The 288,358-nt window shown below is 37.7% G+C and overlaps 1 protein-coding gene and 1 non-coding gene across 5 annotated transcripts; one reads left to right on the forward strand and one right to left on the reverse strand.

Moving 5' to 3' along the window:
- Positions 1-41,177: 41,177 nt before the first annotated feature.
- On the reverse strand, positions 41,178-226,360 carry MCTP2 (multiple C2 and transmembrane domain containing 2). Of its 4 annotated transcripts, XM_063089281.1 has the most exons (22): positions 225,896-226,360; positions 212,533-212,595; positions 211,138-211,246; positions 187,256-187,398; positions 186,387-186,463; positions 185,717-185,828; positions 181,649-181,684; positions 171,304-171,468; positions 168,984-169,114; positions 159,773-159,959; positions 157,470-157,563; positions 144,391-144,493; positions 142,920-143,022; positions 128,689-128,790; positions 127,317-127,391; positions 125,249-125,368; positions 79,101-79,223; positions 76,402-76,443; positions 61,027-61,136; positions 49,299-49,408; positions 43,400-43,497; positions 41,178-41,246 (listed from the first exon to the last, which is right to left on the reverse strand). In XM_063089281.1, the coding sequence occupies exons 1-22, from the start codon at positions 226,358-226,360 to the stop codon at positions 41,178-41,180; spliced, it is 2,637 nt and encodes an 878-aa protein (XP_062945351.1). The 4 variants fall into 4 exon arrangements, with proteins under 4 accessions (XP_062945351.1, XP_062945353.1, XP_062945352.1 ...); XM_063089283.1 differs by lacking the exon at positions 79,101-79,223; XM_063089282.1 differs by lacking the exon at positions 76,402-76,443.
- On the forward strand, positions 102,146-102,274 carry LOC134374428 (small nucleolar RNA SNORA33). The gene has a single exon (XR_010023275.1). It is a non-coding gene; the product is annotated as a small nucleolar RNA SNORA33 (small nucleolar RNA).
- Positions 226,361-288,358: the final 61,998 nt, after the last annotated feature.

The following is a 288,358-nucleotide window of genomic DNA, read 5'->3' on the forward strand; positions in this document are numbered from 1 at the left end:
GTCTTAGGACCAAAATTTATATTCTTAAAAATTATTGAGAACCCTAAAGAGCTTTTGTTGATGTGAAACATATCTATCAATATTTACTGTATTGGAATTTAAAACTTAGAATTTTAAAAAGTTGTTGTTATTGATAACCCCATACCAGCCAGCCACCAAAAAAAAAAAAAAAAAAAGGAGTTATTAATGTATTTAAAATAATAAATCTACTACATGTTAAAATAAGTAGCATATTTGGTGACAATAACTGTAGTCTCAAATAATTAGTGGGAAAAGTGCTATTTCTTTCCAATTTTTGCAAATCTCATTGAAGTCTGGCTAATAGAAGATAGCTAGGGTCTCTTATCTGTTTCTGTATTTAGTATGTTACAATATGTTGCCTTGTTTCAAGCATATGAAGAAAGTCTGGCCTTACCCAGATATGTAGTTAAGAAAGGGAAGAATATTTTAATAGCCTGTTTGGTGCATATGTAGGTACAAATACTTGACAAATGATAGTTTTTTTAAAGGTGACTTGCAATGTGGAGTTTGAAACTATATGAACATTGAAATCTATTACTTTATCTTTTAGTCTAAATTCATCTTTTACCCTTCCACAATTTTGTAACTTATTGCTTTGGTCTTTTAAAAAATGTTGTTTCTCGGAGTTAGACAAATTTTCCAAAACTTGACATGTTCTATATATAATAACAAACAATCATGTTCAGTTAATATTACCACAAATCTCATCAGAGAGTTGCTAAGCTTACAATGGGAGATGTAAGTTATCTAAAATTCCAATTTTCTCTTGAAAGCTTACATTTTTTCATCCATAACAAATACCATCATTTGTTTACATTTAAGGAACAGGTTCACTTTGTTCTCTTTCAAGCAAATGTTGGTCAGATACTCAAGTCTGAACACACTTTGTCAGATGTTCTTTCAAGTAAAAATAGTGTTCCGTGAAAAAAGTGACTAGTTCAGCCAGCAACTCAAATAACCACACACATGATTTTCCCTAATATCACCATAACACTTTGATGTGGAACAAAAGTGTTTCACATGAATTTCTCATTTGCCACAAATAAGATCAGGTCAGACTTAGTAAAATTAATAATTTTTATTGCTCATGAAAGGACATGAAAATGAAATTGGTTTTTATTTCTCTGCAAGTGCATGGTAGTAAAGAAAAATGCTTCATGGTATTATGTTGATTCACACTAAGGAGCATTAGTTTTACCCATGATCACTTTTGTGCCATCAGCATAAATGTCAACACAATGATATGGACAACGAATATCTGAGTATCATTATGACAATAATTTTGACTTTGTGGACCCCCTGAAAAGGTCTTGGAGATGCCCAAGGTGTTCAAAAACTGCACTTTCCGAATCTCTGTTATAAGCTATGCCTAGTCATAACCCCCCATTCTAATTTAAATTTCATGGAAAATCCAGACATTCAGAAACTATGGCAAACAGGAAAATGTCAGGCTCACTCCGTTTCTCTAATCTACAGAAACATGAATGTCTATAGGCTGCTTCCCCATTATTGAGCATAATTACATAATATGTGTTCTTCTACAGAATACCTTCTATATATTTCATATACGTGGCTGTACTGGACTACACAGTGTATTAGCAGGATTTTCCAGAGAGACAAAACTAATAGGATGTGTGTATTTATATAGAGAGAGTTGTTTTAAGGAATTGGCTCACACAATTATGAAAGTGGCTAGTCCAAAATCTGCAGGGTGGGCTAACAGGCTGGAGACCCAGGAACAGCTGACATCAGTTTGAGTTTGGAGGCCATCTGCTGGTGGAATTCCCTCCTCCTCAGGGAGGTCAGTCTTTGTTCTGATTAAAGTCTTCAACTGATGGAACAAGTCCCACCCACATTTTGCAGTGCAATCTGCTTTACTCAAAGTCCACCAATTTAAATTTGAATTCCATCCAAAAACACCCTCACTGAAATATCCAGAATAATATTTGACCTCATATCTGGACACAGAGGCCCATCCAACTTGACACAAAAAATTAACCATCACGCACAGTGCCTCCCAAAATATATCTCTTTGTCAGAGCCTCAGAATGTGGTCATAGTTAGAAATGGTCTTTGTAGATGTAATTAGTTAAGATGAGGTCATACTGAAGTACGGTGGGCCTTTAATACAAGACTAGTGTCCTGTTAAGAAGAAAAGAAGAGACACACAGACACACACAAGAGGAAAGCCACGTGGTGACAGAGGCAGGGACTGGAGTGCTGTGTCTACAAGCCAAGGAACGCCAAGGATTGCCAGCAACATCAGCAGCTGTGTTGTGTAGAACAGACTGTCCCCTAGCACCTTCAGGGAGAGCGTGGCCCTGCCAACACCTTGATTTCAGACGACTAGCCTCCAGGTCTGTGAGGGAATACATTTCTGTTGTTTTAAACCCCCCAGTTTGTAGTAATTTGTTATGGCAGCCCTAGAAAAATAATACAACTGCTGTATTACTATATGACTTAAAGTGTGTAAAAGTGGAAGCAAAAATCTCTTCTTGGGTAGAAATAAATAAACAATCGGGATTTCTCTCAAAAAGGTTGGGAAGCAGAGACACAACCCCTGACTTGGATGTGTTCAGTGACCCCGAGCGTGGAAAGAGAGACAAAGCTGGGGACTGAGCACAGACCCTGGCAGAAGAGAGAAGACAGCAGTGACATTGAACAGAACCAGCTGGGGACATCTGCAAAATGCAGGAAGCCAATTGAGGGCACAGGGTAGAAGGGTCAGGCATGTGTTAGCCATTTTCCTCTTTGATACAGGAGAGCTTCTCAGAATGATATCTAAGAGTCACTCAGAGAGTCCCAACTTGGCCTCCTGCAAAGTTAGGAGTAAGAAAGAGAAGAGAGGAGAATTGGCAGAGAGGTTGAGGGAAGAGTGAGACCTGCTGTCCCTCTAGAAGGGGAAAGAAAGTGTCAGATCGCAACTGGTAAATAAGATGTTACAGCGAAGCTTGAAAAGCTGGGTCCTTTCTCCTTTGTAAAGGCTCTACCTGCGTAACATGAAGGGGCTTGGTGACAGACACATTAAAACACCATTAAACTGTGAAATAGAACACAGTGTGAAAATAGATTTAACCTTCACAGTGTATCGATCTCCAGCCCGCACTGTGCCCAAGTTTTTGGACAACTGTTTTATAATAGGTTTTACTTATTTTCCTGTTGCTATTCTGACTTCCTCAGAGGAGGGTGTTATTTCTAAAAGCTCCTGACAGCTGAGAGAAGCAGGCTTGCTTCTCAGGGAGCTCCTGGCCTTGGAATGCTCCTGCCAGCTGCTCCATAAACAGAAATCAGTTTTGTGAAAGTGAGGAATGGTTCTGTGGTGGATGCTGGGATGACAGGCACCCAAGGAGGAGCAGGAGGAGAATAATGCCAGGTTCTCAGGGAGTGGGAAAGAGGGAGGGTTGGGCCCATGCAACTCGAGGCAACAGCAGGAGCTAAGTGTCCACGCCTCTCATGACTTCATTTGGGACCTACGGACACGGGGATATTGCTGCTGTGTAGGATTGCTCTTTTGTCTCATGTTGTTCTTCAAAGTGTGCATACACATACAAACACATGCACAAGCCATCAAAACTCTTTTCACAAGAAGAAACCAAAGAACTTCACTTCCCTACAACAAAAATGATCAAGAGCCTGTAATTCTCCAAATAATTTTCTGAATAAGTTTTTAACCCACATGAACAGACTAAGAAAAAGTAACATAAAGACAACAAAATTACTTACTTTTTATGGGAACATTCACAGGTAAATATGAATCTGCAATGGCTTAGAGAATGAAGCAAATTGGAAGAGACATTTGTATCTCAAAGTAAATAATAATGAACCAAGAATCCCTTATATGTGGGATTTGCAACACTATTTTCTTTTTGACCATCATATTTACTGAAGGAACACCTAAGGAATAGCCCCTTCCTACATTGTACCAGAATAAGAGAAAAATTGTAACGAAGAGACCGGTGTGCCAAAGCATTCAATAAACCAGGGAGCTTTCCATATGGGCCATGAAAAGCCAAAGCCAAGACTTCATGGTGTTTCAGCCACAAAGCAAAGCCACAGTCCATCACCAAAAGCAGACCAAGTGCCCCTGAGGGTGCTCAGATTTGAGGTCTCACAACTTTGTCCCCCAACCAAACTTCTTACAATTCATCGTATTAGAGATTCAAACATATTTGCTAAAACTGAATATAGTTTTCTATATAAAAACTCTTTGTAAAAGAGGACACAAGTTTCTTTTTAACATGACAACAAATCTGTCCCAGACTAGTAACTGTATCATGCTTGATAGTGGAAACCTAAATTCCCTTTATGTTTAGAAATATGATGAAGCTACCCCACTTAACTATTATTTAAAATTATTATGTAAATAATAACTGGTTAAGTTAAATTAAAATGAAATAATGAAAGGGATAAAGAAAAATTGTCTTTTTTGATCATATGATTGTTTACCTAGAAAATTCAGTTAAGATCTACTACTAAGTGATTAAAACAAATAATTTATTTAAGTATACTCACTGATTAAGTAGCAGTAATTTCCTGTATTATTAATATGGATACTTTTATTAAGAAAAAAAGAGATCCCTTTCCTCCAAAAAGATTGCACCCAGTTGCAACTAAAAATATAAAATAAGTGGATATAATTTTTACAGGAAATATGGAGAACCCGTACTAATAAAACTATAAAATATTATTATGTAATGTCAGATGTTGAGAGACTTAGTATTATAAAGAAAGCAAATGTTCACAAATAATTCATGAATATAATGAAGTTCCAGTATGATATTTTAGAGCATGAGAAAATTTTCGCCAAAGTTTATGTAGAAGAATAAAATGATGTAGATAGTTGGGGCTTTTGAAAATGAAGAGCAGTTGGGGGCAACGTGACCAGTCAGTTATTCATCATTCATTAGGAAATGTTTGAGGACTCAGTATGGACACTTTTCTTATGGCAGGGGTGGGGCTGGACAGACAAGGTTGCTGCCTTGAAGGAGCTTACTATCTGCTAGAAGAAAGAGAGAGTAAAGAATTAACAATACAAATACTATAAACATCTAATTATAAAAGGTAATAAGTGTTTTAAAAGAAAGCTACAGCTTATAGAAAAGCAGCATCTGGTGGTGTCAGTTGTTCTCTGGCTAACTTAGATGATGCCATTCACATGGATGGCCACCCAAATGCTGTCACTGGACTGGTGTGCAGCACACCAGCTGCCAGGTGCATAGGTCTGTAAGGGGAGTGATGTTTACCTGGGGTCAAGGATGGGAAGGGTAAGAGAGTTCCCAGTAGAAGAAAAACAGGTTTGAAGATACTACAACAGGAAGATCTTGACACAATCAAGAAACAAAAGAAGTCCAGTTTGGACAAACGATGGAACTCCAGAAAGAGACACAAACCAAGAGTGGATAGAAGCATGAGGGGGATCACAGGGAAATCATGCATAATGTAACAGATTTTATCTAAGTGCAGCAAAAATCTCCCTACAGGTTCGGCGCAGGGAAGTATTGTGATAAAAATAGCGGTTCCATCTTACTTTTTCTATTGTGTGGACAATGGTTTGGAATGGATTAAGAATGAACCCAGGGAAAGTGAACAGGGAGCATGCAGTATTCCAGGAGGAACATGGTAGTGTGATTAACCAGGCTGAGGGCACTGGAAGTGGAAAGTGGAAGGATTTGGGCAATATTTTGAAGATAGAATGAATGAGAATTGGTGATTGCATGGAAAGTCAAAATACCTATATAAAGCCTATATAATTTAAAGAGTTTTTCACTGGTGTAAGAAAAGACAGACCAATTATTGGGACAGAACAGAAAACCAGAAGCAGATCCATATATATTATTACAAAATAAACTTGGCATTTTAAAATAGTGAGAAAGAATTGTTTCTCCATGAAAAGTATTACGTAATTAGCTAAATTTTTTGAGGAGGAGGCAGAGAGAATTGAATAAAGTCTCTACTTTTCTCACAACCTGCACCAAATAAAAATAAAGCTTTAAAAGTAGTAGAAGATGAGATAGGTGTGTGTGTGTGTGTGTGTGTGTGTGTGTGTGTGTGTGTGTGTGTGTGTGTGTGTGTGTATTTAATTTTTTACTTTGTTCTTTCTTTGCTTTTGGACCTTAGGAAGAGACAATATAAAATATTCCCAGTCCATGGTTCCCTATTGTGCACTGGCCGATACAACATACTCTCTTTTCTTTATGTTTGATTTTCTCCCCAGTCCTCACTCCAACTCTACCTCTCTGAATTTGTGCCCTCCAAACTCACCAGGCTCCCACTCCAATGTTTTTGATAATATTACTACTTAGGGTTAATGAGAGAGAGGCATAAATGTTAATACATGGGAAGCCCTTTGGAAAGACCTAGCATTTTTAACCCCTCAATGAATATTAACCAATTTTAAGTTCATCATTAAGTTGTTCCATCAAAGAATATAGTATATCTCTTCATTTAATCAAATTTTCATTTATATCCTTTAATTGCTTCAAGATTTTCTCTGTAAATGCTCATGTACTCGTTGTTAGATTAAACACTAGTCGTTTTATAGTTTTTGTTGCTATTTTAAAAGAAATCTTATTTTCTGTTTCCTTTTTTGAGTGGTTATTTCCAGAACAAAAGAATGCTATTGATTTTTAAATTTTATTTTGAATTCTGAATTTAAAAAAAGACACTAATCTTGGATTAGGAAGTGCTTTTTAAAGCATAATACCAAAGGTAGAATGCATAAGTGAAACATTTGTTTGCCAAAAAACCTGTCAAAGTCAATAGATGAATGACAATCTGGGGGAAAAAATTTACTATGTATATGACAGAAAAGAAGCTAATACTCTAAATGAATAAAAAGGTATTACAAAACTAAAAGAAAATAGTCATATATGGGCAAAGACCATGAAGAAACAATTAAAAAGAGAAGAAACAGTAATATCCAGCAAACATGAATAAACTTTCAGTCATATGTATTCAAAGACATGTAAATTAGTAGAAGAAAGCACTTTTGCATTATCAAATGAATTAGTTGGGATTCCTGTTGAACTGACAGAAACCCAACACAATGTAAATTATTCAAAAAGTGAAATTACTGGATCAGTCAACTGGGATATCTAGGGATGGTTCTCGCTCCAGTCCCAGGTGGAGCCAAAAGCTCGAATCTCATGGTTCTTGTCTCTGTTGATGTTATTCTTCCTGCTGTTTTTGTCCCCTTGGCAAAGAAGATACATGTCTATAGCTCCTTCCAGCCTAGCAAGTTGACATAAAATCTACCAACTCTCTTCAATGTCTATATATGAAACCCAGGAAAGATTTTGGTCCTGGTTGGGTCACTTGTTTATGCTGATCAGATCACTGTAGCTAAGAGTTTGATACATGAGGATGGCGTAGCCTAGATCACATCACCGATGCTGTGACAGCTTTGGCACTGTGATTGACAATCTCACTGGAACAGGTGGAGCAGGGGGAGGAGGGCTATTTTTTCTCCAGAGTAACTCGCACACAAATAGTTTTATATTCCCAGTCATTTGGTAGAAACAACCAGTTCAAGTATTAATAGGAATAGAGGATAATACTACACAAGCGGAAGAAAGAACTTGGAAGGCCATTTTTCAATTCATCAAAATTTTAAAAACTTTAAAATGTTAAATCATTATAAACAAACAAAAATCAATACATTGATTGACTGTAGAGAGCATCTGATATGAAGCTCGGAAGTTTTCAAGGACATACTTGGTCTCCTTGTAATTTTCTTCGGGGCCCTAGTGACAGCAAGACCTCATTACATGGAAAGTCACCTCCCAAACCACTACTGGAGGTTTGTGGCCTAGAGTGGCTTGCTTTAGACATTTTATCACAATCCTTGGAGAGAAAAAGGAGCTTTCAATTCCATCTTGAGAGACAAAAGCCAGCGTAGGAGAGGTCTAAGATGGGAAGGGAAAAAGGACGGTTGATCTAAACTCTGCATGAATAGGTCTCTCTTAATGAACACTGTGGTCTGTGCTGAAGGTTAGTTACAAATACAATCTCGAGTGTGTGAGAAGCACACTAACTTTTATTTTTTCTCTCCACTAAATTGATAGGTTGGCAGGTTTGAGGCCTGTGTCCTTTAGAAATCCCACTGTAAAGCTCGGAGGTTAATATAGCCAGAGAGGCAATAAACAGCATGAAGGTCACTTGTAGTTTCTACGATGAAGAGAAAATGTTTTGTTTTATGAAAAACACAAAATGCCTAGAAAATTGAGCTTACAAAGGGATGATGTGAAGACTTCAGAGAGCAAATAATGAAATTCTGTATTCCCATAGAACTTTTCAAAAAACCCGAATTCCCTTTGACCACAAATCTGCCATTTTGCAGACTTAAATGCCTTCGAATGGTAAATGCCACTTGCTGTACTACATGGGGAGATGAAGCCAGTACAGGGCTTGGGGACTTTTCTCAGGCCATATATACCTCCTTCTCTGGATTTGGGGAGATCTGAGCACATCTGTGAGAGGTGAGGAGCTGGTCAAAGCACACACAGTCATGAAGGGAGAGAATCCCTGGATCATCACCTCTCCACTGGTTTGCCCTGAACTTGGGGTTCCATGGAGGGTGTCCGTATTACATTCATACAAAGGAATTTCATACTAAATGTCAGCACCAGATAAGACTGTGATGTATTGAATATTATTTTTTTCATTTTTCTATTAAAAGGCAGAACTACATTGTACTTGCTTTTAGTGACAAGACCTGGCACACAGCAGACTCTTGTAAGCATTGACTGACTAATCGAATGAATGAATGAATGAATGAGTATAAATGAATAAAATGAATCTAGGCAATATTCATCTTTTGGGGTGCTTCTTTTGGGGTGCTTCTTTTGTGTAACTTAACACTCTTACTGCATGTCCACCTGTAAAGCCTCAGAGTTAGATGTTAGGAGACGTTTAGGGATGAAGATGCTATGATTCAAGAAGGGATGGAATGGGCATACACATTTTTTTAACATAATGTGGAGGGGTACTACCACTATCATAAAGGCACTAAGGGATATATAGACTTAATAGCAAGAAAGGTTATGCATAATTGTGGGGATCAAAAAATGTTTCTTAAAGAGGTGTGATATGGGAAAATCATTGATAAATGGATATTTTTAATTTTTCTGTTTAAGAGGCAGAACTACATTGTACTTACTTCTTGTTTCCATCTTACCTAGCAGTAAGACCTGGCACAGGGCAGACTCTCCTAATGTTGACTGACTAACTCAATGAATGAATGAAGATCAGATCAAGGCAGATATTTGTATTCAGGTGTAACAAGTAACACCTGTTGATTGAAATCAACCATATTTCTCGGATAGTGGTGTTACATAGGACTGGAAAACTAGATTGGAGCCAGCTACGTCCCACATAGTCCAACAAGCTCCACTTACTGGAAAAGAAAGTTGGTCATGTGCATTATCATTGCTTGTATATTGCTCTGTTTGCAATATTGGACTGTATGCTCGTTGAAGGCATGGGCTATATCTGGTCCAGCCTGGCAGAAATCTATATCTGTGTCTCCTCTTAAGAAGGGTCCTTTGCTTTAGGCCACTACTCAAGAGGCTGCCATGCAGGGAGCTATGCTAGAGCAACCCTGCTGACCTCCCTCCAGTGCCCAGGGAGGGGGACCCGGGCAAGCACACCCAGTCCCATTCTCTCTTCCTCTTTGCATTCAGCCTGAGAGTGGGCCCTGGACTCTGCTCCTCTCTGCTCTGAGTCTCACAGGAGCAAGACGTGTGCCTTTTGGGAGGCTTGTGGTAGCCAAGACACCCCGTGCCTGGCTGGGCAAGTCTATTCAATTCTGAGGTTCAGTGATAGGAAGCCCACGTGTCCTCATTTTCCAATAGCAGCAATAAAATGGACTTTCGTTTCCATTTGTCTGATTCAGGCGTCTACCTCTTGGTTGTTCCTCAACTGATGTGGAGAGAGCCCCATCAAATTCCATGCAACCCCAAGAACAGGCACTCAGCAAGTGTGTATTGAATGAAAGAATGAATGCATGATTTAATTACTGAAGACTGATAGAAACAAGAAGCACCAGCGATGCCATCCTATCACCCATTGCTTTGTCAAGGCACAGCTGTGACCATGAGGTCATTTGAGGTCACTATTAATAGACCACTTTCTCTTTCCAGTTTTTGAGATATTCAATTATTCTTTTTTCCTCTTGTGTAAAATCTGTTTCTCAATAACTGGAAACATTTCTATCACTTTTAACTCTTTGAACATCATCACTTTCCTTTCCAAATCACCATCACCTCCTGCAGCTGCTGTCTCATTAACTTCTTATCTCCATTTTTGCAACCAGGAATTTAAATATTCCTGGAAGGTGGGAGTATAGGTGCTCTTACTGTCATGTGTCCCCATTGCACAGGGACATGCCTTTACTTAGAATACAGTGTTTACAGTCCAGAAATTGCGACCACGCCTTCCCCCTTCATGCACGTATCACTCACCACAGGAATGTATACAGTTGGTGGAAGAAAAAGAAGCTGCTTCTGTGTTTTTTTTAACTCATTTTTGATTTGGATTTTGTTTTATTTTACAATACGCATATACCTCTAGAAACTGGACATCACATTTTTATCAAAAGCATGCCAACTGAAACAAGAAATCTATCTGCAGTTCTAAGGCTGTTTAATGTTCAAATACTGTAGCTGTCTGAAATTAGATGGCCACCTCTAACTGCAACATTTCTTTGAAAATTATGAAAACCTGAGATCACTAGGACTGAACCAAATTGAAGTTTGAGGATATGACTGAAAAAGTGGAAGAGATTGAGAGTTCAGCTTCTATAGATCTCTGGACAGAAATGTCTGTGGATCAGTGTAGAATTAAAAAAAAAAAAAAAAAGAGGGGAGGTAAAGCCCATTGAAAATGGAAAAACAATTAAAAAATATATTGAAAGTAGAAAGAAAAAGAGAAATCATTCCTAATTAATTCTGGTGCCCTACTCAACCCCAGCCTCTTTGTAATCCTACTGGGAACATCTTTATTGATCTGGGGTTTTTGCAGCAGGCTTCTGATGCTTATCTCAGCATAAAAACAGACTCTTGTGATGAGCAGTGATTTAATTACATGACAATCATCGTTAACAATGCATGGCGAATACCAAAAAAATATGCAGAGCAAGACTGGCAGTGATAAATGCAGAGAGGTGGCATTGACTTTCAGTGAAGTTTCTGGCTAAAACTCCACTGATACTTCTCTCATAGGAAAAAATAATATTCAGTGACTTCAAATGTTGAAGAGCTGATCTGTCGGTTCATATCTAGGGAATGATAAGGAAGTTTAAATTTTAAAATATTAGCTTTTTTGTAGATTATTAGTCTTTGTATAAAACCTGAAAACTACCTATCATTAAGCTTTTCTATAAAATTGTTACATCTTTAAATGGCATAGAATTTCTCTTGTCTTAGGTGCTCAGGACTAGCTCAATGCTTTCACCACGATCAGTATTGAAAAATTATGGAAGAAACTAGTGGAAATCGGATGCATTCTCACAATAAAACCCTTTCAAAATAAAATTTCAAGTATCTTCAGACTTGTTATTATACCTAGGCTTCTATATATGCCAAAGTATGTATTTAAGTCTAGGCTTATTAAAAACCATAAAATAAGTTTCTGTCTTTATCACTAGACAAAGTTGGATTAATTAAAGTTAATTACAAGTTTAGAAAGATTATCTCATGATGTTAAATAACATCACAAGTTGTCAAAACATGTGATCAGACAAATATGTGATTAAGGGCCACAGATTGTGCTTAATTTGGGTTTCTTAAAATCTAGTTAACTGAACATGGTAGTATAACTCTTCTGCCATGAGGCCAATCCAATGAGAACATAATAAAAAAGAGAATAAATCCACGAGAATTAAGAGAGTAAAAGAGTCATCACAGACAGGAGCTATAGAGAAGTGTGTGGATGAACAGAACACGGTAGTGTGCAGGGAGGCAATGTGCTGAATGGGAGAAGACACCAGTGGAGTGAGAAAGGGAGCTGCTTTGTCCCTGGCAGGGACTAAAAAGGGCATAGATGGGAAGAGAGAGAGTCACAGGAATTTCACACAGAGGTCCTTATCCAGTGTGGTCTCAGTCCATAAACTTGAGGTCTCTTCTTCAGACAATGTCAGTAAACTTTCTGAAGAGAGTTAAGGCAGAATATGTAATGGTCAAGGGCACAGGTCAAGGGCACAAGGCCAGACTGTCTGGATTCAAAGCTCAGCTCTGTTACTTACTAGCTGTGTGACCTTGAACAATTTCCTTAACTGTGCCTCAGTTTCCTCATCTGAAAAATGGGGGATAATAATAGTACCATCTCACATAATTGTACTGAGAATTAAAAAAATTTTTTTTTCAGTTTTATTGAAGTATAACTGACAAATAAAAATTATGTATATTCAAAATGTACAATGTAATGTTTTGATATATAAGTACATTTTGAAATAATTACTACAATCATGCTAATTAACATACCCATAACCTCACATAGTTACCTTTTGTGTGTGTGTGGTGAGAACATGTAAGATCTATGTTCTTAGCAAATTTCAAGTATGCAATGTATTATCAATAACTGTAATCACCGTGCTATACATTAGGTCTCCAGAACTTATTCATCTTATAATTGGAAGTTTATATCCTTTGACCAACATCCTCCCCCCCTAAACAAACACCTCTTCTACTGTGTCTATGACTTTGACTTTTTTAGATTCCACATATAAGAGAAATCATGCAGTATTTTTCATTCTATGTCTGGCTTATTTCACTTAGCATAATGTCCTTCAATTTCAACTATGTTGTTGTAATGGCAGGATTTTTCTTCTTTTTTGAGGCTGAATAATACTTCTCTCTCTCTCTCTCTCTCTCTCTCTGTCTCTCTGTCTCTCTGTCTCTCTCTCATGCACATACACACACGCACACAATATTTTCTTTATCCTTTCATCTCTCAACAGACACTTAGGTTATTTCCCTATCTTGGCTCTTGTGAATAATGCTGCAATGAACATGGGAGTGCAGACATCTCTTCGACACACTGATTTCATTTCCTTTGGATATATATATATACACATACACACACATACACACACACACACACACACACACACACACACACTCAGAAGTGGGACTGCTGGATAATACAGTTCTGGATAATAGTAGTTCTGTTTTTAATTTTTTGAGAAACCTTCATACTGTTTTCCGTAATGGGTGTACCAATTTACAATTCCACCAGCAATATTTAATATTTCCTTTTCTCCACATCCTTATCAACACTTGATTTCTTTTGACTTTTTGATAATAGCCATTCTAACAGGTATCAGGTGATATATCACGTTGGTTTTGATTTACATTTCCCTGATGATTAGTAATGTTGAGCACCTTTTAACATACCCATTGGCCATTTGTATGTCTTCCTTGGAAAAATGTTTATTCGGGTGCTTTTCCCATTTTTTAGTCATGTTACTTGCTTATTTTGCTGTTGAGTTCTAGAGTTCCTTATATATTTTGGATATGAACTTCTCATTTGATATATGATTTTCAAATATTTTCTCCCATTCTGTGGGTTCCCTTTTCATTTTGTTGTTCTCTTCACTGTACAGAAACTTTTTAGTTTTATATAGTTTATTGGCTTAACTTTTTAAATTTAATTTTGTTTAATTAAATTTAAATTTACTTTAATTTTATTTAACTTGTTTGATTTTGCTTTCGTTGTCTGTGTTTTTGTCATCACAGCCAAAAATCATTGCCAAGATCAATGTCATGGCACTTTTCCCGTATGTTTTCCTCTAGGAATTTTAGTTTCTGGTCTTATATCTAAATATTTAATGTATTTTGAGTTGATTTTTGTGTATGGTGTAAGATAAGGATCCAATGTCATTTTTTTGCATGTGGATAACCAATTTTATGAAAAGTCTTTTATTGAAAAGACTATCCTTTTTCCATTGTGTATTCTTGGAGACTTTCTCAAGGACTAGTGGGTCATGAATCTGTGGTTTTATTTCTAGGCTTTCTACTCTGTTCCATTGGTCCATGCATCTCTCTTTATGCTCATACCATAGTCTTTGGACTACTATAGCTTTATAATATATAAAAAGATTAAAAGAGATGGCAACTTCTTGATTTTTTTTTTTTTTTGAAATTAAGAAGTCTCCATCTTTGTCCTTCTTCCTCAAATTATTTAGCTATTCAGGAACTTTTGTCATGCCATATAAATTTAGGATTATTTTTTCTATTCCTGTGAAAAATGTCTTTGGAAATTTGATAGGGATTGCATTAAATCTGTAGATCACTTTAGGTTGTATAGATATTTTGACCATGTTGATTCTCAGAATCTGTGAACACGGGATGTCTTTTCATTTATTTGTGTCTTCTTCAATTTCTTTCATCAGTATTTGGTAGTTTTCAGTGTACAGATATTTTATCTTCTTAGTTAAATTTACTCTTAAGTATTTTATTCTTTTTGATGCTATCATACATGAGATTGTTTTCTTAATTTCTTTTTAGGAGAGTTGATTATTAATGTATAGAATTGCAACTAATTTTCCTACGTTTATTTTGTATCTTGCAACTTTACTAAATTTATCAGTTCTAACAGGTTTTGGTGAAGTCAGAGTTTTCTATATACAGGATTATATTACCTGCAAACAGAGACAGTTTAACTTCTTCCTTACTAATTTGAATGCCTTTTTTTTCCCCCTTGCCTAATTGCTCTGGCAAGAACTTCCAATGATATGTTGAATAGAAGTGACAAGAGGGAGCTTTCTTGTCTTCTCCTGATGTTTATGAAAAATCTTTCAGCTTTTTACCATTGAGTATAATGTTAGCTGTGGGCTTGTCATACATGGCCTTTATTGTGTTGAAGTGCATTCCTTTGATATCTAGTTTGATGAGAGTTTATCATGACAGGATGCTGAATATTGTCAAGTGCCTTTTTTGAATATACTGAGATGATTATAAGATTTTTATTTTTCATTCTATTAATAGGCGGTACCACATTTATTGATTCGCATACATTGAACCATCCTTGCATCCCAGGGATAAATCTCACTTGATCATGGTGTATGAACCTTTTAACATGCTGTTGAATCCAGTTTGCTAGTATTTTGTTGAGGATTTTTGTATCTATGTTCATCGGGGATATTGACCTTTAATTTTCTTTTCTTACAGTGTTTTTGTCCAGTTTTCATATCAGAGTACTGATGGCCTCATAAAATGAATTTGAAATCTTCCCTTCTCTTCAATTTTTTGGAAGAGTTTGATAAGCATTGGTATTAAATCTCCTTGAAATGATCGATTGGTAGAATTCAGCAGTGAAGCCATGAGGTATTGAGCTTTTCTTTAATGGTAGATATTTCTATTGCTAATTCAATCTCCTTATTCATTATAGGTCTTTTCACATTTTCTATTTCTTCATGACGTAGTCTTGATAGGTTGTATGTTTCTAGGAATTTATCTTTTTCTTCTAGGTTATCCAATTTGTTGGCATATAATTATTTATAATAGTCTCTTATGATCTTTTTACTTCTGTGGTATAAGTTGTAAGGTCTCCTCTTTCATTTCTGATTTTATTTATTTGAGACTTCACTCTTTCTATATTAGTCTAGCTGACGGTTTGTAAATTTTGTATATATATATTTTTAAAACCACTCTTCATTTTGATGATCTTTTCTTTTGTTTTTCTAGTTTCTTTTATTTATTTCTGTGCTGATCTTTCTTAATTCTTTTCTTCTACTAACTTTGGGCTTAGTTTGTTCTTATTTTCTAATTCCTTCAGATGTAACATTAGGTTGTTTATTAGAGATCTTTCTTCTTTTTTAATGTCAGTATTTCTTACTATAAACTTCTTTCTTAGAACTGCTTTTGCTGCATCCCATAACTTTGATGTTGGGTTTCCATCTTAGTTGCCTCAAGATATTTAATTTCCTTTTTGATTTCTTCTTTGACATGCAGTTGTTCAGGAGCCTATTATTTAATTTATAAATATTTGTGAATTTTCTGTTTTTCCTCCTGTTAATCATTTTCTAGTTTCATATCATTGGTCATAAAAGATCCTTGATATGATTTCAGTCTTGACAAATTTGTTAAGACTTGTTTTGTGGCCTAACATATGATAAATCCTGAAGAATATTCTATGTGTACTTGAAAAGAGTATATATTCTGCTTCCGTCAGATGTAGTGTTTAGTATACATTTGTTAGATCCATTTAGTCCAAATGTTTCCTGATTATTTTCTGTCTGGATAATCTCTCCATTTTTTAAAGTAGGATCTAAGTCTCCTACTATTATCATATTGTTGTCTATCTTTCCCTTCAGATCGATTACTGTTTGCTTTATATATTTAAAGGCTCTGATGTTGGGTGTGTATATTTACATCTGTTACATCCTCTTGATGAGTTGACCTCTTTATCATTATATAATGGCCTTGTCTCTTTTTACAGTTATTGTCTTAACATCTTTTTTTTTTTTTATTCTTTTTGTGACCGGTAAAGGGATTGCAACCCTTGGCTTGGTGCGCCCGCACCGTGCTCAGCCAGTGAGCGCACCGGCCATCCCTATATAGGATCCGAACCCACAGCAGGAGCACCACTGCGTCCCCAGCACTGCACTCTCCCGAGTGCACCATGGGGTCGGCTCTTAACATCTATTTCATCTGACATATGTACAGCTCCCCCTTCTCTCTTTTGGTTTTCATTTGCGTGGAACATGCTTCTCCATCCCTTCACTTTTAGTCTATATGTGTTAGTAGAGCTGAAGTGAGTTTCTTTTAGACAGCTTATAGTTGGGTCTTTTTGTTTTTAATTCATTCATTCACTCAATGTATTTGATTGAACAATTTAATCCACTTACATTCAAAGTAATTGTTTACTGGTAAGGATTTACATTATCTTTTATGCCATTTTGTTAATTGTTTTGTAGCTCTTTTGTAAATCCTTTGTTCTTTTCTTCCTCTCTTAATAACTTCTTTTGTGATTTGATAATTTTCTGTATGCTTTGATTTTTTTTTCTCTTTATCTTTTGTATATGTACCATAGGTTATTGTTTTGTGATTATCATGAGATTTATTGAAAACATTTTATAGTTATAACACTCTAGTTTAAGCTGATAACAATTTAACATCACCTGCATTCAAAAACTCTACACTTTTACTCCCTCCCATTTTATGTTTTTGACATCACAATTTGCATCTTTTTATACTGTGTATCTTGACAAATTATTGTAGCTATAGTTATTTTTGATAGTTTTGTCTTTTAACCTTTGTGTTATAGATATAAGTGATTTATCATCACCATTACAATATTAAAGTGTTCTGAATTTGACTATATACTTTTACAACTGAGTTTTATACTTTTATATGTTTCCATGTTACTAATTAGTATCCTTTTGTTTCAGCTTGAAGAACTCCTTTTAGCATTTCTTGTGAGACAGATCTGGTGGTGATGAATTCCCACTCTTTCCTGACCTGCAAAGTTATGTTGAGAAATTCACTGATAGCCTTATAGGGGTTTCTTTGTATGTGAAAAAACTCTTTTCACTTGTTGCTTTCAAGATTCTCTCATTGTCCTTGATTTTTTATTGTGATTTTTGTCCTTGATTTTATAATAGGTCGTGGTAAAACCTTCTTTGGGCTGAATCTGATTGGAGATCTTTAAGCTTCATGTACCTGGACATTCATATTTGTTCCAGATATAAAAATTTATCAGCCATTATTTCTATAAATAATCTTTCCATTCTTTTCTCTCTCTATTCTCTTTTTAAAACTTCTATAATGAGAATGTTAGCTCTTTTGATGGTGTTCTATAAATCCCATAGACTTTCTTTGTTTCATTTTTATTCTTCTCTCTCCCCTCTGACTAGATATTTTCAAATGACCTGTCCTTGAGATCAGCAATGTTTTTCCTTTTACTTGTTCAATTTTACTGTTGACACTTTTGATTGCATTTTTTAAGTTATTCATTCTTCAGCTCCAAAATTTCGGTTTGGTTCTTTTTTACTACTTTTATTTCTCTGTTGAACTTATTGTTTTATGAATTGTTTTCCTAATTTCATTGGGTTGTCTTTGTTCTTTTGTAGTTTTCTGACTTTTTTAAAACAACTATTTTGAATTCTCTGCCAGTCAATTTGTAGATTGTCATTTCTTTAAGTTTGGCTATTGGAAAATTATTGTATTCATTTGGTGTTTCTTGGTTACTTGTTTTTTCATGTTTCTTGTTGCTTTGCATTGGTATCTGTGCATTTGGTGGAGAAGTCACCTCTTCCAGACTTTATGGATTGCTTTGGTGTGGAAAGATCTTCACACTCTGGTGGATGTGATGGCTCTGGCTGGGTAAGGTACAGCAATCCAAGATCCAATGAGCACACAGCAACAGAGTCTCCATGCAACTCTATCAGTTGAAGTCAGCATTGGTAAAGATTGAAGGAATCCTAAGCTGCCATGGCTGTGAGTGTCTGCAGCAGTGGCAAGGGTTGTTGGGCTCTTCAGTGATGAAGGCTTCTGAGGTTCTCCTGTTATTTTTTTCTCCCATGTAGGAAGTTGGTACCAGGTTCACCTGGTGGGCACTCTAGTGTTGGCAATAGCATTGGTGTCTGATGCATAGTGCTTGTGGAGTAGCCATAAAGCCAGGGTCTGAAGTGCAGGCCTCCATGAAGAAACCATGGTTCTGGAGTCCTGGGTGGTGGCACCAGTGCCTGGGGCACAGGCACCTCTACTGCCACAACAATGTATGAAGTGGGCAGCTCCAATTGCAAAGGTGGCTCTGTGTCCTAGGTGAGAGTGCTAGTGTAGCTGCTACAGAATTGAAGTCCAAAGTGTGGTAGTATGTAGACAAACAGAGGCAGGGACATGCCTGCTGCAGTGGTGGCTTCAGTGTCTGAGAAGCAGGTACTCATGGAACAGCCATAGAATCAGGGTCTGCAACACAGGCATGCTTGGAATGATAGCAATTCTACAGTTCAGTGCATTGGCTAACTTGTTGTGGCAGTGGTTTTTATGTTTAAGGGGTGGACACCCACAGAGCAGTGGTGGAGCTGGGGTCCAGAGTACAGGTGTAAGCATAGTGGTGGCAGATCTAAAACCTGTGGCAGGGCTGGCTGCAGTAGCAGTGTCAGAAGCACAAATGCACATGGTGCAGCCACAGGGCCAGGGTCTGGAGCACAGGCACACATGTACTGGCTGCAGCTCTGGTGTCTGGGGTATGGGCAGGGCTGGGGGGGGGTGGTCCCAGTCCTATGGTGGCACAACAGTGGCTACTTCTTGTGTGGATGCAGTAGCATCTTCCTCTCCAAGGGTTCATAGTGGCAATGGCTGTTGGTTACCTCAGTGGTGAAAGCTGTCAGTGTCCCCTGCAGAGCAGGCCCCTGGGAACCATGGCAGCATCCACTATGTGGATGACACTAATAGTCCCCACCCTCTTTCTCTGTTCCTGGCATGTCCAGACATCCCAGGTATGCTGATCTCTTCAGTAATCTTTTCTGTGCAGTTTTTTGCTCTGCTGTGTTGCTGCAGGATTATAATTGGATCCTTAAGGCCTCCCAAGTCTATTCTCATTTGTGGTTAGCTTTCTAATTGGTTTTTGTTCTGAGATAAAGGCTGTTACCTCCTACCCTATTATCTTGCTGACATCACTTCAGCATAAAATAATAACTTTATTTGAAGTACTTAGAACTGTGCCTGGGAAGTTAGGTGTTAGCTATTAATAATAGTAACATTTATGAGGGTACTTCAAAAAGTTTATGGAAAGATTTGCATTATATTTTGATTCTATTTTTTCAAAAACTTTCTGAAGGATCCTAGTATAGTATGGTATTGGCAACTCTAGAACACAGTCTTCTTTATCCTGGCCTTTGGAAAAACTCACAGCCTGAAACTGACTTTCAGCCTACTCTGTCTAAAGCATGTATTGCCAGTGAGCACACACTTCCAAGCTTGACAGAGATCGTCCAAAGACAGGCTTATCAGGAAAGAGACCTACTTATACATTAGCAGAAAAAACCTACAGCTCTTGCCTAGAACAGTCAATTCAATTCCTCATTCCAAAATAAGAAGGTCCACAATGGATCCACAGATCTTTGAGGAAAACAAGCCACGTGAAAGAAGAATTGACATGGAGGAAACAGATGATTCAGGAAGACAGATGAAAACTTTTATAAATAAAAACCTTATTATGGAATGAATTGAAAATGATGACATAGGTCTAGATAAACCCTTGTAAAATTTGAAAGCAAAGATAAAGAAAAAATGCTAAAAAAACTAATGAGAAAGAAATCATTTCACACACAGAATAGAGCAGAATTAGATTGGTAGTCAATCTCTCGTCAGCCACTGGACATACTGACTTTAGCGTGCAAAGGAAAAATTACGTGAAACTAGCCCAGAACTAAAAATTTTTGAGCACTAGATAAGTAAGAATGCTAAGTAAATACAGTTTCAGACATCAAAGGGCTCAAAAGCTTTTCTTCCTATGTATTCTTTTTTAAAAAGATATTTATAGATGTACTTCAGCATAATCAGAGAGAAAATCAAGAAAGAGGAAGAATGTGGTCCAGAAACCCATAGATATGACTCAAGAGGGCAAGAGAGGGTTGCCCAGGTGTGAGAGAGCAGAGGGCGGGGAGCAGGCGGCGGGGAGCAGGCATGTGAGCTGTGGTGGGACAGGGATATCTGGATTTCAGCTACAGACGAGATAAACACTGACTCAACTTAGCGGAAGAAGAAATAAAGGCATATCGCTTAAAAGCCTAAGTACATATGCATTTTCTTATGTAACTTGGCATTACTTCAATATGCAGAAATCTATGTATTGAGCAGCATAAACTGTCCTAAATTGGCACCAATACCACCAATACACACACACACACACACACACACACATTTTTTAGCAAGCAGCGCTAATAGATAGATGAAGATAAAGATATGTGTCATATGTTCTGCAGGTTAGAAAAGAACAAAAAATGCGCCATTTCCAGTAATGACCAAAGTACCTTATACTTTTTCAAAGTAATTAAGCAGCTGATTTCTCTCTTTCTCTCTTTCTTGCTCTCTCTCTCTCTCATCTCTTTGTATCTGCATGAAAATATTATACTTTATCCACAAAAATATCCCCAGTAGGCAGATCAAAAAAATCAAGGCTCAGTGAGATTGATTTAAGTTTATACAGCTAGAAAGTTAAATTTTCATCTAGCATTAAAAATTCTCTATAAAACTGGGCCCAGCTAAATTTATGTCCTAAAAGATAGTAGATGGCAGAACTAGATGTCAACAGTGGAACTTTTATTTATTAAGTATTAGAAAACAAAACTGATGTCCATTGCAGGGGCTTGCCTTTGTAGCAAATAGTGACTAACAAAGCAGCGCTCCATGTCAATATGACAAAGCTATTAAAACTCGATGAATTCCTCAGGCAAACACTTCTCATTAGCCTGACCTGTTGTATATTTGCTGAAAAGCATATGTGCATTCCCGAGTGTACACACCTAATATCTCCTTAGCAGACTGAGTTCTGATACCAGTAGAAACCAGAAATGCTGCTGGTTGTTTAAGGCTTGAACAAAGATTCAAATCTGCATCTCACAGCTTAACTGGTATTTCTATTATTATGCAATTTCTAGCTTTGTGGTTTCTAGTTCTGAGATAAATATTTCCTAGTGTGTGTTAAAAGTAATGCAACTTTATGGTTAAAATGTAAGTATACTATAAAGATGAACAATAACTTCAACCCAATCATGGTCCAAGAGCAGAAAGAAAATTCTTCAAAATCAGTTTAAAGAGCTTGAATATTTAGTTTTAAGCATCTATTTCTCACAGCTTATTCACAAAGAATTATATAATTATGATTGCCAAATTGTGATTTTCTGAAATAATGGGAGACAAGTATAACATGCATAATTAAAACCCAGAAACTATAAACCCAAACTGTACCTAATGATCATTTTCAACATCTACATTCATTGAATGTTGAGAGAATATTGTTACAGAACAGAAAGGGCTAATCCAATGCCAACGTCTCCGTAGATGCCAGCATGTTATGTACTATGCCAGTGTTTAGGGTTCTATTCCAAAATACCTTCTCGTATTACTCAGTGAAAAAACTGAAGTAAAGTGTAGTGAAAGTTTGTATTCAATGTCTCCACAATTCGCGGTGACATCAGAGGTTAGAGCATTGGAGCCTGACTTTTTTTCAGCAGATATGAGCCTCCTCCCCAGAACCAACTCTATAAAAGCACTCTTTTCTCTATTAAATTTACACTAGGATTTTCCTCCTTCCAACCTTCACCCCTGGAGCTGACCATTAGTTGGTCTTGAGACTCCTTAATGGACTTTTAATGGTGGTGAATACCTTTGAGATAAATAAATGCCCACGACTTTCTACACAGCTCTTTCAAGTACTACAACTAATAATGTTTTACATTAAAGTTTAGAAAAGGGCAGATCTAGGTCGAGAACATAAATTTTCTGATTCCTACTTGGATGTTCTTTATATCATCACACACATATCGGCCTTTAATAAGAATTTTTCCCATTATAAATAGGATGTTTCTTTGCATATTATTGTTGTCCGGTGGTGCTCTGAATACGTTAGGAGTGTGTTTCTGTGTATATGCGCATGTGCATGCACATGTGAATGTGTAGGTATAACCCATAAGAGTATAAGAAGTTGTGTTTCGAAAATATCCCAAATTGAAATATATCCTTCCTAAATTAAGGGGAAAAGAAAAAAGTACATATGACAGACTCTCCAAAGGAAAACAGATAAAAATGTGTTCCTGACAAAACTGGTCAACTTTTCGATTAGTAAACGGTAGTGGGTATTGTAGGCAGAATACTGACCCAACAAGGACGCCTACATCCTAATCCCCAGAACCTGTGGAAATGTTAGGCTACATGGCAAAGGGGAATTAAGATTGTAGGTGGAGTTAAGTTTGCTAATCAGCTGATGTTAAAATAGGCAGAGTATCTTGGACTATCCAGGTGGGGTCAATATAATCACAAACATCCTTAAAAGTAGAAAAAGGAACTGGAAAAGGCAACCAGAGAGACAGATAGGTGAGAAGGATTCTGGCCAACATTGCTGGCTTTGAAGTTGGAGGCAGGAGGCCATGAGCCAAGGTATGGGGTAGCTCCTAGAAGCTACAAAAGGCGAGGAGACATTTCTCCCCTAGAGCCTCCGTAAGGAACGCAGCCCTGCCAACACCTTGATTATAGCCAAGTGAGATCATTTTGGACTTCCAACCTGCAGAACTGCAAGTTACATTTGTGTTTTTCAAGCCACTAATTTTATGGAATTTTTTACAGCAGCCATAGAAACTAATGAGACTTTTGTTAATATAGCCTATCATTTTAGACCTCAAAAAAGACACCACATCAAAATTAAACCTCACTGAATATTTCTGCTTATCAATTTAATTTTTAGTTTTTAATGATTCTGGAAGCCTGTATAGTTCTGATATCCTTACTGTAGTTCTCTTTATTATACTTTTAACCAATGGTGAAGGAAGAAAGAAAAATAGTCTGGTGTGTAGTGTTTAGCCAATTTCCATCAAATGTTTCTCTCTCTAAATACTTGTTTTTTTCCAATTCAGCTAATGTAAGATGGAACTTCAGTAATTTGTATTTTCTGTAGCATATGAAGTTTGTACAACTACAGCATCAGAATCTGCAATACAAAAGCAGTTGTTTATAATTTCTCATGTATTCTGATTGTCTTCACTCATATTGTAACAACTGGCTATTATAAAAAAGATGAAGATGATTCTTTGTTTTCCAAGATTCTTATTTTCTTTTATTGTAACTAGTACTCAAACATTTTACTTTTCCATAATTTAATGCACAGTGATTAAGTTACTATAGATGTTTTTTAAAATTGTGCATGCTGAGCAAAATGTTTTGAACAGCCCCCAATAATTGTAGTTTTATTTATTTACAAATTATATACTTACACAAGTCTATTAATATATTATGTACATTACAAAACATCTCAGGGGGGAATTTTTAGAAAATGAGATAAAAACAAATATAAATAGGCTGTAGAATAGCAAAGTAAAACAGTTGCTATGGACTGAATGCGTCCCCCCAGAATTCATATGCAGAAACCTAACCCCCAATATGGTGATATGAGGAGGTGGGACCTTTGGTAGGTGATTAGGTAATGAGGACAGAGTCTTCATGATGGAGTTAGTGCTCTTATAAAGAGACTCCAGAGACTTCTCTTTTGAATCTTCCAGCACCTTCATTTTGGATTTTCCAGCCTGCAGTACTATGAGAAATAAATTTCTGTTGTTTATGGCCACACAGTCTATGGTACATTGCTATAGTAGCCCAAATGGACCAATTCAACAGTAATGAACTTGTTAAAGTCTGTAGAGATAGGTTTGGATGCTATGCCACCCATTACCATTATCTGGCTTTGACCAAGACTCTCTAAACGATTGTTTCCCCCTCTGCAAGATGAGAATAATAATAATTACAGTGAAATAAATTCAGGAAAGATGGAAAAGTCATCTATATATATCTTCCAAAATTATCTCATAAAGACAGGCAGAGCATAAGCAAAAATTCATATGACATGTTATGCAAACTAAGTGACATGACATTCTCATGAACCCCAAAATACAAATGATTGATGACAAACTGCTGATAGTTTCGAAACCAACACGGTATCAGCAGATGAAGCATGGAGCATATGATGAACCTGCAAACAAAAGAATTTTCAAATCTCCAACAGGTACTGTCTGGCTGGGTCACAGACCCTTGAAACTTGTTGTAGAGACTGGGTCACAGACCCCTTGTCAGGCTGGATCACAGACCTTTCAAACCCATTTTACAGACTGAATCACAGACCCCTCATATGCAGACTGGGTCACAGACCTCTCACACGCAGGTCGTGAGCTAGGTAATTGGAAAGATGCTGGGAGCCGTGGGTAAAGTTGATAGGCTTTATTTGGATGTGAGCTCAGACCCCAACCTCCTCAGCAGCAGCAGCTTACAGCAGATCCAGCAGCAGGTGTGGCCTGGGCCCGCCCCCTACCTCCGGGGGCATCCCAGGGGTACTGTGGATCAGAGCCATTTGTCCTTTATACTTAAGTCAGATAACCCAGGTACACCTGGGTGCAAGTCAGATAACCAAAGAACACCTGGGCACACATGCGCAATTACATCAGACAATAGCCAAGGAACACCTGGGCACATGTGCACAGTTAACATTTACATCAAACAGGCTAGGTCATGCTTGGCAAGATTCCAAACAGCTGAGGGAGCCTGACCATTTGTTTCATTTTCCTTACAGGTACTCAGAGAAGTCAGACAGACAGTGCAAGAACCACAGCTGAAACTAGCAAAGGCTTTTGCACAATCCAGTTCTTAGATGAGTGCCTGATAAGCTCTAGGGGGCTGCAGCTGTTCAGGCACTATGAACTCTCAAATCTCAAAACCCATGAACCATAGCTTTCTTCCAGGATAAAATCCAATGGGGGGGAAACTGCTGAAAAGAGAAATGAAATTGAATGGGACAGGGACAATAGAGCAAAGAAAAGAAAAGGTATACAAGTGGTAGAGAGGAGAAGCATAGAAAGAACTTAGAGTACAAGTGTCTTTAATCACTTTGCAAAGAAAATAGCTGCAGAACTATCCTGTCTCACATCTCCACCCTAAAATTTCAGGGAAAATAATTTTTCGTAAAAATAAATAATAAGGTTTCAATTGGATATCCACTTGGAAAAAAAGTTATGGTGAGCCTTATTTCACACAGCACACCAGACTGAATTCCAGATTGATTATAGACCTAAATGTGAAGGTAGCACAAAAAAAAGCTTTCAGAGGAAAACACAGAACATCTTCATGACCTTGGACTAAGACAAAAATTTCTTAAGCAAGATACAAGAAAAAGCACAGACTATTAAAAAGTGACAAATTGTACTGTTAAAATTTAAAACTTCTTTTCATTAAAAGATACCATTGGCAATTCATAAAATAGTGAAAAGGCAGTTCATAAGATGGGAATAAAAACCTTGTAAAACATATTTCTGACAAATAATTCATATGCAGATGCCATGTAAAAGAAGTTCTACAAATCAATGAAAGAAAGCCAGAACAATTCACTTTGAAAAAAATGGCACCCAACTACATCAAACTTCACAAGATCTGGGCAGCCCAGAACATCTCCAAGATGATTGCCACATCACAGAATCGTATCTATCTCACTGCTGACAACCTTGTGCTGAACCTACAAGGTGAAAGTTTCACCTTGGGGAACTGACAGCCTCATCAAGGGTCAGAAATGAGCCTGGTAACCAAGAACTCCTCCCCCAGAGAGGATGTGGCTCTGTTTCTCCTCCACTTTTTGAGGAGCCAGCTAGGGGTCCAGCACACGCCCACCCCACCTTCACTATCAGGTGATGGTCCCCTCTCCACAGGTCCTCCCAAGCCTTCTTGGATTAAGGAAGACTAAAGACCAACCCTTTTTGGGGGAAATGACTTTCCTCCTCCCTGTATTGGCCAGGCGTGTTGGAGCCCTGTGTAATTTCTCAGTGATTTCCTATAGTGTGGTTCCCACCCGCAAGGTTGGGTGGGGATAACCACCATCCTAGGAATTCCCAACAAATTTTTATTATTCAAGCTAAACAAAAAGAAAAGAAAAGAAAAAAATACCAAGAGTTGAATAGACACTTCACAAAAGAAAATATCTAAAAGGCCAGGAAACATGAAAAAGTGTTCAACTTCTCTATCAGGGAAATGCAAATTAAAACCACAATGAAATACTACTGCACACATATCCAAATTGTTAAGATAAAATGGATGGAGATATCTCTGTTGGAAGATGTGGAGCCCTCACTACTCTCATAAATTGTTGGTTGAAATGCAAATAGCTGGAACACTTTGGAATGCTGTGCGGGTGTATCTAATAATGCTTGCACTTATGCCTAACATCTGACTCAGCAGTCCTCCTGCTAGGACATGCCCAGCAGAACATGTATATTGACTAGAAAGAATATTTTGAAAGGACACACCATGTACCTTGGATAATTGAATTAGAAAAATCAACACTGAGATATTTTGCTAGTAAAACTAATGGGCTTCCAAGGAAAAACAGAAAGTCACTTATGTGTAATACAAATTCAGACTGACCTGAGATTTTTGAAAATAACCTCCATGCCAGAAGAAAACAAAGCAGACATTCAAATGTGTAAATGAAAATCAATCAAGTATTAAAAAAAAAGAACAAAAAGAAAATAATTGAACAAATCAAAAATATGGGTGGGTTTCTCTATTACCTGTGAATAAGGAAAAATTCCTTAAGGATGAATCAAAATCCAGGAGAATTATGAAACCGTATTGATAAAATGTATGAGACAGAAAATTGAAACAAAAATTGTTTTTGCAAAATGCACCATAATTACAGTTTAAGAAATGACAAACTTGGAAAAACATTTACAGCTTACATCACAAACAACGGGTTAATATTCCTATATAAGTATTTTCTAAAAATATAGGAAAATACCTAAGTCCCTATATAAAAATGGGCTAGGGAAATAATCAAAGAATTCATAGAAAAAGGAGCATTCACTTCTTCATAACAGGAGAAATGCAAATTAAACCGATGCTAAAGTATAATTTCTTACCTACTATGTTGGAAAAATCTAAAAGTTTGTGAACCTGTTAGGTTGGTAAGGCTGGAGAAAATAGACATTCTCAAACATTGCTAAAACGGCAATAATTTGAAATATAAAAATGTTTAAATCCCCCCGTATACTATTGGTGGCAATGTAGATTGGTGCAGCCACCGTGGAAAACAATACAGAGGTTCCTAAAGAAATTAAAAATAGAACTACTTCATGATCCAGCAATCCCTCTCTGGGTACACAAGCAAAGGAAATGGAATCACTACCTCATAAAAATGTCTGCACTCCCATTTCCACGGCAGCATTATGCTCAATGGCCAAGATACAGAAACAATCCAAGTGTCTGCCAATAAATGAAAGGATAAAGAAATTGTGCACTATGCACACACACATACACACACAAAATACGCTCACATACACATACACACACACACACAAAATACCCTCACACACACACACACACACACACACACACACACAAAGAAATATTGTTCAACCTTAAAAAAGAGGAGGAAATCCTGACATTTGCAACCGCATGTCTAAAACTAGAGGACATGATGCTAAATGAAATAAGCCAGACACAGAAAGAAAAATACAGCATGATCTCACTTACATGTGGAATCTAAAACAAAAACAAAAACAAGTGCACAGAAGTACAGAGTAGAATGGTGGTTTCCAGGCATTGAGGGGTGGTAGTAGAGAGAGGAGAATACAGGAAGATGTTGGTCACAGTTACGTAGGGTGAATAAGGCTAGAGATCTAATGCACAGCATGAGGACTATAGTTAATAATATTGTATTGCATACCCATAATTGGCCAAGCAAATAGATTTTAGGTACTCTTACAACAAAGAAACAAAAAGTAATTATATGAGAGGGTGGGTATGTTAATTTGCTTGACTATAATAATCCCTTCGCTATGTATATTTTATTAAGATAAGTATATAAAAACATCACATTGTTCACCTTAAATATACACAATTAAAATGTGTAAAACCATTCGTTCATAATGAGACAAAAATCTAAATGATCATCATTAGATGCTGGTGAACAAATTATTATTTTGAAAATTGATAAAGGGAAAGAAATCCTGAATTTTCTATGAAAATTTTACCCTTGGGCAACCAAATAATTGTTTCCTTTTTGAAGTTTAAGCTGATAAATTTAGGAGAAATACTAGATTTAAAATATTTCTATATTGTAACACCAATTAATTAATAGAGGTAGGCCTCAATAATTGCTGACATTATTGATCTTATGGATCTTATGGCTGAGTACACTAACACCTGTGAAACAGAATTTCCAAAAGAATTAAACCTGTATCTGAGGATACCTCTTTCCAACTACCACTCTATAGAAGATAGAGAGGACAAAGGAACATATCTAATGACACCATGGGGGATGCAATCAGCAAAATTCGGATGGTCAGAAGTTATACAAGACAAAAAACAATGTCTTCAACTAGTAAACTGAAAGAAAAAAAATACAGAGTATGAACATAATAACTTAAAAGAGACTTCAGAGATATAATCATGAACTCACATTTCTTATTGTAAAGATCAAGGAAATAATGGATCTTATTTTCAGCTGTAATACTCCACTGAAATATACAGGATTATTAATATATTAACATGGGTTGTAAGCTACTTTAAATCTCTTTCCAGAAGAGGCTAGATAGAAAGGATTAAATAAATACTCAAAATGAACTAAAGGAGTCTCAGGGTATGCATATGTTCAGTTTAATAAATATTCAATGAATACTGCCAATATTTTTCCAAAGTGGTTGAACCAATTTGCACTTGCAGTAGGGGAATAATAGAAGCTAGGGAGAAATGGAAAAAGAAGCAAAATATTTGGGGCCCCAGACATAGGGATGATCTGGATTTTTGAACTACTGAACGTATCAAATAGGCAATGATCCTACTTGATTGCAGTTTATACTCAGAAGTTTCTCTGTATTTGGAATCAAGATGGCAGAATAGACAGTCTACAGCATCACTCTCTCCCACAATCTACCAATTTACAACTGTTAAAAAGCAACAACTGCCAATCTGGGGCTGCTAGAGCTCAGGGGATGAGGAGGAGAGACCTACAGAGTTCATGAAGGCAGGAGAAACCACAACGAGAGAAAGAAAAGACCATTCTGACCATTTTGAGACAGACCAATTAAAGACTGGCCCTAGTGAGTACATGGAGCAAGAGCTGGTAAAAGCTGTATCTGCACCCTTCCTATGAAGTTGCTTGGAGGCTGCAGAGGAGAAGAGGGTCTTGGTAACCCACTAACCCACTAACGGGGTTCCCATAGACCCCCATAGAAGTGAGGGGCCACAGACAACTGAAAAAAAGATCCACTCAGAGGCTAGTAAGTCATTGCAAGGGACCAGTGCACAGTCCACCCCATGGGACACTTTGGTTTATGGATAATCGGGGAGACAGGCCCACCAGGAGAACATTGGGACACAACAAGGACAGCTGATCCGCCCTCCAGTCAGCACAGGCCCACACAGTGTAGACTGGTTAAGAATAGAACTGCAAGGGTGCAATTTGCTGAAAAATCTCAGGCCCAGACCAGAGTTTCCACACAACCCAGGTATACGGGACCTCACAAGACCAGGAAGTACTTACGAGGTCAACAATTAAAACCTGAGCTGCACAAAAAGCCTTCCCCAGGGAATCAGCAACAAAGCAGCAATTTAGCTCAATGACAGGGCTCAAATGCTGGTACCCACAGGAAGTTCCCCCATTTTAGAAGTAGGCAAAGGACAACAAATTAGTTCCAGCGCAGAATTTTAGTGCTAGGGGTAGCTAATAATCCAACACAGAACTGAAAGAAAACACAAAATACCCACAGATCAGAGAAAAGTTCTGATATTAACCAGTAAAGGTCTAACACCCCCAAAGAACACCTATAAAACCTAGAAGGACCAGAATTCCCCCAGGCTCCCAAGCTGGGGTTGGGGGAGGGCTGAGGGCCCCAGCTGTAGCCCCTTAATGACCACATCTAGCCTAGCAATGACTACTGAGCCACCACTGGAAGCACCCAGGGCTCCCCTGCTGGAATGAGGGGGTGCCACAGGCCTCGACCATGCCCTGCTCCTTCTTCCTCCTCCCACTGTATTCCCCTCTCCTTTTCCTTTCTCCCCCTCCCTCCCAACTGTTCTACAAAATCTTAGAATATAAAATAATAACAATAAATTAATTACAAAAAAAAAATGTTTCTCTGGACTGCAGCTATTGTGAGTGAGTCACCACAGGGAAGAAGGGATAGAGAAGAATAAGTGACAGCTCACATAGGAGGTGCCCCTCAGGACTCAGGTCCTGGAAATGTATTGAATAGTATATACCAGTAGTTCTCAACTGGGCATGATTTTACCTACCACCCCCCACTCCCCAACCCCAGGGCACATTTGGCAATATCTGCAGACATTTTTGATTGTCATGACTTGGTAGAGGGGATATTACTGTCATCTTGTTGGTAGAAGCCAGGGATGTTGCTAAACATCCACACAATGTTGTATGTCTCATTGCTTCACAACAAAGAATTATCTGGCCCCAAAAATCAACAGTGCCAAGTTTGAGAAACGCTGGTATGTACCTTTGATGGACAGTGTCTTAGTCTGTTTGAGCAGCTATTATAAAAGACCAAGACTGGTGGCTTATAAACAACAGAAATGTATTTCTTATAGTTCTAGAGGCTGTGAAGTCCAAGATCGAGGTGCTGGCAGATTCAGTATCTGGTGAGGGTCTGCTTCCTCACAGACAGCCTTCTCACTCTACCCTCACATGGTGGAAAGGGTAAAGGGTCTTTCTTGGGCCTCATGAGGGCTCTGCCCCTATCACCTAATAACCTACAAAGACCCTACTTCCTAATACCATAATTTTGGGAGTTAGAATTTCAACATATGAATTTTGGGGGAACACAAATATTCAGATCAGAACAGGTAGTAACTGGAAAGGGACATATGAGAGGCTTCTGGGATGCTGATAATGTTAAATGTCTTGGTCTGGGTGCTGGTTTCATGAGAATATTTAATTGGTAGAAATTTATCATGCTGCACAACTATATGTGCAATTTTCTGTAAAAATATTACAATTCAGTAAATGGGAATGGAATGTTGAGTACGTACATTCTTTTTTCAAAACTCTCATAATTTGGGTGCTATTATTTGCATTCTAGAAATGAAGAAACTGAGCCTCCAGGAAGATAAGTGGGTTTCCCATAGAAATACAGTAAGTTAGTATCATAGTATAGCAGCTTGAACTTGAACCTCTATCTTTTTACCTCCAGGTCATTGTACTCACCCAACTCCAAGCCAGTAACAACAAAATGCTAACAAAAGGCAGCTGGAGAAAGGAAAACTGGTTTTCATTCCCACGTATTCCGAATCTGGAGTCAAAGAGAACTCTGAGTTTTCTCCTGTTTTAAATCACCTATTTTAGGACATGTAAAAGTTTTGTTGCCTCTGAGTTAGAGAATGGACAGCTGTAAAAGAGAAAAACCAGGTGAAACACAGATCAAACACAGTTGCAGTTTAATGGATGATCAGGACACTGGGATAGGAGTATAAAATTACTAAAGTTTAAAACTTATGGGAAGTTGTAAGACCACATGTGAATTGCATTCGTGCCTACTCCCACAGGGCTAGTAATAATCTAAATCTAAGATAGAAACTAAGGGTTAGGAGAAAAGTGGCATTTATTATTGAATGAGACACTGTTTTGGAAATCTTTCACAGGAATAAAAATACTAGATAGAAACTGACAGCTTGACAAAGTAACCATTTGTAAGAAGCAAGAGAAAAGACTATCAGGAAGGCACTTTGTTATAAGTCAATTGTCATAAAATTGCCCAAGCCTGAGAATATTTTGCCACTCTGACCCCAGCCTCTCTCCCATGCCCCACCAAACCATGACTCTTCTGAAGTGGTTCATGTAAAATCAAGAATTACAGCACAGATCAAATCCTTAAGCCCAGACAGACCAAGCCATGTTAATTATGCAAACTATTTTTGTAATTGACTAAAACTACAATATCAAAGTGCATTGAATATTAATGACCATCACTAAATGGTAGTGACCAGCACGATTGTAACTAGTCCTAGAGTCTTATAAGCAAATATAAATTATGAAGCTTAAACATGAGAATAGTAAGGTGGGAGAGAGGGCTGGAGGGAAATAACCATAAGATCTGTTTGTCATTTAAAATAAATAGAAGATTCAGTGGGGTCTCACAAAACTTCAATTTTAAATTTAATTTGCTGGAAAAAAATACAGACTGTTAGGTTGAAAACCACTTATATTAGTTAAGATGGTGGTAGTGATAAATGCTACTGGATCCAGTTAAAGAGAGGTCATCTGGTCAGTGGGCCAAAGGAATCAGTTATATGGTGACCTGTTTTAGCATCTTTATTAGTTTTTTGGAAGAGAGAAGAATATACAGCACAATCATTTCAGGTAACTTAAACATGGACATGTAGATATTATGAAAGAGAAATGTAGACAATATGAAAGACAATATTCTTAGAAGTACTTGATACAGGTTTTTTTTTCCTCTACCAGAATTATAGGCTAGGTAGCACTTCTAAATTCCTGGAACAAAAGTTGTTTTACCTGAAGATAACAATAAGCACAGCAAAGGACAAAAGTTTCAGAGTCTTAGACAAAACAGGCCTGTGTGTCTCTCCCCTTGTGAGCTCAGCTCTGCCCAGATTATGGCTCTTTGCGTGACCAGAGAACCTGTCCTTTGGTTCTTTGCTGTCCAACTATGTCTCAAAGTCACACAGAGACTTTCTCCAACTTGTCATACCAGCTCCTAGTCCAGCAACCTGCAGTTTCTACCTAAGCTTAGCCCAATATGCAGTACACATAAAATTCAGGCGATCTATGCCTTGATTAGAGAAAAAGAAACTGCTATCTCCTTTAGCTGTGCAAAGAATGTTCCACTTGTCCCTGTTAACTTTTCTTTGGTGGACCACACCTTCTGTGTACGGGCCTTTTGGGAGCTAAAAAAACAAACAACCAAACAAATACATGGCGAGCACTTACTACTATGTAGATCATAATTTATCTACTGGATGCATACTAAGTCAATTATGCCACCTATTTGTTATGCAGTTAAACAAATGATTCATGTGTTTTTACTTTTCCGACCAGTGTTTTGATCTAATAATGAGGATACATGGGGAAGAGAAGCTTGTATGTATTATTGTAATGAATTAAAGGAAGGAAAAATGGAATCTCAGATTTCTCAGCTGTAAATAATATCATAATATAATCTTCCGAGAGAAAAAAATGGATTAAATAATGAATGAATTGAATTCTGGCATTGAGAAGGCTACTGACATTGGGCTTCTAGCAAAACATTCTCCACACAGAGGTTTCAAATGCAGCAGGAGGAAGACTTTATTTCTCTTGAAAACACATGTTCCTGCATTCTTAATTGGAGTCTATGGATCAATTATTGGAAATTATACAAAAAGTGTGAATTATACAAAAATGTATGAATATATGCGTATGTGTAGATACAAATATAGGGATATATGAGGGGTCTTCAAAAAGTTCATAGACAGATTCATATTATCTTTTAATTCTGTTTTCCCATAAACTTTTGGAAGTATGCTCGTTTGTGTTCATATATATGCATACATATTTGTGTATTTATTTCTTCCCATGGGAGAAAAACTACATAGCCTTCCTTGGCTATGTATTTTTTATGTAAGTTTTATGACCTTGCTCAACAAGCTTTAATGTGTGAAAAATACATTAAAAAAAAAAGAATTATTCATGTGAGAGATGGAGTCCCAGGATGCCATGCTAAATGAACATAAGTATTACCTGTAAAAAAATTAAACTTTCTCAAACACTTCAGATCTTGAGATTGTGTGGGCCAGTTGGCTTGTTTAAAGTGACTTTCTAATGCTACAGTAGGTGATCAGTTAGGGCAAGTCATTTTATAATGGAAATAATAATGGAAATTGTTTAAAAATGATAGATTTGTGTTGAGAATTAAATATTCAAATACAATAACTATTTAAGAACAGTCTTCTTTCAGTTTGTTGCTTAAAATTATTCCCAATCCTTACACAAAATTTAAACATTTATTCAAATTGATTTTTGGAAATACATTTTATTTTTTGGGGGGGGTGGCTGGTGGTATGGGGCTCTGAACCCTTGACCTTGGTGTTGTAACACTGTGCTCTAACCAACTGAGCTAATTGTCCAGTCCTGGAAATACATTTTAAATCTAAAAAACTGTGATTGGCTCTCTTTTCCTGTTTAAAATACTTAACAGTGATTGGCCTCAGTTTCTTTAACGGTACAGTAGGGATAAAATGGTCATACTTCATATCTTTTCTTTTTAGTAAACATGCAAAAGATTACACAAGTTGTAAGTTTACCGCTTGACAAATTTTCACAAAGTGAACAAGTTCATGTTATTAGAATCCAGACGAAAACAAAAGAACATTACTATCATCCCAGGAGCCCACTCAGAACCCCTTTCAGTGACTACTCTTCTCCTCCTGACTTCCAGCACTGTAGATTTTGTCTTGTCTATCTTTGAACTTGGCATGAATGAGATCATATACTGCATTTGTTTGTGCTTGAGTCTCATTTCTTTTGGTCAACATTGTGAAATTAATCCATCTTGTTGCATGAAACATTATTTTTTTTTTAAATTTCATGTCTGTATGGTATTCCATTTTATAGTTGATCAACTCAGATATTGATGGAAATATTCCTGTTTTGGAGTCATATAAGTACTGCTGCCATGAATAACCTTGGACATGTCTTTTATTGACAATATGCACACACTTTTGGTTATATACCTAAGAGTAAAATTGGGGAAAGGTCATAGCATAGCATGTGGTCAGTTTTAACAGATACTGCCAGTTTTCCAAAGTGGTTGTACCAAGTTACATTTACATGCACCAGCAGTGTATGAGAATTTTGTTTTCCGTACCCTTGACAATACTTGATATTGACTTTTTTTATTTTAGCCATTCTGGCTATGTGTAGTTGTTTCATTGTTCAGTTTCAGTTTTATTTGCCTGTTGACTAATGATGCTAAGCAACTTTTTATACGTTCATTGGTGATTTGGATACGCTGTTTTGTGAAGTGCCTGTTAAGTCTTTTGCCAATTTTTCTACTAGGTTATCTGACTTTTCATTGTAGAAGTTCTTTATGTATTCTGGGTAAGAGTCCTTTTCGGATTTGATACATAATAAAATTATATCTCCTCCCACTTTGTGCCTTATCCTTTCACTCCTTGTCATTTTTTTTTTTGAGGAAAGGATTAATTTTAATGTTCTCCAATTTATTACGCTATTTCCTTTATGATTAACATTCTGTTCCTAGTTTAAGAAAGTTTTACTTATTACACAGACATATTTTCCTGTCTGTTTCTGAAATCTTTGTCTTCTGTTTTTGGATCTGCTGTTTGTATGGAATTGATATTTGTGTATGGTATAAGGAAGGGGTTGAAATTCATTTCATCCATGTGGATACTAAAATGACCCAGCATCATTATTAAAAAAGGTCTTTTCCCTATGTACTACAAATATGTTACCTTTGACATAAGTTAGGTTACAGGTTACCAAATATGTGTGGGTCTGCTTCTGGTCTTTTCTGCCTCTTAGATCTGTCTATCCTTGTGCAAATACCACATTGTTAGAATAGCTGTATAATACATTGTTAATCTTCTGCAAGATTGCTTTGGTTATCTTGGACTCTTGCATTTCTATCTAATTTTAAAATCAGCTGATCAATTTCTGCAAAAAAATTCCCCAATTTTTATTGTTGTCAATCTACTGACATTTTAATATATTGAATTTTCTAATCCACAAATCCCTTCACTTATTTATCTTCTTTCTTTCATTGTTTATAGAGGCTTGCATATTTTTAATAATCATACATCTATGATCATAAGGGATTTTGGTAAGTAATTTTCTATTTCTGTATAACTTTTTTGGGTTTTGGAATGAGGATTATACTGGTCTCATAAAATGTGCAGGAAATGTTTGCTATTTTCTAGGAAAATTTGTCTAATGTTTTTTTTTTTTTTTCTTAAGTATTTGGAGGAATTTCATTGGTTTTTTATAATAACAATTATTATTAAATGAGCTATTACATTTAAAACACGTAGAAAGTAGGTAGCATTGGACAAGTGCTATTAAATATTCACATTCTCATGTGTTTGAATATCCATTGTCCCCACGTAAATCATCACGTTAAGAGGCCAGGACAGAACAGCAGGCTTTATACAGAGAGCTGCATGTTTTAAGCCACTCTGTTTGAAGTCAGTCTCTAGGATTTCAGCTTTCATTTAATTATCAATTGACTATTGAATGTATTTTCAGAAGATATTTTAAGTTTTCAACTGTTCTGTTGCTGTAAGACTGCTACTACATAAAAAAGCTGGGTTTTGACAGATCATAGTTTTAAGTAGCAAATATGGTAACTCCATCTCATACCCATGAAAAATTTTTCATAGCTAATAGGTATACCCTGAGTTTATGATACACCTAATTTGTTTCCTTGCCAAAATCATTCCATATGCCTTCGTTCATCCCTAGTCACTGCCCTCTCTCTCCTTTCTCCTTCACAGTGGAACTTTTCAAGGTACCTCCATGCAGAGGCTCCACTTTCCTACATTCACTCACTTCTCAACTTCTCAATTCTGGTTTCCATTCCTTTCACTCCACTGAAATGACTCTTTGCCAATGTTCCCCCACTGCCATGTCATTAAGGTCATTGTTATTCTGTTCTCAGCTTCCCTGAGCATCTGGCACTACTGACCACACCTGCTTTCTTGAAACATGCTCTATCACTGAATTCTAGGTCAACACGTGCTACTGCTTTCCTCTTTTCTACATAACCCTTCCCATTTACTCCCATTTCCATTTACACTCTTAACTGACTCATCTTTATCTATATGGCTTTGAGTGTTGAGTTCTTCAAGATTCAATTGCTTGCAGCACATAACTTCAGTGGCCTTCACATGTGCACCTCTTCTCTGAACGCCATATCCATATATTAGTTACCTCTTTGTCATACCCATTTGGAGGCTTCTCAGGAACCTCAAATTCAACACTGTCAAAAATTGGGCTCATGCAGTTCCTTACATGGCAGTTCCTATAGTTCTCTCCCTTAGCAAAAGATACCACCATCTTCCTAGACCTGAAGACAGGAAGACAGAGCCATGCTGGACTCTACTCTCTCCCTCACCCTGTGGTCAAGCAATTGTTAAGTTCCACTCACTTTATCTCCTAATCATCTTTTAATTTTACTTATATTTTTCTTCTTCCAGTGCTACTATTTGGAAGTCCAGGATACCATTAATTTATGAGGTGTACTACAGTCAGCTTATAGCTCTTCTCTGCCAGTCTACCCACTGCATCCAGAATGATCTTTTTCAAACTTGAATCAGAGGGTATCATGCCATTGCTTGGAAGTATCTTGAATGTCTGGCTTTACCAAGGGAATACAGTCTGTTCTGTTCAGGTATATCATCAGTGCTCAATATATGTTTGTTGAATGATAAATTACAAGAAAAAAGAATCAAAAGATTGTTTCAGCACCCACAAATAAACATTTTCCTTTGATATGTACGTAAGAACTTTCCCAAATGTAAGATATTATTTAAAAGTTTATGATTAGCACAGCCAGGGATTATAAATAATATTACACAAAATAATCTTCTTGCTTAGTGCAAGAAATCATCCCCCAGAACAAACCACAGTAATCTACCCAGCACAGCCCTCTGTTCTGACAGCAGCACATAGAAGGGCAGAGAAAAAAATCATCTATGACCCAGTTGGTTAAACATGTATTTCCCAAGTGTCTACTGGATTAGGTGCCAGCTAGAATGGGATATCCAGTGGAGGACAGTGGGAGTCTAGGCCTCTGGTAACTATGACCTATGGCAAATGCCAGAAAAATATATATGATGTGAGAATGCAAAAGAGGTCGTGACCTAATCCAGCCAAAGGACTAAGAAAGTCTCCTGCCTTGAATGTTTTGAAGGTGAGTAGAATCTGCACAGACAGAAATTGGGGAGAGGTCGTTCCAAGTAAAAAGAATAGTCTGAATGAGAATTAACCTGGGGTAATATACTTGGCACCCCTACCATGACTTGTAAGAGGTTATGGAGGCTTCAACTTGAGTGGCGGCAATCACGACAGAAGTGGATGGGATAACATGTCAACACTGGGTCTACTGGATTTCATGGGTTAGGAGATGGGGGGAAAATATGAGGAACAGAAAAGAGGATGCCTGAGAGGCTTCCTGCCCAGAAGACACTAGTTCTAATAAGGGAAATAAAGAAGTTAGAAGGAGACTATGGGGCCTTGAAGACACAGAGGGATGCTCAGTTTCTGACTTGCTGAGGTGTGGATGCCGGTAAGACATCCAGGCAGGCCTAGAAATGGGTGTACGAGGTTTGAGAAGAGAATCAGGAAGGCTTGGCAAGACTTCAACATTCCTATTTAATTATCTTTAATGATCATACTGTGAATCCATAATCCATACATTTTATCTAAAGCATTCTGGAATCTTTCCTAAAAGTTTCTAATTACTTGTATAAATCTTAACATTTCACTTATAACCAACATTCATTTTTAACATCCAATGGCTACGTAATAAATTAACAATTGTTTTCCATATACAATTTATTAAAGGTTGATTGGGTCCTGCTTTTGTATCCCAGCTGGTGCTTGGGTCCTAAACTTAAGGCTGAGAATTCCAGTTGGGCTACAGAGAAAATACGTCTAACTAAGGATGCTTTCTCATCCGGTGAATTATTTCATTTTGAAATTCTATAGCAAAAGAACAACAATAAAGTATTAGTTCCACTTTTACATAAATAAGGGGTTATTTTGCTGCTGAAAGTTTTCATTGGAATGAGTGATCAGATCTCACATGTCTGTTTAAAAATGTCTGACTTGGGTCATTACAAAATGACAGACTATGATAAACTAGATGGTAGGAACAAGACAATGAGGCATTGTTTACACAGAAGATTGAGTAACTGGTTTAACAAAAGAGGTTCTTGGGTATCTATTGTATGTACAACTAAGAGATTTACTGGAGCTTTTATAATTTCTGCAAGGCTCTTTTCCAGCCAGCTTCATTAACTTGAAGTAAATCAAATCATGCAGAAATCTGGCTCAGCCAGAAAGCAACCCAGGAAGATACAACATGAAGAAAAACAGACATGGGACGATAACATTTAGAATCTTTGGCATTTTTCATAAACATTTTGTTTGAAGATTATTAAATTACAACCCAGAGACCAAAAAAAAAAAAATCTCATAGTAAACACTATTAAATTAGGTATTTTACCTCAATTTTTCTTTATAATACATATACATATATAAAACTGCACATACAAAGTAACTTAAATATCATCTGAACAGAAAGATATTTGCATACATTTTATATATGCACAAAATTAGCATTTTTACTTGGTGGGGGTGGGGGGGAGAGTACCATGGGAAGGTGGGATCTGCAGGAGTCAGATGGTATCAAAGGAGGATTTTGAGTAGTACTTTTCTAGGAATGGGTTCTGAAATAAATTTTTATTGTATGTGACTTATTTTGTCCCTAAGAAGAACAAGAGATAAATTTGGACAAAGTATTTTTACCTTCTACTCAAAACATTCAGGCAAATGAAATGATTACGATAATAAGATCAGTAGCTTCATTTATTAGTCCCTTGCTCTCCAGCCCTTCGACTTTCTAAATACTCTCAGAATTCACTCATTCATCCTCTCCCACCCTTCTGAAGCAGATTATTGACATTTTATTTTGGAAATAAGCAAAAAGTAAAGTGAGAAGAAATGACGTTTTAAGGAAACCAAATACTTTCATGAAACCCTCACTCTTCCAGTGAGTCCCTTGGGCCCTACCTGGGTCACCCATTGCCAGCAATAGGCGCCGAGGCAGCTGACATCCAGCACCGAGGGGGTCTACCAAAAATTTACATAAAGGCCCTTAGCAATCACAGGAGAAGGATTCCTAAAGATTTGGGCTAATTCTGGTCATTATTAAAAAATCTTTTTCTAATGTACATTATTTGGACAGAAGATGGCTATCAATGACTTGTTAGCTCACAGCAGAAACTTACTCACCCGAACAATAATCTGAAAGGAGTGTGGGGGTGGGGTGGAACTAACTGAATCTTAAGGAGAATCTGTTGGAGGTGTAAAAACAAGTTCAACATCACTCTGCAATCAAGTGGTCTCCTAGCTGTTCAGACCCATGGCAGCCCTGCTTTATCTCCCATTAGAGAACAGATGTTAGTCTTCTGCGGTCTGGCGATTGCTTCCTTCTGCTGGGCTGGGCCTCTATGCACCTAGGCCACCCTTGCATGGGGCTGTGCACTCACACGTGGGTGACTCTGTGCATAGGAAGAAGGGAGGAGACTGCAGAGGGCTGCACACAGCACACAGTTCAAAAGGACACTGTGGGTACCAATGAAACAGCCGTAACATTGGTCTGCTCAACCAAGCACAATCTCGGGTGCTGGTGCCCAGTGCCCTTGTGTGTCCTAGAGAGCGCTGCGCTTTTTCCGCAGGGGGCTATGGCTGCTGCAGAGTTTCAATTCCGTGTACTGCACCTGTGAAAACAAACAGACGTGATGCTGGTGGTTAGGTAACCCTAGCTCACCACAGTGTGTGTTAATGGCTCCCCAAGGACAAACCAAGGCAAAGGAAGGAAGGTTCAAAGGTAATGAATCATTTTCTAAACACAGGAACATGGAGGGATTAATTGCAGGAAGGATTTGAAAAGTCATGCATCATTTCTTGAAACCAAAATATTAAAAGCAGATTTTTCTAATGAGATGCATGGGTTTCTACCTGCTCTTGGCACTGCTAGATGATCTCAGTTTTGCGTGTGCCCCTTTTCAACCGTAAGTAGGCTTAATGACTGCCTCTTGGGATGTTTATCTTAGTACATGATACAGCAACTTACTGAGCATTATTCATATAAAAATATCTAAAATCTTGGGGAAAAAAATCTCAGCAAATTATATATTTATTTTGCCCGAGAGGGAAAAAATGCTGAAACTGATACTGGGCCCCAGACTTATATAGATTTCTCTTAAAAATTAATTTCACTTACAATGCAGTGGCTAAAACATCTGTGATAAATATGAGTACTCGGGGAGTCCCCAGTGGCAAACTGTCATTGTGTTTTTAGAAAGTGCCCCAGGTGATACAGGGAGGATCTTACTAGCCCAGCGTTTATCTTTCTGGAATGCTCTTTTGTATCCCTTTGTAATCATGCCGACTCTAACTGGATGACCACTGTAAGGGTTGGTGCTTGGACTGTGCACTGACAATCCTTGAGGGGGACTTGATGGAAATTTCTACTCTTCAGGCATACAGCGTGAGCTCACACTGCGACTCAAGTGATGGTACATTGCAAACTTAATGCTTTGGTGTGTGGCCTTTGATAGGCTGGTGGTAGAATGGCTTTATTTAAAATATTGCATTACAGACCACATGAGCTTACTATTTTTAGCATTTGTGCCAAACTCCCCAAGGACATCATGCCCAGTCACATAAGTCAGGCTATACTTTGTCAAAAGCAGATAAATGAAAAAAGCACCCTTTCTGTAGAGTGTTTTGTGAAGGTCCCCTAGGGGACCAGAGGAGGACATACCTGTCAATCTTCAGTGCACAACAAACAGGGGCCAGGTTATTCTTTTTTCATTACGTAATGCAAATATTAAAGAGGAAATTCATCTTTATGGAATGTCTTTTAACAGCTAATTACATCATAAGATGAAGGTTAAAGAAAAAGAGTGTCAATTATAACCTCTAAAACTTGGAATAAAGGGGAAAAAAACTCAGTTCCATGTCTCTGTAGTCAACCCGGAGCTACCCGGGAACCAATTACGTTAGTGGCCCAGGGATGAAAATCGATACTTGATTTGGGATTGGCTCAGATCATAAAGGATTGTGCCTTTGATCATATTGGTAGATCATGCCACGGTCTCTCCATCTACCTATCCAGTGATCTGTATTCTCCATTAGAGAAATCGCAGCCTGTCCTCCTTCCTCAGGATTTGTGGCAGGCTGATCAGCAGGGCCCCGGGTCGGGCTACTCTACAGGACTTTCTGGTATTGTTGCCTTCGTTAATCTCCATGTATCCACAGAAATGGGACGCTGCTGGACTAAGTGACCATTACCTGTGAATAATACTTCTGATTGATCTCAAATTATTTCATGCCGTCTCTGCCTCTTTGTGTATTAGAGTAAGTGGGGGCTTTTCCCCCAGTGTCCCTAAGTCTTCAGAGGGAAGGGGACAGAAGGGAGGCCTAGGAGATAATCGGGGCAGACAAGAGTAAAAAGAATAATCCTTTGGTCTCCTACTTCCCCTAAAATGCCTGTCATCTGGAAGAGGAAGAAAAAAAGCAAACCTCTCCAGTGTTGGAGCTCATGCAGTTCCACTCACGGAGCCCATCTTATCCTCTTTATGGAGGCAAGCAATCAAAAAGGGGACAAACACCAGCATGCTGTGGCCACGCAGTATGAGTTCCAGATCTTTCTTAAGTAGCTCTCTCTCAGGTTAATTTTCCCCAATCATCTCATGCTTTGGACAAATGTTTTCTTGCCACCTCCCTGCAAGCCAGGCCTCTTTAAGGATTTTCTGATTCCTTATCTCAATTACCCACACAAGCACAGCCCTGTGCCCCTCCAGCTCTGGGGCTGGCCAGACTTCGGTGTTGGGGTCCCTGTTGGTGGTGACCATTCATTACGTACCTTTTGAACATCAGACGGTACCCTGGAGAGGAAGTCTAGAAGCTCATTATTGTCGATGGCATAGGGATTTCGAAGTTTCTTAGTAAATTTATTTATGCCTGAAAAATAGAAACACCAGAGATCTCTTTATCTGTCCATCTATCCATCCATCCTTAAAAACTTCCCTGACTAGCAGAGGAGGGTGTGTTCACAAGTAAAAATTAGTGTGAAAACAATTACCAGACCTCAAGTCATGCACATGTTGCTGTCATGTGGAATCATTCACAAATGCCTTTTCCTGAAGGAAGGAAGGAGGGCTGTGGAAGCGGGGCTCTGTCTTCTTCAGCTGTGAAAATCCCATTATAATCCCAGCAGCAGGGCAGCAGAAATACACGCCAAAACTGGGGAGCTCATTGGCTTTTTTGGAAGACGCTGATTAACAGCCTCCTCTGCTATGAAAACAAATGTCCCAGATGGGAAAAGGCCTTCATTAGCCCAAACAAGTCCCTACTTGGAGGCTCTGGACCAAATGTAGCAGTGGGAGGCTGAGGGCGGGAGTTGTTTTTTTGTCGCTACAAATAAATACAGCCATCTATCTCCCCCCACCTCCAGCTCATTTTCACAGGTTTGTCGTCTCTCACGGCAGAACAGAACTTGACATGTTGATCGTACTTTGATGCAGCAGGAAACTGTGAAAAGTTATTATTGGAAAATTATCTTACTATGGTTGTTAACTTAATTTCTGAACCACAACACTGGTGCGTGGGTTTGTCTGGGCAATGGAGAGCATGCTATTTTAGGATGGGGGTGATGATAATTAAGAAGGGGTGCAGTCTTTAAGATGTCAGAGTACCATAGGACATCCCTCCTTGGTGGCTGCACCTGGGCATGTCCAGAACATGCTCTGCCACTGGTCTGCTCTTTAGTGGGGAGTTCCCTTATCTTCTGCTCTGCTCCTTGGAGCGGCTTTGCCTGTATCCATCCAAAGCTCATAAGCTGTAGTCTTTTCACCAAATGTCAACCTTTTTTATTCCTGTTGAGTTTTAGAAGCAGAAAGACTGGGTGGCCTTCTGAAGTTTTGCCACAGGGTGCTTGTTTAACAAGGATCATATCTGAAGGCCTGTCAGTCCCAATGGTGCTGAATGAATTCTTAGCTGCGTTGTCCTCTGAACGGCTCCTACTCAGAAGCCAAGGTAACATTTAACTGTTCAACAGTCCCCAACACAAAAAACGTTTGATGTTTTTCTTCGTTCATTAAACATTACATTGCTTTTACCTAAGAATTGGACTTCCTGCATGGCATTATACCCGACACAATGCCAACCTCCAGTCCATTTCTTCAGAGGGTCAGATTTACATCTGCTTTGCAAATGGGAGCAAGTCATTGTTCATGGATAAGTGGTGGCTTGGTGGCTGGGCTGAGGAGGGTTTCTAGCAAATGATCCCCTTTCCCTCAAGTCAAAGCTGCACTCTGCCTTTCTTCTTGCTACCCCCACAGCAAGCTTCACATTTCTAGCTAAAATTTCCCCCGGCGTTCCTTTAAACTAAAATACTCTCACTGTGTTATTCTAAAGACATTTAATTGTAGCATGGGCTTTTTGGCAAAAGAAAACAGACAAGGCAAAACGATGAAGGGAGACAAAGACGTATTGAGAAAAGATATATCTTCTATTGTTAATTATATATAGTGTGCGCATCTGGAGTCTTTACAATGAACAGCAAGGCAGGGATAATATCACAGCTGATCAAAACACTGCATTCTTAGTCACTGAGAAGATTATAAACCTGCACAGTAGCTCAAATGTACCAATAAAGGCAGAAGTAGCCCACAATGCACTGAGACTATGTTTGAAAAACTTAGAATAAAAATTATAAGGCACTCAGATTGAATGCTTCTGAAGCACACCTTATTTTTTAAGGTGTCTCAGGTCCAAACGTTTTAGTGATTCTGCCATATTATCTCTGTGTGAGACCAAGTGTCAACAGGAGATCACAGACCCCTTGGTCATCTTGAAGGAGCAAAGGGGCAAGATGACATCAGTTATGGTGCAGAAATACCTAGGCTCCAGTTCTGGCTGCACTGTGTATTAACTGTGTGATTTCAGACAAATCACATAACCTTCCTGAAACTCAGATTTTATATATTAAAATTTGAATAATAAAGAGCTGCCCTGTATAGTTTCCTGGGTCGATGGAAGAATGACCTCAGATGATATAGGCAAAAGGATTCTGTAATCTGAAATTCCTCAACAATGTAAGGGGCTCCCATCATTACTGTAGATGTCAATAAGCCAAGAAGACAAAGGAGGCGGTGATGGAAAAGAGTATTGATAAATCAGGCATGGGTCACACACCCACACTGAAAGTTGCAGCTTTATCCAGTAGCATGCTAGACATCTCTGTAGATTTTTTTCTAACCTAAATGATACAGATAGAGAATATATCTGCTGTAAAAAATTTTTTTAGCCAAAGAAAGGAAAAAAGCAAATGGTATCTAAATATCAAGGCATAACATTTGGGAATGTTGGGACTACCATTTAGTGGTCCCAGATCACAGACTGAACAATCAGTGGGGTGAAATGAGCCCTCTAGCTTAAAAAAAAAAAATCACTTGGAGAATGTCAGAAGAAATAAAAACTTGCATGCCTGCTTTGCACTTTGCACATTTGGCCACTTGAGAATAACCACCACTTGAAACAGAATTATAACACTATGTTTTAGATACTTATATGAGTGACTGGCATGTAGCCCCAACTGCAATACATTGGTAGGAGTGGAGCAGAGGGTCCTCCCTTGTTCATTTATCAAAGCCCGAGTGCCTTCCACAGAAGAGATATTGTGCACCAAATGGAGGCACCATGTTAAGTAAGTCATGGTTCCTTCTTGCAAACAGCTCAAAATTTCTACCTTGAAAAAACAAAAGTGGCTGAGACCAGAACTGGAAAACTATAATTTAATCATCTATGATGAAGAACAGAATAGAAGGACTATGAGAAAACTCTTAAAAAGAACAGAAAACCCACATGGGCTCTAATTCTAAGAAATGTCTCTCTACCTTCTGGAAATACATACATTGAATAAGTGACTAAAATCCGTTAGATAATGTTTCCTGAAGAAAATTTCAGATACCCCTCTTAAAACCTACTTGTCACTTAATTTTCAAAAATCACACTCCCACACAAGAGAGGTGGTAGGCCCAACAAAATGTCATCGATGTAGAGCACAGGTATTAAGCTTGCAGACTCATTCACTCATAAAATATTTTTCTAGTACTCATTAAACAGCTATTATCTATATGTAGCTGCATTAGGAATTACAGTACTAAAGAGGAAAGAAAGTATCTCACCCATCAAAACCTTCCAATGAATTTGCTGAGTCCAGGAACATTCCCCATGGCCATTATGAAATTAGGCTGTTTTCATGAGTGTATGTAAAATAATTCTGATACTTAAACACTTAAACAAAAAATATTATTTGGGTATATAGAATATGGAAATCTAGTACATAGAGTTAAATAAAATTTTCCAAATGATTGAAAACATTGAACAAAAATTTTTTGATCTTTTTCATCATTTTTAGGACTCAATGAAAATAAATAAGGAACTAAGATAAGAAGGTCCTCTGATCCTTAGCAAAGTTAAAAAGAACTCTAGAGAGTTAAGACATATAAATTTATCATCTTCTACATGAGAAGGTCTCTGCAGGGAATACAATTACATAAGAGATGTGCAAAAGAATGTCCTGTGCCTATGCTTGCTAATAACTAACTTGTCCTGGAAAAAAATAAGTCCTAATGGAATTACGGAATACATTCCCAGATGGCATAGCAGGTTTTACATGATAAGAAAAGGCAATAGATCACATGTTGATCATCGAGGCTTTTGACTACATTATCTATTGCAAACTCATCAATAAACTACAAACTCCTGTCTAGAATACAAAACCAAAGAACCAGACACAGAGTATAAGGCTCAAAGGGTTACTGTCAGCCCAGGAGAACACAATAAACTCCATACTGTTTAATAATTTTATCTATAAACTGAACAATAAATAGAGCAATGTTTTACTAAGTAGATGCAAAAAGTTGTGGCTGGAAAGCTGCCAACATCTTGGAGGATAAGATCAGAAGTCCAACTAATTTGGTAAAGAGAAAGAGGGGTTAGAATCTCAAACATTGATGATCAAAGAAAGAAGTACAGTATTAGCCTTCTCTGTGGAGGGAAAGATGCATATAAACAAATCAAGTATACACCAGAACGATGAAAAATCAAGGAGCAACAGTGTTTAATCACTGGCCATGGCATTCCACTTACATTGACTTAAAAACAAACAAAACACTAGCCAAATGATTGTAATTTTGAACCACATTCTGTTAAGGTCAGCCAACAATTTTAAGATCTATTTCTAAATGTGATCAGGAAGTGGATTTGGAAACTAATACTTAAGAAAAAATAATTGAAAAGGAATGAGATTATTGGGACTATACAAATAACATTCAGTATATAAAATATTCAGGGAAATACTTTTGCAAAACATGACTTCTTAATCAATGGGCCTTGGAGATTCCCATGATCTGTCCTAAGGACCAATGTGCTAGAATTGTTGCAATTAAACAAAACAAAGAAACAAACACTATGCGTGGATATAAGAAGACTTTCCCCAAGAATGAAGACCATCAAGTATTAAAACAGACCCTTAAGGAGAGGATTAGTCTTTTTTTCTTTTCCCGAACTTGTTGCGAAGGAGAGAAGCCTCTTTATACAAGATTTTCATCTTCTAGGCAAAACAGAATTATACTCTCAAAATAGAGGATTATACTCTCTCAAAATCGTTCTCCCTCAGTAATTTTATGAGTCATTCTATTTTTCCCATGACTTCCATTTCTGAATGCCCAGGTTTGGCTTTCCTTGTCAGCAGGTTCTACCTTTGTGGATTCTCTTTGAAAAGGTCTACACTTGATGGTTTTAGAAAGACTGTAGCTTTTATCCCGTACTTGAAAGCTCTCAGCTTTTGGTTAAGGATGAATACATCTCCGCACCGTCTTTCCTCTTTGTGATTTCCTTCAACATCTTAACAGTGGAAGATCCCTACAAGGGGCAATGGTTGAGAACTCGGTCACAGTCATAGGAGCTAACTAATGGAAAACCAGGACTGAGACTCTTCTGGACAAATGCCGACTGCTTCACTAACAATTAAGTCACTGCAATGCACTCTCCTTTTGTCAACCCAGAGCCCACTCAGCAACAGACACAAACATCTACAAAGTTGCTTGTATCTTGTCCAATTGCTAGCTTGAATATTAAATCAAGTTACAGAATTTATTTCAATTTTGCCATTTTGGTTACTTTCTTAAAGCAGCTAAACTTTATGGAGGCACACCACTTCCCCTGGTAAAACACAGCCTCCTCTCCTTTCAGGCACTGGTTAGGTAGTCACAGAACGCCCCGCCTCCTCCTTGCTTCTGGATTTAAGCATGGGGTTAGGTTATTTCTTCCTCCGGGAAAGACGAAGTGTCAGGAGCAATCTGGCAGCAGCCAGATCTACTTTTCCATAATATAAAGGGCAAGATGCAGGTGTTTGCTCACTGTTTGAACAACAGTGTTTCCGGCAAGTTACTGGGCCACAGTGATAAATTATTCAAGGGGATTTATGACTAGAAAAGCCCAAAAGGAAATGGCATGCACAATCACATTTTTATTTGATCACAATTATTCAAGAGGCCTATAAATATCTATGCTGATCGTTCATGCAACTGGCCTTTTCAGGGAGGTCCTGGAAGTTTTTGTTCCCAAAATGCTTTCCTTAATCTCATGTTTAATTGCCAACAAGAGCACATTTAAAGTTTATAGTCGCACTTTAAAATTGAGTAATTGGCTTTTACCTGGAATTGATTGCTAGCAAAAAGTCCATGCAAACTTACCCCAGATTAAAATGATGTACCGTAGTGGAATGAAATACAAAATGACTGTGGTGGCTGCCAGAATCAAACAGGCCAGCAGCGAAAGGAATGGGACCGTCCAGTTAAATGTGCTGTAGACAAACCACACAAGTATTATTTCCTCTGATGCTCAGCAAACTGCCATCTTGTCATGTTTATTTCATGTTCACAGTTATATAAATAAAAAAGGTCTTTTGGAAAAGTTTTTTTTAAAAACCTGGAGATAAAAGTCTGCCAAACTGACTGGGTACGGGAAAAACATTCTAGAGGAGACAGTCATGGGCTAATTGCCATTCATTCAGCTTGTCAGGATACCAGTGACTTTGCCTTCCTGGAACCAGGAGTTTCTAAGAGAAGACTTTTAACTCTCAAAAGTTATTATAAACTGCAGTATTGCTACAATGGCTCTGTGCATGGAGAGCTTCAAAACTAAAGGTTAGTTAGGTCACTTCCAAGTCAATATTTCTCTCTCAGTGAACACATGGTTGCCAATAAATATTTAGAAAAGGCAGGATCTTATTACAGTGCTTTTGGGCTTTTGTGTTTTCTAATAACTTATGTTTAGAATTTCCAGATTCATTTACTCCAGAAAACTAATGGGGCCCTGAAATGGGTGGGGGATCATTTGACCATAAACCATCAAACCACCAATCACAGGCAACATAGGTGATTTCACCACATGTTATTTTCATGGAGACCCTGGCTCCTTTTCATTGTTATCTACTGCCTCCTATGACTTGGGTGGACATAGAAAGGTAGAACGGGATGTGGAATTGAATGTACTGTGGAAATCCTCATGCAGTCCTAGAAGTCTCTGCAAATCCAACACCCTGCTGAGGGCACATGAGTGCCTATGTTATTTCTTCTTACTGGTCTTCATCATTACTTTACAGGCTTATCTCTCAATTTTTTTGCCTTGTACTAGCCAAGTATTATCTTCATTTTACAGATGAGCAAACTGAGGCTGAGAGAGAATGTCTAATTTGTGTAGATAACCACAATTCCATCAACAGAATGAGAGAACTCCAGTTATTTTACCCTCTTGTTAAGACTGTTATCAATGCTTTCAATCTTTACCTATCGAGTGGTAAGGTATATATATATACGCATGTGTTTTTCTCACTTCTTTAAATTAAAAGCAAATATGAACACCTTTTAATATGCTTGGTGGTCATTTTAATTTATTTCTCAGTGATTTCCAGCTTTTTTCCTTGCCTGGGGCCACTCTTTAGGAAGTGCTTGAGAAAATCGATTTATAAGCAAACTGACTTGTGTCTGAGTTTGGGCTACATCTCTAAAAAGTTGAATGACTTTTGGAAACTGACTTAAACAGTCTGAGCTGTAACTTTTCTCTCTGCAAAATGGGAATAACAACAATCCCTGTATCATAGATGTTTGCTAGAATTAAACAAAAACCTGCATTTCAGTAGTTAGCTCAGTGTCTGGCATATTTTAAAAACTCAAAATAAGAAAAGTAGTTACTACTTGTCAATTTTCCCTTGAGCTGTTTGGCTTGACTTTTTCTTTAGTATCTGTTCCTAAAATATGTGTTTGGATAGTAAAGAAGTACTTTGTTAATTTGTTATAAACATTTTTCCAGTTTGTTGGTTTGTCTTTATTTTATTTTGTTTATCATTTTCAATATAAAAAATTATATTTTTTATTGTATTAAAACATATATAATGTAACCATTTTTAAATATACAATTGTGTAGAGTTAATGACATTCACAATGCTGTGTAACCATCATGTCTATTTCCAAAGCACTTTCCATTCATCCTAAACATAAAGTCTGTACCCATTAAGCAATAACTTCCCATTATTCTTTCTTCCCCATTTCTGGTAACCTCTAATCTACTTCTGTCTCTGAATTTTTTTTTAATTTATTTTTTCTTTATTGACCCATGATCTTAGGGTAATTAGCATATCCATCACCTCAGTCATTTGTTTGGGAACATTCCAAATTTATCAGTTTTTCCTTGTTGATTTCTAGATTTGGCCAAACTCACAAAAGACCTCCCCCAGTCCAGTGACATGACACTACCAAATGAATAATCACTATTTCTTCCACTCTTTTAACATGACATCTTCATGTTATTCTTAATTTCTATTTATATTTAGGTCCATTCCTGACTTCTCTCTTCCACCATAGAACTTGCAGCAAAAGTTTTTAAAGGGCAATTTCACAATATGTGTTGAAATGTTATATGGACCCACAATTGCCTCAGTTCTGCATGGCAAGAAATTTAACTTGCAGCAATCCTTGCCCAGGGACCCAGAAGCAGTACAGGAATGTCTGCTCCAGAATGATTTGTAATGCTTGAAAAAACAAGAAACATCAGTATCACTAATAGGGAAATATCTAAATAAAATAAGTATCTAAATATAGGGAAAAAACTAATTAGACTTATACTCTGCAATACTATGCAGCTTTAAAGAAACCATGAGAATATAAAAAGAACACCCATGCAACCCACCACCCCCACCACCAACCTGGCAGCTCAAAGTTAGACGTAGTACAGAAATAGTTAAACTGCAGAAGTTAGTAAAGGTGTGTATATACAAGGGTACTTCAATGAGCTGGTGGAAAAGTAGAATTAAAAAATAATACCAATTTTTCCATTAACTTTTTGAAGATCCCTCTATATATATATTTTTATACACATGCATATATATATGAATTATTACTAAATTTACACAGGTTCAAATACCACACATATGGGTTTTTATCCTGAAAAAGCCATCTGGAATAAACACTCCAAATTGTTAATGGTGGCTAAATATACTAAATATGATGGGGCAAAGGGGGAGGAAAGAGGGAGGCACAGAGTATAATGGGAGGCTTCGTGTTTAATTGGCTATTTCATTATTTTTATTCTAAGTGTTTATCACATTTAGAACAAAAACAAATAAAAACTATCAGATATGATAAATTAAAGTTAAAATAAGTAAGTAAAAATAAATATTTAAATTTTTTTTAATGTGGAATCATAGTGAGTGGTAGATCCCACATACAAATCCACGGCTAGGTAGCTACAAAACTCATCCTTTTTTGACCCTGGCAAATTACTTAGTAATATAGTAGTTTACCATTTAAAAATTATTCCTGTTCAACTTTCACTAGCGATGTGACCATATGCAATTTATTCAACTTCTCTGTGCTATAGTTCTCCCATTTATAAAATGGGAACAAATAACCACATCTACTTTATAGAGATGCTGAAGGGATTCAACAAGTTAATATATAAAGCATTTAAAACAATGTCTGGCACATGGTAATTATTCAATAAGGGTTACCTACCTTCATTTTTCTTTTTGTTATTGCACAAAGTGACATAAATATGAAAAGAAATCTAATTATGTCAGGTAGCATTTTGAAGATAATAAAAGCTACAAAAATGCATGGAAACTTTTTAAAAAGAAATAAACACTATGATTCCCTTTCTAACAATACCACCCCACCTTTAACAGAAAGTAAAACATCAAATAAATAATTTTTAAAACCATTTTTTAAAAACAAAAAAGAAAGCCATCTCTAGGTTGACATGAAAATAAGAAAACTAAATAGAGTGTAAAAATAAAATGAATTGCAAGAGCTTTGGGAGGTAAATTAGCTCCAAAGTCAATTTTCACTCAATAACTTCTGCTAATTATTGGGATTTTGAGCTTATCTGCTTGGTGCATGAGAGATGGAAGATGAAGTGTAGGGTCTCCCTAAGTGGAGATTCTAATAGGAGACCATTGCATGAAGCTTACACATTCACAGTAAGGATGAATTAGAGAGGAAAGGAGGGAGAGGGGCCACCATACATAACTGGACATAAAGAATCATGTTATGACTCTGATTCCAGGTAGAGAAAGTTATCATCTGAGTTTATGCTACCAGTGTAGTTTGAAAAGCTTTAAACAAAAAACTTGAATTTAAAAATGGATCCCATGTTGGTAGTACCTCAAGGTGACTCAAGCAATAATCCTCTCTAGGAAAATGCACTGTCAAGTAAAATCTCTGACTACCCCCACATAAAAATCTAAGAAATGTTAGTTTACAGTTAAAAATGTAAAACACAAAAAGACACATGGCACCATGAGCAAGAGTCAGCAGAAATAATGTTCAGCAAAATCTGAAACAAAAGACTTCAGACACTAAAATCTAACCCAATATATTAAACAATAATATTTAATATGTTAAAAGTCATAAAATAGAGGCTTGAAAATATGACCAAGAAAGAGACAATGAAAAATGGCCAAGAAGATCTGAAAACAAATAAGAACTTTGAAAAATGAAAACTACAATGATTAAAGTTAAAAAACCCAATGGGTAAATTAAACAAGATTTTTAAAAAGCAGAGAACTAAAGTTGTGCAAGATCATCCAAAGAAGGCATTACAAAGAGCAAAATGACGGATGAAATCAAAGAGAGGCTAACAGACATGGAATATAGATTAAGGTCCCTGCACTGACTGGGAAGACAATAAAAACAACAATTAATATTAGACTGTGGTAAATCATGCTGTTAACTCTAGGGTGACAACTAAAAGAATGGCAAAAGAGTATTTCAATTCTTAGCAAACAGGAAGAATATAGAAGAAAGAAAATAAAACAGAGCAAGTAAGAGGACAGTTACCAACTACAGATTTAAATCTAAATGTTAACAACCACATTAAATTTGAATGGACGATATGCTACAACTGAAGATAGTTATTGTCAGATACAAGAGAGACATCTGAAACAAAAACAAAGAGGTTGAGAGAAAAAGATGCATCATGAAGACACTAACAAAAGAAAGGTGGTATAGTTGTATTAATATTAGTCAGCGAGACATTTAGTCAAAATTTTATTAGCAATAAATAGGTTACTTCATATTAATTAATGTTCCAATTCACCAAGAATATATAACAATTTCAACATGTACAAACCAAATAACATAGCTTTAAAATATAGAAACCAAAACCTGACAAAATTACAGGGAGAAATAGACAAATCCACAATCATAGTAGAAGGTTTTAATTCATATCTCTAAGCAATCGGTTAAACAAGCCAGCACAAATTGGTACAAACATAAAAGATTTAAACACAATCAGCAAATTTAATCTAATAAATATATATAGAACAATACACCCCATAATCTACTTTTCACACTCTCGTGGAAGATGTACAAAAGTAGGTCATTGCTGGGTCAATATTTCCTGACCATAAAGCAATTAAGCTAGTAATCAGGAACAAAAAGGTAACTGGAAAATCTCCGTATACTTGGAAATTAAGCAATACACCTCTTGGCCAAGCAAGAAGTCAATATAAACATTAGAAAATAGCTTAACTAAATTTGAATGATAGCAAAAATATTACATAGGGAAATGTTTGTAATGGAGTTAAAATTGTGCTTTCAGGAAATTACAGGACTTTAAATGTTTATCTCAGGAAAGAAGAAAGATTGAGAATAAGTGATCTTAATTGTTCATCTCAAAGAGTTAGAAAAAGAATAGTAAATTAATCCCAAAGAAAGTAAAGGGAATAAAGTAATAAAGATAAAGAGCGTAATTAATGAAAAAGAAAACAGGAAACAGAGAAACAAAGGCAAATGTTGTTTCACTCTAAAGACTAATATAATTGACAAATCCCTGTAGAGAAGAAAGAGAAAAAACAAATAGCAGCAAGCATGAAAGAGTGGACAGTGTTACAGATCTTACTGATATTAAATAAGGAGATGTTATAAAATGCCTTATACCAAAAAGTATAAAATTTAAATGAAATGGACAAACGCCTTGAAAACTAAAACTTACAGAAACAGAAATGAGAAATAATAGAATGGCTAAACAGATCTCTCTCTCTCTCTCTCTCTCTCTCTCTCTATATATATATATATATATATATGTTACATAAACCAAATATGTAATTAAAAACCTTCCTAAAAAGAAAACTTCAGGCCCAGATGCTACACCAGCAAATTCTATCAAATCTTAAAGGAAGTAATGTCACCAGGCTTATGCAAACTCTTACAGAGAACAGATAGAGAGAACACACCTGACCTTGTTTTCTGAGTTCAGAATAATGTCATATCTATAAGAAATTTTCAAGAACAGAAAAGTGTAAGTCAATCTCACTTATGCTCATAGCTGCAAAAATCCTAAGCCAAAAAAAAAAAAAAAAAGTAAATAAAATACAGCAATATATAAAGGGATTATATAATGTAGCAAAGTTAGATTTATTCCAGGAATGTAAATTTGGTTTAACATTTGGAAATCAATCACAATAATTCACTGCATTAACAAAAATTAAGAAGAAAAATAACATGATCATCTCAGTGAATGCAAGGAAAAAAGTGTTGGCCAAAACTCAACTCACATTCATGATAAAAACTTTTAGCAAACTGGGAATTAAAGGGAACTTCCTTAATCTGATAAAGCATTTTTTAAAAAACCTACAGCAAACATCATTCTTAATGGTGAAACGCTGAAAGCTTTCTCTCTGAGATCTCACCAACACCAATTTTGTTCAACACTGTACTAAAACTACTAGCCAGTAAGCTATGGCAAGAAAACAAATAAAATGTATAAAAGTACTGGAAAATATGAAAGAAAAAAAAATTACTCCTACATGATATGTTTATCTAATTGAAAATCCAGAATAATAATCTTCATCTAGAAATAAAGATAACTAAGTTTACCAAGAATATTAGATACAAAGTCAATGTAAGAAAATTAATTCTCCATCTGCATATGAGTAACAAACAGGTGGAAAATAAAATCTAAAAAAGAAAAAAAGATACTACTTAATACCAAAAAAAAAAAAAAAAAATCAAGTACTTAGGACTATATCTCATAAAAAAAGTCAGACTTTTATACAGAAAACTACAATAATATTGAGATAAATTAAAGATGACCTACACAGATGAAGATACCAAGTTCATATATTAGAAATATAAAACGTATCAAGATATCAATACTGTCCCAATTAACACAATCCTAACCAAGATGGCAGCAGCTGCGTGTGCATGTGCAAGTGTGTGGTGTGTCGTGCTGGGTGCTAGATGTGGGGCTGTACCCCAGCCTCGTTCTCACAAATCGCCTGTTGGGTCTGCCCCTCCCAACAGCCAAGTCAGTGGGCTCATGCACTTTCCCGTAGGCACCCTACAATTTTACTGTTGATGTTTTCAAAAAGGGCGGAGGAGGGAAGGGATTCACTGGGTTTATTTATCTAAAACACAAAGGAAGAAAGTCAAGACAATTTACCAAAAATAATACTCGTAGCAGTTAATATTTTAAAGTGAGTACTACATGTCATCCACTGGTATAAACTCTTTGATGCACTAAGTCATTTAATTCTTTCAAAAATGTTATGAAGTCAGAATTATTATTGCTATTCCTCTCCTACTGATGAGGACTTGGAGTCATAAAAGTGAGATAAGTTGCTCAAGATCCCTCACACTGAGATCTGAACTCGGATAATTGGCTTAAGAGCCCACATTCACTGCTTCTGTCGTGGGCACGTTAGAAAACGTAAGGAGGCACATTTTATTCATTTAATCCAGTTGAATATTCCTGTTTATAAGACTGAGTATTTAATTCAAAGACACTATATAGTAATACTCTTAACCCTCAAAATCTCACTAGACCATTTCCCCATTTATTACAGAGCCTCTTGAAGTGCTGGTCTTCCACAGAAAACCCAAGCTGAAGAACCATGGTAAATCAAAGCTTTCCCATCTTGAAAGCAAACAATTCACAGAACATTTTAATAGACTTCTCCAGTTTTCCTGACTTGGGTGCTCCCTGAGTCCTAAGAAGGGAATCCCTGACTTGGGCAGTTATGAAACAAATGAGCAAAACTTCTCAAATCACACAAAAAAATTTAAGAAATCTCCTTTATTCATTCAACCATGTGGGCTCACCAGCATGTAAGACCATCATTTTCTAAATTTCAAAACACTTAAATGACTGTGACCGCATCTGGCAAGGTGGGTGCAGGCCCCACCCTTCACTTCCTCCCCCAACTGGCTGCCCCACTGCATTGACCTCTGTGTCAATGGGATTACTGTTTTCCTGGACAGTGAGGGACAAATGAAGTCCTCTGACTTCTTCCCATGGAAACCAAAACAACTGGTTATAAACTCCTGCAGGTTATTCTTTTGCAAGGCCTCCTACACGGTGCTTTCCTTCACATGTGCACAGCTCTCACACTAGCTTGTGAATGCTCTCCTCATACCTGATCCCAGCCCCCTCCTTGGTCTTTGGGCCTTCGCTCTTTGTCCCTTTTGACATGTCACTCTCAGATTAAAAACAAGACATGTCAATCTCTTTCCCAAAGGCCTTCTTATGATTCCAGCTACACTTAAACTCCTTCCACATCTTCAGTGGTTAGTATTTCTCAGTATCACTTCCTAGCCAGGACAGTTCTACTTCTCCTGAATGTGCCTTCTAACCTTTACTCTGGAACATTTGCAGAAATGACTTCCCTGCCCTTCTAGGTCTGCCTTAATTTCATTACCTACTCCATGGAGATTTCCCTAGCCATTCATGGACACAGGGTTGCAACCGTCACTCAATTAGTGATAAAACTTGCAATATACATCACTCTTCTGACCCATCCTGCCTGTTGTCCAGGATAAAATAAGTGCTACATGTTAAGTAAATGGTTTAGCCTGATATACAAATACATTTGAAATGTGTGTAATGTTAGAGAAGGCAATTAGAGAGAAGGCAGAGAAAAGTAGGAAAACAGAAATACAGTTCATTCCATGTAAATGCAATACCATTGGAGTTCTCCCATCAGTATCAGGGAAGCCTTGCTCTGAGAGTTTTATGTAAGTCTATTAGTTTTCTAGTTGCCAAAACTTGGTTAAAAGTTTTCCTGGTTCTTAAGCACTAAATTACAATGGAATTCCAACAGAGTTACACACGACATCCCACTTGAATGCCCAACAGGGACTTTAAGGTCACTGCACTAATGAATGGCCCAAGAATTAATAAGAGTTGAGCCGTATGTGCCTTCCTGTGCTGCAGCTGGGCAGAACAGTGCTCTGTTCATGGGCTGAAAACACATCTCAGACATGGTCACCACAGCTGTGCCGGGCACAGCTGCCCTTCAGAAGCACTGAAGAGTCGTGGGCCTGTTCAAAATACTGTGTCCTCTTCTCTCATCAGACACATTTCCTTTAACATTATCAACTGCACAACAGCCACGCTTGTCTTTTAGAGACATTCAAGAACGAAGACAGTTTTATCAAACAGCATGATCTTCCTTCCCCTTATCCTCCTTGCTGTCAGCATATCCCTCGCTCAATTTTTTTAATGGACGGTTTCTTTTTCTTTTTTCTTTTTTTTGTCTTTTTCGTGACCGGCACTCAGCCAGTGAGTGCACTGGCCATTCCTATATAGGATCCGAACCCGCAGCGGGAGTGTCGCCGCGCTCCCAGCGCCGCACTCTCCCGAGTGCGTCACAGGCTCGGCCCTTAATGGACGTTTTCAATTCACTCAAGGCCCTGCGTGACATGCCTCATCTCCAGGCACTGCCACCCCCATACCCTACAGCATGGACATACTCAATCTGCTACTTCTCCCATATCTACCGTTCAGTCTTGGGCTTTCTTTCAACCTTTGCACAAGGGCTCCCACCTACTGAAGCCCCCATCCATCTATTCTTTGCCCAGCTGTCTCTTCCTGTTCTTAGAGAGGCTGATAAGTTGTTGCTTCTTCAGAACTGCCCTCTGTCTGTCTGTTTCTCTTCTACATCCCTTCCTGGGCTGGTCAGGCCTCCCCCAACATCCTGTCTTATGTCTCTCTAGCAACAATGCTACTGAATTCTATTTGGCTATTACTGTTTTTGTCCCTCATTGGAAAATAGATTCCTAGAGTATAATGACATTATAGTGTAGTCGTGAGGAGGACAGGTTCAAATCCAAGCTCCATGGCTTACTAGTTGTGTGATCTTGGGCTACATATTTCATCCCTCTGTGCTTCAGTTTCCTCATCTGTAGAATGGGGATACTAAAATTCCTTCCTCAGTAGGGTTGCTGCAATGACTTAATCCAACTCCTCTAAGTAACTCCTCAAAGGGTAAAGGGCTTAAGTCAATGCCTGGCTGGGTCATGATATTAGTGGATACTGCTGTCATCATTGCTATTATGGAGGCATTTCTCATTCTTAGACCAAGTCACTGCCTGAACCTCAACAAGTGATCACTGAATGAGTGAATGAATAAAGAATTATGATGCCCTCCTGTCATTTCACTATTTTCTCTTGTCACATATGTTTTGGTTCAATATTTTTGAGGGTAAGTTCAGGAATAATTTGTCAATTCATATAAAACCTAGAACAAAGCAGACAGGCATCAATATACGTGAGCAAAAATCCTGCTGCTCTTTAATTCTTTTTCTCTTAAGATATTAATAATGGGAATAACAATGTGTAAATTCAATAAAAAATCACCAAAGTTGTTCAAAAGTGGTTTTTAACCTATTTTTAAACAAAATAAACATGTTTATTATGTTGATAATAAATGGACATTCAAGGGTTATTTCATTGCATATGCAACTGAAAAGGATCAGTATACATGGAAAGTTGCATATTAACTATTTATATTTCCTGATGTGAATCATTTATGGATTTCCTTGCATTTTGATGTATACAACTTTTACTTGGCTTTAGCACTAATTTTAATCTCTTCTTTACATGTGCAATTCCAAAACAATATCTTCTTCACTGAAAGAAACTAGAATGATTCACATATCCATGACCAATAAGATATGTATTAATTAATCTTTAGCAAGAACAAGGCTGACAAAATGCTGGATTTAAGGGGGAAAGAAATAAGTTTATAATTCCAAGGAAAAAAATAAAAACTTCCCTGTCACTGATACCAAATGAAGACCAAGTTATGCAGAGTTCATAACACATAAGCAAAACAAACAAACAAAAAGCATGAGTCAGGAGTCTTTCTTAACTAGGACTCCATTAGAGAATTTAGCCCTTATACTCTAAGGAAGGGAGTGGCAAGCTGTGGGCTGCATCTGAGTCAAATCCAGCCTGCCACACATTTTTGTAAATAAAGTTTTATTGGAATGCATATCACACCCATTCATTTACATATCAATCATGACTGCTTTTATGCTCCCTGGAACAACAGAGTTAAGTAGTTGTGACAGAGACCATATGGCCCACAAAGCTGAACATATTTTACTCTTTGTCCCATTACAGAGAAAGTTTGTCCATCCCTAACCTGAGACATCCATGTGCATGATGAATTAACTTCATGTCTATCCATCAGTGATGCTACTAGTTATGAACCATGCCTTTGAAAAACTGAGAAAAAAAATGTCACTCGAGGCATTTACTGTAATCTGTGGTTTAGATGAAAAGGGCTCCCTTAGAGTATATTTGATTTCCTTTTTATTTCTGAATAGGGTAACCTATTTTTTTTTAAATCTATAGTTTATCACCCAAACTGAGATTTTTTTGAGAATGAAAGGGGACACCACTAATAATTATGCAGGGGAGGACAGATGGAAATTGGGCCTTATGCTCACCCCCATTGTCAGGCATTATCCAACTGTGAAGTTGACAAGCTCAAGAAACAACCCAACCAAAGTCAAACCAGGCTTGCCCAACACCATTGCTTTTGGTTTTTGTTTTGCATTTTCTGATCCCACCTACGACCCCCTCCCCCACAACCCTTGTGGATGGCAGGTCTTCTCCGAACACAAGTTTAGAACTTACTTTTTAATTCTTTCTCCAAAAGAAGCTATTTCCTCCAAGATGTTTTGAACAGTTGAAACAATATCCTGTACCATATAGATTCTCTCAATGAACCCCTTTTTCTCAGATTCCTAGGAAACACAAAAGCAATAGTTAACTCAATTATCTCATTTTTTATCGTCTTGCTAAAGAAATTACTATATCATGTTATAACAACACGATGTTTACCCACAGAGTGACTCCAAGAGATAAATCTCATTTTTCACCACTTAAATATGTATTGACTCCAAAAGAGAATTTCTGTGCACTCATTCACATGCTACCACTCATAGTGTGCATGCCTAAGTCGCTACCTCAACATCAGGAGGCGATCAACAGAAGCCCCACAGGACCAGGAGCTTCATTTACCTGTAGAGGCTGCTACTACCCCCAGAGAACTCTGCAGTCCATTCGGTTTGGCTGCTCTGATTTTCTGTCTGTCTTACCAGGTTATCTGCAAGCTCACCTAGCCCTGTCTTATCACAGTCCTTCAGAAATGTTCCCAGCAGGTAATGACATGGCATGTTGGAGATATAGATAATGTGTTTCCTAGTGCTGTAGCTTCTTAGTCAAGCTCTGCTGCATTTTTAATCATGTTTTAAACACATTGCAGGCCTGATGAACATTTCAGTCATCCTTTGGCAACCACCTCAGAAACAGAGCAAGTATCTGGAGACGTGCTACAAGGTAACCGGGTAGTACACTGCTAGGGGCTGCACCCTACTCGGGTTATTCCCTGTGAGGATGCTCAACAATCCATTTACGGTGATTTTCTTCATTAAGAGCAAATAGAAATTCATCTTCAGTCTCCAGTTCTTTATGTGAAATGGAATTCAGCTTCTTAAGACCATTATACTTACTTTGCATATAGAAAACCTTAAACGTGTTTTACCATGCTAGGTAGCTAATGCTTATCCAAATAATTTAGAAATTACTCAAATGTCAGAGAAAAGAAGATTCCCTAAAGAACTGTATTTTTACACTATTTTTTTATATTCTGATGCTATGTTCTAGTGCCCCCATGAACTTTGCTGTGACTGGGTTTTAGCCAGTGTCCTCTTTAGGATTCCTGCCTTTCTAGGTCATTGTAGCCACTACGACTAATATATGAAGCCTAAAACCTCAATGAAACTTTTTTTTTTTTCCTATTTAGAATTTTACTTGGGTTAGACTTGTACTAAATTACTGAGCAAACACTTCTAAATTTAAGAGAACATTCCTATAATACCCTTTGTGCTGCAAAAGAGAAAATCATTTTCATCTTGCATTCTCTGCTCCATCAAACTGGAGCCACAGAGGGAGGGAAGGAGCACAGCCCCCCTGTAGGGATTGCTGGTAAAAACACCAATATGGCAGAAATATCAAAAATCACAAATTGGTTTTTTGCATCTGCCCTTGTTTATGAAGCTACTTGGCTGCAACAAACCAAAAAGTGGGGCAAGGGCTAGAATGCACCACTGTTACCTCCTCTCCAGTAAAGATACTGGGTTGGTTTGAATAATTTCTTACCATCTGGTCTGTCCTCTTTTATGCAACCACTGTGTACAGAAGAAATAAGGCTCATTCTTTCCTCTTGCAATATCAGACTTGCAAGACACTGTTGCTTTTTACCCTAATTTTAAATTCCTTATTTCCTTTACTCACTTACTAACTCTAATTCTTCAAGCAGTTTGTGTTAAAAATTAGATATGCTGCCAGAGTGACCTAACTCATGCTCAGCAATCTGCTGACATCTATGAATGGGCACAATAGTGAAAACCCATCTCTGTCTGCCACATAAGTATTCATGCTTATAAGGGAACATTTGAAAGCACCGGGAAATTTGACCCAAAGGGCAAAAGTGGCTTCCTCTTTTCAGCAGCATCAAGTTGAGGTCAAAACAATTTCTTGGAAAATGACTCAAATTTCCATGTGGCTCAATTTCATAAAAACTTCCTATTTCAGTTGTTTGATTTTTTTCCCCTATGAAATATCCAAATACTGAGGTTCTGGTTGTGAACAAAGCATGAGTTAGTTCACCAAAATAAATGATTCTCACAAAGTCTTTTTACTTTTTAATGAATTTGATGTTTTAGCTTGAGTATCCAAAGACAAGCTTAAAAAGTCCTACTATATCTAGAGATAAGGATAATTTGCCATTCTGATCTGTACACTTTTAAGAGTGAAAGTAAACAGAATTATATAATTATTGAAATATTTATCAACTGACAACCAGGTTTTATTATCTTGGTGGATCGATAAAATTATTTTACCTTATTTTTATTTACTTTCATAAATACATTATTTCAAAACAAAAGCAAAAGAAATATGTTTATGTTGATTGTCTGAATATTTTTAAATGACACATGAATAATTATTTGTGGCACATATTCATATATTTTAGTTGGTTTCCTAGCTGTACCTATCTATAATCCCATATCAGACTTACTTTTCAAAAGAATGTACTTTTTAATGTCACCTTTTCATACCTAATATTTCATAAAATTGTTCTTAATCATCTTCATAGTTACATTAGTGGTCATCAGATTGACACCTTTAATTGACTCCACTGTAGACCATAATTTTAATTAAGAAATATTCTCTCTACAAGTATTTAGGTACCTTGAAAATTTACAATAAAAATATGATACATGGAGAATAGTGTCAATTATAGCTTTAAAATATTGAAATCTGTAAATATTTCAGCCCAAATACTTTTAAAGGAACTATATTTTTATATCCATTCATATGAACTATCTGTCAAACATTTTTTTTAAAACAATACTGCAATGTCTCTATGGTTCTTCTGAACTTTTAAAAAAAAAATGCTGAAAAATCCACAGCTTCTCAATTTTTTTTTCACTTCTGGGCAGAATATATATTTATCCTATGAAACATCAAAAAACTTTTCCTAAAAATTGAAATAATTTGAAATAATCTAAAGTATAACTTCAGAATTTAAAAATTGAGTCATGCATAGTATTTGACCTTACATTTGCTTTGTGCCACACGTCTTACTCTTATAGAGAAAAATTTTAAAAAAATGATGTCTTTTCTGCCAGGTTTTTTATTCACTTCCATTCACAAAAACTTCCAAAAATGAAGTTATTTAGCACTTCAGTCATTGAAGCTTTTGATTAAAAACTTCCAACTGATAATGACCAAAATGTGACAAAAATGTAAAAGATTTCTTTTTGCACATCCAATAGCTTTGGGGAATGGTTAGGTTTACTGAGAGTTCTTCAAAGATTCAAACATTCCTAAAATCAGATTGATAACAGCCAACGAGAAAGACAATGCATAGAGCCTGCTGAAATTTATTTTTATACTCGACATTTCTTTGTCACGAAAACTTGTTGTTATCCCAACTCTGCATAAATAACATATTTGTAAATGTGGACACTACAACTTCTAATTTGATGAGTGGAACATTATCACTTATCCGGATGCAATTGTGGGTAGTTAGGGACCATGTCCACTCCCAGGTACATTTCTGCCTCATAGACACCTTCATTTTGGAAGAACATCTTATTAGCCACGATGGTATCCTCCATCAAAATTTGCATTCATATTATCACTACAAAATTAATTAATCCTTAATGCTAAATGTTTAAACTAAATTTACCATGACATTCTTAATGTCAGAGATTTTATCATTTGTAAAATTAATTTGCAAAAGCCTTATTTTGATTTCACAAATTTATTTTGATTGAATGCAAAAATCAAAACAATTTCAGAATTAACTTATTTGATATTCTGTTTGAATCATTTGATGGCAGGCAGATAAAACTGGCATTATCTTACTCTTCACAAGGTTCTTCCTCTGTTACTGGGGTCAACATATTAACAGTTACCATGTCATTTTTCATACTCACACTATGAAAACTTGAAATGGAAAAAGAGATAAATTAATATGCGAGAACAGTAATTTGATCTAAATGAAAGGTCATGCTCCACAGAGATGCATAAACACTGTATGTAGGAAAATCATGTTTTCAGAAACAGTTCTTAAAGTAACTACTTCCTGTTGAAGTGGCTGTTGAGGCTTCTTCAAGATTTCTTGTGGATATCTAAACAAACATTTATTAGTTAGTTCATCAACAACCTGGGGAAATGAAATATCAGCACTTGATTATTCATTAAACATATACTCTTTATACTTTTTTATTATTTACTAATTGAGAAAGCATTACCAAACTAAAAAAACAACAACAGGAGGTACAGAGTTATCCAACACAATGAGTGAAATAAACCATTCTAATAAGAATGGGAGAGTGGTCAGGATACTATTTATTCTCTTATCAGCAGGACAGTTTAACTTCTGCATATATTAACATACACCTATCCTATGATATCTCATCTTTCCCATTGACCATTCTGAATTGGCAATTTGGAGGTGTTATGCATGTTACAGGCCCTGGCCATGGCCCCAGCACAACAGGCTGGCATACCATGTGGCTGATGGGACACACACTCATGTGTTTCTCCACCACTTCCTGAGACAAGAAGGGCTCATCTGGCAGCACTTTGGTTTATTAGTGACCATCCAAAAGCTTTCCTTTAAAGCTAGGTTTTAATTAGCTCCTGGAAGAGTCAGGAAAATAGAGATGGGTTCTCTCTCCTTGTTTTTTAGATTTAACCTGGTGTTAGTCTTTGAGAACTCTGGTCACTGCAGTGCATTTCATGGGCTCCTAGTAATGGCCATAGAAGATGAAAGCATAAACTGAAAACCTAAGCAACTTATGCCAGGCTTATTTTAATGGAAATATTATATATAGTACTTAATAAAAAACGGAGAAAAAACAGTAAATGAAAACTTTCTAGAAAAACAGGGACATGTGATGAACCCAAGTCCGTTTTCTCTAAAATTAACAAGCACAGAAAGAAACCAATTCTTTCCAGAGTATTCTTCTGGACAAGAATGAAAAACATTTTTGCACTTATTTCCACCTCTTCCTTAGAATTCCTGCATGAGGCATTTGCTATCCATCTATAGGAGAGATAATGTCCATCTGAGGGCAGGTATCTGCACGATTAGTGGTAAATGTAATTTCTGTTCTCTGAATGTCTTTAAAGGTCTTTGGACAATGTCTCTGTGGCTTTATCAAGGCACGGTAGCTTCTACACTACAAGAAGATATTTATGCTTTCACAGCTTGGATATTTTGTGAATATCTTCCATAACCATCCTGTTTTGCTATGCATTGCTTGAACTGGTGGACCAACGGGACCAGACTGCTTTATCTTTCCCCATTCTCAGCACTAACAATTGCGGTGGGTACATCCTTGGTGCTAATACAGTGATTGTTTGATGAAAAAATAAATGGATTCAGGAAAAGGGTAGGGTCTCACATATATAATAGTGTTGAGGGATTATTTCTATCAACCTAGAAAATAAGTGCTTAGAATTTGAGACATGATTCATAAATCACGTAGAATGACTGAAAAGCCTAACTCAAACTCCATGGCTTTTGTGAAGCCTCCTCCTAAGAACACTGGTCCACACTGACCACTGTCTTTGTTCTCTCAATTTGCATTACACCTTTATCTTTTTAATCATCCTAGTAGCAAATGTTCTTTTCACTCTCTGTACTGTAAAATTGATCTCTTTTAAAATAAAATAGTATCGATTTTATGGATCTTTTCTCTTTAATTATATCCAATGATATACCAACGGACATATTACATAGCCTTCAGTCTTAATATGTCCATTTATAAGAAACTGAGGTCCGGAGAGGTTAAGTGATGTGTCTATGTACAGAAGGCTATGGAGTCAGAGAACTGTGTTCAACTCTGGTCTTATCATCTATTAGCTTTGTGATCATGGTAAGTTCCTTAACCTTTCTGAGTTCCAATTTTGTTATCTAGAAACAGAGATTACAATCCTTATTCCGATTAGAGTTTGAGAGAACTAAATGTTAACAAATGTGTAAAGCACCTGGTTTGATGTAATTTCATTTATTTATTTTTCCTTTTATTGCCTGTCCTTAGGATTATAAAAAGCTGCTACACAGCAAAAGAAACAATTAACAGAATGAAAAGACAACCTACAGAGTGGGAGAAAATATTTGCAAACTACATATCCAGCAAGGGATTAATATCCAGAATATACGAGGAACTCAAACAGCTTAAGAATAAAAAAACCAAAAAACAAATAACCTGATTTAAAAACGGGAAAAGGAGCTGAATAGACATTTCTCAAAGGAAGATATACAAATGGCCAGCAGACACATGAAAAAATGCTCAATATCACTCAGCATCCAGGAAATGCAAATCAAAACCAAACTGAGATATCTCACCTCAGTTAGACTAGCTATTATCAAAAAGACAGAGAATAACAAATGTTGGGAAGGATGCAGAGAAGGGGAACCCTCCTACACTGTTGGTGGGACTGTAAATTTGTGCAGCCATTATGGAAAACAATGTGGAGATTCCTCAAACAACTACAGATAGATCTGCCATATGATCCAGCAATTCTACTGCTGAGTATATACCCAAAGGAATGGAAATCATCATGTCAAAGGGATACCTGTACTCCCATGTTTATTGCAGCTCTATTTACAGTAGCCAAAAGTTGGAACCAACTTAAATGTCCATTGTTAGATGACTGGATAAGGAATATATGACATATTTACACAATTGAATACTAGTCTGCCATAAAAAAGAATGAAATTCTGCCATTCACAGCAACATGGATGAACTTAGAGAAAATTATGTTAAGTGAAGTAAGCCAGGCACAGAAAGAGAAATACCATATGTCCTTACTTATGAGTGAGAGCTAAAAAAAATAAACTAATTAAAAAAGGAGAGAAAGATACAACAATCACAATAATACCTTGAACTTTCAAAAGAAGTGAACAGAACTGAGGATACCAGAGATGGGAAAGGGGGAGGGGGAGGGGAGATAAGGGAGGAATTGATAAAATTACATTGTATAATGTTGAATATACTAACTGTCCTGATTTCAGCATCACATCTCACACACAGGGATTGATATTCAACTATGTACCCCACAGATACGTATGGTTAACTATGTTTCAATAAGTAAGTAAGTAAGTAAATAAATAAATAAATAAAGCACCTGGTACACTGCTTCATAAACCTAAGTTCCTTCACTTCAAGAAGCCAAGGGGACAAAAGAAAAAGAAAAAGAAAAAAATTAAAAATTAAAAAAAAAACACCTTTTCTCTAGTTTGAAGAACACTAGGGTTAATTTAAGTTTCAAAAGAAATGATCTTCCAGGACAAGTCTACTCATGTTGCCCCGAGTTGTTTGAAAGATCATCTGGCAGTTGTAGATGCACCATGCTGGTTTTATTTACACGTTTCAGATTGAACCAGGGAATGCGGTGATAACACAGTTTAGCAAACACAACATTACATCTGCTGCTGCTACCACATTGCCTAGGAAGAGTGACAGTGATTCATTCAGAAAGACAGAACTGCCGTCACATGTTCTTATATTTTCCCTTAACAATGAGGTTTCCGATTTATAGAGTGAAATGTGTAGTAAAAAGAGTGATGGGCATTAGTATGATTAAATAAATTAGCAAGACAGTTGTGGCCTAAACACATAGTTTCATATTCCTATATTTGGGAAAAAATGGGATTTTACTGCTCATTACAAACCCGATGAAATGTGGAGGCATAAGTAAAATTCACATGATTTAGGGTCCACTTTCAGGAGCAAGTAGGTAAAAGAAGAAATGATAGCATGAAATTTGAATTCAAATTTCATAAGGTTTCTTTGTGGCACCCATTGTAAGAAAAATAACATCAAACTCCAACTCTGTAACTTAAAAATGCATATATCATGAAGATGAATGCAAGATCACCATTTTTTATGGTTCATTTGTTCATAAAATGTCTAAAGAATTGAGTCTTTTGGCTAAGTTTTATAAGCAGTTGAATTAAGAACAAATAATGTGTCTATTTTGTAACATAGCTGTTCTTTCTCTAAAAAGAAAATCAAAAAAATAAATCAGTAGATGAGTCTTTCCTTCCTCAAGGCCTTGTTGCTTTCCTCCTGTCTTCAATGAGCACAGCACTGTAAGTGCATTAAACTAGCTATGAGCCTCTGGGAGAGAATTAACACCATCAAAATGAATTTACAACTGAGAATTAATTATACAATCAGTATGTTACTTTAAATCTTTCCTGCATATTCCGATTTAGAAAAACTCTCATTTCCCTATTAATTACCTAACCAAACCAGAGAGATATTTCTGAAAACTGATCGTGTCAGGAAAAATCCTTTGGAAATGCCTAAAAATTGAGTAGTATTTGTCAGGATGCACAAGATTTCCAAAAGAAATCAATGCACCATTTTTTATCTCAAGATCCTCTCAGTAACTTCAGTCATCTAGACTAAAGATGCAAAAATATAACTTTAGATGTTGAACAGGAATAGGTTTGGTCTGTTTCATCCCACTGAATATTAAATGTCTATAACTTGAAAACTTGAAGCATTATAAACGTTAGAAATAGACTGAGCAGCATTTAGTATGAAAAAACCTTTCAGCATCTGTCATAACAAAGAACAAGAAGCAATATTTCTGATATATGAGATTAAAAATTATTCTTCGGCAATCCCAGCTTAATGCACTGGGAACCGTCATTAGAATTTTTTCCCGTGAGACGTTTTGCGGGTGTGCGGATGCGTGCACACATGCTCGTGCACACACTCACACAGAAATAACTCCACAGTGCATGCTATTAAAATGAGGGCAGGGATGTGTACTCTTTATGGAGAGTACTTCATTCTCAAGTAGTTTTTTTGCTTTGGAAAATAAGTATAAAACAGTGTTTGGATTTTGAATTAACATTTCTAAGTGGTTTTAAATTGCTCTACCTGTTTATTGCATAAGGCATAGGTATTTACACACTGCACTGATATTAACCAGCATTTTTTTTTTTTTTTTTGGCTTGCAACAGGAATCTCATCTGGTATCCAATGGTAGGGTTGAAAAAGTAAAAGGAATGGATAACAACATCAATACGAAGACACTCATGAAACACAACTGAAAAACTGGCAAGTTTAGAAAAAAAGTTATTTGGCTCTTAGACCCTGAGTAGACTGATTTCATTAAACATTCCTCTGAGCCAGCTGAGAGACTGCCATGCCACCACGAGGTAAAGAGGGCTAATGGTTTTCTAGAACTACATGCTGCTGCAGATACACACACAACAAGCCACACTTGCTGAGTTAGCTGTGGGCATCCTTCAGTTTTCTCCCAGGTGAGAGAGTAGGGAGGATATAAAATAAAATATTTACGTGATCAAGCAATACAACAAGTAATTCTAATTACTGTAAGATTTGGTTCAAACAACACCTCCTTTTAGCAGCCTTGAGTCCTCTGGCATTTCTCCTCCACTGCCCAACATAGCATACAAACCTTAATGAAAGGAGCAATCACAGGGCAGTGTCATTTACCACCGTATGAGCACCTTGTTTAGGCCTGCAATCTCTGGACACATAGAGGCTCTGATACAGAGAAAATCAATAACTGTTGTCAATAATAATGGACAAAATGGACCAATAAGTTAATGACATCTTTCCTTCATAACAATGTGACATGGTCAAAAATAAACAATATTTAGGTCAGAAGATCTGGGTTTGAGCCTTGCTACTATCCGGGCTGAGAAATCTCAGACATGTTAATTTCTCTTAACCTTGGTTTATTCATTTGTAGATGGCAAAAAAAAAAAATCAAATTTAATGTTTTGAGTGTTGAATGAGCTAAAGCATAAAAAAGCAGCCTGAAAGTTGCGAGAACCATCTAAAAATATTCATATTTTTATAAGCTAATTGTTTAAACAATTCTTATTCAGAATGGTCTTGTTTTAGATTATAGGTTGAGCTTCCTTAATCTGAATATCTAAAATCTGGAATGCTCCAAAATCCGAAACATTTTGTGTGCCAACGTGATGCTCAAAAGGAAATGCTCATTGGAGCATTTTGGATTTCAGATTTCAGATTTGGGATGCCCAAGTATACATGGGGATATAATGTGCAATGTATTCTACCTCGGTTAGCATGATGTAATAATTTTAGGCAACAAGAAATTAAGTACCTAGATGCAGTCTACAGACTACCAAAAAATCAGAGCCTCTGACTGTATTTCATCAGGCATTGCACTTTAGCTAATAAAAAGATAAATAGGTCATCTAATTTATAGTCTGGTACATTATATTTCACAGTATTTGAGAATAACTGATACCAAGTTCAATCCTTACAGTAGGAATCACAAAGTTCTACAAGTATTTGGAAGACTAGTGAGTCTGATAGTAAGTAGGAGGCTCTAAATAATGCTTCTAAATGCCAGGATAGATAACATTTCTGGATCTTTTCTAAGGGCAACGAAGCTAAAACATGTTTAAAAATGGAGGTCTGATTTTTATAAAGAACATTTGAGCAAGTTGAATGTCAGAGAAAGGACTACAGGATAGGGAAGGCAACCCCTTCTCCTTCAAAACATGCAAAAACTGATCATTAAGAATTGGCTGGAATCCACTTTACTATTGAAGTTTTGAAAGTAAGATGGTATGGTAGAAATGTGAGCAATTAAACCACTTCATCACTAAAAACCATATTAAATCAAATTAAGAAGAACTGAATAAGAATGACCGTTTACTTTATCCCCCTGATAATTATCCATAAGCAGTTCACCCACAATATGCGCTATATATAGGTTGTAGGAAGGTACTTTAAAAAGTTTGTAGAAAAGTGAAATTAAAAGATAATACAAATCCTTTCATGAACATTTTAAAGACCCCTCACACATGAGCTGAAAGGGTGTATGTGACTGCGTGCATGCAACTACTGTCAACCCTTCAAAGATATTCTCTGGCTTTTTATTTTCTTGAAAATACCCCACTTTATTATCTTTAAGTATCACTGCTTATGCTACAGCTTTAAAAAATTACCAATGAAACCGATTTACTGTGTTCCGGACATTCTTTAGAAGGCACAAAAGAATCATTAGCAAAACTACTCTCACTAACATTGGATTGGGAGACTTCCCCCATGAACAAGTCTTCCCTGGTTAGGATCCTACAGATCATTTTCTCTCTCTCTGGAACAAGGAAACACAGGGAAGGAGGCAGGATGGACCTAACCACCTCATCCAAAGGACTTTGCAGGTTAATTCACAGTGAGAACGCCTTCTCAATACGTACACCATGTGCTTCTCCCTGAGTAATGATGAGGGGACTAATCACTTCGGAGTACTGAAAATCATATTATGCACTGAAAATTGATGGCTTAAAATGTACTTAAATTTTAATGATGCCATCCTAATTTGTGAAAATAGGATATAGATATAACACTCATTTGCATCCTTTCATTATAAAATGTTCTTCAATCAATCAATAAAAATGTATTAGATGGTTCTTATTTTCTTAAAGGAAAACATTGATATCTGTTTTTCATCCATAACTGATATAAAAGTATGATTTACTTTTTTTCATATACACTGTCAGGCAACTGACCTCGCTGATGATCCTAAAAGAACAGATCATTCAGATCCTATTTCTGACAGCCTAGTCAGCCTAGTTATAAACATTCCAACTCACGATGCAAGCATCAGAGTACAGCAACAAGCAGGGTTTTTTTTTTTTTTTCTTTTATTACATGCCCTTATGATTCCTTCTTCCTGATGTTAATAGCAAATGCTGAAATATTCTATGTAAGTGATTGTTGGGCTGGAAAAAGAAAGAAACTTTAATGCAAGCATTTATACCTTCAGCAATGAAAACAAGATATTATTGTCTTGCGTGACCTTTCCTAAGCATGGGATACAGCATTTTACACAATAGTTTCTTGGTTCATGCTTCAATTACTGACCTTTACTGTGTAGGAAATTAATGCAATTTTCATTGTAATCCATCCGTACAAATAAGGTCCACACGGAAGGATTCCACATATGGAATCTAATACAAATAGGAAATGTCAACTGATTGCTGTTGGCTGAACTTAGCCATTATCTGTTTGTTCTGGGGTCCCTAGCAAACTATACTTGTAACAAGCAATTTCTTACATGAGCCATCTGGTATGAGAAAGAAGGATTTCCTCTCTTTAAAGTTTAGCCTGTACATTTTGCTTCCTACAAGCCAAAAAAGACTAGTTACCTGAAAGTTCAAAAGTCCACAAAAGAAAAGAAGGCACATTGTGGAGTCTAATCCAGTTTCTAATACAGGTTACTACCACGTACTTTTCACAATGGGAAGGAGCAAGAGACTACATTGATGTCATTTTACAGCATTCCCTGTTCCAGACAATAAAAGTATGATAGAGCCCAGATCGTGTCCTGGTCTGTGCATCGGAGACAGGCAGAATACAGGGACGCATCGATCTCCTGAGGGAGCTGTGCCAATGCGCCCGGCACACTTTCATCTCCCGCAGTCGTCTGTGATGGTATTTGCTGGGAAGAGGAGCTGGCAATTAAGGAGTGTCACTTTCAAGATGGATAGCTTGGGTAGAAAGGAGTTTCTCTCCTCTTCTGGTTTGGAGCATGATGGCCATGTGTTTATAATTTGTAAACAGTTTGTCTCTCTCTGGGTGTGTTACAATTCCCAGAAGCGTGTTCTGTTGTGTCTAACACGCACCAGAAGCCAGAAGGGCTTTCCATACAACACACTATGGCGGGAAGTGCCCCAGGGATTTTTTGTCCAGGTCTATGATGAGCACATCTCAGTGGTGGAGGCTGCTGCACATGGAAAAAAAACTGATGTATTGTAATACACACGTGAATGTGCACTCAAGACCTCTTCAAGTTGAAAATCCCTCTCATTTATAAATCTCTTACAAATGGGAGAGTGAAAAGATATGGACAAAGGCTGAAAAGTCTGCTGGTCTCCACTAACAATAGAAGGGTTGTGTTAAGCAGAAGAGATATAAGTAGAAGCCAAAATTTCATTTTAGATTTAGTTCTCCAGAAGATTTCATAGAAATAAAAAATTGAGGAAGCAAAACTACTATGGTTTTGCTGTGGCTATCAAAAGGCCCTATTGAAATACTATAATAAAAACATCTCAAGAATAAACTTGCATTGGGGGAAATTAGGAGAACCCTAGTATCACCCCTCTCAACATGAGACAGGTGTGTAGGGCTGACACAGCAGTGGTGTGTAGGGCCATAGCTGTATAAATGCAAGAGCCCCCAGGCTCAACCCTGTATATGCTGCTATTCCAACTCTCCTCACTCATCCTTGCCCAGCAAGGATTGGAGCACAGCCCAGATGGTTCTATCTACAGACCCACAGGCAGCTCTTAAGGTGCCTCGGTGGTAGACAAAACCTTGAACACCACCGATCCAGACTTTATGGCCTGAGTTTGTTGCCTGCCAGTCACTGAACACCACTTTTTCATTCATTGCTTTCTTGTTGGATGCTCTCCATTATCAGATGGGCCAAATTATCATTAAAGGGTGGATGGGGTCCTTTTCTATGTCCTCTTCCTCTTCAATGGCTCATTTAACCGGCTTGGCCAAGCAAAAAGAAATCTTCCTCAGTTTTAAGCCTTGGTTTATAGAAATTTAGAATTTTGCCTAGTGTGATATTGTGATAAAATAAGAAATATGTATTTGGCTTTTGTCCCTGGTTCTTGGCAGAGAACTCCTAAAACTCTTGAAATTTCTTAACTAATAAGAGCAACAGGAGTATCTTTTGTTTAATATATGTTTTTGTCCTCAGTTCCTGAAATCACTCCAGAGTTAAAAAGGTGAAAGGAGCATCTTTTTCAATTCATAGCAAGCTCTGTTCAACCACACCTGAGTTTAGTTTATGTTAACGAGAAGATTTTGGAAAGCTCCTCAGGATGGCAGGCTGGTTACCAGGGGAACCAACCATATGATTAGAGTGTTGGAACATTCTGGCCCATTCCCCTCCCCTGTCACTGACCTCCAAGGAGGGGAGAGGGACTGGAAATGGACTTAATCACTAAGGCCCAATGATTTAGTCAATCATTCCTCTGTAATGAAGCCTCCATGAGAACAACACAACAACAAAACAGAAACAGTGTTCAGAAACTTCTGGGTTGGTGACACATGGAGGTGCACATGGAGGTGCTGGGAGGGTGACATGCCTGGAGAGGACATGAAAGCTCCACTCCTCTCCCACATACCTTTTCTTGTGCATCTCTTCCATTTAGCTGTTCCTGAATTCTATCCTTTGTAATAAACCCATAAATATAAGTAAATGTTTCCTTGAGTTTTGCGAGCCATTTTAGCAAATTATTGAACCCAAGGATGGTGTTATTGGAGCCTCCAGTCTATAGCTGGTCAGTCAGAAGAACAAGGGGCCTGGATTTGCAACTGGTACCTCATATAGGTTTCAAAAAACTTCATTAACACTTGTGAGTTTCTTTGGTAAAACATCCCATCATGTGCTCTAGCTTGGCTATGACTATTAATATTTAATGAGTTTATCACCCAGAAACCACTAACATCAATTCACCAAGAAGAAAGTTGCATCTGTGTGACTTCTATTCTGAAAAAGGTCGATCCCCTTTTAAAAAATATTATACTTTATATTATTATTTTGCTACTAATGATCATCTTAGCACAACAAATAAGACTTACTTTGTAATCCACCCCATTTGCTTCAAATGGGCGAAACCATCTGGTCCACTCAATTAATTTAAAGGCTCTGTGTGTCAAGGAGCCAGTGTCTTTGAATGAATTTCTATTCTGTGGGTGTTTATATTGGATACTTACTCTTAAGTCTCCCCTTCCACCCTTTCCTATCTTACGAGCCTCCCACCCGCCAGCATCACTAGCCCCTCGACCTGCAGGCTTCAGGGCACTATAAGTCCATTATGTTGGTAGCACCTCATTTGGCACTTCGTTTTTTTCATTTTATTCCAGAAGGTTCGTCTGAAAGCATAATGACAACAAAAGCAGCAGATTTGAGAGACTCTCCCAGGAGGAGAAAAAGGACAGATGTACACAGACATATAGCTGAAAACACTGCCAGCAACAGCTGGGAAAGTGACAGGCTTGGAAGTGGGTGACCACCCCGCAGAGTGAAGACGTGTACCTGAAGCAATGGCAGATTCACTGGATTGACTCAGGACTTCCTACGCTACCTTTTATCTACAAAGGGCAAGGCTAATCTTGGCTTGCATCCAATCAAAGGACTCCCATAGGTATGCTTTTTATAACATTTCAGATATTCCTTATATTTTACCTCTTCTGATCTCATTTAAAAAAAAATCTTAAAAAGGGTTATCTTTTTTTTTTTAAATTACAATAATATCACTATACCAGTCATGCTATAACACTAAAAAAAAAAAAAAAAAAAAAAAAGAGATTCAATCTGGGAGAGCGCTATCTGCTGCCAACATTAATGTCCCTTTTTCTGCTCTTTCTCAAGCATACTCACCTTGTCATCTTCGTCCTCCTCGTCATCCATGTCTATGCTGTCCTGAAAGAAAATTCCACAATCTGTTAATAACACATCAGCTGAAAATTACCAAATGCAAATTAAACTCATAGCCAGTTTCAAGTTTTTCTAAAAAATTTAAGCATTAGTATTTTAAAAATCCATTATAACCTCTTGAAATACAACACTTTTTAAAGTTCAGAGACACGGTGGCAAAGACTATAAACAATATGCATAATCTACATAAAAGTGTTAACCATAAATAAAGCTATCAGGCCAGTGCCCTTTGAAGGTGCCCAGCTTTATAAATGCATTGCCTGTTGTACCTTCTGTAAACAGTTCTGTTCTTACTCTGACAAATGAACCACTGTGACGTGAAGGCTGAGAATACCATACACTGACTGTGCTAGACTCATTGCTCCAATGACTGCTCTCTCCCTTTGGGGCTGTAACTGAAACATTACACTGTAGAAAATGCATTAGTCGGAACATAATCAATTTTAAGAGTGAGTTACAGGTTTCTATGTGGTATTCTTATTTTGCTTGGGCTTCGGGGTTGGGAGGGGCAGGTAAGGAAAGGAAACTCCACCTGCTGATCTGAATTTAAGGGTGCCTGGCTTTAGTTCACATGCTGTGGCACCAAGTGTGCTGCCAATAGGCTTTTTCAGATTAGTTTAGAAATCTAGGCTATTTAATAGGCAAGTTTTAATCATATCACTGCAATGTTTAAAAACCAACACGTGTTGGTACACAATCAATATATTTTGGAAAGATTGCTCGGTATTAGAAAACCAGGGTCTATCTGCAGTTTGAACACTTATCTTTCTGCTTAACCTTGCAAAGGTCAGGCATGCGGTTTAGACGTCATTGTTCTAACAGCAAGAAAAATTGTCAATATCATGCTCTTGAACAGGAGAATTCTGAAGAATCCAGAGAGTATGCTGCCGTATGCCATAAAACCACTGAGCAGTCATCAAGAAGTTTCTCCAGGGCTGCAACAGCCTTACCTCCCAAAATCCTGGTGAGATTCAACTAGCAGTGTGTGTGACACTTACTGATCCTCTTGGAAACTAACCTATCCACCACTGGCACCAGGCATGTCTCATGAAAGCCAATGGATAAATGGGAATGTAATGAATGTTATGACATAGTTCCAGCACTTTTTTGCTCTGTGACTTTGGGCAAATCACTATGCTGCTCTGAGCCTTAGTTTCATCTAGCGTAATGTGAAAGTAGTTTTTGCCTCCTTCACAGCTGTGTTAGCAAGATTAAATTAGGTTATGACTTTGAGTATGATTTTTAAATTAAAAAGGCTTTATACACACATATACACATTTATATTCATATACATACAAGTATATTTATGTAAACACATACACATGTATATGTACATGCACATACATACACAGGGTACCCATAGGCACATATGAGGGCGCTTCAAAAACTTCGAGGAAAAATGGAATTAAAAGATATGAATTTTTCTATAAAACTTTTGATGTATCCTTGTATACATACACTGTAAACACATATATAGCGGGCAAAATAAAATCTGATTAAACATTATAAAAATGTTAGTTGACAGTATTTGTTATTACGGTTATTTCTTTGTAAAAATTCTCTTCACCTGTACCTCTGTGAAACCCAGTCCTTAGCAGAACTAAACTTTGAAACCATTTATTTATGAGTTAGTTCTATTACCTTATTGATCCATGTCCATGCCTATTGTATTAAATAATCAAAATCAAACATAACAGAATTTTGAAATTGACTGAAGTTTTACCTCTTACCACAGCACTTATTTCTCTCACCTTTCCTCCATCCTAAATACAGCAAGAAACATCCCTTAAACATCCACTATTTCAAAGATGATTTTTTAAAAAAAGCACATAAAGGAAAAACAGGTGACAACAGTCAACATTTGAGTCTTGGAGAGCCCAGTGTGAAGGTGATCTTTTTAGAAAGGAAATTGCTGTTAAGCCTCAAAACTTTAGCTTTGTTTTAAAAAACTTGATTCTTGAATCTCGAATGCCAAGATTACACCATTAAGCAAGCCTATAAACAGAAGTTCCTACCTACCCAGAGCAGAAAAGTATTCTATGGGCTGGGATGAGGGGGTAGGGGAAGGAGAGGGTGAGAAGAAAGAAAAACGGATGCTGAGAGATGTCTTTGAAAAGTGGCCTTGCTAGTGCTTCCTTCATTACAACTGGGAGTTTGAGAATTCCATGTTGGAACCCAAAAATAGAGGGGTCTAAGCTCACCCACTCTCTGATTGCCCTGGGAGTTGGCAAGTCTCCAAGAATCTCCTAAGCCTTCAGGCCAGAGGAGAACATTGCACAGGATGCCTATGTGGAAGGGACTGAACCAGCCCTCAGGAGTGATGTGCATGCCCTCCAGGGGCTCGGAGCCACTCTAGAAGTTGAGAGGTTATTCGCAGGAACCTTACAGAGAACCAGATGGGCACACAGATATGTGCTGCTGGCATGGAAATGATCACCAAGAACCAGTGGACTCTCCTCATGCCAGAAGTTTAGGCCAAGACTCAGGGACACAAGCTGCCACAGAAGGAAGACTCCAGATTACACCTGAAAAAAGACCTCCCCTGCAAAATGGTTGTACCTGCAGGACTGCTCTTCATGTCTCAAATGAAATGCAGTGGTTGTTTATTGCAGATAACACATTTTCCTCCAATCTTTGCTTACCTGTGTGTCCTGCAGACTGCTGACTTTGCCTTTCATGGGTCTGATGAAATTGTAGACAAAGAGCAGCAATAATGCCAGGGGGATCATGTACAGTTCAAAATTCCAGACTGTGACCAAAAATACCTGATTGGAAGACAAATAAGACCATGTTACTGATGAAACAGTATGGGAGCAATCTTAAATTGACACTCATTGACTTAAGGAGATTAAACCTGGGACTCTATAGTAGCTTTTAGAAACAGTTCCAAAAGGTGAGTTAATCACACGCAGTTATTAACTCAATTTTAGAATTGGTAGCAGAATGAGGAACAGTATAGAGTTGGCCAGTAACACTCTGGAATAGACACATACAGTAGCCTTTACTTCAAAACCCCATTATACTAACAACTCTAGTCAGTTTTTGTCCCTGGATTTTAGTGCTCCACAATTTAGTGCTCCGCAGTATGGAAAAATCCAAGGTCATAAAGAGGCAGGCCATTGGCCAATTTGGCCAACAGTGATGTGTATTTGAACTCAAGAATGCGATTACTTTTTAAGTTGGCTGCCAATGTTTAAAAATCCAAATATTTCAGGAAAAAAAAAGAAAAAAAACCCTTTAGATTTCCAAACTCTTTAAAAATCTTAGAATCTACCAATTTTGAGATGATAGTGCCACAAGAAAATGATCAGCCAGCCCTGTCTACGTCAGAGAAGGTATGCGCTTACCCACACAATGTCTAGCAACCTCTGAAAATTGCAACCCCTGTTGTAGAAGGACAGTGAGTGTTCAAGGTTTGAGTCCAAGTGCCTGTGCTATGATGGTTGCTGGAAACATGAATGCAAATCAAACACCTCCACGGAACACGCTAATTAGGATAAATAAGATAAGAACAGCTGATCATTATAATGTGAGGTAGGAGTGAAATCTTGGGCAAATTACTTCAAGATTGAGCCTCACTTTCTTTTGGAACTCACAGGTAGTCTAGAAGACGAAATAAGGTAATTTGTAGTTTTCAGCTGTCAGCTTGAAAGCACTCAAAAAAGTCACTGTTGTACCGTATCAACTTAGAAGAGGCAAATTACTGCATCTTATTGAGTCTTCCTTTTCAAAAGCAATATTGTTTTACTGCTAAAAACTTTTTTAACATTTAAAATTTTTAAAAATTTTTCTTTCAGTTTTAACATTTACTTGTACATATCTGTGAGGTACAGTGTGTTTCAATACATGCACATACTACACAGTGATTTACTTGGGAAAGGTAGCATAGTTTTGTAATCATTAGTCCACCACTTCTCCTTCCCCCTGCCCATTATATTTTTCAAAATGGTCATTATTGGGCCGAGCCTGTGGCGCACTTGGTAGAGTGCTGCGCTGGCAGCGCGGCGACGCTCCCGCCGCAGGTTCGGATCCTATATAGGACTGACCGGTGTACTCACTGGCTGAGTGCCGGTCACGAAAAAACGACCAAAAAAAAAAAAAAAAAAAGGTCATTATTTGCATATAAAAGCTAATAATTTATATATATTAGTGTTTAAAATGAGCAACCTTGCTGAATATTCTTTATTATTTCAAATAGCTTTTTATTTCATTCTTCTGGGATTTCTAAGAGTATAGTCACGTAATCTACAAATAAGGTATCTCTTCTGTTTCTTTTCTAGTATTTGTAACAGTTTTTTCTTGCTTAATTTCACTACTCCTACAAAACGATGGTAAATAAAACTTTTGAGGGGATTTTATTATCTCATTCCTGATTTTAATGAAAAGGCTTCTAAGTATTCCCATTTTCTAGCATTAAGCATGACACTGCCTTTCAGTTTGAGCTATATAAATCATATAACATAAAGAATACACACACATATGAGCCAGTTTTTACTATTACAAAACTCACCTACAGGTGTTTATTATTCATAATATCTTTCAAGTATTTTATAAATATTCTTTTGCATCTGCTCCAAACTTAACAAAAACATTTTTTCAAACTTCAGGAACATGTCCGTCTATTCCAACAAGAATTTATTTAATTATTACACTTTTAAAATCAGGAATGAATGGTGTCTGATCAACTGTATTTTTGGTATCTTCTGAAAGGATTAGGGGGGTTTTTTCCTTCCGTGTTAAAACATCAACATGGTGTACTGTATTTCTGATTTCATAATATTAAAGCAACCCCATATTTCTGGGAGAAACCGTTTCTTCACTGAGGTCTGATAATCTCTCAATGTACTGTTGCATCTTACTTGCTCATGTTTTGCATAGATACCCATGAATTACATTTATCTATTGCTTGCTTTTTTGTTGTTATTTTCAAGTTTTGGTGTTAGAATTATTTTGACACCATATAAAATTTTAGTCTATTCTCTATGCCAAGGATAATATTTTAATATTATATTACTGAATATTCCAAGAATACAAAAAAAATATATAGAACAATTCAACAAATACCTATATTCTCTTCCCCAAACATTAAGACTTGTTAATGTACTTGTTGTCATCTTTCTTTCTAATTTACTTATTATTCTTCCATTTTAAAAAAATAAACCATTTCAAGTACTTGGTCCCTATTGCCAATCCTCCTCAGTCCTATGCCTCTCATCCCAAAGACAACCTTATCCTAAAAGTGATGTGAATCCTTCCCACCTGAAGACACCTTAGGTTTATATTAGAAATAACATAAACAGCATCAAAATGTTCATATCATTTTGCAAATATTTTATTCAACAATATGTTTTATACTTCTCTTCGTGGTGTATATGTAATTCAAGTACATTGATTTTAACAGGTATAGTTTCTCATTCAAATGAATGTTCTCCAATTTATGCATAGTACTCTCTTATCAATGTAAACTTAGGCTGAAACAGAGGTTTTATTTGTTATGGAGCCAAGAATATTCATCTTTAACTTTAGGATTTATGTCTTCAATCTTCAATGTTCTACTTAAGGAATCATATTCTACCATGAAATGATAAAGCTATTTCCTTGTACTTTCTTCTAAAAGATAATTGTGTGTGTGTTTGTATAAACTTTATTGTATCAATTTTTGTATGTATAATTAGAAACAAGCATCAAATTTGAACTTTTTCCTTACAGACAGCCAACTTTTACAACTAAATTCCTCTAACAATCCATCTTTTTCTCACCAATCTACAGGGCCATTTCTGTTATATACCAAGTTCCCACATGAGTGTGTCTGTTGTTTCTGGCTCTTCTAAACTCTTCCACTGATATATTTTCCTATTCTTTTACCAAGACCACATTTTTAAATTATAGTTTAGTAACCAAATAATATTTGAGTGGACAACCTCTATTACTGCACCCTCAAAATTACCTTGAATGTTTTTTGTCCTTTATTCATCCACATGTATTTTAGAATCAATTTGTAAAGTTCCATAAAACTCTTGGTGAAATTTTGATTGTGATTGTCTTGAATTTATGTATCAATTTGGAGAGAATGGACATCCTGGTATTGACATTTTGAATCATAAGGACTGCTTATTTCTCCATACAGTTAGGACACCTTCTAGGTATCTCAAAACATTTTACTACTTTCACCATACTGACTTTGCATATGTTCTATTTACTTTCTTTCTAAGTAACTGAGAGTTTTGATACTATCATGAATAACAATGGGACCATTTTAAAATTTCTACACTTTAATCGATTACTGCTGGGTACAGGATCACTGCTTTTTATATATACTGTTCACATTCTTCCTCAGACCTAATTAAATGAAGGAGATTGCAAAAAATATCCTTTTGGAGATCTGATGTGGAAAATCATCTAAACTGAAAATCATGACAATTTTTCTTTTGCCTTCCAATCTATAGGTTACTTATGTTTTTTCTTAGTGCTAAACCTCTTTACATTTTCTTGATGAGTAAGTGTCGAATTTCTGGAGTACTTTTTGAATCAGTGAAGACTACTGTGTCATTAATTTCCTCCAGTCTATTAATCTAGCTTGCTTTATCAACTTTCTTTTATTTGCTGTTTTATAATATATATTTTCCTATGATTTTCTATCTTCTTAAAGGTTTATTTCATTTTTGGTTTTTTGGGGAGGGGTTGTTATATATATATATATATATAAAGAAAATAGCAAAAAGTAGAGAAAATAGTACAGAAATGTTTCTATTAGGTAAATCTAGAGATTTTCCTAATTGTCATCTATTCCCTTTCCTTGAGGTTCTTTGGGGATTAGAGGTTTTAAGTATATATTAAATGATTGCTGTTTCTAAATGTCTGTCGACTGGGTAAGTTGGATTTTATTTTTTTAATGCTAAGTGTAACTTCAAGTAAAAGAGACTGATGTAAAGGTCATAAAGCTATTGAGAAAAATCATAAAACAAAATATTTGAAATTTATTTCATTACAAAGCTACCTATAATATGTCTGGCAAAATTACTTAAATGTAAACCAGTATTCAAGGGACGGCTGTGTTAACTGAACACCTCATTTGCCATAACATTTGCTTCTATCAGGTGTAGTTAAACAATCCTAGAAGAGTTTTGCAACAAAAATTTAGTCATATTTAAGTAAAGCATTCAAACAGCCCGAAACTCTTTTGAAGCAAGATCAGAGTGCCTTTAGAAATACTTTTAAAATCAGTGCATAATTCCCACTTCTGCAGTAAAGGATTAATTTCCTAAAAAAATACCTTTAATGAAAAACAAATATAAACCCTGGAAAAAATTTTAAAAAGCACTAATTATTTGAGCATCTGCAGGGGAGTTGAAACCTTGAAATATGAAATCTTTGACCCCAAAACAGCTTGCTATCCCAGTGGTAATGCCAGTTGAATAAAACCCCAGTGAAAAATTGTGCCATCTTTCTAAATGGAGGAAACAGGCAAAGCACTCAGGGACAGCCAGGGCTTCCAGAGACTGCAAGCAAAGGAGAACCCCACATTCTACATACAAATTCTGCTAAAGTTGCTGACATATGTATGAGGCACACTCAAAGCTACCTGAACTGAGATCAAAGCTGCCACCACAAGAGGTGTGAAAGAGTTTGCAGTCTGAGTCTAATGAAGTTAAATGACTTTTAAAAATACTCAACATTATTTGGAAGAATGTAGCAGCAGAATCTAGAGTCTCCATAACATAATACTGCCAACATTTAAGATATCACTCAACACACAGAATCAGGGAAACGGAATCCATTTTAAGAAAGAAGCAATCAACAGATGCCAACTCCAAGATGAACTATATGTTGAAATTATCAGAAAAGAACTTTAAAGCACCTACTAAAAATATGCTCAGTGAGGTAATGGAAAATAATCCAATGAGTAATATAGCAAATATAAGAAGGAAATATAAAAACTATGAAAAAATAGAAATTGCCCAACTAAAAAATACAACATCTGATATAAGAAAACTCAGTGGATAGGTTTACTAGCAGAATTAAGAAGAAAAAGTCAGTGAATATAAAGATATATCAAAAGAAATCATCTAATCTGAAATAGAAAAAAAAAATATTAGAGAAAATGAATAGAATGTCTGGGTACCATCAGATAATTTCAAAACTTCTTAATATATGTATCTGTAATCTTTGAGAGAGAGGGAAGAAGGGAGAGAGAGAGAGAGAGAAGGGTAGAAAAACATTTAAAGAACTAATGGCTGAACATTTCTCCGATCTGGGAAAAGACAAAATTTATAGATTTGAGAACCCCAAAGAGAATAAATTTAAAGAAAAGCAGACTTAGGCATACATATCATCACCATACTTCTGAGAACCAAAGATTCTGAGAACATTTTAAAAGCAACTAGAGATAAATGACACATTATCATAAGCACAACAATTTGAATGGCCATGGATTTCTCACCAGAAACCATGGAGACAAAAAGATAGTGCAACAGCAATTTTAAAGTGCTAAGTAAAAACAAAAACAAAAACTGTCAATCCAGAATTCTATATACCATAAAAATATCCTTTAAGAATGAAAGTAAAATAAAGATTTAAATAAGAGAAAATTAAAATAATTTTTTATTAGAAGACCTGCACATTAATAAATGCTGAAGGAATTCTTCAAGATGAGACAACAACGATTCTACATGGAAACACAAACTTCAGGAAAAAATGAAGAGTGCCAGAAATACATGGGTAAAAATAAAATATTAGTTTTTCTTTTTTCTTTTTTAGAACTCTTATGACTATTTAATTCAAAGTTTATAACATTATCTTGGTAGGGTTTATGAAGTATTTGGATATAATACATATGAAAACTAAGATATAAAGGAGAGAAGAGGCACAATGAGATGAGATGCAATGTTTCTATGCTTTAGATAAAATGATACAATATTAGACCTAAACAGACTGAAAAATTAGGTGGAGATTATACATACACACATACACATTAATCCCTAGATCACTAAAAATATTCAAGAAGAAATAGACAAATTATAAAAGTAAACAGATGAAATAAAACGGAAATCTAAAAGGCAAGAAAAGAGAAACAGGAATAAGAAACAGCATGGAACATGGAAAATAATAAAATGGTGAAATAAATCCAATATTAACAATTACATTAAACGTTAATGGAATAAATATTATAAGCATAAAAGAGATAAAACAGAATGAGTAAAAATTTACCACTTAAATGATGGAAAAATTTATGGCAAAATATAACAACAAAACTGACCAATAGATAAATAAACCTTATAATCAAAAATGCTCCCACCAAGCAACATTCAGGCTCAAATGATTTCACACTGAATTACATTCAACACTGAAAGAAGAAAGAGGATTATATGAGAAGGAACACTTTAAGCCAGTTTTATGAGGCCAGTATAACTCTGATACCAAAATCTGACAAAACCATTGCAAAGAAACAAATTACAGAAAAATAACCAACATGAACAGAGAGCAAAAATCCTCAAGAAAATATTAGTAAAACAAATCAAGAAATATATAAAAAGATATTACAGCATGATCAAGTGGAGTATGTTCCAAGAATACAAGATTGGCTTAATATTTAAAAATCAATGTAATTCACCATATTTACAGAATAAAGGAGAAAAACTATTTGATTATTTCATTAGATGCAAAAAAAGCATTTGACAAATATTTAACACCTATCTACTCTTAACAGATAATGACTAGAAGGAATTTTACCAGTCAGATGAAGAACATCTACAAAAATCTTATACTATCATATTTGATCATTCCTGACAGTGATTTCTTGTATAGTATGTAAATTATACCTTTAAAAAGTCGATAAAAAACACCAATACATGCTAAGAAGGAAACTACTTATGCACGTAACCATTTGAATAAATCTCAAGAACACATAGTAAAAAAGCCTCATACGAAAAAAGCACATACTGTATGATTCCATTTATATGAAGTTCTAGAGCAGACAAAATGATTCAATGACTGGGAAAACTGCATGCCTTCCTTCTAAAATTAGAAACATGACAAGTATGTCTGCTCTTGCTACTTCTTGCCAATCAAATAAGACAAAATAAATAAAATAAAATGTATGCATATCAGAAAGGGAAAAAAAAGGTACAACAGTCTCTTTTTGCAGATGACACGATTTTTTACATAGAATATCCTAAGACATCTACAAGGCAAATCCTAGAAATAACAAGTAAATTCAGCAAAGTCACAGGATATAAAATTATTGTTAAAAAATTAATTATATTTTTAGATACTAGTAGCAAAACTTGGAAAATGAAACAAAAGAGTTCCATTTCTAGTAGCACCATAAAACCCATAAAATATTTAGAAATAAAATTACAATACATGAGTAAGATCTCTTCACTAGAAACTATAAAATATTACTGAGAAACATTATAGAGTATCTAAATAAGTGGACAGATATGCCTTGTTCATGAACTGGAAGACTCAATATTGTTAAATGGGCAATTTTCTACAAATTGATCTGTAGATTCGAACCATCTTAATTTCGTAGAAATTGAAAAACTGATTTTAAACATCACATGGAAATGCAAATTGTCGGAGGGGGGGAAGTCGGCGCCCGCGCCTGCACACCCCCCCCCCCCCAACAACTGGCTAAACAGCACTGGGCTCAAGGGAACGAGGCCGAAGATTACTCCCTGCCTCCTCCTCCCCGTGCAAGAGGGAGTGGGGCAGGAGAGCCCAGGAGGTAAGTTAAGTGCAGCCACCGGCCCCAACCTGGCTTGCAAAGGAACACTCAGACGTGGTGGGGGTTCTGTCAAGCAGTTCTGTTTATTCAACTCAAAGCCTACATATTTATGCATAAATGGGCTAAATGGGTGGGGGATTCTGGCGGGGGGTCTCCACCTAACAAGCCAATCACCCTACAGGTCATACGTGCATGCATGGCTCCTGCCTATTCTTATGGTAAAGATCATTAAGTGTCCACGAGCCCGGAAGACTCTCTGCACCAATGATGGTAAGCCCCGTAAAGGGGGTGAGGTTTTACCCAACCCCATAGCCACTCCCCCTTTACATCCTCCAGGCGCCATCCTGAGCATGTGTGAAACAAAAGAAGGGAACAAGCAGTCGCCATTAGGTGTAGCAACCATCTGTGCCAGGAAGATAGCTGCCACCTAACAGCAAATGACAGAATAGTCAAAGCAATTTTAACAAGTAATACTTATACTACCTGATTTCATAACTTATTATAAAGCTACAGTAATGAAGACAGTGTGGTTTTGGCAAAAACATTAACTTATAGATCAATGGAACAGAAGATGGAGTCCAGAAATGGATCCACATATCTGCAGTTAATTGATTTTTAACTAAGTTGCCAGTGTAATTCAATGGGGAAAATAGCAGTCTTTTCAACAATGGCACTAAAACAAATGGATATATGTATGGAAATAAAATAATCATCAACTCTTACCAAATACCATATATAAAACTTAACTATAAATGGATCATAGATCTAAATGTAAATGCTAAAACTTTCAAATTTCTAGAAAAAAAAATGGGAGAAAAGTCTTTGCCACTTGGAGTGGGCAAAGCTTTCTCAGGACACAAAAATATACAAAATGTAATAGAAAGAGTAGGAAAAAATGGACTTAATCAAAGTACTCTTCTCTTGTTCTTTGGAAGACACTGTTAAGAAAATAAAAAGGCAAGTCACAAAATGGGAGAAAGTACATTCAACAGACACACTGGAAAGGAACTTGTATCCAGAATATATGGAGAATTCACACAACTTAGTAAAAATGGGCAAAAAATATTATCAAACCCTTTAAACATAAAAAAAGCTATATGAAAACCTAAAAGCACATGGAAAGATATCCAACATGATTATCTATCAAGAAAATGCAAACTAAAGCCACACAAAATGTGGTTTCATATATATTAGAAAGGCTAAAATTAAAAGACTGTCAATATAAGCATTGACAAGAATGTGGAACTCTCACACATCCTTGTAGAAATACATGATACAAACAATTTGGAATACTGTATGGCAGTTTCTCAAAAAGTTGAGCATACATAGACAGTAATTCACAGTCTTTCTACTCCAATTTAACATATGTCCTGCAAAAATATGTGTCCACAAATGTTCAGAGCATGGCAGCATTACTAGAAATAACAATAGAACTGGCATTAGCCCAAATGTCTACCAGTAAATGAATATATTCCCTGTTCCATGATGCAGATGCGGAGGTGACAAGATCCATACCTTCCTTGAAAGTGTAAGTTCAAGAAATTGCTTCAAATCATCAGCTAAAAGTATTTCTTTACTTTCTGGCCTAAAATTCATTTTTTTATGCTTTTTAAGAGAAATGCATATATGCCAAATCTCAGATGAGAAAAAGTGACTCATAAGGAGAGTTTGTGTTTTTCTGGGAAAACCCCTAAAGAAATAAATGCCTTAGGGAGTCAGTGGTTCCAACTTAGCTGTGATTGATGAACTTAGTCAGCATTGCCACTGACACCTGAACAAATCTCCTGGGTATTGTTTCTTTAGGTATGTCATAAAAAGAATGTTATGTCATGTCATGAAGAATTTTAAAGAACAAATTAGGCTATGTCTATCAGAATTCATGATGAAGTGGTTTGTAACTAATTAAGTAATCAACTAACCAATGAAACAATTAAATATCTTCTATGCATCCAAGGGGATGTCTCTACTTCAAAGTAATTAACTTGGAATACCAAGTTCAATGACATGGCTATTCCCCTAAATACTCCGTGATCTCTTCCTTTGAAATCATCTTAAGACGTTGTCCTGTCCTCTGAGAGTAGATTCAAGATTAGGAAATAGCCAAATTACAAAAAGCCAAGTTTCTGAATAACTCTCAAAAGCACTGCATTTGTTAAAACAAACAAAACAAAGTATGATTATAGAGATGTGAGTTTGCATTTGGTGGTTTATACATTGCCCATGAAAGTAGTGTTTAAAAGAAATTAAACAATGAAACCAAAAGTCTTATTTAAATACATATATTTTGGTAGGTTTGCTTGTACAAAATCATGGGTTATTTTATATTTGTAATTCATAAATAACTAAGCATGCCACAGACATTTGGGAATCTAGCCCATATGACCATTATCTATAAGAGGGCTTTGGCCCAACAATGGTCAGATTAACTAGGTGATCTTAAATCGCTATTCTACTTTGCAGTGGTTTAAGATGATATAAATACATTAAGCAGGTAATAACAAAATTAATGTTCACTTGTGGTAGAAAATCATGGAGAACATTATATGTTCTTCCTGTTTATAATCTGTATAAGTCAAGTTTCAGCTAATGAAAAATCTACTTTCTGTTATGTTATCCATTCCTACACCCCAGACCAAATGCTGGGTTTTAAAAAAGAGAATGGAGACTCAATACTCACCCCGCTTACCACCAGCCTAAATTCTGACCTCACCAGATTCCTTGGTTAAAATGGAATTAAGAATCCCATGAAAATCCAGAAGCACAGAAGAAAGACTAGTTGATTTCTTTTGGTGTAAGGCACTGCTGTTTCAAAGTCTCATGACTGAAGGAATACTCAAAGAGGCTGTAAGTTGTTTCATCTGACAAGTACTAAAGAAGAACCTAACTTTCTGTGAGAAACCATTGGTTGGAGTGGCTCTTGTGACAAAAAAAATTATAAAGGGAAGCCTACACACAGACACAAACATGCACTCTTTCAGAATATTGTGTAAATCAGTTCATTTGTACAAAAAAGATAAAACCTACATATTTGAAAACAGTGTCTCTTGAAATAACCATACAATCTTTATGAAAAATCATACTGTAAGTACAAGGTGTAAATTCAGGGAAGCTTCACATATGCATGATTATTTTAGAATTAAGATATTGGGTAAAGGTGAAACAAGGCTATGCTAAATCTGTTCCGAGAAAGTCCAGGATTAAAGAGAAAGCAATAAAACAATTCGTTTTTAATCTAATCAAGTACACATTCATTTCTAAGATAACAAATCAGGAGGGGAGGCAGGAGGGGAGGCAGAAGGAACCGGCATGGGGCGGGTGGGCACGCCAGCGCCAGCCAGCAGAACCGTGGCTCCACAAGGCTCCCTCACCCCTCTGCCTTGGACCCAGGCAGGTGGGGAGCTCCAGGACCCGCCCTGGCGCCCTGAACTGGCATCGTGCAGGTGAGCCCCCCAGTGCCAGTCAGCGGAACCACAGCTCCATGGTTCCGCTGACCTCACCTTGCCACCTTGAAGCCAGGCAGCAGGGAGATCTAGGTCCTGCTCCTGTGCCCTGAACCAGCTCCACGCAGGGGAGCCCACCAGAAGTGGCTGGCAGCAGCACCAGACAGCAGAACTGGGTGGCTACATGCAGCCCTCACTTTGCTGCCTCGGACCCAGGCAGGGGGGAGCTCCAGGCCCTGCCCCTGCATCCTAAACCGGTGCAGGTGAGCTCACCAGTACCAGCCAGCAGAACTGCATGGCTCCACATGGCCCCTTCACCCTGCAGCCTTGGACCTAGGCAGGGGGGAGCTCCAGGCTTCGCCCCCACACCCTGAGCCACCATGCAGGTGAGCCCACCAGGAGCGGCTGGTAGCAACACTAGCCAGTGGAACCACATAGCTCTGCACAGCCCCTTCTCCCACCTCAGACCCAGGGGGGAGCACCAGCCTATGGTTCTGACCCACTGAGTTTGGTCCAGCAGAACTCCACGTGCTAGGGGCTCATTTTACGACCACAGAGTCTAGAATGGGAACCAAGGTGGTTTAACATAACCACCACCACACCAACGGTCAAGCAAAGACAATTCACCCCCCACAGTAGCAACCAAAGCCACTCCACAGACAACCTCAGTGTAATAGAAAAAGCAAACCCCCTACCAAATGACCAAGCATCAGCAAAAAAACACTAGAGGCACAAACAATCAAGAAGAAATGACACCACCCAAAGGATACAGTAATGCCCCAAAGTCAGACTCCATGGAACAGGGAATCCTTGAAATGTCTGGAAAAGAATTTCGAGCAACAATCTTAAGAAAACTTCAAGAAATAAAGGAAGACTCAATTAGAGAACACAATGATACAAGAAAAAACTTCCAAAATATGAAGGAGGAAATCTATAAATTCTAGAAATGAAAGCTCACTCAATGAAATAAAAAACATGACTGAGAGCTTGAGCAGCAGGGTGGAGCAAGCAGAAGAAAGAATTTCAGAGGTTGAAGATGGTCTTTTTGAAATAAGTCAGGCAGACAAAAAAAAAAGGAAAAAAGAATTAAAAATAATGAGGAAAACCTACGAGAGATAGCAGACAACCTCAAGCACTCTAACATCCGAATTGTGGGTATTCAGGAAGGGCAAGAGAAAGGAAAAGGATCAAAAACCTACTCAAGGAAATAGTAACAGAAAACTTCCCAGGTGTAGGGCGAGATACAGACCTTCAGATGAAGGAAGCTCAAAGGTCCCCAAACAGATTCAACCAAAAAAGATCCCCCCCAAGACATATTATAGTTAAATTCACAAAGCTCAAAGACAGAGAATTCTACAAGCAGCAAGAGAAAAGCATCAGGTCACTTATAGGTGGACCCCCATCAACCCCCATCAAACTAACAGCCGACTTCTCAACTGAAACTCTACAGGCCAGAAGAAAGTGGAATGACATATTCAAAATACTAAAAGAAAAAAACTGCCAGCCAACAATTCTTTACCCAGCAAGACTCTCCTTCAGAAACGAGGAAGAAATAGTGCATTTCCCAGATAAACAAAAGTTGTGGGAGTTCACCCCCACACAACCAGCCCTGCAAGAAATTCTCAAGGGAGTCATTCATCTGGAATCTGAATAATGGTGACCATCATCAAGAATACACAAGAAAGAGTAAAACCCACAGTTAAAACAAAAATGCCAGCAAGAAAGAGAAAGAACTTAAATCATTCTGCCTTAAATTCCTAACTCACATTGAAGAAGAGAAATAAAAGGGGAAATAATGATCAAAAGATATTTAAACCACCTAAACAAGAAGCAATTAAATGACAGGAATTAAACAACACTTTTCAGCAACTACTCTAAATATGAATGGACTAAACTCCCCATTCAAAAGACACAGACTAACTGACTGGATTAAAAGCTAGACCCAAGTACATGCTGTCTTCAAGAGACCCACCTCACCTGTAAAGACACTCATAGACTAAAAGCAAAGAGATGGAAAAAGATATACCATGCAAACAGAAATCAAAAACGAGCAGGAGTAGCTATTCTTATATCAAAGAAAATACACTTTAAACCAAAAAACATTTAAAAAGACAAAGAAGGCCATTATATAATGATAAAGGGAACTATCCAGCTAAAAGACATAACAATCATAAACATGTATGCACCCAATACTGGAGCACCCAGATATATTAAGCAAACACTCTTAGACCTAAAGAAGGAGATAGGACCTAATACATTAATAGTGAGTGATCTGAACACCCCTCTCTCAGTATGGGACAGGACTTCCAGGCAACAAGTCAACAAAGAGACACAGGATTTAATCTATACCCTAGACCAACTGGACTTGGCAGATATATACAGAACATTTCACCCAACAGCTAAATAATACACTTTCTTCTCATCAGCTTATGGTACATTCTCCAGGATAGACCACATATTAGGTCACAAATCTAGTCTCAGCAAATTTTAAAAAACTGAAATCATTCCAACAAACTTTTCAGACCACAATGGACTAAAACTGGAGATAAACAATAAGCAAATCTCTAGAAGCTATACAAATACATGGAAAATAAATAATAGGCTCCTGAATGACCTATGAGTCTAAGAAGAAATTGAACAGGAAATCAAAAAATTTCTAGAAACTAATAAAAATAAAGATACATCATACCCAAACTAGTGGGATACTGCAAAAGCAGTACTAAAAGGCAAATTTATTGCAGTAAATGTGTATATCAAAAAAATGGAAAGACTCCAAATAAACGACCTAAAACTACACTTCAAAGAACTAGAAAAACAACAACAATCCAAACCCAAAGGCAGTAGATGGAAAGAAATAATTAAGATCAGAGCAGAACTAAATGAAATAGAGACCCAAAAAATAATAGAAAAGATCAACAAAACTAAAAGTTGCTTTTTTGAGAAGATAAACAAAATAGACACACCATTAGCTAGATTAACAAAAAAAAAAGAGAAGACACAAATAACAAAATCAGAAATGAAAAGGGAAACATTACAACTGACACCACAGAAATACAAAGAATCATTAGAGACTATTATAAACAACTGTATGACAACACATTTGAAAATCTGGATGATATGGATAAGATTTTAGACACATATAAATTACCAAGACTGAACCGAGAAGAGACAGAAAACCTGAACAGACAATAACAAGCAAGGAGATTGAAGCGGTAATTAGCAATCTTCCAACAAAAAAAAAGTCCAGGTCTGGATGGCTTTACAGCTGAATTCTATCAAACTTTTAAAGAGGAGTTAATACCAATTCTCATGAAACTATTCCAAACAATTGAAACAGATGCTACTCTCCCAAACTCATTCTATGAGGCCAACATAACTCTGATACCAAAAGCAGATAAAGACACAACAAAAAAGAAAATTACAGGCCAATATCCTTGATGAACCTAGATGCTAAAATCCTCAACAAAATATTAGCAATTAGAATACAGCAACATATTAAAAAAAAATTATATACTATGATCAAGTGGGATTTATCCCAGGGATGCAAGGATGGTTCAACATACAAAAGTCAATAAATGTGATACATCACATCAACAAGCTCAAGGACAAAGAAGCATTTGACAAAATGCTTCAAGAGATGCCAAAAAAGCATTTGACAAAATTCAACATCCCTTCATGATAAAGACTCTCAACAAATTAGGTATAGAAGGAAAATATCTTCACACAATAAAAGCCATTTATGACAAGCCCACCACCAGTATTATTATGAACAGGGAAAAAATGAAGGCCTTCCCCTTAAGGACAGGAACAAGACAAGGATGTCAACTCTCACCACTCCTATTCAACATAGTACTGGAGGTACTAGCTAGAGCAATCAGGCAAGAGAAAGAAATAAAGGGAATCCAGATTGGAAAAGATGAAGTCAAACTTTCCCTATTTGCAGATGACATGATACTATATATATAGAAAAACCTAAAGATTCTATCAAAAAACTCCTAGAGCTGGTTAATAACTTCAGTAATGTTGTAGGATACAAAATAAGTGCCCCCAAGTCAGTAGCATTTATAAACTCAAATAATGAATTAACAGAAAGAGAAAAAGAAAGTAAGCCCATTTACAATTGTCACCAAAAAAAAATACGATATCTAGGGATCAATTTAACCAAGGAGGTTAAAGATCTCTACAATGAGAATTACAAACCACTTCTGAAAGAAATTAAAGAAGACACAAAAAGATGGAAAGATATTCCATGCTCTTGGATTGGAAGAATTAACATTGTGAAAATGTCTACACTACCCAAAGCGATCTACAAATTCAGTGAAATCCCCATCAAAATACCAATGACATTCTTCACAGAAATGGAAAAAACAATCTTACGTTTCATATAGAAAAGCAAAAGACCCTGAATAGCCAAAGCAATCCTAAGCAAAAAAAACAAAGCCGGAGGCATAACTCTGCCTGACTTCAAATTATACTACAAAGCTGTTGTAACCAAAACAGCATGGTACTGGTATAAAAATAGAAATTCAGACCAGTGGAGTAGAATTGAGAACCCAGAAATCACTCCTCGGGTTTATAGCCATCTGATATTAGACAAAGGCAACAAAAATCTATATTGAGGAAAAGACTGCATCTCCAACAAGTGGTGCTGGGAAAACTGAATAGCCATATGCAGAAGAATGAAACTAGATATGCATCTCTCACCATACACTAGAATCAACTCAAAATGGATTAAAGACCTAGGTATAAGACCCAAAACTGTAAAATTACTAAGGGAAAATATAGGTGAAACAATTCTGCAGTTAGGTCTGGGACCAGGCTTTATGAACATGAGCCCAAAAGCACAAGCAGCAAAAGAAAAAATAAACAAATGGGACTATATCAAACTAAAAAGTTTCTGCACAGCAAAAGAAACAATCAACAGAGTGAAAAGACAACTTACAGAGTAGGAGAAAATTTTTGCCAACTATGCATCCAACAAGGGACTAATATCCAGAATACACATAGAACTCAAGCAATTATATAGTAAAAAAAAAAAAAAAAAATGACCCTATTAAAAAATGGGCAAAGGAACTAAATAGACATTTTTCAAAGGAAGACATACAAATGGCCAACAGATACATGAAAAGATGCTCAACATCACTAGTCGTCAGGGAAATGCAAATTAAAACCACATTGAGATACCACCTCACTCCAGTTAGATTGGCTGTAATCAAAAAGACAGTGAATAAGAAATGCTGGCGAGGGTGTGGAGAGAAGGGAACACTCCTGCACTGTTGGTGGGACTGTAAATTAATACAACCACTTTGGAAAACAATTTGGAGGTTTCTCAAAAAACTACAGATAGATCTCCCATAAGATCCAGCAATCCCATTTCTGGGTATACATCCAGAGGAATGGAAATCATCATGTCAAAGGTATACCTGCACTCCCATGTTTATTGCAGCTCTGTTTAAAATAGCCAAGATATGGAACCAACCTAAGTGTCCATCAATAGATGATTGGACAAGGAAACTGTGGTATATATAACTACGGAATACTACTCTGCCATAAAAAAGAATGAAATACTCCCATTTGCAACAACATGGATGAACCTAGAGAAACTTATGCTGAGTGAAACAAGCAAAGCACAGAAGGATAAATACCACATGTACTCACTCATATGTGGGAGCTAAGAGAGAAAGGAAGGCAGGAAAGAAAGACCACAGTAGTCCCATGATCCAACAAAGGGAGGGAACATTCCTAGGGCTACAAATTGGAGTTGAGGGGAGAGGGGGAAGGGGAGGGAGGTTGGGGACAAAGGGTACAAAAGTAATTTCTGGTAATGGATATGCTCCCAGTATGAATCTGGCCCCCATATCATGGGCAGGAGGGGGTACAATCAGCTTTGTATCTCATGAATATTCACAATAAACAGACAAATTAAACAAATCAGTAAGTAATCTATCCTCGATAAGCTGCAACTGTCTTTATTTCTGCTAAAGGGGAAAAGAAGTGCCTTATACACCATCATACCAAAGCAAAACAAAAGAAAAATACAAAACACCACCAGGTCTTAGCATGTCCATCTACCTGATGAAAACATTTCATTGTTCTTTGTCCCACATTATGACATTTACACCTCAAAGTTTAACACTTAAGACCTTCCATGGACTGGCTCATCCTTGGCTGTACTGCATAAGTGTGAAAACGCCCTCACCCATCCAGTGCCAAAGATGGACACAGAGACACAAGGTATAGCAAAGCGAGATTTTAATTACAGCCTTATAAGATTCAGGTATCTGAAGGGCAGGCACATGGAAAAGGGCTGTAGCAAGCAATTTATTCCCTAGTGCACAAGTCCCTCCCCCCACTTACTCATTGGCTGAGTACTACAGGGTGCACAATCTTCCCAAACGATGGCTAAAATTTATTACACCCTTGCAAGGAATTCCTTTGTCTGGGGGCTCAGAACAAGCCCACAAAAAAGGCCCACTTAAGCCCTGTGAAAAGAGAAACACAAGGGAATGAAGAAAAAAAATGGGTGCTAGTAACTAATTACCATCTCAAGGAGAGCTCTGCCTGTTCAGAGACCCTCAGGAATGGGCTAGACCAGTCAGACAACTTTTGGGCTGGGCCTGAATCAGTTAAAATACCCTCAGATAAGTTATTTCTGAAAATGAATCACTTAGATTATTTTCTTACAATAAGCCATTACCAACCACACATTCTAGGTTACTACTCACACCACACCATTTGCAAACACTAAGACATGAAATGATGTTTAGAACTTCACTTTTGAATAAACTCTTCTCTGATTTAGAAAGCCATTGCCTGAATGGCTTGAGCATTTCCTCACTTCTTAAGTGTTTCCTCCTCATCCCTATCCCTGAGCATTACACACTAACCCTACTTTTTGGTCACTATGCTACATCCTCCATAAATTCATTGTTCATTTTTTCTTCAGCACTTATTCATTAAACACGTGCTGTGGACCACGTTGATTTGGAGAAAGAAAGAAAGAGAGGGAAAGAGAAAGAAAGAAAGAAAGAGAGAGAAAAAAAGAGAAGGGAAGGAGGGAAGAAAGAACAGCTTTCATGTGGCTTACATTGTATCTGGAGATTGAGAATGATATAGGCAAAATAAATGAACTACATATATCAGGTGGTAAAAAATCCACCATGAAAAAACAAAAAAAGCAGGGATGAGAGGAAGGGATATCAGGCAGTAGGGCTGGGTTTGCAATTATAAGTAGGGTGTTCAAGGAAGGGCTTGCTGAGAGAACAAAAAACTTGTAAGTGAGCAAAGATCTTGGAGGAAGTATCGATATCTAGGTGAAGAGTGTTTCCAGGTAGAAGAAACAAGACGTAGAAAGGTCCACAAGTAGTGTGGGAGCAGTGTGTTGAAGGCAGAGCATGCAGTCCTTGTGTCTGAAGCAGTGTGAGTAAGAAGACTGCAAAGAGACCGGAGGAAGGTACAGAAGTCCATCTTAAGGGGTCTTGCCAATGGCTGTAAGGGTTTTGGCTTTATTGAAGAACTGTTAAGAGGGCTGCAAGCAGAAGAACAACATGATCTGACTCCTATTTAAGAAGGACCACTCTGTCTGCATAATGAGAACATACCATAAAGAGACAAGGGCAGAAATGCAGCTTTCATTTAGAAAGCTATTGCAACGACCCAGGTGTTCTGAGTTACTTGCAGCTTAGAACAGAGATGGAGACAGCAGTGGGATTCATAAGAATTGGTCATATTTTGACTATTTAGAAAGTAAGGCCAGAAGATTTACAGCTTAGATGAAGAGAAGATAAAAATGAATGATCAAGGATGATAGCAAGATGGGGGGCTTAAAAAGTTGGAAGAATGACTTTGTCCATTAATTAAGATAAAGTCTGTAGAAAGAGCAGTTTTGGCGAGGGGAGTCTGAGGTACCCATTGGATGTCCACATGGAAAAATATAGTAGACCCTGGTTAATCTATTCTGGAGTTCAGGGTAGAGGACAGGGCTAAGAGACATAAATTTATGTGTTATCAATCTCCAGATAGCATTTAAAGGTATCAGACTGGATAATCTTAGCAAGGAAACAATCGTAGAGAGAAATGGCCTAAAAGTTAATTTTCCAAAAATATTGAAAGATACTAATATAGAAAGTGTCCCCCTCCCCCCCCCCCGCCAAAAAAAATCTTTATCAGAATAAGTAAAAAAAAAAAAAATCTGGGCCTAAAAGTATCGTAGAACTCAAAACCACCAGGGGAAAAGACAAACACTTAAAAGTAGCTAGAAGAAAAGGTAGTTCAACTACAAAGAAAAAGCAATTTGAGTGACTTTATATCTCAGTACAAGAGAAGCAAGAGGATAGTAGAATAATTTAACATATATATTCTTTCAGTCTTTCAATTTGGAATCGTGTATCCAGCAAATTGTCTTTAAAGAAGAGTGAAGCATAGACATTTTCAGAAAAACATGAGCCGGGAATGCTCATCACTGAAAAGACCCTCATGAATGTATATATAGAGAACATTATAAATAAAAGATGTACTTCAAATAGAACGCCAATTGCCCCAAGTAGAAAAGCTGGATGCAAGAATGCACGGTGCTCAAAAGCAGTGGTAACTGTGTATGCCGATCTAAACAAATATTGACCTACGAAAAATAAAGTCTAATTTGTATGTAACAAGACAATCTAGAACTTAAACAGGCAACACTAAAAGCCTGTAAATTGGGAGAGGTATGGTCTGATTTAAAGAATTCTAAGACACCTTTGCTGCTAAGCTTGTATGTTAAGTATAAAGGTAAACTTCAGTACAGAGGAAACGTTTTTATCTCAACCTTCCTGGAAAAAAAAAAGACCTGTGAAAATTGGATAATACACACAAACAAACAAACTCTGTTTGAAGACATCTGAGAAAAATCAAGGCATCCAGAAGTCGAGGGGACAAGATCAAAGATGGAAAACAAACAAACACAATGAGATAAGCCTTAGTTTGCTATTGCTTTATCTCCTTCAGGATTGGTTTGCTTTCTTTTTATTTTGTTTGTCTGTTTTTGCTAATTCTCTGTGCAGAACATGGGGACTCAGCACAAAGTAGCAGCCTAGAGTTTGCTTCAATCTTAATAGTCTAGGGAGGCAAAAGTTGGAGTGCATGCAGGGTAACTGCAGCAGTTAGGACCTACAGGACAAAAATACAGGGGTAAAAAAGGAATCACAGAGATTCAAGCTGGACTTTCTGCATGCATGTCTCCCTGAGAAAGTCACTAATTCCTAAGCCACACATGCTAAGGATGAAAGGTCAAGACTATTTAAAAAGCAGGGCCCTAGTAAACACTACAGACTTTTACTGAGACCCTGAAGGGCTATGCACGATGCACCGGCAAACTAGAAATAGACAAATCCTTAAAGTGGCCTGAAATCCTACCTTGGATCACCTCACTTGGATATTTGGATAATGTAGTCCATACCCTCTAAAATGTTCAAATAAACCATATCCAGTATTTAATCAAAAATACCCAGGCATGACCCGGAGTAAAAAAAACAATGATAAAAAATCAGGAGAAAAACAGACAACCAGAATAAATGGATGATCTATATATCAGAGTTATAAGATATAGACTTAAAAATAATTATGATCAATATGTTCATGAAAATGTATAAAAACATGGAGAATACCAGTGGAGAAATGGGATCTATAAAACAGAATCAAATGGAAACCTAGAACTTACATAAGTAAGTTTAGAACTCAATTAACAATATAATTAATAATATAATCGCTTTATTGTATGTTCTCAAAATTAGAAGAGACCTCAAACGTTCTCATCACAAAAAAGGAGAATTTTTGTGATGAATATACTGATATTTATGTGATGAATATTTTATATTCATATTTTATATTTTATGTGATGAATATCTGATTTGATCATCACACATTCTATACACGTATTGAGATACAACTCCATAAGCTCATAAATATATACAATTGACACTGTCAATTAAAGAATAAATAAATTTTTAGGGCTGGCTGGTTAGCTCAGTTGGTTAGAGCACAGCCTTTTAACAGACACTAAGGTCATGAGTTCAGATCCCCATACTGGACAGCTGTCAATAAATAAATAAATATGGGTGTGTGTATATATATATATATATATATATATATATATATATATATATATATATATTTTTTTTTTTTTTTTAAGAATAAACTTAATAGCAGGAAGGATAGAGTAAAAGACAGAACAGGTGAAATAGAGTAGGAAATTAGATTAGTCATTTGGTGTATTAGTAGAAAATATCTATAATTTAAGCAGAGATAAATATGGTAGGAAACTACAATAAAAAAGATATATAGCACACTGAGAAAGGTTTATTTGTAAAAACTTGGACTCCAGAATGAGAGGGGAAAGAGAGAGTAAGGAAAAAAGTATAAATGATACTGGATGAGAATTTCTGAAAATTTATTTAAAAAAAAGAGTAGTCACAGATTTAAGGAACCCCAAGTAGGATCAGTGGAAAGAAAACCACACAGTTCATAGAAAAAATGCATATAGTTAATGACCAAAAGAATATATGAAAGGCAGACACGGGAGTGAAAAAGACATAATACCTTCCAAGGAACAATAATAAAATTTACAACTGGCTTGTCCCCAGAAATATAATAGCCAGAAGACAAAGTGAAATGATTTGTACAAGAAACGATTTATCTGTTCCTTTAATGTTTGGTAAAATCTGCCTCTAAAGTTGCCTGGACTTTATGTTTTGCTTTTTGGGAAGATATTAAACTATTGATTCAATTATTTAATGGGTTTAGGACCATTTAAGTCTCTTTCTTTTTCAGTCACTTTGATAAATTGTTCTATAAGCTTTATCTATTTCCTATGTTTCAACATTTTAAGCATAAAATTGTTCATAATATCCTCTTATGTTTAATCTTTGCTCATCTGAGTTAGTTCCCCTTTCAATGCCTCATGTTGTTTGTTTGTGTCTTTTTTCTTTGTACATTGAAAACTCTCAGAAAAGAATAATCAGTTCTATTAGTTTTTCAAAAAGACTACTTTTAACTTTGTTCTTTTTAATTTTACACATTTATTCTACTTCATTGATTTTTGGTATTTTTACTTGTAATCAATTTGGCTTCATTGTGCTGTTCTTTTTATGTCTTGATTTTGACAGTTAACTCAATAATTTTGAGTCTGACTTATTTTCAATATCGGTTTTGTCTTGTTCTGTTTTTGTGAAACACAAAAAGTCAATCCAAACTTTTATATGGAAGAGCAAAAAGCCAAGAATTCTTGCCAAGGCATTCCTAAAGATGAAAAACAAACTGGGAAGAACTATGCTAAAGCTAAATGATGTCTGTGTAACACTGGTACAAATGCAAGCAAGAGACCGATGGAGAAGCCCATCTATATATGGAAACTTGATTTAAGACTTTGTGGGAATTGCAGATCACTGAGAAAAGGTGGAATATTCAATAAATGGTACTGAGTCGGTTGGAAACCTAGAACACAAAAATGAAATCAAATCACAAGGAGATTAAAAAATTTAATGCAAAGCCACCTAATGAACCTTCTTATCTTAATGTATTTCTGCAGAATTTAGAAAAACCTGGCAATAGTAAAGCCATGTTATTAGCCTTAAGGACACTGAAGTCATTAAGGTCTCTACAAATGGCTACAACAGATTTTAATTTTTAAAAATTAAAATAAATAAATAAACAAACAAACAAACAAATAAATAAATTTTAACATAAAAGGCAAAACCATAAAAAAAATCTCAAAGAATATTTTTGTGACTCGGAGGGTAGGGAAAGATTCATGAAATGAAAGGCACAAACCATAAAAAATAAATGATAAATTTGACATGAAAGATTTTTGCTCACCAAAAGATAATATAAATAGCATGAAAAAATAACACAAAAATTTTTGAAAGATATTTCTTTTACAAAGATTTTGTATCTACAAATCAATAGAAGTGGGGGGGGGTATTATCCAAAAGTGGAATGAAGGAGGGCCAAAGGCCCCCAAACATTTGAAACTCATTAGTAATAAGAAAAATGCAAATTAAAACCACACTGAGGTACCATTTCACATACCAGATTGGCAAAATAAAGTCAGATAAGGCCAAGAGTTTTCTAAGATGTAGAACAATGATAACTTTCATTTGATGCTGATGGTTTAATCACTTGGGAAATGGTTGGCATTAACTAATTAAGCAGAACACATATATCCAATAACCTAGCAATCCCCTTCCTAGGTATACACCCTAGAGCAGTGGTTCTCAAATTTTAGTATGCATGAGAAACACCTGGAGGACTTACTGAAACACAATTGCTGGGTCCCATCCCCAGAGTTCCTGGTTTAGCAGGTTTGGGATTTGGGGTGGGGCCCAAGAAACTGTATTCCTAAAAAGTTACCAGATGCTGCTATCCAGGCACCACACTGGGAACCATTGATCTAAACTCTTACACGTGCAGTGGATAATATGTATGTTATCCAAACAAGAGCACTTTTAACAATAGCCCCCTACCCCAAAAAAACCCAACCAAATCTGGAATCAATCAATCCAAATTTCTATCTAGAGTGGAATGGTTAAATAAAATAATTTACTTATAAAATTAAATACTATACAGAATGAATATGAACTACCTGGATGAATGTCAGAAACAATACTGGGTGAATAAATTTGCAAGTCACAGAATAAGACATAAAAGTACTACATTTCTTTTATAAAAACTTCAAAAACAGGCAAAATCGAACTACGTCTTTCAGAGATAGACACAAAGGTGGCAAAACCACTCTGAGTAGATAGGCTAAAACACACAACATTCAGTGTCACCACTACTCCTGGGGGTAGAGGAGGAAGGAGGATTTATCACAAAGAAGAAGAGGAAGAAATTCCAAAATAATGGAAATTTTCAATTTTTAAGTGGGGAAGTAGGTACACAGATGTTTCTCTTGTCATGATTCTTTAAACTTTATATACGTTAACACAGTTTTATAAATCCCTTGTACATGTGATATATTTTACACCAAAATTTTTGTTTACAGCAGATCACGTACCACTCAAAACAAAGGGTATGATTCTGCACTGACTTAGCAATGCTTTCAAAAGCCATGAAATTCAGGGCTCCCAAGCAGCCTCTGCCATTCGTTAACCACCATGAAGGACAAAACGCTAATTTTGAAAGTGAGGAAAGTCAGGATGAGGAAGAAAGTGGAAAGGGAGAAAAGACACTACACAAACAACACCTGCGCACCAACTAGGATGGCTGCAAAACTGGAGAGATGCTGAGGTCCTGAGCTGCGGGTCTCACTGGGTTCACTCCTCTCTCTGTGGACAGACATGGAAAGTGGCAGCAGCCACTGTTCCCGTCAACCTCTGAGACCTCCACCCCACACCTGCACAAGTGCCCTTGTACTCAGAAATATTTACAAAATCATCTGTGGTCTATAAAATTTGCAGATGCTGCATATACATCATATGGCACACTAACAGTTTGAAAAAATGATGTCAAGTCCTACCACCTGACATATGGTTTCTCAAAGTTACCTGAGAAAGGGATACCATTTCTTTTCCCATATCACACACATTAACCTGTGAAACACTGCCCATTTTACAGTTTCAGAAATGTTAGCCACTGCCAAGTGTTACAAACCAAAATGCCCACAGGGGTCGAGCAGGTAATATGTCAACCAGTGCAGGAAGCCCAGGTGGGAGATGATAGGGAGTGGTGAGGGCCATGGTGAGCTCAGGCGGCATCCCTTTTCCTGGGGGTCCATTTCCTACTCAGCTTCAGCTGACTATTTCATGCAAAATTAGGTCTGACATTATCCAGCTGTATTAGTCCGTTTTGTGTTGCTATAACAGAACAACCTGAGACTGGGTAATTTATAAGGAAAAGAGGTTTATTTGGCTTACAATTCTGGGACGTCTGCATCTGGCACGGGCCTCAGGCTGCTTCTACTCATGGTGGAAAAACAGCAGGCAGCTGGCAAGTACAAGCAGATCACATGGCGAAAGGAAGCAAGAGAGAGGAGAGAGAAGGTGCCAGGGTCCTTTCAACAATCAGCTCTTGCGGTAACTAATAGAGCGAGAACTCACTCACTACCCCTCCTCCCCCAGGGAGAGCATTAATCCATTCATGAGGGATCCGCCCCCATGACTCAATCAGTTTCCAACACTGTCACATTGGAGATCAAACTTCCACATGAGTTTTGGAGGGGACAACACATCCAAACTCCATCACCAACCTTCCCCTTTGATGCACATAGCTTAGACGGATCTGAAGGCCATTATGCTGTGTGAAAAAAGTCCATCTCAAAGGGTTACCTAGTGTATGATTTCCTTTATATAACATTCTCGAAGTGACAGAATTACAGGGAAGGAAAATAGATAAGTGGTTGCCAGGATTAGGGTTGGGTGTGTGTGAACATGAAGGGGTAATGTGAGTGAGGTTCTCTTTGACAAGGGGATGGTTCTGTATCTTGATTGTGGTGATGTTTACCTGATACGTGACCTATGCACCACCATCCCCACCGAATGCATGTGAAAGCTGGTGAAATCTGAATCAGGTCTGTACCGAAGTTAACAGCGTTGTATCAAGCTGAATTTCCTGGCTTGACAAGGTACCATGGTTATGTAAGATGCTTTCACTGGGAGAAGGTGGCTGAAGGGGACACAGGGACTCTCTGCACTATTTGTTTTTCATGTGAGTCTTAACCTATTTCCAAATAAAAAGTGTTTTTAAATGTTTATTATGTCAGCTCTTCCAATTTTTAAATATGGGAGACAAATTCAATCATTTTACAAGAATTTGTCTGCTCCCCTCGACCCCAAACACACACACACAGATACCCCCCACAGTGGACCAAACGTGGCCACAACTGTTTGCCAGTTGACAACCCAGGGTCCACATTATTCTAACGTACTTCTAATTCATATGGTGCTTGTAATACCTTTTTCCACTTCCTATCCATTCACATCAGGACCAAAGTAAACACTGAAAGCTGAGTCTCATCACAGTGCTCTTCTGCTCAAAGCCTTTAATTTCTCTCCCCTCTCTATAGACAGAGTCTAAAACTCTTAGTTTGCTATTCATGGCGCATTGGATCAAAAAACGGCCTGACTTTACATTTGCTATTCTTCCTTTCTTTCTGTTTTCTACCACAGTTCCTAAATTCCAAGCTCATAAATTTGCCGTTCTTCAAAATTGCCTGTTTTCCTTCTCAGTACCTTAATTCAAAGTGCTTCTAAAAATGTTCATTCTTCCTCCCCAGTTCCCTTGGCTGGAACAAACCATTCTTTCTATAGGATACTGTGCACATACACTTTGCCTGGTATCGTGGTTATTTTGGTTCATATTGATTTTCCTCACCAGAATTGTTTTGCTCTTTGAAATCCTGAATCATATATAATTTATTGCTATAATTCTTGTAAAACATTTCTTGGATGTAACAGATACTCAAAGACTTGTTTAATTGAAACTAGAGTCAAAATCTGAGCATTTAAATACAGGTCTATGGTCATTATTATCCAACACTGCAGTTGGGTAATTTGTACCATGGCAGTGATTACAGGGCAGACAGGGAAGCCTTCAATCAGAATCCAAACAACGGCTCTGAATAACACAAATGCAAGAGGAAAGAGCTTGAGACCCCACAGAACACATGAATTCCAAATGTTTCCCCAGTGTATCTTCAGGGTGGACATTTGTGTGTGGCTTGGAAGCATGAGCATGGGAACGTTCTGGTAAATGTTTTACTTCCATTCCATATTCTGATTCAATGCCCAGAAAGCCAATGTGATCAAATATATCACGAGTTCCAAATCAATTAAAACCGCTGAATTAATTAATCAATTCAAACTTTCATTCAACCTACACCTGTGGGATATTTACCATATTTGAGGCAACATGCTGTTGCTATATACTGAATTTAAAAAATGCATAAGACAGTTTTATCATTCAGCAGCTACACACATGTGCACGCATACACATACACGTACACACATATAACTAAATTTGAGTCACCATTATGCCTTATTTAAATGTAGTTTTTATTAAAAATATCAGGGCACATCATTACATACGGTTCCATAGTAATCAAAGGCACATTTTTCTAAGTCAGGAAACAATATCGTCAATACTTAACTTTTGGTGAGTTTGAATATAGAGACAAATGCTCTTAACTGTTATGTGTACTTTTTCCTTTTGTGTTATTTTCTACAGTTCTAAGGCAATTGTTTTCTAACAATAAGCATTTATTTTATGGTGCTTAAAACATATTCATTTTGGATTTAAATCTAGCTAGCTATGTGATCTTGGAAACAATATTTGACATTTTTTTCATCTGTGAAACAGGCATGGTAGTATCTGCCTCAAGGGCTGTTTAGAGGACTAAATGCAGTGATGAACCTGAAGGGTCCTCTTCATCATGCGTCTATATAGTGGATAAATGATTTCATCCCAGTCAAAGGACAGTGACATAATCATGAAGATAGCCACTTGGAAGATAAAGTTGGTTGGTCTCTACTTCATTAACTATTTTTATAGAAAAGCACTCAGGTATTCACTGGTTCAATGAGAAGACATTTACCCAGTTATTACTTTGTATCAGGCCCAATGCTAGCCACTGACAGTGCTTAGATGATACTAACAGTTTAGTGAAGAAAGAAAATTCAAGATGACAATGGTAAAAAATTTTTTAAAAGGCTTCACTGGTCTGGAGATGGTAAAACATCCAACAGGGCTGGGTTGTAGAGTGAGTGATACTGGAGTTTAGGATGAAAAACTAAGAGGGACCAATTCATGAAAAGACCTCTATGTCATGGTAAAGGTGGAGAATGTGATCCAAAATTAAAGGGAAAGGCACTAAAAAAATGATAGGATCTGATATTTAACTAGATAATTCTGTTAGCAAGGTGCCCTTAAGTATGAGAATGGGGTAGGGAAGTGAGAAACTGAAAAAAAAAATCTAGCAAGAAACTGCAATAGCCCCAGAGAAAGGGCAAGGTCACTTCAGGAGGCTGAGAGATGTTTTACAGAGAATATAGGATTTTGTTGGCTCTTAAACTGTGGCTTGGATTTTTATTAACTCTGGGGAGTCACGTGGAGAAACCCCAAGAATTTTGTGTCCTCACACTCACCTACTCACCAGGAATTACTTCCAAGTCCTGGACAACCCTCCAAGTCATTCCCTGGTTGTTTTACCTCTTCTGGTTGGCCTCTGGAACTAGGCCATCCATTCCTCCCGCCATTGGGCTGTCAAACCCCAGATCTACTATGTGACTAAGCACTTAGCTTCCTCCTAGATTTCCTGCCCTCCAGTCACATACTAGCAGCCATCAGAAAGCAGACTGAGCAAACCAAAGATCAAAAGTCCTTCAAGTTGCCATTAACATAGGACTTCCGTCTATTTCTAATTACAGTCCTCCCAGCCACTCTCAGATTGAAATGTCCATAGCATACAACCTCTTCCCTCCTCCTAAATGTATGCCTCTGACTAAACTATTTCCTATACAAGAAACCAGAGCTTGTTTCAGAAATCTTTATCCACCAGCAAGCAACATGAATGGAAGTAAGTAAATCAGGGCCTAGTTGTGGTAGGCAGAAAAATGGTACCCCAAAGAGGTCCATGTCCTATTCCCCAGAGCCTGTCTTGTTACATGACAAAGAGAATTAAGGTTGCAGATAGATTTAAGGTTGCTAATCATCTGACCTCAAAATAGAGATGATCTGAATTATCTGGGTAGGCCCAGTGGAATGAAAATGACAAGCATTCTTAAAAGTGGAAGAGGGACGCAAAAGAAGAGAGCCAGGAAAGGACATGAAGGCAGAAGCAAGGTCAGGGTGATGGGACCTGCGGACTCAAGAATCTTCCCTTGCTGGGTTTGAAGATGGAGGAAAGAGCCAGGAGCCAAGGGCTGTGGGAAGCCTCTGGAAGTTGGAAATGGGAAAGAAACAGACTATCCACGAGAGCCTCCAGAAGGGAACACAACCCTTCCTTAATTTTAGCCCAGTGTGATCTGTGCTAGATTTCTGAGCTCCAGCACTATAAGATCATAAATTTGTGTCATTCCTAACCCATTTAAATTGATGGTAATTTGTTACAATGACAAGAGAAAATTAAGACAGTAGTATAACGCAAAAGGGGTGAACACACCTAGGGAAATTATGAAAGTCTATCTAGGCTGGCCAGAAAACCAATTCTACACCTTTGGAAGGAGCCAGTGAGTACAGGAGGGAGCTTGTTCTTCCTGGTCTAGTCTCCAACTAGAAAGAGGCAAGGGGAAACAGACACCAATCATGGAAGAAAGGCCTTGGCCAACCTCAACTTGGATAGGGCCCAGAATGGAAATGTTCTTTCCTGCCCTGCCCCTCATTTTCCTCCCTTGCCTTCTAACAAAACCTTCATATTTCCACCTGCAACTCTAAGTCATGCTCCAGTTGTGATGATATATAGAACATTTACCAAATCAATATTCATTGATCATCTGTTTTCCTGAGATCCGTGTGCATCAAAAATATACCACTTTTGGTGTTTACTTGGTATTAGCATCGACTACTTCCACATGGCACAGAATGGCCTGGTCAATTCATTAGGGGAAAATCAAACTTGACATCGTGTCTCTTAGAGACAAAATTCCATCAATTACTTCTAGTTTTGTGTGGGGATGACCCTAACTGGTACTTTATTCCCAATGCTTTTGAAGAGAAACACCTGGACTGTATATTTCTCACTTTTATTATCTTCTATGACTGATAAAACAATTTTCAAACTGTCAATTTCACAATAACACTATACTGAAAATTTTTATGAAGACTGTAGCTAACTCTGTTCTGTTGTTAGAGGAAGTCTATACATAAAAGTTTATATAACCGTAATATTGAACATAAACTGAAGGCTTTTAGACTGTATTCTTCTAAACATGGAGTTTTTGTTGACTTTTATTTTCCTTTTTGGAATATATTAATGAAATTTTTTAAACAGAAAAGAAAAGGCTTCTAACCTATATTATACATGTATTTCTTATTCAATAGTTTTTCCCTCTTTTAAGTGTTAAGTATTTATTAAAATCCGATTGCTTTAATGTTTGCATCATGCTACTGGCTGCCCCATACTTCACATGTCCTGATGATTTTATAGAAATGGAAACAAGTCAAACAATCACTATGGCCTGATACTCCCCCTCCCCACACACACCATTCATAAAAGCAGAAAAACTCGTTTAAAAAGTACTAAACTAAACGAAAGAAAAAAAGCACCTAATGTGCTAGGACTACTGACTTTTTCCCCCTAGAATGATCATAATTTCAAGTCTAGAATCAGACAATAAGTTTCCCATTATGCATTTTTGCAGAAGCTGGTAACTGAGCAGTTCAAAGTCTGATTTTGGTAAATACATCTTTCAGAGCCATCAGCAAATTCTCCACTCTGATTAAAGGAAGGGAGGAAAAATCCTCACACATTTATTTATTTCCCATAAAGCTGGGTATCTGAAGAGGGCAAGAAAAAGATTCCATTAAATGTACCGATAAGTATCTCATTCATTTCAGAAGCATCATTTTTGGTATCGTGGGACCCTCCATGAGAGAAGTCCAGTGTGGTTCTAATTGCACTCTACGTGGACAAAGCATTCTCTTAAAGTGTTCTCTGACTGTGGTCACACGAACACCAGGCTGCAATTATGACTGAAAGCACAAACTTAACACTTACCACTTACTTCTTCATGACTTCTTCACGTTCATAGAGAGATTAGATCAGAATGAACACAGAAAAAAACGCTCTGGGTAATAAAGCAAGTGTATCTAATTAGCATTAGTGCAGTGATAGAGCACAGCAGTTCACTGTATTAAGTTACTCCACTTGCAGCTTTATTTCTGGCACTAAAAGAAGCAGGCTTGCAGTAAGTTCACATTAAGCCTGCAATAGCTCTGTACATATTCAATGTGCTTAAAACAGACGAAGGTGCCTTCATTCAGGAACCCTCCAATAGTGTTGAGTGAGTGATGCTATTTATAGCAGAGTACAATTCCTTTAGGAATCGTATCAAGAATGTCTTGGATGGTCTCCCATTGCTCAGATAGACTACCTATTTGCTTAATTGAAAAGCAAAATTGTGCTTGTATCAGAGCCACCCATACTTGCCACTAAAAACAGAAACGATGCCAAGGCTTGGATCCTCCTTTGCCTTAGAAATGCTTTTAGGACTCTTGAATTTATTCTGATCAGGAAGAGTCTGAGAAGCTTTCTTCTAATGCTGAGACATCACTATAAATCAAGAAGAAATCCAAAATATGGTCTTAAAGCATACAGACACACACACAAGTACACACACACACATACTTAAAACATGCACATACATGAGTACACACACACACATATTCATTCACACAATCTTTCTCACCAAAAATAAAAGTTCAAATCAAAACCCAGCAACTACAAACTCAATTTATGGCCTCTTATGTTCAAATTCTGCTGCATCTTGTAAATAAATGTGCCCACAAATCTACTCACACAACAATGATCCAATTTAAAGAATCTTTTGGATTTTAATGCCTTTAATATGAGACAAAAATAATAAGTTTGATGGCATGAATAGAAAATAAAGTCTTCCTCAGGTATTTTAGGACCTAATCTTTTAAAGCACACAATGAAAATATTTTAAAAGGCCATTTAAAAACCAAGAGGCAGATGTTCAGGTAAAACCAAGGCCAGGAGATTGTTTGTTTTAATAAAGCTATTATATGTGCAGTCCCAAATTAGGAGTGGCACCGAGGCCAGGGTATGTCTAAACCATCACCACCTGTTGGCCCTGAAAAGTCAATTAAAGTCACACTTTCATAGCTGTCCCCTTCGAACCAGTAAAACTTAGACAGCTTCATCGTGAGACTTGACTCGCTCAGAGGGAATATACTTGTAATCTAAATCTGTAGTCTCACATTCCTGCCCAGCTTGTGTATCTATCAACTAACCACAGTGAAAGCAGCCTTCAGGGACAGTGGTAGAAATGGGAGGGGGAATCAGACGAAAAAGGAGAGGAAGAGGAGAGAAACTCCTACCTTATTGGTTTCATGCTGAGAATCATACCTCATTTTGGTGAATTCCAATAATTTCTTCAAAGGCTTTCTTTCCCCCCTTTCCTTCTCTCTCTTTTTTTTTTTCCCCTTTGGAACAGAATTCTGGGCTACATTTTCTGTGCAATAGAAGAGATCCAACTTTGCAAGTTGAAAGCAAGGGCAGAAAAGCCATCGCAAGTGTTTTAGTAATTAAACGAATATGCATAATGAACCATATGCCCAAAGGGCCTGTTCTGCATGTGGGCCAGATTTTTGTTTGAATTTTTAATTTTTATATACAGATGAAACATTCAGTGTAATCCACCAACAGTGCAAGATAACACACAAGAAGAAAAAGTGTGAGGGACAGTCCACATAGAAGCAGGAGCAGGAGATGCTGGAGAAATGCTCTTCTGAAGATTCTGATTCAAATGTGTTTTTCCCCTCCAGCGATTGTTCTATCATCTGCTCAGAGTCTTCAAGAGACACATATAACAAATACACTGACAGCTTTACACAGGATGAGTGAAATACAGTGCCGTCAGCTGAAAAGTGTGAAAATCCCATGGGACAAACAAGAATTCCTTTTAAAAAAATCCTACACCCATCAGGCAGACTACCATCTTGAATTACAGGGAATCCTCCCCGGTCTCTTTCAGAAGCTACATAAATATTATATCGCCAGCTCTAAGCCACATATATTAGCAATCTGAACTGATCTACAAGGAATTCTCATTTCTTAATGACGCAACTGTGCATCCTGGATAGAAAATGCTGGAATGCAAGCTTGCCCTCCCCACGCCTGCAGCAACACAGACTACGAATTTAAGGACGTCTTTACGCTCTTCCAAACATACGGCTCTCCAATATTTCCAAAACTGCTTGTGAAAGAACTGGTAAAACCTTCCTGTAAGCTTTTCAGTGTCATTTAGAAAATACTGAGTTATAATCAAAGCAACGTAAGAGATACAGAGTCTGATAAAATTGCTATATCAGCTCCCAGACACACAAGTTTAAGTACATATTTTCCAATGCAGAGAGGAGACCTTTTTAAAAAAGTGTTTGTATAACAGTTGAAGTTTACAACGATGGTCTGGACAAAGTTATCAGGCTCTAAGTGTGGGTTGGTCTTGTACACGCCTAATTCAGAGTAAACATTTCCTAATTCAGGGTAAACATTTCAGAACGGTGTGTGTGTATGTCTGTGTTGGGGGGGGCAGGTTGGGAAGGGGGAAAAAGGAAATGCTAAAGTTCACTATTTTCCACATGTTTGACTGAAATAGCCTAAATGCAAAAAGCCACATTACCCTGGGAAAAGATTATGAAAACAAATCTGATCAAAAATCAAAGCGAAGCCCTAGACCATCTTTGAATCCTGCTTTGGGACATAGAGGTGCTGTCATTTTCACAATGTAAATTCCAGAAATGGAATGCACAGCATTTAAAGAGCAGCAAGTAATAAAGGAGCTGTAAATAACATCTCTCATTGCTTTCACTCCTAATTCAGAGTTTATGCCTTTGACACTGGCTAGGTTACTTGATCTAGTGGTCTCAGTGGAAAGACAGATAAACTTCAACTGCAGGCAGAAGACAAAAATTGACAAAGAGCGTCACCTTTCCTGACTGTTTAAATCCTTTAAGGAAGTGTCTGAGCAATTAGAGAGGGAGTGTAATCTTTGCAGAGTGCATTAACACTCTCCGACCTTCCAGACAATAGATCAGACCTCAGACACATAATGCTTCCCTAAGGCTTTTTAGCCAGTGTATTTGATCTCTTAGTCACTGTGTGTGTTACTATAGGTATCATCCATGTAGAAGGTATTATTCATGAGCACTACTGTCCACTAACACTGAGGCCGGAATGCCATCACACAAAAAGCAGAGAAGTCACCATAACCTCCAGCAGTATTTCCTCTATCTTTATGGTGGGGGCTGGGGGAAAAATCCAGACCTCTGGAAAATATTCTTCCACAATTTTCAGATTTTTTTTTGAAAGCTACAAAGTCTGTTCTGTAAAAGAGAATTAGTTCCATTAATATTCATAGGTCATTTGATGATTATGGGGCACTGATGGGGTCAACCCCCAAAACATACCACACTTTTTGTCCCTAAAATGAACTTCATAATAGATTCACTGAGAAAAACACCACGTGTGATAAACAACACTGTAATATGCAAAAGAAAGCAAAAGCAAAAAAAGGAAATCAAATAAAATCCTAGCACTGCAAGCTTTTAAATCTTCATCTGTCCTGCAGGTTACCCTGCAGGACACACTAGTCAGGCAATAACCTATTTCCTGATGAACACATCCTGTTCCAACTGCTAATCTCGCAGTGAAAGCTTGGCTTTTACCATTTATTATAAACATTTTCAAGAACTGCTTACTACAATATATTTTTTAATGGATTTAGATTTTGGTCAGCTGCTAACAGAACAGAGAACTGAATATTCTTTATATGAACGCTGCAAAATAGGCTTTCAGAGGGTCTGACTTGCCTTCCCTCTTCTCCCTCATGACTAATTGGAAGAGCAATTCAAACAGAATATAAGAAGGCCAGAGGTTTTTCTTTCTTTTTTCTTTTTCCCCTTCTCTCCTATTATAAAAAATTCTAGATCCGAGGGTATGGTATACAAAACCTTATTGGTTTTGAACTTTACCATAAGACTTAGCAAAATGTTCAGAAGAAAGACAAAGACTGAAATTCACATAATTTACTCAAGACCATCACAGTTGTCTGTTGATGACACTTAACATCTAACGCCTAAAGCATTTAAACCAAAATAATTACATTTTCTTAGAATCAAGACAGTTCCCCCTTGAAAATGTGCACTGCAAAGGTTTTTTTAAATGAGACTACAAGAATACAAGAACTGAAAATTAGCTTTATGCTTAAAAAATCACTCTAGAGTTAGCATTTTCAAACTCAAACTTAAAAAAAATAGCAAATGAACATATATTTTCACAAAAACCAATTTAAGAACTTTTGAACCTGAACTAGCAGGAAAGAAAGAACTATCTACTGAATATTTTAACTTTGCTTTGACATGTCTAACGTATAAAATGAAATAACTGAAAGAATTTTTAAAATGTTATCATATCCACTCTGCATTTCCTAATGTTTTAAAATAAATTGTTTTGCTGTGATTTTAGCTCTGAATAAAACAGCTTTCAAGCAATTTGTGATCCTACTTGCATTAAAACTAACCTTAAACAACTAGCTAAGGAAGAAAATAGCCTCTGAAAGCAACTGGATTTGATACTGTGATTTGAAGGTATGCTTATGTGTGCACACTCATACACACACACAGCCTTATACCTAAGCAACTTTATCGTACCCAATAGCAAAGAACTTCATCGAAGTTAAACCTAACCAATGGTATAGGCATCACATTTTAGCTGCAGGGTAAGAAAAATAAAAATAAAAGACAAAAAGAGTCTTAAATGGGTATTTACCATATGAAATCTATACCAACTTGGCAATAATCTGGATCTTATTCCTTCTGCATAAAGATGAATATGCTGTAGAATATGCAAGAAAATTACAAAAACAGAGCAGGAAATTACACAACATGAAAATATGATTTTTTTTTTTTACTAATGTAATGATTTCTGCCTGTATATGATTGCACCAAATTAAAAATAAATTGCTGAAATTAAAATCCCCAAGAAGTAGCCAACAAAAACTTACCTTGGGAATTTTACCATTTATTAGTTTCTATCGCCACCTGCAGGACTATCTTTAAGTAAACTCAAGCAATCATCAAGCTATTTGCTGTTTTTCTTTTCCTTCTCTTCCTCCTATTCTTCCTTTTCCTGTTGTTGTTAAATTTCCAGCAAATCCATTATTTTTCTTTTGAAATAGTGTGCATTATTAAAAATTTAAAAATAACCAATAAAATGCATGATTAAATTTCCTGAAAGAGGTGAATTTAATGAAGCTGCAGGCAGCTAATTTTTTAACAACTAAATACACGATGCATTTTCCTATTCTGCAAAGTAGAATTCTGGGCAAAAATTAGCATATCGAAGTTTCCTTATGAAAAAATGTGAGTACTTCAATGGTTTTCAAGGAAAATAGCTCTTGCTATGGAATAGTTTACAAAATGTTTATATTTGCATGTTCCTGGCTTAATCCAGAGCAGGAGAAATGTTGCTATTAGCAAATGCATACTTAGTATTCTGTTGCTCTTTAAATAGAAGACAAATGTAAGACAATATTTCATGAAAAGTGTTATTGTAGCCCCATAGTGTAAGAACACGTTTTTACAGAAGTTAGAGCTTAAACACATCCAAAACACAAAGGCGCAGGTTATCCATGTCCTTGTCATCATATTTGTCATACTCATCACTATCACCACCAAGTTGTGATGAGGAAAACTCATCTGCTGTAAGAGAACAGTCAGCCAAGTGTGCAGTAAGTAACAATACACATTTATGTTCCTCCACAGCATATTAGTCTTCTGAGTCACAACTCCACAGATGTATAAAATATTTACCAAATGAAACACTTGAGGGAAAATGCACTTTTTCTTTTTTTCCAAATAACAGAATCCATGGATACCGTGTAGGTGCAGTTCATACTAATGAACTAAAACCGTAACTGCAAAGTTTATGACTATAAACTCACACTTTGTAAAAATGTGTAGGGCTGAGAATCCTCTGTTCTAATAAACCATGAGGCCTTGGGGAAATCACTTTACAGAAGCACTCAGTTTTTCCCCCCTTTGGATGAACACAAAAGCCCCTCCAACTTTAACAATATAAGGCTCCATCTTTTCTAGATTAAAACAGCAGCCATGAGGGTCTCACTTAATGCCAGTTGTACCAAGTGCATTTCTTTTTTCTTAACAAAAAGAAGCATTCCTGATAGTGAGTTGAAACAGAAACTTTAAAGTGCCTGGGCAGAAATAGAAAAGTCCTTTTAAAAGGCCAAAAAACTATGGATTTGGATTATAAGAGAATTCCAGGGAGACTAAAACAGTCAGTAAACACTGTACAAGAGCATGGCTTAGCTGATTACATATTGAACCTGATTTCTATCAGGCCAATGAAAATCTTCCTCCTGAATAGATCTGTCATTTAAAAAGCCAATGACACAAACCCAAGATGGGGGTCAGGTAACAAAACATACATTTCTAAATTGTAAATCAAAAGGCAAAAGTACAATTCGCCATAGTAAACCCTAACCAGACCACAAAGAAGGTTTCTCTCCATAAACATCAGATCAGGCAATAGAATGATTACTGGGCTTTCTTGTAACTGTCACCTGTGGTGGGTCTAATTACAGGCTACCCCAGCAAGCACGCCCACATCACACAGCAATAAAAGGCCCTCTGCTTGCCAAGCCCTGCCAGACAATGGAGAGCACACGCCACCTGATGGGGAGCCCCAAAAGATCAGCCAGAGAGACCAATAAAAATGACAGCTTAGAAACAAACAACAAAGCTCTGACTGCCAGAAAAGGCAATATCAAATTAGCCAGAAATATAAGTACTGAGCATCATTCTTCAACAGGTCAAAACCTACCCAGGGTTTTCATACACACTAGTCTAGTCCTCTCTCTCTATTTCTAAATATTCTTTTCCGTTTTTGCATCACCCAAAATGTTTGCACATCCAGGTGTCACATACAGAAACAAATGGAAGGGGAGAAAAAGCAGTCAGTTCTACAAGAATCAAAAATAAGATATCCCCGATTCAGGGCTGTTGATTCTGGTTAGAGACTTATCAGCTTCCTTCTTCCTCCCAAAACCCTCCCACTGCTGGCCGCCTTTTTGCCATTTTGCTGCCGCTAATTAGGACAACTCCTTGATGGACAAGGTCAGAAAAAAAGCCAGGAAAATGCATATCAAACAAGGTTATGATGAGTTTGTTAGGTTGTGTCTGGATTTTACCTACTGATGGGGCCACAGGCTGCTATAATCATAGGAGTTGGAATAAAAAGAAAGCAACATCTAGTAACAGACAGTTTTAGCACTCTTCCAGGAAGCATTGATTAGATGCCTGTTGTGTACACAACACTATCTTAAGCAGTAAGGATATACACAAAAACAGAAGTCTGGGTTTTTCCATTCTATAGCTCACAATATACTAAAACAATCATTTAATCATATATTGTGTTATTCTGCATAATTCTTTAATATATGCCATTAACTTGAAGTTTTAGGTCATCAAAGCGAAATCGCTTCCATTTTGGGTATGAAAAACTTAATGTATTAGGTCAAGCACAAAGAGTACTACACCACAGCCTTGAAGGTAAAACTCTCCATACTTTGACATTTGGTGGTTCCATGCACATTAATCAGCCCTAGAAATTGTTGATTTTTGAACATTAATCACAGCACATAATACCAAGGTTTGCATTTCTACCCTGTCACTGAGCAGGTCCTCAACAAGTCCTCATTCAACACACCCTTTGCAGTGAAATTGTGTGTGTGTATGTGTGTGTGTGTGTATGTGTGTGTATTTTAGTAAGGCCTTTCTCTGAATTATAAGAGCAACATCATCACTTACCAATCGTTACATCAGAAAATAATTCCTACCCACACTTGTAGCTCAGTTATATTTTTGAAATACTTCATGCTTATTACCTAATTTGATCCCCAAAGGGCACATTTTTCTTATGATATGCTTTAATCATCAAAAGATTACCTGTTGGTTTCAAATGTAAGTGGGGGGAGAAGGAAAGAATTTGGGAGAAGTAGAGGAGGAGGGCAAAGGAGATGAAGAGGTGCTGGAGAGAGGCTGGGAGGAGTAGGCAGGTGGGGAGAGAGGAGGAGAAGAGAGAGGGAGACAGGAAAATAGGGGAAGGAGACAGATGGACTGATGACTATCCAGTAGGAAAATTTCATCTTTGCTTCTCAATAGCTAAGAGTGTATGAGATGCTCTCGTCCATCCGTGGTTGTGGAGAGGAAGGAGGACGAGGGGAAAACTTGAAGAAGGTGGTCAAGCATTAGCTGTGGCCAAGCATTAGCTGATTTAAGATCAGAAAATCAGGACCAAGTTCAAATGAACAGTAGGATATCTCTGGAGAGCAGAGTGAACTAGACTGAACCCACTGAAACCTGCAAAAGACAAGTGCTCCTAACTAGAAAGCTCAGAGAAGGCAGACGAGGTGAGCTGGCAGGTGCACCCAATGGAAAGTTCAGAGGAGGCAGAAGGAGTGACAGAGCGTTCCCATACAGGGACTGGACCTATTATCCAAAAGGGGAAGTTAACCATTCGCTCATTATCTAACAGGGTTGTGCAAATATGGCAATGTATGCTGTTCCAAGATCAAAAAAAATAACAATAAAGATCTAATTTTTACTAGTTAAAATTGGGATGTTTCAAAATACCAAGTGATTTGAATCAGACTACCTATGATTCTGTCTGGAAGTGCAATTCAATTATAAAGTTGAAAATATAAACATGAAAATATGCTAAAATAGCTAACAGTGTCCTTTTAAATTTTTAACAGATAATCTTTTTAATGCAATTCCTGTAATTTTATTAAATGGCATAATTAGTTAATGCCTGAGAAGTTGTCAATAGAAGGTGCAATTATGCTGTAAAAATTATAATCACAATGCAATGATGGATTGTTCCTATGAAAAAAATGCTGAACGAAAAACTTTAAAATATTTTTGAAAGTATGTTTTATAGATTTCCATGAGAAGGAAGATTTTGGAAATCATCAATGTTAAAACAAATAATAAAATGTCAAATATTTTAAGCATTTAATATACATATACACTTTGCATGTGTGTGTGTTAAAATAATCCTCCCCTTCATATAAAATTGTTATTATAACTGTGGAATTTCTTTTTTAAAGCTTTACTGAAATACTACTGTTAATGTTTTAGCTCCAACCGCACAAATACCTACCAAACAGGCAGTGACATTTGCTTTGCACATCTAATTGTGACTTCTAGTGGATGTGGAAATAGCCACCGAAAGAGTTTAATCAAATGCAGGTGCATGTAGTTGTGAATAAGTTGGTGACAGAACTTAAAGAAAAAGTCTTTTAGACACAGTTAACACATAAATATCTAAAGCATCAAAGACACTTGATCAGCATCATTTCTCAAATGTCCTCTTCTTCTTAGTGTGGGGGAGTGTGTTTGTGTGTACACATACACGTGCCTATGTATTGGTCAATTCTGTTACCACTGCTGTTGTTTCTAAGTTCAATGTAGAATTATTTCACATTTCTCAATATTCTAGGATCTCTAAAAGCTAAGACTATTATAGGTATTAAATATGGGATAACACTAAGAAAGTGGAGAGTTGTATTTTTTAACCTTATTGGAGGGAGGTTGATTGATGCCTTAAATTATGTATCGTATTTCAGGCCCTGTCAACTTTGAAGAATAAATTCTTCATTTCTCTACACTCAAAAATATTAAGGAAAAAAGTCACAGATGTTAAAATCATAGCTTTATGAAGATACCCATTGATATATGGTAGATTTAGATTACTTTTTAACATCAAACATCCAAGTAAAAATTTAATAAAACAAGGAATCCATCAATGCTCCACAGACTTGCCTCCCTTGATGCGATAGGTGTGTGCCTTGAAGATTGGTGGAAAAATAAAACTACATACATGCAATGCTATTGCAAAAGCATCAGGAGACCTTGCTATTTAAAATAACCTTCTGATGATACCATCTATCAAGTAAATGCTATTTTATCATATGAAAAATGCATTTATATCACAATAGAACTTTAGGTCTTTTACAGACAATATTAAGGTTTAGTTTATAAGATAGAAGTACATAATAGCCAAATGAAATAAAATAAATAAAACTCATAGCCATAATTGGTTCTCCAATACAAGCAAATATCACAATGCAAAATTATCTTTTGAGAACAAATTCATCTTCATTGCCATCAAATAATATAATTGCACTGAGACCCAGGGATATAGAAAAGACGCCCCCCCACACACTAGAAATACAGACTTCTCTGATTGTTTTAAGATATTTTAAAGAAATGTGTTAATGTAGATAGTGACTCCTTTCTACACCTATCCCTCATTCCAAACAACTTGGAATTCTTAAAGAAAACTTGAAAAGCACAGATTCCTTCCATGATCTCTTCAGTTAGGTATTTTCAGCCTTTATTTTCTTCTCCCCTTGAAAACCCTTCTACAGCATCTAAGAGCATCCCCGAAAAGTGAGGGAAAAATAACTCAGACTCTAACTTGGGGATCAGTCTATGATCAGGCACTAGGGTTTTCTAGACCACCCAGCTGGATTCCAAGGATGTCATACCATGTGATTCCCAGAGTCTGGGCTGTGCCCCAGTGACGTTACAGACATTTCCACCTTTTCCTCCTTTAATTTTGGCCTCATCACTTATGAATAAAGTAGATGTGCCTTAGAGTTATTCCCACCCATATAATAAAGGTTTCTTTCCCTTGAAGCATCTTGGAACAGGCTCAACTCCCATACATAACGTCTAAATACGTATCTGAAATGATCAGTATGATTGCTCATAACATCATTATCTAAACACAAGAACAAAAAATACTGCATCCTGGGCATTAATGAGAGGCAGTATAGCCAAGTGGTTAAGTACATGGATTCTAAAGCCAGATGGCTGGGTTTATCCCAGCTCCACTTCTTAAAAACATATGAGCTCTGACACTTTACTTAACCTCTGTAGGCTCATTTTTCTCATCTGTAAAAAGAAGATAGCAATCAGCACCTATATCAACAGTCTGTTGTGAGAACTAAGTGAGTTAACATTTGTAAAATGCTTGGAACAGTGTCTGATACAGAATAAGCACTAAATAACACGAGCTATTTATATCCCTAGAGTTCAAAGTGTGTGTGGGAATGACCATGTACATATCTACCAAATACCATGTATATTTACAAATCTATTCCTAGAGAAATACACAGATGCACTTATTTCTAGGCAAGACGTTTTAGTTATATTTGGCCTCTATCAATAAATTGACATCTCATATTAATTTGTCTTTCAACTAGGAAAGTCAAGAATGTGACTTTGAGAAGAAAAACATAAAAAATACATATTCAATTTGGTACAAATCATTAAATAAAGCTTATAAAAGGCAATACGTCCAAATACCCAGAAAACATAGGGGAAGGAGAAAGACTCAATAGACAGAATAAGAAAGATTTTTGATATTCCTACTAATAAAAATATTGAGCCTGCACAAACATGATTTGTAATGGTCTGACCACATTAAAAAAGCTCAAATTTAGTTTCTTACTGTAACTATGAATTTAACAGTATGCAGCAACATTAACATAGCAGGTGTCTGTGAATTAAAGAACTTTTTTTCTCTCAGTGTTGGGAATACAATCACCCAAGAAGATGCAGAGGGAATAAATCCCATAGTGGAGGAGGTTTATGCTTGGACAGTCCAACAATATAAATTTTCTCCTGTTGGTTCATCCACTTCTGAGCAGACATCATGTGAACCTGTTTTCCTTTAACTGCTGCTTTCAACGAGATATGATACATCCATACACACGTGCATAATAGGAATCCTTGGAAAATGCATGGTTTGCTTTTGTAGCATTAATATTAATAGCCAGAATATACTAAACAAGATTCTACAACATACATGTTTTGCATCATCTGAAAATAGAGACCAGAACATGAAGTTAGTAGGCTATTTTATGTCTTTTCACAAAACAGAAGAAAAAATATCACTTCAGTTCTGCCCTTGGCTGGTGGTGCGAGTGTCACTTCCTGTACTTCTAAGGGAAGGAAGAGGCCACCAGGGACTGATTTAGCCAAAATGGTGCCTTTTACAACAGTGCAGTGAACCCTCAAATATCACTCATCCTAATTTTAAATATGGGAGAAGAGCCTTCAAATATAATATGTTCATTGAACAAGTCCTTGGCTTAAAACTTTGTTTCCTACCACTACAAAATTGTTCTGCCCTGGAATGCCAAGGCAAGCAGTTGGAGCATGAACAAAATGTCACACTGATAAATAAAGACCAGGAGCTGCATTCTACCCTCAGCAGATCACGGAACACGAGTCAGTGTGCACCACCTCTGACCCATGCAGCATGCTCATTGTGATAAAGCAGAGAAGAGGCTGGGCTTCTGCTTCATGGCCTCCCTACCTCACTCTCTGACCCAGGCCACCTGAGGATCCAACACTTTGCAGAAAGACAACCCACAATAGAGTCCCACAGATGCAGGGACACAACACTACAGCCAGTAGCCACCACCAGGTGTGTGACCTCCATCAGAACTCTCCAGGAAGCTGACAAGTCTATAGGCAAGATCCAAAGCAAATGTTTAAAAAACAAACAAACAAACAAACAAACATAATAAGAGCTTGACTACCCATAATCTTATTTTAAAAAATAAAAGCAGAGGAAACTAAAATATATTTTTTATTTTGTTCACAAAACGAATCTCTTTATAGTCTCTTGCTTTAATAGCAGAAATGGTTTTGGAATGACCATCATGGTCATAGTAACAAAACCAGTTTTTAATAAAATTATATTTCATCAGCTTAGGGAAGGGCACTACCTGCCTCACTGTGTCTGCAGTGTCTCTGAGCTTCACCACAGCTGGTGAACACAAATGTGGTATAAACTTTCAAAGCAGAGCTTCGAATTAAAACTGAAAAAGGGTTTAAGTGAGCACTTTTCATTCCAGTATCTTCAGGACAAACAAAAGATAGAATTTACATATATGGCATTTCTAACTGACTCTGCATTTTTTTCAATGATGTCCAATGGGAAATGTCCCCTACACACATACACACATACAGTAGAGCCGCTCACAGTGTCATAAACCCAGGTATCCTTGCAAAATCACATTTTGGAAAAGCAGCGAAACCACCGCCTTCATCTTCCTTTCTGTGGGGCTCAGAGATTGGAAAGTGCAGCGTGGCAGCCTGTGCTTGCCACCCTGGCAGAGATGGGGTGTCCAGCAGGGAGGACTGGCTCAGGGAGCAGGCAGTGGACAAGTACCACTGCCAAGGCTCCCTTCCCGTTTAGAAGACCCCTCTATTAGACAGCCTATTTCTATTCATTTGTTCTAATCTTTCTTCAGATCAGGCCAGCAGCCCATTAATCATTTCTGTCATCCCCCTACAAAATCCAGGGCAACAGATTTCTGTTTTTCTAACATCACAGAGCCAGAAACTAAACTCGAGAAAAGAGGAAATCCTCTCCTCTTTGCGGCAGCTGGCTGGGGTGCTGACTGGAAGAAGCCACCGATTGCGTTCACTTTCCTCTTTTGCCCAGAACTGCACAGAACATTCAATGAAAAGTTTTGAAAGGGAATTCAGGCAGGAAGTGGAGCTAGGGAGGTTGAAGAGGAACCCAACATATGAAGCCACCAGCTGAGGAGAACGTGAGAAAGGGAAGAGAACGAATACATGCCAAGACAATGACAGATGAGGATTAATAAAATCCTTATTAATGCTTTTATTAAGGCCAAATGTTTTAGCAACTTCCAACAGTAGAAAAAGTACATTACAGGTCAATACTGCAGGCAGCATACATCCTCTGCATCCTGAGGCAATGAAAAAGCTAAAATAAACTGGACCAAAGTGCTCTTCAATGGCAGACGACACCTCTTATGGAGCTGATATTGCTTAAAAAATGTGGGAATGACCTTAAACCCACTGTCATCTTGAACTGATGCATATTTTTTCATGAGCCTATGTCTGTGGGGTAGGAGATAACATTGAGGATATTCTGACAGCTGAAAACAGGAGACAGAAGAACCACATAAAATACAGAAATCAGACTAACCAAGGATCATGACCTATATTCATTTAGACCACTTATATTAGTCTAGATAGTGATTTTTGCACTGTACAGAAATTTATGGCATAATACATACCGAATGGACAAGATTCAGTTGGGAGAAATCGGTGGTTTCTCCTCCCATTGCTGACATCACCAACCTGATCAAGGACATGTCCCTCTACAAATGAGGGAGAATGCCCAGAGATGGAAAGTAAGGGCACTGTGCCAACTTTGAAGTCCTTCCAAGATTATTGGACTCTCACTGGTAGACTTAGGTGGCTTTAAGAACTCTTGCAGCTCTTTGATTCTCTGATTTTATTATGTTCATAAAGATGGGCAAATGTCACCAGAGAAAAGAGCGTATTTCACATACACAAGTGGTGCTCCTTTCCAGTGTTGAGTCAAATGGTGACTTGAGGTGACCAGTTATGTCCCAAGTGGCTTGATACATATGAATAAATGTTTCTAGTGTCAACATTTGTGAATGATTCACTTAAAACATAAATTATAGCAACTTAGTTATAATTTAGTCATGTGATTTCTCAGCTGCCATTAAAAAAAAATAACACAGGAGTGAAGTATACACAATGCAGGGACTACACAACCATGGCGTTAATAAAAACTACAGAAATATTAAAAAATACATAGAATAAGTGGCTCTCTTAAACCTACCAAGGGATGATACGTAAGTAATATGTGAGTAATTTATGGGATTTTCAATGGTAAATTTGACCTAAGTATGGTCTTAGAGAGACAACACTTACATGATCACCTATGCTGTACTATATTTTAGAAAGATGAATGAATACAAATAAGCAGCAAATCTTTTGAATGTGAATATCAAAGGAAGCTTACCACGAATGCTACTGTACTTCTCCATGTGGATTCCCACTGGAAGCAGCTTTTAAGGAACTGTATTGTATTCCAGATTGCCATAGTGATTCTTTTCACGCGCTCTACATCTCTTGATAAGATCTGAACATAAAAAAAGAAAAGAAAAAATGGGAGCTACCTTTAAATACTCCAAATATTCCCTTTAGATCAGGTAGACTGATCATTTAAATTATATTCTGTATGGCTGCCAATTAAAAAAAATGTATAGAAAGGAAAAATCCAGATACTCCTAAAATTCTTTTTTAAATACAAGAATCCATATAGGGGAAAAAAATCCAATGCATTTTGTAGCTTATTTGATGAAGAATAATAGCCTGTTTCAATAATGTTCAGCAGAAAACTGAGCTGGTAAAAGCTACAGCAGCCACGTACTTGGTGTGGGTATATCTCTGGGGTGGTGTCTGTGTGTGTGTGTGTGTGTGTGTGTGTGTGTGTGTGTGTGTGTGTGTGTGTGTGTGTGTGTGTGTGTGTGTGTGTGTGTGTGTGTGTGTGTGATACAGAAACACAAAGAGATCTAGAAAGAGACAGACAAAGAATGGGAATGAGTATGTTGTTTAGTTTGGAAGCAAATGGATAGATTTACGGTAGAAACACAGAAGTGTTATGATTCACCTAGTCCAGAAATCTGTAAGAATTCTGGGAAGGGAATCCAGTTCCCCAACTTCCTATCTGTGCAGCCTTGGGCAAGTTACTTAACCTCTCTCATAAAATAGGGTTGATATTAGTTCTAATCTTCCAAGTTGTTGATGGAATTAAAGGGCTTAGAAAAGTGCCAGCCACATAGTAAGTGCTTTTGAGTATTTTTAACGTAAGCATGTTTCAACTTTATGAAAATTTGGGGGTATTAGGTGATGAAAGGCACATGGGGAGAGTCTTAACATACTCCAAGATTTCAGCCTCAAATATCCTGGTGCTCTCTGAGCCCAAAACCACCCCACGTAGAGGTTGTGTTTTGCAAAGGAAATGTCTTTTCTCCCAGTTGTAGACAGATTCATTTCAACTTGTTTGCAAAGCAGCCACCCAACCTACCTCAAGTCAGGTTTTAACTTTCAAGTAAACAGAGTGAAAGGCAATAATAATAATAAAAAAATAAGACATTTACTCAGATTACACAAAATCAATATTACACTCAGTGTTGTGGCAGACCAAAACAAAACACGCAGACGCTTCCTTTCAGAAGACGCTTAAGGCCTTTCTCAAGTGCGTCCAGAAGTTCATGGAAACAGAAGGAAGATAAGATGGCTTTATATTTAACTGCTTTATGCAATCCACAGCTGCTCACCCCAGAGGAAGTGCTGGAAGTAATAAACACTTTAAAAAGGGGACACTTTGTTCTTTGCTGCACAACTGAAGGACAATAGGTACAGAGTGAAATCCTGAATTGTGCCTGAATAGTACAGGGAGGGACTCGAAAAATGTAAAGGTCATGGCAAAAAAATATGACACTTCCCATACTAGGTCCTGATCTTCACTTTCTGTTCAACTGATGAGAGAGGAATTAAGGGCAACAGGCAGAGGGAGAGACAGTTGATTCAATAGGAGGTGAAATGCCAACACATCCCAAATTTAGACCACACAAAAGTGGCAGGGGCAGCCATGGGTGACTCTGAGGCCAGAAGTCACTCAGGATCCGCTGGGTGATTCCGTTACAGACTCAACAGGCAGCATGCCTCCCTGAGACTCCGAAGGGCCGAGAGGCTGTGCTGTGGGGGAAGGAGGGCAGGCAGGGCAAGCAAACCCATGAGGACAGTTATGGGATCTCGACTCTCAGGACTGTTGATAGAATGACTCAGGGGAATAATGGGAGCTGACTCCTTCTGCTTCAGCCAAGAGATATGTTTTAAGTCTTCCCTTTCTTATTGAGCTGAAGACCTTGTTTTGGGAGATAAGAGGACAAGGAGAAAGAAGTGGAGAGATGAGGAGAGAAAGGAGGGGACAGAGGGAGGAAGAGAAGAAAGCAAGTTGTGACAAGTACTTTGGGTGCTGGGTGCTGAGTGCACCAACAAGTCAGCTCACCACACCGACCTACCTTTTTGGACAGCTTGCGGCTGTCTTCAACAAAGCGCTTTTCTCTGGGAGTAAAGGTCCTAATACTTGCCTTGACCTACAAAGACATCATTATTAAAAAGGACAGCATTTATGAGTATATGGACTTTGTTTTTCTTGTTTTCATCCTAATGACTGGGAAGGACATGGAACCCAATACCTTCTGACCCTGAGGCCTTTAGCAGGCAGTGTAGACGTGGCGGATACCCCTGTGCTCTGCATGTGTTTCTCATGATCTCATTTCGTGAGAATTCCTGGGAGAGTGTTGTCTCCACTTTGCTTATTCAGTGGAGTTATTTTAAACCACTGCAGAGACTGAGGTTCATGAAGTTCTCAAACTAACATCTCTAAAAGATAAAATTTCTCTCTCACATCATTTTGAGCTAAGATTTCACGAATAATACCTGGCATGTGAATATCAGTATATCAGTTTTCAGCTCACTAAAAAAAAAAAAAAAAAAAAAAACCTTTTCCACAGAGATACTCATTTCCTTTCAATGACTTAGAAAAATAAGTTAGATGGGCCATCTTAGCCCCATTTTCCAGGGAATAAACTGAGGCTCAGAGGGATTTAGTGACTTGTTCAAACCACCAGACTCAGGAAAACCTCAAAGAATAAAATTCAAGTCCTTCACTATATCAGATGAACAACTAAAAAAATTACTTTGCCAAAATATTTTCTAGTTAAGGCTCTACCCTTCTTTTTTCTTCAACTCAGGTTTTACCTGTGTGTAAATTTATATACAAGTGCTTGACAGAAGAAAGTGCCAGGTGAATGGGATCTGTTGTGTAACACGCATCTACGATCTTGAAGGGAAAAGGAAGGACATGGAAAGAAGAAGAAACAACACGCCCTCATGCCGAACACGTGCCCAGAGTTCCAGCATTAATTGAGAATTTAAGACTATAGATCTGCGGGTGCTTCAAAAAGTTCATAGAAAGATCTGTATTACCTTTTAATTCTACTTTTCCATGAACTTTTCGAAGTACCCTCATATACACATTTTATTATATATTATATATAGTTATTACATAGGTTATATATAGATTGTATATCATATTAATTTTATATAATGTATAGATCATATAAAAATAATTTTAACTTTTTTATTTATTCCTTAACATTTACATATATTGACAATTAACACCATCAATTCTGCTGACTCAACAGGGTTAATACGAATTGAAAGCTGAGATGTTCAACATCAATATTATGGCTGAGTTTCGAAACACTCTTCTCCCCTCTCTCCAGCTGCAACAATTCTGAAATATTTTACACTGATGAGTCTCTAAAGGCTGGTCACCTTTTATTTTAGGTACAGAAGAGCTGGGAGCTATGGCCCAGTTAGACTTACCGGATTATATATGAGGTCCATCTCTAAGTAAATAACTCCTTTAAAAGCTTGTTCTAAATCTTTATTCTTCAATACGTAACAATTTGGCTGTCCATCTCTAATCTGTCACAAATGAAAGATAAAATACATATTGGAGCAAACTTTCTATGTGGTTTTGACCCAATAACCAGAACTAATTTTGGCAAAGTTGAGAATGTGGAATTATAACGATGAAGTAAATAATAAGTCTATCATAAATCACCTGAATCTTAGAGTACTGTTGTAACTGATAGGAAGATGAAGTAAAAATTCCCAGGCTGAAACTGGTGTGTTGATGGAAAATTATTGGTGCAAATCATGAATGGATTACACAGACTTTTCCTTCCAAAATCCCAGAGGTTACACATTTTCATATAATCAGAAATGATGAATATTCTACAAAATTCCTGGCTAATATGCCCCATGACTATCAAGGTCATGGGAAAAAAGGAAAGATAGGAAATTGTCATAGATCAGAAGAGACTAAGGAGATAAAATGCCTGAATGCAATTTAGTACCCTGGATCAGATCCTGGAACAGAAAAAGAACATTAGTGCAAAAACTGGTGAAATCCAAAGAAAGATCAGATTTTAGTTAATACTAATGTACCAGAGTCAGTTTTGTTTTTAGTATTTTTCTTAGTTTTAACAAATGTATTATAATAATATGTTAACATTAGGAAAAACTGGCTGAGAGGTATATGAGAGCTCTCTGTATTCTCTTTACAACTTTTCTGTAAATCTAAAATTATTCTCCAAAAAAGGTTATTAAAGTATTTTAAAGAAATAAAGGAACTGATTTGAACAAATGATCAGTGTTTCACTAGCCAGGAAACAATGCAAATTAAATATCTAAATTAGCCTAACCAAAGTTGAGGTCAAAATCCAAAAACATTCACAATGCACAAAGTGTGGACAAATCTTCACAATAAACACATTCCTCTGATAGCCTCTGTCTCTGCCAGAGTGTCACATTGGGTCCGTACATCTATCTACCTGTGGACCTCAGCATGTAAAACATCTAAGAAAAACATCTCCTGTATCATTTTGGAAACTATTCGGCTCCCATTTAGGTTATGTTAATTAGCCTGATTTAATCACTCTCTTTTTAGATTTGAGAGCAGCCATGCTTTTATCATACACAGTAATAGTATGTGTATGATTAAACTTCTGGTTTTAAGAAGTATACCTGTTAACTCTAAAAGGGCATCAGCAAACCTTGAGTTTATCAAAAGCTCTGTTTGGGATTATAATGATGAGAAATTTAAATCATATAGGAAATTTGTGGGCATGTAATCTGAGCCATATTTTAAATGACTATTGCTGTCACTACAAGCATTCAAACAAGTGTCCTTATAAACAGTGGTGGAATTGAGTTGAATTAAGTCACAGGGGGAAACAGGGCAATTCCACTTAACAAGGGAGAGGTCATCTTCCTTCCCAAAGTCACCCCACCTCTCTCAGATTGAATAGGTTTTATACAGAAAGATGGTTTTCCTGCCCAGTGGCTACGAGGAAGGGGGTGTCCCATAAAGACCTGGTTTCCTTCCCAAACGCTGTCCGAACAGGATTCTGAGCTTCCGCTTTGATACACAGTCTCACTTAATAAATTGTGGGTGTTAAAGTTGAAAGAAATAAATACAAAAACAGCGTGACAATTTGCCAGGCTGACTTCTGCCCAATTTAGCATTGCCTCAACCCACCGTCATTGTACTGTTATCTTAAAATTTCCATGATTTCTTAAGGGTTGGAGAGGGTCAACAGAAGAACAAGAGGTATCAGTACAAAAAGAAATATTTTATAGAAAAAGTTCTTGGTTTTTTTTTTAATGATTTGGTAAATGACCATTTCCTGTTTCTCAATATCCCTAGCATTGTGTCAGCAAAACCCAGAATCCACCTTGGGACATTAAAGCCATCAGAGCTAGAGATATAAATAAAGCTGTTCATATTTAGCACATTAATAGAAAATTATCTTAAAACATACAAATTACAAATTTAAGAAATGGTAGAAAAGTTTAAAAATTACAGAAAAAAAACTAAAATCTCTTTGAACTTCTACAAACATCACAGTCATTTCCCCCTGGTCATAAACTGGATAGAAATTTGGCTTGTAGCCTTCCTAAATTTTTACTGGGAATTTATATTCATGAATACAGACTTGAAAAAAGTATCTAAATTTGGGGGATTGAGGAGGTAAGTTACAAACTATGTTTTTGCAACTTCATTTTGTACCTATCAATATGATCTGGTAACTTATTTATAGTAGCATATAGATCAGCCTCATTTTTAAAGCTGCTATGTAATATTCAAAATGTGAATTAACTATAATTTATTAATTCTCCTACTGATAAATATTTGGTTGATTCCACTTTTTCAATCTGTCTGCTACAGGAAATATCTTTTGGGAGAAGGTAACAGGTAAGGGAAAGAGGAGTCTGTAATGTATTTGGGTTGACAACAGGTGAACTCATTTGACTATTTAGTGTTATAACCAACACTGAAATAGTCACAAAAGAGACTAATTTCTAAAATATTCTCATTTTCCACTGTCTTTATATAATTCTAACCCAAGAATACAGGATAAAAACTTGTTCTGTTACATCCCAACTCTCGTACATGAGAGCATTTATATAATAGTAAATGAATACTAAGCATATATATATATATAATGTCTAAAATTGATTAATATAAGTTAGAACTCTGAAAATTATTTCTAACAGTTTATAATTTTAAAACATCTATTAAATAGGATAATTAAAGCACAGTCAGAAGAAAGTTTAGAGGAAAGTATCTGTATACACTTTCATTCCTAAATATGAGATAGCATTTCGATTGAAACCAAAGTTAAATTTTGAGTCAGCAAAGGAAAAAGGAATAGCATGAGTACAGTTTCAATTTATGACAAAAGGAAGATTTAGTTTCATTTGAGAAGTCTTTCTGGGCTTACAGCTGAGAGATTTCATCTCACTCAAATATAAAGGTCGTGGATAAAATAATAGATAATGTCTTTAACTTCAGTTTTTCAAGATAAGCTTCAAATTGACTTACCACACATCTCTGTGCACTCGTCTTTTCATAGGTGAAGAGTACACAATATTGGGCAACAATCTGAGAAGGCATCTCCACAGGGAAGTACTATAGATTTAGCTTAATTAGGAACAAAAACGTCCATAATCAGGAAAATGGACATTTTCATGTCCCTTAGATTATTTTCAGAAACAATATGATATCATAAAGTTTTAATCAAGAGCATGCTAACAGTTAATCCCTGGTTAAATTAGCCAATGAATGAAAGAGTATAGGAAGTCCATTTCTGAGTAATAATTCAGGGTTTTGTACCCAGAGGATAAGTTACTGAGAAACTCACAACCACCCATATTCAAATTTTTTTCTCTATAAAAGAATATCAAATCTGTTTAAATAAGCTGTAAGCCCAGTAAATATGAAGAGCTTTTTCAAAGTATGTTGGTAAAACTAATTTTTGAGTCAAAGAGATGCTATATTCATTAAATTAGAAAACTGAACTATTTTATAATCAACATATAACAGAAATTGGTATGTGAGAGCAGAGAAAAAAAGCTTCACGTCATCTGGAACTTTATAAAAAGAATTGTCATTGTTATGCTGCACTGTAAAAGTATTTACTGAAATGAGTTACCAAGAGGTTCAATAGCAAAGTTAATCAGAATCAATCTGAAGGAATAAAATCATCATTTGGTTTAGAGAGGAAAGATACACACTTAAGACCAAATCCAAATTAAGGAATCAAATTGATTCCTGCACTGTTTGACCTTCAAGTTAGAAAATGGAGGACATTTGGGTGTAAACCAGTATTATTCTATCCAATGCCTTTCATTCCATGCAAAAGGGGAAAAACTTTCACATGACATCGCCATGATATACCAGTTGGTCCCAGAATATGCACATGAAAAGTGTCTCTCCAATAAAATGTGATAAGGACAGACACATGGCTGGACAAGAGGAAAATAAATACGCTTGGTAGCAATTCACACTCTAGTCCCCACTTGGAATTAGGACTGGTTCCAATGACATGAGTTACAAACAGCATGAGGGATGAAAATGTTCACAAGTTCACTGTTTGCCCTGCACAGAGCACAGCCACCAACTAGTAGGGGCAGCAGGGAATTCACCTCAAACCTCCTGCACTTACAAGTCACCTCTTCTCCCTGCCGAGGCATCCCATCCATCCACTGCCTGGAACCAAAACTAGCTTTGAACTTTGGAAATGGCCCAAAACGGTGCAGCAAGCACGTCTTATCAATTGCTCTCTCTCCCCAAAATACTACCTATCTTCACAAAAGTAATACACATGAATTCTAAAAATTCTGTAAAATTTACAAAAAAGTGTTTATACAATGTTAATAATGTAACATTTTGTAACAAATAAACACATCTGCAGTTTTAATGTACATTTGTAGTTATTTCTCTTACGAAGATAGGATCATTGGATAATATCTGAGACTCTAGAGGGGGATGAATTGAATTTAAATTCTGGCTCTGCCTCAGACTGACTGGAAAACTTTGGATAAATTACATAATCCCTCTGTTCTTCGGTTTCCTAATCTTTGTGACGTGAATAAAAAATGTGAACAAAAATTGGTATATATCTCAGTGCCTGTATCTCAGATGTTGTTGTGAAATAATCACCAAAAAGCATTAACAGGTACATAGGAATTGCTTGCTAAATATCATCTATTTTTAGTCTTATTTTAATTTATATTCTTTTTAATCACTTGTCTTTTAGATTTAGAAAAATGTATAGGAAACATTCCACCATGTAATAACCGATTCTTCTACATAATTTAGAATGGTTCTTCACCTTATGAATATTTATAATGAGCTTAACTAATCCTCTGTTGTAACTCATTAAGGTTGCTTCCAGTTTCTAACAATTGTGAACACTGTGATGAATTCATACATAGATATCTTTGTGCATCCATGATGCATTCCTAAAGATAAATTCCTAAAGGTGGAACTGCTGAGCCATAGAATATGCCTATTTATATGGTTTGGGCAAGTATCAATTTATCTTCCTCAAATGCTGTATTAATTTATACTTCCAGCCTCAGAGATTAAGTCTGTCCATTTCCCTGCAACATCGTCAATCCTAGGCCTTTGTATTTAATATACAACTATTTCACAGGAAGAAAATGGCCTCAGGTTGTTTTAATATCTACCTTTTAATAACAAATGAGACTGAACTTTTTCTTCATATGTTTATTAACGGTGGATCATGATAGGATTGTAAAACCAGACAGACTTACATTCGATTCCCATTTCTGGCATTTAACATCTGTGTGTCTGTGGGTAATTGCTGTATCTCTCTGAGCCCTAGCTGCCTCTCCAAAATAGATACCCAGACTATAAATCCTCAAAGATGCGTGTGTATTAAATTTCAATCCATTTTATCAAGGTGACTTTGACCAAATCATATTCCCTCCAACAGCATTTGAGAATGTTCTTTTTCTACACTTGGTAATAATAATAATAATAATAAAAAGTTATTGTATTTGTTAATCTGGTTGCTTAATTGAAATTGCTAAAACAAGGTGGTGAAGATGACAGCTGAAACTCTAAGTGTGCCAGTGACTGTTGTAACCCCTTTACATTTACCAACTCATTTAATCCTTGTTTGGGGAGAGAAGAGGACCAGGAGAAAGAAGTGGAGAGATGAGGTGAGAAGTGTGGGGAGAGAGTGAGAGAGGTGGAGAGAGAGGGAGGAACAGAAGAAAGGGAAAAGTCACGACAACAAGTACTCTGGGTGCTGAGTGTACCAACAAGCCAGCTCACCGCACAGAGAGGTTAAGTAGCTTGTCAAAAATCACACAGCCTAAGTTTAGGGGAGAAGCCAGGGTGTCAGCCCAGGCGGTCTGGCTCCATCATCTGCATTCTTAACCACTGTAATCATAATTGAATAAATCATGAGCCATTCCTACGCCTTTTTGTTGAGGATTTTTACTTCTTTGAATTAACTTTCCTGCTAGCTTGACTTGTTCTTACCTTATCAATTAAAGAAAACTTATATACCAGTGATATCATTCACTTGTTTATATGCTGCAAGTATTTTTTTTAAATCAGTCTATCCTTTGTCTTTTAATGTATGATCGTGATTTTTGTTTTGGTCATACTGACATCTTAAGATTTTTCTCTTATCATTTCTACTTTTCAGTTTATAATAAAACTTCCCTATTATTTAACAGGTTTCTTTTTTTTTTTTAATGGAGTTTGTTTCAAGTGTTTGATCTTTAATTCACCTTGAAATTGTTATTGTGTTTGGTGTAACACACTGACACAATTCCCCCTGATGAATAAGCAACAATTTTCTTTCTAAAATCACTTTTTAAATAGATTATACTTTTCTCCATGACTCGTTTCAAGTTTATTATGTAATAAATGATCTCCAATTATTTAATCTTCTTTCGAGTCCTTTAGTACAGTTCTAGAATTTCCTCTCATAGATCTTAGACATTATAACTTTTTTTGTTATTGTTGTTTTCTATTGTAGTCTTTCATGCTTTTTTACGTTTTAAAAATTTTTTCCTATTGGGTATAGCAAATTGATCTTGTTTTCTTAATATTAATCTTACTGATCTTTTTTATTTCAATATTTTGTTTATTTCATTATGCTTATAAATAATATCTGATACTAGCAGATACATAAATTGGCAAATAATGTGTTTCTTTTATTAAAATATGCATTTCTTTTTTCTTATAATTTTGCATTGGCTGAATATGAAAAAAAGGCTTAATTTTTAATTGTTAATTTATAAGTGTATAAACTCATTAGATTCTCAAACAATCCTAGGCAGTAGATAACTCTTGTTACCTTCATTTTAGAGGGGAGGAAATAGAGTATCTCTAGTGTCTCAGCAATAACTCGGATGTTCGTGATGTTCCTAACAGATACTGTGCATCGCGTTAAGAAAGTGCTCCCCAATTAATAGCTTATTAGGTTACTTTTTTTTTTCATATTAAAGAATAGGAATTGAATTTTATCACTGCTTCTTCCACATGTAGAGATTTTTTTTTCTTTAATATATCAACGATATAAATTATACAATTAGAATTCCTAAAGTGTTGAAACTTACTGGTATTCCAAGAGAGGCATATATTCCTTTTCATTAAATCTGTGCTTTTAATGTAAGTTATTCTAGTCTCAGGGAATAAACTCATAAGTTTTCCATTTTTTATGTTCTTAATAAATTTAAATAATGTAAAAATTGCATGTCCCTTGAAGATTTGAAAAAACTCATTCATAAAACAATTAGGATCTGTTGTTTTCTCTTGGCAGGGGGGGGATGCAGGGAGAGAAGGGTGAAATAATTTGATAACTTTTTCTGATGTTTCCACGGTTAATTATTTTCACTAAATATATTTAATACCTGATATCCAAGTTTCTATTATACTTTTTCAAATAATTTTCTTTGCTATTTTTTACACATTCATTTCTCCAAATGTGGAACTATATTACATTTACAGTTCATTTGGAGAGATTTTATATCTTTACAACACTCAAGTTCGCCTAAGGTATGTCTCTATAGTTATTCCTGTTTTTTCTCAGATTCCTCAATAAAGTTTAGTACTGTTCTTTACAGAAATCTTCTATACTTCTTGTTAATTGTTTCCTCATTCTTAATATTATACGTTTTTTCTCTTTCTTCATTAACCCTGTAAATGGTTTGTCTGTGTCACTGATTTGGGGGGGGAACTAACATTTAATCATATCTACTCTTCACATACTTTTGACATTACTGCTTTATTTTTCTCTCCATCAATTCCTTTCTCATTTTCTTAGTTTTATTATATTTATTTGAGTTCCTTTTGTTGAGATGCTTAATTAATTTCCAACCTTTCTTCTTTAATGATAAAACCATTCAAGGTAAGAATTTCCTCTGAATAATACTTTTGGACCTTTTCCATAGTTTTTATGTATGGTATTTAATGGCCAATTTCTAAATTGTCTATAATTGTAGTTTTGGTATCTACATTAGCAACTTGGGATTTTTTCCCCACCAAGTAGTTTATTATTTGTTTCATTTTTATTAATTTTTATTTTTATAGTACTGTAATTGCAGTATAATTTGTCTTTTTAAAATCTATTGCAGTATTTTAGACCCACTACATGATTGATATTTGAATACATTAAATAGGTATTTGAACATAATATTTTATATTTTTATGTGTATGTATACACAAACACACTAGATCAAAGCTTATTGCTCATTCTCTAAAGTTTGACAACCACCGCCCTTACGCCTGAGAATCACCTAAGAATTTTCTAAAAAAAAAGGTTCCAGAAATTTAGTATGCCCAGAAATTTAGTAGCTGGGAAATGATATGCAGAGATCTTCATTATTAACAAACACTTCTTGAATTTGCACCTTCAAACACTTAGGCCTTCAAGACACATCACATTTATTTTTTTGTTTCTGATATTTTTAAAGCTAGGTAGATAATACACATCATTGTTTTGTGATTCTAATGTAATTTTTCTTGTACTTTATATATATGTGTGTATATATATATATATATATTTCTACAAGAAGTTATTCATATAAAGGTTCATGTTTGCTATAACCTTATTGATAATTCAATCTTTTATTTTACCTCTAAAATAACCTCCTGTATCACGTTGCTGACTTACCTTTTATTTAGTTATATGCTATACTTTTGCTCATTCACTTCTGTATTACTGTGTTTTAGATGTCTCAAAGAAGCAGCAGTTAGATTTTACTCTTTGACTCAATGCAAGAGGTTCTCTCATTTAGTAGGAAAGTTTAGCCTATTCAACATCTACCATCATGCACGATATGCTCAACTTTATACTTGTCATCTTCTTGTTGTAGGACAGTTGGGGTGTCCCACTAGGCATTCTTTCTCTCTCAGCTTGTCTGTCCTAACCAAATATCATCCACACTATGTATTACATAAGGTACAGGACCATTGCAGCATGTTAAAAGTACCCTTTCCTAGTTTCCAGGGCCAGTACAGAAATTTGCCTTGTTTTATCTTCTATTATTTATTTCAATGGACATATTTATTTATGTTCACTGTTATTTCTTATTTATTTATTTATTTAAAGGAACATAAAATGAGGCAAATTTAGGGGGTAAAGAGAATTGAAAGTTTGTGTTCAAAAATGAGCATTTTTGCCCTGCATTGAGATTCATGTCTTGTCTGTATCAAATAATCTCTCAGGTGACTTATCCCTCTCTCCTTTTCACCCACCCCTCATGGTTCGGAGTTGACTCACATGGGGTTTCCTGACCAAATTTATGTCTTAGAGAACCAAACGTTGGCAACAGACTACTATTACTTTTTTTAAACTTGGTTATAAGTCCATAAATATTAATGTAAAGTTAAATATCAATATTATTTACTTTAAATTTCAGCATTAAACTGAAAAGCTATAATTGTGTGTGTCCATTACAATGCACAAACCCATCACAGGTGAAACTTGAGCAAATACTTAATTGGAAATGCAAATGAAGATTTGCATGGCATTTATTTGGTATAAGCAATTACAGAAAATTTGTCCCATAAAACTAATTAAGTGAAGCTGTTAGTGGTACAGCCAGTTACTGTGCACATGGATTCACACAGAACGCCTGGGCTCTGTAAGGGCAGCATAAAGGTCCATGTTGCTGACGACAGATTCACTTGTCCACGTGGGCCAGCCTTGTACAAGAGGACTCAGGTTTGCTTCTGAACACAGGTACTCACCAAACTGCAGATGATTTCTTCTTAGTTATTAGAAAATAACAATAAATACATGCTTTTCCTTTTTTTCATATTAAGTCACTAAAGCTAATTTTCAGATTGGCTTCCTAAATTGGCCCATTAGATAATTCTAAGAGGTTAAATGTATGGTTGAATAATAACAAATGATCTGCAAGTGATTTGGGCCTGATTTTTAGGACAGAATTAGGGTCATTTAGTGTTAAATAAATCAATTGAATCACCTAATTATTAGGAGATAATGTCTACTGCCCAAAATGTTTTAAAACTTTACAATGTGCTTCTTGTTTTCCAGTGCATATTTACTATGCTAGTGATTAAAAGATTAGAAGAGCAATGTAAAAATGAGTAATTACGAGAAGTTTCCATATAATAATGCATTCCAATCTCAATTTTTCACTGTTTTTAATTGTGATTTAAAAGCTTTGCATATCTATATAATCATTTTTGAAAAATAACTATTTTTTTTCAAAAATTGAAGAGAAATAAAATATATAAAAGGATAGCTCATTCCTGGATTCTTTCAATTCTGATGTATGTCTAAGCATACATATACATGACTTGAACAATTCACCACCGCTAATAAATACACCTTACTTTAGTATATGGATTTTAGATGAGTCAATAGCCAGCTAGCACATTCACCCTGATTAAAAAGATATAGTGAATTTAGAACAGGCTCTTTATTTAACCGGCTTAAATGCACTTAGCACATTATCATTTTGAGTGAGATTAAAAATTGAAGTACGTTCTATACTTTATACTTAGACATTAAAAAATGTAGTTTGCATTTTCTCTAAAAGTGTAAATCAAGTTTTAGTTCATGACTTGATTAAAGAAAATTCATTCTCACAAAAATTATTCCCATTCTTCTTCAAGACATACAACTTTGGTTTTTAAACATAAAATAAGGTATTATCGAATACAGTTCCACATCCTACAGAGATAATAGTGAAACACCAATGAATACATTTTTATGATTCTCTGTCATATTAAAAATAAACAAACAAAAAACTGGAGAAACGAGTCTGTCTCCTAAAAGCACACAATATAAATTCTAAGGGTTTTCTTGGTGCCTAATTCTGGGGATTTAAACCAATTTCCCTGGGAAGAGTCGTCTTCCTTTTTAATTTGATTCCCACAGGAGCCAAAACTTTCTTCCTAGTCAACTGCTCTGATATCGCTGCCCTAGGCCAAAACCCTCTGTGGCTCCTGCTAATAGAATAAACCCCAACCTCCTTCAACCCTTCATGAGCTGCCCCTGACATCCTGGCCATCTCCATGTGCACCCCGAACCTGGGCCCCTCGTTTCCCCTGCACCTCTGCTTCGATGCTCATGCTTTACCCTCTGCTTGGAATGACCTTCACTCTTCACCTCCCTGACAGTCACTATCAACAACACCCCACTCCTTCCTGACCCAGCTCTAACTCCCCTTTTCCAAAAGTCTTCCCAAACTTAAATCAATCCCTCCCACACCCCACTGGATTATCCCTTTTCTATGGCACTATTTTGGATTATTCCTTTTCTATAGCACTATTTTTCTATTTTGGTGTTGTATGTTCATCGCACAGGCATCTCCCCAAAAGACAGGCAACTCTTCAACTCTGTGGCCCTCCTGCCACCCCTCCACCCCACCCCCATACGTAGCACAGTGGTTGCACAAAACAGCACCTTGACTCTTGCTATTGGTATGGTGTTTACTTAATAGGTGCTCACTGTGGCAGTGTAACTCCTAGTAGCTCAGGAAATTGACTAAATTCAAATCCTGCCTCTATCTTTTATCAGCTACAGAATCCTTTCTGTGCCTCAGTGTTCTCATTTGTAAATAGGTATAATAATAAAGCGTGCTTCATTGGGTTGTTAGAGAATTAATGATTGAACATATTTTAAGTGCACAAAACAAGGCTTGATAGTTAAGCATCACTCAATAAATACTACCTAAAGAGAAAAACCTTAGACCTAAATAAGCAGATTTTAAAACATACCCTCTAAGCCAAGTTTTCTTATTTGAAAGTAGAATGATCAATAAAATAACTAATAGTTTATAAATCTCAAGGTATAATGAGGGTTATGACATTTAAAAAATTATATTCATATCTACACATTAGGTTTGGAATCAATTCAATTAAAGAGGGCATACTGCAGATGGACCACTTAAAGTCCAGAAGAGCCCTCAAAGATCCATTGTAAGATGTGATCACTTTCCCAATTTATTGGTCAAGAAATTGGAAACAAATCTGAACCAAAACAGTCACACTGAACAGCAGCAGTTGAAGCATCTTATTCAGTGCAATGTGTAAGGGACGCCAAAGTCCCTTATGGAAAATGCAGCTCAGGCCTTGAGGTCTTTACAAGGTAGAGACTTTCAGATTGGGGTTTATTTGGAAAAGTGCACCTGACCCCCCACATTCTTGGCACCCCTTTCCCCTGCTTCCCTTTTTACCATCTGACATACTGTATATTGCTTTTGTTTTATGTATGAGTATTGTCTCCTGCAACCATAATACAAGCTCCAAATTAGGAGGGGGCTTTTCTCTGGTCATTGTTAGAGCATTAACACCTAAAACAGTGCCTGGCATAAAGTGGCCACTTGCTAAATATTTGTTGAACAAACGAATGCACAGCAGATCCTGGGGCAACCTGAAAAAAATATCACCACCCTGAAAAAAGTCAAAGTGGAAAGGTGCTTGCATTTAAACTAGGTCTTTTAGAAAACATTCTACCTTGTATTTTGAAGGATATGTTTTCAAAAATGCATTAGTTTAGGTCAATGGTTCTCCACTAGGAGTGATGTCCCCCTTCAGGATCTTTGCCAACGTCTGCAGACATATTTGCTTGTCACAGCGGCAGGGGTAGGTGGGCACCACTGCCATCTACTGTATAGAGGCCGCGGCTGCAGGACATTCTACAGTGCACAGGACAGCACCACATAACAAAGATTGTTCTGGCCCAAAATGCCAATAGCGCCCATGCAAGAAACTCTGATTTTGCTGGAGGTAATTTCTTAGATGTAATTCGACATCCCATAGACATTATACATTGAGAGGGAGGGTGGGAGGTCAATTGATGGTATTATTCAAATGGAAAGAACAAATACTCAAAACTTTTATACACAAAACAGACGTAGGCTAAAGATATAACAAGTAGTGTTCACCGAGCAAGAAATAAAATGCTACTAAGGGATTGTCTATACCACCCCCCCCCAAAAAAAAAAATAAGAGAAGGAAGAAACTGAATTATGGAGAGTCTTTGCTTCTTGCCCCTCCAGACTTCTTTAAAAGTGTGTCAGGAATAGCTGACAAAGTTGTAATCAAAAAAAGGCGGGGGTGGGAGAGGAATCCAAATTACCAACTCCTCTCTGTGAGCTGTGTGGCCAGCCGCCGAAGGCTAAGAGCATTTGGCAGGAGCCGGCTGTACCAGGGAGCAGATGCTCCAGGCAGGCTCTTAGAGCAACAACAGAGATAGGAGAACTGGGGGAGAAATTAACCAAGTGATCAAAAACAGAAGAAGAGATATTAAGAGGTACAGTCTTTCTCCTCTGTAAATATCGGGTAAGCTAGACTCATCTCACAGTTAAATTACAGAGTGACCCACCCACGAAAATGCACAGATAGCTTTAGAAAAATAAGTCTTTGGGAAGAAATAAATTCTCATTGAATGATAAAGCCATAATGACTCTACCACAAATTGTGTTAAGGGGTGGATGAAAAACAGAAATTTTCTCTTCTAGAAGACTACATTTGGTACACATATTAATGTCCAATTAACAAGTGAGTTCACTCCCCAGCTTTCCTCCTTTGCCTATGTAAAGGCATTCTTTGATGCTTTCTCTTCTGAATTTTAGAAGTATTTTTTCATTCAGCTTTTCCTCCTAGCTGACCCTGGTGCATTCTCTTTTAACTGGACTGTCGAAACACTCTTCCTTCTGCAAGAGAGGCTTCTGCTTTCTTCCACAAAGCATTTTTTGAGACTGAAAGCAAATACGACTACTAAAAAGACAAATAGAACTTTTGGGAAAACGGTCTTTGGTAGAACTGAGAATAAATGTACAGCTACCAACAATTAATCTTTGAAGAAATGTGCAATAAGGACTTATAAAGAAATACATCTGTGTTTTTCACTAATAAATGGAAAATCAGTCATAGATCTAAATTCCTGAAACCAAACAGAAACTCCCATCTCAAGATGAAAACACTAAAAGTGAATTGAAAGACCGGTCAAAATGTTTTGGTTAGTTAAATCAATATTGGATTGATACAGAAAAAAATATGTTCCTTATATCTGAAACTACTGAAAATACTAGATAAGGATAAGGAATAAAACAGTCCTTTCCTGCTATAGCTAGGAGACTTTTTCTTTTCCTAGACTGACAAAGATAAAGCAACTCTACCTCGCAGAAACTCATCAACTGTGAAATGATTCACAAATTGTTTATGAACAAAGGGAACTTACGGACAGCAAGGGAATGGCAACTTTTCCAAGAAAATCAGGGGGTTTATCTCCATCTTCATCAAACACTGTCACTTCCAAAACATCATGGATATCTTTAATGGGACTGAAACAAGAAATACTGTATATTATACACAAAAACACACAAGTGAAATCTGTTCCATGAAGATCTGAAAACACTGTTTCACTAATTAAGTCTGTGTGTCCTTAGAGTATAAAACTACCATTTAATTAAATTCCAAAAATTAAATCAAACTGACTATTCCCAAACCTTCCATCATAGAAGATTCAGACATCCACACACACAAAAAAGAAGTCAACTTTTTTACTATGACATTTTCCGTTTACATGTGCCCTCACGGTCAGGACTGTTAAAGAAACAGGATAAAGAAAGAAAACGGAAAAAATAAGGAGGGTAAAAGGACAGTGATTTCAAAGTAGCTTCCAAATGAGAAGAGTAATAAAAATAACATTTTCTTTACATTAATAAAGAATTATCTTTAAAAGGTGGTGAAAATCACTATTTGCTTAATACACAGAAAACCATCTATGGTTGAATCACAAAATACTAAAAATCCCATGCATATTTAGGATTTTTTTTTTTAACTGACCAGAAGCCAGACAACACGAGTGACAATGAAAAATGGAGCCATAGCCATTGGCAATGTGTGAGGAAAACAAGAGGCTTTTACATCTGGCAGCTGGCAAACCTGTTTAGCAGAGTTAATCCACTACTCATAGATCCTCGGGAACTTTCTACTAATCACTTCAACTCTACTCGAAACAAGCTTTATTTTTCACTTATAAGCACAGAGAATTTATTCAGCTTTGTGGGGCAGTGTACCACCATTTCACCAAATTCAGCAGGGGCTTTCCCCTGACGGTCAGGTGCCTTAGAACCTAAAGAAATAGAAAACTTAAATATATCCAGATTCCTATAGGTCTGAGTTTGATAGGGTGGGAAGGGCATCACTAGGGAGTGGGTCACTCAGATAAAATGGAATACAAAGAGCCTTTGGGAGTCTTTAAGGATCCACAGATAACCTGTATTTTCCAAAAGACTCTGACAGAATACAAGCCTTTAGACATTAAAATAATGTTATGACATATAAAGATCCTCGAATTTAAGGCATTTGTAACTTTTCTTATCCCAGAAATAAATTAGCCTGGATATATGGAGGCTTCTATCTACTCACAGATTAATTTAGTCACTAAAAGATCTACCTTACAAATGCCTCCTATAACACTCCCCTGCAGTTCCAAACAGTCTCTTCTATTATTAACACCACACTCTATAAAATGAAAGGATAAAAGGTTTTCAGAAAGAAAAAAACAATAAAATTTACTCTTTGCACATAAAAATGGACAGAGAGTTCCACTCAAGAGCCCCAGGCTACTCCAAACATATCGGGGATAATTGCTCTCTAAGTTAAAGCCACTCCCTCCTTGGTATTCCAGAAGCTAAAGCACTTACAATGTAAAAACCTTGTTCCACTCAGGGTTGAGGTTTTTGTAAATGGTGTGGGTCTGAAGTCGGTCATTGCCTAACTCCAACAAGCAAAAGGGATCACTCTTCCCTGGAAAGAGAACACAGACATTCATCAAAGACAAATGAATCTCAAAAGGGACAGAGGCAAAGTGAACAAAAGTCATGCACTTTTATAACAATAAAATTGTGCTCGCTGCAAGACGGACAATAGGACTCCTTTTCAAGCAAGCTCTGCAGAGGCCCTGTGTGGAAATTTGGGAGGTGAGCAGAGTCAACAGTGCTGGAACTTAGGCATCCTTAAAAAATGGAGACTGATACGCAACTTAGAGGTAGCCTTGAAAGCCAATGACCACACAGGTTTCACAGGAGTCGGTACCCATTTGGCATGTGAGAGTCAACTTCTTTGTTCTGTGTTAAAAATGAAGCTCATCTCTGATTCCTTCCTAAATTCTCCTTAAGTCAGTTTGGATAATTATTCTTCCATAACTGGAAGCCTACTTATAGGCTTCCACATGGCTGTGAGAAGAAGTGAGAAAGAGCATAAAAATGGCTCTTTCAGAGTTAAAACTCCACTTTTGAGTGAAAGACCACAGCATGCATGATCCTATATACTTAGTACATTATGAGATCACATGAGCTACATTTTTGGTGCTAGGAAACGTATAAAAGTATAATTAAGTAAAGTAAGGTCAGCGTATTTAACCCCCGCCCCCCAAAAAGGCTCATTCCTTCCTTTTCCTATCTTTTCTTTTTCTACCCTATCTTCTACATCTTCCAAAAAAAGGTAAGAAAATCCCAAATCCAAAGTTGGACACAAAGAGTTACCAAGTAAAAAATTCACTTTCCTTTTGTTGGGTCTGGCAGAGTGATCTAGAATTGGAACTGTCAGGGACAGAATGAATGGCTCCATAATGTCCATACGACATTAACGCATCGCCTGCCTCCGCAGCACATTGGCACTTTACAAAGCAGTGCATGCTAAATTAATTGGGGGCATAAGGACAGATGCTTCTCCGACAAATGGCCAAGGAGTCCTGGGCCAAGGCCTAATGCAGAGAGTGCTCAGGCCTCTTGACCTACTGGCCTACCATTCAGGTCACTGAACTTACATCTAATTCACTTAATAACCAGGAGTTCTGTGGTACTGCACATCAATAGAGAGACTGACGTGTGCAGGAGCCTGCAAGGAGATTATATTTTAAAAAATGAGGAGAACAAGAGCAGATGCATGGGTGAGGGTCAGTATTCAACAGGAGATTCCATTTAACTGACTAGTGGCCTGGACATTCAGATGCCTAGCCAAAGCTTTGAAGTCAATGCTATTATCTAAGCTACCAGTTGATAACAATCAAGCCACAGACCTAAATGAATGAGTTATGGTTCTCAATTACAAACAATGCAAATGGCTCCTGTGTAAATTTAGAAGAAAAGGAATTTATTAAAATAATATCAAACAGCTCTCAGAAACCCTGTAAAGGCTAGAAAAACAGGCTCAGTAATCACTATCAACCAAAGAATACTTAGGCACAAGAAACTCAACCAATATCCCATTCTAGGAAAAGTCTGGTGTGGCCTCTGCTTCCCCAGGATCTGGCCCAAGGCATTCCTTCCCCTGGACTTGGATGGTGGCTGCATCCCATACGAATTCTCTACTCCTGGTTCTCTGTCTCCCTTGACATGGATGCAAAGGCCTCCGAGGAATCTGTATCCTAGCCAAGCACCCGTGCCCGAACTAAGGCTCTGAAAGGGAGTTCTGGCTTTTCAGCTTCTGTGAAGGAAAGTGGGCCCTGACCCCATCACCTAGACATACAAAGGGAAATGCCCCAAAATAGAAGGGGTTTCCGGTGCTGGGCCATCAAAATCAAACACAAAATTCCATTTGCATCTGCAAAAAGTCTTGCTTATTTAAAGACAGGTTTATTTTGGCCATTCATTTTTGCAGGGGATGGAGTTGGGGTTGGATGGGGAGGAGTTTGCCCGTGTAGAACACACGTCTCCTCTTCAGCAGCCGTGAAAATGGAGAGAACACACGCTCATGGCTTCACGCTCAGGTACACCACGCTCGATTCCTCGGCCCAGGCTGAAACAGCTACTTAACGGTTTGTCAGACTATTAGTAGGTGTCAGTGCTGCTCCTCCAGAGACACCAACATGACATGCCATCAGCACTTGCTCCGGGAAAGCCGTCTGACACTTTTAATGAAAGCCCTGGGGTGACTCCACAGCCGGGCAGGGACACAGCCTGGCTCTGCTGAGGCACAGGTGGGCCCGGGCAGTGCCTCCCGCTTTCTTGAACAGGCACACTCCTAGCTGTCCCAGCTAATGAGGAACAGACTTCCCTGCAGGAACTGGGAACTTCAGTTATGTGTCTCCAAGGAACACGCTGCACCAACTCTCTGAAGATAATTCAGTCAAAGCTCATTAAAATGCTGCATTTATTAATATTACAGTATAAACAGGCAGAGAGAAGCAAGAAAAAACAGAGACATTAAAATATTTATAGAGTAATTTATGGACACTTTAGACATTGATTTCTTTCTCTTAAAAAGTTCCAGATACGTGGACACTTAGAATAAAATTTAAATAATGAATACTTCTACTTGGGATAACAATGGCCTCCCATGATAAATGGAATGTCCAGATGTTCCCCAATAGTACCTAGAGAACAGCATCAGGTGACTGACATCCGTATGTGTGGTCTGCACGTTTCCTCTTCTCTCCACCTATTTTGGAGGCAAACCATCTAGATGACCTCCTCTATGTCCAGATGCCATGGCACCTTGACATTGTTAAGCCACTGAGACTCAGTTTCACGTTGGAGTTCTGGCACCTTGGATCCAACAACCTTCACTATTTTTCAACACCACTTTAAAATTCATTTATACTCCTTGAACGGCAAGCAGGGGGTTTTCATTTAAACAGTTTTATATCAGAAGCTGAATGACAATAATAAATATATTTTACGGATCATATCATTCATTGAACAACTATGTATTGGGCACCCACTCTGTTCCTAGTGCTGAACCAGGCCCTGAGACCACCAAGCCATTACCTGCCAGGAACTCCCCAAATGGTGTCCACTATTCTGCAGAAGTCACCACTTCAAAGGAGACTTCCCTCACACCCACCCCACAGAGACTGAGCTGCTCCCATCTCTGATCTCCAATTGTGTGCTCTCCTTACACCTCTTATATCCCACATCTGTAAACTTCTGCTCCATGGTTAGCCTATGTATTTCATTTAAAAGTCCTGTTGCAGGCACACCCAACATATGCACGCCCTTACCATCCCCAAGAAGAGTGTCATGGCCCAGTGAGAGAGGGCAGCGGAGATTCTTTGCTCCTGGGATGGATGTCTGCTAGAGAGAGCCCTCTCAACCCTCTCATACTCCCTGCAAGAAACCACACTTCTTTAGGCAGATTCTCTCTTAATCCTCCCATCAACTCTATGTGTGATTTTGCAGGTAAGAAAATGAAAGTTCGGAGAAACGTAATTTGGTTGGGAAAAGTCCAGAACAATTTTATAGTGAAGGTGAATCTTAAAGCAAGGCTTAGGAGAGTGTTTGGCTAGCAGAAATGGATAGGTCCTTCTTAAACAAACAGATGGGACAGATCAGAACCTCAAATTTATATGTATGGAGTGTGCGTACATATACGTGTGTGTGTGTGTGTATCTATATATGCATAAACAGGCACATAGTGGTAATCTAGAAACATAAGATATGGGTAGATAGATGCAAAGACTGGCTTGAAGGTCATGACCACTGCTTTTCATCTGATCTCACTTCATTTTACTCATCCAGCAGTCAGCAGCCACTGCAGAGTGTCAATACAAGGGACAGAGTTGGAAGAAAGGATTTTTGGAGGAAAATAATTCCTACAGCTAAGTATGGAGCATTATAGCTCAGAGAGGTGGGGAAGTGGGGGAGGAGGAGCGAGCAGCAGAGTCATTCCAGAATAAATTTCCTAAAACTCTTCTTTCATGCCTTATTTCCAACTACTTGTTTATAAACCTTACTATCACATATTGGAGAAAAATTTAATTGATCATTCTGGAAATCTATAGTCTCTGTCAAGTTATCCAATCCTGATCTACCCATGATTTGCCAACTCTTTAGCAAAGTTGCCGTCTGTTCCCCATCCCTACGCTCAGCAGGCTGCCCCATCCTGTGCTGCACACAGAGGTACAAGGTTCATGCATGCTTCTTACTGTGTGTGGGGAATAACCTGTCCCTGCACATCCTTCCAAGCCCCACTCCTCTCCTAAAATAAAAATGCCAACTAACCTTCCAGGCATAGTTCAAACATCTCTTCTTTGTGGAACTTTCCCTGCAACCTCCAGGGAGCCCCCAGTCTCCTATGATAATTAGCTTGGGTATTATAATGCCTCCTGTATGATGCACCTGCTTGTGTGTTCAACAAACACTTAACGATCCCCACCAGGTGGAAAGCACAGTGCCAGGAGCTGAGAGGGATCTTAAAAGAAGAAGAAATGTTGATCTCTGTTTTTTCTGGGTCCAATTGTTCATATGTGTCCTGTCTTTCCAAGTGGGTTTCAGGCTTCTCTAAGACAAAAATCGGCCTTCTCAGTGTCATGCAGGGAAAGACCTGCTCACTTTGCTGTGACAGACATCTAAAGTTAGGGCTGTGAGGACAGCAAAGGAAAAGAAGGACTTAATTTTGCTGAAATGTTCTTTAACTACATTTCTGGTATTCTAATATTCTTGCACTAACATACAACAAACAAGAACAAGTGATATAAGAATTTTTCCTCCTCCTAAGTTCACTCCCCTGTTGCCAATCAAGTTCAAATAAACACCATATTCTACTAACTTGAATAACATCTCCCCATTTTAACTCTCCTCTGAAAATCCTTGCTCCTCACAGCTGCCAGAATAAACTTGCACATGTTTATATCAGATCATATCATTATCTTATTAGTTTCCCAAATTTCTTCATCCAGCCCCTAAATTCCTACATAATCTGGTCCTACATAAGACACTAGCTTTCTCTTCCCCGAGGAGCCTACTTTGCTTTCTATTCTCCAGACTTGCTTTCTGCTAGGCCCTTGGAGAAGCCTTGCATGCCTTGGAACATGCTGTTCCCTAATTTCAAAATGCTTTTCCTTCATCTCTTCTGTGCCAGCTCCTTCCTATCTTTAACATCTCAGCTAACACATCACTTCCTGCAGGAACACCAGCCTGGAGCCCCTGTAATGAATCTTAGTACATGTTCTTGATCTTAGCAATAATTAAAATCAGACAGCGACTGGTTTAATTAGTTACTTCCTGTTCCTAATTTTTATATCCCACTGTATCACCAGGCCCTACCAAAGATCTCACAGAGAAGAGGTATATTTCCTGAATAAATTAAGATGTTACTAAGAACCCAACCACTAAGATCGAATGATTCCTCTCTTAGTTCATGGAATGCCACACATGCACTGAATTCATTCACTCTCTTGGTGGCATTAAGTTACAAACTAATAAATCTTCTCTATACTCCCAAACTTTACATTGACTAGAGTTCACTTCTTTGGCAGACAGTTAAAGCAGACAGCTTGCCAAAGGCAGATTTCTATAGTTGTTAATGAGTTTTTCAAAAGTTGGTCTCGATCTGGGCTCAGATATCCACGAGGATCTCAAAAAAATTAAAAGCACTCAATGACTACTGCTGAACTTTCTATAAATTACGATTACAGTCATCCCTTTGAAAATAGGGCATCTTTAAGAGGAAAAGCATTGCTATGGATACAGCTTCAAGAGACAGACAACAAAAATAAACCATGAAATGTGCATGTGATTTAAAACTCCCAGTGACGATAACTATAGGACTATTCTTCTTCCAATACAAGTAGTCTTAGGTTTCAAAAAAACAAAAACAACAAAACAAAAACCTGATACCCACTATTACAGTGTACAGAAATTCAGTATTATAGAATATGGCAGGAGCATTTCTACTCTATAAAGTGGGATCTAAATGCAGTATTTTGGTCAACAGTTTCTGAGAATAACACTTTCATGTATCACAAAAAAATTGATGAGCCCACAAAGGTACTTTATATTGATAAAACTATTATCCATATTATTGAAATGTGAAATGCAAGCATTAAACTAGTTTAGTATGAGGATTTTCCTACCATGAAGAATAGTTTTTTTCTTCCCTTTTAACAGGCAATAGAAATAGAAACAAAAAGTAAAAAAAGCAAAACAACATGGTGGTAACTACAGATTTTTAAAAGTGATTGAAGAAACAAAAGTGATTTACAATGCTTATATTTCCAACATTATCTAAAATTAGAGAAATTATAAACAACATATCAAGAAGACAATAATGTGAAATTCTCCATATATCAACTACACCCTAATTAAATAAACTTAATAAAGAATAGGAAAAAGCATTTATTAAACATGTAATATATATCAGGCAAGCTAATTTAAATTTTAATTTAACTCTCAAAATACTCATGAGGACATGGAGGCTTAAAGTGAACCAAAGGCCAGTACATGATAGAACCAAGATTAACACGTGGATCTCTGCTTCTACGTTCTATACCACAATACATAAGAATTAAAAATGATATGCAGTTACCATAACAATAAAGGGCAAAAATGTGAGCAATAATTTCCATCTTCAATAAATAAATCATTAAACTGAACATTGATTTATTTAAGGCATCAGTCCTGGGCACAAGGAAAGGGGTCATGCACTTACAGAATGAATGGACTACTTTACCAGGATAGTGGGAGACCGAACCTGCATGTGGGACAGACCAAGAGCTCCTCCTAATGGCCTAACCAAGGAACCAGTAAACTGGAAATGCCATCTCCTCATCTACTTCAGGACACACACCACCTCCTATAGCTAGTATTCTGCTGTAGAGGAGGAAGGGTGAAGTAAAGAGAGAGCAGAGCCCCCTCTTAGGGATCATAAGCTTCCTAAGGGTGTCTGTTCATTGACAGTAGGCATTCAATGACTATCTGCTGAAGATTACTAGATCAACCACCAAGCTACCTTTCCTTAAACTGAGAAAAAATAAAAAAGCAGTTGGGGATGCTATAACAGTAATATGGGTCAAATGTATCCCCCAAAAGTTCATGTATTGGAAACTGAATCTTCATTGTAACAGTGTTAAGAGGGTGGAAAAATCCAATGATGGCATTTAAAAGGTGGGGACTTTTACAGGTGATTAGATTGTGAAGATTATGCCCTGGTGAATGGTTTGATCCTTTCGTGGAGTAATGGGTATGGTTCTGATGGCTTTAAAAGGAGAGCAAGTAAGAAGCTAACTCACTCTTGCTCAGGCCATTCCCACCATGTGATCGCCTGATCACCACGGGACTCTGTAGAGTTCCCACCAAGACGAAAGCCCTCACCAGATGTGTTCCCTGGACTTTGGACTTCCCAGCCTCCCAAAATATAAGAAATGAATTTTATTTCTTTATAAATGACCCAGTTTCAGGTATACTGTTATAAGCAATGGAAATGAACACAAATGGGCTCCTGGAAAAAAAGCAGGGGTTCCTAGAATTAAATGTACTATTATATATCATCATTGGATCAGGTGCTGTTACAGTCCCCAACATGCTTATTTATCAAATAAGGTTACATTCAATAACTTACATTTCATTCCTGAAAACCTGTTGTCATTACCATGCCTCTAGTAGACACTGAGATTATGCTAATCTCAGAGCTGTCTCATCTATTAACATTGGGAATAGGAGGGTCCGAATGACAACTTTACTGCCAAGATATTGAGAGGATCCAGATCTATTTGGAAACTTTTTGTGGCGGACGGCTGGTTTGTGTATGGTAAAAAGTGCCAAAAAGTTTCAAAGATGAAATAGAAACCCTTGTAAGACTTCTGGAGGACAAGTAGCTCCAAATTGTGAGTAAAGATGGTATTTCCAGTTTTGCTCCTCCATTGCCTCCTGAAAACTGCTGTTTCTCACCATGACATACAGATGATTAGAATGATAAGAACATGAAAAATTAAGATTGGGCTATGCTACAAGAAGAGGAGATATTGAGACCTATGCTACAGTACGTTGTATTATATCATTATACTACACTCATGGGCCACATAACAACATCTCAGTCAATGACAGACCATATATATGATGGTGGCTATACCATACCATACAGCCTAGGTATGTAGTAGGCTGCACTACCTAGTTTGTATAAATATACTCTGTGATGCTCGCACAATGAGGAAACTGTAACAACGTGTTTTTCGGAATGTATTCCTGTCAAGTGACCCATGACTATACCTAGTCTCATCCTACACTGATGTAGGCTTGGAATGCTGCTCTGCTTGCTCTCTTGCTACTATTGACATGAGGAGTTAAAGAGATCTTGCCTACATTTCTATTTCCTCTATGTTATGCTAGGATTCTTAATGGGCAGGGGGCATCCTGATAGCAGAAATAGAGTGAGGGTTGGAGGAATAAAGTGGAGGGGAACAGAAAAATAACCTGTTTTGCCACTAAAAGATTCTTTAGGAAGAAGGGAGTTCTATATAAGAATTCTTGTAAGAAATAAAATAAAGAGAAAGCTTAATTAATAGGGAGGTAGATATATAAAACCATGGTTGGATTCCATGATTTCTAGAGAAGAGTCATGGATTTCTAGAGAAGAGTCATGGACTAGGTTTTAAATTTTGGCATGTGCATTACACAAATGGTGGCCATGATGATTTCAATCCTAATATGCTGAATTAACTCCCACAGGTTACAATTCCGGCAGCTTCACCACAACATCTTATCAATTATTTATTTATCTTTTTTGGGGGGGGTGGCTGGCTGGTATGGGGATCTGAACCCGTGACCTTAGTGTTATAAGGCTGTGCTCTAACCAACTAAGTTAACCTGCCAGTCCCCTATCAATTATTATAAGGCTATCCTGAACAGTTCTGCATACATGTGCTGAGCATAGTAAGATAGTTTCCTTCTCTTCTTCAGCCCAACAGGTAAGATAAGCAGTGTCATTCATACTGACATATGATACGATTCTGATCAGAAAACATTTCAATCCTCTAACAATTTTCCTATTAGAACATTGTTTATTTTATTATCTTTTTATACTTTATGAAATATACTCTGAATTTTCTTCCAGCAGTATTAATTCATGAATCTAATGTGCCCCCGGGGCAAAGTAGAGTATACAGCACCTCTCTGCACGAGAGTTTCTCTGGTAGATAGGGAACCTGTTACACTAACCATTTTTCAGCTTTGTCCTGAAGAGAGGACAAAACACTCTCTCATTCAATCATTACAATGGGGGTTGTTTTTTTTCTTAAAATAGCTGAATTTTAAAACTAGCAGCAGCTGAGTGAAGCACATTGAGCCCCTCCAACATTACATATGGCTGTGTTCACCTTGGGTCTCAAAGTACAATTTATCATCTGTGTCGTGAACCAAGGCTATGGCCTGGTTTACTACAAAAGTAATGACATCAGACTGGATAACCAAATTTTTAAAGATTTTAGGTTATGTTGGGCACAAGGAGTTTGTGATGTGAACTCTTTAATAAAAATTTCTGACAGGCTCTTCTATTAGAATAACTGCTTAGAGCTATCCACATCTGATGTTGGCGTAGGCCTGAGAACATTAAAATATCTTTCACCAATTTTAGAGAGATGGGTTCCAGGGAAAGATAGATTACCTCAGATTCTTTTAAAAAGAAAAGTCTTCTCTCTTATATACAAACTTCAGAAACTCTCAAAAATGCCAAGATAGATACAAATTTATTAATAATGAATAACTTCAATCACACAATAAAATAGAATACTTATAGAAGAATGAATTAATAATTAAAAACAATAAATATGTATTTTTATACATTGGAGCATTAAAGCCTTTATCTTTGTAATATTCGTAGCATATGTAGACTTAGATAATTAATATCTTTTAACACATTTGAAAAGGTATACATTAATTTTTTCCTTTATATGAAAAACATTTTTATGGAAAAGAAATTCACTTTAGTATATACAGTTTTCCAATGTTCTAAAACACTAGCATAGAAACAAATGTTTAATTTTTCCAAAGCTTAATTTCTTTTTTTGACTATATAATTATAACATCAATAAAACCTAAGGAAGAATATCCTTTGAATTTGATCATAGTGGCTTGAATGACCCATATTCTTGATTTTTAATTGTTACTTGCAAAGAGATAGATGACTTTAAAATTAGCAAGTCACTGACAACTGGGCTCACTACATGCCTTCATTCCTCCTCTAGTATGTGAGGTCCCTGTGCCCTGCAAACAGTAACTGTAACCTCTATATAGATGACTGCCAAGACCCGTCCTTGTGGACTTTTGCTTCATCAGAATTCCTGAATCTTAAGGGAAACAAACTTGAAGCATCAATTATTGTAGGTACTTGGTGTTGTTTTCAAGAAAAAAGCAACTACCACAAAGTAAAAATGTATATGCTAAAAGAAAAGTGGAAAGGACAGAAAGTTCTCTTTTGCACCCTGTCTAAAATGACCATCCTTCTTTAGAGAATGTCCCTGGTTATTTAGAGTTAAGGTATTTCTTTTTTATTTGCTAGTGAATACTTTGTTCCCTGAGCAAGAGCAATAAATGAATACTCATTTATAAAGTAAGGCTGACTGGAAAATGCTGGGTACAGGGTATAAATCGTTACTTATTTCTCAAGTGCTCTGGGCACTGACAACGATGTGTGTCTCTTCTGATTCATGATGAAGTGATGCTGTTTTTTTGGTTTTGTTTTGTTTTGTTTTTTACGCTATACCAAGGGAATTGGTAACAATAATGATACAGCAATAATGCCTGAGTCCCTACAAGCCATGATTACTAAACCCCAGGAGCTATTAATTGCATGCATATTGCCACCTCACTGTAATCCGAATCAATTTTGTTTTTCACATATAAAAGTTATATTACAACTGTCTGGATTAGGTCCATTTTGTTGCCCTAAAGCAATACCCTGTTGGGAGCACACTGGGGGATTCATACGGGAGATTACCAAGGTCCATAGAACATACACTGTGACATATGATTCTACAAAACAAAGATCAGTATGTTCCAAAGACATGTTTAGCTAATGACAAATAACTTTGTCTCAATCCAGAATAGTGATAATTTTATCATAAGTAATACAGAGATAGTAAAACATTAAGGCATTTAGTCAAACTACACAGCATTATTTCATTTCTAACCACTGCTTTTTGTTACTGGAACCCTGTGGTACTCAACTTCATGCACTCCAAAACTACCTAGTGAACACCTTGAATATAAAGAAAACAACAAAATAACAATATTTTTCAAAAAAAAATTTTTTTCATAAAGAAGGAAGAATAATTTTTTTATTCCTTTGCCTTATATTTACAAAGACTCTCATTTTTTTAGGTTCCACTCCTACTCACTTTAATAGTCAGAGTCTTCTACGGAGATGATACAGTGGCCTGAAATAACCTTCAAAAACACTAGTTTTGGAAGGCTTTATCAAGGTCACCTGATAGGATGGGTAAAATAAAGTGGTTATAAAAAATGCGTTCCCACCTACATACGTCATTGTAAGCAATCCTTTAAAAAAACTTTGAATACATTACAATTAGTTGCAGGAGATCACAAAATATACCGTTTACCAAAGGAATTTTTTAAAATACTGCTAGAGAGCATAAATGAGTTCCTGCAGCTTGAGGCATTTCCTGAGGCAGCAACAATCATGGATTTAAAAAGTGCTATATCTAAACACTTAGATGGAAGTGAAAATAATTTGCTCTGGAAAACTAGTAGATAACTCTAAACATGCTTTAGTGACAACAAAAACCACTAACGTCAGAGAGACATGCGAAATATCTGAATTCACTGTCAAAGGCATATGTGAAATGTTGAACGTTTTCATAAAGTTTAAGTAAAAAGAAAGGAGAATTTCTAAATTAATAGGATGCTATAAACATTTGCAACTATGTCAATGGATATTAAAAGTAATCATTAAGTATTTCATCTACAACCCTCAGAATTTGTATCTTTCAACTGGCAAAAAAAAAAATTTTTTTGGATTTGCTCACTGGGCATTTCTTTAAGGTCAGGATCACCTTATATTAAGAGCATATCAAATAATCATTTCTATCAGTTGATTTTTTGAGGCAAGGTAGGGAGAATTCCTTTTTCTATAACTTTTGTAATATAATGTGCTGAAAACTAAAATTTTCTTTTCCAAAGTTTAAGCTACCTGAAACCTAGTTTCAGAAGTAGAGATTATACAAATATAATAAAATTGTCTCTGTGTGGAAGAAAAAGAGTAGACTACATTCTAAAAAATACGAGATTAAAAAATGCAATTCTGTGTCAACTCTTCGTACACATCAATTTACCCAGTAAATCTCATTTGTCATACAGGTGTCTGAATCGTTAGGCAGCACAAGGGGGTAATTTGGCAATGAGTATGGAGTCACTGATCAGACATTGGAATGTCTGGATCACTGTACGCACAGCACAGCGTAGTGCAGCACAAAGCAGGTCTGCTCTGGCCTCCACCTACAAGTTCAAGTTAATGAAGCTCCAAGAGAAACTTCCTATAAGACAATGTCAACCACAGAGCAGTCCCAGAGCCTAAACTCTGGTCATTGTTATGGTAGGGTGCCAGCCAGGTCTGCTTTCATGGTCAGATTTATGAACCACGTGTTCTCTCCTGTGAAGAGTGAAACGCACTCAGCTCAGAGAGCTGCAGAAAGAGAAGGTGAGGAGTCAAATAAATGTCATTTGAGGCACTGTGGAAAAGCTTGACTGAAAAATTCATTTAACAAATAAAGAACATGCGATACAATCCACAAATATCTTGCAAACCCAAATAGACTAGGACATTATGGAATCAGAGTAAAATTATTTGGAAAAAATTAATGTTGTGGAAACTATGCATTATGTGTAAAAAAGTGCTCATTGACATCCTTTTTGCTATTACTCTATCTGAAGGAGCATGATTACTGTATATGTACTTTTACTTATTGAGCATTTTGCTTTGCTAGAAGACCATTTCAAAGCAGGAGGTAAATACAAATAAAAATGAATTGAAAAATGAAAATATTCTATACCTGAGAAATCTGCAGCTAAGAGATCTACTGCCTTTAAAACCTTCACTTGTAAAAAGCCGACGTCCTTCATATCCTTCAGAGAGTTCTGTAAGCACTGAAGGGTTAAAAAGGAGATAACAAATGAAAACAGCTTTCTAATATACTATTTAATGCCATAAAATCCTACCAGAAGTGCATTCTAGATTTATCTTCCTCGTCTCATGAAGTCTTAGAAAAGTTCCAAACATGCATTACGTCAGTCAACAAGACAGTGAGGCATTGGTAGCAGCCAGGTTAAAAGAAAAGTGACTGAGAATTAATTAACTACAGCTTTAAAATAAACAAATTAGAAGCACATACAATCTACTTTAACATCGCCCCCTGGTGATAGCACAGAGATCCCACTGAGAAAATGTGTGTGCAGAACTACATTCATTCTGTCTTTCCCCTTCTTTCTCTTTAATGTAACTTTTAAATCACCCTAAAAGGCAACATTATTCTGCCCCAGTTAGTACAAACTTTATGGATTACAGAGGACTAAACTTGGATCCATCATAGATATTTATTACTACTGGAAAGACAATGGGGATGGAAACAGAATGAATTTTCTGATCTATGTATTGGTCATATTATTAAACCAGAAATTAAGCATCTAGTATCACCCTGTATTCATATTTACTTTAATCTTTACTTTGCATGAGCCAAAGCTTGAATATACCTACTGATCACTCTTGAGCATATATAGCAATATTTGGATGTCTATGCACATGACATCCTTAAGAAATTATGCATGAAAAAATAAGCAGACAAACTCTCTTCTCGTGCCTCTAGAACACATCTACTGAAAAAGGTGCTGCTTCAAAATCTTCTGAAATTCTTTTCCTGTCATCATTCGACAGCTAAAAAACTGTAATAAGCAGACTCCAGCATTTATGGGAGGACAGTAAAATTTTTGTTATTTTGGCATTTCAGGGTAGAATAACAAAAGCTTAATAATATTTCGGGTTTGCTTAACCTAATATTCATCATTCCTAAAAACTTTTGGAAGTTGTTTCTCCTCTGCATTTTCAACCTAAACAAACAAAATAACTAGTTTCTAAGCTAAGGTGAAAGCATTTAAAATAAAATACTTTTACAATTTAGAGGTAGAAATGTCTTTGAAGGTGATCTATTCTTATAAACTAGAAAACAAATCCAGGGCTCTGTAACTTCTGTCTTGTCTCAAACCTCTTTTCGATTATTGCTACTCAAACCCTGAGGCATTATTCAAAGCAGCCATTACCATGCTATCTAACGTTTCTTTATAAATACATGAATTTGGTAAGTTTTGTAATTTATCCACAGGAAAGTTCAGGGAAAACTTTTCTTTTTCACCATCAAATTTTCATTTGTTTAACTAAAGTCATCAGAGAGAATATTAATAGTAAATTTGTCTGAAACTTCTTCAGAGTATGCCAACCCGGCACATAGAATCTGCATTGACAATGAGCTATGTGGCTAGGTTTTGTACTCCCAAAGATTAAAACATTATTCAATTAATCAATACACCTACACAGTGAAGGATTCTGGAGGCACTAAAGTTTACACTGAGAATTATATTGCCATTGAATAGGGATTCATTCTTGCTTTATTTTCGTGCAATTTTCATGCCTTCCTCGTGCGGCAATAAAATAAAAGTATGGATTTACAAAGAAAATAGGATAAAAACAGAATGCAAATAAAGGTGCTTCAAAAGCCAGAGTACAAAAATTAAGTAAAGAGGACCCAACCATTTGATTTAAAAATGCTGAGTGGTTAAGCACATTTCAACTACTTAGGGAAAAATCACACATTGCTATTATCACCCAGAGTAGTACAGAACAACAGTTGTTCATGCCTAGCTAGGTCTATGCTTTATAAAACACAAGCACATTTTCACTTGATCCTAAAAGTTCTGGAAAGGTATCTATAACATTGCAAACATCACTGGTCAGTTAAAAAAAAAAAGTTACTTTTGTGAACTTATATTAAAATTCCTATTTACATATGCAGACATGCTAAACAATCGTCTGTTTCTTTGAGGATTTCAATGTTCTCCAAAACCTTCCTAAAAGCTAAAAATTCAAAATAAAACCTTTTCAGCTTTTAAAACAGCAAGACAAACTCTAAGTCTACTTTCACCTCCTCATTAATGCATTAACCCCTAGGTCTGATGTCTTGTTTTATGAGACATACAATTAAACTTGGGACAAAGATCTCTTTTGATGCAGTTTTTCAATTCATAGACTTTGTTTCAACTTGAAAGTGGGAGGGGGTGGGAGTGGTATACAAGGCAAAGCACTCACATATCGCTGAAAAATCTGCTTTCTTTCGCTGGGGTCTGCTAAAGGGCAGACGCACAGATCAGAGACAGAGACTCCGGCACAGGGCGTGAGTGTGATCAACAAAAGCAGAGCCCCCAGACAGCTCTCCAGTGGCAGCTCCAAGCAGTTGGCTTGCTTCAGAGGGAGTGCCGCAATGTCCACTTTACACCTAGAAGTTTCAGGAATCAGAGAAAGAAAAGCGATTAACTCAAGGCCATTGCAGAACCTCCAAAGCACCTGGTTTTTATTTCATCATCCCCCAAACCTCACTCTGCCTGAGCTCGGGTTTATTGAGCTGTGAAGGTTGCAGGGGCTCCCCTGGCTTGTAATCCTCACTCCCAGACTAATACACTCTAAAATTAAGGAGAGGAAGAGGAAAAGAAAATCAAAGAGAAGGCAGCATCAGGGGAAGGCAAATGAAAAAGAAGAGTCTGGTCTTTGCCAAATAAAGTCCGCAGAAAGATGATGAGATAAAGAAAAAGGAGGGGGGGGGAAGTTTCTAAGTTTAAGTATTGTGGATGAGTGCTCTGAAGGGCTTCCCTGGACTGTGCCTTTTATGAGTAAAGAGAATAAAGGATTGCGGTTCAAAAAAAAAAAAAAAAAAAAAAAAAGGGCGGTGGGAAAGACAAGTAAAATGCAAGTGGGAGAGGGTTAATGGAGAAACCATTTTCTTCCCGATTAATGCCAACTGGCGAATTTTTATTTAAAGAAATGTGTTAAGGTGTTTTCCTAATAGGCACGGTTCCACAGGGTTTCCCCAGGTGGGTTTCTCTTGGAGAAATGGAGCATGAAGTGTTGTTGATTGATCCCATTACAGCAGTACTGCCAGGAAAGGCTGTACCCATCTGCTATAAATTGCATGTTTTCCGCCTCTTAACAGCCAATGTTCTGGGGATGTTGAAAACCTCAAACACATTTAAATACAGAAGCAAACACCAAAAAAAAGGGGGCTGAGGTGCTAAGCCCATTTATTTACTTTAACACTGAAAACTCTGGGTTTGCCTGGACCACACCTGCTATATTTATGTATGCAGGTGGGTGAAGTAGGTGAGGTCGAGTGGAAGGGGGGTCAGGCGATGGTAGTTTCTAGATGCATTTCTTTTAATTCTCATTTACCCTCCATAATTATGAAATAAGATGAATATTCAAAAATTTAGAAAAAGGTGAAAGCACTGCCTTCCACAATGAGCAATAAGGAAGGATTCTTACCCTAAGTCTTGAATAGACTTTGTACATTTGCAGATAATTAGAAACAGGCAAACTTGCATAACATATAAAGCAATGATAATTTTGGGCCACATGGATATGTGAACGAAAACTTACAGTTGAATATATTTAAAAGAAACCTTGCAATCCCCTTCCCAATTAAAAAAGAAAAAAATCAATTACATTAAAAGCCTATAATAGCCTTTATTATAGAATCAAAAAATATTTTACATACTGATATATGCCTATAAAATTAAATACATGTGTGTATTTATTTCCTGTTTATCAAAAGTGACCCCTGTTATGCGAGGGAGTAGCAATTAGAGCTTTTCTATACAAGTTCATCAAGTATTTCTATTGGAGACATTACAAAAAATATACATTTTTTAAATAGTCTGCTACGATTTGAATTACAACAATTTTTTCTGTAGCCATAAGGAAACTTTTAAATTTAAAATTTACTACTACCTGTGAAAAGAGAGGTTACTAAATATTTTTATTTCATAAGCAGTTATGTAAGTGGGAAATTAAATTTTCTTGGAAAGAAAGAAATGTCAAGTGTATGCCATTTGTAGAAAACTAAGTACCCACATGTTCTTAACCAATATTGCAATAACACATCTGCTTAGGAATACTTAGCTAAGCATTATTTTACATTGTTATACAAACCTTCATTTATAAAGATCTTTCTTATGGAAAGATGAATGATCTAAATTCACAAGAATTTTCTCTGGTGATCACTTTATTCAAAATTAGCATAACATATCTATGGCATATTCTTTTTAATACCATTAATAGCAGCAATTTTTTTTGTCCTTTGAGTGTTTACCTTCTTTGTTGCGGTGGTAGATTTCTCTGATGTTTTGGACAGCCAAAATTTATTTAGAGATAAGTGCTCTAAGACCTAACAATGTGTGAGGGTCAAAAATAATGCATAAGAATGCATTAATAAAATTTTTCTTGGATAATTCAAAATGAACCTGGGCATTAATTCTAAAGAATAATCTAAAAATGCTATGAGCAACATTAGCATATTTAGAATAACGTTGCAAACTCTCCTAGTGACTGCTTAAATGTACAATTTACTGGAACGGAGCAGATTATTATTTTAAACAAAAGTTGAACTTTATATCAGACAAAATGCAAAGTAAATATTGGGCTTCCTCTCAGAAGTTACACATTTTTTCACTGACTTTTCAGTCATTTCTGTCTACTGTGAAAGTTTTACCCTGATCTCATTTTTGAAGATTATTTAGTTAACTAGAAAATTATAGCTACATGCAAAATAGCTACACCTAGTTTAGATACCAAAGCCCCATGAGTAACAGGTTGAGGATTCACACAACAATTTAATGAATTCTACATTCTCTATTAACTAATGAGTGATTTCAGCCAAATATTCGTTTTTACTTTCTTAGTGATGTAAAAGAGCAAATTAAATTGATATAGTATAACAGCATCATGTCAATCAAAATTAAAACACGGTTCTTTTGCACAGGGGTTATGACCCAGACTCTGAGGGTCCCTGACCCACCATCTGAATTGATATCTTAAGACGTAAGAATTAATTTAAAGCTGTTCTCTCTCTAGTTTTAATAACTAGTTACTCTATAAAGATGGCTTACTATAAACTTTCTATATCCTCTTCTACCCACCTGGCTTCCCCATTTATTCTCATATTCTGGAAGAAAGAAGGAAAGATGGGAGTAGGACAAAATGTATTTCATACAAAACCCTCTGCTTCAGGCCTCCCATTTTACCCTGTTTCAACCTCAGTCCACACTGCTGCAGTTCGTCCTAAAGTCTGAAGGAGAACCAGAAGCTCTGGAGGTTAGCCAGAGGCTGGGAGATTAATTTACACTAACTCCAAGCTAGGGAAGCTACTGCATTATCAGCAAAAGTAGCAGAAGAAAAATTTTTAAAACAGGACTTTTCTTTCAGAATTTCAGATAGTTTTAACACAATACTCATCAAACTTCTGAAAGAGAGGTAAGATTCAAGTGAACAAAATGGCTTTTTTGTGGCATTTCTTAGGTTCAAACAAAGGTAAATGGACTAAAATCTAAAATCTTTAAGATGTAAACATTCTGTAATGCATTCATCAAAAACATCTTGAATAGAAAAACTCTTGAAAGGAGAAGCTGGTCTGCTTCTTTTCTATTTTCCAAGTGTAACAGATTCTTCTTTGTGAAAATACTAAATAATTTGGTTGTTCTCTTAATTCCTTCTAGTCACTACTGAAGATCTGCAAAATCTTTTGCTCTTTTTCAAGGCTTTCTGTCATCTCTTTAGCTACCTGTTATGGGCAGGGCACAGGATTAACCTCTACCTGTTATTGGTGAGTCCCAGAATTTTCTCACACCTAGACCATTTTTCTGTGAAGGGCCAGAAAGTAAATACTTTTGGTTTGTGGGCCATATGGTCTCTGTTGCAACTATTTAACTCTACTTTGGTAGCATGAAGGCAGCAATAGGCAATGTAAACAAATAAGTGAGGCTGTTTTCCAATAAAACTTTATTTACAAAAACAGCCATCTGGATTTGGCCCATGGGCCATAGTTTGCTGACCCCCGACCTATAGAAATGCTAATAATTTAGCTGTGGTGAATTATACCAATAATTTAGAAGTTTTCTTTAAGAATTTTACAAGGTTGATTACAAATAACACAAACATATTGATAAAGGTACCAGAGTTATTAACCTAAGAATAATTTTTTTAAAACAATTTTTAACACATCATAGCCTAAACTCTGGCCAAAACATCCAATGATCTGTTTGGTAATAAAAACTCATAAAGCAATAAAACTTATAAAATTGCTCTTCTGATAGAAACAACATGAAAAACACACACTCAAAGGATATGTATCAGAAACAGAAGTAATGAGCATTAACTAATTAGGTCTGTTCCTGTGGCACTGTGTGTGACTTCACACGCAAGGGGAGTGACCATGTCTGGACAGTCATTCAGAATGACACTTGGCCCTCAGATGACCAGGAAATTCTCACTGCAACATCAGATCTTAGAAAATTCAGTCAATAGGCGCTCTTCTTTAATAACAAGATTTACATGATGGAAATAAAAATAGTAAAGTCACTGATGTGTTTGTACCTGGAGAGGAGCTGCCATTGTTCATTGGCATGAGATGAAATCCAATAACTTTGTGACCTCTCGCCTGCCCTCCTTTCTAGCCTCATCAGTGACATCTTGTGCTGTCTTCCTGGAAAGCTCTTCTTCCAATCTCCTTGTCAGGCTAACGACCACCCATCTTACAGGTCTCAGCTCAGAGTTCTGTTCTTCCAGAAAGCCACCCTCTTCCACCCCCAATCCCAGGCTGGTTTCCATGGTGCCAGGATGCACAGCCCTCACTCCACGGCACTGTCACTGCCTGCTTGCTCACAGAATCCCAAAACTTACTAGTGTCCAAGTACAGCAATCTAATGTCTTTTTCACCGAATCCTCAGTACTCTGCAGCCTACCTGACACACAATATGCGCTCTGTATTTGTTAAACACAATGAATGCACAAATAAATGTCAGTGGCCTAATGAAACTCATAAAGTCAAAAAAATCCAAATTACAAATGCAGCGCTTTTTTTAATTTTAACTAAATCTTTTGTAGTCTCCATTTCTGCTTTTTAGAAGAATTGAAATGAATAATAGGTGCCTCCCAGATTGAAAATTCCATGGTTCTACTCGCCTGAAAAAAAGTCTAAATTTTTTTTTGTTTGTTTTCTGCAATGGGCATATATTAAAGCTATCCTCTCTAGTCCACAGGCAGTTAATGTGCTGATTTAGCATTGTCTCTGACCTCCTGTTCTTGTCTTTCTCCATTAATCCCACGGTATTTTAATGTTTTAATTCAACACATAATTTTACTTTATCAGTCAGCCAAACCTGCTCAAGTTTTACTTGGCATGATAGCTTTTAACCTCTTATTCATTACCATAATTCTATGTTTTATATTACAGACTGGTCAGCTTTTAACTTAAATGCAAGGGGCAGAAAGAGTGCTATAGTTTTAAAAGCTGTAAATCTCAGAAGCTAAGGAAGCTGGGGAACAGGAAGAAAACGGTGAATGTGTCAAGCCTGGCTGTAAAAGCAGATCAACGACATGGGGTGCAATTTGTCCAGAGAAATACTCCAGCCCAGATTTTTCACTGCCTCAGAGCCACTAATAAACTGGTAGAATGTCAGAGCCACTTTATAAGGCACCATCTGGGACTGAGGAGTGACTCTGGGGCAGGGCCATCAAAACGGGCTTGTGGATTCTCATTCTTAACCTTTCCAAACTAAATTAAGTCTAGATTATTCCATAACAAGTTAATCTCTAGAATCACTTTGAAATGCAAAATATACTTTAAGAAAATGATCTGATGACTTTGAAATGGCACAAAATGGAATAATCTACATTAATCTGTACTCATACTCTAGATATTTTGTTTAAAAATTGGAACAGGATAAATTTAGCTTTGTATTTTACTCCCCTAAAAGCTCAGCGTCCTTGTTTAAGATGAGATGCTGTCTTTTTTGGTTTGTTTGTTTTGCACATAAACAAACACTGAAGTTCGTAGGCAACATGGTTTCAGGAGATGCTGGATTTCACTCAAACACCTTCATCTCATCAACACGAGCTTCCTTAGGAGTTACCTGTGGCTCAGCAGGAGCCTGTAGGTAGGTGGTCTGTGGCACAAGGGGAAGTCAGAAAGCTCCACAGGACTCAGGAGAGCCTCAAGGCTGCCAGCCAGACTATGTTTTAACCATCACCAGGCTAACAATCTACCAATGCCAATGTGATTTCTCTTCATATAACCAACCACTACCCCAGCCTTTTCACCCATGGCTGCAAAATTCCAGTACTGACCAGGCTAACCCACACTGCTCAATCCTTCAGTCCATATGGATGGCACAACTACCATGTCCTTGAAGATGTCCACTGCTCACTTCTACCAACAAATACAAAAAAATTCATACTGTTTAAAAAAAAAAAAAATGTTGAATTTCACTAGTCACATTCATTTACCTAAATTGCATATTTTAGTTGCAAATGTTGTGTGGGTCTATAGTTGCCATGTAGGAAAATGTCATAATTAATAATAACAATACTTATCATTTGAATCCTCAAAAGAATAGACAATGTCAAATAAACATTGTTACTGTTAGTCATGATGACCCTGCAAGTTGGCCAATGACCCCGTTATAAAGACAGAGAGCCAGACTGCACAAGTGAATTCACTGCCCAAGGTCACACAGCTAGCAGTGTGGTCACAAACAGGCCCAAGATGTGCAACTCAGAAGCTGGGGTTCCTTCTCTTGCATCAAACTGCCTACATCTAGAAGCTTCACTGAAGAGAATTTCCCCAGAGAAACCATCTAGAGCTCTAAATTATTAACGTTGAGGTATTATCCAGAAACAAAGATGAGACAGGCCCTAGGAGACAGTAAAGCTTCATTGAGGCTGTTGGAGAGCCTCCTGATATAAAAAGGGGTTTTCCCAACAGCTGCAAGATAAAATATCTCAGCCTTAGAATGAAGAACACAAAGGAAAGAAAATGTGAAAAATAAAAGTTGGAATATTTAAAAAGTAACTAATAAGAAGGAACTGTAAGTAACACTTCCATGATGTGCAGATGCTAGCGCCATCTCTCCTTTAAATCTGAGTAGGTTATAATAGTTTTCTTCCCACCTGCAAGTTGGCTGCAGGGTAATGCTGTGGAGCTGGTTCCCAAGAGATACTCTGTTATCTTCTGTACTACAGGAGAGGAAAAAGGAAAAGGACACCAAAAAATAAAAATAAAAAATAAAAAAATCCTCTAAAATCCATGAAGAGGAAGGACAGAATGACAGGCAGGTATACTTCTCAGTTACAAACAGGAAATAGCTAAAATAATAAATGAATACCCAGATGACAAAACATGGAAAAAACGGGACATCTTAAATTATGTTTTATCTTTGTGAAGCAACCCAACACTCACTGGGAAAAGCGTTTCCTATCATGTGGAGGAAGCAGCAGCACAATGCCACGTGAAATGCAAGGGCATTACTCTTTGCACCCACTAAAATAACACGGCAGCCATCCATCACAGGAGGCCCAGACTCCCACTGTGCAGATAACACTTTGGGACACAGAGTTCTCTGCATTTGCGTAACTTACCCTTGCTCTCTTCTGTGTGCTAACAAAGTTTCTGTTCCTCCTACCATCGGTGTTAGCAGGGCCCTGGTCCGTCACAGCAGTGACAATGTTAGAGCTACTGAGAAGTATCTGAGGCATCCCTGTGCAGATACACAGGGCAGAGACCAGGTCAGACCAGTAATCTGACGGGCAGTGTCTATGAAACACTGGACCACAGGGAGTCCTCCTGCGTGAGCTGCAGAGTATGGCATGGCCTGGTTTGCTATCTGAATGCACAAACCTGGCCTAGGAAACAGCCAAGGAAGCGACGGCTGCCACCTACCAGACAAGCCTGGAACTGGGATGAGGAGGCTGCAGAGCAAGGCAGTCAGGGCTGTGGAGGAAGAGGTGCAGAGGTCTGAACTGGCAGCAATGCGGTCCCCAGGGGTGTCTGGACATATGCAGTGGAATGTAGGATGCTGTCTGTACGCTTGCACGCCTGTTTGTCTTCCACATAATAAGTGGGAAACGTTACCCGCTTCAGTTGGCTAACAGCGAGGTTTGCTAAACACCCTGCAGCATGCCAGACAGTCCCATGCAGGGTGCCTCTGTTGAGAAACACTGGAGGACGTTCCATGGGTACTGAACTCCCCACCCACCTAACTGGGGATAGCAAGGTACTGGGTTAGCTGGGTCTCATCCCGTTTCTGTCTCTAAAATCCTTGTTGCTAGAAAAACATTTCACCTTCCTGAGCCTCTGCATTTCCTAATGTGCAAAATAACAAAGTCATGTTATATGAGTGCTTTTTCATCTGTAGTTACCAACAAAACCCTTTCTTCAAATGAAATTACAGTATAGAGCACGGGCAAAAGTTGAGATTCTCAGGCTGTAGACGAGAGGAGTTAGGTAGGAGGCCTGCCCATTCCCCAAGAGGTGACCCCAAATCAGCTCCCTGAACCCAAGGTGCAGGTTTGAAAAAGACAACCAAAAGCTCTTGGGACCTCTTTGAACATTTGTATTCTAAATGTAAGATTTGTGTTCAAATTTTATGTCTCTGGGAGGAAAAAAAGGCAATAATTTGATGCCAATAACATGGCTTTGAAAACACAGAATCCTGACTCTGGAACATGCTGTTCTTAAGTCTGTGGCCCGGGTCATTTGAACACTTCTCATGCTGCATTTCCTCATCTGTAACATGAGCATGATGGCACTGACATGCAGGGCTTTCCAAACCTAAAGATGACACTGGCTTCCACCAACATCTCCCTCCTGCTCACGGTGAGCCCGTCTCAGTGCGCTACCTCATTTAATGGTATTCTTCACTACAACCCTCTGCGGAAACCCTATAATATTTACATCACGGCTTGTTATATACAGTGAGTACCTCAATTAAGTTGAGAGGGTTCAAAGTAAAGAAACAAAAGAAAATAAATTTGGTCTCAATATATTCCACTATAGTTTGCTACAAAGTACATCAAGGACATTGAAAAGTTCCCACCATGGGGGATACCTAGACTTATATTTTTACTAGAGTATATAATATTTCACTAAATAGCAAAACCAAAATTATACGGTATATTGGAACTCTATCCAAACATTTCTATATAGTCTGAGATGGCATGCTATCTTTCTTTAGAGAATTCCTGACATTATTTTTTCTGTTTAAATCAATACTAAATGACATTTACCAACTAAAAAAAAAAAGAGAGAGAGAGAGAAAAAAAGCAAACTCTCCCCAAATTTCCCCCAGTTCGTCTTGGTCATCCAGCTTACTGATGGCTGCTCAAGGTAGGCATATGAGGCATTACCCTCAGTGCAAACAAATAAAGATATTCACTCAGAACCAGCCCCATACAGAAACCAGCAGAGCAGACTCACGTGCCCAGACGTTCTTCGTGCTTTTTGCTGTCCTTTCCCCACACTTCAATGTCCAAAATGCCCATCCTGTCAGAGAAGTAGTGAAAGTCAAACTGTTCCTGCCACTGCGGATTTGCACTCTTACACAGTGTCTAGAAAACATGCAGTTATAACATTTATTTTCTTCAAACGTCATTCATTGCTACAGCAGCTACACATTAATTTCATCTCTAAACTGCAGAAGGTCATGGTGATGGGCCTCGCCCCTTATAAAGTTAAACTTTCATTTTTGGAATAAAAGGGACTTCAAGGGTTCAGGAATCAGCAAATCAACATTACACTTCTAGCTGGCCCCCAGATTAAAAAATATATCCACCAAGTGGATACAGTTATCTCACAAGAAACCATAAATAATGTATATATGTATATATATGACATATATCCATAGTCATTTTGCAACTGATCTCTCTTAGAGAACATAACACTGACTGATTAATCAAACACAAGCAAGATTTTTGTTGGCATATTCATTTGGTGCTGGCTTAAGAACTATATAAATTAATAGTTTGGGGTCTTAATTAACATCTGTCAGATGCATTAAATGAGAACCCATAACGTGTACATTGCCATGTATTTTTAAGTCTGAGGTTACTGAGTTCAGTCACTAGACTGGGAGGAAGCTTAGGAAATTCCACTGCAGCAAATCTAAAAATTAACAAGACTGGTCTGAAAACCCACAAGTGTTGCTGTGTCCCCCAAGAGTGATTTCAAACTGCCTATGAGTTGGGTTCACTGGCAGGATTTTTATTTTTGTTTCATTTACATAGAGATTCAATTTGTGAATAAAAAGTGAGCAAAAATGTTGGTCAGTAAGTATCAGACTCTAAGTGCCCAGCATCAAGAATTAAATCCTAGCACCAACTATTCCTGCATGAGAAAAAACATGAACAACTCAGACCTCAGCTGTAGCCAATGTCATGTAAAATCATTTAAGCTGTTTGTCACATCAGGCTTAACATATCAGATCACAGAATTTAGAAACCAGGAAGAAGAAAAAAAAAACAAACCTATTAGACCACAAATTAAATAAAGCGTTCCCCAAGGGGGAATGTAGCAGATATTGAACTAATTCTACACTTCACCTTAGTCCAAAGGGGTAAGTGTGCTTAGTGATGAATAATTTTTCCATAAATCCTCAGCCTGACTCTGGCCAGTTGAAGGAATCTTAATGGAGAGACATGGTTACCCTGAATACATTCACCGTGAGGTACAGCTTGAAATTACCTATGTAAAATAATTATCTGCATATTTCTGATGTAACTTGCCCTGTTTCTTGAATTTCTTATAAACTATTCTTCAGCATGAGCCACAATTCTCTGCTCCTTTCTGCTACAGTAAATGACATCTCATATTTGATTTTGCACTGAGAATTGTGCAGCACAGACAAACTCTTGCCTCTCTAAATCATTTTCCAACTTGTGTGCATCTGCTGTGTCCTCAGTGCTGAAAGCCTCAACTACAAATATCCTCGGGTAAATTTTTAAAATCTCCCATTGATTTTTTTTTCTATGTGGCTTTTGACAAGTGACTTAACTTGCAAGTACCCCAGATCCCTCAATCCATAAAACACAGAAAATGTCCCTGTTTGACAGTTATGTAAAACCAATTAATTATCATGGTTTACAGACTATGACTTTTGAAGTAAAATCCACACCAAATTATTAAGATTAAAAATTAAATGGAATTTGGATTGGCAGAATAAGATGACTTATTTTTAAAGACAGCTGAAAATGTCTTTACTTGTGTTTGAAACAAATCACTTTAATACTCTGTTTCTGTTCTTTGGTTTTGTTTTTAATCACAGCAAAACAGTACTAGATATCAATTTTTGGTGTTAAGACTAACAAGTAAGACAAAGCAAAGGGTATACATAATTTTGAAAATTTTTTTTCGTTATCTCAAATATTTTAATCCAATGTCACGTATTGTATTATTTTATTTTTGTAGAATTTTATCAACCCTCAGGTATCCATTTCCCGCATTCCATGAAACATAGTTTGCTTATTTTTAAAAGGAAAATAAATCATGCATTCAAATCTATTTTTAATAAGCTTTCTCTAGCTCTGAGTTGCTATATTAAAATATACTAAGCAATTAAAACAAGACCCATAATAATTGACTGCACTTATACAATCGTTTTGTTTTCTAGGACATTGCTTAATATAGTTAGGAGACCTAAAATTAATTACTTCTATTCTTATGAAATTTAGAGCGAGAAAACAATGTTTAATTTTTTTATTCCTGAAGATGTTGTTCTCTTTATGGAATTGATAGAACTTACCTTACTTTTATACCTCTGATCTCCCAGTTTTAACAGGACAAACATCTCTGTCATACTTCCTCCTGAGACATTCTTCCCTTCCAACAAAGTTATACTTATAATCCCATTCCACAGTTGGTTCTTTTTCAAGGACTCTGAGAGCCGTAGGTTGCGTATCAAAGAGGACTAAAGCAAAAAATAAAGATGACATAAATTTGCTGATAATTCTTGAGAGTGACTTTGGTGATCATAGAAATTCTGGTTTTCAGTATTTGATTATAAGCATCACTCCCTGCCTGGTGAAAAGTGTTATTTTTCATTGGTTTTGCAAACCTGCAAACCCAGTTATCTGATTTCCTTCTCGAGCTTTGGACTTGTAATAATATAGTGAAGGACAAATATAAGCAACACTTTGATTTGGCACAGGCCTGCACTCCCTCCCAATATGCACTTTGGTAGGAATCCTTAAACTGGGCCTTCGGAAATTTCAATAGTACAAAGAGAAGAAAGGCATTCTGGGAGACAGAGATATAAGAACAAGGCTTGCTTTGCAGGAAAACAAAACACTCTGGGCCTTTAGAAATAATGACTTCGAATTGATCCTTCACATTTGAATCTGTCCCCACTTCCTTTTATTCCTTGGGCTACTACTTAAAAGCTCACCACTACTGTGAGATTCAAAACCCCAAATACAGCCTGTAATGGCCTAGCTGGCCAAATGAGCTTTGCACATCTGGCTAGTGGGGCAGGGTGGGGACAGGGATGGATAAGGTACATTTCACAGCACCCGGGAGGGACCCAGCAGAGATTCAGTAACTGTTAGCTTTTTTTTTTTTTTTTTTTTTCCTTTTCTTAACTATATTACTCATACACACCTTATAGAGAAAAGACAAATAAATACCCCCTGCTACTAAATTATAAAGACGATAGCCATATTTTACTTTTAATTTCCATTATGTAAATTTTCAAACATATACAAAGGTAAAGAGAACTATATAATAAATCTCCACGTATTTATTTACCAGATTCAACATATTGCCAATCTTATTTCATCTGTCCCTTCATTATGTTTTTCTGGCTGAAATATTTTAAACCAAAATCCACATTCGTTTGTACATAACCATCATGCCATGATCACGCCCAACAAAAGGAACCATCATTTTCCTTAATATCATTAAATACCCAGTCACATGCACATTTCCCTGATGGGCTCAACAATGTCTTTTTATGGGTAGTTTGTTTACGTTAGGATCCCCACATGATCCACGTGCTGCGTTCAGTTGGCGGAGTTTGGAGTTCATTACATTCTCTATTCAGTAGGTGAATTGGCACAAGCGGAGACGTCTTTATTTGAAAGAGGAATAAATGGGCTGAAGGATGTAAATGGCACTGAGCATCATAGGAAAGCAATGAATTTCTAACAGCATATATTCACTCCTGTCAGCCGCTCACTATATCTTTGAGATCACTTAGACATCAATTTGCTCGGACACCAGTTAGTCACAATTTATCACAACAAATGGTATGTCAGTACCATATTAATTATATAGCAGCTTACCTCATCCAACCCACATCACTCCATCACTCTTAACAAACGATGCAGCAATTCCACACCCCACGTTCTGTTGATCATTTTATGACAACGTTAAACAAAATACATTCAAGGAAATATATACTCCCAAACTTCATACGCATGCTGTTTTTCTCCTGAAACACACACGCGTTCACGCACACCCACACACAGGCTCTGGACATGCTGAGACTAAGCAGAGGTGGGGGGGGAGAATTTATCTAAAAAAAAATTGAAAAACCTGCTGTCTGGTGAACATGAATAATCCTCTCTTAACTCCTATTTGCAGTTGGGTTCTGGATAAAATGTATTGAATAACGAAGATATATGTAATAGTTAAAATTAAGCAATTTTATATTTGTTAAAAACAATACACACCATCACAATATATAGACAGATGTCTGTGTAATGTATATGTCTATATATGTGTATACGGGTGTAGATATACTTAGTACATTTTATAGCTTATTAAGTACATGGGCTGAAAACTTCTACTTTTAAAGTTAAAATGAGATTTTGATTCATATATCCTGCCACAATTCCTTTTTTTTTTTTGCCTTTTCTCCAAGTTTGACTCGCCAACCGACAGGCTAAAAGCATGACCTGTCCCACGACCATGCTTCAAAGTTCCGAGAGATATATTCCTCCCTAAACACTGCAACTATTTCAAAATCCTTTTTACAAAAAAGGGAGTAATGTCCACAAAGGATCAAAGGGCATCCTACAGTCTGGCAATTGCCTAAGAAAAATGGCAGCACTTCCATGAAATATGCCCTAAAATAATTTTGCGGCTTGGTATGTCCTAATTTCAAATTGGATGTTTATCTTGGAAAGTCTTCTATCTAACTTGTCCATAAAACAGCCCCACTTAGCTCTGTGAGCTCTGTGAAAACGGAATCCAAAGCTGGTTATTAAGGGGGCCTAGAGATCGGTTCCATATGGCGGAACAGCATGGGAGGGCAAGTCTGAGGCCCGCGTCAGGCGCGGCTTGGCTGGAGCTCCTGATCTATCCACGGACACTCGTTTCATTACACCATAACATCTGGATTATTGCCTGTAATGTCCCTGGGAAATATCCACTTTCCATCAAAGCCTTTATCTATCTCAGTCAGACTTTGAACATTTTAGTATTTAACGCAGTCTTGTTTGATCTGATGGACCTGCTCTCTGCTGTCCATGATTTTTTTTCCTCTCCAAAACTCAGAATAGAAGTATTTACTGCACAGCTCACAGATAGAAAAGAATGCAAGACCTTTATTCTACTTATTTCACCCTAAATATTTCTGCAAAACCCACCACAAGGTTTTCTCCTAAATAAAGTTGCATCTGCAAGCCACATATTCAGGGGTGGGGGGTGTGCTTTAAAGAAGTCTCTTTAATTACTTTAACATTTCTCTTCCACCTTGACAGGCGTGATGAGGCTGAAGAGCAGGGTCTGGGGCTGGGGGCAGGGTCTGGGCCATGTTGTCTGTGCTCTGCTGCAGAGCTGAGCTCTCAAAAATCTCTTGTGCTTTTCTACTCCCTTTCTCCCCACAATAAATCGACTCCTCTGCACTCACTCAGTTAGCTGAATAGCTCAGGTTTTCATGTCCGTGCCCGAGCCTATAAGTGAAATTTGTCATCTTAATGCAGCTTGGAATGTGGAAGGAGAAAAGGAAATCACCCATCAAAGGGGAAACCCACCCCACCTGAACTGAAACAAACACCAGGAGATAGCGCAAGGTTTCTGGGTCCTGACCCTAATTCCTCAGCAGACATAATGGATAAAATATAGTACATCACGGTTTTGTTATTTTTCTCCTTCCTCCCAGAGGATCAGAACTTTTTACTATTTCTGTGTTGATTCATTGATCTGCTCTATCTTCCTCAGGCCCCACCCCACCAAATCCACACCCGTTCTAAAACAGAAAAAGTGACTCCCATCTAAAGTGCACACATCAGTCACTAATAGTGAAAGCAAGGTGTGGTATTCAACTGGGAAGCACATTGACTTTTGTAAAAGTAAAACAGCTTTGACAATATTAATTTAATTCTGATTCATGACAATCCCACAGCCAAGGCAGGGAAGGAAAAAACGAAGTAAGGCAGAGTATGCCTGTGGATTCAGACAGAGAGAACCTGCACAAATCTTTGATCTAGGCAGAAACAGAATCTTAAAACAGCCTATTGGCATGTCCCAGGAATGACTGTCATTCCTAGGACATATAAAATGGACTACAACTTGGTGACATGCATTACTGTATTTGAGGATCCAGGCCAAGGGGCAGGCTGTGGAGACGGTGTGATGTGTATTCCAGTATCCCACTTTCTCGGCAAGGTTGTAAAGAAAACACTGGGCTGATGGACAGGTCAGCTCAGTGTCTCCTATCTGTCCCGAGGCAGGAACAGCAGCAGAGAGATCAGGGTAAAGAAAGATCCTGAAAGAAGGGCATGGAGTCAGGAGCTGGGACAGCAGCCTGCTGCCATGGAAGGCAGGGTTATATTCAGACACACTGCACTCCAGAACTGACTCTGCTGACCAATACCTTGGGGCAATTATCCAAAATACTCCTCTGCATATAACAAAATACCAAAAAAGCCCAAATAAATGAAAAGGAGGTCAGTGAAGAAAGCACCAACTAGGGAATACCTACCAGGTGCCAAATACTGTCTGGGTACTTCATATATCATCTCAGTGACAGAAGTACAAAAATATCAGTGTTCCCACATTGCCAGTGCATCCTCGTTTGACTCATTAAGTATTTTTTCCTAAGTCATTGTGAGGAAGTAGGAAGTCAATGGAAAAAAATGTTCAAAAAGAATGAACCAACTTTGTAAGAAAAATGAATAATAAAACAAGATTCCAACTATGATGACCACTGCTTTGAAAAGCTAAGAAAAACATTCAGTCTATAAAAGGTTTCACTGAAATATTCCTTTTAAGCTTTTTCAACATGTAAGACTACTGCTCCTTGTCAACAGCTTTTATAGCATGACATGAGAAGATCCATACATCCATGGAACAGGCTCCCAGAAAAGATCCTATTCGGCAGCCCCTTTATTTCATCTGAAGAGGATCCTGTGGGCATAAATTATCCTAGAACTACACAAAATTCTTTGCATAAGGATATAAAGAAAACCGTTTAAATTTCCCACATGTACACGGATAAGATTTATATTTGTAGATGACAATTATATCACAATCCCAGAGATAGGGATAATCTGTGTGTACAAAGACATTAGCTATAAAAGCTCTGTATTAAATTTAACATTTTAAATTATAAGGGAATATCATCAATTTTACACTTAATAAAAATTAGATTAAGATTTAAAAAAAAAGGAAAGACTATAAATACCCAATGGTTCTCAGAGTTGAGGGCCAGGAAAATGCTTCTAATGCATTTCCTACTATTAAAAAAATGAAGAAGGAAAAATGAAGACCATGTGATTCAACAAGTTTTTTTTCTGCCCTGACTCCTAGGAAGCTTAACTGGTGTGCTCATAGGCAGTAATATTTACCGTCTAGTATTCCTTGATTCTCTTATGTCATTCTGCTGGCTTCACTTCTCCACTTCATTGTTTTACGTCTTTCCTTCACTTAAAATGCTTCAAAAGCACCGCTCTCCAGGGCTGGGGTGGAGTGAAGCAGCTGAGGCGCTCAGTTCACTCTCTGGCTTCTGTGAGTGTGGGACTGGTGCCTCAGCCTGGTGTCACTTTGGGCTTTGCACCCTGGGCATCCCCTCACCTCACCCTAATGCCAACCCTACTCCCATCAGCTAAAGGTCAGCAGCCACAGCTACTGGCCCACAAGGCCTGTCCTTCCTGACATCTCTAGCTTTGTCTCCTATTATTCCCAGAACCTACTTCATACTCTAGTCCATACCGGTGGTTGTCAAATTTCAGTGTGCTTCAGAATCACCTGGAGGGTTTGTTGAACAAGGTCTTAGATGGGAAGCAAGAAGTTCCACTTCTAACAACTGCCAGCTGCAAGTGAAAACCAAGTTATTTGGAGCCCTGTCATCAATAGTTTGGAACTCTTGTCATGTGCCACATTATTTTATACTGAAATGTCTCAATTTATTTCATCCCTTTTTTTACTTGGTAAGATTCATTCTAGTCTTCTTTTTCTGAGAGCTTCCCCTGAGCCCAGCATCCAGCCCACACCACCCACCTGCAAGGGTACATACCCCCATCACTCTCCTCATCTCTCCTACCAGGTCATCGATTCAGATGGCAGAGTCTAATTCATCTTTGTATTCCTAGGACATTATTCCTGCCATACAGTGTGTGCTCAGTGAGAGATCTGGGGCTAAAACTGAGTCTAATGTCATTGAAATGTTTAGAAAGACAATGTCTCCATCCTTCTGGCCTGGAGCACACACAAGCTTTGAAAGTTCCAATAGATATATGGGCTTGCTTGAGCAGGACTGCAGCCTTCAGAAAGGAGGAAAGCCCTTCAAGTTCATTATGTCCAGGCTAATGCTGACCTAGACTTCATAACAAGGCAGTAGTTAAGACATTCAGCTGTGGGTCAGCGTAATGCCACATCCAGATAGATACATAGATACATAGGTAGATAGGCAGATAGGTAGATAGGCACACAGGTAGATAAACTGATAGATGATATATAGAGATAGATGATAAACAGATAAATAGAATAGATAGATACGATATGGTAGATAGAAATAGGTGACATACAGAGATAGATGATAGAAGATATAGAGACAGATAATAGAGATGGAGAGAGATAGACAAATAAATTAGCTACATTAAATCATACATAGGTAGGTAGATAGATAAAGACAGATAGCTATATAGCTAAATAGATATACATGGCTGTTTTGTGTATGAAATTCTCTAATCCTTTGAGTTTAACCAAAGAAATAAAAAGGTAAAAGGTGTTACTATGGATGGGCATTCAAGTTCAGTTAAGAATGCATGAGAATGTGGCTGGCCAGTTAGCTCAGTTGGTTAGAGCACAGCCTTATAACACTAGGGTTGTGGGTTCTGATCCCTGTACTGGCCAACTGCAAAAAAAAAAAAAAAAAAAAAAAAAAAAAAAAAAAAAAGATATATATATATATGAATGAAAAAGAGCAAAACAAACAAAAGAAAAGCACTCTGTTAACTGGGAAACTGTTAAATGTTCTTAGCATAATACTCTCCTTTTAGTTCCTCAAATGGACCATATTTCCTCTTGCAACAGGGTTTTGCTTGTACTACTTCTTGGACCTAAGGATTTAGGCAGAACAGAAATAAGTTAGGTGAGTTCAATTAGAGAAAGTGGCACAATGAGAGAGGGTATTTACCTGGAAGGCAGGAAGAGAAACAGCTACTCCAGTCCTTTTCAACCAAAACTATGATTAGACAAAGCAATCACAAAACTCCCTCCTGGTTTTCACCTGGGCTGTGGTCACAGAGCAGCTCATTAAGAGATGGATGGATGGATAGCACAGACAGATACATACACGGATGGATGGAGCTTCCCTCCACATTCTCTGTCTTCTTTCAGTTGAAGTTCCCCCACATTAAACTACCTTTATGCCAATTCCTCTCCTTGTAAGAAGCCAGCTAGAGGCCAGCTGATGGGGTACCTAGAAAATGCAGCCTGCAGAGGTCAGCCTCTGCAATAACAGGGAGGAACCAAAATAAAAGAAGATAAAACCAAACAGGCTCAAAATTGGCACCACTCATCAACTGATTTCAAACAGAAAAAAAAGTTTCACTAATATAGGTCATGTCTCTTACTTTAGATAGCTGACAAGTGTCGAAAGCTGGGAGTGTCTAAAACAGTGAGTCAAAAGAGGAGCTATGTGAGAGTATGTACAAAGTGAAAATTCACCTAAAAAAAAGGAAAATCCATAATAAAGAGCCTTGGTGGTCAAGCACATCACCTGTACAGACCCAAATAATAGCAGGGATGTGTGTATCTGTGTGTGCACATATGCACAAAGTGTGTGTATACACATGTGCACAAAGTTTGTGAATACAATCAGTGATTTGTCAGTTCCATTTTTATATAATTTTTTCTTTGCCCATTAGACCATTTAACATAAAAGAAATAAACGCTGATTTTTTTTTTTTTTTTTTTTTTTTTTTTTGCAGCTGGCCAGTATGGGGATCCAAATCCGTGACCTTGGTATTACCAGCACCATACTCTCCCCAAGTGAGCTAACCAGTCTGCCCCAAATGCTGTTAATTTTTGTCTGTATAACTGTTACATACATTAGAGCAGAGAGAAGTGAGGCTGATAACAGTTCTATGCACACCAAAGATTATGGATGGTTAAGAGAACTAGGAATTGGATCCAGAACCTATTAAATCAAATTCCCAATTCTCCCTGAAACGCTCATTTTAAAGGGCTTTTGGATAAAACCTAACATGTTTTTAAAGGCAATCTCTGTGTATTTCCTATATTGAAGTCTAAGGAAAAATAGGATGCAGTTTAGAAGAGAGTCCACAGATGCTCTGCCATTCAGGCAACTTTTGGAAGATGCAAAATTATAATCTTATGGGGTTAAGAAGCAATTTTATAAATAAAGTTGTTATAAAAATAAAATTGAGATAAAAAGTCAATGATATTTTATAGCAATACATTACTTAGGACTAGTAAAATTTTTGATAGCTAAATAATCTTTGTCAAACTCTTACATAATATTAAATATATATGGAAATCCTAAAAAAGAAGCTTGTAGTTTAAGAATACCAAAAGATAGGTTGACCAGCATATTTTAACTACTTCTACAGAGTGTTAATCACAGTGTCTACAGAGTTTCTTTGTGACTCCTTTTACAAGCCAAATAATAGGTTTCTCATTTTTCCCTTTAAAACTACATACTCTCAGAAACAAAAAGTCAACATGACAATTAAAATTTTTCACCAACATATAACTCACACGTCTCCGATAAGGCCATGTATCATTTCCAATGAACTTTACTCATCTAAGATTTTATTAAACATGTATACTAGGTTTGGGTATATAGTATATTACATCCCTGAGCCCAGTATGCTGAAGTCAAAATTCTACAAATATCATGACTGGGAAAAAAAAAAAAAAAGAAGAAAATGGCTCAGTTCCAAGACACAACTCTGCAGTACACATATAAATACTGCTCTCCGAGATCCTCTGCTCCCTTCATATTTCTGATATTTTTATCCAGGCTGTCCATTTTTCCTATTCCTCTTCATTCCTTTGGCCATTCTTCCATAACCTCTCCTGTCCTCCCTAGACTCCAATATTCCCCAAGCTCACAATTTTTCTTTCTAGCCTTTATGTTCTTCCACAAACTGCCAGTGCTCTTCCACAGACCGAAGCTCCCTAACTAAAGATGGTTATTGATGTACAGTACCGGTGTTTTAGTGCAGCAGCAGAATCAATAAACAAGAAAATACTGCTTTGTCAGGCTTCAGCAAAGCATTCTGGGAAACTTTACTGCTTTGGGTGGTTACAGAAACTCAGAGCAGAGCCGGGCTCCCTTCTGTGGTGAGAAATGATGCTCTTCTACCCTCTAGTGACTATAAAGGAATAAGGCAAAAGTTGGAGGAATTTTTGAGACAGCTTCACGTTATTTTTATTTCTTAAAAACCAGAGTCTTGACAACCAAGTGAACTGGTAGGATAACAAAGCCCCTTATCATAGTTATTTTAAAATGTTCAAAATGCAAGCAATAGATATTTTAGTAAGTATGAGTCAGAACTTTGGTTCCTTTGGATTTCTTTGGAAAGTTTGGCTTTAAGGGACTAGTGCTAGTCAGGTTAAAATTCTCCACCCGTTTCCCTCCCGACCCACACAAACTCACAGAATCTTTAAGCAGGAGGTGCTCCCAGTTTCCAACTCCTTGTTGTACAGAGAAGGAAGCACTAAGGTACACTGAGGTTAGAAGTTAGAGCTGGAGTATACATGTGCACATATGTGTGAGCGTGCAAATATATTCATACACAGATTGTCTACACAACCTCTTCCCACCAAGCATACACACCACCAACCACCACCACTCAGAAACTGAACTAAATAGCCTGAAATATTGCATCATTTAATAGTAATTATTTTGTGTAGATTATTTCTCTTTAAAAAGCAGCAGATCTGCTAAATTGTTATAAATACATTTTTCTAGTTTCGCTTGCTTATTTTACACTAATTATCACATATGGTACCTTAAGTTACAACTTTCTAACAGTAACTCTTCAACTTTCTAACTTAATAACTTTTCAATTTTCTTAAATTTAAAAATTAAGAGATCACTTTTACTTTGGTACGCCTAAACTTTTTATAAATTATACCATATTGTATAACTGCATAAAAAGATTCTTCCAATGTAAAAAAATCACCAGTTCTTCACGAAGAAATCTTTAAAGAAACTCTTACCAGAAAAGTAAGAGATGGCTTTTTCAGGAGATTTCATAAAAGAGATTTAAAATATATCACATGTTCCTTTCAATCAATCTTTACATTGCCTCTATAACACTAATGCTAGTTGCCATCGAATGGTAAATAACTTCCTAAAGGACTAAATCTAACCATGTTATATTTGAAATAATCCAAGCTTAATGAAGTGTAACATTCTAACATGGCCGGTGCATATAAAATGTCAGCACTAAAACAAGTGTAATTCAAACATCTGGTTATGCTCCTTTTAAATTTTTATTTAAAAAAAAAATAAGTTTGTTCCCTTAATATTGTTCCCTCTTATATCAATAACAGGGAAGAAATGCTGTTACATGTAAAGGCTGAGTAATATCAATTATTTATACATTTGCATTTGCTGCAAGATGAAGTTTTTAGCCAAATGATTTAAAGAAAAAAACAAATATATTTACCTTGTTGGCACTTAACCGCTTCCGATTTGACCAGCGCTAAGGATTGTGTCCAGAGAACGGTGAAAATAGCAAAATGAAACAGAGAAATAGAATTGTTAGCAATGTAATTATATTAAATGGTGCAGGTTACATCCAGATAATTAACACCCCAGCTCTGAGGTTACAAAGAAAGCACATTTGAGGCAGAAAATAGAAACAAAGAAAAATCACATTTATGTGGTTGTTATATCATTTTCTTAAACCATTCAATATGAAAAGTCAATAACATATGAATGCAGTTCAATCTTTAGAAGTACTTTTTTTAATTACTGTAAAATACAATATCTCTAAAAAAGCAGAAAGATAGATTTACCTTACTTGAAATATTCAGACAGTACAATGAAAATGTTTAGGAAATTCATGACCAATGTTAGTTCATGTTTAGGTTTCCATAGTTTTAGATACTAGAAAAAGTAATTCCATTTACTTTCATTGATTAAATCTCAATATTTAAAATAATAGGAAAAAAGTCTAAATAATTATTGCACAATTTATTGTACTGAGTAAGGGAAGAAAAAAATTCTAAACAGCAAGAAACTTCACCACTGTTCTCTTTTGATCTCTCATTTGTCATGCTAAAGCTGTTGAATTTCATCTACAATAAAAACTCTCTCCCAGCAAAATCCTCTCATTATTCCTGTCACTGTCCAGTATGACAAAACTCCATTCTGGCTGGTTAACCAACTAACTGGTTGTTAAAAATTGGATAAATTCAGGAGATTACAACTCAGTTATGAACCTAATCAAGCAAAACACATTTACTATTATGCTTAAGGAAAAAAAAAATCCCTTTAGGTAAACGACCTATCTACTCTGCCAGTATGTCTTCCCAATAAATTAGAAACCAGAAAATAAATAGTCTTCAGGGGAAATCCACTTACATTCCACTGACCAGCAACTAGAAACACTGGTACAGAAATGACTTGAAAATATGCTTCATTAATAACACTTACCCTGGTGAAATTGCAAGTTCGGCATTCAGTACATGGCACAGAATTACAGGTACCACAACTTGGGTATTCAAATCAGCTTTTTTCATATTTTCCCAAGATAGTGACAAATATTTTCACCCAAATCAAATACCAAAATTAGTTACCATCTTATAGGTGCACAGAGCTATTTAATGCCCTTTGACGTACAACCACCAATTTGATTTTTATAATAATCATAAAATAGAAACAAAACAGATAAAGACATTGGTGGAAAATGTCTATTACTGTCCACTTACTACGATGCTATGAACCACCGCATACTGAGTCTCTACTGCATGCCAAGCACCATATTTGATAATCTCAATCTTTATAACCCTATAAAGCAGATTTTTTTTTATCCTCATTTTCACATATGAGGAAACTGTAGCTAAGAGGGATTAAACAATTCAGTGAACTTGACCAGTCCACCAGTGGAGCTGGGATTCAAACCCAGGCAGTCTGACAACAAAGCCCATAATTTTAACCACAACCCTATTTTTGCCAAGAAAAAGAAATGGATAGTATTTTTGTCAGCCTTCCAGCCAGTGCCTTACCTTCTGACTGTACCACACTGAAATACATCTAAATTCCTGGACATGAGGATAAATTCATAGACGTTTTGCACATGTTAAGATTTTTGTCAGTTGGGTTCTAAAGTGTCAAAGACTGCCTCAGTGATGATAGAAAGAAAAATGGGTGCAAAACTGAGAATTCAAATGGAAATGTCTCCATCAGCATTTAGATTAAAAGGGAAATTTATACACAAATCATCCTTATCAATCTATTGCCTTCAAGTCCCAAGTGCTAGTCATTTCCATGTAAAAACGCATTATAAAAATGCCTTTAAATATTAACTTAAATTCAGTGAAAGAAACAAACGTTTTCTGATATGTGTTATACCCGAAAAGCCCATGATATACACTGTAATTTGAATAATGGTACATGGCTGCGAATAATTATTCCTTGATCGGTTATACTTTGGTCAAGTATATAAACAGAAAAAGAAAACTACCGATCAGAACAAATAAGAGCAGGCAGGGTTTTTTACATTAGAATATCCCCATAAAATATATATAAATATATTGCACACTAGACTTCTGTCAGACAGCAAATAACAAAGAAAACAAGAAAGTACACGAGTAAGCAGGTGGACATTTTACAAACTTCTGCACAGAGGGTGGGGAATCAGACAAAAGATGGACCAAACTAAATGAGAGGAGAACTGAGGTTACTCTTTGGATTTTGAAAGATATTCTTTGAGATGTTTTACAAAAACAAACCTGAACTGCATCTAGTATTAATTTCCCTGCAATTTGAAATAAATTGAAACTAAAATGGCATTACTTTAAAACTCCAAATGTTGGCAATACTTAAATATATTTTAAGTACCAAGATTACTGCTAAACATAATCCAATATACTGTAGAAAAATTCACAAGGGTAGTCATTTCAATATGCAGCTATTTTCATGGGGAAATCATCCAACTTTACAAACCCCATTTAAATATGTACGACATTTTTGAACACATCAGCTGGCAAGTGCTCATCTAGGTAGCAAATGACACCTATTTACATCACATGCTACTCTAACCTGGTCCTCAGCCCAAGTGATTTGTCACCTATTACACCCATTGACATCGAATCCAGAGTCACAGATGCAGAGGCAACACTGTCAGGACTGAGAGAAAGCTAAAGAAAATCTCTCTTCCCTTGTGTGAAATAGGAAAAGAAAAAGTTTATTTTCAACATCAATTTAAGACATTTTAACATGAAAATATCAGCATTACTGAGGTCTCCAGTGTTAACAGTGCCACTTTTTATAAAAAGTAATAAATGTAGTTTTATTCTGGACTGTCAAGTAAATTCTTGTAAGTAAAAATTTTAAATTAAAAATGGAGAATATTTAGTTGACCTCTGGCAATTGAAAAGTCACAGTGCAGTTTTTCTACTTCTTGAAGCTATCTTCTGTGTTTACTAGTCAATCAGTCATGACTTTCATAATGAAATAAATTTCAGTTAAAAGTTTAAGTGATGTCAATTGAAGTATATTCCTCTCATCCACCCACTGCCTCAATTCAAGAAGCATTATTGGAGGCCTAATTTATTAATAGATTTCAGATTTTCATACTGGATTCTAAACATGCTAAATTATAACATATCTTATTCTTTTTCAAGTAGGTACTTTAGTTGACTTTAAAAATACCTTTCAAATAAGTTATAATCAAAGATGCTTTTTGTTCTTATTTTAATCCTTAGAATTATAAGGTACAAGCATAATCCTTGAAAATAGAATAATATTACAATTCATACCCACATATTTGAGAGCACCCATCATATCATGACAAAATCTAAGGAACTGTTGATGTTATATAGACATCTTCAATGGGTAGTGTGATGACTAGAAATTTCCATGAAATAGACCAGAGAACATTAAAATCTGTATCTTCCCAAAAACACTTCCAATAGAAAACTTGGCAGTTAAAAGTAAAAAAGAGAAAGAAGAAGAAATTGAAATTCTGCAAACATAGACTTGATTGCCTTAACACACAAGTTACAACACAATAATTAAATCCTGATAACTGTTTTTCACAACTGAGTAATGCTGAAGTAATCTAGGGCCAGAAAAAAAATAATAAATAAATAGAAGAATTTTTTTACATTTTATTTTAACTTACACATTGTAATTGTACATACTTATGGGGTACAATCTGATATTCTGATATATATATATATATATATATATATATATATATATATATATATATATATATATATATGTTGTGTAATAATTGGGTCAGGGTAGCTTATGTATCAATCACCTCATGCATTTATTATTTCTTTGTGGAGAAAACATTCAAAAGATACAATTCCTTAATGGATTTTCTTTCCAGTGTTTCAAAAGAGAGGATGTACATAACCACAGATAAGTACTTTAAGTCTCTTTAAAATTACTTGTCTCCCACCTAAAATAATTGCAGAAGTGTCAGTTGTCTGTTAACTCAGAAATCAAAAAGCAATTGTAATGAAGAATTTAAAAAGAACAAAAGGGTCACACTTACATGTCTCTTGAAATCACCCTGTTTTACCACTAGGTTCAAATTTAACACAATCACTCCCATGTCATCTTCTAAACTGTTTGGATCTTCCAATTTTAAAATATGTTCAGTCGTTCTATAAGCAAAAAGCAACAAATAATTTTAGCACTTATTAATAATACTGTATAGCCTTACACATACGCATCAGGTTCTTATGGTAAAAGTTTCCTACTTGTGAATAAGGATTAGACACAATGCTAAAAAGGCACCAAATTCAGTGAAAATAAACCAACCATATTCAATGTTAGAAACATTGTTTGGCATTGTCTAAGTCAACATTTGGTTAACTGATTCCCCTTCTCTACCGCCCAAATAAAATTAAATTCTTGTTTTAATTTTAAGTTAGGTTATGAACCTAAATGTTAACAAATGAAATTGAAATTGCAAAATCCAGTACACATTTCAGGATACATCATAAAAGATTTAACATCTGATGTTAAATCTTTAACATCTGATGGCATCTAAAAAGCAAAAATCTTAGAAAATATATTAAGTTATAACACTTTTAAAAGCACTCTTTCATAGATTCAGGTATTATTTTTTATAATTTGATCTCAAAAACAGCACCATTTAACATTATCTTGAGTTCCCCCTAAAATTCATTAATAACAATTAAACGGTAAAAATACAATACCTGTTAAGCTCAAGATCACTGAGAATGACAAATGCAGAACCCATGAAATCAGACGTGGTTAAATCTCGATCATATACCTACAAAGAGGGCAGAGGCCAGTAACATATATGAATATGGTAAACTAACCAAATTTATCAAGTTATTAAAAAATGCAATTGGCTGGAAATTTTGAAATCAGTCTTTCAGATCTTACAATAATTTGCACAATACAGATAAAGAGAAATTTAGCCAAGCTTATGCAGAGACCAGAATTATTCAATTTTGCCCATTTTGCCTACGATAGCCAAAACAACAGCAGAAAATACTTTTAAGGCAGTATTCATATAAATTAAAACATTATGCACAATGGACCATTGTCTGTAGTTTAAATAGTCTCTCATTTAAATTTGGTATTTTCCACAGTGAGCAGATCTGTCAATTAAATAGAAATTTGCTAAATATTCTATAACAATCCCATCCTGCACTCAACTCATGCAGTTTTAACCCAGATGTTAGAGCAATTGATGCTCACAACCAGTAGCTTAAAGCTCTATTAAATACAGAGTTATTCTTAATGAGAAAGGCTTTAGTACTTGTCACCACTGCCACTACCAGTAATAATTCTTCCACATTCAGTAAATTTAAATACAATCAATGGATATTTTATTTCCACTCTGATTTTCTGCGGAGCATATCTCATTGATCTGAGAGAAACAAACAGTTTCAACAAATGGTATAAAGAATTCCTTCTATATTAATAGTCTTAAACCAGTCCTTGAGGATAATAAAATAATTAATTTTGGCAAGTTCATTTTTAAGAAGGCATGAAAAACTGCTGAGAAATAAATGTTTTTAATAAAGGAACAGATTTGAAAGCCATCTGTGATTACCTTGACACGCAGCTTTTGATCAATGCTCTGTATGGGCAATACAACTATCTCATCCCAAACAGGGTTCAAGTTCTTATATATGACTTTACTTTTATACAGCGTCTTCCCATTTAGCTTAAATTTCACATAGGGATCACTTGTGCCTTCAAAAGAAAAAAAAACAGAATTTTAAAACATACATAAAAGCTTTGGATCGTCTTTAAATAAGGATTCTTCCCACACTCCTGGGCTCAGAGCATTCTCGTGAGCACACCCAGAACAACTGTCTCCCTGCAGAGTGATCAAAGGCCCCAGAGGTGGAGAGAAAGGAAACAATTTGGGACTAAATGACTAATTCCATTTTTGCCTTTAGTGGTAGAATACTAATGGGCTCCTTGGGCTTTTTCTGTTTTGTTTCACTGTGAGAATGTAGGGTCACCCCTACCTACCCTCTAAAATTCAAGAAACAAAATCCATCTGCACCAGCGACTGGTAGGAGGAGTCCTAGGGAGAAACTCATCCCTCCTAGGACTGGCAGTGAGTCAGTGAAAAGGAAAAAAAAAAAAAAAAAATTAAACATTTAGCCAGATGGCTGATTCAACAGAACCCTGTACTTTAAAATATAATCATAATAAATAATCTTTGGAACCACCGACTCAAAAGATGGGGCGATGGGACTAAGACTAGAATTGGGGGTGTAGGGAGATTAAATCAACAAAGTTGCTGTTCTCTGCTGCCTCCCAACACCTGCACTAAAGCAGGGAACATTATTTTGCCTGGGCCAACTGAACTGCACGTCAGCCAAGCCTTCATCTGGCCTCAGAGCTGACACTGCTGACCTGCCCAGCTCCTCTCGGGGAGCTTTGAAACAGATGCCAGAAGGAATGAATAATGTCCCTCTAGTTACTAAGCCCAAAGCAGAAAGAAGGGCTGATGGCAGACCCTCCTCCACACTTTTCAGATCAATTGAGAGAAAAAAAAAAATGCCCACAAACATAATAGATGAATTATGTGTTGTGCATGTGTGTTACGTGTGTGTGCTACATGTGTGTATGTTACATGAGTGTCATCATCCATGCCTGGGATATACTTGTTCATTAATACCTAGCGGACGGTGAATAAAGAGGGGACAAGTGAATGAGGACCCAGTGAGGGGATGAATGGAGGACAGGTGATAATGCTACAAAGAAAAAAACAATCCAACTTGAGAAGTTATGATATTAATTTTGAAACACAATACGATGAATAAATACACCAAGACCCACAGCCTGTTTTGTTCACAATATATGCCACGTGCCTTTGACAGTGCCCAAGATAGACCCTCAGGATGTTTATTAAAATGAATTTCTGATATTAAAGTCAAGCCAATATAGTCTAAGATTATCATATCAAAAATGAACTAGGCTACTCAGCTACAAATATTCACAAAATCATTAATACTCATCGTTAATTACTTCTGTCTTTTAATTTCTCAGCTCCTTTTTACGTTTCTGTTTAGCTCCAGTACTAAAAATGACTGAAAACAAATGCAATAAATTTCCCAACTATCTGAACTAAAAGTAACATCACTAAAGAGTAAGATCATATACATCACCTAAAAGCCTTAACTAAGGCACAATGTTGCTAAGTTAGCCTTCCAGCATTGCAAGGATATTTACTTTAAACAAATAAACTAAATAAGCTACAAACACACACATACATATTTAGCTCTCACGTTTTAAGTTTGGCAACACAGGGGTGGAGGCCAGCCCTCTTTATTTTAGGCTGGGATGCACAGGCACACACACCATGTTGAGTAGCAGTTCTGAGAGGGACAGTAAAAATGAGCGTGTTCACAGCTGTTCAGGGCAATCCTCACTACTGAGTGAGCAACGTGCCCACCCCTTCCTTCTGCAGTGCAAGGTACACCTCTGGCAACGCAGGCTTCAACCATCATTCTGATATATATATAAAAAAAAAGTGGGGGAAAACTATAATAAAAAGAGGCCTTTAATTAAATGAAATTGCCACTCTGGGATCAGGCCTTCATGCTTGTCAACCTCCTCTCAAAATAAACATCTCAAAACCAGGCCCCGGTGGTGTCACTTTCTCACAGGCAAGGCATACTGGGTAATCCCCAGGCATCCTGACAGCTACATAATGTTCAAACTGTTTCACGGGTGAATGGCGGCAGTTGCATGAAAGAAAATATTAATGTCTAGAATTAATAGAAAAAGGGACCGGGGTTTACAAAGCCAAACAAGGAAAGAGGGTGTCAAGTTAGTGCAGTGTTAATTGTTAGAGAAAATTTGAGAAGGGGGGAGCACATTGTGATTTTCTCTCCAAGCCTAAGTGCCTCACTGTCAGGGAAGTGACATCTCAACTAGGCAGGCTCTGAAAAGGGGTCGGCCGCTCAGGAATGCAACTCCCAGATTATACAAATGATGAGATGACACCTGAATGGGTGGACTTTAACCTTTTCACTGGGTGCCCCATACACAATGAGGCTCTTGTGGAAGGGTGGTTCTCCAGGAGGAGATCGAAGCCAGGTGTCCTCAGACAGTGCATCCTGGGGCTGCCCCCAGTTCTGCCATGTGCACCTGATAGATCTGCACGATCTCAAACTTGGAAGATTGAGACACTAAGAATCGATAGCCTATGCATCCAGCTCCAATCTGCACTCACTGAGGTTGGATATACATGCAAGAGAAACTAACAGCCAATCGCCGGTCCTCCAAAAGTGCTGCACCAATTCCCACTCCTAACAATGGCGTGTGACAGTCCTTGTTTTTGCTCATGCCCACTGACACTATGGATCATCCGTCTCCTTTGACACTGCACCTGTCGGGCAAGCTAATGTGCTACAAACAGTTCTTGGCCACTTCCAAGCATGGCTCTGGGCTAGGCACTCTGGAGGGTTACCAAGGTGCATCGATCCCAGTCCCTGCCCTTCTGCAGCTGAGGGGTGGCAGGCATCCCATAAACAAGACACAAGGTCCAAGAGGGAAGCGTCCAAGCAGAATTGAAATCGGGAGTTGTGATGGTTCACAGGCAGCAGTAGAGATTAGTTCGAGCTGAGGTACCAGCGGGGGGCTGAAACAAGGGAAACGTGAGTTGAAACTTGGGTGTCCAAACCTGCAGAGAAGGAATGAGGTCATTCCAGGAGGATGCACTGACGCTGAAAGAGAGGAGGGGAAAGGGACCAAAAATGACTAGAGTAGCATGGTGCCAAGCAAGCATTTCAATCTATCCAGAAATTAAGGGAAAAATATATAATGAGAAATAAAGTTTAGCAGGCAGGTTCAAGTCAGAGGCCAAAGTGCCCTAAATAAATAAATAAAAATAAATAAATAAATAAATAAATAAATAAGAAGTTTAATTGCTACTCTGTAAGAAATACAGGTGTTTTATTTCCTGTTCTGCTTTTTTTTATTTTTTAATAAAAGTAGTATATGCACACAACACTGAAAGGTATGAAATGACAATGTCTCTACCCCCTTATTCTTCTCTGATTTCCATTTGTCTAAAGTGCTCATCATAAACAGTTTCTTGGGCATTTTACAGGAAAAAAACATACAAGAATGGAAGAATGTTTTTAATGAACTTCATGCTTTCACAATTAATGTATCTTGGAGCTCTTTTTATGCCAGCAATACAGAAATACTGACTCACTGTTTGTTTTTATCAACTGAATAAATTTTCACTATGTTGTATCAATTCATTTAACTGACCACTAAATAACATACATTTCCATCACTTTCAATTCTTTTTTTTTTTTTACCAGTAGAAATCATACTGCAATAAGCCTCCTTGTATAAATATCTTGGAGTTCATAACTGATTATACTCAGAGGAAATTTTTAACATTGGAACTGCTGGAGAAATAAATATGTGTCTCTTTTGGTTCTGACAGACATTGTCAAATTGTTCTGTCAAATTTACACTCCCACCAACAGTATACGAGGAAGTTTTGTATTTGTTTCTTCACACACCCACAATTTATATACATTATTTTAAACCAATGACAGATTTTTTAAAAAAATTCTATCTTTATTTTTCTCTATCTTTAACATTTTCAGTGAAGCTTAGCACCTTTCATATTTTAGTGACCTATGTTTGTATTTCTCTGTCAGTGAAATTCCTGTTCATATCATTTGGCCATTTTTCCATGGGCTGATGGCTTGTCTTCTGCTTACAGATTTGAGTGCACCCTGCATTGTGGAAATCAGTCATTGACTATAAATCCTGTCATAATGTGTTTAGACATATTATTTCTGGCAATAAGTTATTTTCATTTTTAAGTCAAGTTTACCAAAGTTTTATTTATGACTTTGTAGTTTAACATCCTGCTTAGAAGAAATTTTCTCACTAGTTGATTTTAAATTAATTCAGTTTTGTTTCCTCCCACTGACTTTGCAGTTTTTCTTTTTTTACACTTAAATTTTTGTGGCCCATCTGGAATTATTTTAGTATGAAGAAGGAAGGAAATTCAGGTTTACTCACAAGCAGGAGAGTAAAACGATCAGAGCCAAGCTTTAGCAATATAAATCTGGCAGCAGCTTATAATTTAGAATGAAGAAAGAGGAGAGAGCAAGGAAACCTGGTAGCTGAGATAATATAGCACCAGACAGTTAGAGACAGAAAGCTCTGGGCAGACCACAAGCAGTAGCTGCACAGGGTTTCACCAAGTGCGGTCCACAGAACAGCATCTCAAGGGATGCTCCACAAACTGGAAGGGGTATGTGATCAAAACCACGGGGAAAAGCTGCTTACTATTTTCTTGCTTGGGGCTTTCACAATGTAGAGTAAAACACTAAACTCTGCTAGGAAATACAATAAAGACAAACAACAATAAAAACAGCTTTAAAGTTTTCCACTCTGTATTTCACAAAATTTAAAAGCAGAAGATATATTACTTGGATCAAATATGAACATAATAAACTCCTCCATATCAAAGCTCCTAGAAGGTAGGATTTATGTCCAGAGTTGCTTAATATGCCTGGTAGATGTGTTCTACGTATGTGATAAATGAATGAATAAATTTTGAAGTTAGATGGACATGGTGGTATTAAAATCCCAGACCTTCCTTTTAGTAACTGTGTAAGCATACGTCACACCATCTTCACCTGGAAGATAAAAAACTACCAACCTCTAAAGAGTACCTTGAGAATTGAATAAGAGCAGATCCAGCTATTTACTGAGAATGACTGACAGTGAGTGCTGCTATTTTTAGTATTACTTCTCAATTAAGTTAAAAAGGAGAGAATATATAACAATGTATGTAGTATGAACTAAATATCCATTTACTTAAGTGTCCAATACACTGCTAATCTGTCTCTATAATTTCCCCTCTATTGCCATATTTAAAGGTGTGAAACTTATATTACCTTTTCTTTTCATAATTTCGATAGAAAAGTCCTTATCTTACATACTTCTCACAGGGATTCCATGTGATTAAGGAAAATTTATATAAAACAGCTCTGAGCTGTCCTGGAAGGAAAGAGCTGTATAAAAACTAAAAATCATGGGCCGAGCCCGTGGCGCACTCGGGAGAGTGCAGCGCTGGGAGCACAGCGACGCTCCCACTGCGGGTTCGGATCCTATATAGGAATGGCCGGTACACTCACTGGCTGAGTGCCGGTCACGGAAAAGACAAAAAAAAAAAAACTAAAAATCATGAAGTCCTCATGAGTCCTGGCTACTTCCCTACCGACAGTTCTGAGGTTATTCATTGAGGCTTTCAGGCATTTTGGAGATACGAGTGTGATGTGATTGAAATGACAGGCAGCTCAGGGAGGACACAGGACAACTCAATTCAGCAGGAGAGTCAGCAAAAACCATAGAATGCAAAGACTTTGTTCTCCTCTTGGCATTTTATTTATCATCTTCAGGGGCTGTTACCTCATTCAGAATGTTACGGAAAACACAGCCAGTATCAGTATGAGTGGTAAATAGAAACAGACAATATCATGTTGACTGGCTCAAGAACCATGGTAATGTGCAAATAAAATAAGCCTGTAATGCAGCTTTAATTACAAACAACTTCTCTTTGCTTTTTCTGATATAAGCCATGGCTGGTAGAAAAAGCAAAAAGTCCAGACGCACCAAAAAATAACAGTAATAATAAAATAAAATAAAATTACTACCACCTAGAAAAGCTTAACATGCTGATATGTACCTAGACTTTATATATTTACACACACACACACACACACACTTTTCACAAAAAGGGATCAGCCTTCATACAGTACTGTTTACCTGCTTTCTTCAGTCAATAACACATCAGTATCCTACTGATGCATTCTAGACACATCCAGATCCTTTCTGCAACTCAGTTTAATGGCTGTTTCTGTATATATCTTTGCATGTATATATGAAAACGTACTGCAGAACTTTTTTTAAACTAGCATTCCTAATTATTCCTATAAACTAAAAGTCCACTGTTGTATTAGTCTGTTTCTGTTGCTTATAACAAAATACATGGAACTGGGTGATTTGTAAGAAAATGAAATTTATTGCTTACAGTTTCTGGGGCTGAGAAGTCCAAAGTCCATCTGATGGTGGCAACAGTGACCCAGGGGTCTCACATTGCAAGATGGTGGAAGCAGAGAGAGCAAGAGAGACAGACTCTTCTCTTTTAAAGCCCACAGAACCATGCCCCTGACCACCATTTTTAATCCATTCACAACGGCAGGGACCTACAATCCAATCACCTCTTCAAGTTTCCAACTTTCAATTACCATAATAGGATTTCCCACCCTCTTAACAGGCACAGTGGGGCCAACTTTCTAATATGCAAAACTTGAGGGATACAATTCAAGCTGCAGTGAGTTCTTGGGGGGACATAATTCCGTCCACTACAACTGTGTTGAATACAAAAGCATTACTTGTAGGAAAAGGTTATTTATTCTCTATGAGCAAAGCTCCTTTGCCAAGTTATAAAATTTAGCCATACAGTTTCTCCAAAAGAAAGGATATCTTAAACTAGAAAAATTTCCTGATTAAATGTATTTCTCAGCGTGGTTTTTTGTTCATAAAAGGAAATTATCACCATATTTTTATACTAAGTTCACATTTTGTAGTACCTGATAACTTTCTTCAGCAGATCTTACAATTTCAGAAGACTCAAGGCAACAACTATTTACCAGGTCTTTAGGAAAACTGAGCTACATATTAGAACTTATACTGCATAAAAAGTATTTGGACACATATAAAAAGTGGAAATTTGAGTTTTTCTTATTTTCTAGGGTGACAGTAATCCAGGACAATTCATTCTATTTATATACACATACATTCAGAGTCTTCAGAATATATACATGTATTTAGAATCTTTTCTTCTTGTCAGAAGAAAACTGAACATGAGTGGCTTTTATATGGGATCCACTAGATCTGTATTTCTTTGAGGCTAGCTAACTAAAGGAGCCAGACCTGATTTTAAGGGAAAAAAAAAAATTCTAATAATGATTTTTGAACAGGTGCTGCTGCCCCCTAGCAGTTAAACTGAAATATCTATAGCATGTAATGTCTAAGTGCTGCCTTCTTAACAGACCTCTTCAGAAACCGTAATGAACATTCTCCCAGTCACATGAGAAAGCAGGAACTTTTCCTGTGTAGTGCAAAATCTGTATCATTTGAGACAGTGATAGGTTCAAGGCTAGTGGAATTCCAAGCCAGGTTTTATCTACTAAAATTAAATGAAGGGAACACGCACATACCCAGGAACACGCTGGCCCATCCTTCTGCAGATGGCAGCTGCCTGCTTCTTAATGCTGTTTTTTTTTTTGTTACCAACCACAGAACAACAGTTTCTTCCCCGATCTTCTACTGGCCTTGCCATTGTGTTTTTCCATTTAGCACACCCTGATTAAACTATTTCTGAACTCTTCACCCAAGTACCATTGACTTCCCTCCCCTAAGGGACCCCTCCCAGGCATAAAACCTCAATGGTTCCTTGGGCAAGGCCTTCCCATGGGTGGACCCTGAGATGTCATAGCTCCAGGCAATTTACCAAAATCTTATTGATTGAAAGAATTTCCAATGACCAACTTACAGTGGAATTGATGGTCTGAAATTATCAATTTTACCAAAACTTGCTTATTTTAACTATTTCTAAAGTTTACAGCAACTTGTATGAAATTAATAATGGACATAAGGAAGCTCCAGAGAACTGGGTAACCAGGGCCTCCTGGGGCCTTCAGATTCTCTCCCTGCACCAGGGCCCCCCTGAACTTCCTCCAGCCCCACCCCCCATCTCCCACTCAGTCCCTTCCCCACCTGTCTTCCTCTAATATCTTCTCTTTTTCTGTCCTTAGACTTTTCCTTTCTGGGCTCGGAAGCCTTGGCTATGACATGTTCAGTCTTTTATCATTTGCTTTGGCCTGAGACAAATTAAATATTGTTTAAAAGCTGTTTTTGTTTTGTCTTCATAAACCATCAACTAAAATGACCTGGAGACTTTCAAAGGCTATTTTTAAAAGTCCCTGTCCAATATCTTTATAAATATTAATAGCATTAACTTTGTAAATAGATGAAAGAAAAGCACTGCCAACGTATTGATGAATTTGGTGATTTCAGTAAATTGGCATTTTAGTGAATAGATGATTGAACTAATTGGCTTTGATAAAGTGGCAATTAAAAGAATATGCCTGCACCCCTATTCTTGGTCAGGTGACCAGAAGCACATAGGGGTATGAACTTCTGCTTGATGACCTCATGCATGGTTGTCCTTGAAGCACCAAAACAGGGAGGACCCAGGTAAAGTTAGAAAAAAGGGAAAAGAGAGGCAGTGGCTAGAATGCAACAATAGAGAAAGACTGGAAAGCGTTAGGGAGAAAAAGAGAAAATAAGAAAGTATTAAGCCAAATAGCCAATGAATGTAGCTGCTTGGAATCGCCATAAAGGGTAAAATCTAACAGACTTCTATGAATGTTAGTAATCTCTGTTCCAGAAATCCACGTTGCCAAAACGCTTAAAATTATTAATTCCCTAACATTCTCCTTTCTATTAAAAAAAACTAAAAATATCTCCCGCCCAAGCTACTATTTAAGGAAAAATCTAAGTCTACCAAAATGAACACTAGCCTTTCTGGAAAATGCTGAACAGGACCAAAGTTTAGGAATAACATTAACAATGGACATGATCTCCTCTAATCCTACAAAAACTGTAAGATACGCACTATTTATTGTGTAGCTTTAAGGAGGAGGAATATCAATCAGCCTTATAAAAGGAGATCGTGCATTTTACAACAATATGGATGAAACTGGAGGACATTATGCTAAGCCAGACACAGAAAGAAAAATATTGCATGATCTTTTATATGTGGAATCTAAAAAAAAGTCAAATACATACAAACAGAAAGTAAAACTATGGTTTCCAAGGGCAGGGGAGGGAGAAAATAGGGAGAAGTAGGTCAAAGAATACAGAGTTGCAGTTATATAAGATGCATAAGTTTAGAGATCTCATGTATGGCATAAGGACTATAAATTTAATACTAATATTTGTATTAGTCTGTTTCCGTTGCTTATAACAAAATACATGGAACTGGGTAATTTGTAAGAAAATGAAATTTATTGCTTACAGTTTCTGAGGCTGAGAAGTCCAAAATCCATCTGGTGGTGGCAACAGTGACCCAGGGGTCTCACATTGCAAGATGGTGGAAGCAGAGAGAGCAAGAGAGACAGACTCTCCTCTTTTAAAGCCCACAGAACCATGCCCCTGACCACCATTTTTAATCCATTCACTACTGCACAGTCCTACAATCTAATCACCTCTTCAAAGCTCCACCTTTCAATTACCATAATAGGATTTTCCACCCTCTTAACAGTCACAGTGGGGGGCTAAGTTTTAACACATAAAACTTGGGGGACACAATTCAGGCTTCAGTAAGTTTTGGGGGAACAAAATTCAATCCACTACGATATTTAATATATATAATATTTATGTAACATTTAATAATATTGTACACTGGAAATTTGCTGAGAGTAGATTCTTGTCAAAAAACAGGAAACTAGGTGTATTAGTCTGTTTTGTGCCTCTATAACAGAAATACCTGAGACTGGGTAATTTATAAGGAAAAGAGGTTTATTTGGCTTATGATTCTGAGACAGCTGCATCTGGCTCGGGCCTCAGGCTGCTTTTACTCATGGTGGAAAGTGGCAGGCAGCAGCGGGTACAAGCAGATCACATGGCAAGAGGAAGCAAGAGAGAGAGAAGGGAGGTGACAGGGTCTTTTAAACAACCAGCTCTTGCGGGAACTAATAGAGTGAGATCTCACACATTACTCCCCCCACCTAGGGAGAGCATTAATCCATTCATGAGGGATCCACCCCCATTATTCAATCAGTTTCCAACACTGCCACATTGGGGATCAAATTTCCATGTGAGTTCTGGGAGGACAGTTCATCCAAACTCCATCACTATGTGAGATGATGAATATGTTATTTGGCCTAACCGTAGTAATCATTTTACTGTGTATATCATAACATCATGCTGAACCTTAAATACACATAACAGAAATTTTTTTTAAAAATTAGGAATGTTAGTGAGTTCACAGAACAGAGCCTCTGACTCGCGTTGTTTTTACTCTAAAGGCTTCATAACTACAACAAACCCTTGAACAACATGAGAGTCAACTGCACGCGTCCACTTATACATGTTTTTTTTTTTTTCAATAAATATATCAAATGCATGATATACATAACCAAAGAGTAGGCTATTGTTAGGCGACTATTTAAAAATGAGGGCTGGGCCAAGACCTGGGGGAAAGTTAAATGCAGATTACTAACTGAGAGAGGGGTCGGTGCCCCAACCCCCTTGTTGTTGAAGGCTCTACTGCACGGCAGTTTACAAATATAGCTCCGAAATTCTGTGATACTCGTTTCTTCAAAAAGTAGGGTGTCCCATCCTTTTGAATTTGGTGACTGCTTCAACTAATGCATTGTGTTGTTCCTTCCAAAGTGGTGTAATAAGATGTGACATGGCTTCTGCCTTGTGCCCTAGACCCTCACGCCTGGAGCCCTGAGCACACAGAAGTCGTGTGACAAACCTGAGGCTGCCATGCTGTGAAGAAGACCTGCCACGTGGAGTGGTCTCATGTGGAACATTCTCTGTCTACCAGTCATCCGATTCTAGGCATACAACATGGGAGTCAACAAACTTCTAAGTCTGCAGATGATCAGTCCTTAATAGTCAAGTCCCCAACCTTCAAATCCTCCTAGCTGAAGTCCCAGCCAGTGTGGTAGGTATGACAAGCTATCTCCACTATGCTTTGTGCAAATTTAGACTCCCAGAATTCATAAATATAGGGTTGTTGCTAAGATTTGAGGTAGTCATTTGTTGCACAGAAACAGTCTCTATAATACCCTTCACCGTTACGTGCCACACACCCTGCCTCAAATTTAGCGTGGTATGAATGTGTGAGGTGTGAGGGGTTAACTGCACCATGCTGTAGCTGAAATCAAACTAAGCTACGAGTAAGTCAGGGACACATGGAAATACACAGAAACACATCACATGCACGGACCCAAAAGCAGAACACCCAACATCAGTATCACCAACAATGGGACCAAATAAGTCAAAAGAACTACCGGAAACACAGTGTGCAACACAGCAAATACCATATTGGTATAGAAATAAACAAGTGATAGAACCACCCACTACAAAGAAGGCCATTCAAGCAAATAGAATACACGGTAACTCAAATTCAAATGAGGAATCTTCAGTTGGCTGTAAGGCAATTTCATACATGCAACAGAAACATCCAGTTTTGCTCCTGGGTATTTATAAGAACTACGATGGGATCCCACTGAAAGAACAGGTACACTGACTCTACAGAGACATAGACAATCAAGACACTCTAATCAACCCACGAGTTAGCGCAGTCTCAAGACAAACAAAACCAAACAAAAAATCTTCAGAGGAAAGGATTCAGTTGTGGGAATATCTTAAAGGCTTTTAAGATAAACATGTCTAAAGATGATCTGTGTCAAGTGGCAAAGGAACAAATAGAAACACATTTAAAAATCAGCTCCACTCACTTATTTCAGGACCTCGGCAAGCTACCAAAACTCTCCGAGTGAAGGAAAACCACTACCTGTGTTACACAACAGGTGTCGGCATCTTTGAAAGCTTCAAATTTGCTCTGAATGACAATCTCTCTGATACGCTGGCCCAGATGTGTTTTTGTGGCTCCCACACAAGCATACCAATGATCTCATGCCATCTGGTGTTCAGAGAAGGTACTCAGCAAATTCCAAATTTTGCAAAATAAAAAGGATGGATGGTGGCCTTTCAATACAGTGAAACTGTGGGGTGGAGCTCACACAGGAACAATAGAACACATCAGTAGGAATCAAAAAGATATCCAAGAAACTGACCCCAACACATACTGCACTTTAATATACAATCAAAACAAACAAACAAACAAACAAACAAAAAAGTATTAGTCAAATCTTTGGGAAAGAAATGTTAATCCTAATTAATGAGAGAGCCATCTGGCAAAAGTAAAACTAAGTTCTTACTCTGGGCCAGAAATCAAAATGAATTTTAGACAGATGAAAGAGATAAATGAAAAATGTACAACCAGACAGAAAAAGATAAGAAATACAGGTTAACGTGTACAGCTCTCAAGAGAGAAAAGGCCTTTCTAGGTACAAAAATAAAAGAAGATACTCTCCAGAATAGAATTATAAGACTAAAAAGATTTTGGGAACAAAAAACTTTTTATAAACAAGATTAAAAGGCAAATGACAAATGAGAAAAAGATACGTGAACATATTCAGGAAACAATGGATGTAGTGGGCTACACACAATGTAAGGGTCAAAATTTATTAATACAAATACAAATTAAAACAAAAACAAGATAATACTTTCCTTCTATCAAATTAACAACGATATTCCACATACACAGTTGGTGAGAAAAGAAAATGGATCCCTTCACGCCACCAGTGGGTCAGCTAAATTTAGGCCTTTCTCCAGAGTAAACTGGCAATTCTGTAATGAGAATCTTGAAATGCTCAGATCATGCAATCGAAAAAATCCAATCCACCTCAATAACTGACTTGCAAAGAAATAAAGAAAGTGGTACATACAGATTCAGGCATACGAACGTTTGCTGTGTCATTGTTTCTACTAGGAAAAATGTAGAACAACCTCATCTGGAACATTGACTCAACAAAACAGGACGCACTGTTAAGCTTTTACTTTCTTTTCAAAATAAAATTGTTATAATATAGAAAAATATGTGTAAGGAAAAGCAGCAGTTAATTGAGCCACTTAAAAAATAGATCCTATTTTACTTCTGAAAGAAAAACTGAAAAAAAAATCAGATCAGTGCAGTACTTGTACATTCAGTTAAAACTGCAGTAAGTGACAACTTAGGGGGGTGCCTTCATCTGCACCAGTTTTCCCCATGTTGGTCACTATAATATTTAAGGGGCATTTTCATGGTCAAATGTAAGACGGAGAAAATAAAACCATCAACCCACAATAGAGTTGTTATTCAAATAATGTTCATTTCTGCTCTGTCACAGAACACAAAAACTGGCCTCAGAAAACACCTTTATCAATCATCATCACCCTCTGCCCAGTGCTGTGGATTGATGTCCCCCCAAAACTTAGTCCCCTCTGTAACTGCTGAGGGTGGGAAAACCTATTATGGTAATTGAAAGGTGGGGCTTTAAAGAGGTGATTAAGTTGATGGTTTAATGATGGTCGTGAGTGTGGTTCTGAGGGCTTTAAAAGGAGAGAACATGAGAGTCTCTCTCTCTGATCCACCATTTTCTGCCATGTGAAACCCCTGTATTGCTGTAAAGCCACCAAAGAAGACCCTCACCAGATGTGTTCTCTGGACTTTGGACTTCCCAGTCTCTGAAACTGTAAGCAATAAATTTCATTTTCCTTACAAAATACCCAGTTCCATGTATTTTGTTATAAGCAACAGAAATTGACTAATACATCCAGGTTGGAGGTGGTAGTGGTAGGGTGCAAAATCTATCTCAAAAAGAGTAGAAATGTAAAACGATATACAATAGTTGCAAAAAAAAAAAAAAAATAGATGAAATTGGGAAGGAGGGCCTATAATAAAACTAATGGAAAAGTCACAAAGTCATTCTTTTTCCTGCAAGGAAATACAAAAACAAAACCCAAACGAAAATAACTATAACAAGAATAACCATAAACATTCACACAGCAATAATAACAGCTAAAGTTTATTGTATGTTACTATGTTCCAGATCTCCCCTCCTAAGTACATACACCAGGTTAATACTAACCACATGCCTAGTAGTCTCATTGCTCAATAGCTTCTGTGCTAGTCTTCAAACTCAGATAGTCCATGTTCAAAGTCTGTAACTCTTACCCACTATCCCGTGCTTCCCAACACTACACATCATTGTACTTTTAAAAGAAAATGATCATTTTTGTAGGGCACAGTAGGGTATATGGAAGAGACTGCTGAGGGCTGGCCCCAGCCCAGCAGAGTCACCCAGAGAGCTGAGGGGATGAATTCCTCAGTGTATCCCATCTAGAACACAGCTTTCCTGATGGGAAGCTATAATGCTGCTCCTCAGTACACAACACAGAGTTCTAGAAACACCCACCTATCTCTCAATTATAGCCGCAACAAGGAAAATACATTTCTTTCTAGGTTTAATACAAGACTGATGTTTCTTTATAAAGAAAAAATGTGTAATCATAAAAATTATATAATCATAAAAATTAGCTTACTAAATAGCAAAAGGAAAATAGGACTTAAATCAGAGCTACCTTACATTTGAATATTTTGGTAACAATTTAGTAATTTACTAAACACCTATCATGTAGCAGAATTTTCACATTATTGGGAGGATCTTTAAGTCTTTACACTACTCCTTTCAAATATGAAAATGACTAGTCTAATGCATTTTTTCTGTAATCTGCAAATGAAGCTGTCACTGCTCTAAAAATAAATGTCACATATCTACCTGTGTTGCAAATGGAGAAAGAGAAGTTTTCTGGATGAATGGGTCACGAATTTTCATCACCTAAAATTCACATCAAAAAGAAGACGATTAGCCCCCAACCTGCAGCTGAAGTGATTTTTATGGCCCTAGTAATTAATGTTACTTTAATAGACTTTTCTTTCCCTTTTGCAACACTGCACAGTGGCCACTAGAGGGCATCAGCAACGTAGTATTCTTTCGGTCCGCTGCAGGAAGCTGCCTTAACATCAAGAGAAAACATAGGGGTTTAATGTGGGGCTGCTGTTTTCCAGGAGTTAACGCTCTAGGATTTAAGGGGGTATGAACTGAGCATTTTGCCCAGGACAAGAGACCTGCCCGTGTCACAGTGCTGAAGCTCAAGCCAAGCCCGATATACAGGGCTGCTGGCATGGGCACTCCAGCTCTAAGACACAAGAATAACTTCTCAGCCACATTCTCTTCCGTGGGAAATTGAGCCAGTATCCAATTTCCTCTATGCGTCAACCAAATTATGAAGCAGCTGACTTAAAATTGATTAGTCATATCATACTCCTTCTGCTTTGTCAGTCTCAAAATTTAAGACCGCAAAGAGCTACTACATATTGACTCAGATCATGAACTTCAAACGGGCAGAGAAGTCTTGTTTGGTCAAAAATACATCATGCATAGCCACCCAGGAAAAAAAATGAGAAGAAAGTGTGGAATATAAAAGAGTAAAAGGGAAAAAAAAAATTAGAGTGAGGAAAAGGGAGCAGAAAGAAGAAAGAAAAATAAGATGAGAGGGATAGAAGAGGGGAGGGGTCAGACAGGGACAGACAGACAGGTGATGTCTGAGACAGAAAGCAGAGATAGAGGGCAAGGCCATGATTTTTGTCCTGTAGATTGCAAAAGGAGGAGAGCTCAAGGCAATGCCCGGACAATTTCCAGCATTTGAGTAAGACTCATTCCTAAAAAGACCACTACAGTAACCAAAGTTGTCCAGCAAAAAAATGGGGCTGCTTAATTTAGTATTGAGCTCCCCGATACTGGATCTAGTCTAGTAAAGGCTGAAGGACCACATGCCACATATTCAAAGGAAATTCTTGAAGAACTGGAAAAGCACCTGCAAGGAGCAACCCTCTAAATGTGGTCACACTTGTAAGGCTACCTAAATCAAACTTCTCAGCCTCCCATGATATAGTAGGTTTTTCTGGGTTTGTTTTATCTGCACACACAAACACACATACACATACGCTCTGTACAAGGGATAGAACTTCTGACAACTAAAGACCCCAGATGCCCTGGGGAGCAACTACATAACACTACCCTTTTCCCCTTTTCTGACACCATTGCTGAATCTGTCCACGGTTCTGAAGTCAGAGCTCCCTCTGACTCTTTGCAAAGAACAATTAGCAACTTATAGTTTAGCAAACTTCATCACAAACCCCAGAAAACCTCAAAATCACACATTGTTAGTCTACTTAACAAATCTGCTCTGTGTTTGAGCCAGGGAGGTGAGGAATTTAGATATAGTCCTTCACAGCACTTTATACCAATGAAGTCCATTTTCCAGCCCCTGGCTGATAGCATCATGACAGAGAGAAGGCACTCTGGTGTTAGAGGCGCTTTGCTCTCCTTTTTGCCTGATGGGCAAAGTGACTGAAAATTTCCAATCCTCAGCCACAGACTCTGTAAGCACTTTTTTTTTTCCTTGATCAGCTGGCCAGTATGGGGATCTGAACCCTAGACCTTGATGTTACCAACACTGCGCTCTAACCAACACTGAGCTAACTGGCGAGCCCCTCTGTAAGTACTCTTTAATGCCCTGTCTTGAGGTTTGTCAGAGCTGTGTTTTCCTGAGAGAAATAACCTCATTTTTCACTCCACTGCCCAGGGACTTTTTACGACCCAGTACCTCAGATTTTCCTTCATTATTTTATGTCACATTACAGAGATGCTTCCTAGATAGTTCCATTGAAAACATGAGCATCAAATCTTCTTAACTGCCTGTGATGGGTTAAATGTGTCCCCTGAAAGTTCATGTATTGGAAACTTGACTCCCCTTGTAACAGTGTACAGAGGGTAGAAAATCCAATAATGGTATTTAAAAGGTGGGGCCTTTAAAAGGTGATTAGATTGTGAGGACTGTGCCCTCATAGATGGATTGATCCATTCATGGAGTAATGGGTGTGGTTCTGATGGCGTTATAAGGAGAGTGAATGAGCAGATTAGCTCTTGCTTAGGTCATTCTCACCATGTGACACCCTGGTCACCACGGGACCCTGTAGAGAGTTCCCACCCAGAAGAAGGTCCTCACCAGATGTGTTCCCTGGACTTCAGACTTCCCAGCTTCTGAAACTATAAGAAATAAATTTCATTTCTATATAAATTACCTAGTTTCAGGTATTCTGTTATAAGCAACAGAAATGTACTGATACGTTGCCTAATTAGATTATGCCTTCTTTATTCTAAATAATGATTCTAGAGAAGTTTTTCAGAGCAAGAATCCAAAAATAAGATCATAATATTCTAGACAGAGTTCAGCAAAATTTGGCCTATTGGTCAAATTCAGCCCACTGAATTTGTTTTTGTAAATAAAGTTTTATGGGAACATAACCATGCCCATTTGTTTACATATTATCTATGGCTGTTTTCTACTATGCCAACAGAGGTGAAGAATTGTCTTTGTGGCCCATAAAGCCTAAAATGTTTACTATTTGGCCTTGCACATAAAAAGTTTGCCAATCCATATTCTAGACAAAAAGTTACTTAAGCTGTAGTAGTTTTGTAAGAATCAAAGAAAATGCTGAACTTTATCCTAATCAGGGAATGGTCCATCAAAAATGGTTTTTCTCTCTAAAAATTCAAAAACAGGGACTGTGCAATTGAAATTAAAGATCCTCTGGCTGCCCCTCTATAATCAAAGTTGCTAACACATTTGATTACATTTTAAAAGAGCCTCTGTCATAATCAAAAATCAGTATTTGATCAATTTGAACTGTTGAATTTTTTATTTAAAAATTAAATACATGATTCCATATAAGGAAAATAAAATATAAACAAATCCCTATACTGAAGATAAAGCATAGAGAGAGGGCAGAGGAATACTGACAGATTGCCCAAGTTCACTGATGGGGGAGCTGACATGGAACACAGGAAAGAGCTCTCACTGGGAGTCAGGAACATGGGCAATTTTCATTAATAGTATTTAAAATTAATTATAACAAAACACATCATTTAGTGGCTATTTTCTATATGTAGGGCCCTATGTTATATATACTTTTTATTTTCAATTCTTACAATAACATTACAAGGCAAGTTATATCATGCCCATTTTACAGTTGGGTACATTAAATTTCAGAGAAGTTAAATAAGTTGCCCAAGCAAGTCACAAAGCCAAGAAGTATGATATAACTTCCAAATCCTTTCCTCATCCCACTGAGCCACCCCGTCTGCTCTGAGTCTTGCCTCCCTATGAGATCTTGAACAAGTTGTTTAATTTCTACACTTGGATTTCCTTAATGAAAGCTTCCATTAAGTTAGCAGTTTGGCCAGGTGATCTGTATAATATTTTTCATCTCTAAAATCACATAGATGATTTTTCCTAACTTTAACCTCAAGGTCCCAGTAGAGTGGCAGTAAAGTGCTTATTTCATTGCAGGAACTCAAGACAAGCTTGCTGACCAAGTGAGTGAGCGAATAAATCCTGTTCCCTTCTGGAAAGATATTTTCCCTGTTCCTAGAGCCCTTAAAGCTCCTTTTAAGTCCAGCACTGACATTGGATTTCTTTAATGAAGAACTAAAATTTATTAAAAGCATTCTATGTATAAACCACCAATATGGCACAGTAGGGCATACAAAGCTGAATAAACTATTCTCCCAGCTAATATCGCACCAATAGCTTAATAGGACAGACCAATCATTTATCCACTTAAGGTGTATGTTTTAGAAAGGTGAAATTATATGATTGAGTTGAGAGGGAGATTATGACTGAAAAATGTGAAAGACTACATAGAAGTGCAATTTGAATAGATATTGAAGGATATTTAGTATTGCAACAATCAGCTATTGGTCTTATAGCCATAGAACTGGGGAACATGTTATATAGAATATTGTAAATGCATAGATAATTCAAAAAGCCTTTTATGTACAGTACTTTGGCATATCACACAGTTTCCTGTACCTAATGATGTTAATACCAAATTGAGCTAATACCAAATGAAATTATGTTCAGTGCATACGAATTAAATAAAGCTTGAAGCCGGTGCTGGAGAATACACAGGTAATGAGATAAAGCCCCAGGAAAATAAAGTGCTGTAGCTAACATGATCAAGAGGGGACGGTCTCCCTACCAGGAGAAGCATGTGTTTCTTCTCAAGCGCCAGCACCAACATTGTGGCTGCCTAGAGCAACGGTTCTCAAAGTGGGGTCCCTGGAGCAGCAGCATTAGTATCTCCTACGACCTTGTTAGAAATACAAATTCTCAAGCCCCCCACACCCACTTAATCAGAAACTCAGGGTGTGGGGCTCAGCAAAGTATATTTTTATAAGTTCTCCAGGATGTTCTGATTCTCATTCAAGTTTGAGAACTATTAGTCCAACGGGCTGTATCAGATAAAATTCTGGGGCTGGGTTGGATTCCATAGAAAACGATGCTGTAATGATAAGCAATATCAGTCCTAGGCAAAGGAGGCAGGAGTGGTGCCACATGTACCAGCAATTATGACCCCTGCTTAAATTTACAGTGGACACCCAGATGCTCTCTTGCCTTGAGTGGGCTCTTGTTCATACCCTGTTCGCTAACTCATGCTTGTGAGAATCAAGCAGAAATTAACATAATCACAGTACGGGAAGGCACACTACACCCCATGATATAAAAAAAGAACTAGCTGGGATTGGGTTATTTTCTTAATAGATATTGATTAATCCTCCCAATAAATAAAAGAAAATGGACAAGAACAAACACTACTGGTTTCTAAAGAAATCAGTGCTGAAACAGCACAGTTTATGACCTAGACTCTTTATTGGGTATACATACTTGGATTATATTAGGTTTATACAAGACAAAAGCTAAATTCTCACATGATGTTTTAACTCTGATGAAATTAAGCAGATAGAGATCACCATGGCTGGGGTTAAAGCATAGACTATGCTCTCTCCTTTGGTCTTAAAACATCAAGGTATGGAGCAAGTGCACATAAACCCTACTGTTTCATTCATTTTCTGATATGTGTAAGGGCTTCATCATCTAATGAGTTTACTGACCATCTACTAGGAATCTTCTGTAACTAACTGTATCACTGTTAAATATCAAGGATGGTGTCATCTGATAACTTACACTAATAAGGGAGAAAGAACAAAAAAAGATGGGAAAAAGTGGAAAAGGATAGCTGACCCAGAGAGGAGGTCCAGGGCCTATGCACATCCCCAAAGTTACTTACTATTGGGGGAATTCCAAAAATTTAAATTAGCACATGTATACTTCTTAGTTAAGTTAAATACACTCTCTCTAGAACACTCTTGTAATCTCTAGATAAGTTGTCACAAAAGGAACTTGACAGTGACATCATGTGACAGAGCATCCACTGGACACTGTGTAGGTTCTGAGCAAGAATTGGGACCTTTGTGGGAGGTAACTTTATGTTGATTTATGATCATGTCTCTCAGACTTTATTTTAGGCATAAAATGCTATCTGCCCCAAATCATTAAAATAACATAGGAGATCATCTATTAAAGTGGATATGTATATAACAGTAACAAAGCACAAGAATGAGACAACTGATAGCTAAGAAATTATTATTTTGATAGAAAACACTATTTACCAGCTACCACTATTTTGAAATGCCACATCTGAGAAAATATGAGCAAGAGAGAGAAATTTTGTTTAAGGGGGGAAAAAAGGACACAGTTCATACAGCTCTGAAAGATGGAAGTCAGGTGACATCAGATTAATGAAAGAATCTATAGCCCGAAACATGAGCAGTAGAGAGTCAGACCAAAAAGGTTTCTGGGGCAGAGGTAGGGAGGGGTGGGTGGGTGGGGGGATGGGGGAGTGTGTGGCAGGTGAACCAGGAATGCCCAGACTTGGAGGCAGCAGATCTGAGAAGCAGAAGATGGCCTGAGCAACCTCAGCGTGACCGGCAGGTGTAGTGTACACAGAGCAGCTGGACGGGCTGGCACTGCCCTTTCCCTTGAGCTAAGCAATGACCAGCAAGGAGACTTGAGGACAAGTAGGAACAGAGAGCACAAGCAGTAAGCCAGAAAGAAAGTCTTTAGGTGGCAGGTGACAACCAGGAGGAATGAACCCAGTCCGAACTACCAGCTCACCCTGTCCAGCTGCATGTCCCAACCCTCCTTACCGTCCCTGAGGGACGGACACAGAGAGCAAAACAGCCCCCACAGACAGGGAATAAGGACACACAAATGAACAGATGAGCAGATCTCTTCAGAGAGTCCAATGTGCAAAAGAAACTAATATGCTAAAAGAGAGGCAGAGAATACAATAAACTGATATCCAAGAGATGGAGTGCCCAGCGGGACATTTTAAATGGATATGTAGTATTCTCAAAAAGAGGTGGCATAAAACAAAAATGGGCAGTTATAAAAAAAAAAAAGTTTAAATGACAACTCAATAAATAAACAGAATAGCACAATGTTAACGATTGACAAAAAATAATAATAATAATGAACAAACTAGAAGATCAAGCCAAGGAATTCTTCCTGAGAGGAAAAAGTCATGGGAAGAACGAGAAAGAGAAGCTAAGAGACACAGAGGACAGCTCAAAGAGGCAAGAGGCCCTTCCTTCACTGAAAAGGTTCTGCACACCAGAGCAGAGAGGAAGCAACAGGAGAAACTGGCCGAGACCGGAGACAACACACAGAACTCTGTAGAAGAAAAAGGCCTCAACTACTAAACACAATAAATTTTTTAAAAATAATAATAAGGAAAACAAAGATGTATGAAATTTAAAAACCTCTGAAGGACAAAGGAAGCTGTAAAATTAGGGATAAGCAACAGACTCAGAGAAAATATTTGTAATATACAACGCACAAATATTAATACTGAAAATTATAAAGAATTACAACAATTTACAAGAAAAAACTCAAACAAAAACTGGACACTTTATCTAAGTTAATGCCTACAATGCTTCTAGTAGCTTATAAGATAGGTTAACATTACTATCTCATTTTACAGATGAGGAATGTAAGGTATAGAGAGGTCAAGGAACATTTCTAAAATCACACAGCAATAAATGGAGAAGCCAAGGCAGTCTGGCGTCACTGTCCCCTCTTAAACACGTGTTAGGTGTATCTTTATCAAAGGTATATCTTTGTGCACAGAGGCATATATGGTATGCTCCTTACAGCATTGTTTGTACTGCTGGAAAACAAAAACAAAAACAAAAAACCAGCAATCTTCATTAGTGGAACAAATAAATAAAACATTATACTATGTAGTATTATGTGGTATTTAAAAGAAAGAAGACACACTTACATGGAAAATCATAATCAATCTTGAAGACATGTTGTAAAGTTAAAAAAAAAAAGCTATTGCAGAACAATATGGACAATACAGATTATCTAAATTTAGAAAAATATATAGGTATACACACACGCACGCATGCACACACACACGCACACACGGAAATGTATAAAGATACGTGGAGAAGGTGAACAAAACAATCACAAAAAAATAACAGCTCTTAGAGAGAGTCCAGGGGGATTTCAAGATGGAAGGGAGGTGGTTTGTTTGTTTGTTTGTTTGTTTGTTTGTTTATTTATTCATTCATTCATTCATTCTATTGGTTATGAATATTCCATATTCATATGGACAAGCTGACTTTCACCACTTGTGCCCAAGATGTGATGGCCAGATTAATACTAGTAGCATGCCCATTATTATGAATTGTGATTGTTCCCCATGTCCCCCACCCAATAATCCCCAACCACCCTCCCCCTCCCCCTTTTCCCCACCCCACTCTGCAACCCTAGGTCTGCTCTCTCCCTCTGCAAGTCCAACACACCACTGTGGTCTTTCTTGCCTCTCTCCTTTATCTCCTAGCTCCCACTTATGAGTGAAGACATGCAGTATTTTTCCCTCTGTGTCTGGCTTATTTCACTTAACATGATTTACCCCAAGCTCATCCATGTTACTGTGAATAGCAGAATTTCACTCTTTTTTATGGCAATTTAGTATTCCATGGTCTATATGTACCACATTTTCCTTATCCAGTCATCCGTTGATGGGCATTTAGGTTGGTTCGATATTTTGGCTATTGTAAATAGAGCTGTGATGAACATGGGAGTGCAGGTATCCCTTGGACATAATGATTTCCATTCCTTTGGGTATATACCTAGAAGCGGGATTGCTGGATTATATGGTAGATCTATCTGTAGTTGTTTGAGAAACCTCCATACTGTTTTCCATAGTGGTTGTACTAATTTACAGTCCCACCAACAGTGTAGGAGCGTTCCGGAAGGGAGGTGGTTTAAAGGCATTTTCATCAATTTGTATGGTTGATGACCTGATATTAAGGGTGTACTCACATCTTTCTCATGGATAATTAAAGAAGTAGGAGTAAAGGAACATTTTCTTGAGCAGTTATCAGGCATAAAGCCATCATAGTTATTACATTTCATTTTAAAATAACTTTATGTGATTATTAGTATTATTAATTTAGTAATAAAAAAGGATGGTATGGTTCAGTGTGGTTAAATAACTTGCTGCAAATGTCTTATATATGGAAACCTTAGACTTGACCTCCATCTGTTCTAAACCACACTGAGATGAAACATGTTGACCAACAACATTGATACTAGCGTAGGCAGATGGCTGGCCATTTATCTTACTTGGTTAGAGCATGGTGCTGATAACACCAAGTTCAAGGGTTCAGATCCCCCTACCAGCCAGCCACCAATAAAAAAAAAAAAAAGGACATAGAAAGATATTTTCATGCTACGAACAGCATAAGAGAGCCTAGGCCTTACCACAGCGATCTCGGACCACCAGATTCCGACCTTCCTTCAGGTGTATGGTGAGCAGGTATGCGAAAGGGCTAGGGAGGTTACTCAAGCCATCACCCGCTTCTCCAAGAGTCTGCATAGATGGAGAAAGCAGGTAAGTCAGTGTGGCTTGGGCCCAAACAAGAGAATTTCGAAGATACTTCTTAATTTAAGGGGGTAAATAAAGGTCACTATATGGTCAAGTATTATCCCCAACTCCCAGCACTTTGATAATATGGAGGACAAAGGAGGCTGTAAAATTAGGGATAAGCAACAGACTCAGAGAAAAATATAATAATAATAATAATAATAATAATAATAATAATAATAATAATAATAATAACACTGTTCTATCAACATGTCCTTTACATGTATCCCCAGTGGGATTTTATCAGAATTCAGAAGCCATCACATATTTCTGCAATATTAACTCTCCAAGAATTAGATAAGTAGCATGCCAACCTCCTAAATGCCCTTAAACTCAGTAACTTACCATAGGATTCCATATCCCAAACCTCACTGTGGAGTGCCGAGAGGAAACTGTGTGCAGAACTGCAGCTGCAGGGGAGGGGCTGGCTTGCACACACATGTGTCCCTACTTGCAAGCGCAGATGTCACATGTCTCCCTCTTCTCTGCCCTTCCCACCAACCACCATCTACTCTGGTAGACCTCCTCCACGTGCAATAAAATTTCAGTTCTCCACACTCAGCTAATCCCCTCCTGAGCCCCTGTGTCCATCCCACATGAGCTTCTCCCCTGTGTCCACTGGGGACATACTGTCTCTGTGCATTGCTCTCCCGACTTTGCTACATTGTATCTCATTTTCTGGAACCTAGCATTGGTGTCTCCTACTCTTACCCTCAATGTCACATCACTTCCCCCCAGCTCAGTCACTTCTATCTCCAGGAATGCACCAACTCCTACAAGGCACAATGTTGAATTCAAGTCTATTTTTGAATGTTTATTACATGAATCCAGTTGAAGTTTTGAGCCAGTTCAAATTTCTGCCTTTCCGCAAAAAGGACAGACAAAATCATTTATCATTCACTTATTAGACTTTCAATTAATTGATCCTGTGGCTAAGCTGCCCTTGACATTCTTTTGAAAGTTTCAGAGCACTTCAAAATAGCTCTGTCTCCTTTACAATCTCACTCAATTTCATAGCTGCTCTGTATTTTTAGAAGACTATCCCAGTCTGACAAATCAATAGACACTGAATTAATCTCTTCCAGCTAAAATGTGCAAGCCTGTTTTTGTAGGTGGATACAGTTTGCCATTCTTTAAAAATAAAAGCAGCATAGACATAAAAACCCAAACATCTGATTGAGAAATATTTACCATAATTACTTCAGTATTTGTTTTTAAGAAATGCCACTCACAGAATGTTCTTCGAACTGTTGAGATGTCATAGAAGAATTCAGATCACCACCTCCACATAGCTTCTGTAAATAAAAAGAAAAAAAATGCCCGATTTAAAAAAGCAAAAGAATATCAACCTATGAAAGATGTCCTTTATCAGGTCTTTCCCTTTGGAAATTTGACATCTGCACGCCCAGTTTCACATGTGCGGGCTGCCTTCCTGTTTGTGTCGCAAGAATTGGCAAGAAGTAGACTCTGTGGCGTCATTCTGGCTGTGGTCCCTGCCATCTAAGTCATTGATCAGAGCGTAGGTAAGGCAAACTGCAATCTCCTGCTGGGCCAGTCGGGCATCCCTAGTTCACCCACAGACCTAGCATACAAATAGCTTTGCTCCCAGTGCAGGAACTGGAGCAGCTGGGCCATCTTGCCTGATGCCTCCTAGTGTGGGCCCGCCCTGCCCCCAGCCTCCAAAGAAAAATGGGCAACTCAGGATCCAGAGAACTGAGCATGTTAGTCAGGCAGGAAACGTTTCAAACAAAATCTAAGAAACGAAAATTCTGAACAAATGACCCCAGAATAGGAGGTGTCTATGTTTCCTAATTTAAATATGCCTCCCATACCCAGGAAACGATTGCACAGGGCTGGGAAGACCACATCACTCAGTGGTTAGTACCGGATAGAGTAGACTCCTCATTTGTGTCAGGTTTTATATGCACAAAGGAGGGGTCCAGAAGAGCCCTGGGACTTTACAAGGTTTCTGGGCTGAGTGGAGGACAGCTGTCTGCAGAGAAAGGCAGAGTGGAGGGGACATGAACAAATGGCCTCCCAGAAATTTGAGTACGCTCCTGTTTGTCTGGCACATCAGGCTGTGCTGATGTCTTGTGTGAAAAAGCTGAGATTTTCTTCTCCAAAGAAGGCTGGTAAGTCCAAGGTCATGTATGGTTTGGAGATAGGAAGCAGGCCTGTGGAGATTGCTTAGATAACCAGGAACCACTGAAGATGGAGGTGGGGACCAGGGACACTGATGACATTGGTCCTTCCCATCCACAGCAACCATTTGGGGGCCCTGGACACAATTCAGAGATCCTGCCTGGATGGCAGGTTGCCTTCTAAGACACACAATGTCTCTCAAGCGGAGCTTCTGAAATACTGGTTTCAGACCAGAAGGGCAATTTTTCAGTCCCGAGAGGGCTGGTGAGGACTTTGCAAACAAGCAGGGTCTCTCTGTCCCACCACCTCTGCATGCAGTGACCTCAAGAAGGGTTGCGACAGGGCAGAAAGGAGCCCTGACCATGAGATGACTTGGAGCCTCACAGCCCCTCAGCTGGGAAGAACGGAGGCCCCACAGTTCTGTGTTTCTCACGTCTGCCTCTTCCCCCACCAGCCCCAGGTCTAATGGTCCTAGACTGTGACTACATTGTGTTCAATTCAGATGAACTCGCACAGGATCAAGGGTGATTTCAGGCACTTGGAGCTTTCTCTAAGGGCCCCAGCACTCTGGTCACTGTGTCCCCCAGCCCTGGAAGTACCATCACTGCCCAGGCAGGAAAAGAGCCCAGACTCTCAATGTGGAGCTCAGCCTGATAGCAGACAAATAAGGATGCAGCAGGTCCTTTGCCAAACAACCTCTCCCTCTGGTTCTTGGTACCTCCTATATGTGATATGTATAAAAAGACACCCAGGTGAGCTGGGCGGGAGTGTCTGAAGACTGCTTTATGACAACAATCAGAACCTTATTCAATGCTCCCAATGTCAAAAGAGTTATTTGCATGCCTTTTACACCATATGTTATTTCCCAGAAATTCAGTCAATTTCTGCCTGATTTACAGTGGCAATCACAGAACCAACAGTAACTGGTGTTATCTGATGTTCTGCAGCCCGAAAATCTCCCACTATTGTCTTCAGTTTTATTAAATGAATTAATGCTACACTTAGCCAATCCTGTTTGAAGACACTTCCACAAAACTACCGAGGCTGGGATCAGAATTTCGGTTTAAAGTGGATGGTATCAGCCAAGGATCATAGTGGTCTGGCATCTTCTACTTTCAAGCGGAGGAGTGAATGGATGGATGCCTAAACCTCTCCCACCGGCATGCCATATATATGCTCCCAAGTTGGCCTGACTGTACTCAGTGATGAGCTAATTAAATGGCAAAATTATTCCACATAACCACCTCCACTTACATGCTATCCAAAATGATCTCAGAGCTTTTATTCAAGAATGCAATAACAACATGAAAACTCAAAGTGAGGAATGACATTAATTCAACATTATGGCTGGTTTTACTCATAGAAAAGTCACAGAACTTAAAGTTATGGTTCCCATGGCCACCGTAACTGTCACAAACCATATATAAACACCAAGGTAGGAAAATGATTACCATAAAGAACAGCAAAATGTTCCATACGCACAGGACGACCAAGTTATAGCCACTGGGAGACACATAACTTTGAATATTCTCCTACACTCTTGCATAGAGCCTAAGCTGTTATCCATTGAGTATAAGACATATTATTTTCACCTTCTTTGTAAACCTAGCAACTATATCAATGACTTAGTTTTTCATTGAAAAGAGCACAATTTAATATTTAAATCATCAGGAACCCCTAGTATACCACTACCATTAGAAGATTTTTTTTTATGTTCTCAGTAAGCATAATCAAGCACTCTGAATTTTTTATTTTACTTTTTAAAAAAATTTAACACACAGTAATACTGCCATTTTGCATGTGTGTACAGTGCCATGATTTTTAACACACATTTATATTTGTATAACCGCCACTACAGTCAGGATAAAGAACAGTTCTATCATCCAAAAAAACTCATTTATGCTATTCCACCATGGTTAAATCCTCTCTCAACTCTCCAAACACATGGCAACCACTGACCTGTTTTCATATAGTTTTATCTTTTCCAGAATATTATATAAGTGGAATCATACAGAATATAAACTTTGGAGACCGGCATCTTTCACTCAGCATAATGCCTCTGAAATCTACCCAAGTTGTCACCTATATAATAATATTTTTTTCCTGAGTAGTTTTCCATCTACAGGTGTACTATAGATTGTTTATCTGTTAAGCATTGATTTTAACAAGTTCAAACAAATTGTTTTCAAGTATACACCTAGGAAAAGAGAAATAATTTTGAATATTATTAAAGCTAATAAATCTTAATATAACAAAACTGACTAAATACAAGTATTCAGAAATACAGCATTAATATCTTAATATCTCTCATACAACTCTTACCACTGCCTTTTAGGTAAGTAGTTTTTTTTGGGGGGGGGTTGGTGTGTTTTTTTAATGGCAGTGAGTTTGCATTGATATTTCCATTCTAACATGCTAAATTGAAATTCGTGGGAAAGTAATACACATTTTGTATGTTCTCTAGATGAGAATTCTCCATCTACAAGAATGTAAAATTATTAAAATTCAGCAGGGTATGGGGAGATATTAGAATGGACAAATGAATTATTTAAAAAAGAAAATCTCCTCTAGCCATCAAGGATCTTGAGAGTAAGGACACTGATGTTAATAAACAACATTTCCCTTTTGTATACACTAAATGTGATCTTGTACAAATACCGCCTCCCATGTGGTTGTCTGAAAGACCTTACCCTGAAGTATACACAGGAAGCCAAATGATAAACTATGTAAACAATCACTGGCTGTTTAAACTTTAGTGGAAGAAAACATAAGCCCACATCCAGAAAAGCTAAATAAGAGTAAAAAGTTGGCTGAGAAGATCAATTATAAATTCTTTGAGAACTACTCTATTATAGTATATGAGTGTAGCAAAGTGTGTGTGTGTGTATACATATAAATACATATTTATTTAATTCTATAACCCACATCTAGGCCATTAAGAATACAAATATTTAGGACTATAGGAGTCAAAGCACAAACACCTGCACAGAAAAGAAGTGACAAAATAATCAGAAGGGATCAGATGACTGAACATTAAGCAGCAACTGGACACAGTGATAGAATAAAAAATGAGCTACCTGGCCATTAGGGGTCAAAATGGGAATGTCTGTTCAGAAAAAGTCAGGTCTACCAAATGGCCAAGTCTATTTATATCACATCTTCACACAACTTTTCAGGAGACTATTGATCATATAATAAAGGTATAACATTTAGTTTTCTCTCATCCCCAAGACTGTTCTCTAAAAGGGATTACCCTGCAATATTAACTATTTAACAAAGAAAATATAAATCGTGTGTGTGTGTGTGCATGCACCCTGCTCAGTAACATGATGGTACAAAACAGCAGTCTGCAAATGACAGCCTGTGAGTCAAATCTAGCCCAGTACTTATTTTTACAAATAAAGTTAATTTAAAAATCCAACCCCACCTATTCATTTGTGTATAATTTATGGATGATTCCATGCTATACCACCAGAATTCAGTAGTTATGACAGAGACCATATGGCCCACAAAGTCAAAGATGTTTATTATCTGGCCCTTAACCAAAAAAGCTTGACAACCCCTGGTAAAATGCTCTAAAACTTTTATTGATTCAGAAATATCTGTCCACTGACCTTCCATAAATTTTTAGCATGCTTATTAGCAAGAGATACTTCAAAATAATATTCTCTTTACATCTGCTTAGAATTTTCTAATCCACAAATACACACTCCTAATACCTTCTTATAAGGAGTCCACAGGCTGTCATTAATATCACCAATTTACAAATAAAGAAGCCACAGCGAGAAGGCTACATAGTGGCCAAAAGGAGGCAAGAAAGGCAGGCCTACACAAGTGTTCAGGGCACTCCACTCTTTCTACTGTACCACAACTGTGCCAGGAGAACACAAAAACAGCACACCTTGCCCAACATCTGGGAGGGAGCACTGCACAGCAGGAAACAAGGCTCTGGAGTCAGAAGACCTGAGTTCAAATCCCATTTTTGCTACTTTCTAGCTTTGTGTCCTTAATAAATTTACTTAAAATTCAAGACATGGGAACATTTCTCAAAGGGAGGAAAAAAAAAATACTTACCTTATAGGTTGTTAGGAAAAAAATTAATTCATCAAAGGATATTTACTGAGCATCTTCTCTGGACCAGACACTGTGTTAGGCTCTTTGGATATACAGTAAACCAAACAGACATGGCCCAGTGAGATGATACTTACATAGCACCTAGCAGAGCTCCTTACATACAACCTCTCAGTAAGTGGTATTAGATTGGTGCTGCTATTCTATCATTAATATCATATTATTATTATTCAAACAGTGGATGTGTTTGGGAAGAATGGAGCAAAAATCTGTACAAAGATGGCCAGCACCAAATCCCTCCCATAATTCCCACCAATGTTCCCAACTGAGTTAAAGTGCTGGCTGGTGAAGCCTCATGACAATGTCATCTCCCCTCTGCACACGGCCCACCAGTCTGTGCAATGCTCCCTCCAGAGCTCCCTTCCAAGGCAAAGCTTACTTATTGCTGTTCCCAGTGTCTGCAGCAGGTGTGGCAAGCACTGCCAACATGCTGCTGATCTGTTCTGCCCTGCCTGTGAGTGTCACAGCATTGAGCCCAGGGTAGTCCTCAGCATCCTACCCACTGAGCGTCCCAGGTAGTTGTTATAGTCTGCTGGAGTAGCGTGGCAGGATGGGAAAGCCCTGTGTCATTCGGCCTCTGCTCCTCATCTGACATCCCCTACCACTGCCAACCTCATCCCCTCCCCTTCCTTGCTCTTCGTGAAACACACCAGGCACGCTCCTGCCACCCCAGGGCCTTTATACATGCTGCTCTCTCCTCCTGAAATGCTTTTTCTCCAGATATGCACACAACATGCTCCCTCTACTCCTGGAGGTATTAATGTAAAGCTCATCTTCTCAGAAGAGGTCTTTCCTGACCACTCTGTTCAAAACAGCAGCACCTCCACCCCAGCGCTCCCAAAGACCTTCTCTGTTTTATTTCTCTCCATGACACATCATTTTCTGAATTTGTCTGTCACCTGCCACCCTACAGAATGGGAACTTCATGAGGGAGTAAATTTGTGTCTGTTTTGTTGGCTACTGTGTCCCTGATGCCTGGATCTGAATCAGCATCAGCACACAGTAAGTGTTCAACAGACTGGGGAGGAGGGAGGGAAAAAGAAAAAGAAGCCCAGGCCCACGACGTCCTTGGGACCTGGCTTACGTACCTGCCTCACTGCCACCTGGATGTTGAGGTATGATTTTTGAGATCAAACAAAAAGGGTAAAGAACACATCATTGAAGTGTAGAGAGATTGACGTACTTGTTTAATTGTTGCAAGCTGGAGGTGGTTTCCTCTCCTCTGTGGTTTGTCACTTTGCTTCTTTGTGGTCACTAAACTGAAGCTCTGTGGTTGCCAAGCAGAGTTTCTGGAAATATCCCAATGGGGAATGTCGCTAAACGACTCAACTCACCCACATAAACTAACACCAAAGCTAGCTGTTGACAACCCCAACTGCAAATGAAATGTCAGGGAAGGACACACCCCATTGTAGAATTACCTGCGGGTCTCATCTTTGCATTCATGATTTTTAGCTATTGACCATGACAATAAGTACATTCTTTTTTTTTTTTTTTTTTTTTGACAATAAATACATTCTACTGCTATAATTATCCCTGTGTTTAAAAGGGTACAGTGGGGTTTGGATCCCCACACCAGCCAACCACCAAAATAAATAAATAAATAAACAAAAGGGCACAGTGAACATAGAAAAATAAATGGCTTCCTTTCATGATCAAATTTGCTGGATCTCCAGTTCTGAGTTCTCCTATGTGGTAGAACAGCAGTTCCAAACTCACGTTATACACACAGTTCCACGCACAGGCTTAGGATTCAGACCAACCTGGATTTAGATCCTGGATCTAACACTTACTAGCTGAATGACATTAGGCAAGTTATTAAAACTCTCTAACCCTCTATTTCATTCTGAGAAAAAAAAAAAACAATGTTAAGAATAACTATAATAACACTAATAAATACAACCACCATCATAGTAGTAAGTATTTGTTAGGTACTTGTGACTAAGAGCTATTTTTCTAGCCTCTGGGACATGAAACTTAACTGTTCTGTGTTACTCTCCGCATGTGTGAGTAGTACTCATCCTCATGAAGCGTCCTTTCAAGGTTTCTGACCACCCTGCTCGGAATAACCACTCTCATCTTACCCCAACTTGTTATCTAGCTGACTACAGACTTCCTGGTGATGCTGGGCATTTTTTTTCAATATCTGGGTCTAATCTCAATTCTGTCATCAACACTGAGGACAGGAACCAGATGAGAATGATTTTATAGGGCATGTAAAGGACCTTGTAAAATAACTACCTGAGGAATGCTGATTGGGGAAGGAAATGAGGAGAAAAAGCAAGATAAGTGGGAAAGAAGATAAAATAAGCTCCTCTCCCTCTGAGTTTCCCTAACTTTAGCTTCTTTACATTTAATCCAACCCTTAGGAATTCCTTTAGAAATCACCCCACCTGCCCAGAGCCCCTGTGTATCACCATCTTCCCCAACCCACTGGGTTGCTCATAGCCCCAGAGCACCAAGCGGTGGCTGGTGGCTTGAAAGTCAGCTGCAGAGACAACATGAATCAATATATTTTCACATGGGCAGGGTTTGCAGAAAGGCTGAGAGAAAAAAGACATAATTTCACTCTTCAGGAGCTTACAATCTAACAAAAAGAGACAGATTTCTAACCAATTAAGTAACTAATTTTATATATACATGACCATCTGTATACAGTGGCATTGGTGTCTGGCAGTATTTCAAGGTGTTCTTACTTTTTCCTCAGCCCTGAGTCTTGGTGTCAAGAGCAATGAGATCATCTCAGAATGAAACTCTGAGACCACTGTCTTAGTTCAGGCTATTACAACATACCCTGACTGGAAGGTGTAAACAACTGAAATTTATTTCTCACAGTTCTAGAAGCTGACAGTCCAAGGCCAAGGTGCTGGCTGACTTCATTCCTGGTGAGGGCTCACTTCCTGGCCTGCAGATGGCCACCTTCTTGCCATGTCCTCACACAGGGGGAAAAGACAGATCTCTGATGATGTCTCTTCCTTTTTTATAAGGATAGCATTTCTATTGGATCAGGGCTCCGTGGTTATAACCTCATTTAACCTGAATCACCTCCTGGAGGTCATATTGCCAACATAGATACGTGGGGAAGTTAGGGCTTCAAACATATGAATTTGAGATGAGAGGGACACGATTCAGTCCCTAGCAATTACTCTTTATCCATCAGACACCAGACATATGAAGTCACCTAAAGGACACAATATGGTCACTAGGTCACCATGTTCCGGTATCAGTCTGACTGAAAGGGGTAATATACAACTGATGAAATAATGTGTCAATCAGAAAAAGGGAGAGGTCATGCAAAAAAAGCCTAGGTAGAAGTTTGGACTTGCTCAGAGGGCAGAGAGAGCCTATGCCATGGGATTTTAAGGATCCCGGCTTCCTTGACTAGACAGGTCTGCACACAGAGATAGCTGAAGGTGGCCCTAGCAAAGCGTGAGCACACCACACTCTCACTTGTAGAGTTATCATTACTGAGATGGCCTGAGTACCAAATGCCTTTCCCATGAAACCCCTCCATTTCCCTGGCAGTGACTCATAGTCACCAACCTCCTGATTCTGATGTGATTTCTACGTAGGCTGACTTCAAAGAGCAAAAGCACCTAATACACAACTTTCAAGTATTTTCAGGCCCTGACATGATCATTTCTCCTAACAAGTTCATGAAATAGGGGTTGATTATGATTTGACTTCCAAAGTAACTTGCTGACAATAAAGAATGCAGCTATTTATATGAAAAGAAATGTTAGAGTTGATATAATACGTAATTGTCATTGTCCATTAGTTGTGATTGCCATCCATAGCTCAGTCTCATGACCATTTGGTTATCATGAGTCAGTGCTCAAAGCTAGATGGCCACTAATACAGGTCTAGGAGCACGGCGACGTACCCAGTACCAGTCTGCCTTCCCTTCTCCCTCCTCCACCTGTTGTAGTCCCTCCTCTCTCTACAGATCTCTACACAAAGTAAACTGAGGCTAGCACTCAGTCACAGCAAAAGTGGCATGCTGTGAAAGCAAAGGCAGGGCAATTATATTGACTGCGTATTCTGGAAAAGCACCACAGAAAAGGAGGATTTCAGCTGCCCCCTGAAGAGTGCGAAGGATTCAGTAAGAGAAGAATGGAGCAGGTAAGGGAGGAGGAAACCCACGTGAGATGATGGATAGGTGAAGACTTCACTCAAGATGAAAAGCGAAGAGAGTAAAACAGTCTAACATTGTTCACATGTTTCTGCCTTGAGCAACTAGGTGACTATTGGTGATATTGCCAAGAAATGGTGGTCTGCATTTGTGGGGACACTTCAGGGAGACAGGGAATTCTACCAGGCCAAGTTGAGAATAGTTTTTGTGGCATAACCAGTGCGATACGAATCGGGGACTGAAGAGAAGGGTGGAATCCTCGTCTACTGACGTGCCCTTTGTTCTAAGCCTACTTTCTCCCATTGGGGGTTATGGCCGGTTCAAACCCTGCACTGACAACTCCAGGCTCCTCCTCTGTCCACATTCTCACACTCCTTCACCCTTTCCCCAGCCTCGCTGCCCTCCTGTGCCCAATCATTCCATTTTCCCATAACCGCAAAGCAGTACTTCACTTTCTTTACTGACACTGGCAGGACTGGAAAGTGACTCGAATTCAGACATTACTGATATTTGGGTTCCAATCCCACCGCTACAAGATCAGCTAGGCCCCAAACCAGCACTGGCACAAAACAGGTGAGATAAACCCTCCGTGGATTGAATGCTCCCCAAACTCACTGAAGCTTAAGTCATGTTCCTCAAAGTTCCAGGTATTGGAAACTTGTCCCCCACTGTGACAGTGTTAAGAAGGTGGGAAATTCTATTACGGTAACTGAAAGGAAGGGCCTTGAAGAGGTGATTGTATTGTTGGACCATGTCATGGTGAATGGATTAATAATGGTGATCTGGACGTGGTTCTGAGGACTTTAAAAGAAGAGCCAGTGAGGGTCTCTCTCTGCTCTACCATTTTCTGCCATGTGAGACCCCTGCATTGCTGTAAAGCCAGCACCAAAGAAATCCCTCACCAGATGTGTCCCCTGGACTTTGCACTTCCCAGCTTCTGAAACTGTAAGCAGTAAATTTTGTTTTCTTACAAATTACCCAGTTCCAGGTATTTTGTTATATGCAACACAAATGGACAAACCTGAATGCCTAGTGGGCCCCCAGACCACAGGAGTCCCTTGCCTTACCCTTATTCTAGAAACAAAACACAGCTACAAACAAAACAAAGCTACAAACAAAACAAGCAACACGGAGGATACTTAGGAAACATCCCATTGTCCTTGTTGTGCACAAGCTTGTCACGTGTTCACCCCTTCCTTCCTCCTCCTTTGTTTCCCTCATTCTGTGAAAGTCACAGAAAGCCATTGGCTATTCATTAGGTAGAAACAGATGAGCCAGACCCCAATACAGATGAACCAACTCCAAAATTCTCAAACGGCACAAATTCAGCAAGACTTCCGTCGTTTAAAAAAAGACAGAGATGATAAATTCAGATTTAAAATTAGTGTAACACTTAGGCCAAAAAGCTTACACCTGCCTAAACCTCTCTATATTTTTAATTAACATCATATAAAAAGAGATTTCATTTACGGTATATTTTTTTTTTAAAGATGTTGATTAATTAAGTCATAAACTGTAGAGAACTTTTGGTAAAAATTCTATTAGTTTTTTTTTTAATTGGTTATGAATATTCATGAGATACAGAGCTGACCATCACCCCTCAGGCCCACCATGTGAAGACCAGATTCATACTGGCAGCATACCCATTACCACAAATTGCATTTGTACCCCGTGTCCCCACCCAATTACCCCCAACCTCCCTCCACCTCCCTTTCTCTCCCCCACAACACTTTGTATCCCAAGGTACGTTCTCTCCTTCTGCAAGTCCAATGCACCACTGTGGTCTTTCTTTCCTTCCTTCTTTTTCTTTCTTAGCTCCCACTTATGAGTGAGGACACCAGTATTTATCCTTAGCCTGAATGCACACATTGCTATCCTTAATTCTTGTATTAAGCAAATACTGATTGAGCACATGCTATGTGCCAGGCACAGAGCTAGGCCCTTAGAAAAGAAAGACAAGTTGAATGTGTCTCCTCCAGGCATGTCCATCCTCCAAATTAATACAGCCTAGTGGAGAAGATAAGGAAGCAGTTGTTCTATACCATGCCATGAACTCTGGATCCTCAGGTAGTGTGAGAGACCCACCCCATGCAGGCAGGAGAGGGAGGAAGAGCAGGCGAAGGGGGTAGGGAGGCAGAACTACACTTGACCACATATGATACTAGAGGTCTGATTAGCTGCAATCCAGTCCCTCCACTCTCTGCAAACATGCCACCAAGCAGATAAATGGCACTCAAGTGGCAAGAACCTCCACCATGGAAGAAAGAATCTGTCTCAGTCTCTATCTTATACTTCCTAGGGCATGAAAAGAGAAGCAAAAGATTCTTTTACAAGAAAGAAGGTTTTAAAAAAAATGGCTGAGTTAAGAGAAAAAATCAAATGCTCCAGAACCTATCCTTGAAAGATTCTGCTGATCCCAGGCACATTGCTTTAGCCCAGAGAAAAGAGCCACCACAACCAACCATCCATTCCACCTTCACTGACTAGCCCTTCAGTGCTGTTCACCCTTCCAGACATACATCCCACCAGAACACTTCCCAGGTAGAGCAAACTGCTCCCCATGCCCAACTGCACCCATGCACACTTCAGGCCTGGGTTTGCCATATTTCCTCACCTGGCAAATGTGCTCATCTCTGTGCCAGCTTGGACACTGCCTCACACATGACACACCCTCATTCCCCACACACTGATCTCCATCCACTGAGCTGCCAGGAAACCAGCTTGGATGTTTTGCAATGACATCTTTGATATCTTGTTGTCTCATGCTATGTTTCATGGTGTGCAAGGCTGTCTCCCAGCAGATCACAGCTTGAGGCGGGGAGTCACTCTCTAGCCCACCTCTATTTCCAATAGCAACATTTATAGTGCCTGGTCTAGAGCAGCATTCAAATATTTGCATTATTCAACAAAGACTTCTAAAGTGCTAACACAAGACTTCTAAAGTGCTAACACAGTTTAACAGCAGAGGCTTTAAAAAAAAAAAAACCCTTGTCATTTGAAAATGTTAGCATATCAAAGCCAAGAAGCGCACTCATTTTTACTGTTCAGATAAGAAATAAAAAGTAGGTGAAGATTAACTTCAGTAAATAATTCAACATTTTACCTCCCCCATACTGATCTAGTTTAATAATTCACTTAATTTGCATTTTGCTTAGGGGAAACGCATACCAGGCATCTTCAAAAAGTTCACAGAAAGATTTGTATTTATCTTTCAATTCTATTTTTCCATCAACTTTTTAAAGTACCCTAATATTTCAAATTTATACATAACAGTAAACAATCATAAAGTTTTTACAAAAAGGATTTCATAAATGTTAATGCCAAACAGAAAAAAGTAAAGTAAAATTTAAGAAATGTCATTTAATGGGTCGTGGTTTCTAAACATATTAATGCTTCCTAAAGAATATGGCCCGGGCGTCCTCAGAATATCCATGATCCCTTTTCCCCAGCTAAACCCAAATATACGGCATAATCAATCAGCTTTGGTTCTAAAAGTAAAACTAAAAAATTCCAGTTGATGGGCCAAGCCCGTGGCGCACTCGGGAGAGTGCGGCGCCGAGAGTGCAGCGACGCTCCGACGCTCCCGCCCCAGGTTCGGATCCTATATAGGAATGGCCGGTGCACTCACTGGCTGAGTGCTGGTCACGAAAAAGACAAAAAAAAAAAAAAAAATTCCAGTTGAATAACCAGTTTTCTATGCAATTGTAACACTAACCTGGAATACTGAAAAATTAACCTCTTACTTCAACACTGAAACCTACTTCATTGTCAATAAGGGAGGAATTTAAAAAACTAATTAAATTTATGATCCAAACACAATTTAGCAACTTGGTGATTGATTTCTTTTCTTGTACTTAAATGAAAAGTTAGAGGAAAAGTGATGCTTTTAATTTCTTTGTCAGGAGTTGAAAAAAATAAAACTCATCCAATAGAGCTTTTAATGCCTAAAAGTGTCCCAGAGAGTTTATTTGTAATCATTTTAAAATATATAGAGGTCAACCCTAAAACTAATGGGAACATTGGGTGCAATCAATATTGCATTAATTTAAATTCTTGTAAATGACATCCTCCCCATCCAAGCTAACCACAAAAATAACTCCTAACTATATTTTCCAAGGGCACTGAATGTGCTTGAAAAAAAAACAGAAAAAAAGAAAAAGAAACTGGAGCATGCCCAGCCCTGGTCTCACCTCTGGCTCTTCTGGAGCTTCCCCTCCAAAGGGAGTTTTCTGAAGATCGAAGATGCTGTTGCTGGACACCTGTCTCTCCTCAGCTGGAGAGGCGTACAGCTCCTCCGAGTCTGTTTCCGCCACATGGAGGTGGCTTGCTTCTTCCTGGCTCCAATCCAATTCCTCTTCAGACTGCTTCAAGGAGCTACTGCTACTCTTGGGAAAGATGCCTGCAGTGGACAGGCTGCTGGGCACCGATGTATAGGATGACTGGGGCCCAGAGTACGGCCCACCCCCGGGGGCCAAGGCGTCAGCCTCCAGGAGGTCAGGCACAGAGAGACTGAGGCGGCGGTCCAGGTGACGCCTTGCCCTTAAGTCCACGGGCTTACTTGGGCTCTTTTTCAACTTCTTCTTGCTCAAGTTGATGAACAATGGCCTGGTCCGCTGTTTCAATGAGCCCCAGACAGATGGTTTATCCAGATCCATGGCTGCATGAAGACCCAACAAGCCACTCCTTACACGACTGTGCCTCTACTCAAAACAACTTCAGTGAGTCCTATAGACAGAGCACGAGGAGAGAGAACATGAACCTGGTTAGGGAGGTAGGGCACATCGAAGTAGAAAACGTGACTCAAAAATCTCATACTTTCCACTAAGTGATCGAGATTGAAACAGAGGATTGGCAACTTCCACAAACACTGGAAAAAAGCATTTTTAAAAAACATAATATTTAAGAGTTTTATTAGTTATAGAAACATAAAAGCAATGAATGAAGATTATAAGGTTGATACCAAAAAATGCTTCATAGAAAGATTACTTTCTTATTTCTTCTCCAGGGAAAGACATTTACTAGAACAATTACAGCAGCTTTTCATCAATATGATCAAAGGCCGGGGATGTCTTTCCATGTCTCTAAACCAGGGATCGGTAAACAGTCTCTGTGTGGGGGCAGGTGTTAAATAGTTTAGACTCTGTGGACTGTAAGGTGCCTGTAGTAACTACTCGACTCTGCTTTGGTGACATCAAAGGAAACATATAGACAATGCCTAAATGAAAGAATGTTGTTGTGTTCTAGTAAAACCTTATTTACAAAAACAGGGCTGACCAGTTAGCTCAGTTGGTTACAGCTTGGTGTTACAGCAACAAGGTCAAGGGTTCGGATCTCCATTCCAACAAGCCACCAAAAACAAAACAAAAAACTTTATTTTACAAAAACAAGCTGCAGACTAGCTTGAAGGCCCCTGCTTTAAACTTACCATCTTCCTTTCCAGAGTTAAGTGTGCATTTTTGTTGGAATGAGCAGGACTGAAGCCATACTGGGACCTAAAACCACATGGGATATAGGCAAATTTTTAAAATACAGTTTTTTTCTTGGCATGCATTTCTCCGAATTCCCTCTTTTCTCATGATTATTTGATATTTTGAACCTTGGTAATGGGACAAGATGACATTATTTACATGAATGTAAAGTTGTTTTCCAGCCAGCCCGAAGCTGCAGACTTGCACATACAATCCAAGTAAAACAAAGGAAGACGTCAATAAAGCTATGCTGATTCCATCCCTCCAGCAGGACCAAGAGATAGGAGCAGGGACAACAGCAGACACCAGATGGAGATTCTGCACCTGAGACCTTGCATGAAGCCCTTGCTGCTCACATGTCCCTCCCTCCTGCTTTTCATTTTCCCACGTTCCATTCCCTCAACCCCCTCTTTAAAAACTTCTCAGTAAACCTGAGTCTTGGAGATGACTTTAGATTGGCCGTCCTCCTTGAGGTTCAGTGGAGAGAAGGGTTAGCTTAACATCTCTCCTCAGGTCACTGGTAATCCTAAATAAAAGCTGACTTCCATTTTCACCAGCGTTTGACTTTAGAGTGGTTCGCTTTTGTCTGTGGGCAGGCAGCCAGACCTGTGAGTTTGGTAACCATTTTGGGGAGCCTCAGCCAGGAGCTGAGTGTGTCCTGTAATATTTTAAAGGACAAAAACACACTCATATCAACTAGGATTCCATCCAACATCTTTAAATTTTATATTAATATAAGGGTGACTAAAGAGAAAAATATTTATAAAAATGGGAGTTCTGTGCTTATCCAGAAGAACTGACAAAACTTCTAAAATGGAACCCTTAAGACTGCAAGCTTCAGGGATTCATCCTGAGAATGTGAGTGGGAGAAAGTGTCTCTCTCAGACAGTTAGATGTGAGTGATAAGAATGCTTCACAAATAAATACGTGATTACAGAGTAAGTAAATGCTGGAGAGGAAAGGGGCCATCTGAGATATAACAGATTGAACTCACCAGGGGTCAAATCAAAATCAACTTTGAAGAAATAATCCTTATTCCATGTGTCAAATGTCTCATCGTAAATCCTTTCAATATAAAAAAAGTGTGGGCAGCCACTGAAACCTGATCTGTACTTACTTTGCCATAATTAGCTGAGGAAAAAAAGAAGCCAACAACTTAGACAAGACACATTTTCTAAAATCAATGACTCCAGGCTTTTGTACCCTACCCTACCTCACCTCAGTCCTGGACTGGATATTTAGTCACTAGGGTGAATAGTCCAGAGACCTCACAAATCAGTGCCCATGTGGCCCATTAGCCTGTTGAAGGTTCAGTATACAAAATTCAACTGTATACTGTGAACTTGCTAAATCCACTTTTAAAAGTTTTTATTAGATTCTGTTGTATCTTCTAGATAAAAAATCATGTTGTCTGCAAAGAGGGGTATTTTTATTTTTTGCTTTCTGTTTGCTATGCCTTGTATTTCTTTTTCTTGCCCTATTGGATGGCCTAAGATCTCAAGTAAGGTAGTGAATAGTATTAGTGAGATTAAATGTCCTTATCTCTTTTCTGATCTCAGAGAGAAAGCATTTAATCTTTCACCATTAAGTCTGATGTTAGAAGTTTATCAATTTTACTGATTTTTGTTTTGCAAAGAATCAGCTTTTGGTTTCACTGATTTTCATGAATTTATTATTATTATTTGGTTACTTTTTTGTTTATTATTTTCAACATCATACATTTCTGCTGTTTTTTTTTTTTCTTTCCTTCTTCTTGATTTAGGTTTAATTCATTCTTACTTTTTGACTTTCTTAAGGTGATAGCTAATCCAGGGAGTGACAAATTACAGCCTGTAGGCCAAATCCAGACAACCACATGTTTTTGTACATAAAGTTTTATAGAATATAGCCAACCTTACTTGTTTACATATTGGCCATGGCTGCTTTTGTAACTCAATGGCAGAGTTTAATCATTGTAGCAGATACTGTATGGACCACGAAATCTAAAATATTTACTATTCAGCCATTCACAAAGAAAGTCTGCCAAGCACTGGCTTTGAGTATTGCTTTGAACTTTTTCTTCATTTTAAAAATAAGATTTAAGGCTACATACTAGCTGAATGCCAAAAATTGTGATTTGTTGTATTTTCATTTTCATTTAGCTCAAAATATTTTCCACTTTACCTTGAAACTTCCTCTTTGGGCCATGTATTATGTAGAAGTATGTTGTGGTTTTACTTTCACTAATTTTTTCTAAATTTTCTTGAAACTTCCTCTTTGAGCCATGGTTTATTCAAAAGTATATTGGTAATTTCTAAGTATTTGGAGTTTTTTCATCTATATTTTTATTAATTTCCAGTTTAACTCCATTATGACCAGAAATCACACTGTATATGATTTCACTACTTTTACATTTGTTAAGGTTTGATTAATAACCCAGGATATGGTTTATTTTGATGAATGCTTCATGTGCACTTGAAAAGACTATGTATATTGCTATTGTTGGGTGGAGTGTTGTATAAATGTCCATTAGATGCTATTAGTTAATAATCCAATTCTTCTATATCCTTGCTGATTTTATGTCTACTACTTCTATTACTAAGAGAGGAGTATTGATTTTTCAACTATAATTATAAATTTGTCTACTTCCCTTTTCAGTTACATCAGTTTTTTCTTCTGTATTTTGAAGTTCTGTTGTTAGTTGCACGTGCATTTAGAATTATCCAGTCTTCTCGCTGAACTGTCCCTTTGATCAATATGTAATATCTGTCTATCCCTGATAACTTCCTTTGCTCTGAAGTCTATCTTGTTTGATTTTAATATAGCCACTCTAATTTTCTTTTAATTTGCATCTTTGTGGTAGTCTTTCCCCATTCCTTTGCTTTTCAACTACTGACATCATTATATTTGAAGTGAGTTTCTTATAGAAAGCACATAGCTAGGTCATTTTTTTTTTTTCAATCCAGTCTGACAAACTTTTTTAGTGGTTTGTTTAGACCACTTACATTTAACACAGTAATCAATATGTTTGGATTTAGGTCTGACATTTTATTATTTGTTTCCTGTTTATCCCATTTTTTTCCATTTTTGTTTCCCCTTTCCTGAACTCTTTGGGATTATATGAACATTTTTTTAGTGCTCCATTTTCATTCATCAATTGTGATTTTGACTATATCTCTTTGTATAAGTTTTCAGTGGTTGCTGCAGAGGTTACAACATGCATAGTTAACTTTTCACACTCTAATTAGAATCAATATTTTACCACTTACATTGGAACAGAGAAACCAGACCCCCTGCATTTGTTTTTGATTGCTGCTATAACAAATAACTAGATACTTAGTGGCTTAATAAGATAAATGTATTAACTTTTGGTTCTGGCGATCAAAGTCCAATTTAGGTCTCATCAGGCTAAAATCAAGGTGTTGACAAGAATGCTTTCCCAGAGGCTAGAGAGAAGAATCCATCTCTTGGTCATTGTGGTCCTTGCAGAATTTCATTCCTTCTGGTTGTAGGACTGAGGTCCCCATTTTCTCGCTGGCTGTCAGTGGAGGGCTGTTCCCAGCTTTTAATAGCTGCCCACATTCCTTGACTCATGGCCCCCTTCTCCATCTTCAAAGCCAGAAACAGCAGGTAAAATCCTTTTCGTGGTACATCTCTCTGAAACATTATTCTGCCTTCCTCTTCCACTTTCAATGATTCATGTGATTCGATTGGGCCCACCAGGAAAATACAGGCTATTCTCCCTCTCTCAAGGTCCATAGTTTTGATCTCATATGCAAAATTCTTTTTGTCATGTAATGCAACATTCACAGGATCCTGGGATTCAGATGTGGGCATCTGGGGAGAGGGAAAGGAGATTATTCTGCCTACCATATCACTATACAGGTCTCCTCTCCCATTTATAAGTTGTCTTATAATACCAAATACATTGAAAATTCCCAATGTTTAATTTTTTATTTCAACTGTGTACCACATTTTAAATAATTCACAAGAAGAACAACAGTTTATTATATCTAATATTTTCCCATTCTCGATATTCCAAATTTTCTTCCAGTACCATTTCCCATCTAAGGAATTTCCTTAACTAACTAACATTTTGTAGCAGTTCTGCTGGCTCCAAATTCTCTTTGTTTTCCTTTATCTGAGAATATCTTTATTTCACCTTCATTCCTGAAGGAAATTTTAGATGGATATTGGATCCTGCACTTTTCCGTTTCCACCTTAAAAGCGGTATCATCTCCTTTAGGTCTCTCATTTCTGATAAAAAAAAAAGATACCAGTCATCTGATTCATTGTTCTTCTGTAGATAAGGTATCATTACTCTGACTGTTTTCAAGATTTTTTCTTTGTCTTTACTTTTCAGTAGTTTATGACAAGCCTGGGTATATATTTCCTTGGACTTGTCTCATTTGGAGTTAGCTTAGCTTCTTGAGTCTATAGATTTATACCTTCTGCTAAACTTGGAAAGTTTTTAGACATTATATATTTTTAAATATTTATTTGGCCTGTTTTATAGCAGGCCATTATTTTGGACTAAGCTCCTGCACGAGGCCCCAACAGACCAGACTAAAAATCAAAATAGAGTCATCTCTAGGAAGTTCCACTTCCCTTAGGTTGTGATCTGACCTTTTGAGAAATTGAGAAATAACAGCCAATTTCCCATCAAGCCAGTTTAAATCTTCAATTGGCATGATAAAGAAGTTCCCTCTGCTTTAATCCTTACACAAAAAGGACAACCAGAAGTAACCCGATGTTAAATAATCAATTTTTTTTTTTTTATTGTTCTTCTTGTCCCCACTTTATGAGGAAAGTAACTTTGAAATGACCAATCTAATTTTTGTTCTTTGTTTCTGCTTTCTTCAGCCATTTCCATCTATAAAACCAACCCCCTCTGCTTGGCTCTTTGGAATACTTTATTCTTTTTTATGGAATGAAGAGTTGCATGATTCTGGAATCATAATAAATCCAATTGAGATCTTTAACAAATTAGTTGTAATTTTGTCCTTTGGCAAGCCCTTTCCTTCTGGAACTTCAGTGATACAGATGTTATGCCTTTTGTTATTGTACCACCATCCTGGGATATCCTTTCACAATTTTTTAATCTTTTTCCTCCTCTTTGTTCAGATTGGATAATTTCTATTGATTTATCTTCAGGTTTGCTGATTCTTTCCTCTGTTATCTACATTCTGCTGTTGAATCCATACAGTAGATTACGTTTTTTGTTTGTTTGTTTTTTGTTTTTGGCAGAGTGGGTGGTTTGGGGAGGAAAGCGATTGTATTTTTCAGTTCTAAAACTGAAATTAATTGAAATTAAAATTTCAATTTGGAAATTTTACACACCTCCTATTTCTTTGCTGAAACTTTCTATCTTTCTTTTTATTTCAAAATTATTCATTTGAGCATTTTTATAATAGTTGCCTTAAAATCATATTTTAATTGTCATCTGTTCATTACCTTTTCCCATGTGAGCTAAGATTTTTGTGGTTCTTCATATGCCAATATGTATTATAGCCTGGAAATTTTGGATGCTATCTTATGAAATCCTCTAAATCCTCTGCTTTCTTTAAATCTTGGAGAATGTTGACATTATTGTTTTAGCAAGCGCTTTATCTGGGTAGCCTCTAGCCATAAATTCCAACCCATCTTCTGTAGGCTGTGGTTCCAATGTCAGTTTAGTTTTCAAAAGCTATGCAGATCCATTTGGATCTGTTCTGGGTGTGCATCATGCAGAGGTCAGTCTGGGACATGACTGGAGTTCTATCCATTAATTCCATTCTCAAAGTCATTGATATGCTAATAAGGAACAGATCCATGCATGTGCAGGTTGTAGGTGAGTCCAGAGATTTACGGACAATTTATGGGATCATTTTCCAAGCTCTTCCCTCTCAGCTGTCTTCCTCAATATCTTCTGGTACCCTGACACTCCCCTTTCTAGTTCTCAATCAGAAACAACCCACTTCTATGATCACACCAGGGTAGCGGATGCAGAGAGACTTAAAAACATAACAAAATAAAAATAAAACAAATAAATAAACCAACGGGTTAGCCCTGCCACTCAAAGCTACAGCTTCACCGAGGAGAAAGGACACTCTCCTCACCCATGATTTGGGTTCCTACAGCTTCCTGCTGCTACTGACTCCACTACATGACCATCAGGGAGCCGGGGCATGACAAAACTCAGAAAAAGGAGACACGAAGATGGGGGATTTCCCCCCTCTCTCTGAGCTTTAGAACTTCCCTTTCTTCTCCTTGAGTCAGAACTAGAGGGCAGCTCGTGGATCTCTCTCTACCTGAGCCCCACCGCTCACTTCCAGATTTGGGGCTGCGCTGAATTCACGCTGGGTGAATGGTCATGGTGGAGCTGCGACAGTGAAATAGGCTGACAACGGAAACTGCAGGAGCCAGAACAGTGGGTTAGGGGGCTGGCTGTCCTTTCATTTTGGTGAAATAACTGAGGGGCAGGGTTAAACCACTGGATTTTGCTTTGTTTTTTAAATCTTTCTGTATCTTCCCACTACCCTGGTGTGATCATAGAAATGAGCTTTTTCTAGGGTTTTCTTCCCTAATCCACCTGCTGATGTTTACTTTTCTGAGACCTCAACTAGCTTGACCATACATTTTATCCAGTTTCATATTTGTGTTCAGTGAAAGAGAAAGGTTTTTATTTCATCTTATCCAGAACTGGAACTCTTTTAATAAGTTTTGCAAAAACATTCTGATCATGATTTCTGCAAATATATGTAGGTTGTACAGAACCATGTGTACAAAATTACAACCATAAAAACATAAAAATATATGTCCAGAAATAATAAGTCTTCTTAAATAAATGAGTGTATAAAGCTAACACACTATTGAACTATGATCTCTTTTATGCCTGAAAATGTCACTCCTCCAGTGACAATGTATCCTCCAAAATAAAGAAGAACACAAAGAACGAATAAATCCAAGGAACAGTTAAATTTGAAGAAATGGCTGGTGAGACAAATCTAACTATCTGCATAAATTGTTTTCCTCATCTCACTGGATATTTAAAAACAAATTTTAAATATCTGTTCTAGTTTCTACCACGACACAAGATCACAGGTTACTGTCATATACACCCAAAGGGCTACAAGTTAAAAAATGACCCATGCACTGCAAATCTTCAGAATTAGAAGCAGGATCTCTTCACAAAACAAGATATGTATGCTACCCTACCTGGTAAACTTGGGCTTTCATGTATTGAACAAAAATAAGTATTCTGCTTCTCCATACCACTAATGATAGGACAAGGTCTTTACAGGAAACAGCCCCAAGCAACCGAGCCTAATGGAAGTCTCATTTATTATGGTTTTAAACTAGACATCCTCCCTGGCTAGCTGCTAGCAACTGGCCAAATGGAAAAAGAACAACAAACCTTTTAAACACCAGCCCCTAAGTTTCTGATTGAACCTAGACCACAACACTTTCTGAATAAGAACCACAAAGAAAGAAAGAGGTTCTCAGAATGACAACAGCATAATTTTAAAGAGCACATTAGAATTGTTCAGTAACATTGACTCAAATCATGCTTCTCAAAGTTCTTCTTTAGTGTGAATGTCATGAAAAGGGTTTGCTTTCACAATCTAAGTATCAATTCAAACGACAGAGCAGCAAGTAGTTACTAGTCAAAATGTGTCATTGCTGGGATATCTTTTTAGTAAACATCAAGTTTTTTTTATTATAACAGAAAGAAAATTTTATTTCACATTATATTCAAATGGAAAAAAAATCTAAACTAAGCTCAATAAACACGAAAATCTGATGTATGCCTATCTTATGATAACGATAAAAGCAAATATAATTATATGGACAGATTATTCTGCATTCTGATAGAGTTGGGATAAGAATCTATCTAGCTGAGGATAATTAACTGTGCTTGTAGCAGAAACAAATCCCTCCCCGCTTGTCTAAAGGAGACCATCCTTAATAAAATGGTCTCTCTGTATCAGTTTCATATGATAAACAATTTCTCTGCTTTTAAAATAAATTTGGCTTTTTTTTCTAAGATGCAGCTTCTCAATCTTTCAACTTGCTACTAAATTTGTAATCAAATTGGGGGAGAGGATCATTCCATATACGAGACATACTATTTAAAATTATACCACAGAGATAGAAACCCCTCCAAAATTAAGATCAACCTAAAGAACTGGATGTATTTTTCAATCCCACTAAGCATGTTCCTGGAAGGAAACAATGCATTACTACACAAGCAGTTCCTGTCTACCCTGGTTAATGCAATACCCTGCCCTGCTACCAGTCTCCTAAAAATCTCATCCATAGGAAAAGGCCCCAGAAGTTTTTCAATCATTCCTAATTCATATCCAGTGTTTGGGGAGGATTGGAGGAAAGCAGCAGCAGCAGCTAGGGTTTCTGAAACATTCAGATCCTCAACTTCCACTTTAATTCTAGTGTCTGATAGGATATTTACAGTTACTACCTTGCCCTGAGATGACCAGAATGAGTTCAACGAGATGTATAAATGCATCTTCTTTTAAGAAGCCCTGATGTAGTTCACATTCCATTTAACAAAAGAATATCCAGATTGTGCAGAAAAGCACCATTAGCAAACCTGAGATAGCCATTCTTCAAAAGGCCTGCTTACAAGGTTTGCCCTTAGCTGGCATCTGGGAACTTAGATTTTGGGAGGTTTCCCACCACCCTAACTGAGAGGTGTGGCTCACTGTGACTCAACTGTACAGAGGCACTTCAAAAAGTTCATAGCAAGATTCATGTTATCTTTTAATTCTATTTTTCCATGAACTTTTTGAAATGCCCTCATATATGAAAACAATTTGGTCCAAGCTGAATACTTGCTTTCCTTCTGAGAGTCTGGAATTTTAATACAAGCTAGGCAGGCATGCCCTTGTGACTAGCCTCCAATAAAAATTCAGTATAAGGCTCTATAATGAGCTTCCCTAGCAGACAATATTTCACACATGTGAAAGTCCATCAAAACTCATTGGTGGAGGAATTAAGCACATCCTATGGGACTCCACACACAGAGGACTTTTGGAAGCCTATGCCTGGCTCCTCTAGACTTCCTTCACGTGTCTTTCCTTTTGCTGATTTTATTTTGTATCCTTTCCCTGTAGTAAATCATAGCTGATGACCAAAGGCTGAGTACTGGCAGTTCTAGAGAATCACTAGACCTGGAGATGGTCTTAGGGACTCCTGACAAAGAATCATTAATCAGAATTTCAAAGCTTTAGCATAGGGGGACAAAATGGACAGATATGGAAGAATTAGAAATATCTTAAATTATTCTGATTCATTGCTTACCAAGAGTAACTAAAAGAAAACAAACCAAATTTCAAAAAGAAGAAAAGAAGAGAAATCTCTTTACATTTGCAACATACGAGCAAGAAAAGATAGCTTCACTTAAATAACAATAAATGGAGGGGTGGGAAGAAAATGAAATGAGAAACAGTCGATCAAATCCATAGTATTCTATGGACCACACTTACCCATGAGCAGCATCTGCCCATATAGAATATTTAGGAGGAACCAGAAACCCAATAACTAAAAAGAAATAACTCAACTTTCAGGAGGATGATGGTCTCTAGCAGCAAATGCTGAGCCACCCTGGGGTTGGACACCTTGCAGGACATCAGTAGGACAACAGAACACAGAGACCATGTGAGCCTCTAGCCTCCCCAATGCTTTCTGCCATATCTCTTTTATCAAACTATCTCCATCCAGAATTCTGGCACAGATGGAAGGCTTAACTAACCACTCTATAATTTGGATTTATTTTTATCCCATAAAAAGTAGGGGAGGGAGGAGAGAGGAATATACAGTGTTTACCAGGTGCTCATAATTTCTGACAACTTTCTAATTCCCTATACCCAGTATAAGAGTATGAACGCTGAATCTCTGAGATCATAAATGCAAATATCTTCAGCACCTGTATTTCACTTTAATTGCGTCTAGAGAAATTAAGTCAATTTAAAAAGCTAAGAAGTAACTCACAGCCACGTCAAGTATCATAGACTTCCCTTCCCACTTTAAGTCTCTTGTTGTATTGCCACATTCCTTGTTAGGGTCCAGTGAGATCATACCCACAAAAATGTTTTGCAAACGTTAAATAAATACTAAATACATGAGCTTCAACACTCTATTTATTACCTGCCTTACCTATGATCTTATTAATCTTTCCTGATTTTTCTTGCTCTAAATAGTTTTAAAGACCTTTAAGCTTGCATATCACCCTGCTATTTTCCATGTACCTTAGTCTATAATCATTTTCAGACTCTTGGAGCTATGAGATGTACTCAGAGATTCTCAGCCGTGGCTATGCATTCTCATATGCACTTCTGTTGCTGTTGTTTTATACTTTGTTTTCTTTGGTTCTTTTTAAAAAAATATCCTATCTATACAAATACATACAGAAAATTATATCACACATACAGCTACTGGTGACATAGCTTATGAAATATGAACTTAAATACAATTATACTTCCAATGTATACCTCTCGGATGACTTTGCCATCAGGCCCAGCCAGAAGTAACCACTATCCTAAAATTGTATTTATTGCATCCATGTATTTTATTAGATAGTATTCAGGAATAGATAGACACAGTACTATTTGCAATGATTATAAACTGGTTTTTATAAGCTTTATGTGAATGGTATATTACCACATATTTATAAGAGTACCTTCAGGAATTTTATCTGCATGATAAACGAAGCTTTATTAAAGCCCTTTTAAGAGTTGTATAGTATTCCACCGTGGGAAGATCTATAACCCATTGATTAATGTTCCCACAGATGGGTACTTAAGATGCTTATCCTATTTTACTACTACAAACAGAGATTTACAGAAGATTCCTAGACTTTTTTTCTAATGCACATGTCAGTTTCTCCCAGAAATTTTCAACCAATTCTGATTAGAATTGGTTAGAAATGGGTGAAGAATGTTTGGTTGTCATAATGACCATGGCAGGGGACCTAACTCACACATTATGTGTGATTATGTGCAGATTAGGGATATGAAAGATATCCCACAAGAGAGACTTGTCCTGCTCAGTAATTGTCAATAAGATCCCTTTGAGAAAGACCATATCTCAGAGTAAAATTGTTGGTTTGTATGTTATGTCTATCCAAAACTTGACTAGCTAGGTATTGCCAAACTGTTCTTCAAAGTATGTTTATTAATTTATCAAACAATGAGTTCCCATTATGTAATATCCCTGCCTCCTGCACCTAGTATTGCAAGACTTTATATTTGCCAATCTGACGTTGATGTTTTGAAAAGGGACCCAATAAGTAGCTTTTTTTTTTTTTTTTTACCAAGATTCACATTTTTTAAAAAACTGCTGAGTTTAAATTTATCAATATTTTTCTTTATATGTTGTGTTTTTGGTATGGAATGTATATGATGGGTATGGTTTCAAAATCCTCAAGGTCACATACAAAATTGCCACATATTTCCTTGGAAAAGCTCTAAAGTTTTATTGTTCACAGCCAGTCATTTGCTGTGCTCTGAATTGTTTATGGTTTGAGATGGGGATAAGATTTCGTTTTTTATCAATACAGATAATCAAATTTCAAACCATCTTTTATTGCAGAGATCTACTTCACACCCCTCAATGACCTGCAAGGCCATCCCAATCAGGTACAAAGTTTCCATATATGAGAGTCTGTACTTAGTTACCTACATCTGTGTCAATACCATATAATAATAAATTGCTTAAGGTTTAGCGTTAAGTCTTGACATCTAGTTGTTAGCCCTACATCAAATTGGTTTCATTTTTCTTTGCTCTTCCATGTAAATTTTAGAATCCATATGGTTGCCTAATACCCCTACCCTACAAATAAAAGTAGTGACCATTCTGATTGTCAATTACTTTACAGACTAATCTGAGGACATCTGATAGCTTCACATTGTTATCTCTCTAGCCGTTACAAGGGTTCTTCAAAAAGTTCATGGAAAGGTTCATATTATCTTTTAATCCCGTTTTTACCCAAACTTTTTAAAGTACCTCATACTTTCTATCTATCTTTTTTGTAGTAGACTTTATTTTTTAAAGCAATTTCAAGTTTACAGAGAAATTGCATAGAAAGTACAGAGAGTTCCTCCATACGTCCTCTTCCCCTACCCCGGGACACACACTTTCATTATTGACATCTTGTATTGGTGTGGTACATTTGTTATACAATTGGTCAACCAATATTGACACATTATCAACTAGAGCCCATAGTTTACATAGGGTTCACTCATTGTGTCCTACAGTTCTATGGGCTTTGGCAAACATATAACCAGACAGTAATTTCACTGCCCTTCAAGTCCCCCGTGCTCCGCCTCTTTATCCCTCTCTTCTAACCCTGAACCCCTAGTGTTACGGACAGGCCAGGCTCGGCTTGCCCTCTCGCATTAAACAAATGACCTGAAAGTCCAAAAGTTGATGCAAAGATTGGAAGGTTTATTCAGATTACCTGTACTCAACTAAATGTCTAACAAAACAAACAAACAAAGAGAAAAGAGAAGCAGTGAGGTCCAGTTTAGCCTAGTCCCAATTGGCTGGGCCAACCTATTCCATTAACAGTAATTGCTAAAAGCAGTTCTCCCCACTGTTTTCAGCATAAAGAAGAAAAGTATCGACTGGATTTAAATCAGAAAAACAAAGCATAGCCAGGAGCCCTCCAGGGTGCACCTATACAGAAGTGGATACAATCCAACCAAACAGAAGAGGACTCAGAAAATCAGAGAAAGCTAAAGAGAATAAAGCATTGCCTTGTCAGAAGTCAGGCCAGGGACTCCTGGAGAGATCCACCAGCAGCTGAGACATGGGAGCAAAATAGTCCCAGTGACCACTTGCCTCTTACAGCTGGAGTCCTCTCCGGTACCCAAAGCTTTCCAATTTTTGCCAGAGATTAAATTAGGCTCTCGGATTCCAATATCATAGAAATGGACAATGTACCCAACAGTAAAGCAAGCCCCCCGAGGGGAGCTGTTTAGGGTCTTTTATAGTGAAAGGAGTTAAGGGGTACAGGCCAGCATCACTGGAGGAGGTCCGTTCAGTTGTTCTGGTTGCGTCCTGGGTGCATGTTCAGTAGGCAGTGGTGTTCATCACTGTCACCCCAGGAGGGTCACTGTAGCAGTCACCTTGATGCTTTGTGCACAGGTGGGAATTCCTAAAGGGGTCTTAAGGCTAATCTGTAACTTTTACAATTATGGTAAACAAGCCTTGGGGAGGGGGTTTGCAACTCAGTAAATACCTGTTTCCTCTCTTATCTCAGTCTGTTTTGTCAGGGCAGCCCATCATTTGCCCTGGGGGTCTCAATACTGAAGAGTGGAAAAATAACAAAGTGTCCTCTGCGGGGAAAATGGAGTCAGTTTGGTTGACAAGCCTAGCCTTACCCTGTTTCACTAGCAGCCACTGATCTTTTTATAATCTCTGTAGTTTTGCCTTTTCCAGAATGCCACAGGGTTGGAATCACACATCGCTTAGCCTTTTCAGACTAACTTCTTTCACCCAGCAATATTCAATTAAGGTTCCTCCACACCTTTTTGTGGCTTGATAACATTTCTTTTTCTCACTGAATAATATTCCATTGTCCGAATGTGCCTTTCTGCATGACTAGGGCTTCCAATTCACTAGGTTACCGTAGTTATGATAGTAAACACCCTTGTAATATTCCTGGAGACACTCGAGGTAAAGGAAATAGCTTTCTATTCTTAATTTACTAACAGTTCTTAAAACGAACAAGTGTTGGATTTTGTCAAAATATTTTTTTCCTCCATCTGTTCAGGTGATCATGTTTTTTTCTTCTTCCATCTGTTAATGTAGTAAATTACATGGATATTCTAATGTTAAACTATTTTTCTCATTCTGAAATAAAATGTTTGTTATGATATTTTAACATATCATTGCTAAATTCAGAGTGAGAACATTTTACTTAGGGTTTGTTCATATATGTCTACATGTAACAATGACCTCTAATTTTTCCTTTGTTGTTCCTTTTTTGGTTTGAGAGTCAAGATTATACTACCCTCAGCAAAGAAAGATTTAGTGTAAGATGGATTTCTTAAAATGATTGCTAGGCCTCACCTATAAAATTGCTGGTGCATCAAGTTTTTATTTTTATTTTTTTGAAAAACAGTTATTTAACTATTGATTGTATTTCTTTATTGGTTTTAAGTTTGGGTTCTACTGTATTGGTTTGACAAATTATATATTTTCAAGGAAAGTATAGATTTTCATCTAGGGTTTCAAACGCGGCAGCATAAAGTGTTCATAGTATTACTGTTTCAAATTCTGCCTTATTTATGAATATGTCCCTGTTATTATTTTAAATATCATTTACTTTGGCGCAGAATAAAAGGAATTGACAAAGCCAAAGCTGTTTTACAAATGCTAAGAAAAGAAAGAAAACATTTCTTGTTTGCTAAATCTTGCCAATTTTTAAAAAAATTTTATTAATGCCTGCTCTTATCTTTCTTCCAAGTTGATTTAAAAATATGTTCTTGAAAGGTAAAGAGCCCAGAATAGGCAAGATAGGAAAACTGAATCTTCAAAGTATCAAGATTATCACAGAGCCACAATAAAGACACTAAATTATTGGTCCAAGGATGCACAAAATAGACAATGTAATGGAAAAGAAGAGTAGACAATGGGGAAAATATAAAGGGAAATAATATTTCTTTAGCTTTAAAATTACCCTCAATTATCTTTGGAAATTTTTGGTGTAGACATTTTTTTCATATCATTTGTAAGATAAATGTTTGATGCTACTGTAAAGGCTATTACTTTAATTTTTATTTATTACTGGCATATAGAAATACAATTTACTTCTGCAAATTGACCTTCCATCTAGTGACGTTGCTGAACTCAACTATTTCTTCTAATAATATATTTGCTAATTACTTTCAGGTTTTGTGTTTGTACAACCTTACCACTGTGACTAATAATAGTTTTATTTATTTTTCTAATGCTTATGACTTGTTTGTTCTATTGTTTAATACAAGTGGTGATAAGGGGGCATCCTTCTATTGTAACCATTCTCAGAGAGAAAGCTTTTAAAATGTCATCATTTAAGTATAATGCTTTCTACAGGCTTTTTAAAATAGATATTCATCAAGTTAAGGAAATTCCCTTCTACTTCTAGTTTGCTAAGAGCTTCTATTATCAATAGTGTTCATTTGTATCAATTGTTTCTGCAACATTCAAAGTGATCATATGATATTTTCCTTCTCTGTTAATGTGAGGAACTGATTTCCAAATATTTACACATCTTCTTGCATTGCTGAAACAAATCCCACTAGGATAACACTTTCACATATCACTAGGTTCTATTAGCTCATGTTTCTTAGGATTTTTACACCTGTATTCATGGGAGAGAATAGTCATAATTTTCTCTTCTTATAATGTCCTGTCAGGTTTTGGTAGAAACAAGAGAGTTGGGAAGCATTCCCTCCTTTACACTTTCTTTGAAAGTTTGTGTAAACTTGGTGGTGTTTTTAATGTTTAAAAGGATGCATCGGTGATGCTCTCTGGGCATGCATGTATGTGTGTGAAGACTCGTAATAATAAATTCAATGAATGTAATGGATATCAACTTTTCTATTTCTTCTTTGGTCAGTTTTGTTGTCCTTTGTTGTTGTTGTTGGGGTGTGGAGGCCTTGGTATTTGTCCATGTTATCAAAGTGTTAAGATAACTGGAACAAAGTTGCCCATACTATCCTATTGTTTTTCATTTCTCTATGATGTTTAGATGAAAAGAACCCTTTTCATTTCTCATATTGGTAACATGTTTTATCTCTTGTTTTCCTGTACCATCTTGCAAGGTGTTTATCAGTTTCTTAAGCTTTCTTAAAATGTACTTTTCCTTTGTTGATTTTATTTATTGATTTCTGTTCTTGACTATTTCCTTCTTTCTACACCCTTTGGGTTTGACCCGCTATTCGTTTTTCTAAATTCTTGAAATGTAAAATTAGATAGATATTGATTTTCAGACCATATTCTTTTTTTTTTTTTTTTTTCTTTTTTCTTTCTTTCTTTTTTTTTGGTGGCTAGTGGATATGAGGATCTGGACCTTTGACCATGGTATTATAAAACCGTGCTCTATGGGCCGAGCCCGTGGCGCACTCGGTAGCGTGCTGCGCTAGGAGCGCGGCGACGCTCCCGCCGCGGGTTCGGATCCTATATAAGAATGACTGGTGCACTCACTGGTTGAGTGTCGGTCACGAGAAAGAGAAAAAAAAAAAAAAAAAAAAAACCGTGCTCTAATCAACTGAGCTAACCAGCCAGTCCCAGTCCATAGTCTTTTCTTATTTACGTATTTAGTGTCATAAATTTCCCTCTAAGCACTGAGTTAGTTGCATCTCACAAGTTAATATGTCACATTTTCTTTACCATTCAATTCCATGTATTTCCTAACTTCCATTCTAAGCTCTTCTGTGACACAGTTTTTTCAGAGATACGGTGCTTAATTTCTATACGGGAATTGTTTAATTATCTATGTGTTATCGACTTCTAGCTTAATTCCTAAGGATTAAGGCAAAAAGTAAATCTGTGTGTTGTTAGCCTTTTGAAATTGTAGCTTCCTTTATGGCCCAGCATCTGGTTAATTCTGCAGTTGTTGGGTTCCATATATGCCAATTAGTTGAAGCTGGTTGGCTGTGTTGCTTAGATCTTTGCTCTTCTGTTTCTTACATGTTCTATCAGTAAGGAAAAAGAAGACAGGCATTAAGAAATAGTAATGTTGAATTAGACTCAAAGGGGATGAGAGGGGGAATGTCAGGATTGAGTCCAGCCCAATTAGAGCATACTAGGGTCATCCACTGAGAAGTCCACATTATTATTATTATTATTATTATTATTATTATTATTATTATTATTTTTGGCAGCTGGCCAGTGCAGGAATTGAACTTTGGACCTCGGTGGTATCAGCACCATTCTCTGACCAACTGAGCCAACCAGCCAGCCCTTAGAAGACCAGATTTGAGGGGATATCCTGAATTCAGTCTTGGCTTCTAAACCCAGCTGGAGAAGCTAAGTTAGCAGCTGGACACAACTGCGGAGCAAAGAGAGAGGTCAAGTCTAGAGATAGACATTGAAGAGATTGGCATATGGATAATAATCAGTGGCAGAATCATGAATGAGATTGTCAAGAAAATATATAATGAAAAGATGGAATGTGCCGTAAGGAACTGCAACACTTAATGGTCTGTTAGAGCATGATAAAGTTGCAAAGGAAACTAAAATGTCATAGCCAGAGAAAGGAAAAAGAAAAAAGTGTGGTGTCATCATCTGACAAATAGAACCCAAAGCAGAGAAGCCACAGAAAGGGTGTTTTAGAGAGGAAGTGGTCCGCAGCATCAAGTGCTGTTTGCAGATCAACTAACAGCAATCTTGAAAGTATTCATTTGATGAACTGGAGATTACCAGCAACCTTGATAGGAGATGTTTTGGTGGCATGACGGGGAAAAAAACCTGAGTGGAGTAGGATCAGAAGAGTGTGGAAAAGGAGGAAATGGAGGCAACAAATTAGATAACTTTCAAAACTTGGGCTGAAAGGGAAAAGAGACGTAGATCAAGTTGGGGAGATTTGATCAAGGTTAGAGGTACATACATGCAATAGTCGTGCTAAAAGCACACGCATCTCTGGCTACAGTGTCCAATCAGTCGTTGCTTGTTAACTGAACTGCTCCTTGTCACTTCCAAACACACCTACCCACAGTTACACACACACACACACCTACCCACAGTTATACACACACATCTACCCACAGTTATACACACACACATACACCTAGCAACAGATACACACACTCTTGATTGCCTTATTAGAACAGTATTTATCTGCCATACAGCTATAGACCCAAGTTTCAAAAGTCAAACACTATCCAATAAAAAGTTACATAGTCAACAATTACATACCAAGTATAAGAAAAGGTAATTCACTTCTTTACATAATTGAGTTTATTGGCCCCATGTTAAACCATACGGACACATCTCTAAATCAGTTCCTACATTATAAAACAACTGCTAAACTTCAAAGGTCCTTCCCTAACATTATTATCACATTTAAAGGTTTCCTTTGTGTAAACTTCCTGTAGAAACAGAATACCCGAAATATCTTTAGGACTTAAACTAGCACAGCAATAGTATGAGGGGAAGATGTTAACTTCCGGTATAAAATTGTATTCCACCTGGGTAAAGAAGCCATCTTAGGATATTAAATGTGATTGAAAGGTTAGCTTAAAAATAAACATTAATTTGGAACAAGAGAAACTTTATACATATGTTCCTAAACCATTTCTGGTGTGAAGCAGAGCGAATTTAACAAATTACGTATATTTTTAAGCCTCCAAATCAACACAAATTTTTTAGACTACAAAGCAAAATCTTTCAGAGAAATGAATACATCTATCAAAAGCATGAAGGAAAATTTAAATGCAAATACCTGTCTTTTGAATATGCATCCCACACAGTTTATCTTTCCTCTGCCTCAAAAATATTAAGCCAGTATAACTTTTCAACACATGTCCTGAGCCCACACCTATATCAACATTAGCAGCAACACCTGTTGTCTAACCGATGAACAATTTCACATCCTCCAAGCAGACAGGAAAACTCAATAATTCTAATATGCTATGGATAATTTTATTAATAACCTCTAAAGATTTCCAACCAATTTCAAAACACATACTCAAAAATATCAGTCATTTATTCCCTTAAGATAGTCTTATATAAAAACTAAAGTATCATGATTTTCTCCATTAAAAGTGATGAAAAAAATCAGAGTTGGATGAGGAGCAAACAGATAAATTCAATTTTTGAACAACCTGATGTGTAGTATCTCTTCCCATGTTTCTCAAAATTGTTTAGATGGGGAGGTTCTGGTAAATCATTAATTCCATCCTCTGTACTATTTAAAAACTATTTAACTAGTAGAAAAGATAAATGTATTATACTCTCTGTCACACACACACACACACACACACACACACACACACAGCATATGTACACAGCCGACCATGACCAATCAATCACAACTTCTTTTGAATTCCAGTTTTTGATAATAGTCTACTCATTCAATAAATATTTGTTGACATATAAGTAACCCGGGGATATTCCAGACACGGGAGATGTATAAGTGAACCAAACAGAGCACCTGCTTCCATAAAAGTTAAGTTCTACTTGGAACAGACAGACGATAAGCAAACAGCTACTGAGCAGGTCGGGTGCTGGTGAGGGAAACAGCAAGGACAGAGGGAAGGGGTGGCCGTGGACAGCCAGGCTGCGCTTCCATATCACACATCAGGAAAGCACTCCTTGGCAGGGCAAGCAGAGAGTGGAAGGAAGGGAAGCAGACAGGGAGATGTGTGTAGGGGAAGAAGCTCTCACCGAGCACAAAGAGCAGGTGCAGAAGGCCTAGGGGTAGGACGGCAGCCCACCTGGGGAGAGTGAGAAACAGCCAGGAAGTATGGTTGGCGCAGAGCCAGGGAAGGGGACCAGCGGGAGATGAGTCCAAAGGGGAGCAGAGGGTCAGACCAGACAGGTCCTTGTAGGACACTGGGAGGACCTTGGCTTTTATGCAGAATGGGTTGGAAAGCCACTGGAGGGCTAAAAATTATGCCAATGCTTCTTTACTAGTTCCAGCTAGCAGTATTCTTTACTAGTCCTGTGCTCCCTGCTCTACATACATCATCAGCAATCCTCTAAATGACCTTATACAATAGGTCTTTTACTAAAACTTGAGAGATAAGCACAAGGCAACTTGTTCAGGTTCACGGTGCCAGGAATTGAACCCATCTAGCTCAGCATCACTCAACGGTGGCATTACTGACATTGGGGGTGGAAATATTCTTTGCTGTATGGGACTGTCCTATACATTGTGGGATGGCAGTTATCAACTCCAGCCCCACCTCCTATATGTCGGCAATGTCCTGTCACTGTGACAATCAAAGCCATCATACACATTTTCAAAAGTCCCCAACAGGAGGCTTACCTCCGCTAGCTGGAAGCACCAGCATGTCCCCACCCACCCCCACCACTCTGTTCTGCTTCCACAATTTTATTCTGCTAGCAGAAAGGAGGAAACGGGAACACAATGCAAAAGGAGAATGGTTGGATGACTGAAACACTTTCAAGTTGCACTATTTTCTCCATTTTTGTTTAAAGACTTTTGTTACAGACATCCTTCCTTGCTTCAAACTCTGAAATGATATAACTGTTAAATACCAGAGTTGTAACACAATTGTTCGGTCCAGAAAATAACGCAATGTTCTTCAGGTAGAGAGTTAAGTCATGAGAGTCCTTGTAGTAATAAAACAACTGCCTGCAGACTTAGAAATACAAGAGTACTTCAAAAAGTTTGCAAAAAAAATAGAATTAAAAGGGAATACAAATATTCCCATGAACTTTTTGAAGGACCCTCATATAATAGGCTCTGTCGAAAATACTCAGAGGTGAGAAGATTTTCTTCAGAACCTTAGGTGTATTAAAACGTGCCTGGAAAAGAAACACTAACATAAATACTAGAAGATTGTCCACAGCAATGCATAATCATGTACATGTAAGCCGGATTAATTCAACCCTTATAAAAATTGCTGTTATCAATGTGAGACAGATTACACAGGAAACACTGAAAATTAATACTAAGATACCAGTTTTCAATACATCTTTATAAGGCAATCATCAAAAACATGACTCTAGATACCCAAAGTTGTAGGGATATATCTATATTATTATCTGTCTAAATCATCAATTATGCTTACAAGTGAATTTGAAGAGAGCTTGAAAATTGGCAGAATTTGAAACCATGCTCAAGTCCTTATAAGGCAATTATTGAAAAGATATGGCTCAAGATAATCAAAGTTGTAGGGATGTATCTACATTATTATTTGTCTAAGTCATCAATTATGCTTGCAAGTGAATTTGAAGAGAGCTTGAAAATCAGCAAAATTTGAAACCCAGTCTAACCAAGCCCAATTTTATCCACAGGAGACATGTCAATGGGTGCTTCACAAATAGCACGTAATGCTAAGTGAAGAAGACAAACCAACATTATTGGAGCGATTAAATAGCCCTTATATGAATAGCCTAAATAATAATATTATTAAAGTATTCCACCAATACATCCTTGATTCAGAACTGGAAAATCTGGCAAACATACTTTTTGTAGGTCTTAAAACTACCAGTCACATATACGGGAAGATTAAAAATAAGAGCCACTTTTAAAAAAAAATGTAATTTTCTCAATGCTACTGTATTCTTTCTTATGCCCTCAAAAATCAATCAGTACAGAAGTGTTACATTAGTACCTACTGATTTTTATCAGAGTGGCACAAAACCTGTCCATAAGAAGTTTATAATCTAGTAGTCCCAATTCAGTAGAGAGCAAGGCAGTGTGTAACGTGTATTATGAATATGCAGAAATGAAAGTTTTTTCCAGTATTTATTCAATGAGAAGTCAATCACATAGTCTACACAAAAGGAGCCAGTAAAGAGAGAAAACAAGGTGGGGAGACTTCCTCAAGAAAAAGAGAAGTAAGGACAACAAAACATAGATTTACAAAAAAAAAAAAAAAAAAGAAAGAAAAGAAAAGGAAATGAAAGTAAGGCCAGATCCAAATCATTATACTCAAAAACTAAACCAGCTACCTTCCAGAATGGCTAAAAACAAACAAACAAGTAAAAGTAAAAAACTGACATTACAACATGCTGGTGAAGGTGCAGAGCAACTAGAATTCTTGAATGTTGCTAATGGGAATGCAAACAGCTGCAGACACTCTGGAAAACAATTTGACAGTTTCATGTACAATTAAACACACTTACCATATCACCCAGAAATCCTACATATAGGTATTTATTCAGAGAAATTAAAACAGATGTCCACACAAAGACTTGTACATGAATATTTATAAAAACCTTATTCAAAATCATCAAAGCAATCCAACTTGCCATTAACTAGTGAATGGATCTTCTAAGAGATGATATACAGTGGACTACTACTCAGCCATAAAAAAGGACACGCTTCTAATACACAAAATGTAGATGAAATTAAAGGTCTTATGCTAAGTTACTGAAGCCATACACAGAGGCTAACATACTGTATGATACCATTTTTATGACATTCTGGAAAAGGAAAACTATAGGGACAGAAACACTCACAAGACCTATGGTTACTAAGAGGGGGGGGAGGGAACTGACTGTAGAAGGGGACAAGAGAATTTCAAGTGGAGGGAACAGAAATCTTCTATGTCATCATTGTGGTGGTGGTTACAGGGCTGTGTATATCTCTCAAACTCAGACAACATTATACTTAAATGTTACTGTATGTAAATTATACAATAAATCTGATCTTTAAAAAACAAACAAAAAAACCTGAATGAACTACATTTCAATCAAATTAGAAAGCTGCTCTTCAAAACAACTTGAAATGATGCAATTTTCCTGAGCACTTCCCATTCTTTGCCAGTCCTACCAGTGCGGATAAGTCCCATGTCACAATTCAAACCTTAAACATCTTAGAAGTCCCTCAAACATCACCGGCAGCCCTTTTTACAAAAATATGTCAAAAATGTTTTACACTGTTCTGAAGAAAGTATTACATTTACCTATTTTGCTTTCTGATAAAACTCTTTTTTCCCTTCCCTTTAATGAGGGAAGACAGGTAAGGTAGGTATGACCCAAATGACAAATGCCAGAAGAGGAAGTGTGGCCCCTCAATGAGGCACATTTTCTGCTGGCTCTGTGCCTCAGCTGCTTGACTGCTGTACCTTTCATGTCCTTCTCTGATATTCACGCCCACACATCCATAGGCTATTGTCTCCAAAGCTGGATATAAGTACCTCAGCATCAGCAGAAAGAAAATATCAGAACTTGAATGAGAAAAATTTATTGTTGCTAAAATTTAAGACACAAATTGATTCATTCACTTGGCAATGTTCACTGAGCCAAGAATTTGTGCCAAGGACTTGTCAAAGTGCTGAGAATGCCACAGTGAACATAGAAGACTAAGTCCCTGAACAGACGTGAAATTATAATAATCAAAATACAAACAAACCAAAAAATATTGCTATGGTTTGAATATTGCCCCAAAACGCATTGAAGCTTGATCCCCATTGTGACAGTGTTAAGAGGGTGGGAAATAAGACTACAGTACTTGGGAGGTGATTGGATCATGAGGACTCCATTCTCACGAATGGATTAATACATTCATGGATTAATGGGTTAATGTTTTAATGGGGTGTCACAGGAGTAGACTGGGGGGCAAAGAAGAAATCATGTGGACATGTGCTCTTGCTCAGCCCCCTTACCACGTGATTCCCTGTGTTGCCACGGGACTCTGCAGAGCATCCCCACCAAGAAGAAGGCCCTCAACAGATGTGTTTCCTTGGCCTTCCCAACTGCCATAGTGTAAGAAATAAATTTCATTCCTTATAAATTACCCAGTTTCAGGTATTCTGTTATTAGCAAGAGAAAATGGACTAATACATATATTCATGCAATTCACACAGTGAAACGTGCTAATGAAGAAATATAAAGCCGGGAAACGGAAGAGAACGTGGTTCCCTCATCTAATCCATACATTGGCCAGTCACAAGCCATTCTGAGCTGCTCCAAAGAAGCAATGGCAGTTTCACCACACAGAAAGGTAGATAACAGGCCACGCTGTCAGGATCGTCCAACGTGCTGTGCATGGAGAGACTGTGGAGCGTGAGTGAGTGTGTGTCTGTGTGTGCCTAGCTGAAGAGATTTAATGATACTAGTAATAGAGATTACCAGAAACTGGAGGGAAGGAACAATGAGAAGTTATTGCTTAATGAGTACAGAGTTTATGTTTAGGATGATGAAGTCATCCTGAAATATATAGAGGTGGTGGTCACATTGTAAATGTAATTAATTCCACATAATTATACATTTAAAATTGCTTAAAATGACAATCCTTACGTTGTTTTACTACAATAAAAGAAGACATAAAAAGATGCTTGTACGTATTCATAATAAATAGGTAAACCTCAAAAAAAAAGTGATAAGGGCCGACCCTGTGGCTCACTCAGGAAAGTGCGGTGCTGGGAGCGTCAAGGCCATGGGTTCGGATCCTATATAGAGATGGCCGGTGCGTTCATTGGTTGAGCGCGGCGAGGGCAACACCAAGCCAAGGGTTAAATCCCCTTCCCGGTCACCAAAAAAAAAAAAAAAAAAAAGTGATAATTCTAATAACGAAGAAATTAAGTGATTAAAAATGTTGATGGTGATATGTTCAATCACATTGCTCTTATTAAATAAGAGTATTTATTAATTTATAAATTGGGTGAGAGTTAAAGGTTTCTTATACTTTATAATAAGTTTTAAAGTGTTTATATGCTAAGTTCACTTTCACCTCATTCTTTCTTCTCATTCTTTCTTTATAAAACTTCTTTATTAAGGCATAATTTATATAACATACAATTTACCCATTTTAAGTTTACAATTGAATAATATTTAGTAAATTTGCCAAGTTACGCAACTATCACCATGACCTTTTTAGCATCTCTTTTGATTCAAATGATAGTGTATATCTTATATAATTTTTGAACTATGTGTATGCAATCTACAGGTAAATAAATGCAATATACTTGGAATATGTATTTAAAATATTTAATGATAGAAGGGCATGAACTTAAAAGGCATGAAGACCATGCCTTTAAGAAATCAACCGTAACGCCCACGTTCACCTGGCTCTTTCCACAAAGCACACTGGACCCAGTTCCTTTTTCTGCCTGCCTATGCCTTCAATGTCTGTATATAACACCCAATGTCCTTTCCTGCACTTAGAGTTGTGCATAAGTGATCCGTGATAAAATTGAGGAAGAGCAAACACACAGATCCTGTAGAGACAAGCGTTTTGGCAATCACATCATCCGAAGCAGGAGTCCTCAGCAGAGTTAGTGTCTCACAGCTAGGCCTGGAGATCTAAAGCTAAGTGAGATAACGTCCAACCTCCAGGATTCTGAGTTTCATGAGAGACACACATACACATAAACAGGTTACAAATCAGTGTAACAGGCATCTGCACATCCAGGTGCCCTATGGAGAGCCAAGAAACAATTACTCTGTTCCACAAATAGCCGTGCACTTCCTAAACAATTGGTTTTATAAAATATATATATATATATATATATTTTATATATATATTTATATATAAAATATATATATTTCATATATATATTGAACAGTCACTGTTCAACTGACTTCAAGTTCACTGCTCAACCTGAAGGCGTTTGGAAGCCTAAAAATTATCTTAGTATAACTATAATCGATCCTTATTATTCAAGAATACCCTATTTATAAATTTGTCTCCTTACTAAAATTTATTTGTAACCCCACCAGCACCTTTGTAGTCATTCACAGATGTGTGTGGAGCAGCAAAAATTTGAGTCATTCTATGTGAATGTTTCCGGACAAGGTTGAACAAGGTGAAAATCTGCCTTCTCGTTTCAGTTCTCATACTATAAACAGTTGTCCTTTCTGTGGTCTGTTTAGTGCTACTTTTCACATTTGGTGCTTTTTGTCACTGGTTTTGCTGTTTAACATGGCTCCCAAGTACAGTGCTGAAGTGCTGTCTAGCGTCCCCAAGCACAGGACATCTGTGACGTGCCTATAGAGGAAACACGTGTGTTTAGGGAAGCATCATTCGGACATGAGTTATAGTGCTGTTGGCCATGAGTTCAACATTAATGATCCAACAATATATATTAAATATGATTGTTTTTAAACAGAAATACACATAAAATAAAGTCATATTAATAGGTTGACAAAATTGTTATGACCAGGGGCTTACAGGAACCTGTGTATTTCCCCTGGAACCAATGGTTCCCCATTTGTTAATTCCATGTTCATGTTAATTTTATAGAACATATATCTATCGTGAATAAGGAGACTCAACTGTATGTTTCTTTCAGTAAAAACTATGCCCAGTCCGTGTTTGATCAAAAACCCAAATGCACAATGCTTCCTACCCTGCTTAAGAAATAGGTTTCTGGACACAAATTCATAAGTCTATTTTCTGCTATAAAGAAGAAATAAGAATCTAGATTTTTTTTCCCAAAGGGAGTTATATATCCAACTCCCTATATATTCATTTCACAACAAAAGTAATGTAACACAAACCTTTTAAGTATACTTTGAGGAGCAATAGATATTTTAAATGCATACTAAATTTAACATAAACACTGAAGCTATGACTTTCAATAAACTTGCAGTCACCGTTAGATTTGCTTTCACAATTAAAGTTAAAATTAACAGTTTACAAACCATTTATCTTCATAAATAAAGCTCGGCTAATATGTTTCCAGAAACATCTTAGTCATCCCCCAAAAGAAACAGCTCATTTTATAAACTGCTAAAAGACACACTAGGAAACATGCACACACACACACACAGACACACACACACACACACACACACACACAATGTACAAATTAAAACTGCAATCTTCAAACAGTTCTTTTCAAATGTAGCTCAGTTACCAAACATTATACATATTAAAGGGTACCATGAAATATTATATTTAATGAGAATTATACAATAAGACTATTATAAAGTTTCACTTATTGGTACTTAAACACTAAAATATTTTATGTGACTTCAACTAAAAGCCCTTTAAATATAACAATTTTATCCTTCAAAATATGCTAAATTACCTTGAATAAAAGAAATACAGTAGAATATATTGCTGAAATAAAATGTGTAAGGACAATAATTAGAGGAGAAGGAAATAAAAGTACTTACATATTTGTCTAATTAGATTGATTGACATTATACAAGAAATTATGTTTTTCAAAAGTCCTGTAGTAAATATAGTTTCCTAACCAACAAAGTAATACAAACTCACACAGACCACACTGGTTTAAGTGACATGTTTCATCCAAAGTTACATATAATGGGAAATACTTAAGTTTATCACTAGTTTTAAACTACAATATAAATTTATCCTAAACACACATAAATACCAGCCAAGCTGGGATTTTATTTGATAGGCTAGCTCATGATTAGAAAAATTATTTTATTAAAATGATCTAACCAACATCATCTGTGTCCATTACCAGAGACACTAGTTGGAATAGCAGAACATTAACTGCATATGCCTGGATTTCAATGTTCAGACCTCAGTGTAAATATCTCATGGTGGGGGGAAATAAACATCAGCATTTAATGAGCACGTACTGTTTCTGGTACTCAGCTGCATGTCGCAAACTTAATTTATAGACTACTCATAACAATCCTGCAGGAATTACGAATAAGCACTGCTATGGTTTGAACACTTGTCCCCTTTGAAACTCATGTGAGATTTAATTGATGTGGGCCTTTAAAAAGTGATTAGGGCACGAGGGCTCCACTCTTAGGAATAGATTGATGCTGTTATCGCAGGGGTGGCTCCTGATAAAAGGGTAATAAGTCCAGCCCCATTTGCTGTACACCTCTGTCTTCCAGGCCTGCTGGAGCCATGTTCCTGGACTTCCCATCTTCCAGAACTGTGAGAAATAAATTTCTTTTCTTTATTAACTACCTAGTCTGTGGTATTTCATTATAGCAGCAGAAACAGATTAAGACAAGCATTAAAGTCCCTACTTTAAAGATGAAAGAACTAAAAATTAAGTAACTTGCCCTGGCCACCAGTTAGTTTCTGGTGGCAGAGTTGTCATTAAAACCCACAGCTGCCATTTGCAACAACATGGATGGACCTTGAGAGAATTATATTAAGTGAAACAAGTCAGGCACAGAAAGAGAAATACCACATGTTCTCACTTATTGGTGGGAGCTAAAAATTAATATATAAATTCACACACACACAAACCGGGGGGGGGGGGGAGAAGATATAACAACCACAATTATTTGAAGTTGATACGACAAGCAAACAGAAAGGACATTGTTGGGGGGGAGGCGGGGAGGGAGAAGGGAGGGAGGTTTTGGTGATGGGGAGCAATAATCAGCCACAATGTATATCGACAAAATAAAATTTAAAAAAAAAAAAAAAAAACCCACAGCTGCCTAACACAGGGTCCACGTGCATCCCAGTCTGCCAGGCTGTCTTACCATTCAAGAGGTAAAGAAGCCCATTAACACCTTGAAATTGAAATGAAATAAAGGGGTACTAAGGGTATCCGAGTTTGAGCTTCTGATTCCCTTCCTCAAACCGCTCTCCTCTTCAATCTCTCTTCTATACCATTAAGCAATGATCTTTCCAAAGTGGAGATGGAATTGTCTTTAATGATTCCTGTAGGCAGTGAACTTTGTAAAAGTTCAAAACCCTTAATATGGCATTTGAAGCCTCATCTGGCCACACAGCGTATATTTCCAGCCATTCCCTCTGTGGCCAGAGATGAGAGATGAGAAGGCAGAAGGGAAAGTATTGGAACTGTCCTTGGAAAACAAGCCAGCCTATCAATGAGAATGCACTGTCTGATCAGAGGTGATGTCAAAGCTGAATGTCAGGAATGCTCAGGGGTAGACTGCAGTCTGGGGGCGGAATGACGAAGAGAGGGTGGATCTTCTGTAATTGAATACACCACACTCGAGGAAGCTCCAGGATCCTGAACTGGAAATGCATTTTTGCAGAGACTTATTATCTCCAAAGTGTAGGAGATGTTTCAGTGACCATAATCCCCAGGAAGGGTAAGTCAAGGTTCTGTGAGTAGAGAAAACAGAGATGATGAGGGGAGAACTGGACTTATAGGAGAACACAGTATTAGAGGCAGAGGTAGAATCTTTTCATATGTCCTGAGATAAAGCTAATGACCCCACTAGTGGACAACCAAGAGGGAAGAAGTGGGATAAGTGAGATTAAGAACAGGGCAGTGGGAGGTCAGACGGCTCCTCACCCAATGTATGGGATGTGGAAAGGCACCTGCACAGCAGTGAAGAGGGCAGCAAGGTGCATAAAGGTTACACTAGAGCCACCTTCTGCTCTTCTCATGGTATAAATGACAATATTGGTATAAGTGACCAAAGCAGGACAGGGACACTCTTTCCTACAGTGGAGACCTGAGTAAGCCTTTACAAGCAATCATGTCCCTCAAAAAGCAGTATCCAGGGCTGGCCCATTAGCTCAGTTGAGCACGGCTTTCTAAAACCAAGGTCATGGGTTTGGGTTCCCATACCAGCCAGCTGCGAAAGGAAAAAAAAAAAAAAAAAAAGCAAAGCAGTATCCTTTACAAAATGGTTTTACAGCAAGATCCTAAACAGGGCCACAGACTTCAAAGTAGAAGTAATAGTTGCTCAAGTCAACCTTTCCTTAGTTGAAAATCTTGGGCCAGGATTGTTTCTGGAATTCAGAATTTAAGATTTTAGAAAGGGAGTATCATATATTCCACAATATCCTAAACAGTTTTTTGGGCAGCATGCCATTATCAAACATATCAAGATTCAAACTAAATGGAATATACAGGTATATAGACTATAATTGAGCACTACGTAAGTGCTCAAGTCAGAGTTTGCTACCAAATAAGAAAAAACAAAAATAAAAAAACTTGCCGTCTTCAGAAGTTTTTGAATTTTGAATTTTTGGATAAGAGATTCATGAACTAGCAGTAATGCAGCAACGGCTGCGGTAATGCAGGAACAGCTGCAGTAATAGAACAGCAGCAGAAGTAGAAGTGGAACATCAAATGGCGCTTCCTGAACACCACCCCCCAACAGGCACCATGCTGTGCTCTTGAACTTGCTCCCTCTAAAGATGAAGAGCTTAGAGTTCAATGAGCTTCATTCAGGACCTTTGCAAATTATTCTCCTCCCAGGCTCCCTATGTAGGGTTTGGGCACCTTTTAATGGTGCATTTTTATTCAGACCTGTGAACCCATGACCTGCACTTGGCTGGGTGGGGTGAGTACCCAGAGCAGACTAAGCAAGCCCCAGGGAGGGACCAGGATAGTACTGGGGTATGGGATGAAAATATTGGAACTTCCATTCAGACTGATGCAATGTGTTCTTTTAATTTCTATTTTTGTGTATATTTAATAATATATGTATTATGAGTACCACAGTGCATGTACATAATTTATAAGTAAATACATAAACTTACATTGGGTTATGTCTGCTCAAAAGTGTCTGCTGATAGGGTATATGATCAAATGAACACGCAGAGAAGATTTATAGAGCACCTAAACAACTGAATCCTTTAATCTCCTGAGAAACAGAAGAACAAACAACAGAAAATCCCCTGAAATATCAAGAAAAGAATTTGTTTTTCCCCCTTAGGCAGCGACTATTTTCAGAACTGTGTCCCTTCTTTCAGAAAAAGGATCAGGTAACAAACAGAATGCAAACCAGACAAATTAAATAGGCAAGATGCTTGTTTTGTTTTATTTTGTTTTTTAAATACAAGTGCAATTTAAAGAAGGTTTTCGGTAAACACCACTGTCACCCCTGCTAAAGGGTGTCTCCCCTGAGGAAATGCATAAAGAATTAATTTCAGTAAATGATCTCATTCGTAGCAAGTTTACTCTAACATTTACAAACTACATTGTGTACTGCTTCCATTTGCTTCTTCTGGCCCATTCATATAATTTGCATTTTCAAAAGTAGACACGGATGCCCTTCTGTGGACCCAGGTGATAGGGCAGAGGTAGGAAGAAAAAAAAAAAAAAAAAGATTTACAACTCCTTTGCGAGAGAAGTCACTCAGAGCAGAAATTCAAACTCACAACGTTAAATCCATTTGCCATAACATGGGGTTAGAGAAATCTGGTTAACTTAAGCCTTCATTTAGCTGTGACATCATGAATAACACACACAGATTAGGAACACACAGGAGATTTGAGCACGATGAAAGGTAAATATTTGGAAGTGACAGTAAATATTCTCTAAACTGTAAGATGTTTCCGAAACCACAAAACAACTTTTCTTCGTAATGTTACCAGGTCATTGCAGTGAACATCACCCCTGTTACAAATGCAAAATGTATGGGAGATGAGGTTGAATTTTGTCTGGTCTATCACATACTCTGACAGTTCCTCCTTTGAATGGACTCCCAGGATCAGCTTTCCAAGCCTAGCTTGACTCATACATTCATCAATGCAGTGTTCCAATCAGACAGGGGTCTTGCCCTCTCAAAGCTTATGTCCCAGCGGGGTTATTTATGTTTGGTGGAGGAGATGGAGTCATTTCACAGACCAGGAGGTAACATGTGAGCAGACACCTAAGTGATAAGAAGGAGTGACACTACTTAGGGAAGAGGATTCCAGATATAGGGAGAAGTCTATGCAAAGCTCCAAAGCCAGAAGCATGTTCCCTGCTTCTAATAGCAAAGAGGTCAATATCACCAGACCTGCCTGAGCTAGCTGGCAGTAGGAAGAGATGGCAATATCAGAGAAGAAGCTGGGGCTAGCAAAGACTTGGGATTTTACTTTAAGTTAGCTGAGAAGTCATGGCATAAGGGATAGGGAAGGGAAGTGAAGTTGGTCAGAGGACTGATCTGATTTGTCATGTATTTTTAAAGGGTCACAGTGGTTGCTATGCAGAACATATTCCATACAGGGCAAAAGTAGGAGAGGGGAGACCAGCTAACAGGAAAGTATCACAGGTTCTTTGATTTGTGATTTGCTTCTTTGTTTTCAGCTTGTTGGTTATTCAGATTTCAGCACTGCTGGAAATATAAAGCCATATACCACATCTCCCATTATCCACTGCCTACTGTATCCACTCAGGAAATAAGAACACAGGAAAGTTGTGTTTCCTTTCAAAAAGATCCTTTACTTCTCTGAGACTCATGCTTCCAGAAGACACGCTCCGTGAAACGGTTTGCCTTCCTGATATTCACTAGTGATATTATAAGAGCTCTCAATCTTAAGTCATGCAAATTTTTACAAGTATTTACTGAGATTTTCATTTCTGTCTGAAAGGAGCTTCATATTTTACAGGGAACAGCTTAAAGACAAAGTTAAGTATATTGTCCATAAAAGTTGTTATTCATTGAAAAGACAGGTGGGGAAGGGCATTGTATTTTATTACTACCATATGCCAAGGGAACTGTTCAGGGCACTAGAATGTGGCTATGAGAAAAAGCCAAAGGTCTTCACAGGGCATCTGATAAAATAAAAGTCATCCCCACTAAAAATCAGACTGTCACAAACAGATAAGCACAATTGCAAGGTCAACAATATATATTTCCCCCAAGATCATTCCACAGTTGCCAAACAATGTAATAACCCCCTACTTTTGAGTGACTATTTCTTTCATACCAATTTCCCCAGCTCCACTTCATTCCTGAATAAAGATCACTGGGATACCCAATTGTTAAACTGCCCTGGCTTCAGGCAATACCAGTACAGAGGTGATCTTGGCTTTTCTTGGTCCATCCTTAAAACCATCCAGCATAAGCCCAAAGCCCTCCTTTAATCCCTCTTTCCAAGCACCCCAGGACTCCTCATGTGGTACAGGTTACCTTTGTTGAATTACAGACATGTTCCTAGAGGTCTTTATCTAAATGATTTTTTTCACTACTCAGGGAAGACAGATACGAATATAACTATTAAAATACTTATTACATCAGATAGTGGAAAGTACTAGAACAAAAATCAAACTCCTCAGAAAATTAACAGTGAACTATCTAGCTATCCATCAGACAGTGGAAAGTACTATAACAAAAATCAAACTCCTCAGAAAATTAACAGTGAACTATCTAGCTATCCATCAGATAGTGGAAAGTACTATAACAAAAATCAAACTCCTCAGAAAATTAACAGTGAACTATCTAGCTATCTATAGTCAAACAGTTGCTAATACCAAAGATCTCAGTGGTACAGAAGAAAACTCTTTCTCTAGATTGGATACTGAAAACAGTACTGAGTCTGTAAAGATCTTCCAATCCTCTCTCTATATTAGTTCTCCAAAGTCTGTCTGACCAAATCTGAAACTTATTCCTCCCCAAAGATATATTTTAAATTATTTCTGTCCTGATTAGACTGATCATCTCACCAGGAAAATTAGTGTGTAGTTATAAGATCAAAATGTTAAGCACTATTTTTCAAATTGTTGATTGATGTTATCAACTGGATTTTGTCCAGTTAGAGAAAGGAAGAAGCACATGTCTGATCTCCCAAGAGGAGACTTCCAAAAAGTTGTGTTTTCATAAATCCCAGCCTTGCCAAGTCCTGTGTCACATTCATTCATCTTTTCCAAGCATAACACATCTTTTATAAAAATGTCAGATGAAATGCATCTCAAAACTTCAACTTCTAGAGAAATAATACAGTGATGTTTAAATTATAAGCAAAACGACAATTTGAAAATTCTGTCTTGTAAAGTCATTAGTTTCTAAATAGTCATCAATCCTATAAGGCTGTCCTCCATGAAAAATTAATGCTTACTCTCATAAGGACAAGTATACAGTTTAAATTCATTCATTAATTCAACAAATATGTCTATATTTATAGACTCTATCAGAATATAAAATCTGTGCTTTCCTAATCTTTGTATAGCTGAGTTGTGTTGATCTCAATTTCACCCACATATGAAATAATTACTTCAAGAAAACAAACACCGGCTATATTTGTGAAATTTTCAAATGAAGTGCATAATTAATTTAGGGATAATAAATAGTGACCCTTTATTTGGTAGTGACTATGTACAAGCACTGTACTGAATACTTTTTGTCCATAAATTTTCTTAATCCTCAGAAAAATAGCAGAGCTGAGTAAAATTATCCTGATGATACTCATACATGAGAAGAAATCAAGGATTAGAAATATTAAGCAACCTTTTCAGCTGGTGAGTGGCAGTGCCAGGATTTGAACCAGGTTCCCTCTCACTGTTCTTATACCTTAGGCTACATTGACATCCCTACCTGGGAATCACCAAATTTTTCTTCCAGGCAAATCAATCAGGATTCTAAAATAAGAATTAAAAGACCTGAAGAGACATTGTGGGCAACATTATAATTATTGGTGCAGTAGAGTGAGAAATGGTGCAGAAAATTGCAAAGGCTGATTAAACAGGGATGGGATGTAAATACTCTATAAAATAAGCAGCAATAATAAACAGAAGCAATTACAAAGTGCTATGAAGAAAACATCTGCTGCCACCACTCAAATACCATGGAGGTATTCAAAACTTTCCACCATGTCACCCATCACTGCTTCATCCTCTTGTACACACATGTGCAACCTTGATTTATACCATTTGAAACTAGAGTCATTGAAGGTGAAAGCAAACAGTGTGCTTCCAAACATAAAGCAGATGTTGGTTAGCTGACTTGGGAGAGCATGGTGCTGGTAACACCAAGGTTAGAGGTTCAGATCCCTGTGCCAGCCAGCTGACAAAATAATAATAATAAAAATAAAAATAAAAGCAGATGTTGGTTTCAATCCACCCACTGAGCTATAGTAACACCAGATTTTGTTTTTTAAGCTGAGGAGTAAACTTTCTTTTTTAGTCTTTGGAGTTTAACGGTTATACTTGTAAAAATACTGTAATAGAATTAGATCTGTGATGTGCAAAAACATGGAACTATCATATTGCTTATATTTTCTGACTTAAAAAAAAAATGAGAGTGCAATGGTAATAAAGATATAACTTTTTTCCCCTAGGCATTAGCTCAAGGAATAAAATACATAGTATATTCATTCTCATGAGGCCCTCACAGTTTAGTAGGAGAGCAGTTATCAAAGCAATCCCAATAGCGTGATATGATCTACGAGGTGCTAAGAATGGGATGCAAATGCGGAACAGAGGAGATGAATCAATCTAAAACAAGGGCCTAGACTGAGGAAACTACAATCAGAATGACAGTGAGGAGACTAACTGAGAAGCTGCATTATGGGATTGGCTGATTATAACATAGGTGTTGGGGAGGGAAGGGTGAGGCAAAAACAGGTGTTTGAGGTTTTTGGATGGGCAACAGGGAATATGTTGGAACCACCAATGAATACAGAAAAGCAAGAGCCATTTTCAGGAGGGGAGGCGAATTTCATGTGGAATGTCTTCCACTGGAAGGACTGATAGGTTATCAAAGTTGACTGTAGTCCAATTAGACATGAGGGTTGGAGTTCAGAAGCAAGGTCTGGGATAGAAATGTGGAAGAGGGAACTCTCTCTACTTAAACAAGTGTGTACACTGAAATGAAAGCAGGATAAGGGACTGAACCACAACTTTGAGTGGCAGTACAGAGAAAAGGAAACTCAATGAAAACTGAGGGAGGCTGGCCGGGGAGACACGGAGAGAGAAAATGAAGCAGGACCAAGGAAGACGAGAAAAGAAGTCTCAAGGAGGGAGTGAGTAACCTCCTCAAATACTGCAGAGAAGGGGGCAGAGACACATCCATGATTCTTGGCTATTGGGAAGGCAGTCGAGACCTCGGAAACACAGATGGCAGAATGAAGTGAGCTGGGAAAGCAGAAAAGCAAGATATGACAAAGGGCACCCTTTCAAGAAGCTTTGCTTGAAGAGGAGATACTCAATAATCTCATGCCAGGGAAGATGAATTTGATAAAATCATTTTATTATAATAGCTTAGATTTAAAAAAAATCAAACGGGTGGGGGAGTAAGAGAGGAATTGGTAAAGGGCCATGAAAAAGGATCATATTGTATAATTTTGAATATACTAATTATCCTGATTTGAGAATCACATATTGCACAAATCAATTGTATTGATATTCAACTCTATACTCCACAGATATGAACAATCAACTATGTTTCAATTTTTTAAAAAATCAAACATAAATAAGGACATATAAAATCAAATTAAGTGGAAGTTGTAAATATATGATTCAGATTTTAATCACAGTCCCCCAAAAATCTCATAATTATTTTTTTATCTTTTACATTATAGCTTTCATGTCTTATTTTGATGGCAGATAATCCTACCTAGGTCTGAAGAGACTTTGGGTTACACTCACAACTTTATATGACAGGTTAAAAACTTTGGAACTAGAAAAGATTTAAGCTATTAAGGTTTTTTACTTTCAGAGAAAAAAAAAACTGTAAATCAGAGATACGAATGGAAAACTCAGTTTATTTTTCACCTCTCTGTGGCTCCTGGTGGAGTCATCAGCACTTGGCAGAGGGCTAATTAATGTTTGTTAAATAGAAATGGAGGTCAAATGGCTAATTAGAGATAGAGACATGGCTGGAATCCAGGTCTTTTCACTGTCCAGGTACTTTCTTTCAAAGACAATTCAAAAGGTCATTTCTTACACCTGCAGTAAACTTTTGAAAAAAGAAGTTATACTCAACATCAGGAAAACGGCAATCAAAAGCACAAGGTACAATTTCACACACATTAGGATGGCTACTATCATAAAAACAGAAGATAACAAGTATTGGCAAGGATCCAGAGAAACTGAATCCCTTGCACACTGTTGGTTAGAATGTAAAACAGTGAAGTCACTATGGAAAAACTTTACAGCAGTTCCTCAAAAAACTAGCAACATAGAATTATAATATTATCCAGAAATTCCACTTCTGGGTATGAACGCAAAAGAACTGAAAGCAGGGACTTGAAGAAGTACAACCATGTACATAGAAGCATTATTTGCAATAGGCAAAAGATAGAAGTAATTCAAGTGTCCACAAACGGATGAATACACAAAATATGATATATACATATACAATGCAGTATTACTCAGTCTTAAAAAGGAAGGTAATTCTGACATACATTACAACATGGATAAACCTTGAGAACATTAAGCTGAGTGAAATAAGCCAGCCACAAAAGGACAAGTACTGTGTTATGTGATTCCACTTACAGGAGATACCTAGAGTAGTCAAATTCATAGAGACAGAAAGTAGAACGGTGGTTGCCAGGGGCTGGGGAAAGAGGGCAATAGGGAGTTATTGTTTAATGGGTACAGAGTATCAATTCTGCAAAATAAAAAGAGTTCTGGAGCTAGATGGTGGTGATGGCTGCTCAGTGTGAGTGTACTTAATGCCACCGAACTGTACACTTAAAAATGGTAAATTTTAGGTTATGTGTATTTTACCACAATTTAAAAAATAAAAATAATACGTAATAAGATTTATTTTCAAGCCAAGCTGGAAGGAATATATAGCTCTGTAAAGTGATACTTTATAAGAAGATGTATCTGTATTTGGTAAAATAAGACATGTTTCTTTAGCAGGGTCAAAACCTCAGGGGACCATGAGTGCAACCCCTCACTGTGGCTAAGGGCTGCCCTGCAGGTATGCAGCCTGCTACAGTCTGATTTTTCAAGAGAGGCTCTCAGCCCAAATGGTTATGTGAAATTATTACATTTTTATCAACTCAATCAAACAATAGCCATCCAAGGCCCACTATTTTTTAACCATCTTCCATAGTTATGCTTCTTATGTCAGTATATAAATGTCATTGTATTGCTTCTCATTTGTATAAGATATTTGCTTAAACTTGACTACAAGGACATTTTCTGCTGCCTCCTACTGTATAAACACTCAACACCGATTCACATTTAATAACACAATGGAGATGGCTTTTTTCCCAGAACGGATGATTTTTGTACTAAAATTGTTGGTCTCTACTGCCAATTTTGCTATATTAGTTCCATCATACTAAATTCTATAAATAAGCATCAAAATCAAAATGTATTATTTCAGGCCACTTTTCTCTTCACGTTATGATTTTTCTCTCAGTAATTTCACCTTGCAGAGCTCATGCCATTTCATATAACTGAGAGATAAAGACCCTTGCTGAGCTAATAAAAGGAAAAATAGACAACTTCTAGTCCCTGTAGTAAGGTATAAATTCACTTAGCTAAATTTTGTTTTCTAGGTAATTCTATAGTGTTAGTTCTTTGGGGAGCCAGGTGCTTTGCCTTAATGTATTTTTAGATTTAGGGTATATTAGAGAAAATCCATACAAAAATACATGGTTCATAGGCTTCTATACTAATTCCCAACACAGGCTTACCACATGAAATATTAAATTACTTCATGATCACAGGTAAAGAATAGATGTCTTGCACAGTTTGCACAAGGTGACAGAGTTAATGTAAACTATATGTGTTCTACAAGCTTAGGAAATTTAGCATAGAATGCATATTAAGTGACGTGCATTTGAAGTGATGTATTTTTAGAGATACACACACATCACAAAGAAATGTGAACCACTAATCTTTGTTAGCATATCCATTAAAATTGATAATCTGATGCTATGTAGCTACCTGGAAAACAACTTAGGATATAATCTTAAGTGGAAAACACACAAGCTACAAAATTAGACCTAACCTACGTTTACAGCTTTGTAAAATAATGTGTAAGTATGTACTAAACTGGACAGAAACATTGAAAAATTGTTAATGACTGATTTTTTAAAGGCAGAGAGTATGTGCTGAATTTTTTTTTTTTTTAGTTTTTATTGTTCTTCTTTTTAGTATTGACCTAATGTTATTTGTGTAATAAATACCTGTAAAAATAAAATGTTTTCAGTGATATTTTGTGTATGTATTGGTTTGTGTGTGCTTTTCCCCAACAGAAAGGAACAGTTCAATCAAAAACAATCTTGGATAACAACTAGATTTTTGATCTGATGGCCAGCTCAGATCAATTCATGGCAGGTGCCTGAAGAGTTATTATGACATAAGTTTCTGACGCTCCGTAGGAAAAGTGGTGTCATCAACCTGAACGTCTGTTCTGGGTATTGCAAAGGGGAGCAGTCAGCAATTTCTCATCCCTGTCTGGGCACAATATCAGAAACATAGATCCTGTGGAAGAAGCAGGAATGGACTATCCTACAACTTTGCTTAAAACAATCAATTCAAGATGACTGAGTAACTCGAAGGATGACATAGCTAATTAGTTCTTATCCAACAGTCAATATAGAAAAGTCCATGTACATAGTTTTAGAATTTAATATTCTAAAAAAAACAATGCTCTTACAAGTGAATGCAGCCACTTCATAAAATACAAGCATGTGGCAGAGAATCATGATAGACATCTATTTAACCTGTTTCATCACTAGATTGTTACAATTCCTGCTTATTTGCAATAAAATGTTATCATGTTTATTGTCTCTGTACAGAACAAAATCTTCCAGAGAACAAATAGCCAGTATAGACACTTATCTCCACAACACAGGGGCTTGAATAGCATCTAAGTTTGAGTTTAATATTTAATTTAGTAAATGTCCACTTTCCTATAAAGCTGTAATTCTGTATTACCATTCCTTCTATTCTGAAGGAGCCAAATTATACTACACTGTGCTCACAGTGAACCAATAAGAAATGGAGAGAAACTGCTCATGCCACAGTGGCAGGGTTGACACTGCTGGGCAAGTTTCCACTGATGGAGAATAAAGGGTTCTTGATTCAGATACTTACACCTTTGCCAAGCCTCTCTGTCTGCTTTGATTCATTTTCCATAAATACACGGAACAATTCAAATGCCATAAATAATAGAAAAAGGCTTTAAAAATCCACAGTTGAAAAGGTTCAGACTAAAAATAGAGGAAGTTCTAATTTCCTCCAGGTATCTGGACACAAGTGGGCAGAATCTTGACAGCCCGAGACTGATGGGACAGTGTGGCGTTTATAGAGAGTTAAAAGCAGTAAGTGAAATGACAATGTCTGAGGCATGAGGGGAGAATTAAAGCAAGCCTACCCATAACTCTGGGCTTACCTTGGATGACAACTAGAATTTTGATCTGATGGCCAGCTCAGATCAATTCATTACAGCCGGTGTAATTAGAAAGCAAACACAGGAGGCACTCTCGTGAGGTGCAAAGCTCTGCTGACCCATAAGAAAGACCGCACCTGGAGAGACCATCACCTGGAGAAACCATCATTTTCAGAATGTTCAGTCCTACCCAATCTAAGAGCAATGCCTGTATGAAGCAGAATGCTGCAGCCCCCAAACAAGGAGGAAATGGGTGTGTTGCGCATTTGGGGGTAAAAGTCTAGGGGTTTTGTTTTGTTGCTTTGGGGCTGTTATATAATGTGTTCTTCCCACAGATCAAGGACCTGGCTCTTTCAGGTCCCAGGTGAAGCATCACCTCCTATGGGGCCCCACACTAAACCTAACCTTAACCCCTAGTATGAAGCAGCACCTCCATACATAATCTTTCTACACCTGACATTCATCATGGCCCTAATGGTCCAAAATTATCTTGTTTATTTATTTAGCTTCCCAACCACCCCCACCCCCACCCACCAATAATGTAAGTACGCTGAGGGGAAAGGACTGGATTTGCCTAGTCCACATCAATACCTGGCACATAGTTCAGTTTTGATGGAATGAAAGAATGAATGAATTCAGACGGCAATTCCTTCTACTACAATCATGACAATATTTACCAGAAAACCCAAGTCTGTCTAGAAACCAGCGTATTCCATCAGCCTTAAGTCTCATAACAATTAAGCTTTTGTAAAATACATGTTGTGTGATACACTGATTGCTCTATGATCAGGAATGTGGGTAGGTTCACGCACAGGCTATGGAGTACTAAATCAGTAGCGACAATCAGTCCTGGAATAGCCTCGGTAGAGGCCCTGGAGTAACCATGGTAAGAACAGAGCACATTTTATTTGCCTGTACATCTCATCTGGTCTTTCTCAATCATTTTCTAAGGGAACAATCCACTCCTCTTACCTCCTTTCTAAAATTTCAGTCAACAGAGTGACAGTGAAGCCCTTGAATTCCACAACGGGGTGAAGCCCACACAACTGTTCTCTCAAACTATCAACTAAGAACTGAAGGATCCTAGAACTGGGCATGACAGCAAATGTCTACAGGCCCAGCCCCTTTTTCCTCTCCACTAACATAAGGATTCCAGTAAGCAGAGATCCTTTCCAATCCTGAGAATCCTGGAGATAGGTGGCATCCCCTGGTACGTAGGGACCAAGGAAAGGCAACCAGTAAGCCCTTCAAGAAACGTTCATGGGAAACTGGTTGAAGTGCATTTGATCCCCTCTGAACTGATCCAAAATGTCTGAATCAAATAAGAAAAATTCTTGCAAATGAATTAAAATGAATCATGTACACACACACCAAGCCCTTCCTTGCCTGTGAGTCAAAGAGTTTTTAAAATACAAATTAATGAATATTTCCTGCACTCACATGAAGCATAGTTTACTTAATGAACATATTTCTAAACCTGTCAGTGATGCATTAAAGTGACATTTGCACAGATCACAGAACTTTTCGTCTCAAAATACCCAAAGGGGTTACTCACTGTCAAAGACTATAGTCAGCACACATTAGTATTTATGAGGCATTCCATTATAGCAGTATCTTTCAAACGAAAAGGTAAAGAACACTATTATCAATATTAAAACCATCTATCTTTTAAAAAGGTCACATTGATTTTTTCCCTGCCACTCTGATTCCATCAACACCAGTGTCAGCTCAATGAAGTGGACACTATCATATAACAGCTTAAATTGATAATTCCCAAATGAACTTTCCTCATTTTCTATCTATCATCTCTCTTTCAGTACATTTTGCAGCCTGTTTCATAGAGAATAAGCTAGGAAAAGGCTTGGAGTGATTAGAAAAATCCAAACAAATCTTCCCACTGAGCTAAAATACTGCAAATGAGTTTTTATATATGAAGCAATGATTCAGTTCTGTTAAGGTAGGCAAACTTGACACAGTATAGTTCATTAAAGCTCTAATGAGTCTCCCCACCATCACTATTCCAGAACAGCAGCAGCAACTGCAGCCACCCCTTACATGGAGCATGAGATACTGCAGGCATCAGATACGAAGCACTGCACGGATATTGTCTTTTAATCCTCATAACCCTATAAGGCAGATACTATTAGAAACCTCATTCCACTGACAAATAAATTGAGGCACAGAACGCTTAAGTAACCTGCCCAGTGCCACACAGTTGGTACGTAGTAGAGCCAAGATTCAGGTCCAGCAGCCCAGCTCTGTGTTCTTGATCTTCATGGCACCTTGCCCCTCAGTCTCTGCCACCTAATGTCCTGCTAGGTGACTGTTTCAGTGTCTATTCCCAACACATGCAGCACCCTTCAGCAAAGTTCCAGGAGGCTACACAATGTGGGAGGAACAGAGAGAAACACTGAAGATCTCTCTGCGATCTCTGCAAGGCTTTAATAGTAAATTCTTTCCTTCCTTCCTTCCTTCCAGACTCAGGGCACATTCTCCCTCCCCACCTAAACAGACCTTCCCCGCTTTTAAAATCCTCTCTGTTCCCAAGAGGTTAGCACTAATAACCTCTTCATGAAGGTGAATCTTGACTCTCCAAGGAGACAAGTTTTTGAAACTAGGAATCATTTCTGTTTTCTCTATTGCCCCATTTAAACTTAAAATCATAGCTAACCCTTCACCGCCCCCCATCAGGAGTGTAGGTATATGAGTCTGATAAAGCCATTTATTAAGTTCCACCTTCCAAAGCCAGCCTTCAAAGGTAATCTTTTGCAGATATTTTGGAAACACTGTCAGCTTTCCCCCAGTAGTGACTAGGCTTTCATCAAATTATGCTATAATCACCAAGAAAACTCCAAATCCAGAACTGGCACTAGGATGTGTGTGTGTCCAATAACAGTTTTCAGACCTTGAGACTTAGTTAAAAATGCAAAAGGAAAAGATACCTTAAAAATGAAAGTAAGAATCTAAAGTTTAAAAAAAAGAAAAACAGGGAGAGTGTCTTGTGTCTCATCTCTAAAAGTAACAGCCTCAAAATGGGTAAGTGGACCAAATTAAAAAGTTTTATTGACCTAAAAATGTGCCTCTAGTTGTTAGTTTTGTTTTGTTTTGTTTTGTTTCTAATGTTGCTTTTTTCAAAAAATATTTTAACTTAGCACCAGGTCTTACCCATGCTTTCCTATCCTTACCCCATTAGAAGACAACACAGAACAAAACAGCAGCAGCGCACAGGTGTCTGATGTCTGGGGAAAAGCTGCCGTAACACTGTGGACACTTATTTCTCCAGACCTCTGCGGGTTTTCTTATTATCAAGTAGCCAGACTCCCACTTTTCCTTGAATAATAGGGATTGATGAAGTACCTATTATATGAAGGCACTTTACATGTATTACCACTAATATTCCCAGCACCCCATTGTAAATATTTTCACCTCCATTTTACAAGCGAGAAAAACAAGCTTTAGAGAAACAAAGTCCTATAGCTAACATACAGCAGAGCTGATCTAAGAACCGAGGTTTATCTGAATCCAAAACCCATACTCTTCCCATTAATGGGGTGTTGGTGATTTAGGGGAGCTACATTGTAGGGCTTCGTCACTGGCTTCTCGGGGTGAAGTCTCTTAAGTGGTGCCATTCCATACCTACGTTGTCAGAGGTGGCCTCCAGGGAGGTTTGTGAATGGAGAGAATAAGACAGAACTTTTCATCTCCTTAAGCATTTCAACTACCATACAGGGTCATGCTAGTTCTCCTGATCTCAACAGAGAAGCTCTGTAGCTAATAAAATCTGATAATAAATGCCAAAGACTTTTTAAAAACTTAAAATGTTAAATAAATTCAAAGTATTTTTAATATTCTCAAATCCAAGGATGTCTTTTTGTAAATGACATTTTAAAAACAACAAAAAAGTCCTATTATCTCACCATCCGATTAAATCTAGAAACATTTCTTAAAAGGTATGCCTCAGGAAATTGTAATTGTGCACAGAGGCACACCACGAAAAGTGACTCAACCCAGACTAGACCATTTCCATAAAAGGATCACGAGTAAGTTTCTAGCACTCATTTCCAGAAAAAAATATATAGATTCATATACCGGCACAAAATGTAAATACATGTGTGTATGTAAAAGGGGTTTTGCGCTATACTATTCATACCATGCTTTATCACATAATTTAAAAAGCAACAATAATACCAATGCTTTATAAGTACTAACTCAGTCAGTCACTCTGACCCACAGCTGCCAGCATAAAAACATTTGATAGGCAGGAGCTGGTTTTCTGACTGGCCAGATTCAGGATGTTACTACAAGCCAGAGAAACTACTAAAATTGCACAAACAAGACATCCAGAATTGGTCAGCAAAATTTATAGTTCCATAAGGTTTCTTACTGGAATGTGTATAAATAACACTGACGAGCTGTTCTCAAGGCACACGATGCTATGCATGGGACATGACTGCACAGTGCTAGGAGACTTCAGTTACATCCTCCAATTTCCGACTGCCACTCATGTAAGGTTCAGCATCTGCTACCATGTCCCAAAAGACCACAGATTCTTTATTCAGACTAAAGGAGAATTTCTAGGAAGTATCTCAGAAGTCCTCTTGGAGATAGTGACATGTTTAGAGAAGTAACTCCAGCTTCTCCATGATGATAACAACCAGATCACCAAGCACATTCGTATACTGTGGATCCTGAAAAGATCTCATTTGATAAAAGCATCCTAATGCTAATAAATAAATAAATACCAAAAGCACCTAGATCTAATCAATAGCACCCCAAGAATTTTATCTGGATTTTGAAATGTCAACATCTGAATATATTTAAAAGCTTACATCATTTAAAAATATAAAAAACATAGAGGGCTGTTCTCACATTCAGGAAGTAAGTGTGGTATTTAGATGTAAGTGACTGCTTGCTTTGTTCCACAAACCTATTATACAGCAATCGTGCGTTTATAGCATCACTTGGGTCAGATGAAGGAAAGAGACCTTTCCAGAGTATACAGCTTCATATACTCACAATCATCTGGTAGGAAATTGCTCTAAAGTGATATATTTATCAAGACCATGCCAAACCCATCTCCACAACAGGGTTTAGCAGGATTCCAGGGCTCGTGGATGTGGTATTTCAGCAGCCTCTGTGGTGAAGGGTCTCACCTCTGCACTGAGCCTAGGAATGCATAGAGCAGTCACTTCCAATCCCAGGACACAGAGGAATTCCCAGAATCTTAGCTGGAAAGGGTCTTGGACATCTTCAAGTCCTGTGGCTAAACAACCTCATTGGGATGCAAGACAGAGTGGAATGTTTGAAATAGCACTGGCTTAAAATGGAATAATAGGGAGGAAAAGCAAAAAAGACATAGGCCTGAATTCCAATCAATTGGGTAACCTGTACAAGTTACCGGCTTCTCTGAGTCTCTGTGTTCTCTTCAATAAAATGGGGATTACTCCTACCTGGCAGGGTCTCTAAGAGGATTAGAGTGACTATAGTCATGTTGCCACCTAGTAGAAACTCAGCAATGTCAGGTAGCTAGCACCCTAAATGGAATACATAGCAGCTGAATCTGTGTGTCCTGTAAACTAGAAAAAGCAAAAATTTCTTCCAGTAAATAAAAAAAAAATTAAAAAAAAAAAAAAAACTATCATTGAAAAGGCATATATTGGCAACTGAACCCAAAAAAACTAAGCAATAAACTAGTGATTTAGAATCTTGGGTGCATGGTGATAAAGCTAGAAATTGACATAGGCTAAAAACTGGAGAGGAAGTTGTTAAGCAAATGAATATCAATCTGTTATTAATGACCAGGGCCACATCTACTTGTTCAAACTTTTTCGGGGGTTGGGGGGGGGCAGGGGACACCTAAATAGTTCATGATGTTTAAAACTAACTCATTTTCTGTCTTCTCAGCCCAGCTCTGCCATGGCTTCTGGTTCAAATACTAAGAGAAAACTTCCTGTGAGCCTTCTTTCTGATTCCTTGTTGTAGCTGCCTGTCTCTGTGCCAGCTCACATGAGACTTAAGGGAACAGAAGAAATGTCAGAGAAATGCTACCTGTTTAGACAGGCATAAAATGCTGAAGGTAACTTCTGCCAAGGATTCCTGCGGAATTTAAAACACTAAACTACGTCGAAGAAAATAGATGACACATATGCCAAAATACTTTCTTTTTAGTTTTCCCGATCAGGTCACAGCTCTCTCATGAATATGCCCATTCATTAGCTGACTTTTCATTAATAGAGTTTAAACAGACTAGCCTAAGTTTTCATTTCCTCAAAAACATCCATCCATAGATTCCTCAAAACAATTTCTCTGTACTTCCCAAACATTCCTCCACACCGATGTCCCTTCCCAGAGGGCTCCTGCCTCTCCTTCCTAAGCTTAGGCAGCACTGCTTCTGGAGAGTGTCCTTCCCTGCAATCTCCCATAGCACCCTGTCCCTTATCCTTGACAAAGAACACACTTTTTTGTAATCACTTTTGAATTGACTTCCCCTCTAAGGGGCTGGGGATCTCTCTGTTGTATTCACAAGTAAAACTCCAGCACATAGCATGTGTAGTACATGCTCAATGAATAGTTTCTGGATAAAAGAGCAAATATTTGTTTATTTCAGCTACTTTTTAGCTCCTATTTTAAACAAGCCTTTGACTTAACTCTGAGCACCTAAGAAAACTTATGTATTCTACACAAAAATTAATCTTCCAACATGTGTATCAGCAGCAACTCCAAAACAGCACTGGCCAGTCTGTGTGATATAAAAAATGTAAGATTAACTTATGATATATGATATACATAAATGAAAAATGAGTGTTTCTCAATAATAGAAAGTAAATTAAAAAGATTAATGGTAAACATTTTACCTGATGGAAAGTATATGGGCTCAAATACTGAAAACCAGCTTTCAACTCCCTTGCTTACCCCTTGCTTTGGCTGTCTCTTGGCTGCATTTCCACATTCAGAACCCCCTCCCACCAGCCAGATCTCAGGTTCTAAAACATGTCACAGGCCAAAGGGAGTGGAGAATTAATCTCTGCCCTCTAAAGAATGAGTAGGAGTAAATTCTTTTCACATCAAAGGAATCGGAATTTGTTTGTATCCTGCTTATCCAGAAAGAGAAATGCCCAAATTTCCTTTGTAACCTGCTTCTCACTTACCTACTGTCCATTATTTGTTGATATTATTCAGTCACTTAAATCATTCACTTGTTAGATCAACCACATTATTCAATCAGTTGACAATTAGTTCTATCCAATCTCTGTATTGCCAACTTCTTTCCCAGATGGCAGACCCTTGTCCTACTCAATTATCCACCCAAAATCTTTACTTTGGGGTCATCCAGACATCTCAAACTCACAATGTTCATGAAACTTATTATTATACTCTGAACAGAGACTTCTCCTCCTCTGATACTGACTTGTGTTACTGATACCAACCTAGAAACCGGCGTGCAAACCTGATTCTCAGGCCCAACACCTCCTTCTCTCTCATCACCCACATCCTGTTGGTCATCTTTGTAATCTCCTGGTTATCTCTCAAATCCTTCCACTCCTCCACTTTTCTACTGCCTTAAGCCAAGCCCTATATCCTCACCCTGAACTACACACAGTACCTTAACTCTAACTCCTTTCCTGCTGACTCACTCCCAGAACGAGGGTATCTAACTCTGTTCTTCCATCACACTGCACAGCAGGTCCTTCTCTGCCAGTTTGTAGCCATCGTGTCTGTCTTGGTCACCACTGCACCTCATATAACACTTAGCACAAGTAGGGCAGGCAATCAGTAACCACATGAATGAATAAAGGCACAGACAGCTGGGACTGTCAGAATTAGATTCTGCTGCCCATCATAAATCCAAGTTCATATTTGTCTAAACATTTGTCTCTGGAGAAGTGAAGACACTAACCTGAGGTCACACTCAAAGGCAAACTATCATTCTACACATTCACACTTACACTCATATCTATATCTATATATTCTTATTTGTGTTGCCTGGGGCTATTCTGTGATAAAACATATGAGATCGTGGATATTTGTTTTCAGAATTAAAGAAAAATGGTGAGAGTGCAAGGCACAGCTCCTTTAGATACCATTCAAGACACAAAGGATAAACACAACATCACCTCCAGACCTCTCTCCAGCACCAACACACAACAGCCGCATTGATGAAAACTCACCCAGACGGGATGACAGGGCAGGGGCTAGAGCTAGACTCCCTACACTTCAATCCTGGCTGACCCACTTTCCAGTTGTGTGGCCACAGACGACTTCTTCTTGGTCTCTCTCTGCCTCAGTTTTCTCACATTTAAATCAAGGTGATAATAGCCTTGCTTCGTCTTGGAGTTGTACTGGTGATTAAGGAAATAATACTTCTTAGCATGATGCCTGACCCAAACTGATTGCTCAATAAATATTAGTCATAGTAATACAAATTATTATTATATTACAATAATAAAATACCAACATTAGTATTAATTGAACTCCCCTCCCTCAATGTCCACCAGGGATTTCATGCCCTATGAGCTCTTGTTGATACCAAGAACAGGGGATCTCGAACTTTAGCACATACGAGAATCATCTGGAGGGCTTCTTAAAACACAGATTGCCGTGTTCCAGCCACAGAGCTTCTGCTGCAGGGGTCCTGGGGGGCCTGAGAGTGTGCATTTCTAACAGGTTACTCAGGTGTGTGGGAGCAGCTGGTCTGGAAGGACATGCTGAGAAACAGTGACTGCGGGGCATCGCCACATTAGTGGGGGGGCTGTGTGGGTGTGAACCACCAGGGCTTTCTATGGCCCTCTGCCCACCCAAGATGCCCTTCCTTATTCATCTCAGTAGCCCACCAACAACTCCAAACTCAGCTGAAGCCTCGGGAGCCCTCCAGGGCTCCCAGAGCACCTATGTGTGGGCAACTACAATAATGCACTGTGATCAATGAAATCAGCTCCAGGAGACTAATTGTTCCTGGCAATCTGGACCTGGCCTTACTCAGGACCTGGGACATTAGAAACCCTTAAAAAATGGTCAGTGATAGAAAGAAAGTTAGGACAGCCCATGGCCAAATCCATTTCTTGGTAGCCAACCAACCTGGAAGATCTTAGAGACCAACTCTCAGAACTGTTCATGGACATGAGTGCCAAGGGTCTCTGATGAGACCAGGGGCTCTGCCAGCCATCCAGCAGTCTCTTCCCTGCTCAACAGACACTGAGGCCTTTCCCTCCAACCACAACTTTCCCTCTCACTCTTTGAAGATAAAGGAGCTTGAGCTTCAGGCCTCTCACCAGCATGGGCCCTCATGGGTGCCACAAGCTGCTAAGAGATGCCAAGTATTCTCAGGGAGAGGGGAAGCCAGGCCACAATCAGGAAGCTCGTCTATGTCGGCATTGCTGGTAAATTGCCCAATAAGATCTCAGCAGAAAGAGAAATCTCCAGCAAATTGTTATCTTTTTTTCTCCATTTAAATGTGTTCACTTTCATACCTAATTTTGTGTTAATTTTCTTAAAGAGGGTTACCAAATTGTTTACCTTTCAGGCTTCAGGAAAACCTAGATCACCGCCTACATACTCTGCTCCTGCAGCATCCACCCTGGCCTCCATTTGGAAGATCTTATCCAAGTCAAGCACACTTTTATAAACACCTCCTAGAGAGGATTTTAAATGTTCCTGAAGAGGAGTTCAACGTTTCTCGATGATTTCACTGTTAAATGAAGATAGAGAAAAAAAAATTGTGCCGAGCACAATCCAGGCAGAATACTCTACCTAATCCTCCCAATACAGGCAAAGCCTTCCCTCAACAGTTAACTGGCAACATCTCAAAGTAATTTAAATACAAAGCCCTTCAGTTTTTGTGTTAAATTACCTACAATTATAAGGAAGGTTTTAAGAAAGCAAGTGCTTTCCATGACAGGAAACACTAGTTTAAATTTTAAGTACTATTTTCACTCTCATTTTATACAGCATAATAATTTTAATTTGAAAACCACTTTTGTCGTTTACATGCATTTGAAATTGTCAGTTGAGTTGTTATGGATCATATACTCAAAAGCCAAATCAGGAACTTCAGCATTTCTTGCCAAATCAGGACACTGCAGTACTCTACACTTCTACAAAGAGGTTTAAAGAAAAATAGATATAATATTTTAAAATAATAATTAATAAATATTAGATATATTCACTTATGAGAATACATTTTTACACAAACACCTTTTCTAGGTGACAGCAACAGCGTATACATGCCTTGCAGCTATGGAAAGAAATCAAGCTGAAATATGTTAAAGTATATGAATAATATGAAAATTAGTTGTTCCTTCAATGTGTAACATAGAGAGAATAAAATTAGTTTTAATAATTGGCCCCACTTGGATATATTAGGTCATTAAAAATATTTTAAGGAAGACACATAATAAATTTTATCTTTTGAAAATAGCTGTTCATCTACTTGTCCCAGGTTAGTTTAGAGTTTAACCACACCAAGTACAATGAAATCAGTACTAATATTATTAGTGAGGATTACTTTAAACCCCTTAACCTCCAGGAGGTAAATTTTATGAATATAAATTTGGATTCTTATTTCCATTAAATCTGCCAGATTTACACTATTTGTCCTCACAGCAACATGGAATAGTTAAAAAGCATGTGTACTGCACTCAGAAATATCCACATTCAATTTCTAGTTTTACCACTTAACTTGAACAAATTCCTGGATTCCTCCCTGCCTCAGTTTCTCATCTGTAAGGGAAATAATATCTACTTTGTATATTTTATGCTATAAGATAAAGTACCTAGCACGGTGCTTGGCATAGTTGATTCCTAATAACCTTATTTTAGGGATTGTTTTGATAATTCTTTTTGCTTCGGATGACCAGGCTAATGACAGATGCACTTCGAAGATTTACATTCTCTCTGAATTTAAACGCTTATTACCATCAATTAAAGAGATGCTGCAGAGGCAAAGCACAATGTGTCATTGGTCTCTTTCTCAACACCCACCTGTGAGGAATAAGGGCCCTAAAAATCTCCTTTGTGTCAACACCTGTGCTACCAAACAGCACACAAGCCTGGCTGTCTCAGAGGTTTGTCCTCAACAGACGTACAATTTCTTGAATTGAAGAGCTGCTGAAAAGCAAAAATGAATGCTAGTGGAAATGAAAATCCGTAGATAATAAACCTCAATAAATGGTGACTGAATTCTGTGTGTCCAGGAAGCGGGTATTCTAAATTCCCAAGGTTCACCTAGAAGCTGTAAGTGTCCACGAAAATGTATCTTCCAAAGCATACTTATCATGTAAGCATGGAGAGGAGGCTGAAGCCTAGGACATGGCACAGAAGTTCATTCAGACCAGAGAAAACACATTTTATGGAAACCCAATCATTTTTAAAGCAATTAACATACTATTTGCTTAACAAATAGTGCATTGGGGAACTAATTGCGGAAACAATCGGCTCTTGGGTTCACCACCACCATACCGTCGTTTGTGTGTGTGTGTAATTGAAACCCTGTGGAACCCACACAATTATCCTAAAGCTATCTGCTCTCCTGTAACTGAGCATATAACGCAAGGAACCAAAGTTGAATCTCCTGGTCTCCACGAAAGGAAAGCATCAAAGCTCACCCAGGTGAGGGACGGACGTCTGCAGAAAGAGTTCAGGCGGTGACGGTGACTAACTCCGTTGCACCCCAAGGAGACTGAATGTGTGGCCTTTAAAATACAAACAAATCCTGGGGCAGGCTGCCCTCCTCTAGAGTGCTCTCCAGCACTACACACCTCGGATTTCTGCATCCGGTACTCAGGACACCTTTCTGACCCCTGAACCAGCATCTATCTCTGGGATCGTAGCTCCTTGAATTCCCATCCTGGACCTTCAATGTCCACCCACCTGGGTTGAGAGCACATGCCAATCCCAGGAGACAGCAGGTGACGACCCTGCCACCCGGCCCACGCGCGCTGCCAGGTGGACGCGGCACCGCTCTCACCTGTCCGAGGCCGCGTCCCGGGGGTTGCAGAGTGGGGCCGGCGCGCGCCCCTCACCTGCGCGGGACTTGCCGTCGCTGTCGTCGCCGCTGGCAAGCGCAGGGAGCAGCCCTGATGCGGCGGGGGCGGGGGCACCGCCGGACTTCCTCTGCCCCCCCCAACCCTTGCGAGCCCCGCCTTCAAGGGGAGGAGGCGGCCGCGCGTCACCTTTGAGCCGCCTCCGACCCGAGTCCTGGCGCGCGCGCCGGTAGCTCCGCCGGGTGTCGCAAGAAGGCGTCGCGGCTCGGTGCTGGGTACTGGCTGGTGGCTCGGCGTAGAGAAAGGTTCCTGTAACTCACTCGTCTGGGCTGGCTCACAGGAAGAGGCAGGTTTGTCCAAAACCTGCAAAGTACAGACAGAGGACAAATGTGGCTTGCAAACTTGTAATTTCTTAATAACCTGTCTCCACTGATACTCAGAGGACTGCTCGTTGCTCCCGTTGGTCCTTAAAGGATCAACGCGAGGAAGGCAGACTTTTTACCGCCCTCACCCTTGGAAAAAGTACCCAAGCCAGGCAACCTATTAAACTTAAGCCACGTGTGCGCAATTGTGGGTGGAAATCGGCCACCCACATCCACAGAACTCTGCTTTCTGAGCTGTGGTTCCTCATCTGTAAAGTTACCCTGAGTACTCAGTGAGACGGCTGAAGACCCTTTCGTGCGATCACTGGCACAAGGTGCTCAGTAAATATTTGCCTTTTGTCCCTTTCCCTTGCTTCTTTTTCGTCCTTCGCCCTTTTTTCTTCCCGCTGTAATCTTACTGCATTTTGTTTGCGCTGTTTTCCTGCCTGGTCAGTTTCTTTTCCCACCTATTAATGAGTCCGCATGTACTGAGCACGGATTCTGGGCTCCGCAAGGGGTTGGGTGGATTCGGAGGAGATACGCTAGCTATGATCTCTGCCTTCAGCGAGATCAGGGACTCACCCCCCTCCCCCCCCAGGAAACAGCAGTTTTGAAACTAGATATGAGAGAGTTGTAGAAACACGCTAAATCGGTTGTGGGTTGTTCTGGGCATGGGAGGTCTGTAAACTGAGTGTAATTGGTGTCATTGATGATTAAGATCTTGGGCTCTGGAGTCAGAAATACCTCAGATCAAATCCTGACTGGGCAACTAATTGTGTAAAAGGGCGAGTTCATGTAATCTCTCTAAAGTTCAGCTTTTACTTTAATAAATTGAAATTAAAATAAAAGCTATTTCACAGTTTCTGAAAAATAATTAGGTAATTTGCATAAAGTCCTTACTACAGTGTCCTGGCCCTTGGTAAACACTTAATAAGGGTCAGCTAATGAGAATGTTAAGATAGGAAATGGGGGGGGGAGCATTTACAAAACATGAGAACTTAGGAGAAAATGATAGAAAATAGAGCTGCCATCATCATGAAAAGCCTACTTATAATAACAACTATAACTGGGGAACACAACTTTGCACCAGTTTCTGTGTTTGTCATATATCACATGATCATATTATATGTTCACAAACCTGTGAGACAGTTAATAATATCCCTGGTTTAACATGAGGAAACTAAGCCTCAGAACCATGACATAACCTACCTGAAGGTATGAAACAAGTTAGTAGCAGAGTAAGAGCAAGCCAAGGTCTAAGGCGAATCTGGGCTTTTTCCACTGTGCTGAAGGTTACAACCCCTACCAGAGAGCAGAGGTAACTGGGGGAAATAGGGTATAAAAGCAAGAAGAAAAAGAGCAGTAGGTAGAAGCAGCAACCATGCCTTTAAAGCTGACTAATAGTACAAATGAATTAAAATAGTAAGTGAACCCACACAAAAGCTTTTTACCTCCAACACCTGCCCTAGTGAAGTTCCTGTTCTGTGGTTCCAGTAGCCCAACCGTCTTTTTCAATCATTAAATGCTGTAGAAAGCAAAACAGCTAAAGATACAGAAACATGGGGTCATACTTCCCCCTACCACCACAATGTATTCATCTGTCCAGCTCCTTTTAATATTTTGCATTTTGTGTTTTAATTGCCCAAACATGTTACCTGCCTCCTTCTAATAGTATACTCCACCCAGGGAATAATATTGTTGCTTTTACCATCTTAACTTTGCTACATAACCACAGCAGCATTTAGAACAGCAGCTGGATTCATATATGTAGCTGATAAATTTTTAATGCACTGTCATTATATTGAATTTCTTAATTTAAACAGGTTTTGAGCCAAGTCTTACATTATGGGCATTGGTTAATGATGTCATAATTATTTTTAAAATTCTCTATAAAATGTGTTTATAATAAGCAGTTTTCTCTCTCTTGCCTTCGTAATTCACAGGAGCAACCAGATATTTGGCCTCTGAAGAAATGGCCCCATTGTCAATGTGATAATTGAGGTGGGGATTTCCCATTTCCAGGTACAATCGCTTTTACATCTTAGATAATGTATGCTTGGTTGCGTGACAATCTAATACTGGCACCTGCTCTTTTAAATTTTAAATGGCAGATGCATCTTCTGCAGGCCAGATGTACGAGTTTGCTGTCACAGCTACAGTACCTGTCACCTCCACTGCAGTGGAGATATCTCAGCAATGTCACTGTGCCTGTTTGAATGAGCCAGAACAATTTAAATGCTGCAAGTTACAGTTGCTGTAGTCACCCAGAATCTCTAACTATGGGGTTAGAAGAGTCTTCTCTAAAAGAGAAAAGACCCTGTCCATGAATGCATAGCAACTCTTCTCTGCTCAGAGGAACCACAACAGCCTCCTTGGGTCGTCTTGCCAGAGCTGGTCATGCAGTCAACCCAGTCCAGCTCCAGTTGGGGGAGTCAGCGCTAACTTTGAGTACAAGTCCCTTGAATGTCCAAGAGAAAGCTTTCTGAGCTCCGCTAGCAGTGATGGAAGGGCTTAGCACCTAGCATCCCTCACATTTTCTTTTATCGATGTTTCTGGTCATTTCTGGGCCAACAAAACAGAAGTAGAAATACAGTTGAGATATAAATATATAATCTAGATCTACCAGGAAGTGAAACCAATGTAATCATTAGGGCAAAATTTAGACTAATGTCCAAGTGGCAAATGTTTAATGTGTGCTGTAAGGAAGTACATGTACTTTGTTATATGGCATTTGGAAAATAGCATTCCTTTTATTCTTATTGCAAATACGCTTTGTACTTGTATTTACTCAGGTTTTTTTTTTTTTTATTGTATAATTGCCATGCCATCCCCTTTTTATACTGGCAGGTGTGGAGAGACTAAATTTAGTGGCTCCCTCCAGACCTAGCTCTGCTACTCACTAGCTATGTTTTCCGTACAGGCTTTACTTTCTTGATCAAAGGAATGGCCCTAACAGAAAATGGGTCTTATTTTCTAATTACTCAGAAACAAGACTTATTATAAAATCTTTATTTGGAAATTAACACCAGCATTTAATTGTTTTAATAATAATTCTATTTGGCAAGTTATTTCAAGTAACTTGAAATAACTTAAGCTTATGTTATGCTTTTACTGAATGAGAATTTTTACGACCAGGATAAACATCTGGTAGTGGTAGCCTCTAAAAAGTTAAAATTATTTGAGGCATGGAGGGTAAATCTCAAGGGACTTAATTCCCCAGTCATCAGATGGGTAAAGCAGAACCAAATTTACTTTTGCAGGTGAAAGTTAGCCTAGCCCAAGATTACTTCCTCAGAACCAACCTTCTTATCTCTTATGATCTAAATACCATCAGTTAGCTAGTTGCTTAAGCCTTCCCCAGACCAGGAGAGAGATTCATATTGTACAGAATTGCTGTGGCCCCAATCCACTTTTACTGAATTGTGCTCTCATGTGTCACCATTGGCAATACTGAGGGACATCTTAAGAATCAACTTTGAGAAATGGTTTGGGTTGTAGTTTGCATTTGGAATGTTGGGCAGGGTCGTTTTTAAAATTGCAGTGCCTGTTTTAAGATGATACTAAGCAGAAGTTGTCACTCATCTCAGGAACAGAAATCTTAGGCTTTCCTAGAGCAACTGGTTTGCTTGCATCCTATGGGTTCTACAAATAACACAACTGGATTTGTTTTTCTCTCTAACTGGGCCTCTAGAATGTGCAGAGAGGCCCTCCTATGCCAAGTATTCAGAAATGCTTATTTAATACATTGTACATTGGAGCCTAAGTCTGAGATGAAACTGGGAAAATTTTCAGAACCATAGTAGAATAATAATCAGTTCTCCATGCAATAAGTACATTTGTTGACATATTTATTCATACAACTAACATACTCAGCAGCTACAACCAGGGTCACAAACTAGGGTGCCTACCGGGGCCAGGCTGGTGAAATAAATGCTTGCCTGTGGCTACATTCAAGGGTACTTCAAAAAGTTTGTGAAAAAATGGAATTAAGAGATAGTACGAATCTTTCCATGAACTTTTTGAAGTACCCTCGTATGAGAAAATAGAAACTAACCTAAACAGCATATTCTGTGCTGGCCAAATAATACAGGTGGCCAGAAGTCTGTGACCAGTTTGTGTCCCCTGATGAACTATGTGTCAAGCTCTATGATGCACACTGTGGATATAAGACAAATAGAATATGACAGCTCTGCCCTCCAGGGGCTCACACTTTGTCTAGGAGGAAAGATGTGTAAACAAATAAACACAATAGAGTGTCAGAGGGAGGAGGCTTGATAGCAGCACCTGCGGATCCCAGTGAGTAAGAGTGCAGAGTCAGGAGCAGGTGACCAACAGAAAGTTTACAAAGGAATCGGCAGGAACAGTTGACTCCAGTGCTGAGAAATGGAGTCTCCATGGGAGAAACCTAGCTCACACCACTGGGATGAGCACAGGTTCAACGAGCAGGTGAAGATCAGTTTGGGAAATAAAGCCAGACCCATCTAGCAATATTTCTATAATCAATTAATCAGAAGATTAATATAAAATATAGGTATGGAGGAAGAAATTAATCATCACTACACTTATGGCTAAGGACATTAACAAAGTTTGGACTTGAAGTCTCCAGTCTATCTTTGTGACTGTCTGGGACATATAATTTACATAAGTTTTAATTCATACAGCTTCCAATTACTGGCTGTAATGATGACCTACAAAGAAAGTGCAATCACTAATTAATGGATTGAAAAGTAGTGAGGAAATAGATGGGGCCTTATTAAGTGCAGAATGACAATATTTTCACACCAGCGTGGTATACAATTACCTACTTTACTGATTTTTTTTAGGTAAATCTTTATAATGACTATGGTTGTTCCTTCCTGAGAAAATCTGGGCCCCAAATAGAGAATACAATAGTAAGAAATTTGACCTTAAAACTAAGTGAACTTCTTAATTTCCAGTATACAGGCACTAAATCTTTTCTCTTTCCTGATTGGGAAGCACCTAACTAAAATGAAAATTTATACATTCTGTAAAGGGCTTATTTTTTTGAAAAAGTATCATTGATTAGTTTGAACTTCCTATTTGGCAGATTTTAAAATGAAGAGGAATAAGGAAAACCCTATATTTGATCAAGCACAAAATATATTTTAGGTAATTTAAAGGGAAGAGAGTGTCTCAGCTGATGCTCAATGTCAGATATCTTTGGTGGAAGTTTAGAACTTTTTACAATGACCTTTGTACCCACCCTCGGTGTGGGTTGTGACCTGTCTCCTCATCCCTGATGGTTTTTGGTGAAACTAAGCCCTGCCCGATGAATTTGCAAAATTTGGTTCTACTTTAGTACCTCTCATTGACAATCCCAGCCTTATATTTCAAACTGATTCTTCCATACACATTTATTATTAAAATGTGCTCAGGAAATCCACAAAACTAAGAAGGGAATCCAAGCTACATGCTCACACAGGAGATTAAAGCATTCTGGGTCTTTGTTAAATTTTGTGTCTGTAATGCCTCTTTTCTGCCAGACTATCTTTCCTCTCTAGCAATGAAAACTAATCACTACTCATGAGAACCAACCAAATCTCAACATCTTGTTATGTCACCTGAACATACTGTATTTTAGTATACTACTGAATTGCAATTTTTTAAAATTAAAGAACATTTCTCTGGTAGTTGGAAGTGGAATCTGAAGGAGGAGACTTACAGGGCCAGCACTTAAGAGGCTGTGGAGAGATCGCCCTGTTGTCTGCTTGTGTTTTGTGTAGCTCTGAAGTGCGCATTCTAGCAAGGTGTGCTCAAGAAGGCTCATGTCCCCTGCAAGCTGGAAACTTCTATGGTCGCTTAATGATAAAACATGGCAGGAGAATAAATCGCAGAATTAGCAGCACCATTAAAAATGTGACTGGAAGTCAAAAGGGTGGAAATTAGAAATGAAAAAGCAAGTGATCAATGAACAGTGGGGAGAAGCAAGCTGGCATTTAAGTTGGCAAGAAGACACTGCCAGAGATCATCAGGACCAGAAGAGCAGAAAGTGTGAAGGTAAATAAACTAGATAAATACGTCAGAGGGAACAGCCTGGTTACATCCGTAATGACGACAATAGGCTCCATATAATCGAAGTTCATACTATGTGTAGCTGTCATGTAAGTCAGACAAGAAAATGGATTTTTCGTCTGTGGAATCACAACTCCCTCAAGGTGTGGCTGTCACTGCAGCTTTTTGAAATACAGCAATCCTCTGCTTAGTGAAGGGATTAGTAGGCCACCATTGAACCTTATCTGAGTATATTATTCTTTGAGAATATGAAAACTCACTAGCTCATCCCTGTAAATTCACCTCAGGTAGATGCATATGCCCATTGTTGCTAAGAGGAATATAATATCAATAAAAGTTATTTGCAAGAATTAATGTATTGTTTTAATATGCAGTATCTACCTAATATGGGCTCCCAAGATAAAACTCGCAAGTATCTCTGTGTACAAAAAGTATCTTTTATTCCATCAGTGTCTTTGATCTTATTTTCTCACAGTGCACTCTGCTTGTGGTTTCCTATACTCACCCCTGGATTTCTTGCTTCTACCACCTCAATGATTGTTTCACACCCCAAGGACCCAGACTTTTTGTCAGCAAAATGTACCCAAAGTCTGTCTCCTCCAAAGCCCACATAAAATACTGTCTCCTCCCCAAGTAATCCCCTCATTCCTCAACCAGAAGCAATCCCTGTCTCTCAAGAACCCCCACAGCAATCAGTCCTTACCAAACAAAATGCTTCAGTCCAGAATGATTGCTTCTGCTTTATAAAATATTTATTTGGGATGCCTGTCTTGTCTTCTAAACATTCATTTTTTTTTTTTCCCACAAATGTTTCTGGAATACCTACTCTGTGATAGACAATCTACAGAATGTAAGCTTTTTGATTCCATACATATACTCAACGTATTAAGTATCTATTGCTGTGTAACAAATTACCCAAAAACTCAGTGGTTTAAAGCAACAAGTATTTATTATCTCACTGTTTCTGTGGGACAGGAATCACGATATGGCTTAGGTAGGTGAGTCTGACTCAGGTAATGCAAAGACGGGGTTGCACAGAGCATGAACACCAGGAGGGTGGGGTCAATGGGGGTCAACTCAGAGGCTACCTGTCACACCTAATCAGCTCAACAGGGTATACAAGTACTAACTGATAAATAAATCATCTGCTTAGAGTTTGTTGAGCTTCTTGAACCTCAAATGTAGATATGATGAAACATGTTTCAACCACTATTTCTTCAAGTATTTTTGTTACCCCACTTTTTTTTTTTTTGTGGATGACAGTTGCAGATATGCTAGGCCACTTGACATTGTCTTACTATATGCTTCGTTCATTTTTTCTTTTCCTCAAGTTTCTTTCCTCTGTGTATTTCATTTTGGATAGTTTCTATTTCTATGTGTTCAGGTGATTAATTGTTTTCTTCTGGAATGTCTTAATCTGGTAATGTTGTTAATCTAATACAGTATATTTTTTATCTCAGACATTGTATTTTTCATTTTTTAGAATTTCAATTTGGGTCATTTGTGTATCTTTTGTTTTTCTCCCCATGTTCATGCTTTCCTCTACTTTGTCAAAAGTAGAGTGTATATTGATAATATTGTTTCATTTCCGGGTTTCTTTTGATTGATTTCTCTACTTTTTATGGATCTTTTCTCCTGCTTCTCTATGGGCCTAGTAAATTTTGATTAAATGTCCTGCAATGTGAATTTTATGTTATAAGGTGCTGAATTTTTAAAAATTATTTATCTTTAAATATTTGGGGAATATTTTTTTTTCTGGAATGCAGATATGTTGCTTGGAAATAGTTCGATTCTCTTGAGGCTCGTTTTTCAACTTTGTTGGTTAGATCCAGAATAGTTTTTAGTGTTGGTTTATAACCTCTGAACATTCTACTTTATATGATAGTTCTTTTCTTATTGTCTTATGGGAATGTGAAATATCCCTGGCCCTGTGTGAACTTCAGAGATTGTTCCATCTGCTTTTGTCTGGTGATTTTCTTATACATGTGAGCAAATTAGTATTCAGCTGAACATTAAGAGGAATCCTTTGTAGATCTCTGTCTCTTTCTCTCTCTGTCATTATCTGTCCATCTCTCTATATGTATAGATTTTTCTTCTCTATACTCTCGCCCACAAATTATGGCCCTCTTGGCTTCCCTGACCTCTCCTCAACTCAGAGCAGCCACTGGGCCCTGTTTGGTATCCCCATCCCTGGGCTGTAACCTGGAAACTTTCCAGGCAGTAAACTGAGGCAATAGGTCTTACGTCATTTATTTCCCTTTTTTCAGGGATCACAGCACTGCATTTTGTCTGTTGTCCAATGCCTGAAAATGCCATTGTTTAAAATATTTTGGTTGGTTTTTGTTGTAGTTGTTGTTAAATGTAGGAGGATAAATTTGATTATTTCACCATCGCCAGAAGCTGAAGTCTAATGCCATAGACATTTGACTTGATCTCAAACATGTAGCCTCTCAGTGACCTGTATGATATTTATTCAATGTGAAAGAAGAGACTTGATTAAAAATTTTTTAAATCAGAGAGAAATGCACCAGGAGTCAGGATATCTGAATTCATAACTCTTCAGCAAATTATAGTGTCATTTTTTAGGCAATTTTCTGAAGAGATTGGACCAGATCAAAGGTCCTTAGTATTTTCACCCCAGGAGTTCACTGCGTTATTATTATTGTTTTCTTTTTAAAAATTGATTATGCAAATTCATGGAGTGCTGAGCTGACTGTCACCACCTGTGCCCAAGATGTGATTGCCAGTTCTATACTATCAGCATGCCCATTACCACAGATTGTGATTATTCCCTGTGTCCCCCACCCAATCAATTCACAACCTCCCCTTTCCCCCTCCTCTGGAAACCCTTGGTATGCTCTTTCCCTCTGCAAGTCCAATGCACCACTGTGGTCTTTCTTTCCTTCCTTCTTTCTCTCTTAGCTCTCATTTATGTGTGAGGACATGCAGTATTTTTCCCTCTGTGCCTGGCTTATTTCACTCAACATAATTTTCTTCAAGTTCATCCATGTTGCAGCAAATGGCAGAATCTCATTCTTTATTATGGCAGAGTAGTTTTCCATGGTGTATATGTACCACATTTTCCTTCTCCAGTCGTCCATCGATGGACATTTAGGTTGGTTCCATATCTTGGCCATGGTAAGTAGAGCCGCAATGAACATGGGAGAGCAGATATCCCTTTGACATGATGATTTCCATTCCTTTGGGAATGTACCCAGAAGTGGGATTGCTGGATCATATGGTAGATCAGTCTGTATTTGTTTGAGAAAACTCCA

Source organism: Cynocephalus volans, chromosome 3 (genome assembly GCF_027409185.1).
Source record: "Cynocephalus volans isolate mCynVol1 chromosome 3, mCynVol1.pri, whole genome shotgun sequence".
In the NCBI taxonomy this organism is placed as follows: domain Eukaryota; kingdom Metazoa; phylum Chordata; class Mammalia; order Dermoptera; family Cynocephalidae; genus Cynocephalus; species Cynocephalus volans.

Bases quoted from the DNA above. Each gene is read 5' to 3' on its own strand.
- MCTP2 (XM_063089281.1), bottom strand. From the start codon at position 226,360: ATGGATCTGGATAAACCATCTGTCTGGGGCTCATTGAAACAGCGGACC. The intron at 143,023-144,390 runs GTAAGTGCTTTA...TTCTTGTTTCAG, and splicing joins TGGAACAAGGTTTTTACATT to TCCCATTAAAGATATCCATG. The intron at 79,224-125,248 runs GTAAGCTTCCTT...TCTTCCAATCAG, and splicing joins GAAGTACAGTAGCATTCGTG to GTATTTTTGGTCACAGTCTG.